This window comes from Ranitomeya variabilis, chromosome 4 (genome assembly GCF_051348905.1).
Source record: "Ranitomeya variabilis isolate aRanVar5 chromosome 4, aRanVar5.hap1, whole genome shotgun sequence".
Classification (NCBI taxonomy): Eukaryota; Metazoa; Chordata; class Amphibia; order Anura; family Dendrobatidae; genus Ranitomeya; species Ranitomeya variabilis.
Window position 1 is genome coordinate 195,564,109 of NC_135235.1, and position 235,375 is coordinate 195,799,483.

Consider the following 235,375-nt stretch of genomic DNA (forward strand, 5'->3'; position numbering starts at 1 on the left):
GTCTCACTCTCAACCCATAAGCCTGCTCCAGTCTCAACCCATGAGCCAGCTCCAGCCTCAACCCATGAGCCAGCTCCAGTCTCAACCCATGAACCTTCTCCAGTCTCAACCCATAAGCCTGCTGCAGTTTCAACCTATGATCCTACTCCAGGCTTAACTCATGAGCCTGCTCCATATACTGCCAGACTCCACTAGCGGAGGCCTTCCTCCTGCTAATCAGGTTTTATTAATCCACACATATTAGATGGTGAGCCGCTAAACTTCTCACATGTATGGCAAGCTTCAGTATTTACTAAAATCTTGTAACTTGTTTAACTGTCCCAGCTCAGATTCACTATCCCTAGTCAAATATAAGGAGGTCCCCAAGCCCTGTAAGACAACTGCTGTCAGGTAGTATCTATAAATCCCAATCGTTACCATTCAGAATACCATAAATTATATTTTTTAATAAAATAGATGTCAGAAAACTTCTATCTAATTTCATTGACACAAAATTTTGACAATGTTATATTTGGCAAGAATGTGACCTCTAAGGAGCATAAAGGGTAATCCGGCTCTGCTTATTTCCAATTTGGGAGATGATCGAGGCCAGTGAAGTCATATCAGCAGAAACTCATGAGCCTGCTCCAGCCTCAAACCATTTGCCTGCTCCAGTCTCAAACCATGACCCTTCTCCATCCAGTCTCAACACATGAGCATGCTCCAGTCTCAACCCACAAGCCTGCTTCAGTCTCAACCCATGAGCCTGCTCCAGTCTCAACCCATGAGCCTGCCCCAGTCTCAACCCATGAGCCTGCCCCAGTCTCAACCCATGAGTCTGCTCTAGTCTCAACCCATGGGCCTGCTCCAGGCTAAACTCATGACTCTGCTCCAGTCTCAACTCATGAGCCTGCTGCAGTCTCAACCCATGAGCCTGCTCCAGTCTCAGCCCATGAGCCAGCTCCAGTCTCAACCCATTACCCTTCTCCAGTCTCAACCCATGAGCCTGCTCCAGTCTCAACCCATAAGCCTGCTCCAGTCTCAACCCATGAGCCAGCTCCAGTCTCAACCCATGAGCCTGCTTCAGGCTAAACTCATGAGCCTGCTCCAACCTCATACCATTTGCCTGCTCCAGTATCAACTCATGACCCTTCTCCAGTCTCAACCCATGAGCGCGCTCCAGTCTCAACCCATAAGCCTGCTCCAGTCTCAACCCATGAGCCTGCTCCAGTCTCAACCCATGAGCCTGCTCCAGTCTAAACCAATGAGCCTGCTCCAGCCTCAACCCATGAGCTTGCTCCTGTATCAACCCATGAGTCTGCTCCAGTCTCAACCCATGAGCCTGCTCCAGTCTCAACCCATGAGCTTGCTCCAGTCTCAAACCATGAGCCTGCTCCAGTCTCAACCCATGAGCCCGCTCCAGTCTCAACCCATGAGCTTGCTCCAGTCTCAACCCATGAGCTTGCTCCAGTCTTAACCCACGAGACTGCTCCAGTCTCAACCCATGAGCCTGCTCCAGTCTCAACCCATGAGCCTTCTCCAGTCTCAACCCATGAGCTTGCTCCAGTCTCAACCCATGAGCCAGCTCCAGTCTCAACCAATGAGCCTGCTCCAGTCTCAACCCATGAGCCCGCTCCAGTCTCAAGCCATGATTCTGCTTCAGTCACAACCCATGAGCCTGCTCCAGTCTCAACCCATGATCTTGCTCCAGTCTCAACCCATGAGCCTGCTCCAGTCTCAACCCATGAGCCTGCTCCAGTCTCAACCCATGAGCCTGCTCCAGTCTCAACCCATGAGCCTGCTCCAGTCTCAACCCATGAGCCTGTTCCAGTCTCAACCCATGATCCTACTACAGGCTTAACTCATGAGCCTGCTCCACACACTGCCAGACTCCACTAGCGGAGGCCTTCCTCCTGCTAATCAGGTTTTATTAATCCACACATATTAGATGGTGAGCCGCTAAACTTCTCACATGTATGGCAAGCTTCAGTATTTACTAAAATCTTGTAACTTGTTTAACTGTCCCAGTTCAGATTCACTATCCCTAGTCAAATATAAGGAGGTCCCCAAGCCCTGTAAGACAACTGCTGTCAGATAGTATCTGTAAATCCCATTCGTTACCGTCCAGAATACCATAAATTATATTATTCAATAAAATAGATGTCAAAAATCTAATTTCATTGACACAAAATTTTGACAATGTCATATTTGGCAAGAATGTGCCCTCTATGGAGCATAAAGGGTAATCCGGCTCTGCTTATTTCCAATTTGGGAGATGAGCGACGCCAGTGACGTCATATCTACAGAAACCTGTCAACTTGTGCACAGGAGAGGCAGTTATCGTATACCTATTCTATTCTGATAAATAGGACAGGTGCGCAATATCTGCCGCTCACTCACAACAGCCAGCAGAAATCTGTAGATATGACATTACCGACTCAGCTCTAGTCAGAGATCCCCAATATCTAGAATTCTAGTTGGCCAATTTGGAGCTGCTTCATCCCACTACACAACCTATCTGAAGTATTAAGCTCTAATTATCGATTGGGAACCAAGAGGTGGCCAACATGTTATGCCCCCACTACACGTAGCCTCATAGAAATTACCTAGCCTACCTGCACGGCATGATGACCCTTGGCTCTAGCTCTGTTCTTGATAGACAGTTTGTTTACCCCCAAAACAGATTTTGGAGACTTGCATCTTAGCTAATACCCATCCAATGGCTATCTCTCCTGAACTCTTGGCTTGGCCAAGCATGAATGTCTTAAGTATATGGAGAATGGGTTGTGTTGCTGCCAAATACCTCCAAGGAGATTAAACTAATCAGGCATTGAAATTCAGTAACCCTGATATTCTTTGCTCCCAGGACACCTTCTTTCAGGGAAAAGTTGGGATTCCCTTGTATACATGGTCTGCTGGTCCCACCAAAATGAATGGGGTTGGCCAACCTTTGCCTAATGTGTATAGGATCCTTCCAAGTACCCATCTATCACCACATCCTGATCACATAATTGGGACAACCAGTTTATCAATAGCCACGCATTTATAATACATTGCTACAGGGTAAGATTTGCTTGCACTTTTTTTTATCCCCATAGCCCTCCACGAAACTTAAAGGTCCGCACTGGATTACTATATAGTGCCTGACATTTTTAAAATACTTGCAGAATAAGATGTTGGATGAAGACAGGCAATAATAATGTCATTGAATTATAGCATAAAATGTAACATGAAATGACTAAAGATGAAGGCAATTTTTGCAATACGTCTCAATGTTTTATGCAGTTTGCATCAACATATACACTGTAAAATTTGAAAGAAAAGCAACTTTATAGACTTTTACCCACTGTACCCAAGCTTGTCTGAAGAATCCTGGTGGTATAATATAACAGTAAGTTTATAAAAGATGTTTTTGACAAATACTTTTACTTGGGCCTAAAATCCTTTAATGTTTACACAAAATAAATATCTACTTGAAGTCAACTGTTTAATAGAGAACGTTGTGTGTCTTTTGCTGATTTCATTAAGGGGAATAAAATTATTACCTTTTTTACCTTTGTGTCATGACTCTGTTGTTGGGTGTCCCGGGCCCAGGGGCTCCATGCCTGTCCTTAATGCTAAGGGCGCCCTAGCTGTCCCCTGGATTACTTCTGATGGTGAAAACGCCGGGGCCACGTACGTTGCCTTAGGTTCTGAATCTGCCCTCATTCTGTACTCTTCCACCCACCAGGGGAAGAGGGGAGTAGTAGTGTACCCTATTACACCAACCATACTAAAAAGGTAATATGAACAGGGATAAAGGAAAATAACAATCATACAAATATACTCACATAAACGACAGAGGTAAACACTGGGGAGTCGAGGATAGGGTTAAACCAAAATAGGAGAGAGAAGGGAATTAAAGGGAAGTAACACACACCCAAAACCTAATAAACTTTATACCAGGCTATTTGCACTCCCGTTGGTGTAGGATCCAAGGCTTCTTATTATCCAAAAGAGGTTGTTACTATTTCTCAAGAAAAAGTAAATACAACTTGTTTTGACAGTATAAATGTCTTCCTCAGGTATATTGTCATAAGTGTTCCAAAGTAGTGGATAGCTTTATAGGAAGTAGTATTATGCTAAATAGGGTGTGGACCACTAAAATTAGTTCCTGTCACACCCACTATATAATAGCTGCTATACAAGTTAAAAGTCTACAAGGTGACATAAAGAGAGTAAAAGCATTACATAAATATAAAAAATATATTAAAAAACTATCAAAGAAAAAAAAATCTTTGAAAGAAAAAAAAAATTCAAATTTATTTTTTCAAAAATAAGCAAAAAAAAACCCAGCATTGCAGATATATATAAATAAATATAATAAAATTGGATTATAACAGATGTTAATATCATAAAATTACAATACAATTATATAGCGATTTAAATGGTTATATGTGGCATAAAATACATTTAACCCCTTAATGATCGAGCCAATTTTTACAATTCTGACCACTGTCACTTTATGAGGTTATAACTCTGGAACGCTTTAACGGATCCCGCTGATTCTGAGATTTTTTTTCGTGACATACTGTACTTCATGTTAGTGGTAACATTTCTTTGATATTACTTGCGATTATTTAGGAAAAAAAACGGAAATATGGCGAAAATTTTTAAAATTTTGCAATTTTCAAACTTTGAATTTTTATGCCCTTAAGTCAGAGAGAGATGTGACACAAAATAGTTAATAAATAACATTTCCCACATGTCTACTTTACATCAGCACAATTTTGGAAAGAACATTTTTTTTGTTAGGAAGTTATAAGGGTTAATAGTTGACCAGCAATTTCTCATTTTTACAACAAAATTTACAAAACCATTTTTTTTTAGGGACCATCTCACATTTAAAGTCACTTTGAGGGGTGTACATGACAGAAAATACCCAAACTTGACACCATTCTAAAAACTACACCCCTCAAGCTGCTGTCAAAACCACATTCAAGAAGTTTATTAACCCTTTACGTGCTTCACAGCAACTGAAACAATGTGGAAGGAAAAAATGAACATTTAACTTTTTTTTGCAAACATTTTACTTTAGAACCAATTTTTTTTTATTTTCACAAGTGTAAAAAGAGAAAATTAATCACAAAATTTGTTGTGCAATTTCTCCTGAATACGCCGATATCCCATATGTGGGGGTAAACCACTGTTTGGGTGCACGGCAGGGACTGGAAGAGAAGGAGCACCGTTTGACTTTTTCAATGCAGAATTGGCTGGAATTGAGATCGGACGCCATGTCACATTTGCAGAGCCCCTGATGTGCCTAAACAGTGGAAACCCCCCACAAGTGACACCATTTTGGAAACTAGACCCCTTAAGGAACTTATCTAGATGTGTGGTGAGCACTTTGAACCCCCAAGTGCTGCACAGAAGTTTATAACGTAGACCCTTTCACCCCCAGATTTTTACTTTCACAAGGGTAACAGGAGAAATTGGACCTCAGAGCTCGGAAAGGAAGGCGCACCGTTTTGGAATGCAGACTTTGATAGAATGGTCTGCAGGCGTTATGTTGCATTTGCAGAACCCCTGATGTACCTAAACAGTAGAAACCCCCCACAAGTGACCTCATTTTGGACACTAGACCCCCCAAGGAACTTATCTAGATGTGTAGAGTCGTGATAATATATTTTTTCCACAAAAATGATTTTTTTAGCCCCCAATATTTTATTTTCCCAAGAGTAACAGGAGAAATTGGACCTCAAAATTTGTTGTCCAATTTGTTCTGAGTATGCTGATACCCCATATGTGGGGGGGACCACTGTTTGGGTGCATGGCAGAGCTCAGAAGGGAGGGAGCACCAATTGACTTTTTGAATGCAAAATTGGCTGTGGTGTTTGGAGACCCCCTGATGTACCTAAACAGTGGAAACCCCCCAATTCTAACTCCAACCGTAACCCCAACACACCCCTAATGCTAATCCCAACTCAATCCATAACCCTAATCAAAACCCTAACCCCAAAACACCCCTAACCCTAATCCCAACCCTAATCCCAACCCTAACGCCAAAACACCCCTAAACCTAATCCCAACCCTAACCCTAATGTTAGTATGATGTTGTAATGAGTGATTCATTACTTAAATTTAAGAGGGGACTGGATTCCTTTCTGGAAAAGTATAGTGTTACAGGGTATATATACTAGATTCCTTGATAGGGCGTTGATCCAGGGAACTAGTCTGATTGCCGTATGTGGAGTTGGGAAGGAATTTTTTTCCCCAGTGTGGAGCTTACTCTTTGCCACATGGGTTTTTTTTGCCTTCCTCTGGATCAACATGTTAGGGCATGTTAGGTTAGGCTATGGGTTGAACTAGATGGACTTAAAGTCTTCCTTCAACCTTAAAAACTATGTTACTATGTAAAAAAGGAACAAAAATTAAAGTTAAAATAAACTGTAAAAATATTTTTAAAAACATCACAAAATGATAGTAATAAAAAAACCCCTCTCTTCTGACCCCCAATGGGGGCGGTCTTTTTTTGTCCTTTCTCATTCTCGGGTCCTCTACCAGAGGCCTGGGAGTTTGAGGGTTCTGCACAGGATCTTAGCTGTTCCCAGCATTGCGCTTTTCTGGACAGAGAGCTCAGATGTTGCTCCTGGGATCTGTTGTAGCCATTCTTTCAACTTAGGGGGCCAGTGCTCCAAGTGCTCCTATCACCACTGGAATCACCGTGGCCTTCACCTTCCACATCTTCTCCAGTTCTCCTTTGAGGCCCTGGTATTTCTCCAGCTTCACATATTCCTTCTTTCTGATGTTGCCGTCACTTGGCACTGCCACATCTATTATCATTACTGTCTTCTGATCTTTGTCTACTATCACAATGTCTGGTTGGTCGGCCAACACCTGCTTATCCGTCAGGATCTTGAAGTCCCACAGGATTTTAGCCCTTCCATTCTCCACCACTTTTTCTGGGGTCACCCACCTGGACTTAGGGGGACTTAGCCCATATGCTGTACTGGAAAAGAGCTATGGCTCCTTGTTCCCCAAAAGAAACTCAGAAATTTCTGCGCTTCCAAGTCCAAATGCCCTCTCCCTTCTGAGTCCCAGTGTGCCTTAACCACATTTAGCATCCACATGTTTAGCATATCTGTAGAAATGAGAGCCTGCCTAATTTACAGGTGCGTGTCTCCAGAAGCATGAGCTGGGCATAATCTACTGGTCACTACAATGTATGGGCAATAAAATGTACAGGCACTACAATAGCAGATTTGCACTTTTCACTCAGCAACATCAACTGCTGCTTGTTTCATTACATCATTACATTACATGTAGGGTACTGACACACTCAGGAGAAATTGCACAACAAACTGTGAGGTACATTTTTTCCTATTAGCCATTATAAAAATTAAACAACATTTTAGTGTTAAAAATGTAATTATTATTACTTCACTGTCCAATACTATAAAATTATTTGAGGCACATGTGGTGTCAACATGCTCAATGCACCACTAGATGATTTCATCGTGGGTGTAGTTTGTAAAATTAAGACACTTATAAGGGTTTCTGCTGTTCTAGCACTTCAGGAGCTCTGCCAATGTGACATGGCCCCCTCAAACCATTCCAGCAAATTCTGAACTCCAGTATGGCGCTTCCTGCCTTCTGAGCTTTACACTGTACCTCAAAAGTAGTTTTTGACCACATGTGAGGTATCTGTGTACTCAATAGAAATTGCATAATCCATTTTGTCCATTTTGCTCCTGTTACCCTAGTAAAAATTAAAATTTTGTGACAAAATCAAAATTTGTGAGGGAAAAAATTATTTTTTAATTTTTACAGCTCAACTTTATAAATTCTGCGAAGCAACTGTGGATTCAAGGTGCTCGCCACACATCTAGAAAAATTCTTTCAGGGGTGTAATTTCCAAAATGGGGTATCTTGTTGGGGGGTGTCCACTGTTTAGGCACATCAGGGGCTCTCCAAACCAGACATGGCATCCGCTAAAGATTCCAGCCAGTTTTGCATTCCAAAAGTCAAATGGTGCTCCTTTTATCCTTTTCCACATAAGGCATGTCGACACACTCAGGAGAAATTGCACAGCAAATTGTATGGTGCATTTTTTCCTGCTACCCATGTGAAAATGAAAAATTTGGGGTTAAAACAACATTTTTGTGGGAAAAAACAGATTTTTTTATTTTCTCAGCTCAACGTTATAAAACACTGTGAAGCACCTGGGGGTTCAAGGTGCTCACCACACCTCTAGATAATTTTTTTGAGGTGTATAATTTCCAATATGGTGTCACTTGTGGGGGATTTCCACTGTTTAGGCACATCAGGGGCTCTACGAAAGCGACATGGCATCTGCTATCTATTCCAGACAACTCAGAATTCAAAACTCACTTCTTGCACCTTCCCTTAAAAGCCTTGCCATGCCCTCAAACAATAGTTTTCCACTACATATGGAGTATCGGCATACTCAGAAGAAATTGCACAACAAACTATATGGTCTATTTTCTCCTGTTACCCTTGTTAAAATGCAAAGTGTGACGCTAAGGTAACATTTTTGTGGGAAAAAGTAAAGTTTTCATTTTTTTTCCTGCCACATTGCTTCAGTTACTGTGAAGCACCTAAAGGATTAATAAACTTCTTGAATGTGGTTTTGAGCACCTTGAGGGGTGCAGTTTTTAGAATGGTGTCACTTTTGGTTATATTCCGTCATATAGACCCCTCAAACTCACTTCAAATGTGATGTGGTCCCTAAAAAAAATGGTTTTGCAAATTTTGTTGGAAAAATTAAAAATCGCTGGTCAACTTTTAACCCTTATAAATTCCTAGCAAAAAAAATTATGTTTCAAAATTTGTGCTGATGTAAAGTAGACATGTGGGAAATGTTATTTATTAACTTCTAGATAGTGGCCCGATTCTAGCGCATCGGGTATTCTAGAATATGTATGCGTAGTGTATAGCACAGCCCACGCAGTATATTGCGCAGCCACCGCAGTACATTGCACAGCCCATGCAGTACATTGCGCAGTCCACGTAGTATATTGCACAGCCCACGCAGTATATTGCCCAGCCTACGTTGTATATTGCGCAGCCCACGTATTATACTGCGCAGCCCACGTAGTATATTGCCCAGCCCATGTAGTATATTGTACAGCCCATGCAGTATATTGCCCAGGCTACGTTGTATATTGCGCAGCACACGTTGTATATTGCGCAGTCCATGTAGTATATTGCACAGCCCACGTAGTATATTGCCCAGCCTACGTGGTATATTGCACAGTCCACGTAGTATATTGCACAGCCCATGTAGTATATTGCGCAGTCCACGTAGTATATTGCACAGCCCATGTAGTATATTGCGCAGTCCACGTAGTATATTGCACAGCCCACACAGTACATTGCCCAGCCTACTTTGTATATTGCGCAGCGCACGTTGTATATTGCGCAGCCCATATAGTATATTGCGCAGCCCACGTATTATACTGCGCAGCCCACGTAGTATATTACCCAGCCCATGTAGTATATTGCACAGCCCACGCAGTATATTGCCCAGGCTACATTGTATATTGCGCAGCGCACGTTGTATATTGCACAGCCCATGTAGTATATTGTGCAGTCCATGTAGTATATTGCACAGCCCATGCAGTATATTGCCCAGCCTACGTTGTATATTGCGCAGCGCACGTTGTATATTGCGCAGCCCATATAGTATATTGCGCAGCCCACGTATTATACTGCGCAGCCCACGTAGTATATTGCCCAGCCCATGTAGTATATTGCACAGCCCATGTTGTATATTGCCCAGCCCATGTAGTATATTGTGCAGGCCACGTTGTATATTGCGCAGCCCACGTATATAGCAATGTGGGCATGATATCCCTGTAAAAAAAAAAAAGAATTAAAATAAAAAATAGTTATATACTCACCTTCCGTTGGCGCCTGGATCCAGGAAGCGGTTACCGACTCTTGGGATCCACCGAAGCTCCGCCGAGCCGCTGGCGCCAGCCGCCATCTTCCTTTTCTAGGACGCATTGCGAAATTACCCAGAAAACTTAGCGGTCTCGCAAGACCGCTAAGTCTTCTGGGTAATTTCGCAATACAACGCTTGGAACGGAAGATGGCGGCCGGCGGCAGCGGCTCGGCGAACTACGGAGGGTGAGTATAGCAGGTTTTTTGTTTTTTAATTATTTTTAACATTACATTTTTTTACTATTGATGCCGCATAGGCAGCATCAATAGTAAAAAATTGGGGACACACAGGGTTAATAGCAGCGGTTACGGAGTGCGTTACCCGCGGCATAACGCGGTCCGTTACTGCTGGCATTAACCCTGTGTGAGCGGTGACCGGACAGCATATGTGGGCGCCGGGCAGTGAGTGCGGGGAGTAAGGAGCGGCCATTTTTTCCGGACTGTGCGCGTCGCTGATTGGTCGTGGCAATGGTCGTGGGCGTTTTGCCACGATCAATCAGCGACTTGGATTCCATGACAGACAGAGGCCGCGACCAATGAATATCCGTAACAGACAGACAGACAGAAGGACAGACAGACAGACGGAAGTACCCCTTAGACAATTATATAGTAGATTTTGTGTGACATATGTCTCTTGTTTAAAGGCATAACAATTAAAATGTTTTCAAAATTTTCACCAAATTTAAATTTTTTTCATAAATAAACGCAAGTAATATAGAAAATGTATCACTATCATGAAATCACAAAAAAACATTCTCACAATCAGTGGGATCCGTTAAAGTGTTTCCAGAGTTATTATGACATAAAGTGACGATGGTCAGGATTTAAAAATTTGGCTCGGTCATGAAGGTGAAAACAGGATTGTGGGCTGAAGGGGTTAAATTGATCTAATAAAATGCTGTTTTTTATTGGAATACACAAGTGCTTGCTTCTGCTTGGACTTATTTCATAACTATAGCTAGACAAAAATAATTGCATAAGATGAGACCGGTGTATCAGAGGTGAGGCACTACAAATCCTATGTATCTCCATTTATCTTAATATATGTCAAATTCTATAAAAGCGATGCTGATCGGCTGCAGTGTTCACGCTGATCGGCTGCAGTGTTCACGCTGATTGGCTGCAGTATTCACGCTTCATACAAGCAGCAGCCAGGAGGGAGATGGCCTCTTTGTCAATATTAGCTGCTGGAAGCCTCACGTCCCACCTTCCCTGAAATTATTGAGTCCATCATTATTACATTTACTAGCTGAAGAGCTCGGCGTTGCCTGGGCATAGTAATTATCTGTGGTTAGTTATAGCACCTCATTTCTCTTATTTTCCCATCACGCCTCTCATTTAGCACCTCACTTCTCTCATTTTCTCATCACGCCTCTCATTTTCCCCCTCACATCTTTCATTTTCCTCCTCACACCTCTCATTTTCTCCCTCACACCTCTCATTTTCCCACTCACTCCTCTTATTTCCCCTTCACTCCTCTCATTCCCCCCTCACTCCTCTCATTCCCCCCTAACACTTGTCATTTCGACCTCACATCTATCATTTTCCGATCACTCCACTATTTTCCCTCACTCCTCTAATTTTGCACTCACACCTTTTCATTCATTTTCACCTCACACCTTTCATTTTCACCTCACACCTCTCATTTTTCTCTCAGTATATACATGTTTGTCATCTCCCTTATATATAGTATATACCTATATGTCATCTCCAATTTATATAGTATATACCTGTATGTCATTTCCTTCTGTATATAGTATATACCTGTATGTCATCTCCCCTGTAAATAGTATATACCTGTTGTATGTCATCTCCCCCTGTATATTGTATATACCTATGTGTCATCTCCTCCTGTTTATAGTATATACCTGTATGTCATCTCTTCTGTATATAGTATATACCTGTATGTCATCTCCTCCTATACATAGTATATACCTGTATGTCATCTCCTCCTGCATATAGTATATACCGGTATGTCATCTCCTCCTGTATATACCTATGTGTGATCTCCTCTTTTATATAGTATATACCTGTATGTCATCTCCTCCTGTATATAGTATATACCTGTGTGTCATCTCCTCCTTTATATAGTATATACCTGTATGTCATCTCCCCTGTATACAGTATATACCTGCTGTATGTCATCTCCTCCTGTATATACCTATCTGTCATCTCCTCTTTTATATAGTATATACCTGTATGTCATCTCCTCCTGTATATAGTATGTACCTGTGTCATCTCCTCCTGTATATAGTATATATCTGTGTGTAATCTCCCCTGTATATAGTATGTACCGGTGTGTCATCTCCTCCTATATATAGTATATACCTGTGTGTCATCTCCTCCTGTATATAGTATATACCTGTAAGTCATCTCCTCCTGTATATAGTATATACCTCTATGTCATCTCCTCCTGTATATAATATATACCTGTGTGTCATCTCCCCTGTATATAGTATATATCTGTGTGTCATCTCCCCTGTATTTAGTATGTACCTGTATGTCATCTCCTCCTGTATATAGTATATATCTGTATGTCATCTCCTCCTGTATATAGTATATACCTGTAAGTCATCTCCTCCTGTATATAGTATATACCTGTGTGTCATCTCCTCCTGTATATAGTATATACCTATGTGTCATCTCCTCCTGTATATAGTATATACCTGTAAGTCATCTCCTCCTGTATATAGTATATACCTGTGTGTCATCTCCTCCTGTATATAGTATATACCTGTATGTCATCTCCTCCTGTATATAGTATGTACCTCTATGTCATCTCCTCCTGTATATAATATATACCTGTGTGTCATCTCCCCTGTATATAGTATATATCTGTGTGTCATCTCCCCTGTATTTAGTATGTACCTGTATGTCATCTCCTGTATATAGTATATATCTGTGTGTCATCTCCTCCTGTATATAGTATGTACCGGTATGTCATCTCTTCCTGTATATAGTATATATCTGTGTGTCATCTCCTCCTGTTTATAGTATATACCTGTATGTCATCTCCTCCTGTATATGGTATATACCTGTAAGTCATCTCCTCCTGTATATAGTATATACCTGTGTGTCATCTCCTCCTGTATATAGTGTATATACCTATGTGTCATCTCCTCCTGTATATAGTATATACCTGTAAGTCATCTCCTCCTGTATATAGTATATACCTGTGTGTCATCTCCCCTGTATATATTATGTACCTGTATGTCACCTCCTCCTGTATTAGACCTCGTTCACACGTTATTTGGTCCGTGTTTTTACCTCAGTATTTGTAAGCTAAATTGGCAGCCTAATAAATCCCCAGCCAACAGGAAGCCCTCCCCCCTGGCAGTATATATTAGCCCACACATACACATAATAGACAGGTCATGTGACTGACAGCTGCCGTATTTCCTATATGGTACATTTGTTGCTCTTGTAGTTTGTCTGCTTATTAATCAGATTTTTATTTTTGAAGGATAATACCAGACTTGTGTTTGTTTTAGGGCGAGTTTCATGTGTCAAGTTGTGTGTTGAGTTGCGTGTGGCGACATGCATGTAGCGACTTTTGTGAGATGAGTTTTGTGTGGCGAAATGCGTGTAGCAACTTTTTGTGTGTCGAATTGCGTGTGACAGGTTAGTGTAGCAAGTTGTGTGCAGCAAGTTTTGCGCATGGCGAGTTTTGCGCGTGGCGAGTTTTATGTGTGGTGCGTTTTGAGTATGTGCAAGTTTTGTGTGAGGCAACTTTTGCATGTGTTGCAACTTTTGTGCATGTGGCAATTTTTCCGCGTGAGCAAGTTTTGCGTGAGGCGAGTTTTCCATGAGGTGAGTTTTGCACATGTGGCGAGTTTTGCACGTGTGGCGAGTTTTGCATGTCGTGAGTTTGGCATGTGGCGAATTTTGTGCGTGACGAGTTTTGAGCGGTGACTTTTGTGTTTCGACTTTTATGTGGCGAGGTTGGTGTATGTGTGGTGAAATGTGTGCTGAGGGTGATATATGTGTTAAAGCACATGGTAGTGTGTGGCGCATTTTGTGTGTGCGTTCATATCCCCGTGTGTGGTGAGTATCCCATGTCGGGGCCCCACCTCAACAACTGTACGGTATATACTCTTTGGCGCCATGGCTCTCATTCTTTAAGTCCCCCTTGTTCACATCTGGGAGCTGTCAATTTGCCTCCAACACTTTTCCTTTCACTTTTTCCCCATTATGTGGATAGGGGCAAAATTGTTTGGTGAATAGGAACGCGCAGGGTTAAAATTTTGCCTCACATCATAGCCTATGACGCTCTCGGGGTCCAGACGTGTGACTGTGCAAAATTTTGTGGCTGTAGCTGCGACGGTGCAGATGCCAATCCCGGACATACATACATAAATACACACACACCCACACACACAAACACACACACACACACACACACACACACACACACTCAGCTTTATATATTAGATTATTTTTACCTGTATTACGATCGTTCCAGTATTTACTTTACCGTTACGTTTCATGTGTATATTCATACTGTGCTTTCTACTTTCTTGTTGTCACAGTTGGAGGATGGAGGCTCTTGTATGAGAAGATGTGAAGACACTTGGCAGCGAAAAGCAGTGGTGTACCAGACACGGCCATAACACAGTACACAGCAGGGGCATATTTATAAGATTATCTCGGCACAGGAACATTTTTTTTTAATAAACACATCTAATTGTGGAAATTATTATTATTCCAAGATCTATTGATAAAAATGAACTTTGCTCGTAGGACATACACTTTAAGTTTTTCAAAAAGTTTAGTAAAAAATAAGTGATTTTATGTGTTTAAGGCTTTTACATGGTATTCCTGATGTTCACTAAGGATCTCTACTTACTTCAAGCACAGAACATAGGAGATGGATGTTTATCTTTAAACCAGTGGGTTTCTTGTAAAATATGCTATATGAGGTTGAATTTTAGTAATATGGTTTTCAGACTTTACCACTAGTGATGAGCGAATGTGCTCGGATAAGGTGTTATCGGAGAATGCTCGGGTGCTAGAATAATATGTTCAAGTGCCCGAGGCTCCATGTCTCAGAGTCATGAGTCATGACTGTTCGACAGCCTCAACACGTGCAGGGATTGCCTAACAAACAGGCATAGTATTTGTATGTGTGGCTCATTGTCTGCCATTTAACCGATACCAATAGGGAACAGAATATGATTCATTATAAAATAAAAGTTATGGCTCTGGGAAGAAGGGGAGGAAAAAAGAAAACAAAAAAACAAATGGGCCCCATCATGAAAGGATTAATAAGGTAATATCAACATCTAGCATCCAAACAATATATTACATCTCCTATTTTAGCGGTCTTGAGATTTCCATTAATAAAGCAATCTCGCCATCTGGTGTCATAATACTATTTTACATCTATTTTATCAGCCTGGAGTTTTTCATGTGTAAGCCAATATTATCACCTATAGTGGTAGTTGGGTCAAAAATTAAGGCATCAAAATAAGCAAGGTCCAAAAATGTCAAAAAATACAAATAGAGTGCCAAACTAAAAGAACATGTGTAGGGTTCAGTACAATATAATAGAATCAGAAAGAAAAATAAAATGTGTACACAAGAACAATAATAAAAAGTACAACATTTTATTAACAAAAAAGCAACAACAAAAAAGCCAAAGTTATTAAAAAGGGGGAATCCTGAAAAATGGCACCAAACACCCACCACATGTTATACAGAGGTTGTACATAGCAATTGATGGAATAACATACTTCACAAGGTACGGTAATACATACAAGAAAAAAAGCAAAAAAAATCCTAGTGGAAAAACATTCTCCTAAATGAGTGTGAAGAGCTATAAAAAAGAATCAAGATGGTACAAATATTTCCTCTGGTTGGTGACGGTGCCTGCCCCAACGCACGTTTCAGCTATTGCCTTCTTCTGGGGGTGGCATCACACCAACAAGAGCAAGGTTATATAGTTTACAACGGACCAATCATGAACCGAGTTACAAAGAGAGATTTACTAACAGCACTTCTAAATGGTCAAATGTCTGCAAGAGGATCCGGAACTTGATATTTGATATCAATAGGGTGGATGGTCATAGTGTCTGGGGAGTGGTGTGTATATAGACCCAATCCTACACTCATAAGATCACTGAACATCTTACCTATCCCCATGTCTCATGAATACAAAGGCCACTCCTTGTTTAAAGTAAAGTGCTTGTGCAATATATCAAGTGGGTGTGCCATTATATTGTTTATAGGAGTGCCATAGTACCCAACCAATCATATGTTATGGGGCGTCACCAACACATCATATACCCATTCAGTAAGTAAATAAGGGGACTTCCCCTTACTAATAAAATTGTGCCTGTACACCGCACCCAATCAATAAGCCCCGTTATATATCCGGCGCACACCGCACCAGCTCGTGAGGGAAGGAGGCATCAGGGAGCACCACCGGTCCGGCCACGAATCAAACCACGTCCACATACACGTAGGCGCGGGTCGAGTCACAGGACCAATAGATACGCCCCACGATGCTCCCGGACCGCACCGACGGGCACGTGCGCACAGCTGCGCCCCGGGACATAGTTAAATAGGAAATTTCTCCACCGTTCTACATCACCTGTATAGCAGGTATCCATATTGGTATGGCATGCCATATGACAGCCACAAATAGAAAAAAAGTATACATAATAATAATAATATGCTTAAATGGTAGGAGAATGTCCCCACAATATAATGTGATCAGCAAAACCAACCTTACATAATCAAATACATAAAAAATATATATATATATAAAAAAAATATATATTAATTTGTTCATACATATGGCCATCTACTAGATACCCGGTGGATTCCGGATCTATTTTGAGCCACATTAGCAGCTATAACTGTTCTCATTCCTAAGACCTAGGTAGGTCTATTATTCTTTCATGTTTTTATATCTATTATTCAATATTCGGTCTATTATAGGCCATATGGCTATAGGACACATACCGCTCACAAGTATCCTTTCTACACTGAGGCTATAGGTGGCTCCATATTTATTACATAATTTCTTATACATATTGTACACCTCTCTCAACTTTTCCCATATCCTCTCGGCATGATCATATACCCCATGTAGGATCCACAACAGCTGTACAACTAGAGCAAACATGATTTTCTCTCCACAAGCAGTCAGGTAGGTCCCTCTCCCTCTTTCCCTTGTACCTTGACACCCCAGATAGGGGCATTTATATAACATTTTCATTTGATTTTATGATGCTATAAATCCCTGAATTGCAAATTCCTTGTGTTATTTACTATTTGCTTCTTGTGTCAGGACTCTGAACATTTTGATTACCTTTTGTGCATTACTGCCCTTTTCCAAGATGGCGTCTTTGGTCTCATGTGTACTGTGTCTTCCTGCTATATAACTCCACCCCAGCCTTTAGTCTGTGCTAGAGTATTCTGCCTTGCATCCAGCTCCTGATGACTCCCTGGCTTTGCACCTGCTCCTGTGAACCTGTGTGGAGATCCTGCTACTCAGCTCTGAGTTTCTGCTGCATACATCGGTTTCCAGTAATCCTCCATCTGGCTGTTCGTGTTTGTTTCCATCTGCATTTGCTGGACATGTAAGCTGTTGCTGCTCTGCTTAAACCTGAGACTTTTACCCAGGCCTCCCTGGTTGTGCTAAGATATTATTTGAACTGCCTTATAAGCATATCTATCTGTGTTGGGACTACCAAGGACTTATTCGTGTCAAGTATCCTCAAGAATAATTGTGCTTCATAGACTTTCTGCGTGATTGCATTTTCCTCTGAAATTTGCTATAGACTGTTAAGCTGCGTTTAATATTTACACCAAGTGTTGTGGACTTGAGTTTCTCTCTGCACCTGTTTGAATCACCGTGTGACAATATAGACTTTACCACTTATAAAACTGTGTCCTGTAGTTGTCTTGTTCTATGCAAAGAGTCTCCTGAGTTATCCCTTATAATCATTGCATCTTGTTATTTACATGATGGAATTTGTGTTTGTCTTGATAGCCATTCTTTTATTGCCTGAATACTTACATTATAGTGCACTGATGAAGGATGCCATATGAGCGAAATGTCTGAAGTAGATGTACTATATTCTGGATGAAGTAGATGTACTATATCCTGGATGAAGTAGATGTACTGTATTCTGGATGAAGTAGATGTACTGTACTTCTTACAATTCCAATACCTACTTTCTCTTTGTCCTCCTACTCCTTCTGATTTTGGGGGATATCTCCCCCAACCCTGGTCCACCATCCCCCAACCTCAACCCCTATCCTCCTCGTATCAAAACCACACTAATCTTATTAATATTACTTGCACTCCTTCATATCCTTCTTTTAATTGTGCCCTCTAGAATCCATGGTCTGTATGTAACAAACTTCCTTTTCTGCACACTTTCTGAACAACTCTCTGAATCTGTTGGCCCTCACTGAAACCTGGATTCAGGATTCTGACACTGTCTCCCCTGCTGCCATTTCCCATGGTGGCTTACAATTCTCCCATTCCCCGAGACCCACAAACAGACCTGGTGGTGGAGTCGGCATACTCCTCTCCCCACAATGCACCTTCCAGGTCATCCCCCCAGTTCCATCACTCTCATTCCCTTCTTTTGAGGTCCACCCCACCAGGCTCTTCCGTCCCCTCTCCCTCAGAGTAGCAGTCATATATCAGCCCCCAGGCTCGCCCACCCAGTTCCTTGACCACTTCTCAGCCTGGCTGCCGTACTTCATGTCCTCAGAACTCCCAACCCTTATCCTGGAAGACTTCAACATTCCCATAAACAGCCCCACTTCCACATCTGCATCCCAGCTTCTATCACTAACCACTTCTCTCGACCTCTCACAGCTCTCAACCTCTGAAACACACAAAGATGGTAACGCCCTTTGCCCGGCTCTGCTCAATCTCCCACCTAGATAACTCACCACTTCCCCCTCTGACCACAACATTCTCTCCTTCGCGCCCCTATCATAGACATTTGTGCTGATGACCTGGCCTCCCACTTTATAGAGAAAATAGATAATATCTAGCAGGAAATCCGCTCCCAGCCACTAAATGTGGTGACTCCCATCCCTCCCTGCATTTCCCCAGGCTCCTCTCTTCTTCTCGTCCGACTACATGCACAACCAACCCCATTCCCTCACATCTCCTCCAGTTGCTCTCTCCAGTCGTCACAACTCACCTAACTACAATCTTTAATCTCTCCCTATCCTCTGGCATCTTCCCATCCTCCTTCAAACACTCTATCATTACTCCATTATTGAAGAAACCCTCTCTCAATCCATCCTGCACAAATAACTACAGACCAGTCTCCAACCTCCCCTTCATCTCTAAACTCTTGGAGCCCCTAGTCTACTCCCGCCTTACCCGTTACCTTTCCACTCATTCCCTCCTAGACTCTTCACAGTCCGGCTTCCGCCCCCCTACATTCGACAGAAACTGCACTCATCAAATTGACCAGTGACCTTCTGACAGCAAAGTGTAATGGTGACCACTCTCTGCTCATTCTTCTCGACCTCTCTGCAGCTTTTGACATTGTTGACCACCATCTCCTACTCTCTAGGCTCCAGTCACTAGGCATTAAGGATACTGCCCTCTCCTGGTTCTCGTCCTATCTTTCTGATCGCTCCTTCAGTGTTTCGTTCATTGGCTCCACTTCGTCCCCTCTTCTGCTCACTGTCGGGGTACCTCAGGGCTCAGTCCTTGGCCCACTTCTCTTTTCTTTCTACACGGCCCCAATTGGACAGACCATTAGCAGATTTGGCTTTCAGAACCATCTTTATGCTGATGACACACAACTATATATGTCATCCCCTGACCTTACTCCCGCTGTACTACAGAACGCCAGTGACTGTCTGTCCGCAGTCTCCAAAATCATGTCCGCCCTCTATCTGAAACTCAACCTCTCCAAAACTGAACTTTTTCTGCTCCCACCATCTGCTAACCTCCCTAAATCTGACATTTCCCTCTCCTTGGGTGGCACCATAATAACACCCCGGCAGCAGGCGTGCTGACTGGGTGTTACGTTTGACTCCGATCTCTCCTTCACTTCCCATATACAATCTCTCGCCTGCTCGTGCCACTTACACCTGAAGAACATCTGTAGAATCCGCCCTTTTCTCACCATAGAAACAACAAAAACCCTCACCTTTGCCCTGATCCACTCCCACCTGGACTACTGCAATGCTCTATTAATTGGCCTCCCCCTTACTCGACTTTCCCCTCTCCAGTCCATCCTTAATGCAGCAGCCAGGGTTGTCTATCTGGCTAATCATTACTCAGATGCATCCGCTCTTCGCCAGTCATTACACTGGCTGCCCATTCATTATAGGATCCAATTCAAAGTACTTGCTCTCACCCACAAAGCTCTCCACAGTGCGGCACCCCCATACATCTTCTCCCTTATTTCTGTCTATCGGCCTAACTGACCGCTGCACTCTGCACATGACTTTCTACTAACCTCTGCACTAATCCGTACCTCCCACTCCCATCTCCAAAACTTCTCCCGCGCTGCGCCAATCCTCTGGAATGCTCTAACCCAAGAAATTGGGACCATCCACAATTTGCATAGTTTTAGGCACACCCTCAAAACATATTTGTTCACAGTGGCCCATCACGTTCTCTAATCAATGTAATTTCATGTGTAAGGGCGCGTGTGTAGCCCATTCACTATCTGCATCTATCCTCTACTCCCACAAGATGGCTGGACCATCATTGTAAATACATCATTGTAAATAAGCTCCTGTACTTTGTATCTCCCCCACCTCATTGTAGATTGTAAGCTCTCATTAGCAGGGTCATCTTATTTTGCTTTAATTATTGTATTGTTAACGTTGTATATAAAGTTTTTTATTATTTATTATTATTATTATTATTATTATGTAAAATATCCTGGATGAAGTAGATGTACTGTATCCTGGATGAAGTAGATGTACTATATCCTGGACTGCATTAAGAATTTCCCTTCATAAAATCAAGATGAATGCCAATTTTTATTAACTACACTATTTGGTTTGGGACCCTACTTCAGCACCTGTACGGTTGTGCCACGGTTTACTATTATCATGAGGAAACCAGTCCTTCAAGAAGAAATATTGCCTTGTATGCCCAATGGAAGGGCAATCCTTCAGCCATGGTTCCCTAGAGGGTTCCTCCACTGGGGTTGTCTCATCATGACATGAAGTTGGCGATGTCCTGTCTGGTGTGGAGGAACTGATACTGAGACGCAGTACCAAGGAGAGTAGATTGTAAGGAAGAGGCAATATGTTCTTCACATACAACGACAAGTCTTGGTTGATTTTTCATGGAGTTTACGAAGTCACCAAGAGGCTCCTGCTGGAACATGACGGTTTTCATCAACTGATTATTGGGGACATTTGTATGCAGAAAGGAGCTGTTTACGTCCAGTGTTTTATCCTTCTCCACATTTTGTGGAAGGTGTCCCTCACAAGCTTTCCAAATATTCTGCCAATGGGAATAATAGGGTATAAATTATTCCTATAAAACAGCATTTTATCCTACGTGACAATTAGGACACTCAGTTACACTGACTCACCTATGATCGGAAATTATTGGCTCTTTTGGTTTTATAACTTGCCATCCTTCATTGGCAAATGTGAATCAACAGAAAAGCTTTATGCCTCTTTCAACCATTGTTGGCTTCTGCAGAGGAGAGGACAACATTCTCCATCTTTGTCAGTGTCATAACTGGTAGCTGTGAAAAAAAGATACAAGTCACCTTTTGTGGACTTTACATTATCAGCAACTGATGATATCAATGGCATCAGACCATATTTTTCATCATATGCTTACTGGTTCCAACTGAAACAGAGGACATAATTGTTTTCCCTCTAAAAGTGTGATTCATGAGAAGAATGGATGATCCCTGATGTTGTCTACCACTTTCTCACGACTGTCTGGTGACTTGTTTAGAGACAGTAAAAAATATAATGAAGACATGACATTTGAGATGACTTACAGGTGCTTCTCACATATTATATAGAGTCATTACAAACAGAGTGATCTATTTCAAGTGTTTATTTCTGTTAATGTTGATGATTATGGCTTACAGCCAATGAAAACCCAGAAGCCAATATCTCAGTAAATTAGAATAATTAACAAAAAACACCTGTAACGGCTTCCTAAGCATTTCAAAAGGTCCCTTAGTCTATTTCAGTAGCTCCACAATCATGGAGAAGACTGCTGACTTGACAGATGTCCAGAAGGTAGTCATTGACATAGTCCACAAGGAGGGTAAGCCACAAAAGGTCATTGCTAAAGAAGCTGGCTGTTCATAGAGTGCTGCATCCAAGCATAATAATGGAAAGTTGAGTGGAAGGAAAAAGTGTGGTAGAAAAAGGTGCACAAGCATGTGAAATAGATAACTCTGTTTGAAATGACAAAGCAAAGAACACATAATCATGTGGTGAAGACAAAGATTATGAAGACAAGGAAGCCACCAGGATCTCTAGATGTGTAGTTATATAGATCAAAGTAGAGTCTATGTGAATACACCATGTAGGACTTCAGGTGGGATTAAAAAATGGTAACGATGATGAGGTATTCTGCTGTTTTTATCCTGATTTTTGTGAAGATAAGAGAAATTAGATTTTGTAGTTAAAGAATCTATGACCAGAGCTGGGTCAGGGGCAGGAAAGACACCGAAGGAGGCACAATGCTTCACTAGTGCTCTGTACCCAATAGAGTGACTCTGATCAACTTACTATAGTGGTAAAACCAGCTGTTATCACACATGAAAGCAATAAATATCCATGCTACACAACTATATGAGGTAGACAATACAATACCCAATGTGTCAACAGCAAGAAGCGCATGGATAGGTACATACAGTACTGTTGAAAATAATAGCAGTGTGCTCAAAAACATGAGTCAATCACAAAATCTTTACACTAGATTTTATTTCCATGCATTGGGAACATTGCACACTGTTTTCAAAATATGAAGAGACATATATTTAATATTTATCAACTTTAGAAAAAATAACAAAAAATGAACATTGGGCTGTTCAAAAAATAGCAGTGTCTGCTTTTGTCTTTAGAAACTCACAATATCATCCAACTTCTGGCCCATGTCACCTGTTATTCCAGCCCAGGATGTTTTTACTACATCCGACAATTTTTTGGCATTTGTTGGCTTTGCTTAGAAACAGCATTTTTATGTCACCACGCAATGGTTCTATCTGGTTAAAGTCCAGGGATAGGGCTGGACACTCCACAACCTCAATTTTGTTGGACTGGAACCAAGATTTTTCTCGTTTACTGGCGTGTTTTTGGTCGTTGTCATCTTGAAACACCAATTTCAAGGGCATATCCTCTTCAGCATAAGTCAGCATGACCTTTTCAAGTATTTTAATACATGCAAACTGGTCCATGATCCCTGGTAAATATGTCCAGAACCATAATAAGAGAAACATGCCCATATCATGATGTGTGCACCACCATGCTTCACAGTGTGCAGAGTGTATTGTGGTGTGAATGCAGAGTTTGGGGGTCGTCTGATGAACTCTCTGCGGCCCTTGGACCCAAAAATAACAATTTTACTTTCATCAGTCCACAAAATGTTTCTCCATTTCTTTTTAGGTCAGTTGATGTGTTCTTTAGCAAATTGTATCTGCTCCAGTATGTGTTTAACAGTGGGACTTTTCAGGGACTTTTTGCTAAGAGATTCACATAGGCGTTTTCTAACTGTCACAGTCCTCACAGTTCACTTGAGACTGTAGCTGATCATTGGCTGAGCCTTTGCCTTTCTGGCTAGTCTTCCATTAGAATGGTCGTCTTCCGTTTTCTTCCACGTCTCTCCGGTTTGGCTTTCCATTTTAAAGCATTGGAGATCATTTTAACTGAACAGTAGTGATGAGCGAGCTATTCGGTAATGCTCGGTACTCGCCCGAGCATCGCTGCGCTCGCGGTGCTCGGCGAGTGCTGAGCATTTCCGGGATTATTCGGCAGGAGCTTGAGTCCCCGCCCTGCATGTTTGGCGCTCTTTAGAGCACCAATCAACATGCAGGGATTGTCTGCCACAGACTGTAATGCCGCAGCCATGTTGGTTGTGGAATTACAGTGATTGGCTGGCCGCATAGTGTCATCAGGTCTATATCAGACCCGACGCAACCCTACTTGGCACAGTCAGCTCCGGATCACCAGTGTAGAGAGAGTTGCTGCAGCGATAGGGACAGACTAGGTGGGGTATACAGTTACTGTGGGTATACCATAACTGAATACACAAATCCAGCTAAACCAACAGTCCTACTAAGGACTAATTACAGGGTATATAGATTGCAGTGGTAGGTAGGCAGGGAGTGTATGTGGGTATATAGAAATCAGTAGCAGGCAGGCATTGTTTGTGGCATGCTTAATTTCATACATCAAGAGGGTCCATTCCATTACCGTGTGTTGCTGCCTATTACATATATTGACCGTATATACAGTACATAGCCCCAGGTATCATTGGCCAGGAATTTTTTTTTTGCATCTTAATCCTGTTTATTTAATTCCAAAGCAATCCAGAGCCCACATTTTTTCTCCATTTGGTTGTTGGGACTGCGGAATACAGCCAGACCCTTTTCATAGTACTGCGTGAAAATCCTGCTATTTTAAACGGGTTTGGCCATCGCAGCGGTCACATCTGAGTGCACAGAAAATTCTGCCATTTTTGTGGTAATGTAACATTTTTTGGGAGTGTCTTATACAATTTCCTGACACCATTTTGCTGCCAAAAAATATTTAGCTACAGGGCAGATATCTTACACTGGGTTTTGTCTGCCACATTAATCGCATATCATTGCGGTCAAAATTGTGCTATTTCAGGCATCCATAGAATTGTTTTTGTTGGGTCTTAGCCTACTTATTGACACAATTTTGCTGGTCAAAAAAAAATAAAAATACAGGCCTGATATTTGAAAGTGGGCTATCTCTGTCAGACAACCTCATCTCTCTGTGGGATACAAATTGTGGCATTTGAGGCCTCCATTCAACTGTTTTTTGCTGTGTGTTACCCTAGTACTTGACGTTATTTTGCAGTAAAAAAAAAAATACAGGCCACATATTTTACAGTGTAGTATCTCCATCACACGCCTCAGCTATCTACGGGCTAAAAATTGTTTCATTTCAGGCCTCCATTCAACTGTTTTTGCTGTGTGCTACCCTAGTTAGTGACACTATTTTGCTGTAAAAAAATAAAAATACAGGCCACATATTTTACAGTGTGGTATCTTCATCACACGCCTCATCTCTCTGTGGCCTCCATTCAACTACTTTTGCTGCGTGTTACCCTAGTTCTTGACACTATTTTCCTGTAAAAATAAAAAAACAGGCCACATATTGTACAGTGTGTAGTGTTGAGCATTCCGATACCGCAAGTATCGGGTATCGGCCGATACTTAGCGGTATAGGAATTCCGATACCGAGATCCGATACTTGCCGCGTATCGGATACCGGAATCGGAAGTTCCCAGGATTCAAACTGCACAAATTTGCACGAAATCAGCCAATGAGAATGATTCCAAGTGTGGGCACATCCTGTTCAGCATGGAGGGCATGAAACTACTGGCAAGGCTGTGATTGGCTGCTGAAATGATGTCATGATGCAGTTTAAAAGTCGCTGGCGCCATTTTTCGCTCACTCTGCTGTGAATTCAGTTAGTGACAGGACGCTGTTTGCTGACTGAGGGCCAGTTTAGAGATAGCGATTTGCTTCTTTGTGCTTTTCCAAGGCTAATTTAGCAACCGCTGTGTTCACCTACTAATCACCTTGCTTTTGCCTTGCAGTGCTGTTTTCACAGCGATCTGTAAGGTCTGTGTGTGTGTGTGTGTGAGTGCAGCCCACTCTCTAGTCTGTGTGCAGCCATAGGCCATAGCTGGTTGTATTCAGTTCAGGGAGGGTGGTTCATTGCCTCATACTGTTCTTTTTTTTTTTTTTTCAAGTAGTGTAGTCTGCTGCTCATTTTTTCTAATAATTCCTATTAGTGACTTTCCACCCGTATCCAGCTAACTTGTGGAAAAACACTACATAGGATAAAGTAGAGGAGGTTTTTTGGGCCCTGCAGCGCCGTTTACGGCTGTCTGCACGGTCTCCGTGTGACTGCAGCTCGCCCTGTAGTCTGTGAGCAGCCATAGCCTGGTTGTATCCAGCTCAGGGTTGTTCACTGCGTCATACCGTAAAATCAATTTTCCTTTTGTTTTAAGTAGTGCAGGCTGCAGCACATTTTTTCAAAAAATTCCTATTAGTGTCTTTCCACCCATATCCAGCTAACTTGTGGAAAAACACTACATAGGATAAAGAAGAGGAGGTTTTTTGGGCCTTGCAGCGCCGTTTACGGCTGTCTGCACGGTCTCCGTGTGACTGCAGCTCTCTCTGTTGTCAGTTCAGCCCCCAAAAAATAAATAAATAATAAAGTTCACCAAACACACCACTTTACATTTGTGTAGGCCACATTAGCTCATATTAAAGTCTAGTCCACACTTTAGAAAATTAGTGTTTCCTATACCTGTTAGGACTCGGAGCTGTTCAGGAATAAGCACACAAAGCCGTTAGTACTTTTCTGCTTATCTTTATCAGTCAACCAAGATGAAGAAGGCAGGGAGAGGCGCGTGGGCGTGGGTGCGGAGCAGGGAGAGGACGTGGGGATTCTGTGCCTGCTGCGGGCACCGGTGACTCCTCAGCACCCAGTTTCACCAGGGAACAGTCCTTCATGCGCAGCTTTGTCGCAGAGCGCCGTACACCGCTGCTGCGTGAAGACCAAATTGAAGCCGTTGTCGGATGGATGGCAGCTAACGCATCGACTTCAATTAGTGCCACATCCTCTCAGACACAGAGCACTGGAGAGCAGCCATCTGTCTCTTCACCACCTGCCAAATTGGCCAGGCAGACAGAGAGCCCAGGACAGGAGCCGTCTCTACTTCTGTTCTCTGAATCTCTTGGCTTGGAAACAGGGGGCCAGCCAAGCAGCATTGGAGAAATGGAAGAAGAGGCAGGGTGCAGTGATGCCCAACAGCTTTTTCTCTCTGAGTCTGAAGAGGCGGGTGGGCCAGTGCCTCCGGTCACCACATCGCAGGCCGCATCCGCTGATGATGACACTCAGGTGCCACTTTCTGGTGCGTGCTCTGCTGCTGAGACTACCTAGGAGGAGCAGTTGGTGGCAGAGGGTAGTGTAGATGATGAGGTCCTTGACCCATCGTGGCGTGAGGGACAGGAATGTGGTGGGAGCAGCTCCGAGGAAGAGATTCCTAGAACGGGCCAAAGAGGTAGAGGGAGGGGGAAGACTGCGCACCCTGTAGCCTCCACTTTGGCACCCGTTAGGAGCATGTCTGTTCCAAAAGCCAAAAAGGGCGCTCCCAAGACTTGCAGTGTCTGGCCCTTTTTTGACACAGTTGCAGATGACATTTGCTATGTCAAATGCAAGGTGTGTCATCACAAAGTCAAAAGAGGTCGAAATGTCAGCAACCTCAATACCTCCAACATGTGGAAACATGTGCGCAACAGGCACGCGGCGGAGTTAGAAAAACACACTGAAGAGCTAGGCCAACCAACAGCGGCAGCTACCACCTCTTCAGCTCGTGTTGCCTCTTCCTCCAGCTCACACGCAGCTGGTTCGGCTTCCTCCCAGGATCGCCGTGGAAGAACCTCTGGCCCTGTTGTCCAGAGACCCACTGTAATTCCACCTGCAGCACCACTTTCCCAGTCATCCACACACTCCCAGCCCAGTCTACAGCCATCGGTAGTACAGGCATGGGAGAAAAGGCGGCCTTTCTCGTCAAACCACCCACGAGCACAGGCTCTGACTGCAGGCATTGCCAAACTTCTGTCACTGGAAATGTTGTCATTCAGGCTGGTGGAGACTGACAGCTTCCGTGACTTGATGTCATTGGCAGTCCCACAGTACAATGTGCCCAGCCGCTTTTACTTCAGCAGGCAAGCTGTCCCTGCCCTGCACAAGCATGTGGAGGGACACATAAAACACGCGCTACTGAACGCCGTCAGTAGCAAGGTCCACCTCACCACCGATGCGTGGACCAGTCAACATGGACAGGGGCGATACCTTTCCCTCACTGCCCATTGGGTTAATGTCGTTGAGCCGGGTACAGATCGTGCGAGTGGCGCAGGACGTGTCCTGCCCACTCCAAGGATTGCAGGAATCCATTCTGTATGCATTGACTCCTCCTCTTACACCAGTTCCTCAGAATCATCGCTGCAGGAGCCGTCACAGTCCACCTCCACATGGACCCGCGATGAACGTTTACCTGTTACGACCGACATGAGCACAGCCGTGGCCAAACGTCAACAGGCCGTCTTGAAATTAATTTCTTTGGGGAATCGAAGCCACACAGCGCAGGAGCTCTGAAATGCCATCAAGCAGGAGAGCGATGTGTGGTTTGTGCCAGCGAATCTCCAGCCAGGCATGGTAGTGTGTGATAATGGCCGAAATCTGGTGGCAGCTCTGGGCCTCGGCAACCTCACTCACATCCCATGTCTGGCACATGTGCTCAATTTGGTTGTGCAGAGTTTTTTGAGGGACTATCCGGATCTTGATGCACTGCTGCACAAGGTCCGCCTAGAGTGTGCTCACTTGCGGCGTTCCAGCACGGCAAAATCGCGCATTGCGGCTCTGCAGCGCCGACACCGCCTGCTGGAACATCGCATCATATGTGACCTACCTACCAGGTGGAATTCCACGTTACGTATGTTGGAGCGGTTATGTGAGCAGCAGCAAGCTGTAATGGAGTACCAGCTGCATCAGGCGCAAAGAAGTCGCACTCCGCGCCGTTCAGACTTCACAACCACAGAGTGGGCCACTATGAAAGACGTCTGCCAGGTTTTGCGTCCCTTCGATTATTCCACGCAGATGGCGAGTGCAGATGATGCACTAGTCAGCATGACTGTCCCCCTTATCTGCCTGCTTGAAAAATCACTGCAAGCGCTAAGGGATGATGTTGTGGAAGAGGTGGAGGATGAGGATTCACAATTTCCATCATCTTCTGGACAGTCAGCGCCACGTGGTTCCTCACAAACGCGTAGGCAGGGGACACTTTGTGAGGAGGATGAGGAGGAGTCAATGGAGGAGGAAAACATCCATCCAGAGGAGGGAGTTACACAATTGTCCAGTACTCAGTGTGTACAGCGAGGGTGGGGTGATGACGAGCGGGCAGAGATCACGCCTCCAGCAGGGGACAGCGTTTCTTGGCCAGTTGGCAGTCTGCAGCACATGGTGGATTACATGCTGCAGTGCCTGAGAAACGACCGCCGCATCGCCCACATTCTCAACATGTCTGATTATTGGGTGTTCACCCTCCTCGATCCTCGCTACCGGGACAACGTAGAAAGCCTCATCACACCATTGAACCGGGAGCGAAAAATGCGGGAGTACCAAGACACACTGGTGAATTCCATCATCTTCTCCATTCCAACTGAGAGAAGTGCTGCTAGTGCATTACAAAGCAGCTCAGTGCGTCCAGGCAGTGGAGGAGGCTCTGCACAAAGAGGGAGCAGAAGCAGTGCCTCTGCCCAAGGCAAGACCAGTATGGCCCAACTGTGGCACAGTTTTTTGTGCCCGCCACAAAAGTCTACACCATCACAGACGGCTCCAGTCAGCAGGAGGCAACGGTTCCGTCAGATGGTGACAGACTACATGTCTTGCCCTCTTGCTGTACTCCCAGACGGCTCTTCCCCTTTCAAGTTTTGGGTCTCAAAGCTGGATACATGGCCAGAGCTAAGCCAGTATGCATTGGAGGTGCTGGCTTGCCCTGCGGCTAGTGTATTATCGGAACGCGTCTTTAGTGCTGCAGGTGGTGTACTAACTGACCGTCGCATGCGACTATCCTCCGATAACGTTGACCGGCTTACTTTCCTGAAAATGAACAAGGCCTGGATCTCGCAGGAATTTGCCACTCCTCTTCCTGATTAAATAATTAGGTGACTGTCTACAGTATCCAGGTCTCCTGTTGTGTTCATCTTTCTACCACCTGAACTGTAATTCCTGGGCTCCAACACCGCCAGTTGAGGCTCAGAAGTGCCGTCTGCACAGTCAAAACATACGACCCAGTGTTATTGGGTTTCAGTAACGTCAGCTGATCCCCAGCTGTGTAGCCGGCAATGTGTCCTGTGACCGCCACGCTGACACAACAACTGAAATGTCAGGGAACCTGTCCCCCCCCCAAGGCGTTTGTTACTGAAAGAGCCACTTGTGCAGCAGTAATGCTGCACAAGGAAAAGGTAGCTATTTTTGTTTCGCTCCTTGCACACGCAGAACTTAACACTTATAAAATGTGTCCACTGATACCGTAAAACCGTCCCGGAGGTGGGACTTTCCTTCGTAATATGACGCAGCACAGCTGTCATTCCTACCCCCTTGGCGCCGTGCCCCGGCTCCTCAGCGTTGTTTGATTCCATCCCGGAGCCTGCGCTGTTATGTTATCCCTTGGCCAGGCACACTTAGCGCTGCCCCTCTTCTGACATCATTTGGTGTCAGGCTGACTGCGCCTGTGCGGCCGCGCTGGCCGAGAGCCCGCCTCGCAGTGTCTTCTGATTTAATCCCACTGGGGGCCTGAGATCCATGGACATGCGCAGTGCATATCTGAACCTCCGCCTCTCACTCATCTCCCTAAGCCTTCTTCAGACTGTGCGCCGTCAGCTGATCCCTAATAGTATGCCACGGCCGTGACGCCGCACAGTCTGAAGAAGCCGTAGGGAGGGGAGTGAGAGGCGAGGATATGCACTGCACATGGCCACGGATCCCAGGCCCGCGGTGGGATTACATTAGACGACACTGCGAGGCGGGCTCTCGGCCAGCGCGGCTGCACAGGCGCAGCCAGCCTGACACCAAATGATGTCAGAAGATGGGCAGCGCTAAGTGTGCCTGGCCAAGGGATAACATAACAGCGCAGGCTCCGGGACGGAATCAAACAACGCTGAGGAGCCGGGGCACGGCGCCAAGGGGGTAGGAATGACAGCTGTGCTGCGTCATATTACGAAGGAAAGTCCCACCTCCGGGACGGTCTCACGGTATCAGGGGACACATTTTATAAGTGTTTAGTTCTGTGTTTGCAAGGAGCATAATGAAAAGAGCCACCTTTTCCTTTTGCATCCTTTGTGCTGCACAAGCTGGCTCTTTCAGCTACAAACGCCTTGGGAGGGGATAAAGGTTCCCTTTCGACTTTCTCCAATCAGGCTTCGGCCTACACTGTGTTCCTCTGCTCCTCCTGCTGTCCCTGGGCTCCAACACCTCTAGTTGTTGCCTGGTAGTGCTGTACGCACAGTCAACAGTCGCTCCTCTGTTATTGGGGTTCAGTAACGTCAGCTGTTCCCCAGCTGTGTGTGTGGCAATCCCTCCTATCTCCTCCACCTCCTCCTCCTGCTGTCCCGGGCTCCAACACCGCTAGTTGTTGCCTGGTAGTGCTGTACGCACAGTCAACAGTCGCTCCTCTGTTATTGGGGTTCATGTTGTGAGTTTGGTTTTTGGGCTCCCCCGGTGGTCACTGGTGGTACTGGACTTGTGTGCTTCACTTTCTCTGTTCACCTGTTTCCATCAGGATATGGGTGTATCCTATTTAGCCTTGCTGCTCAGTTATTCTAGTGCCGGCCATCAATGTAACCGGAGCCTTTCTGTTGCATGTTCCTGCTTCTAGACTACTATCAGCTAAGTTGGACTCTTAGTCCTAAGTTTGTTTTGCATTTTTGTTCCAGTTCACAGTTATGTTATTTTTCTGTAGCTGGAAGCTCTTGTGGGCCGAAATTGCCACTCCGGTGTCATGAGTTGACACATGAGTCTTAAAGTAATTTCGGGATGGTATTTTAATAGGGTTTTCAGCTGACCGTGAAGTTCCCTATTGTATCTTCTTGCTATCTAGTAAGCGGACCTCGCTTTGCTGAACCTACCTTCATACTGCGTATGTCTTTTCCTCTGAACTCACCGTCAATATATGTGGGGGGCTTCTGTCTCCTTTTTGGGGGAATTTCCCTAGAGGTAAGCCAGGTCTGTCTTTTCCTCTATTAGGGTTAGTTAGTCCTCCGGCTGGCGCTAGGCGTCTAGGGATAAAACGTAGGTACGCCACCCGGCCACTGTTAGTTGTGTGGTAGGTTTAGCTCACGGTCAGCTCGAGATTCCATCACCCAAGAGCTGTTCTGTTATTTAGGTTCTCTGACGTTCCCTTGCCATTGGGAACCATGACAGTATGGCCGGCCCAGTGTTAAAACCGTTGGCAGAAGAAAGGAGAGAAAAAGAAGTCTGCAGATTTTTTTTTTTTTTTTTTTTCCTCTGAGCTTGCTCTATAGTTGACTTAGTTGCATTTCTGCTCTAATTGCAGCCTTTGTCTCTCTCTCTCCTTCTAATCCTTGAATGGCTCTGATCTCACCTGATTAAAATGGATCCTCAGAGTTTGGCTACAGGTTTGAATAATCTTGCTACGAAGGTTCAAAATTTACAGGATTTTGTTATTCATGCTCCTATATCTGAACCTAGAATTCCTATACCAGAATTTTTCTCCGGGGATAGATCTCGTTTCCTGAATTTCAAAAATAATTGTAAATTATTTCTTTCCCTGAGATCTCGCTCCGCTGGAGATCCCGCACAGCAGGTTAGGATAGTAATTTCCTTGCTGCGGGGTGACCCTCAAGACTGGGCATTTGCATTGGCACCCGGGGATCCTGCGTTGCTCAATGTGGATGCGTTTTTTCTGGCTTTGGGGTTGCTTTATGAGGAACCTAACTTAGAGATTCAGGCTGAAAAAGCCTTGATGGCCCTATCTCAAGGGCAAGATGAAGCTGAAATATACTGCCAAAAATTTCGTAAATGGTCTGTGCTTACTCAGTGGAATGAGTGCGCCCTGGCGGCGAATTTCAGAGAGGGTCTCTCTGATGCCATTAAAGATGTTATGGTGGGGTTCCCTGCACCTACAGGTCTGAATGAGTCCATGACAATGGCTATTCAGATTGATCGGCGTTTGCGGGAGCGCAAACCTGTGCACCATTTGGCGGTGTCTTCTGAGAAGGCTCCAGAAAATATGCAATGTGATAGAATTCTGTCCAGAAGCGAACGGCAGAATTTTAGGCGAAAAAATGGGTTGTGCTTCTATTGTGGTGATTCAACTCATGTTATATCAGCATGCTCTAAACGTACAAAAAAGGTTGATAAGTCTATTTCAATTGGCACTTTACAGTCTAAGTTTATTCTGTCTGTGACCTTGATTTGTTCATTATCGTCAATTACCGCGGATGCCTATGTCGACTCTGGCGCCGCTTTGAGTCTAATGGATTGGTCCTTTGCCAGGCGCTGTGGGTTTGATCTAGAGCCTCTGGAAGTTCCTATACCTCTGAAGGGTATTGACTCTACACCATTGGCTAGTAATAAACCACAATACTGGACACAAGTGACTATGCGTATGAATCCAGACCATCAGGAGATGATTCGCTTCCTTGTGTTGTTCTCGGGCTTAATTCCTTGTGTGTGAAGGGTTCTAAGTGTATTTTTGGGGTTCAAAAGATTTCTTTTTTGGGGTACATTTTTTCCCCCTCTTCCATTGAGATGGATCCTGTCAAGGTTCAGGCTATTTGTGATTGGACGCAACCTTCTTCTCTTAAGAGCCTTCAGAAATTTTTGGGCTTTGCTAATTTTTATCGTCGATTTATAACTGGTTTTTCTGATGTTGCTAAACCTTTGACTGATTTGACCAAAAAGGGTGCTGATGTTGCTGATTGGTCCCCTGCTGCTGTGGAGGCCTTTCGGGAGCTTAAGCGCCGCTTTTCTTCTGCCCCTGTGTTGCGTCAGCCTGATGTTACTCTTCCTTTTCAGGTTGAGGTCGATGCTTCCGAGATCGGAGCTGGGGCGGTCTTGTCGCAGAAAAGTTCCGACTGCTCCGTGATGAGACCTTGTGCGTTCTTTTCTCGAAAATTTTCGCCCGCCGAGCGAAATTATGATATTGGTAATCGGGAGCTTTTGGCTATGAAGTGGGCTTTTGAGGAGTGGCGTCATTGGCTTGAGGGGGCTAGACATCAGGTGGTGGTATTGACCGATCACAAGAATTTGATTTATCTTGAGTCTGCCAGGCGCCTGAATCCTAGACAGGCGCGCTGGTCGTTGTTTTTCTCTCGGTTTAATTTTGTGGTCTCATACTTACCAGGTTCTAAAAATGTGAAGGCGGATGCCCTTTCTGGGAGTTTTGAGCCTGATTCCCCTGGTGATTCTGAACCTACAGGTATCCTTAAGGATGGGGTGATATTATCTGCTGTTTCCCCAGACCTGCGACGGGCTTTGCAGGAGTTTCAGGCGGATAGACCTGATCGTTGCCCGCCTGGTAGACTGTTTGTTCCTGATGATTGGACCAGTAGAGTCATCTCGGAGGTTCATTCTTCTGTGTTGGCAGGTCATCCCGGGATCTTTGGTACCAGGGATTTGGTGGCTAGGTCCTTCTGGTGGCCTTCCCTGTCTCGAGATGTACGAGTTTTTGTGCAGTCTTGTGATGTTTGTGCTCGGGCCAAACCTTGTTGTTCTCGGGCTAGCGGATTGTTGTTATCTTTGCCTATTCCGAAGAGGCCTTGGACTCACATCTCTATGGATTTTATTTCTGATCTCCCTGTTTCTCAGAAAATGTCTGTCATCTGGGTGGTGTGTGACCGTTTTTCAAAGATGGTTCATTTGGTGCCCTTGCCTAAGTTGCCTTCCTCATCCGAGTTGGTTCCTCTGTTTTTTCAAAATGTGGTTCGCTTGCATGGTATTCCGGAGAATATCGTTTCTGACAGGGGGACCCAGTTCGTGTCTAGATTTTGGCGGGCGTTCTGTGCTAGGATGGGCATTGATTTGTCTTTTTCGTCTGCGTTCCATCCTCAGACTAATGGCCAGACTGAGCGAACTAATCAGACCTTGGAGACTTATTTGAGGTGTTTTGTGTCTGCGGATCAGGATGACTGGGTTGCCTTTTTGCCGTTGGCGGAGTTTGCCCTCAATAATCGGGCTAGTTCTGCCACTTTGGTTTCTCCTTTCTTTTGCAATTCGGGGTTTCATCCTCGTTTTTCTTCCGGTCAGGTGGAGTCTTCGGATTGTCCTGGAGTGGATACTGTGGTGGATAGGTTGCATCGGATTTGGGGACGGGTGGTGGACAATTTGGAGTTGTCCAAGGAGAAGACTCGGCATTTTGCTAACCGCCGTCGTCGTGTTGGTCCTCGTCTTCGTGTTGGGGACTTGGTGTGGTTGTCTTCTCGTTTTGTCCCTATGAGGGTTTCTTCTCCTAAGTTTAAGCCTCGGTTCATCGGCCCGTATAAGATTTTGGAGATTCTTAACCCCGTGTCCTTTCGATTGGACCTCCCAGCATCTTTTTCTATCCATAATGTTTTCCATCGGTCATTATTGCGCAGGTATGAGGTACCGGTTGTGCCTTCCGTTGAGCCTCCCGCTCCGGTGTTGGTTGAGGGTGAATTGGAGTACGTTGTGGAGAAGATCTTGGACTCCCGTGTTTCCAGACGGAAACTTCAGTATCTGGTCAAGTGGAAGGGCTACGGTCAAGAGGATAATTCTTGGGTGACAGCCTCTGATGTTCATGCCTCTGATTTGGTCCGTGCCTTTCATAGGGCTCGTCCTGATCGCCCTTGTGGTTCTTGTGAGGGTTCGGTGCCCCCTCCTTGAGGGGGGGGTACTGTTGTGAGTTTGGTTTTTGGGCTCCCCCGGTGGTCACTGGTGGTACTGGACTTGTGTGCTTCACTTTCTCTGTTCACCTGTTTCCATCAGGATATGGGTGTATCCTATTTAGCCTTGCTGCTCAGTTATTCTAGTGCCGGCCATCAATGTAACCGGAGCCTTTCTGTTGCATGTTCCTGCTTCTAGACTACTATCAGCTAAGTTGGACTCTTAGTCCTAAGTTTGTTTTGCATTTTTGTTCCAGTTCACAGTTATGTTATTTTTCTGTAGCTGGAAGCTCTTGTGGGCCGAAATTGCCACTCCGGTGTCATGAGTTGACACATGAGTCTTAAAGTAATTTCGGGATGGTATTTTAATAGGGTTTTCAGCTGACCGTGAAGTTCCCTATTGTATCTTCTTGCTATCTAGTAAGCGGACCTCGCTTTGCTGAACCTACCTTCATACTGCGTATGTCTTTTCCTCTGAACTCACCGTCAATATATGTGGGGGGCTTCTGTCTCCTTTTTGGGGGAATTTCCCTAGAGGTAAGCCAGGTCTGTCTTTTCCTCTATTAGGGTTAGTTAGTCCTCCGGCTGGCGCTAGGCGTCTAGGGATAAAACGTAGGTACGCCACCCGGCCACTGTTAGTTGTGTGGTAGGTTTAGCTCACGGTCAGCTCGAGATTCCATCACCCAAGAGCTGTTCTGTTATTTATGTTCTCTGACGTTCCCTTGCCATTGGGAACCATGACAGGTTCAGTAACGTCAGCTGTTCCCCAGCTGTGTGTGTGGCAATCCCTCCTATCTCCTCCACCTCCTCCTGCTGTCCCTGGGCTCCAACACCGCTAGTTGTTGCCTGGTAGTGCTGTACGCACAGTCAACAGTCGCTCCTCTGTTATTGGGGTTCAGTAACGTCAGCTGTTCCCCAGCTGTGTGTGTGGCAATCCCTCCTATCTCCTCCACCTCCTCCTCCTGCTGTCCCTGGGCTCAAACACCGCTAGTTGTTGCCTGGTAGTGCTGTACGCACAGGCAACAGTCGCTCCTCTGTTATTGGGGTTCAGTAACGTCAGCTGTTCCCCAGCTGTGTGTGTGGCAATCCCTCCTATCTCCTACACCTCCTCCTCCTGCTGTCCCTGGGCTCCAACACCGCTAGTTGTTGCCTGGTAGTGCTGTACGCACAGTCAACAGTCGCTCCTCTGTTATTGGGGTTCAGTAACGTCAGCTGTTCCCCAGCTGTGTGTGTGGCAATCCCTCCTATCTCCTCCACCTCCTCCTCCTGCTGTCCCTGGGCTCCAACACCGCTAGTTGTTGCCTGGTAGTGCTGTACGCACAGTCAACAGTCGCTCCTCTGTTATTGGGGTTCAGTAACGTCAGCTGTTCCCCAGCTGTGTGTGTGGCAATCCCTCCTATCTCCTCCACCTCCTTCTCCTGCTGTCCCTGGGCTCCAACACCGCTAGCTGTTGCCTGGTAGTGCTGTACGCACAGTCAACAGTCGCTCCTCTGTTATTGGGGTTCAGTAATGTCAGCTGTTCCCCAGCTGTGTGTGTGGCAATCCCTCCTATCTCCTCCACCTCCTCCTCCTGCTGTCCCTGGGCTCCAACACCGCTAGTTGTTGCCTGGTAGTGCTGTACGCACAGTCAACAGTCGCTCCTCTGTTATTGGGGTTCAGTAACGTCAGCTGTTCCCCAGCTGTGTGTGTGGCAATCCCTCCTATCTCCTCCACCTCCTCCTCCTGCTGTCCCTGGGCTCCAACACCGCTAGTTGTTGCCTGGTAGTGCTGTACGCACAGTCAACAGTCGCTCCTCTGTTATTGGGGTTCAGTAACGTCAGCTGTTCCCCAGCTGTGTGTGTGGCAATCCCTCCTATCTCCTCCACCTCCTCCTCCTGCTGTCCCTGGGCTCCAACACCGCTAGTTGTTGCCTGGTAGTGCTGTACGCACAGTCAACAGTCGCTCCTCTGTTATTGGGGTTCAGTAATGTCAGCTGTTCCCCAGCTGTGTGTGTGGCAATCCCTCCTATCTCCTCCACCTCCTCCTCCTGCTGTCCCTGGGCTCCAACACCGCTAGTTGTTGCCTGGTAGTGCTGTACGCACAGTCAACAGTCGCTCCTCTGTTATTGGGGTTCAGTAACGTCAGCTGTTCCCCAGCTGTGTGTGTGGCAATCCCTCCTATCTCCTCCACCTCCTCCTCCTGCTGTCCCTGGGCTCCAACACCGCTAGTTGTTGCCTGGTAGTGCTGTACGCACAGTCAACAGTCGCTCCTCTGTTATTGGGGTTCAGTAACATCAGCTGTTCCCCAGCTGTGTGTGTGGCAATCCCTCCTATCTCCTCCACCTCCTCCTCCTGCTGTCCCTGGGCTCCAACACCGCTAGTTGTTGCCTGGTAGTGCTGTACGCACAGTCAACAGTCGCTCCTCTGTTATTGGGGTTCAGTAACGTCAGCTGTTCCCCAGCTGTGTGTGGGGCAATCCCTCCTATCTCCTCCACCTCCTCCTCCTGCTGTCCCTGGGCTCCAACACCGCTAGTTGTTGCCTGGTAGTGCTGTACGCACAGTCAACAGTCGCTCCTCTGTTATTGGGGTTCAGTAACGTCAGCTGTTCCCCAGCTGTGTGTGTGGCAATCCCTCCTATCTCCTCCACCTCCTCCTCCTGCTGTCCTTGGGCTCCAACACCGCTAGTTGTTGCCTGGTAGTGCTGTACGCACAGTCAAAAGTCGCTCCTCTGTTATTGGGGTTCAGTAACGTCAGCTGTTCCCCAGCTGTGTGTGTGGCAATCCCTCCTATCTCCTCCACCTCCTCCTCCTGCTGTCCCTGGGCTCCAACACCGCTAGTTGTTGCCTGGTAGTGCTGTACGCACAGTCAACAGTCGCTCCTCTGTTATTGGGGTTCAGTAACGTCAGCTGTTCCCCAGCTGTGTGTGTGGCAATCCCTCCTATCTCCTACACCTCCTCCTCCTGCTGTCCCTGGGCTCCAACACCGCTAGTTGTTGCCTGGTAGTGCTGTACGCACAGTCAACAGTCGCTCCTCTGTTATTGGGGTTCAGTAACGTCAGCTGTTCCCCAGCTGTGTGTGTGGCAATCCCTCCTATCTCCTCCACCTCCTCCTCCTGCTGTCCCTGGGCTCCAACACTGCTAGTTGTTGCCTGGTAGTGCTGTACGCACAGTCAACAGTCGCTCCTCTGTTATTGGGGTTCAGTAACGTCAGCTGTTCCCCAGCTGTGTGTGTGGCAATCCCTCCTATCTCCTCCACCTCCTCCTCCTGCTGTCCCTGGGCTCCAACACCGCTAGTTGTTGCCTGGTAGTGCTGTACGCACAGTCAACAGTCGCTCCTCTGTTATTGGGGTTCAGTAACGTCAGCTGTTCCCCAGCTGTGTGTGTGGCAATCCCTCCTATCTCCTCCACCTCCTTCTCCTGCTGTCCCTGGGCTCCAACACCGCTAGCTGTTGCCTGGTAGTGCTGTACGCACAGTCAACAGTCGCTCCTCTGTTATTGGGGTTCAGTAACGTCAGCTGTTCCCCAGCTGTGTGTGTGGCAATCCCTCCTATCTCCTCCACCTCCTCCTCCTGCTGTCCCTGGGCTCCAACACCGCTAGTTGTTGCCTGGTAGTGCTGTACGCACAGTCAACAGTCGCTCCTCTGTTATTGGGGTTCAGTAACGTCAGCTGTTCCCCAGCTGTGTGTGTGGCAATCCCTCCTATCTCCTCCACCTCCTCCTCCTGCTGTCCCTGGGCTCCAACACCGCTAGTTGTTGCCTGGTAGTGCTGTACGCACAGTCAACAGTCGCTCCTCTGTTATTGGGGTTCAGTAACGTCAGCTGTTCCCCAGCTGTGTGTGTGACAATCCCTCCTATCTCCTCCACCTCCTCCTCCTGCTGTCCCTGGGCTCCAACACCGCTAGTTGTTGCCTGGTAGTGCTGTACGCACAGTCAACAGTCGCTCCTCTGTTATTGGGGTTCAGTAACGTCAGCTGTTCCCCAGCTGTGTGTGTGGCAATCCCTCCTATCTCCTCCACCTCCTCCTCCTGCTGTCCCTGGGCTCCAACACCGCTAGTTGTTGCCTGGTAGTGCTGTACGCACAGTCAACAGTCGCTCCTCTGTTATTGGGGTTCAGTAACATCAGCTGTTCCCCAGCTGTGTGTGTGGCAATCCCTCCTATCTCCTCCACCTCCTCCTCCTGCTGTCCCTGGGCTCCAACACCGCTAGTTGTTGCCTGGTAGTGCTGTACGCACAGTCAACAGTCGCTCCTCTGTTATTGGGGTTCAGTAACGTCAGCTGTTCCCCAGCTGTGTGTGGGGCAATCCCTCCTATCTCCTCCACCTCCTCCTCCTGCTGTCCCTGGGCTCCAACACCGCTAGTTGTTGCCTGGTAGTGCTGTACGCACAGTCAACAGTCGCTCCTCTGTTATTGGGGTTCAGTAACGTCAGCTGTTCCCCAGCTGTGTGTGTGGCAATCCCTCCTATCTCCTCCACCTCCTCCTCCTGCTGTCCTTGGGCTCCAACACCGCTAGTTGTTGCCTGGTAGTGCTGTACGCACAGTCAAAAGTCGCTCCTCTGTTATTGGGGTTCAGTAACGTCAGCTGTTCCCCAGCTGTGTGTGTGGCAATCCCTCCTATCTCCTCCACCTCCTCCTCCTGCTGTCCCTGGGCTCCAACACCGCTAGTTGTTGCCTGGTAGTGCTGTACGCACAGTCAACAGTCGCTCCTCTGTTATTGGGGTTCAGTAACGTCAGCTGTTCCCCAGCTGTGTGTGTGGCAATCCCTCCTATCTCCTCCACCTCCTCCTCCTGCTGTCCCTGGGCTCCAACACCGCTAGTTGTTGCCTGGTAGTGCTGTACGCACAGTCAACAGTCGCTCCTCTGTTATTGGGGTTCAGTAACGTCAGCTGTTCCCCAGCTGTGTGTGTGGCAATCCCTCCTATCTCCTCCACCTCCTCCTCCTGCTGTCCCTGGGCTCCAACACCGCTAGTTGTTGCCTGGTAGTGCTGTACGCACAGTCAACAGTCGCTCCTCTGTTATTGGGGTTCAGTAACGTCAGCTGTTCCCCAGCTGTGTGTGTGGCAATCCCTCCTATCTCCTCCACCTCCTCCTCCTGCTGTCCCTGGGCTCCAACACCGCTAGTTGTTGCCTGGTAGTGCTGTACGCACAGTCAACAGTCGCTCCTCTGTTATTGGGGTTCAGTAACATCAGCTGTTCCCCAGCTGTGTGTGTGGCAATCCCTCCTATCTCCTCCACCTCCTCCTCCTGCTGTCCCTGGGCTCCAACACTGCTAGTTGTTGCCTGGTAGTGCTGTACGCACAGTCAACAGTCGCTCCTCTGTTATTGGGGTTCAGTAACGTCAGCTGTTCCCCAGCTGTGTGTGTGGCAATCCCTCCTATCTCCTCCACCTCCTCGTCCTGCTGTCCCTGGGCTCCAACACCGCTAGTTGTTGCCTGGTAGTGCTGTACGCACAGTCAACAGTCGCTCCTCTGTTATTGGGGTTCAGTAACGTCAGCTGTTCCCCAGCTGTGTGTGTGGCAATCCCTCCTATCTCCTCCACCTCCTCCTCCTGCTGTCCCTGGGCTCCAACACCGCTAGTTGTTGCCTGGTAGTGCTGTACGCACAGTCAACAGTCGCTCCTCTGTTATTGGGGTTCAGTAACGTCAGCTGTTCCCCAGCTGTGTGTGTGGCAATCCCTCCTATCTCCTCCACCTCCTCCTCCTGCTGTCCCTGGGCTCCAACACCGCTAGTTGTTGCCTGGTAGTGCTGTACGCACAGTCAACAGTCGCTCCTCTGTTATTGGGGTTCAGTAACGTCAGCTGTTCCCCAGCTGTGTGTGGGGCAATCCCTCCTATCTCCTCCACCTCCTCCTCCTGCTGTCCCTGGGCTCCAACACCGCTAGTTGTTGCCTGGTAGTGCTGTACGCACAGTCAACAGTCGCTCCTCTGTTATTGGGGTTCAGTAACGTCAGCTGTTCCCCAGCTGTGTGTGTGGCAATCCCTCCTATCTCCTCCACCTCCTCCTCCTGCTGTCCTTGGGCTCCAACACCGCTAGTTGTTGCCTGGTAGTGCTGTACGCACAGTCAACAGTCGCTCCTCTGTTATTGGGGTTCAGTAACGTCAGCTGTTCCCCAGCTGTGTGTGTGGCAATCCCTCCTATCTCCTCCACCTCCTCCTCCTGCTGTCCCTGGGCTCCAACACCGCTAGTTGTTGCCTGGTAGTGCTGTACGCACAGTCAACAGTCGCTCCTCTGTTATTGGGGTTCAGTAACGTCAGCTGTTCCCCAGCTGTGTGTGTGGCAATCCCTCCTATCTCCTACACCTCCTCCTCCTGCTGTCCCTGGGCTCCAACACCGCTAGTTGTTGCCTGGTAGTGCTGTACGCACAGTCAACAGTCGCTCCTCTGTTATTGGGGTTCAGTAACGTCAGCTGTTCCCCAGCTGTGTGTGTGGCAATCCCTCCTATCTCCTCCACCTCCTCCTCCTCCTGCTGTCCCTGGGCTCCAACACCGCTAGTTGTTGCCTGGTAGTGCTGTACGCACAGTCAACAGTCACTCTTCTGTTATTGGGGTTCAGTAACGTCAGCTGTTCCCCAGCTGTGTGTGTGGCAATCCCTCCTGTCTCCTCCACATCCTCGTCCTGCTGTCACTGGACTCCAACACCGCTAGTTGTTGCCTGGTAGTGCTGTACGCACAGTCAACAGTCGCTCCTCTGTTATTGGGGTTCAGTAACGTCAGCTGTTCCCCAGCTGTGTGTGTGGCAATCCCTCCTATCTCCTCCACCTCCTCCTCCTGCTGTCCCTGGGCTCCAACACCGCTAGTTGTTGCCTGGTAGTGCTGTACGCACAGTGAACAGTCGCTCCTCTGTTATTGGGGTTCAGTAATGTCAGCTGTTCCCCAGCTGTGTGTGTGGCAATCCCTCCTATCTCCTCCACCTCCTCCTCCTGCTGTCCTTGGGCTCCAACACCGCTAGTTGTTGCCTGGTAGTGCTGTACGCACAGTCAACAGTCGCTCCTCTGTTATTGGGGTTCAGTAACGTCAGCTGTTCCCCAGCTGTGTGTGTGGCAATCCCTCCTATCTCCTCCACCTCCTCCTCCTGCTGTTCCTGAGCTCCAACACCGCTAGTTGTTGCCTGGTAGTGCTGTACGCACAGTCAACAGTCGCTCCTCTGTTTTTGGGGTTCAGTAACGTCAGCTGTTCCCCAACTGTGTGTGTGGCAATCCCTCCTATCTCCTCCACCTCCTCCTCCTGCTGTCCCTGGGCTCCAACACCGCTAGTTGTTGCCTGGTAGTGCTGTACGCACAGTCAACAGTCGCTCCTCTGTTATTGGGGTTCAGTAACGTCAGCTGTTCCCCAGCTGTGTGTGTGGCAATCCCTCCTATCTCCTCCACCTCCTCCTCCTGCTGTCCCTGGGCTCCAACACCGCTAGTTGTTGCCTGGTAGTGCTGTACACACAGTCAACAGTCGCTCCTTTGTTATTGGGGTTCAGTGACGTCAGCTGTTCCCCAGCTGTGTGTGCGGCAATCCCTCTTATCTCCTCCACCTCCTCCTCCGGCTATCCCTGGGCTCCAACACCGCTAGTTGTTGCCTGGTAGTGCTGTACGCACAGTCAACAGTCGCTCCTCTGTTATTGGGGTTCAGTAACGTCAGCTGTTCCCCAGCTGTGTGTGTGGCAATCCCTCCTATCTCCTCCACCTCCTCGTCCTGCTGTCCCTGGGCTCCAACACCGCTAGTTGTTGCCTGGTAGTGCTGTACACACAGTCAACAGTCGCTCCTCTGTTATTGGGGTTCAGTAACGTCAGCTGTTCCCCAGCTGTGTGTGTGGCAATCCCTCCTATCTCCTCCACCTCCTCCTCCTGCTGTCCCTGGGCTCCAACACTGCTAGTTGTTGCCTGGTAGTGCTGTACGCACAGTCAACAGTCGCTCCTCTGTTATTGGGGTTCAGTAACGTCAGCTGTTCCCCAGCTGTATGTGTGGCAATCCCTCCTATCTCCTCCACCTCCTCCTCCTGCTGTCCTTGGGCTCCAACACCGCTAGTTGTTGCCTGGTAGTGCTGTACGCACAGTCAACAGTCGCTCCTCTGTTATTGGGGTTCAGTAACGTCAGCTGTTCCCCAGCTGTGTGTGTGGCAATCCCTCCTATCTCCAACACCTCCTCCTCCTGCTGTCCCTGGGCTCCAACACCGCTAGTTGTTGCCTGGTAGTGCTGTACGCACAGTCAACAGTCGCTCCTCTGTTATTGGGGTTCAGTAACGTCAGCTGTTCCCCAGCTGTGTGTGTGGCAATCCCTCCTATCTCCTCCACCTCCTCCTCCTGCTGTCCCTGGGCTCCAACACCGCTAGTTGTTGCCTGGTAGTGCTGTACACACAGTCAACAGTCGCTCCTCTGTTATTGGGGTTCAGTAACGTCAGCTGTTCCCCAGCTGTGTGTGTGGCAATCCCTCCTATCTCCTCCACCTCCTCCTGCTGCTGTCCCTGGGCTCCAACACCGCTAGTTGTTGCCTGGTAGTGCTGTACGCACAGTCAACAGTCGCTCCTCTGTTATTGGGGTTCAGTAACGTCAGCTGTTCCCCAGCTGTGTGTGTGGCAATCCCTCCTATCTCCTCCACCTCCTCCTCCTGCTGTCCCTGGGCTCCAACACCGCTAGTTGTTGCCTGGTAGTGCTGTACGCACAGTCAACAGTCGCTCCTCTGTTATTGGGGTTCAGTAACGTCAGCTGTTCCCCAGCTGTGTGTGTGGCAATCCCTCCTATCTCCTCCACCTCCTCCTCCTGCTGTCCCTGGGCTCCAACACCCCTAGGTGTTGCCTGGTAGTGCTGTACGCACAGTCAACAGTCGCTCCTCTGTTATTGGGGTTCAGTAACGTCAGCTGTTCCCCAGCTGTGTGTGTGGCAATCCCTCCTTTCTCCTCCACCTCCTCCTCCTGCTGTCCCTGGGCTCCAACACCGCTAGTTGTTGCCTGGTAGTGCTGTACGCACAGTCAACAGTCGCTCCTCTGTTATTGGGGTTCAGTAACGTCAGCTGTTCCCCAGCTGTGTGTGTGGCAATCCCTCCTATCTCCTCTACCTCCTCCTCCTGCTGTCCCTGGGCTCCAACACCGCTAGTTGTTGCCTGGTAGTGCTGTACGCACAGTCAACAGTCGCTCCTCTGTTATTGGGGTTCAGTAACGTCAGCTGTTCCCCAGCTGTGTGTGTGGCAATCCCTCCTATCTCCTCCACCTCCTCCTCCTGCTGTCCCTGGGCTCCAACACCGCTAGTTGTTGCCTGGTAGTGCTGTACGCACAGTCAACAGTCGCTCCTCTGTTATTGGGGTTCAGTAACGTCAGCTGTTTCCCAGCTGTGTGTGTGGCAATCCCTCCTATCTCCTCCACCTCCTCCTCCTGCTGTCCCTGGGCTCCAACACCGCTAGTTGTTGCCTGGTAGTGCTGTACGCACAGTCAACAGTCGCTCCTCTGTTATTGGGATTCAGTAACGTCAGCTGTTCCCCAGCTGTGTGTGTGGCAATCCTTCCTATCTCCTCCACCTCCTCCTCCTGCTGTCCCTGGGCTCCAGCACCGCTAGTTGTTGCCTGGTAGTGCTGTACGCACAGTCAACAGTCGCTCCTCTGTTATTGGGGTTCAGTAACGTCAGCTGTTCTCCAGCTGTGTGTGTGGCAATCCCTCCTATCTCCTCCACCTCCTCCTCCTGCTGTCCCTGGGCTCCAACACCGCTAGTTGTTGCCTGGTAGTGCTGTACGCACAGTCAACAGTTGCTCCTCTGTTATTGGGGTTCAGTAACGTCAGCTGTTCCCCAGCTGTGTGTGTGGCAATCCCTCCTATCTCCTCCACCTCCTCCTCCTGCTGTCCCTGGTCTGCAACACCGCTAGTTGTTGCCTGGTAGTGCTGTACGCACAGTCAACAGTCGCTCCTCTGTTATTGGGGTTCAGTAACGTCAGCTGTACCCCAGCTGTGTGTGTGGCAATCCCTCCTATCTCCTCCACCTCCTCGTCCTGCTGTCCCTGGGCTCCAACACCGCTAGTTGTTGCCTGGTAGTGCTGTACGCACAGTCAACAGTCGCTCCTCTGTTATTGGGGCTCAGTAACGTCAGCTGTTCCCCAGCTGTGTGTGTGGCAATCCCTCCTATCTCCTATACCTCCTCCTCCTGCTGTCCCTGGGCTCCAACACCGCTAGTTGTTGCCTGGTAGTGCTGTACGCACAGTCAACAGTCGCTCCTCTGTTATTGGGGTTCAGTAACGTCAGCTGTTCCCCAGCTGTGTGTGTGGCAATCCCTCCTATCTCCTCCACCTCCTCCTCCTGCTGTCCCTGGGCTCCAACACCGCTAGTTGTTGCCTGGTAGTGCGGTACACACAGTCAACAGTCGCTCCTCTGTTATTGGGGTTCAGTAACGTCAGCTGTTCCCCAGCTGTGTGTGTGGCAATCCCTCCTATCTCCTCCACCTCCTCGTCCTACTGTCCCTGGGCTCCAACACCGCTAGTTGTTGCCTGGTAGTGCTGTACGCACAGTCAACAGTCGCTCCTCTGTTATTGGGGTTCAGTAACGTCAGCTGTTCCCCAGCTGTGTGTGTGGCAATCCCTCCTATCTCCTCCACCTCCTCCTCCTGCTGTCCCTGGGCTCCAACACCGCTAGTTGTTGCCTGGTAGTGCTGTACGCACAGTCAACAGTCGCTCCTCTGTTATTGGGGTTCAGTAACGTCAGCTGTTCCCCAGCTGTGTGTGTGGCAATCCCTCCTATCTCCTCCACCTCCTCCTCCTGCTGTCCTTGGGCTCCAACACCGCTAGTTGTTGCCTGGTAGTGCTGTACGCACAGTCAACAGTCGCTCCTCTGTTATTGGGGTTCAGTAACGTCAGCTGTTCCCCAGCTGTGTGTGTGGCAATCCCTCCTATCTCCTCCACCTCCTCCTCCTGCTGTCCCTGGGCTCCAACACCGCTAGTTGTTGCCTGGTAGTGCTGTACGCACAGTCAACAGTCGCTCCTCTGTTATTGGGGTTCAGTAACGTCAGCTGTTCCCCAGCTGTGTGTGTGGCAATCCCTCCTATCTCCTCCACCTCCTCCTCCTGCTGTCCCTGGGCTCCAACACCGCTAGTTGTTGCCTGGTAGTGCTGTACGCACAGTCAACAGTCGCTCCTCTGTTATTGGGGTTCAGTAACGTCAGCTGTTCCCCAGCTGTGTGTGTGGCAATCCCTCCTTTCTCCTCCACCTCCTCCTCCTGCTGTCCCTGGGCTCCAACACCGCTAGTTGTTGCCTGGTAGTGCTGTACGCACAGTCAACAGTCGCTCCTCTGTTATTGGGGTTCAGTAACGTCAGCTGTTCCCCAGCTGTGTGTGTGGCAATCCCTCCTATCTCCTCCACCTCCTCCTCCTGCTGTCCCTGGGCTCCAACACCGCTAGTTGTTGCCTGGTAGTGCTGTACGCACAGTCAACAGTCGCTCCTCTGTTATTGGGGTTCAGTAACATCAGCTGTTCCCCAGCTGTGTGTGTGGCAATCCCTCCTATTCCTCCACCTCCTCCTCCTGCTGTCCCTGGGCTCCAACACCGCTAGTTGTTGCCTGGTAGTGCTGTACGCACAGTCAACAGTCGCTCCTCTGTTATTGGGGTTCAGTAACGTCAGCTGTTTCCCAGCTGTGTGTGTGGCAATCCCTCCTATCTCCTCCACCTCCTCCTCCTGCTGTCCCTGGGCTCCAACACCGCTAGATGTTGCCTGGTAGTGCTGTACGCACAGTCAACAGTCGCTCCTCTGTTATTGGGGTTCAGTAACGTCAGCTGTTCCCCAGCTGTGTGTGTGGCAATCCTTCCTATCTCCTCCACCTCCTCCTCCTGCTGTCCCTGGGCTCCAGCACCGCTAGTTGTTGCCTGGTAGTGCTGTACGCACAGTCAACAGTCGCTCCTCTGTTATTGGGGTTCAGTAACGTCAGCTGTTCCCCAGCTGTGTGTGTGGCAATCCCTCCTATCTCCTCCACCTCCTCCTCCTGCTGTCCCTGGGCTCCAACACCGCTAGTTGTTGCCTGGTAGTGCTGTACGCACAGTCAACAGTCGCTCCTCTGTTATTGGGGTTCAGTAACGTCAGCTGTTCCCCAGCTGTGTGTGTGGCAATCCCTCCTATCTCCTCCACCTCCTCCTCCTGCTGTCCCTGGTCTCCAACACCGCTAGTTGTTGCCTGGTAGTGCTGTACGCACAGTCAACAGTCGCTCCTCTGTTATTGGGGTTCAGTAACGTCAGCTGTACCCCAGCTGTGTGTGTGGCAATCCCTCCTATCTCCTCCACCTCCTCCTCCTGCTGTCCCTGGGCTCCAACACCGCTAGTTGTTGCCTGGTAGTGCTGTACGCACAGTCAACAGTCGCTCCTCTGTTATTGGGGTTCAGTAACGTCAGCTGTTCCCCAGCTGTGTGTGTGGCAATCCCTCCTATCTCCTCCACCTCCTCGTCCTGCTGTCCCTGGGCTCCAACACCGCTAGTTGTTGCCTGGTAGTGCTGTACGCACAGTCAACAGTCGCTCCTCTGTTATTGGGGTTCAGTAACGTCAGCTGTTCCCCAGCTGTGTGTGTGGCAATCCCTCCTATCTCCTCCACCTCCTCCTCCTGCTGTCCCTGGGCTCCAACACCGCTAGTTGTTGCCTGGTAGTGCTGTACGCACAGTCAACAGTCGCTCCTCTGTTATTGGGGTTCAGTTAAGTCAGCTGTTCCCCAGCTGTGTGTGTGGCAATCCCTCCTATCTCCTCCACCTCCTCCTCCTGCTGTCCCTGGGCTCCAACACCGCTAGTTGTTGCCTGGTAGTGCGGTACACACAGTCAACAGTCGCTCCTCTGTTATTGGGGTTCAGTAACGTCAGCTGTTCCCCAGCTGTGTGTGTGGCAATCCCTCCTATCTCCTCCAATTCCTCCTCCTGCTGTCCCTGGGCTCCAACACCGCTAGTTGTTGCCTGGTAGTGCTGTACGCACAGTCAACAGTCGCTCCTCTGTTATTGGGGTTCAGTAACGTCAGCTGTTCCCCAGCTGTGTGTGTGGCAATCCCTCCTATCTCCTCCACCTCCTCGTCCTGCGGTCCCTGGGCTCCAACACCGCTAGTTGTTGCCTGGTAGTGCTGTACGCACAGTCAACAGTCACTCCTCTCTTATTGGGGTTCAGTAACGTCAGCTGTTCCCCAGCTGTGTGTGTGGCAATCCCTCCTATCTCCTCCACCTCCTCCTCCTGCTGTCCCTGGGCTCCAACACCGCTAGTTGTTGCCTGGTAGTGCTGTACGCACAGTCAACAGTCGCTCCTCTGTTATTGGGGTTCAGTAACGTCAGCTGTACCCCAGCTGTGTGTGTGGCAATCCCTCCTATCTCCTCCACCTCCTCCTCCTGCTGTCCCTGGGCTCCAACACCGCTAGTTGTTGCCTGGTAGTGCTGTACGCACAGTCAACAGTCGCTCCTCTGTTATTGGGGTTCAGTAACGTCAGCTGTTCCCCAGCTGTGTGTGTGGCAATCCTTCCTATCTCCTCCACCTCCTCCTCCTGCTGTCCCTGGGCTCCAACACCGCTAGTTGATGCCTGGTAGTGCTGTACGCACAGTAAACAGTCGCTCCTCTGTTATTGGGGTTCAGTAACGTCAGCTGTTCCCCAGCTGTGTGTGTGGCAATCCCTCCTATCTCCTCCACCTCCTCCTCCTGCTGTCCCTGGGCTCCAACACCGCTAGTTGTTGCCTGGTAGTGCTGTACGCACAGTCAACAGTCGCTCCTCTGTTATTGGGGTTCAGTAACGTCAGCTGTTCCCCAGCTGTGTGTGTGGCAATCCCTCCTATCTCCTCCACCTCCTCCTCCTGCTGTCCCTGGGCTCCAACACCGCTAGTTGTTGCCTGGTAGTGCTGTACGCACAGTCAACAGTCGCTCCTCTGTTATTGGGGTTCAGTAACGTCAGCTGTTCCCCAGCTGTGTGTGTGGCAATCCCTCCTATCTCCTCCACCTCCTCCTCCTGCTGTCCCTGGGCTCCAACACCGCTAGTTGTTGCCTGGTAGTGCTGTACGCACAGTCAACAGTTGCTCCTCTGTTATTGGGGTTCAGTAACGTCAGCTGTTCCCCAGCTGTGTGTGTGGCAATCCCTCCTATCTCCTCCACCTCCTCCTCCTGCTGTCCCTGGGCTCCAACACCGCTAGTTGTTGCCTGGTAGTGCTGTACGCACAGTCAACAGTCGCTCCTCTGTTATTGGGGTTCAGTAACGTCAGCTGTTCCCCACCTGTGTGTGTGGCAATCCCTCCTATCTCCTCCACCTCCTCCTCCTGCTGTCCCTGGGCTCCAACACCGCTAGTTGTTGCCTGGTAGTGCTGTACGCACAGTCAACAGTCGCTCCTCTGTTATTGGGGTTCAGAAACGTCAGCTGTTCCCCAGCTGTGTGTGTGGCAATCCCTCCTATTTCCTCCACCTCCTCCTCCTGCTGTCCCTGGGCTCCAACACCGCTAGTTGTTGCCTGGTAGTGCTGTACGCACAGTCAACAGTCGCTCCTCTGTTATTGGGGTTCAGTAACGTCAGCTGTTCCCCAGCTGTGTGTGTGGCAATCCCTCCTATCTCCTCCACCTCCTCCTCCTGCTGTCTCTGGGCTCCAACACCGCTAGTTGTTGCCTGGTAGTGCTGTACGCACAGTCAACAGTCGCTCCTCTGTTATTGGGGTTCAGTAACGTCAGCTGTTCCCCAGCTGTGTGTGTGTGGCAATCCCTCCTATCTCCTCCACCTCCTACTCCTGCTGTCCCTGGGCTCCAACACCGCTAGTTGTTGCCTGGTAGTGCTGTACGCACAGTCAACAGTTGCTCCTCTGTTATTGGGGTTCAGTAACGTCAGCTGTTCCCCAGCTGTGTGTGTGGCAATCCCTCCTATCTCCTCCACCTCCTCCTCCTGCTGTCCCTGGGCTCCAACACCGCTAGTTGTTGCCTGGTAGTGCTGTACGCACAGTCAACAGTTGCTCCTCTGTTATTGGGGTTCAGTAACGTCAGCTGTTCCCCAGCTGTGTGTGTGGCAATCCCTCCTATCTCCTCCACCTCCTCCTCCTGCTGTCCCTGGGCTCCAACACCGCTAGTTGTTGCCTGGTAGTGCTGTACGCACAGTCAACAGTCGCTCCTCTGTTATTGGGGTTCAGTAACGTCAGCTGTTCCCCAGCTGTGTGTGTGGCAATCCCTCCTATCTCCTCCACCTCCTCCTCCTGCTGTCCCTGGGCTCCAACACCGCTAGTTGTTGCCTGGTAGTGCTGTACGCACAGTCAACAGTCGCTCCTCTGTTATTGGGGTTCAGAAACGTCAGCTGTTCCCCAGCTGTGTGTGGGGCAATCCCTCCTATGTCCTCCACCTCCTCCTCCTGCTGTCCCTGGGCTCCAACACCGCTAGTTGTTGCCTGGTAGTGCTGTACGCACAGTCAACAGTCGCTCCTCTGTTATTGGGGTTCAGTAACGTCAGCTGTTCCCCAGCTGTGTGTGTGGCAATCCCTCCTATCTCCTCCACCTCCTCCTCCTGCTGTCCCTGGGCTCCAACACCACTAGTTGTTGTCCAGAAGTGCTGTCCGCACAGAGCCAAACACCTCGCCAATGTGTTAGTGGGGTTCAGTAATGCCTGCTGCTCCCCTGCTGTGTATACGGCAACATGTCATGCGACCGCCACGCAGGCACAACAACTTAAATTTAAGGGAACCTGTCCCGTCCCCCCCCAAGGCGTTTGTTACTGAAAGAGCCACCTTGTGCAGCAGTAATAATGATGCAAAAGGAAAAAGTGGCTCTTTTTGTGGTGCTCCTTGCACACGCTGAACTTGACACTTATGAAATGTGTCCCCTCACACCGTTAAACCGTCCGGTCGGAGGGACTTTCCTTTGTCATGTGACGCAGCACAGCTGTCATCCTTACCCCCTTGTCGCCGTGCGCCGCCTCCTCAGCGTTGTTTGAATCTGTCCCGGAGCCTGCGCTGTTATGTTAGCCCTTGTCCATGCACACATTTTGCGCTGCCCATCTTCTGACATCATTTGGTGTCAGGCTGGCTGCGCCTGTGCGGCCGCGCTGGACGAGATGCCGCCTCGTAGTGTCTTCTGATTTAATCCCACTGCGGGCCTGTGATCCATGGACATGCGCAGTGCATATCTTAACCTCCGCCTCTCTCTCATCTCCCTCAGCCTTCTTCAGACTGTGCGCCTTCAGCTGATCCCTAATAGCATGCCACGGCCATGACGCCGCACAGTCTGAAGAAGCTGGAAGGAGGGGAGTGAGAGTGCGCATGCCCATGGATCACAGGTCCGCAGAGTGATTACATTAGATGACACAGCAAGGCGGGATCTTGGCCAGCGCAGCCGCACAGGCGCAGCCAGCCTGACACCAAATGATGTCAGAATATGGGCAGCGCAAAATGTGTGCATGGACAAGGGCTAACATAACAGCGCAGGCTCCGGGACAGATTCAAACAATGCTGAGGAGGCAGCGCACGGCGCCAAGGGGGTAAGAATGACAGCTGTGCTGCGTCACATGACAAAGGAAAGTCCCTCCGACCGGACGGTTTAACGGTGTGAGGGGACACATTTCATAAGTGTCAAGTTCAGCGTTTGCAAGGACCATAATTAAAAGAGCTAAGTTTACCTTTTCCAGCATTAGTGCTGTACAATATGGCTCTTTCAGCTACAAACCCCTGGGGGGGGGGGTTAAAGGTTCCCTTTCAACTTGCTCCAGTGCAGGCTTCGGCCTACACTATGCTCCTCCTGCTGGCCCTGGGCTCTAACACCGCCAGTTGGCGCCCAGATGTGCTAGCTGCACAGAGAAAAACACCAGCCAATGTGTCAGTGGGGTTCAGCAACGCCAGCTGTACCCCTGCTGTGTAGCCGGCATCGTGTCCTGCAACAGCCACGCAGACACAAAGCTGCCGCCAGTGCAGGCTTCGGCCTACACTCCGCTCCCTCTCCTCCTCCTGCTGACCCTGGGCTCTAACAACGCCAGTTGGGGCCCAGAAGTGCTGGCTGCACAGAGCCAAACACCTCGCCAATGTGTCAGTGGGGTTCAGCACCGCCAGCTGTTCCCCTGCTGTGTAGCCGGCATCGTGTCCTGCAACAGCCACGCAGACACAAGAACTGAAATTGAAGGGAACTTGTCCCCCCTCCCCCAGGCATTTGTATCTTTCACAGCCACCTTGTACAGCAGTAATGCTGCATGTGTGCAAGGTGGCTCAGAAACTTATTCCCCTTGCACACGTGGAACTGAACACGTCTAAAATGTGTCCTCTGTGACCATTAAACCGTCCCTGAGGTGTGACTTTCCTTTGTGATTACACGCTGCAAGCCCCTTGGTAGCGCTGCCCGTCTTCTGGCATCATTGTTTGGCTGGCTGCGCCTCTGCGGCCGCCCTGGCCCACACAACGCCCCTCGGTGTCTTATTTATTTTGACTGCGAGGGTGTGATTGATGGGCATGAGCAGTGCATATGTTCGCCTGTCCCTCATCTCCTTCGGCCTTCTTCAGACTGTGCGGCTTCATGGCCGTGGCATGCGACAAGGGATCAGCTGACGCCGCACAGTCTGAAGCAGGTGTAAGGACCCGAGTGTGAGAGGCGAACATACAGTATGTACTGCGCCAGGCCATGAATCCCAGCCCCGCAGTGTTTTAACAATGTAAAGACACTGCGGGGCTGGGATTCATGGTCATCGCGAACCGCACCGGCCAACATTAAATGATGTCAGAAGATGGGCAGCGCTAACAGCGCAAGGCCAAGGGATAACACGACAGCGCAGACTCCTGTGCAGCAAATAACGACGCTCAGGAGGCCGCGCCCAGCACCAAGGTGGGATTTTTGACAGCTGTACTGCGTCTCATTACAAAGGGAACTCACTCCTCCAAAACAATTTGACTGCTTAAGGGCCTAAATGTTATACGTGTTTCTTTCTGCGTGTGCAAGGAGCAAAATTAAAAGAGCAACCTTTGACTTGTGCAGCATTACTGCTGCCCAAGCTGTGGCTCTTGTAGTTTGTAACCCCTGAGGGGGGGTTAAAGTTTACCTTTAAAATCGGTTCAATTAGGCTTCGGCCTACACTCTGCTCCACCTGCAGAGCCCGGGCTCCAACACCGCTAGTTGCTGTCCGGAAGTGCTGGCTGCACAGAGCAAAACACACGCCACTCTGTCAGTGGGGTTCAGCACCGCCAGCTGTTCCCCTGCTGTGTAGCCGGCAACGTGTCCTGCAACAGCCATGCAGACACAAGAACTGAAATTGAAGGGAACCTGTCCCCCCTCCCCCAGGTGTTTGTATGTTTTACAGCCACCTTGTACAGCAGTAATGCTGCATGTGTGCAAGGTGGCTCATAAACTTATTCTCCTTGCACACGTGGAACAGAACACATCTACAATGTGTCCCCTGAGACCATTAAAACGTCCCTGAGGTGTGACTTTCCTTTGTAATGACACGCAACAACCCCCTTGGTAGCACAGCCCTTCTTCTGTCATCATTGTTTGGCTGGCTGCGCCTCTGCGGCCGCCCTGCCCGACACAACGCCCCTCGGTGTCTTATTTATTTTGACTGCGAGGGTGTGATTGACGGGCATGAGCAGTGCATATCTTCGCCAGGCTGTCACTCAGCTCCTTCCGCCTTCTTCAGACTGTGCGGCTTCATGGCCGTGGCATGCGATAAGGGATCAGCTGACGCCGCACAGTCTGTAGCAGGTGTAAGGACACAAGCAAGAGGCGAACATATGTACTGCGCCAGGCCATGAATCCCAGCCCCGCAGTGGGAAACACTGTAAAGACACTGCGGGGCTGGGATTCATGGGCATCGCGAACCGCACCAGCCGACATGAAATGATGTCAGAAGACGGGCAGCGCATGGCCAAGGGATAACGCAACAACGCAGACTCCTGTACAGCAAAATGCGATGCTCAGGAGGCCGCGCCAAGCACCAAGGTGGTATTTTTGCCAGCTGTGCTGCGTCTCATTACAAAGGGAACTCCCGCCTCCAAGACAGATTGACTGTATAAGGGCCAAAATGTTGTACGTGTTTCATTCAGCTTGTGCAAGGAACAAAATTAAAAGAGCAACCTTTGACTTGTGCAGCACTACTGCTGCATAAGGCGTGGCTCTTGTAGTTTGTAACACCTGAGGGGGGGTTAAAGGTTACCTTTAAAATTGGTTCAATTAGGCTTCGGCCTACACTCTACTCCCTCTCCTCCTGCTGACCCTGGGCTCTAACACCGCCAGTTGGGGCCCGGTAATGCTAGCTGCACAGAGAAAAACACCAGCCAATGTGTCAGTGGGGTTCAGCACCGCCAGCTGTTCCCCTGCTGTGTAGCCGGCAACGTGTCCTGCAACAGCCACGCAGACACAACAGACCTACAAATGCCTCCAGTGCAGGCTTCGGCCTACACTCTGCTCCCCCTGCTGACCCTTTGCTCCAACACCGCTAGTTGGGGCTCTAGGAAGACAAGCTTGAATAGGTCCCCATCCTGGTTCCAGCACCATCAGCTGGTTCCGGGCAGAGCCTTTGGCTTAGGTGCCTCCCTCTGGGTATCCGAGTTCCACCAACGTCAGGTGGTCCTTGGTAGTGCTTTCAGGCACGGGTACCTCCTGCTTAGTAACCGGGTTCCAGTAACGTCAGCTGGTCCTCGGTAGTTCCATTGGCTCTTGGACCTTCGGCTACCCATCCGGGTTCCAGTACCATCAGCTGGTCCTCGGTAGTTCCATTGGCTCTTGGACCTTCGGGTAGCCATCCGAGTTCCAGTTCCATCAGCTGTTTCTCGGCATTTTCTCAGCCTTCTTGTACCTTCTGCTACATTTCCAAGTTCAAGACCCTAAAGACAACGACCCGGAAGACCACCCCTAAGATGACGACGACACCAGAGACGACAACCACTGAGATGACGACGACCCTGGAGACGATGACCCTGAAGACCACCCCGATGACGACGACCCTGGAGACGACGACGACCTGGAAGACCGAGAAGCAGAAGAACAAGAGGCTGCAGAACAAAGAGAAGAAGAACATTAAGCATAAGACTAAATATCAGAGCAAAAGATATTATCTAAATTATAAGCAGAAGAAGACTAAGCAGTGTATGGGGGTGAGTCCGTTCCTCCTCGTGGTGCCCCTGGATAAAGCCTGATGCTGCAGGCCAAACTGAACGCGGACAAATGTAACTGTTTTGTGACAGGCAGAACGGAAGGTGTAATCTTCAAACTTTTATAGATAACAACTACGGGAATGCCTGTCACAAATAAGAATATGATGAAGAAGTTAAATATGAAGAAGATAATAGTAAAATAAAAAGAATATGAACAATGTAACAAAAAAAATAATAGGTAGAAGATGAAGAATATGAATAAGGTGAAGAAGTTGATGTCAAAGAAGCTGATGATGAGGATAATGAAGAAGAAAGTGTGGGAGAAGTAAAAAAGAAGGTGAAGGGCGCGGAAGTAGTGAAACTTCAATATCTGACAAAATAAAAAAAAAATTAACATAGTCAAAATCTTTCTAACACCGAACGTCATAAAAAACAAAACAAAATCCTGCTATTCTATTAGATTGGGCTAAACCTCTGTGCCTTTAATGTCTCCGCCACGTCCCCCAATACAGCCTACATTATTCTTAGTTGTTTTCCTTCATGTAGAATGAACCTACAAGTTAAGAAAGGGTTTATTTTAATTCCGATATTTTCGTCCCATTGACTTGCATTGGGATCGGGTATCGGTATCGGATTAGATCCGATACTTTGACGGTATCGGCCGATACTTTCCGATATCGGAAGGTATCGCTCAACACTAACAGTGTGGTATCTCCATCACACCCCTCAGCTATCTGTGGGCTAAAAATTGTGGCCTTTCAGGCCTACATTGAACTGTTTTTTGCTGTGTGCTACCCTAGTTAGTGACACTATTTTGCTGTAAAAAAAAAATACAGGCCACATATTTTAAATTATGGTATCTCACTTCTCAACAAATAAAATAAGGAACAGTCTCACCCAATCCGCGAATATGAGGGACTGTCAGGCTCAAAACATGATGGTGTTGGTTCTTTGAATGAAGGGGTTACGCTACTCCCAACGCGTTTCTTCTCAAAGATTCTTCAGGGGAGTAAGAACCAGCATAATGGGGCCATTTCACCCCACAGTCAGTATCATCCGCTGATACGGCGTCATGCCACAAAGCAGTGCAGCGTTAAGCTAGCTGCACATGTAGCTTGATTCCACTTAAATAGACAAACCCCGGCATTGCCGCCAGGAATTTAGAATGTATGCTTCCGGTAGGTGGAACGTGGCTCCCGATAAGTGACATGCAAACGTCACATCCGGGACTTACATCATATCCGGGCTATTAGACCACATGATGCAGCCTTCGCTGCAGGAAGAAGACCCGGGTGACGCGCATGGCAACATATACTTCGCTATAGTAACAGTACTCTCCAAAAATAAAATATACGTGCATCCCGCAACCACAGACCTTGCACAGCAGTGTAAGTTGCTTTATCTATAAATAATTCACAAAAACAGAAAAGGGAAGTCACTGAGTGGCAGATTAGTACACAGCCACTATGTTTCACCGATAGACAAAAATTGTTTGGTATCCAGTGTAAAGGGATGCCATAAATGCGGCGGCTGTACAATCTCTGAATTTGTGACACAGACTAAAACTTTTGTCAGCAATGTCACTGGTAAATGTTTCTCTATTAGGTCCTTTATCAACTGAAGATTGGAAGGAATTATCTATCAGATGAATTGTCAATGTTGTTTGGAGTATGTTGGCAAGACCAAGAGGGAGTTCCGCAAGAGAGTGGGGGAACATCTCAGGGACATTAAGAACCAAAAGGATACCCCAGTGGCTAGACATGCTAATAATACACATACCGGGAACCTTAAGACAGTCAGTTTCCTGGGAATTGATCAAATCAAGGTATCGCCAAGAGGTGAAGATTGGGATCGCTGAATCCTACAAAATGAAAGATGGTGGATATACCGACTTAACGCTGTAGCCCCTAGAGGCCTCAATGAACAACTATCATACACGTTTCTTTATAGCTGTTATAGGGACATCGTAGAAGGGACAGCCATCGTTGAGTGGGGGTGCCACTTGCGCAGGTCTCTAGGGTGCCAACCACTGGTAGGAAGGGGTCAGCTATAGTTTAGTTCTTAATAGCTTATATGGTTAGGCATTACACCACCTCCTTTTTTTCTTTTTCCCTTTTTTGCTCCTACCACCTAATTACCCCCACCCCGAATAAGAATCTGCTGCTCCTAGATTCCCCCTGCTACATTTTTGTGCTGCTCTCCCTGGCTTTTGTAATGAAATAATTAAGATTATCTGGAGAGGGATCTTTCTCATTAACCATTAGGGATGTATTTTCTTCAGTCTGGTAATTAAAAATACTTTTACCTGACCCCATTGTTTTAAATTTGATTATGATATTATGTTAATAGTCTTGTCCGTACCTTTAATAGTGTGTATGGGACCATATTTTATTATATGGGTTCCCTAATGTGGATATACAAGCATTATCTTGTGTTTTTGTGAATTATTTATAGTTAAAGCAACTTAGGCTACTTTCACACTAGCGTCGTGCACTGCACGTCACTATGCGTCATTTTGTAGAATAAAACGCATCCTGCAAAAGTGCTTGCAGGATGCGTTTTTTCTCCATTGACTTGCATTAGCGACGCAGTGCGACGCATTGCCACACGTTGCAACCGTCGTGCGACGGTTGCGTCGGACCGTCGCCACCAAAAAACGTTGCTTGTAACGTTTTTTGGTGCGTCGTTCCCGTCTTTTCCGACCGCGCATGCGCGGCCGGAACTCCGCCCCCGCCTCCCCGCACCTCACAATGGGGCAGCGGATGCGTTGAAAAACAGCATCCGCTGCCCCCGTTGTGCGGCGCATTCACTGCTAGCGTCGGTACGTCGCAACGACGCTATTCGTCGTGCGTCGTCCGACGCTAGTGTGAAAGTAGCCTTACACTGCTGTGCAAGATTTGCGTTTGCGGGATGCATATATATTTTATTTTTGGAGAGTACCGCCATCCTTGTTACTATAGCGATGTATACGCTGCTATGCACGTCCTCCAGGTCTTCTTACTGCAGCGCAGGACCTTCTGTGAATTTTGCATCATGTGGTCTAATAGCCTGGATATGACGTAGGTCCCGGATGTGATCTTTGCATGTCGCTTACCAGGAGCCGCATTCCACCTACCGGAAGCATACATTCTGGCTTCCTGACGGCAATGCCGGCATTTGTCTATTTAAGTGCAATCAAGCTACATGTGTAGCTAGCTTAACGCTGCACCGCTTTGTGGTATGACGCCGTATGAGCGGATGATACTGACCGTGTGGTGAGATGGCCCCATTATGCTGGTTCTTACTCCTCTGAAGTATCTTTATGAGAGAAAACACTTTGGGAGTGGCGTAACCCCTTCATTCAAAGAAACTGCATCATCACCTTTTGAGCCTGACAGTCCCTCATATTGGCGGATTGGGTGATACTGTTCCTCATTTTTTTTGTTGAGAAGTGGTGGTTGTCTATATTTAATCCCTGGTGGTTGTCTATATTTAATCCCTGGTGGCAAATGGATCATTGGTTGATTTATGGATTGCGGTTTGTTGACACCCTGTCAAATGTGGTGTTTGTTGATATTTAGTCAATTTTGATAATCTTTTCTAATTTAGTATTGCCAGGATCTATATGATTGTAATCATTAGCCACTATTGACGGCTTATGCAATGTTTCATGTGTGACTTTGCACTATTTTTTATTTTTTATTATTTTTTGGCTACTTTTGTATTTTTCACAATAATATACTCTTTATTAAAAGATAAGTTTTAGTTCCACTTTTGCTGTGCACTAAGCTGAAATCGTGCCACAACAAACACCCACATCTTTTCGCCCGACCTTCCTGTCCGAATTACTAGTTGACCACAGAACACCACTATTGAACCCAGAGCAGTGTCAAAAGGTGGTTGGTTGGATAGCGGCTAATGCTTCCAGTCACTTTGCCACCACCACCATCCTGTCTTCCACAAGTCTGAGTAGCCGTGAGTCTGGACCGCATATTTCTCACCCTGATCATCCTTTCTCCCACCTTGCCGAGTGCCTGAAGACAACTGATCTTACACTTGGACACTCAGAGAAGCTATTCACTTTTCCATTTATAGATTTGGGCCTCTTGCCCGGTCCACTTGAAGTGGGGCAAGATGAGATCGCATGTAGCGATGGCCAAATATTTGAGCAGCAACGGTCACACGAAGGTGACGGTGGGAACGTGTCACAAGAGGTGGACGATGATGAAAGTCAGGAGGAGGACAAGGGTGTGGATGTAGAAGACGAGGTGGTGGATGATATAGTAACTGACCCAACCTGGCAGGAGGACATGTAGAGCCAAGGACAGCAGCACACAGGGGGAGGGAGGCGTAGCACTGCAACAGGCAGGAAGAAGCAGTGTGGTGGCCGCAGACAGAAGGTGGACAACTGTTCTTCTTAACACCAACACGACGGAAGTTGTCAGTACAACTGTTAGGTTTTCCCAAGTCTGGTTGTTTTTTAAAGACTCTGCCGGTAACCCCAAACAGGCCATTTGCACCACCTGCCATGCCCACATCAGCAGGAGTAGCAAAACTACAAGCCTGACCACCACCAGCATGATCAGGCTCATGGCAGCAAAGCATCCAACTTTGTGGGCCGAACCCCAGGTTCCAGGAACACTGTCTGCAGGTAACACCACTGCTTCTTCCACTGTTGCGTGTGGAAGCCAATCCCCGTCCATGGTGCCGGCGAAGATGCCTCCTGCCCTGCACCTGTCGTTGCACACACTCAACTAGCACCATCATCAGGCAAGTCCACGTTCTTGTCCCAGCACAGCGTTCAGTTGAACATACCCCAATCCTTGGAATGCAAGAGTAAATACGCAGCCAACGCCCCACAGGCAACAGTACTAAATTCACACATTTCTCGTCTGCTTGCACTCGAAATATTGCCTTTTAGGCTCACGAAGACAGAAGCTTTCCGCAACCTGATGGCGGCATCCGTCCCAAAGTACTCAGTCCCCAGCCGCCACTATTTCTCCCAGTGTGCCATCACAGAATTACACAAGCACGTTTCCCACATTAGCCGTGCCCTCAACAATGCTGTTACTGGGAAAGTCCACCTAACCACGGACACAAGTGCTTGTGGGCAGGGATGGTAAATCTTGCTGACAGCACACTGGGTTAATAGTGGAAGCCAAGACCCAGTCAGACCTTGGGATGGAATACGTCCTCCTGACGCCGAGGATTGCGGGCACTATGTCAATCAGAGTTGCCCCCACAGTCAACAGCTCCTGCACCTCCTCCTCCTCATCTTCAGCCTCCATCTCTGAAATGACCAGATCAGCACAACTGAAACTGCACAATGATGAAGAGTTGTGGACAGCTCTGAAAGAGCAGACAGATCTGTGGCTGACACCACTGAACCTATAGCCAGGCATGGTCATGTGTGACAATGGCTGGAGCCTGGTGGTGGCTCTGAGGTGAGGCGAGCTCTCGCACGTACCATGCTTGGCCCATATGCTTAACCTCCTTGTTCAACGGTTTCTCAAAAGCTACCTAGAGCTACCGGATATCTGCTTATGAAAGTACGTCACCTGTGTGCCCTTTTTAGCAAGTCAGCTATAGCTTCCGCCGCCCTTGCCGTGCTTCAGCAGCATTTGCAGCTTCCGGCTCTCCGACTGGTGTGTGATGTCCCCATGCATTGGAACTCTATACTGCATATGTTGGAAAGGATTTGTGAGCAGAAGAGGGCAGTTGTTGACTATCAGCATCAACAAGGCCGTTGGTATTCATTTCAGACTCCATACATTAGACCTCAGGAGTGGACATGGATGTCAGACATATGTACCATCCTACAAAACTTTTGAGTCCACCAAGATGGTGAGCGGCGATGACGCCATAATTAGCGTCACCATACCGCTTCTGTGTATTCTGAAAAGTTCTCTGCTCACAATAAAAGAGGATGCATTGCAGGCGGAGCACGATGAGATGGGGCAAGGGTGATTACACACAGCCCAGCCTCATGTCATCCCAACGTGGACTGGTTGACAATGAGGAAGATGAGGAGGAAGAACAGGAGCTACTTTCATGTGCTATAGACGGTACTACAAGCACTAATTGTCATACCGTCTGTTCAGCATGGTTGGCCTGAGGACAGGGAGGAAGAGGAGGAGAGCATGGTCAGTCATCCTCTTGGTGAGGACACGGAAGTCTTGCCTATTAGCAGTCTGGAATGCATGGCTGATTTTATGTTGCACTGCCTTTCCAGTGACCCTCGTATTTTCCAAATTTTGGGTGACAGTCATTACTGGTTGGTGACACTTCTAGACCCACGCTTTGAGAACTTTCAATTTCTTCTTCAAGAGGCAGACAAGTGTACTAAAATGGTACAGTACCAGAAGGCCATTGTTGCGGAATTCTTAAAAAAAATTCCCATCTGAAAACAATGGCGGCAGAGGTCACAGTTCATTGGACAACCAGGGAGGTCAGGTGAGAGACAACTCCAATCCAGCAGAGGCAGCGCAACACTGGCAAAGTTCTGGGAGAGTTTTCTCAGACCCTCCCATCGCACTGGCCCTGAGGCGCGGGCTACTCTCACAAGGAGTGCAAGGTTTGGAAGATGCTAAGGGAGTACCTTGCTGACCGTACCAACGTCCTCCGTGATTCCTCTGTGCCTTTTAATTATTGGGTATTCAAGCTGGACACATGGCATGAACTGGCTCTCTACGACTTGGAGGTCCTGGCCTGTCCTGCCACTAGCGTTTTGTCAGAGTGGGTTTTTAGTGCCACTGGTGGAATTATAACTGATAAGCGCATCCGCCTGTGAACTGAAAATGAGGACAGGCTGACTCTTATAAAAATGAACAAGGGCTGGATTGGGCCAGACTTCTCTACACGACCGAATGATAACAGTGAAACATAACTTTAAATCCAGTGTCTTTTTTGGGAGGTCTATTCCCATGCACCTCTTCACACCCACCCATGGGTAAACGCTTCCTGATTTTGCCTACTTGCTATTACCCTCTTCCTTCTCCTCATCTTCATCAGCCACCAGCACTAGATCACCATGGTGACCGTGGCCCGTGAATCGTGATGCACCAGCCACGTTATTCTGTTAAAGGGTGTTTTTGATGCCCGTAAAAAAAATGTTTACACATTATGTTGATGTGTACCCCCAAGGGGGAAATGTTTGTCAACCCATACACTAAGTGTATGGGCATTACAAGTATAGAAGACCCGCTCCTTTAAACAGGGAAAACATTTTTTAGGAGGCCATCCTCCACATCTCTTCCGACACCACCACTAGATAACGAGGGTGAACTTGTTCCGTGATGCATTAGCCAGGTTATTTTTTTCAAGGGTGTTTATGATGCCCATAAAAAAAAATGTTTACACAGTATGTTGATGTGTGTCCCCCCGAAGGGCAATGTTTGTCAGCCCATACACTTACTGCATGGGCAGGGCCGGCGTTAGGGCCAGGCAGACTAGGCAGCTGCCTGGGGCCCCCACTCCCTTGGGGGCCCCCAGCATCTACAGCAGAAGCTTCACTGATAATAGCATTATCAGTGAAGCTTCCGAGTAGAGACTGGTTAAGGACCTGTAGTGACATCACGATCAGGTGACCTGCCATGTGACCGTGATGTCACCACAGGCCATGTACTCTGGGAATGTTTGTAGCAGTAAAATAGGAGCCTGCAGTGAAGCACAGGAGCAGCGGCCACTGAACCTCCCCCATCAGCGTGATAGAAGTGCTCATTGGCCAGCGCCCTGTCCTGCTGCACGGAGCCTCTGAGGGGAAGGGAGAGAGACCCAGCACCAGTAACAACCTGAGCCGGCAGATAAGTAAAGAGCACCGTCCCACTGTGTGTGCTGCTCCTGGTGATGATGGCTCCTGTCCTGCTGTCAGCAACTCCTGCTCTTGTCGGCAGTCCCAGCAGAGGAGAGGGCAGAAAGGTGTCTGCTGGGAGCAGGAGGAGCTGCAGCTGATAGTGTGCATCATCTCATTCCCTCCAGCATAAAGGTGTGTGTGTGTGGTGTGTATAGCGTGTGTCATGTGTAGTGTGTGCTTATGTGAATCACATGTATCAAATGAGCATTTGTTGTGCTGCATGTGTGTGCCGTGTATGTGTGTGTATAAGTGTGTCTTTGCTTGCCGTGTGTGTGTGTGTGTGTATGTATGTATATATATATATATATTGTATGTGTGTATATATATGTGTGTGTGTATGTATGTGTGTATAAATGCGTGCCATGTATGTGTATAAATGCATGCCATGTATATATTTGTGTGTATAAGTGCATGCCATGTGTGTGTTTATGTGTGTGTAAAATATATATATATATATATATATATATATATACGCTATGTATGTGTGTATGTATAAGAATGCTATGTATGTGTCTGTGTATAAGTGCATGCCATATATAAGTGTGTGCCGTGTATGTGTGTATGCGTGCGTGCCATGTACATGTATGTGTGTATAAGTGTGTGTGTATAAGCATGTGTCATGTGCGTGTGTGTTTAATTGTGTGTATATATATATATATATATATATATATATATATATATATATATATACTTTTTTGCATTATTCTATATAAACATACAGTGATAGTGTGTGTGTGTGTGTGTTCCATGCACATTTTAAAATAATGGTTGAACAGACTAGAGTGTGTATATATATATATATATATATAACACACACACACACAGCCCTGCTGCTTATAGCACGATACTATATGGGGACAGATTGATCTACTAGTGTTCTGTCCCCATCATTCGATTCGTCCTCAGACGATGTAAAGAGGCCGAGAAACAAGAGCCAAACGACTTCAATGTTGTCAATCGCACGCATCGAACGGTCTGAACTCGACGCATGTAAATGCAACCAAAATGTTTGAGCGTCATGGTGCAATATGTATGTGAGCATTGGGGGCCTCATTTTAAACTTTTGCCTAGGGCCCCACTTTGTCTAAAACCGGCCCTGTGCATGGGCATTACAAGTATAGGGGACCCGCTGCTTTAAACTGGGAAAACATTTAGCGGAGGCCATCGTCCACATTTATTCCAAGGGGGATTGGGGTGCATGCAAATTTGGGGCAGGTGTTGCATTCACTTCATGGGCAAACTTTATGGGAGTACCAAATGACTAATAATGGGAACATTGTTTTCATGTGGCCATTCAAGACTTCAGTTCAAAGGCTTATTGGGGTGTGTGTAACTTTGGTGCAGGGCACGCCTTGCATTTAATGCATAAGCAAACAGTATGGGAGTACCAAATGAATAATGGGAACTGTGGTTGCATGTGGTCACCCATGACGTCTGTTCAATGGGTTGTTGGGGAGCGTCCAAATTTTGAGTAGCCCTGACACTTACTGCATACGCAATAACAGTATAAGGGACCCACTGTTTAATAATGGGAACAACAAAGCATAGCCGGCTGATGGCTCTCTAAGAATAGTGAGGGCCTACTGCTGGCTCTTTAAGAATAGTAAAGGCCCCCTGGTGGCCCTATAAACATAGACTTTGTGACTTTCAGAGTCCCTCCTCCATAAATGAAACAGGATGTGTCTGATGATGTGTCACACATCACATTGCCAGAAAAGGTTGTAAACTGTTAAAATGACATTTCCCAGCGAATGCATTTGTCTTGGTTGAAAGCAATGGTAAAATTGAAAAACGCATCAAAAACGCTACGTGTGAACATAGCCCAAGTGGTGGAGGAATATTTTTGTTTTGGGTTATTTATTTTGCCTTAAATACAAATCACTACCATGGAAAGGATGTTCCTTAACATATTTCTCAGGAAAATCCATTTTGGTTTAATTGTTGTATGTTTTATTGTGCGCCTATAAAAGTAGCATAAGACTCTGACCACATTGGTCACAGCTGTGACATGGGAGTCAGAAATGATGTTCCCATGTCATTTGAGCAATGTTCCCATCGCTTTCAGATGTTTTTAGACCCTAAAAGGACCCCCGGGGGAGGGTTGCGGCAAAAATGCTCCAGTTTCTCATAGACTTACATTGGGCTCATTGCTCGTGTCGAGTACCCCTAGTATTCCAATTTACTCGATCCGAGCGACGAGCACCCAAACATTTTAGTGCTCGCCCATCACCACTGAACAGCCTATCATTGTCTGCACTTTTTAAAGTTTTGCCCTCTCCAATCATCCTTTTAATTAAACTACGCTGTTCTTCTGAACAATGTCTCGAATGACCTATTTCTCTCAGGCTTTCAAGGAGAAATGCATGTACAACATGTACTGGCTTCACACTTAAATAAGGACCACCTGATTCCCACCTGTTTCTTCACAGAATGATTGACCTCACTAAATGAACTCCACACTGCTATTATTTTGACCCCCCCCCCCCATTCAATTAATTATTCTAATACACAGACTCAAAAACCTGCAGATCGTGAATGCAGAGTCTGTCAGTTTTCTTAGAATCTACTGCACCAACTGGTAAATTGTTTGATATGGGGTAATATAATTTATACCAAAAACAGTGATTAATCTGGTTAGTTATATTGGACTGCTATTATTTTTAAAAAAACGATAACTAATATCAGTCTAAATCAGGGGTGCACAACCTGCAGCCCAAATAAGTTTACTAAAGTCGGAAGAAAAAGGAACAAAAACTAAACATATGAACAATAATGTATCTGTAATTGGTATACATAACCGGGTTTAGACTGGTGAACATACAGATTGCATAGATCTTGTGCTTAGGCTTTATAGCTGCTTTTTGATGGACCTGTGAGCATTCTTCCATAATATCCAGTAACATCAGACTCTTGGCTTAGCTGGTCAGGTAATGGAGGGGCAGACAGGTGAATCATCTGGGTACATTGGAGCAGTGTGATAGTGTGCTCTCCAAGCAGGACAAACAAATGAGATGTTCTGAAAGAAATGCTGGTGTTTCAAAAGGAATGGATCCTCCTCCTTCCTGTATGGTACAGGTATCTCACTTGTCACATACTCATCAGTGGCATCTTTAGTACTGATTTTTAGTGGTGATGTCATTTTTCCTGATTCTACTTCTTCCCAATTAATTGAAGTAAAAAAGTCATGCTCACGTATGTTTCCTCTTACTCCTAACATTAGAGACTTGTCCTTACAAAGGAGACCCATTAACAAGTCTTTAATTGTAGGAGTAAAGTATTCAGATGTTTCTCGGTTTTTGACCAGCTCAATAAATGTTTTGAACTTCTCTAGAGTTTCTGGGCTGGAGACCAAACCGTTGATATAATTATGCCTAAATTAAACCAGTCATCTGCAGCAAGATATGGTTCACCAATGATTTTTTCCAGTGCAGGGGTCCCATTGAAGTCTCCTCCTTTTGTTATTCTAACTGACAATCCAAAATCGGTGATTTTAATGTGGCCTTGGCTGGTTAACAGGATGTTATCGTATTTTAGATCTCTATGAATGATGCCGTTGGAATGGAGGAATTGTATTCCGCACACTATCTCTGCCGCTAGAAATTGTACGGTGCACAGGCTTAGCGGTGCTCTCTCTTCAAACACGTCAAGGAGGGTCCAGCCGGTGACTAGCTCCATGATATAGTAGAGGTAGGTCTTAGCATGAAAAGCTCCATAGCCATGAACTAAAAAGATGCTCTCGTGAGTCATCTGCAGGATTTTGCCCTCTGTTATTTCTTTTTTATTCCATGTCATATCTTGTTTTTTAACTGCTTTTATAGCAACACGCTTTTTGTATGGAATCTGTTGCCAGCATCACCATCCCAAAGCTACCTGTTCCAAGAACATGATGAAAAGTGAATTTGTCCACTGTTAATGGCACTGTGGTCATTTCCCCTTCTTCTGAGGTCTTTATATGAGAATGTTCAGTATCTAGTTTTGCTTTTTCCATTGGTACTAGATATTGTTCATCAGATGTAATGCTGGATCAGCTCTCAATGTGGTGTCTTTTTACGCCACCTTGGCACGTCACTGTTGCCTTTTCTTCATTACACGCAACAGGTTCTTCAATTGATTTTTCCTCTGTTGCACTTTCTATTGTTGGGCTTTCACTAGGTGCACCAGGGTCGTCTCCTTCCCGTTCATGAGATCCACTCTGATTTTCGGGAGTGTCTATTGTACTCTGGCGTCCCAACTGTCGCCTTCCTCTTTTTACTATGGAGGCTTTCTTCTTCCTTATGTATCCTACTAACCTTCTCCACTGGTTCTGCGCTCCTTGAAGAAGGGAGTTTCTTTTCGGCAGATGAGTAGCAGTTTCAGGTTTGCTCTCCTGATGGCTACATCCCTCCTCTGGATCCTCTATGTCAGGACTTCTTGATGTGTCCTTCTCTACACTTTTACTCTCTTCTTTTGAAAAAGATGTTTGTTTTTTTCTTCTTCTACAACACCACATGTTGAGCCATAGACATCAACAAGGCGCTAGTAGAAAAGAGACATAAAAAAGATCACAAGTAGCAAGCACTAGTAGCAAGCAAGCCACAGCGAGACCTTTCCTCACCAAACTGCTGAGGAAAAACAGTTGGAATGGTCACTGCACTGTGACTTGGAGGGGTGTGATGTCAACATCATTGTGATGTCATCCGTGCAGCCATAGGCAGGTCACATTTGTCATTCAGAGTAGAAAGTCGCCAAGTTGAAACTGGTTTGATCCAGTTTAATCTGGCATTTTTTTGTATGTTGACAAGTTATTAACACTAAAATAAAATGGCCACAATCTGATATTACTGTAGAAATAAGGGTGAAACATTTGGGACCTGCTGCCAATAGAATATGAAGAGCGATTTCTTGAAGCATTGGACCTACCTATCTTTTATTGAGAATACTTTAAATGGTGTTCATACACAAAACAGTTTTCGGCTCCTCACCAAATCCTTCATCATCTGCTTAAAGATATTAATGGAACACTTCGGTCAAAACTAATTATTAGCCATGACATGGTGGTTGTATTTGTCCCCTGGTTTTTGCATCCTGATATTTGCTCTCACTACATATTTATCACGTTAACATCTAGTGGCTTCTGTCTCTGTCTCCATTTTTTTCAGGCTAGTTCAGATCTACCAGCAGAATGACATAGAGCTGTCAGATGCGTAGCTAGGGTTTGGGTTCGGGGAGGGGGGTAAAAGTTCTGAGTGGGCCCCAACCAGGTAACTTTGATTACAACTGGGTGACGCACCCCAACAGTGGATGTAGGAGAACCTCAGCAGATGTCTGCGCTGTTACTGAAAATAATCTCTATACAAAGACCAAACACTGATATTGCCATCATATGGTCAGTGGTAGATACCAGTACTACAGAACATATAAGAGATCACAGCACAGTTATAGACGGTGACTTACTGCTGACATTCTTTCTGATTGAGTCGTCACTTTTCCCGTCTTTTCCATCTGACCCAGACCGACATGACAACTTCTCCATCCAGGACTCGGCTGCATAGATTACAACAAAGACATTTCATGTCTCATATTTTCAACATAATCCCCATTTATCCCCAACCTGCACAACCTCCTCATCCTGCTGATATCTCAATACTGAGCCGCTGCTGCCGTATGTGTCACTATTACTGCACCTGATGTGTGGTTCGCTGTGCCCTCTAAATTCTAAAGCAACTCTATAATATAGTAATACCAGGCACAAGTGCCCTAGAAAACAGTGTCTACATTTTGTCCCCTAGAAAGTAATAACGCCCTGTGCACCCCTTTGACAGTCACATAACCCGAGTTCCCCTATAACAATAGGTGCCCATTTTGCATTCAATAATGTCCCAAGTATCCCCCCTGTACCGCTCTCCTACACACAGTATGATGCTCTGTTATACACAGTATAATGCCTGATCACTGCATATATACTGACCCCTTAGTATCCCCCAAACTGTTTGGCTCCAATATTGTATGATGGCCCCGTAACTAATCTCCACACTGTATGATGGCCCCCTAGATAGTCTTCAATATAGTATAATGCACTCCCCATAGGTCTCCATATAGTATAATGCACCAGACAATCCTCAATTTAGCATAATGGACTCCCCATAGGCAGATTCTATAAAGTATAATGCAGTCTCCCCATAGGAAGACTATCATATACTGTACTTGTATGGCAGACTATATTATATAATGCACACCCATAGGCACACTCAATATAGCATAATGAAGCCCCACATAGCCAACCCCCATATACTATAATGCAGCCCCCGATGGGCAGACTCTCTATTGTATAATGCACCCCCATAGGCAGACCTATATAATGCAGTCCTCCATATGCAGACTCTATATATGATGCAGCCACCATAGGCAGACACTATATAGTATATTGCAGCCCCATAGTCAACCTCGATATAGTATAATGCAGCCCCCATAGGCAGCCTTTACATAGTATAATGCAGCCCCCATGGGCAGACTCTATATTGTATAATGCACCCCCATAGGCAGACTATGGTATAATACAGCCTCTCATAGGCCGACTTTATGGTATAATGCAGCCCCCCATTGGCAGACTATATAGTATAATGTAGCCCCCCTATAGTCAAACTCTATATAGTATAATGCAGCCCCCCATATTCAGACTCCATTGTATAATGCACCCCCATAGGCAGGCTCTATAGTATAACGCAGCCCTCCATAGGCAGACCCTATGGTATAATGCAGCCCCCATAGGCAGACTCTATATAGTATAAATCAAATATAAGTGACGCAGCACTCACCCAATTGCAGTAAAAACCATGTCCTTTATTATACAATTCCAAGGTTAAGACAAAGTTCGTGGGACAAGCAGGTGTGTAGAGGCATGCGGGTAGGGAAGAATGATGGCCATTTCGCGCACAAGATGCTTCAACAGGTCCAGGTCCCTACTGGGGCTGCATTATATAGAGTCTGCATACGGGGGGCTGCATATTTGATTTACACTCTGCATGACCATCAATGCTGAACACCTTATACCCTTTGCTGCATACTCAGTTTAAAAAAAGTATCTGACTCACCATACATGTGGATACATTTGCCCTAGTGCCATTCATTCTCTCTCTATGGATTATATAGTACAGGGTGGACCATGCATATGGATACACCTAAATAAAATGGGAATGGTTGGTGATATCAACTTCCTGCTTGTGGCACATTAGTATATGGGAGGGGGAAAACTTTTCAAGATGGGTGGTGACCATGGCGGCCATTTTGAAGGTGGCCATTTTGGATCCAACTTTATTTTTTTAATGGGAAGAGGGTCATGTGACACATCAAACTTATTGAGACTTTCAAAAGAAAAACAATGGCGTGCTTGGTTTTAACGTAACTTTATTCTTTCATGAGTTATTTACAAGTTTCTCTTTGTTTACAGCTATTGACGTGTCGCAGAGGTTAACACGTGAGGTGCGGATAGAAATTGTGTTGATGTCTGGTGAACGCAGTACCCGGGGCATTGAAATCTGCTGCAATGAAAGACAACCTACGCAAGAAAACTGTCAAAATTCCCATTTATTTAGGTGTATCCATATAAATGGCCCACCCAAAAAAGTTTGCCTCATCACTGAACATAATGTTCTGTGTAAACTGAGGGTCCTGTTCCAATTTTTGTTTTGCCCATTCTGCAAATTCAGCCTGCCAATCTGGCATCAGTCGAACATCCCTTCGGCGGATATTAGCTCACAAATGGCACCCTTACAAAATCCAGCTGCTGCAGCATCTCAACGAGAGAACTGAATTTGCAGAATGGACAAAACAAAAATTAAACCGGACCCAGTTTATACAGAACATTATGTTCAGGGATGAGGCAAACTTTTTTGGGTTTAGGCAGACTAAATAGTATAATGCAGCCCCCCGATAGGTAGACTATTATATTGCGCCCCCAAATGCAGACTCTATATTGTATAATGCACTCCACATAGGCAGACTATATAGTATAATGCAGCCCCCCATAGGCAGATTCTATAGCATAATGCACTCCCCATAGGCAGACTCTATAGTATAATGCAGCCCCCAATAGGCAGACTCTAAAGTATAATGCAGCCCCCCAGTGGCAATCTGTATAGTACAATGCACCCCCATAGGAAGACTCTATATGGTATAATGCAGCCCCCATAGGCAGACTATAGTATAATGTACCCCCCATAGGCATACTCTATATTGTAGAATGCAGACCCCATAGGCAGACTCTATAGAATACAAAGCACCTCCTTGAAAAATAAATACATCCAATACTCACCTCTCTTCCTCCTTGTTGTGTCCCTGTGTGGTTGGCAGGCGCGTCAAAACGACATATCCGCATGTCCTGCGTACCCAATGTTAAAGATAGGTACGCAGGACACATGCAGAAGTAGGCGGACCTAAGTGGAAGTGCAGAAGTGGGCAGAGCTTCAGGGAGAAAGTATGCAGCCGTCCGCAAAGCCCCGGTACGCGAGTGTGAACCAGCCTTAGGGAGGCCTCTCTGATTTTTGCAGACAGTACCGTATCCTGCGGTAGCTCATGCAGAGGGACTTGAAAAGTGGGATGTTGGTATGAAAGTTATCTACGTAGAGTTGATAACTTTGATCCAGCAGTGGGAACACCAAATCCCACACAATTTTTCTACTCTCTCCCAGAACAGGGGGACATTCAGAGGGTTAAATCCAGGTCTATCCTTCATAAACTCCAAACCTGTGGGTCTACCCCGAGGTACTCTCACACAGTTTGTAGAGCTTAATTCCGTACCTGGCCCTCTTACTGAGCATTTATTGCCGGAATATGAGCCTCCACTTGAAATATGTTAGGGACTCATCCACGTGGAGAATGTACACCTCAGCAACTTGTTGCTGACACGATCAATGAGTGGCTAAACTTTGAAAAGTCAAAGTTAAGGTAATCTCGGGAAGGACATTGTGCATTATCGTTATAATGCAAACATTTTTTTATTAACTCAAATCACTTGAGGGTCATACCCATGTGGACCACTGCAGAGTTGCATAAAATATCAACACTCCAATATTGGTGAAGTTCTGGCTTCTTCACTAACCCCATGTGAAGGACCAAAAAAAAGATCGTCAGTTCTACAGGGGTCCTGTTAGAAAACGATGAAGGGTGGTTTTGTGCCAAAAATAGGTATTAAGCTTACCGTTAATGATGTTTCCAGGAGTCCATCCTGACAGCACCCTGGAGGACGTCCTCCTCCCCTTGCTGGGACAGGAAACACACGAGTTTAAAAGGTCATGTCCCACCCCAATCCTCAGTGTTGTAACAAGAACCGCTACAAGGATATGCAGAGAAACAGTTTAATGATAAACATATTACATTGTATCCAAAACATATTACATCATACGTTAGGAACATGTTACATACGTGCTCAGATTAACAAAACATGATATAAATATTAGAGGGAGGGAACTACCCGTGCTGTCAGGATGGACTCCTGGAAACATCATTAACGGTAAGCTTAATACCCATTTTCCAGGACGTCCTCCTGACAGCACCCTGGAGAGTACCAAAGCACCTCCTCAGGGTGGGATTACCGCTTGGAGAACTTTTCTCCCAAATGCAGTATGTTGACCAGACAAAACATCAAGTTTATAGTGTTTACAAAAAGTGTTGGCACTAGCCCATGTCGCGGCCTTACAAATCTGTTCTAGAGAGGCACCTGCCCTCTCTGCCCAAGAAGTAGCTATCCCCCGAGTAGAATGTACATGGAGACGTTCTTGCTACTAGAAGGAAGTCGTCGAGGTATGGGACTATAATGATCCCTTGATTTCTTAGGAAAGCGACAATCTCCGATACCAGCTTTGTAAAGATACGAGGTGCTGAGGCAAGACCAAACGGAAGGCACTGGAACTGGTAGTGACAGGTCCCGGATGGCAGAACTACCGCAAACCTCAGAAGTTTCTGAGACGAGGGGTGGACTGGGACCTGATAGTAGGCACTCTTCAGGTCGAGAGTGCACATCACGGCATTCTGATCTATGAGAAGAATTGCCGATCGAATAGACTCCATACGGAACCTCTTGTACCTTACCCAGGCATTCAGAGGCTTCAGATTTATTATGGTGCGAGATTCGCCCGATGGTTTTGCTATGGAGAAAAGGGAGGAGTAATGACCCTGGCTTACTTCCGGAAGTGGCACTGGCACTATGACCTCTGAGGAGAGCATATCCTTTAGGTCTATCATCATAGGGGAGTCTCGCATTATCACCGTAGGCGCGATAAATCTGTCTGGCGGAGGGGAGTAAAGCTCGATACGGTAGCCTTCTGACACCGTCCGAAGGACCCACTTGTTTTGGGTGATTCGGGCCCATTTGTGCGCGAAGTGATGGAGCCTTCCCCCTATAAGTGTGGCGTCATTGAGTCTTAGATTTTGAGGAGGGACTGAAGAAGAAACTTCTGTTTTTATTGCCCTGGTTACAGGATCCCCTATAAGTTCCTCTATGGGATCTGCCTCCCCTAACGTCAGACTGCCTTCGAAAGGGGAATCCCCTCCGAAAGGACTGAGGTTTCCTAGTTTTCTCCTCCGGAAATCCTTTCTTTTTGTCAGAAGCTGACTCTAGGATAGTATCTAGAGGGGGCCCGAATACCCGTGTTCCGGAGAAGGGAATTGAACATAGCTTTGATTTAGAAGCACTATCCCCAGACCAGGATCTTAGCCAGACTGCCCTCCTAGCCGCGTTGGATAGAGAACCGCTTCTAGCCGAGAATCTGACTGACTCAGCAGTCATATCGGACAAAGGACGTGGCAGACCTCATGATAGGAAGGGACTTTAGGATCTCAGATCTCGGAGTCTTATTGGACAGGTGCTCTTCTAATTGACCCATCCAAAGGTACATAGACCGAGCTACCGAAGTAGCCGCTATGTTGGTTTTTATTAGAGCCGCGGAAGATTCCCAGGCTCTCTTCAAAAGTATGTCAGTTTTTCTATCCATGGGATCGCGCAGGCTTGAAGAGTCCTCGAATGGTATGGCTGTCTTCTTAGCCTCCTTCGCCACCGGGACGTTGACTTTAGGAATTTCTTCCCATAATTTTACGTCCTCAGGTTCAAACGGCAGACGAGCTTTGAAGTCTTTAGATAGCACCAGTCGGCGTTCCGCTTCTTTCCACTCCTCCAGTATCATGGCCTTAATATGTTCGCTAACCGGGAACACAGTCTGCTGACGTGACATAAGTCCCCCGAACATCAGGTCCTGCCTGGATTGTGGCTTAGGTGTCTCTTCTATCTGCATGGTGCATCGCACCGCCTGCACAAGATCATTCGTCTATTCTGCCTGGAAGAGATATTTTCTTTGGTGGTCCTGGCTTCCTGACGGAAGCTCGCCCTCCTCTTCTGAGACGAAGTCTTCTGAGTCAGACTTGTCTTCAGAAGTAAACTCTGGTTCTCTTAAGTCTCGCTCCCGTCTGGCCCTCTTGCGGCTGGGAATAGGGCTGGATTTCTGCACCATGCTAGACAAAGAAGCTTGCACTTCATTGCATTGTACTATATGGTGGACTATGGGGAGTACAGTACACTGTATGGAAGACAATTGGGAGTGCATTAGACTAGATGCAGAACTATGGGGAGTGTATTATACTGCATGGAAGATTATGGGGTGCAGTATACTATATGGACTATGGGAGCCATTATACTATATGGAGGGCTTTTATATTTGGAGGACTATGAGGGAACCTTTATGCTGGCACTATTGTTGGCATCATACTTTATGGGTACAAAAGGGAAAGCTAGGGCTTCTATAACAGGAAAATTACTTTTTAAAAGGCTGCAAAGTTGTGATATATGCTCTTTTGTGACCCCACAGAATATTTTTTTTCAGGAAGAGGGCCAATAGCACTTCTACTATGGGGCCCCATGATTTCTGTGTATGCCCCTGCTGTGCTCCCTCAAGATCTCTCCCATATGTTTTAAAGCCTTACATCACCAAGCCTAATGATTAGCATCGGATGGAGTGGTGTAACGCCTCAATCATTGGAGAAGTAGAATAGTGTTCTGTGAAGCAAGGAATCACACTTCAATGTCTGGCATCTGATGGACAAGTCTTGGTTTGGTGAATGCCAGGAGAATGTTACCAGCCTGCCTGCATTGTGCCAGCTGAACAATTTGGTAGAGGGATAATGCTATTGACTTGTGTTTCAGGGGTTGGTTTAGGACCTTTAGGTTCAGCAGACATTTTGGACAACTGTAGAGTCTAACTCGGTGGAAACAGTTTGGGACACATTTACTGTTCCAGTAAGACTTAACCCAGTGCACAAAGAAAGGTCTATAAAAGCATTGCTGGGGAAGGTAGGGGTGGAAGAACATGTCCACCTGCACAGCTCAGACCTCAATCCTATCAAACACCTGAAAGAAGACTTCAATACTTAAAATTAACAGGGCAGCAGGATTTGCTCAGTAAACTAGTGTCAGGTTTGCGCTGTTATACTGATTAAAATGATACCCGAGTTGCTGAAATCCATCTTGTGGTTGTTGTTTACTCTATTTGTAGTTTTCAGTTAATGATACGCTTGTGCTCCGGGGCGGCCTGTTGGGGGGGGTCTTTATGTGGTGCTCTGCTTAGATATTCATACCGATGGCTTAGGACAGGTCACTGATCCCTCACTGACCTGCACCCCATTTGTCATACTGCATAGAATTATGGTTTAAAAAAAATTCATTCCTCATGCAGGCGCCTGCACTGTAGCATGATACTGCGGATAATGCGGCTGCTTTCATGTTATTAAAAATATAGTTTTGTGGTTAATCAGCGACGGGCACAGTCCGGCCACGAATTCGCCCATCCAGTCAGTGCCCCCATAGCGTTTTAGCAGTCCGTTAACGCTGCTATTAACCCTGTGTGACCAACTTTTTACTATTGATGCTGCCTATGCGTGGCTGGGCAATATACTACGTGGGCTGTGCAATATACTACGTGGGCTGTGCAATATACTACGTGGGCTGTGCAATATACTACGTGGGCTGTGCAGTATACTACGTGGGCTGTGCAGTATACTACTATACATATTCTAGAATACCCAAAGCGTTAAAATCAGGCCACCATCTAATACAACGTAACGGTGGGCAATTGCTGGTTGCTGCGATGACATCTTATCCACACTGAGGTCAATCCTACATTCTGACATTACCTAATGTAAGAGGATGCTACATCATCGCTTCCAACAGAAATGCGAGAACGACCCTAGAAGCATTGTCCTGGCTTAAAATTTCAGGCAGGGATACATTACAAAAAGCACATTTTATGAAATGTTAAAGACTTTTGTAAAACTTTATTATTGTAAAATAAAGTCTGGAGCTTAGAAAGACTGGTGGTGGAGGTGTCTGAGTACAGACAACTGAGGGAGACCATGAGTGGGACAGCGTTAGGCTATGTTCACATGGCATGATCAAGAAGCCTGGTGGCGCACTGATCTTTCCTCTGTTGTCCTGCACAATCACTCAATCTTGCAAAAAACAAAACAAAAAACGGTTATGATCATGGTCTCGGCCGTGAAACAACAGTTTCCCTGCAAAATGAAGGACACAGGACTGCGGTGATTAAAAACCAGAGCATGTGAATGCAGCACTGCACTATGCGCACAGGAGGCGTATGTCCAGCATAATGTATAAAAGTGAGATTTAGTAAAATTTTATCCACCAGAAAGAAAATCCACAGCATAAACGGAGTAGTTTTGTAGATGTGACATCCACAATAGATCAATTTTTGCTGCATGATTTCAGGGTAGATTTCAAGCCTTGCCGGGCTAATTTTGATAGCCATCTACACTATTCGCTGTCCCATATGGACGAACCCTCGTAGTAGCTATAAACCTTCCTCCCCTCTCCTCGTTCAGGGCCGTACGATGCACGGACAATAAGCAGCTGTGTTCTCTGTATATTCTGCTCATGTTGTACAGAAAATGGTGCTTTATACAGTACACAAATGATTCGGTAATGACTTACAAAATCTTTTATAGTGGTATAAAAAAAAAAAAAAATTCAATCCAAGAAGAAAAAAAACAAAAAAAAAAAACTTTTGCGATAATGACATAGCACCTTAAAATATTAATAACACAAGGTAAAACAAATACAGTAACTGTTGGGGGTGGATAATGCGTTACTAGTTAAAAAGGAACTGGAAGGAAAAACACTTTTATAAAAAAAACAAATCTATTTTAGAAGTGGGGTAAAGCCAGATCTCACAGAATTGTAGATTTCCACCTGCTTTGGAGACTAAGGCAAACTGGTGTGTAAATAATCCTAATAGTGGCTACTAGTAAAAAAATAACAAAAATGGAGCCCATGGTACCCTAAAACTTCTACTCCACCCTCTACACAATGCTTTGGAATCATTAACATAAGGGAATGATGTAGATGGGAGCACGCTCAGTTGGATTCGTCACTAGACGTGGACGCAATGTCCAGATCGATAGATCCATTGGCGACCACAAGCCGGAATCTTTTGGAGGGAGTGAAGGGATTAAAAGCCACTTTTCTCTTCTTACCCTCCGCAGTCAAAAACTCAGATTCCTGTGAGGTGTACAGAGCATTCCCCGCCCCCTCTCGCATGGGCACCAGGCACTCGTGTGCTCCTGTAACAGAATGCCTCCTTTTGAGATTATTGTTAAACCCCAGTTCTACATATGGCTTTAAGGACAACTTGGGATCCAACTGCATTTCAGTGAATAGCTTGGGTGGCGCAGAATGACGTTTTTGAGGTTCAGAACTTGCAGCTCCACTGATGGCTCTTACGTGACCATTAAAGTGACCCGCCGGTGGTTTGGGAGGACTTTCCTTTTGTACCAATGCCAGCTCATCCGCGAACTGCACGGATTTTTGTTTTTTTGGGCGCTCCTTACTTTCATATGACCTAGTTAGCGGATTTGATGGGCCACTTTCACTCGCTTGCTCAATGGGATCGCCATGTGCAGCAGTAATCAACGTGGACATATTAGTTTTTAGTGGATCGTGTGCTTGTCCAGGACACAGACTACATTTACCCATTGGCTGGTGTGGACTTTGAGCGCTTGTGTTGACGGGTAACTCAACTCTAGATTTGCTCAGATTTACAGTGAGATAACGAGTCAGTCCATGCTTTTTGGATGAAAAAAGGTCAGACTGCATTATGAGGGAGTTGGCGTCATTAACGCTAGCTGTGTTTTCAGGTACAGAAGCAGCTGGCGATTGATCCTCAACCTCCCGAATTTGTAATAGCATTTCTGAATGTGAGCTACTAGAGTCTACAGGGGACACCACAGCATTCGGTTGTAGATGCTCCATAGAGAGATCAACATCAAGGTTTTGCCAATCGGACTCCTCTACGGGACTTGGCTCAAGGGCTTCCACCATTTCAGTGTCCACAGAATTGGTGATCTCACCGCTCGATTGTGGATCACTGCAGTCCAAGAAGCTCTCACGCTGTTCCACTAGAACTTCCCCGTGTGCACCTTCATTACAAGTCGGAAGGTTTATTAAACAAGGACTTTTGGCATTTTCAACCAAAGCCACTGTTCTAGGTGGTTGAGATGATCCACATGAAAGAGGTTCTGGTTGCTGGGCTGTGTCAAAGCCTAAACCTAGTCTCAGCTGGCCAGGACGGATATTTTGCCTTCGGAGTCTTACTACAACTTCCTTCCCAAGTTTACACCAGTTGTGACCTGGCATCCGGGAAACAGGAAAACCTCGACGACAATTTCTAGAGTTATGCACGACAATACGCACTTCCTTCAGGATGGTCCCAGGGGGCAACGAAGACTTCACCGACAGTGGTAGCTTCATTCTTTTATGAGATTTTAATTTACTACAACTAGAACAGGAATATGGAGATGAATAAGAAGACCTGAGATGTGAGGAAAAAGTGCTATTTTTGCCAAATTTTGGGCTATTTCTGAGGCCGTTTGATCTCTTGGATCCTGCAAAGAAAAATGGAAAAAATTAATCAAAATAGGCTGAGAAATTTTACACTTAGAGCTCATTTTCACGCATGAGCGCTATCCACATTCTTCACAGATGGCACTCATACCCATAACAGTTTATGGACCCGTTTACATGTCTGTGCAAGATTGGTGACATGTGACATCAAAAAAAAAAAAAATCGGCAATCCAAGTTTATAAGTCTGTTTAGGGGTGGGGGGTTAACATAGAGCACTTGGATGCAGACTTTTTCTTGCATGAGAAAATCAGACATGTGCATGAGCGCTTATACTGAACAAATCAGTACAGTAGTTAACCTTGACCTGAACGGACCCCAAAATCAACTGCTCTTTGTAAACTTCACCCCATATATATTGCCCTTTCCCATCAGATGAAGGCTGATTTTTTTCAGCCATCTGCCTCTAACAGCCGCGGATGGATAAGAGGTTCGCCTGCAGTTCTTAACCTGTTAAATGTCGCTGTCTATGTGACAGTGGCATTTAACAATTAACTATGCGCCCATGAAATGATTGGAACGCATCAATCTTCGCACTTGTCATGACTATTCATTCTCTTGTGAAAGCCAGCCTGTAGCCGGCATTCTTAGGAGCCTGATATTTTCGCTATAAAATGATAGTAGGTTCCAGTTTCCTAGGGGGACTAACAGTAAAAAGTGAAAAATATTTCTTAAAAACGATGAAAAAAAATAAAATAAATATGGTACAAATCATTCCTTTTTGCCTCATTAAAAAAAAAAAAAAAAAAAAAAAAAAAAAAACACATATGCGGCATCATTGCATTTGTAAAAGTCCTATCTAAATTATAAAATAAATTAATCCGATCGGTTAATAGCAGAACCAGGGGAAAAAAAAAAAACAACAACACAGATTGGCTGTTAACCCCTTCACCCCCAGAGCTTTTTCCGTTTTTCGCTCCCCTCCTTCCCAGAGCCATAACTTTTTTATTTTTCCGTCAATTTGGCCATGTGAGGGCTTATTTTTTGCGGGACGAGTTGTACTTTTGAACGACATCATTGGTTTTAGCATGTCGTGTACTAGAAAACGGGAAAAAAATTCCAAGTGCAGTGAAATTGCAAAAAAAGTGCAATCCCACACTTGTTTTTTGCTTGCCTATTTTGCTAGGTTCACTAAATGCTAAAACTGACCTGCCATTATGATTCTCCAGGTCACTACGAGTTCATAGACACCTAACATGACTAGGTTATTTTTCACCTAAGTGGTGAAAAAAAATTCCAAACTTTGCAAAAAACAAAACAAAACAAAATTGCGCCATTTTCCGATACTCGTAGCGTCTCCATTTTTCGTGATCTGGGGTCAGGTGAGGGCTTATTTTTTGCGTGCCGAGCTGGCGTTTTTAATGATAGCATTTTGGTGTAGATACGTTCTTTTGATCGCCCGTTATTGCATTTTAATGCAATGTCGTGGCGACCAAAAAAACGTAAATCTGGCGTTTCGAATTTTTTTCTCATTACGCCATTTAGCGATCAGGTTAATGCTTTTTTTTAATTGATAGATCGGGCGATTCTGAACGCGGCGATACCAAATATGTGTAGGTTTTTTTTTTTTTATTGATTTATTTTGATTGGGGCGAAAGGGGGGTGATTTAAACTTTTATGTTTTTTTTATTTTTTTCACATTTTTAAAAACTTTTTTTTTTACTTTTGCCATGCTTCTATAGCCTCCATGGGAGGCTAGAAGCAGGCACAGCCCGATCGGCTCTGCTACATAACAGCGATCATCAGATCGCTGTTATGTAGCTAAAATGCAGGTGTGCTGTGAGCGCCGACCACAGGGGGGCGCTCACAGCCACCGGCAATCAGTAACCATAGAGGTCTCAAGGACCTCTATGGTTACAATGGAGGAGCATCGCCGACCCCCGATCATGTGACAGGGGTCGGCGATGCGCTCATATCCGGCCGCACGGCCGGATGCGGTAGTTAAATGCCGCTGTCTGCGTTTGACAGCGGCATTTAACTAGTTAATAGCGGCGGGTGATCGCGATTTCACCCGCCGCTATTGCGCGCACATGTCAGCTGTAAAAAACAGCTGACATGTCGCGACTTTGATGTGCGCTCACCGCCGGAGCGCACATCAAAGCGGGGGTCCCGACATGTGACGTACTATACCGTCACATGTCGGGAAGGGGTTAAAGGCTATGAAGATGGTAAATAGATGGGCTTTTGGGAGAAAACAAACTTTCAGAATAAAGAAAGCTGTAGCAACAAGTTTACTGTACAAGAAAAATAAACCTCCTTCTCACCCGAATTCCGCTTTTTCTTTTTAGGAGAAACATTCTGCTTTTGTTTGTCACTTTCACGTGTTAGCCTCCGCAGACGTCCATCCGTCTCTCTGAGCTGGTATTTTTCTGATGAGGTAGATTCAGAAGGCTGTTGATTTTGAAACCTGAAAGCTCCTTCTCCTTTTCTAAAGAGGACGAAAAGGAAAAAGAAAAATATTGAAGAAAATATACGGAATATTTTAAATATCTATATATATCTTTGTGTTTGCAAACAGAACACCAGCGGTCACCGCATCACAAACACAAGTTCACACCTGGCCGACATATTGTATAAACTGCTAAAAGTATTCCATACATAAGGTGGATTTTGTAAAGACCTATGTACATGCTGCAGAGTATTCACATGAATGAGTAGGACTATTAGCTGCAGAAGCTTATGCAACACCACTATGAACGCCCCATAACTCGGCTGACCATGGAACGGGTCAACCAGTTTACTTTAAGTATCTAGATACAAGTCTTAAATTAGAAGTTGAGGTAGACAGTACCAACGTCTATACTTCCTCCCTTGATAAACGTGGTCCAGTCTCTCCAACTGGTCGATGTATGGAGGATTTTCCACACATCCATTCCTCCTTGACAAAAAGGAGATTTTTGTGTACTCACCGTAAAATCTTTTTCTCCGAGTCATCATTGGGGGACACAGGACGAATGGGTGTTATGCTGCTGCCACCAGGAGGACACTAAGTTAAACACACACAAAAGATTAACTCCTCCCCTGCAGTATACACCCACAGGCTGGACAATCCAGAGCCAGTTCGGTAACAAAGCAGTAGGAGTAAACCAGTTATCAAACAGAAAACATGTCATAGTCAAAACACAGACTGAAAAGAACAATTGAGCCAACTAGGCTAACAGGGAGGGTGCTGTGTCCCCCAATGATGACTCGGAGAAAAAGATTTTACGGTGAGTACACAAAAATCTCCTTTTCTCCTACGTATCATTGGGGGACACAGGACGAATGGGACGTCCCAAAGCAGTCCCTGGGTGGGTCACCAGAAGTTATAAATGCTGTGCGAGCCTACAACTACAGATGAGACACAGCCGCTTGTAGGATTCGCCTACCGACGGAAGCGTCTGCCGAAGCCTGAAAGTGCACATGGTAGTGTTTCGTGAACGTATGTAGACTGGACCATGTAGCAGCCTTGCAGACTTGTGCTGCCGATGCCTGGTGCCGGATGGCCCAGGACGCGCCGACTGACCGGGTAGAATGAGCCTTGATCCCCGGAGGTGCAGCGTGACCCTTGACACGGTAGGACTCTTGGATGGCGGAACGAATCCACTTGGCAATGGAGGCCTTGGAAGCGGGTAGTCCCTTCCGTGGCCCCTCCGGAAGAACAAACAAGGCATCTGATCTACGGAAAGACGCAGTCCTGGAGACATAACGTCTGAGACCCCTCACTAAGTCCAGAGTGTGGAGCGCCCTTTCCGTGGGGTGGGAAGGCGCAGGGCACAGTGAGGGAAGAACAATTTCCTCATTAAGATGGAAAGAGGAAACGACCTTCGGAAGAAAAGTCGGACATGTCCGCAGAACTACCTTATCCTGGTGGAACACGAGGAAAGGAGGTCGGCACGACAGAGCTGCCAGCTCAGAGACACGTCGAATAGACGTGACAGCCACGAGGAAGACAATCTTCCAAGACAAGAACAGTAAAGACACCTCGTGCAAGGGCTCAAAAGGTGGCTCTTGAAGGGCACAGAGAACTAGGTTCAGGTCCCATGGTTCCAAAGGCATCTTGTAAGGCGGAACCATATGAGAAACCCCCTGGATAAAGGTCCTGACCTGCAATCTGTTTGCGATCCTTCTCTGAAAAAGGACCGAGAGAGCAGAAATTTGGCCCTTAAGAGAGCTGAGTGCAAGACCCAAGTCTACGCCTGATTGGAGGAATTCCAAAATGTGAGGAATAGAAAAACGGAGGGGGGAACGCCTCCGATCCCTGCACCAGGCGAAGTATGCCTTCCAAGCGCGGTGGTAGATGCGCATAGAAGAAGACTTGCGTGCACGGAGCATGGTAGATATCACCGTCTGAGACAACCCCTTCTGCCTCAGAACCCAGGACTCAACGGCCACGCCGTTAAACACAGGGCCTCTGAGTTCGGGTGGTAAATGGGCCCTTGAGACAGGAGGTCTGCGCGATTCGGCAGCCTCCAAGGTACGTCTGAGACCAGTTGAACCATCTCGGCATACCATGTCCTGCGTGGCCAATCCGGAGCGATGAGGATTACTGGAATCCGTTCTGCCCTGATCTTCCTGATAACCTTCCCCAGAAGGGGAATTGGGGGAAAGATGTATGGGAGACTGAAGCCCTGCCATGAGAGGACGAGAGCGTCGGCTCCGAAGGCTGAGGGGTCGTGAGACCTGGCCATGAAGACGGGAACCTGACAATTGAGGCGGGATGCCATTAGATCCACGTCCGGGGTCCCCCAACGAGAGCAGATCTGGTGAAAGACTGCGGGATGAAGAGACCACTCTCCGGGATCGAGGCTGTGGCGACTTAGAAAGTCCGCTTCCCAGTTTTCCACGCCTGGTATGAAAACTGCTGAGAGAATGGAATGATGTGCCTCGGCCCAACGGAGAATTAGCGTCACCTCGACCATGGCCGCCCTGCTGCGAGTGCCCCCTTGGCGGTTGACGTAGGCTACTGCAGTAGCGTTGTCGGACTGGACTCTTACCGCACGTCCGGAGAGGAACTGCTGAAAATGATGGAGGGCTAGTCTGATTGCCCGAATCTCTAAGATATTGATGGGTAGCTGGGACTCCTGCGGCGACCAGCGACCCTGGGTCGAGTGACGCTGGAACACTGCACCCCAGCCGAAGAGACTGGCGTCCGTTGTGACAACCAGCCAGTGCACCGGAAGGAAAGACTTCCCCCGAGTCAGGGAGGACCTCTCGGTCCACCACCTGAGGGATTGTCTGATTTGGCGAGAGAGAAGGAGACGGCGGTCGAGCGAGGCGGGATTCCTGTCCCATACTGCCAGAATGGCGTGTTGTAAGGGCCGGAGGTGAAAAACCGCAAAGGGCACTGCCTCCATTGCCGCCACCATCCTGCCGAGTACCCTCATGGAGAAGCGTAGGGAGTGAGAGCGAGGTTGAGCAAGCTTCCGGACCTCTCTCTGTAGAGTAGATACCTTTTCCGGAGGCAAGAGTACTAGACCCTGAGAGGAGTCTAAGATCATGCCCAGGTAGGGTATGGTTTGGGCCGGGACTGGGGAAGATTTTTTGAAATTGAGTTTCCAGCCCAGGCGTGAAAGAGTATTTATAGTGACATCTACCGCCTCTGAACAGGACCGGAAAGAGGGACCCTTTATAAGAATGTCGTCCAGGTAGGGCAACACCACTATGCCTCGAGCATGGAGAATGGCCACGGCAGCCGCCATGACCTTGGTGAACACCCGAGGAGCGGTGGCCAGCCCGAACGGTAGGGCGACAAACTGAAAATGGTGGCCCTGGACCGCGAAGCGGAGAAAGCGCTGATGAGACGGCAGAATGGGAATGTGCAGGTAAGCGTCTTGAACATCTAGAGATGCAAGAAACTCGCCCTCTTCCAGAGAGGCAATTACCGAGCGGAGGGACTCCATTCGGAATTGACGCACACGGACGTACCTGTTGAGGAGTTTGAGGTCCAATATCGGACGTACGGAGCCGTCCTTCTTTGGTACAATGAAAAGATTGGAATAAAAACCTTGGTACCTTTCGTCCTGAGGTACCGGGATGATGACCCCGTCGTCCCATAGCGATTTTATGGCCTGGAAATACTGACGGACCCTTGCTCTGGGAGGAGGGGACTGAAAGAAACGAGATGGGGGAAGAGAGACAAACTCTATCTTGTAACCGACGGATACCAGATCGCGGACCCATCGGTCGGGAACTACCGAGAGCCACGCGTCCCGAAAGAAGAGTAGGCGGCCGCCAACTCTGTCGGTGTCCTTTGGCGTCTGCCAAGAGTCATTGAGGAGGAGACCTGTTAGATCTGGACCCCCTGGACCCCTGTTGTCTGGGTCTGCCTCTCCAAGAGGGAGAAGGTTTGTAAGATGGCTGGGAGGTTCTGTCCTTGCGCTGACCTCTCCCGACGCCAGGTGGCGCGGAGGAAGGATTGGACCAGTTGGAACCGAAACGGAAATATCGGCCTCGGCCCTGTTGGTTGCGAAAGGGACGAAAGGTCCGTTGCTGGGGAAGGAATTTGCTCTTTCCCCCTGTGGAGTCTGCGATCATTTTATCTAGTTTGTCCCCAAACAGACGTTCACCCTGGTATGGAAGGGACGTGAGGGATTTTTTGGATCCTGAGTCCGCTTTCCAGTCCCTGAGCCAAAGGGATCTGCGGACCGTGACAGCATTGGCCGCTGCCTGTGAGGCACAGTTGGCCGCGTCTAAGGATGCGGAAACTACAAAGTCCCCCGCTCTGGCAATCTGAGTGGCCAGGTGAGAAACCTCAGGGGGTAAGTCGGCATGAAGTGCAGTAGAGGCTAAAGACTCGGCCCAATGGGACATGGCTTTTGCAACCCATGTGGCGGCAAAAGAAGGAAAGAGAGAAGCCGAGGAAGCTTCAAAAGCCGAGCGAGCCATCTGATCAATTTGTCTATCCGTGGGATGCTTGATGGACGCGCCCTCGGAGGAAGATAGAACCGCCTTTGTGGCTAGCCGCGACACTGGCGGGTCCACGGAGGGTGACTGAGACCACTCCTTAGCAAGGTCCTGAGCAAACGGATACTTCAATTGCATAGCCTTCTGACCTGAGAAGCGTTTATCCGGACGGACTCTATGGAGATCGACAATGTCCTTGAATTGAGGATGCGTGGGAAAAAACCTATGAGCCTTTGTAGTCCGCCCAAATGACACGGGATGAGCCGCCTTAGACGGGGCTTCCTCCTCTAACTGTAGAGTCTGACTTACAGAGTCTATGAGAGAATCAAGGGTCTCTTGGTCATGACGGTACTCTGGGGAACAGGACACGCTGGAAGCGTCGTCCAGAAAAGATTCCCTGCTATGATCTGGGGATGAGTGACGAGAGACTTCGCTCTCTGAACCAGAAGGCTGATCACGGACCGGAGATATTACCCTGGACCTCTTTCTATATGAGTGAGGGCTTCTGGAAACGGAACGACCTCTGGGCCGTGAGGGGTTCTTAGACCGCGTTACATCATCCTTGGAAGTACCCTGGGTAAGGGACGGCTCACGGAGGGACTGTATCGTCCTTTCCAAGGATGCCACAGATCGAGCAAGGGAGGACGCCCATGCGGGGGTACTAGGTTCAGTACATTCCGGGTCAGAGGCCGGATTATCCTGTGCCGCGGGCATTTCACAGGCAGAGCACAGCGGGGTGGTGTGACCTCGGGGCAGAGAAATCTTGCAGGAGGTGCACACAGCAAAAATAACAGAGTGGGTCTTTCCAGTCCGTTTTTGCCTAGACTGTGACATATTTGCTGTCGAGTGAGCGTACTGGCAGGGGAGAGAGGCAATCCTATTGGGTGCGTCTCACCTAGGATCCGCGGTGGCTTGGCAGGGAGATCCTGAAGCTTTCCTCCTGTCCTGAGCGCTGCGGTGCTGCAGAGCCGCCAGTGCACTTCCTGGTCCAAGATGGCCGCCGAGAAGTGAGAAGGGCGCTTCTCGGGAGCGAGAAGCGCCCAGGGAGGGGGCGTGTCGTGGGCGGGCGGCGGCATGCTTGTGGGCGGGCGCTGTAGTCCGACCCAGGCCTGGGAGCCGCCGAGCCCTCTCAGAAAGGAAACGCTGCCCAGCGGCTATAGAGCCGCACGCTGCCCCGCGGCTGCAGAGCCACCCGCTGCCCCGCGGCTGCAGAACCGCACGTTGCCCCGCGGCTGCAGAGCCGCACGCTGCCCCGCGGCTGCAGAGCCGCACATTGTCCCGCGGCTGCAGGGCCGCATTTAGAAGAGAGTAAGGGGGGCCCCCTGCTGCCAGCTGGTCGGTCCCCGCACTTACCTTGTGCGATGGGACCGATGCTCCATCCACCTTCACCATGATAGGGAGAGGGTGGAGAGCTACTGCCGCCATGTATCAGCCACTATATCAGTGGTGGTGCAGTGGGCGGCTGCGCGGACGCCCTGTCAATTTGTCCGGCTGTGCCCTGGCTCCAGGAGACTTAGGTGGATGATTAGTCCCCATGGTCGCCTGAGAAGGATGGAAGGAGATCGGGACGCTAGGGAACCGTCGCCACACTGAAAGGTGAGCCAGGGCTGGCATCCATCGTTGCGGGAAAGGATACAGGAGGAACGCTCCGTGTACTTGCCCGTTGTTGGTGCGGGAGAGATCAGAGCTAAAAATTTGCCTGTCGCTCCCTTCTTTCCGTTAAATCAAAAACTAAAAATTGGTGGGGTCCTGAGGACCCAAGTGCCTCCTGAGACACTAAGTAAGAACTGGCTCTGGATTGTCCAGCCTGTGGGTGTATACTGCAGGGGAGGAGTTAATCTTTTGTGTGTGTTTAACTTAGTGTCCTCCTGGTGGCAGCAGCATAACACCCATTCGTCCTGTGTCCCCCAATGATACGTAGGAGAAACTGGTGTAACTGATCCAGGTTTGTAGGTCGCCTTGCTCGCACCGGCCTTTTCAGCTTTGCCCATAAATTTTCAATAGGATTGAGATCAGGGCTTTCTGATGGCCACTCCAAAACATTGACTTTGTTATCCTTAAGCCGCTTTGTTACCATTTTGGCAGTATGCTTCGGGTCATTGTCCATTTGGAAGACCCATTTCCCCCCAAGCTTTAACTTCCTGGCTGATGTCTCGAGATGTTGCTCCAGTATTGCCACATAATCTTCTTTTCTCATGATGCCATCTATTTTGTGAAGTGCACCAGTCCTTCCTGCAGCAAGACAACCCCACAACATGTTGCAGCCACCCCCATGTTTCACGGTTGGGATGGTGTGCTTAGGCTTCCAAGCTTCTCCCTTTTTCCTCCAAACATAACGATTGTCATTACGGCCAAAAAAGTTCAATTTTAGTTTCATCAGCCCACAGGACACATCTCCAAAAATTAAGGTCTTTGTTCCTGTGTGCATTTTCCAAAAATTAATCTGGCTTTTTATGTTTCTTTTGGAGTAATGGCTTCTTCCTGGCACAGTGACCTTTCAGCCCACATTGATACAGTACTCGTTTCACTGTGGATATAGACACAATCTTACCAGCTTCCGCCATCATCTTCACAAGGTCTTTTTACTTTTGTCCTTGGGTTGATATGCACATATCAGACTAAAGCACGTTCATCTCTGGGACAGAGGACCTGTCTCCTTCTTGAGCGGTATGATGGCTGGACATTGCCATCTTGTTTGCACTTGTGTATAATTGTTTGTACAGATGAACGAGGCACCTTCAGGTATCTTGAAACTGTACCCAAGGATGAGCCAGACTTGTGCAAGTCCACAATTCTCTTCCTGATATCTTGGCTGATTTCTTTAGACTTTGCCATGATGCTAGACAAAAGTAGTGTGTTTCAGGTGTGCATTAAAATACATCCACAGGTGTGTCTCTAATTAACTCAGATGCTTGCAAACAAATGACATCATCATATGGGTAGTCCAGAATTGTTTAAAGGCATAGTAATCTTAGTGTATGTAAACTTTTGACTTTACAGTAATAAAAATGCCTTAAAACATTCTCTCTCTCATTATTCTGGCATTTGGAAAATATTAATAATTATGGTAATCCTAATTGACCTAAAACAGGAAAGATTTATTCTGTTTTCATGTCAGATATTGAGAAAAACGTGCAGATGTGTCTTATCATATAGTGTATGGAAACTTCTGGTTTCATCTGTACGTATTACTCACCTTCACAATACGCATAGCCGTATAGACTTTCGTAACCACTTGCTTACATGCCAACCTACATCTCAGATAGGAACTGCTATATGGTGAAATCATGCTCCTATAGATTGTAACCTCACTATATCCAACTCCCAGCGAGGCCTCAGATGTTGGACCTTAAATGATAATCTACTTAAAGACTCACTATGTCAGACATTTGTGAGACTATAGATGCCTTCAAAAATATTCATGAGCATGATGAAACTACCTTACAAATTTAATGGGAAGCACTCAAATGTGTCCTTAGAGGGAAACTAATAAAACATGGATACTGGCTGAAAAAGATAAAATAAAAAGGAGGGCAGCTAGTCTCCCATTTGCTTGAGTGCATCGATTTCCTTGACAAACCGTATACGCAGACCTCATTTTTTACATTCCTATAGCACACACATACACAATTATTTGGTTCATGCAAGAACTTATATTCATACTTAGTGATGAGCCAAGTTCTTGTTACTCGAGTTTGCCTAGGGTGCTGGTGGCGACATGTTCGAGTCCCCGCAGCCGCATGTTTTAAGGCCGATTGCCTGACAAACACAGGCAATCCCCGCATGTTTTGTCTAACAGCCGCGAATCATGCAGACCAGGTGGCTCAAACATGTCACCCGAGCAGCCTAGCCAAACTCGAGTAACGAGCACTTGGCTCATCACTTAATCAAGTCGATTACAATATAGGTATAACGTTTAATGATAACTTGGCAACCTTTTTTTTTTCCTTATTGTTGAAAGTTATTGGAATATTCTGTTTTCATATAAATGTTGATGAAACCCAATAAAAATATATAATAGTAATACAGCTATCACATCTGTAGAACGAGGTTCCCAGCATGGTTAGGAGGCCACCAACTCCAGGTAGAGAACTAATGGAGAGCTGGCACACGTGTGCGAGTCACACATTTGCTTGACTAACTTTCATAAAAATGAGCGCCATTCATTCTCCTCCAGATATAGCGGCCAGCAGCCGCAGGTCAGGTAGGAGTCCGCTTTATGGCATCTTCTGCAGATTTATAATAACTATACAAGATCTGAATTCTCCTTGTAAAGTAAACCAAAGCCACGTGTTCCGTTTCATCGGTCAAAATAAATAATCTCACCTCTCGCAAGTGCAGCACTCGCACATCTCATTTTGCTCCCCAAAAAAACTGTCTCCGTAGAAGCACGTGATTTCTTCTCCTGGTTTGATGTCCCTGAGAACTTTTACACAAGCAGTGTTTCCTTCGGTTGGAACAAACTGTGGGCACAAGACAGAGGATAGACTACAAATTAGAGAGATTACTATTTTTTCTCCTCTAGCCAGTGATCTATTCCTTGCAGCTGAATAGTGGTCTTTCGCTTTTTAAAGCTCTGTTCACATCCAGCTTCTATCCTTCCTTCAGAAGTAGAGGATCTGTGCCCAGATTTCACATTATAATCTGTATATATTAAGCAAATCGCCTTGACCTGATACTTTTTACATCCATTTAATCAATTGCAAAAATCCTTTGTGAACATTTCCATGCTGAACACTAACCAGTATTTCAATTTGAGGAATGCAGTTATTCTGACATGATTACCAGAGAGTACACCCGTCTCAACAGTCCAAGTGACCTAGTTAATGTATTAAGTGTGTATTGTAAAATCTGGGGACGGATCAGCTTTAACGCCACTTTACTTTGATTTTAGGTTACTCATGAGGAAGAGCTAAAAACGATAACTACAGTATAGAAATACAGATGCCAGTACACGTACCTTGCAGTTAGGTCGGCAGTCTTGTGCACATGTAAGAAAGAGAAGAGATTAATAAATATAAGACTTACAAGGAAAAAAGGGGTAGTCCAGCAGTTTAACAATAATGGCCTATCGTCAGGAGGTCATGGCAGATCGGTGGAGGTGCGACTCCTGGCACCTCTGCCGATTACCTGTTCTAGGTGCCAGCGGTGGGCAGAACTGCATAGTTACGTCACCGAAAAAGTGGCCGTGTACTGAATATGTGACCCATAAGGGCGGATGCGAACTAGACAATTGACGGAACTGAGCAGCTCCTAAACCCAGCACATCTGGCCACCGCCGACATCAGGAATAGCCAGCCAGGCGCAGCTCCCTCACCGGTCAGACATTGATGACCTATCCTAAAGTCATCAATGTCCTGAACAACTCATCATCTGTTATGTACGTGAAAAATAAAACCCCGCAACTCCAGATTCAATCCCTTTCAAAAATATATAATTTTATCAGGATTGGTAAATAGATATCCCCATCCTAAGCAGATAGAGGATAGGATGCGTGTACTGTATCTGGCAGTCTAGTGTTCGGTGGAGGTCTGACCGCTTGGATTAATAGCAAGGGATCCCCCCACCCTAAAGGTGACCCCATGGCACTGAAGTCATTTGCTACTGCTTACAGCACTGACATGACCAGTAGTAAAGACACATCTGTTTGCCATCACTTATAGGACTCCATTAATATACAGAAGACGTATAGGCGCTTACTACAGAATGGCGAAGTTCTGATGTAGTTAGGCGTACGGTGCCTTCATAAATTAGACAGTTCACCAGAAATAAAGAAAAATATGACCACATACCGTGATTAATAAATGCTGCAGGACCAAGCCAGAGCTGAGCACATTTCTTTCTGGTAGAGTACATAACACTAAAGTCGTTTTCACCAAAGCGAACAAGGCTCTCATCAGCTTTAGTCAGCTCAGCGATGCAGCCTAGAAGCAAGGCAACTTTTTCATTCTTTATCCTGGAAGAGGGGAGGAAAAAAAAAAAAAAAGCATTGGCCCATAAGTGCATTACATTATTGATCCAAGAGATATTTCCCGCATTCCTGACTGGCAAGATCTTGTTTTTAGCTCTCATTCATTACTTTTCTGTCCACATCTCTCTGCTGGATTTTTGTAGGTATTAGTTGTAGTTTTGACCGCAACGATAGTGACGCAGTAAAGCTAAATTTCAATTTTGCTGTGCGGCATTTACATGGGTAAAATGCAGTAGTCGGAGGCTAGCTCTGGTTGCTGCTGTTCGCCCAGGCACTGACTATACAACACTGCTTGCACCAGCCAGGTATGGAGAGGTTTCATCTACTGACCCACTCCCGAAAAAATACCAATATACCCAACACCAGTATATTCAATGGTAAGAAATGGCTAATGGAGTCTGATCAGTCAATGTTAGATCTCTGTGCTAAAGGGGCTAAAGGTGACCATAAAAAAAAAAAAAAAAAAAAAATTTGCATGTACTGCGTTCCCATCTCTGGATATAGGTGAACTATTAATTAAAAGATTACATACCAGGCTCTTGTAGCAACAACTTTTGCTCCATTTCTTTCCAAGGAGTACCGATTGCAAGGCAGGATCATGAAGCCACTCTCTGGTAGGAACATTTGCAAATATTGGAATATCTAAAAGCAAAAAAAAATAATAATATACACCAAAATAAGAAGAACTATAGCGCTCTGATGCTAGATAATAGATAACAAAGAGTAGGTGCTGCATGTAAACGATAGATCAGCCCTTTGTGGCTTCAGTCTATGGGAACAAGACTCACGTGAATCTTTAGCATGGCTTCCTGCTGTGGACTCTGGTATTTGAGGTAATGGTTAGCCCCAACTATAAGCGATCGGAACGCGGCATGCAGGTCTCGGTTCTTCAGGAATGTATGCAGCGCCTCCCGCAGGTGATGTTGTCGCCTTATAGAAGGCAGAGGACTGCAAAACATAGAAGAAACACAACTGAAGCATGTCATATCCTAGTCCTGCTCTTAGCAAACAGCCATGGCCTGGACTCCTGCCGACGAACACCCTGCCCTAACAGCGGAACTGCCACCTGGGACCCCACTACACCACCACCGACCCCCCAGGTAAGCCACTGCAAAAGTGGGTTATAACACACCAGTTTATAAAAAAAAAAACAAAAAAAAAAAAACTTTCTTTTTCCCCTATTTTCCTCTCCAAAATTTGTGGTGCATGTTATAATCCACAAAATACGGTACATAGTCCTGGATAACTGCTTTATGCAAATTCGCAGTATATCTGCAAGTATCTGGGTAGAAATAAAGAGCTGCAGAGCGGGTAACGCACCTTACGTTCATTTTGTGTGTTCTGAACCCCAAGTATGGATCCAGCACCAAGCTGGTTGCCAGGTCGTCATTTTCACACAGCTCCCTTGCAGTCAATCTGTTAGAACCCATGATATTATTGAGCTTTGGATCATGCTGTAAAAATCTATAAGAAATTAGAGAAATAAGTTATTGTTAGGCAGAAATACAAAGTCAGTATTATGCCACTTCTAAAAAACATTGATCGGCGGGTAAAAAGAAAAAAAGATATATATATATATATACTAGACTGTGGCCCGATTCTAACGCATCGGGTATTCTAGAATATGCATGTCCCTGTAGTATATGGACAATGATGATTCCAGAATTCGCGGCAGACTGTGCCCATCGCTGATTGGTCGAGGCAACCTTTATGACATCATCGTCGCCATGGCAACCATTATGACATCTACGTCGATACTGTGCCCGTCTCTGATTGGTCGAGGCCCCCAGGCCTCTGTATACCAATTGTCCATTATGACATCATCGTCGCCATGCTGTGCCCGTCTCTGATTGGTCGAGGCCTGGCGGCCTCGACCAATCAGAGGTGTGGGATTTCCAGGACAGACAGACAGACGGAAAAACCCTTAGACAATTATATATATAGATATGGCCTCCATCCTGGTATGTGCTGCTCTCATCTTGCTCTCCCATCCTGTCATGTGCTGCTCCATCCTGCGCCCCCATCCTGTCATGTTCTGCTCCATCCTGCATCCCCATCCTGTCATGTGCTGCTCCATCCTGCATCCCCATCCTGTCATGTGCTGCTCCATCCTGCATCCCCATCCTGTCATGTGCTCCCATCCTGCTCCCCCATCCTGTCATGTGCTGCTCCCATCGTGCGCAATCATTCTCTCATGTGCTGCTCCCATCCTGTGCCCCCATTCTGTTGTAGTGTGCTGCACCCATTCTGCCTGTTCCTGTTTCCATTCTGCCATATGTTGCTCCCATCTTTCTCTCTCCGGCTCTACTGCCCGAGGGCGGCTGTGCTGAGTGCGGGCGGCTGTGCGTGGCGGTGGTGAGTGCGGGCGGCTGTGCGTGGCGGTGGTGAGTGCGGGCGGCTGTGCGTGGCGGTGGTGAGTGCGGGCGGCTGTGGTGAGTGAGGGCGGCTGTGCGTGGCGGTGGTGAGTGAGGGCGGCTGTGCGTGGCGGTGGCGAGTGCGGGCGGCTGTGCGTGGTGGTGCTGAGAGTGTGGGCGGCTGTGCTGGGGGCCTGAGCAGGCGGGGACACCGGCGCGCTGTGGGATTCAGGTGCCGGAGTCGCCGCTAGCTCAGGCCCCCGGCACTTGCTATATTTACCTGTCCCCCGTTCCACCGCTCCGTCTTTCGCGTCCTCTGGCTGTGACTGTTCAGTCAGAGGGCGGCGCGCATTAAGCGCGTCGTCGCGCCCTCTGAACTGAACGTCACAGGCGTCCGCGCTTTCCGGCGCCATTTTCTTGAAGACACGCAGTGTGTCTTCAAGAAAATGGCGCCGGAAAGCGCAGACTGTGAAGGCGCCGATTCCGGGAGCAGGGGGACATTCATGGCCCGGAATCGCGTCGGTGGAACGGGACAGGTAAGTATTGCATACTCACCCTCCTGGCTCATCCCTGCTTCTCCGTTGGAGATCGCGGTGTGCGTTCAGCACTTACGCATACCGTGATCTCCTGGGAGCGTCACTCTGTGGGGTCCAGACTGCGCCGCCGCTTGCGCAGTCTATAAAGGCTTCGGACAGAGTGACGCTCCCAGCGTTATAATAATATACAGTGGTGTTCAAAAGTCCTGCATAGGCGTGAAGAAAACTATATGTTTCATACTTCTGCAGCTCTACAGTGAAACTGGTGGAACATATATGTTTTTGTAATCTCTCATTGTATGCCATACTCATTTTTGAATGTCCCAAGTGTATAAATTGTTATGGCATGCACATTTTTGATAATTTTTTTACAGCATAACCATACCTACACCAGTACAGTGTGTAGAATGGTGAACAGGTTTCTAAGTTCATTAACTTCCAATGCAAGTTCACACAGACTTAAATTTTACTTTTTAAGATTTATTATTTTTTTATTTAATTCAGAGTCCTGAAAAGGGCCTTTAGAGTGCATCTTTAGCTTCTAATACTTTATTGGCCAGCCTTTGCTCTTGAGCACCAGCTTGCATCTCTGTGGCATTGAGTGAACAAGCTTCTGCAGATGTTCACGAGTGATGATGTGGTTCCAGGCCTGTATCAGAGCCTCAATCAACTCACTCTTGGTCCTTGGCTGTTTTCTAGATATCTCTAATGATACCTTGCGCCACAAATTTTCAATTGGATTGAGGTCCGGGGACTGAGCTGGCCAGTCAATAGTAGCCACCTTGTTCTTCCAACACCATTGGCTGCCATACAGCCCCAGACCATTACTTTCATTACATGTTTCACCTAGAAGCTCAAACACTCTGGCTTGTACTCTTCATGTGGGAACCTTCTCACATAAGACTTGCCATCATTTCCTAAAATGCAAAAAGTGCTTTCATCACTAATTAGCACTTTTTCCCACTCCTCCTTCCTCCATTTTAAATATTTCAATGCCCACAGTTTTCTCCTTTGTCTTTGTATGGCTGTCATCAATGGCTTCTTTCGGGCCTTGCACCCTTTCAATTCTGCTTCCAAACATCTCTTCCTAACAGTTGATGTTGCTACCTCAATATTGCACTTTTCTTGCCATTCTCGCAGAAGCTGAGGAGAGGTGAGCTTTCGATTGGCAAGGGATGGTCTTATCAGTACTCAATCCTCCCTTTTAGTTGACTTTCTGGGCCGACCAGATCTGGGCCTGTCCTGGGTAATTCCAAGCTGCTTATGTTTCTGCAAAATTCTTACGACTATACTCTGATTACAGCCGACCTTCCTTGCGATCTGGGGGCCAGTATAACCCTCTTCATGTAGCACCACAACTCGCACACGATCCTCCGCTGACAAAAATCTGAAGGCTCCCATCATAAAACTCTACAGTATGATTCACTAGATAGACCAACAGATAAAACAAACAAACAAAGCAGCAGATGTGATGCAATGTGATTGGCTGCCATATCCAGGTTATGATTGGTCACAAGAACCTCATCTGTGATTGGCTAATTTTGGATCTGAAGCTGTACAACATATAGTTATGCTTTCAATTCCCATATTGTTGCAATAATTTCAGGCAAAACTGCTTCAAAAGCTAAAAATATTACAGGGAGAGAATGCAAAATTGTATTCTGAACAAAACCATATATAATATGTCATATTAGCATCGAAGATATTCGACAGAAAACGTTTAAAACTTGAAAAATCAATTTATCCTATGCAGGACTTTTGAACACCACTGTATATATAGTCTAAGGGGTACTTCCGTCTTTCTGTCAGCAACTTCCGTCACGGATATTCATTCGCTGATTGGTCTCGCCAGCTGCCTGTCATGGCTGCCGCGACCAATCAGCGACGGGCACAGTCTGATTAGTCCCTCCCTACTCCCCTGCAGTCACTGCCCGGCGCCCGCTCCATACTCCCCGCAGTCACGGCTCACACAGGGTTAATGCCAGCGGTAACAGACCGCGTTATGCCGCGGGTAACTCACTCCATTACCGCCGCTATTAACCCTGTGTGACCAAGTTTTTACTATTGATGCTGCCTATGCAGCGTCAATAGTAAAAACATCTAATGTTAAAAATAATTTAAAAAAAAAAAATAACAAAACATTATATACTCACCTTCCTCCGCCTTTCCGATGCTCCGGTCACCGGTCCATGCAAGCGGCAGGTTCCGGTGCTAAGGTTGGTGTGCGACAAGGACCTGCCATGACGTCAAGGTCATGTGACCGCGACATCATCACAGGCCCTGCGCGAGGACGTGCCATGACGTCAGTCATGTGACTGCGACGTCATTGCGGGCCCTGCGCGAGAAGGACCTGCCGTGACGTCACAGTCGTGTGACCGCGACGTCATTGCGGGCCCTGCGCGAGAAGGACCTGCCGTGACGTCACGGTCATGTGACCGCGACGTCATCACACCCTCGGACCGGAAGCTGCCGCCTGAACCAAACAAAGGCGACAGAACTACAAGGGGCCCCTCGGAAGGTGAGTATGTTTATTTTTTAACCTGTGACATACGTGGCTGGGCAATATACTACTTGGCTGGGCAATATACTACGTGGCTCTGTGCTGTATACTATGTCACTGGGCAATATACTACGTGACTCTGTGTTGTATACTACTTGGCTGGGCAATATACTACGTGGCTCTGTGCTGTATACTATGTCACTGGGCAATATACTACGTGACTGTGTTGTATACTACGTGGCTGGGCAATATACTACGTGGACATGCATATTCTAGAATCGGGATACATACATACATACATACACACACACACACACACACACACACACACACACACATACATACATACATATTCCCAAATTCTTATATATTTTTCCCATTCCAGTACACAAAATCCTAAATTTGCCAGCACAAAATCACAGGCAGAATTAAGCCCAAGATGCAGTAGAGTTTATTAAACCATGATTAATCTTTATTAGACATGATGCTAAAAACAATACAAATAAAGGTTATTCATGGTTTACATGGTTTAATATACTCTGCAGCATCTTGGGATAATTCTGCCTGTGACTGTGTGGTGGCAATGTTATATAATGGAGTTTTGACTGTGTTACTAATAGGACTCCATATGGGAAGATGTTGCATCTACAATCCTAAATTTGTGGTTTGGGTGGTTTCCACGTGCTACATGGTTTTACAGCTAAGTGTTGGAAGAAACACAAAATGAGGGGGTTTTAAAACTCTGGGGTTTTCATTATAACTTGCACCTAATGCATCTCATTAGATGCAGCTCATTAAAAGCGCTCCATAATGGGTTAAATAAACCCGATTACATCTGCTGCCGAGTGTAATCCCTGCACAATGGTCTATACGTGAGCACAGATGTAACCTGTGAGCCATCACCCTAAAGATTGGCTTTCCAGTTAAGTAAATGGGTATTTTTTTCCTCCATTCACCAACATAGAAGGCTTATTTGATACAGACATAAGCTATGTGATGGGGTAAAGGTCTATTTATCAGAAACGATTGGTGTAAGAAAAGCAAAACACTTGTTCGTTGGGTGAAATGATCCCAAAAGATGCACATCCTCTGCAGCACATCATCCTGTGAGCAGGACTTGTGCTGTTTGTCGTCTAACGCTGCACAATGACGACGTTTTATCAAGGTCCACATACAATTCTGCACAGAAATCCGGTCACACCATATGCACAGCGAGTAGGATTGGCCCCGGTACAGGGAAGGAAAGCCTTCCCCAAAGGAATTCTTTTTATTCTCCTTTCCCCCAGGATCCATGTGTGTCTGCTGCAAAAATAAAGATAATTATCCATCCCAATTCTCACTTGCACCCAGGTATACACACCTGATCACTAACAATTTAAAGGAAGAAAAAGCCAACGAGCGGCACACAGTACATGGCGAGAAGTTGATGCACAAAGTGCAGGAGAAAGTCCCCCCTCTCCATAGCACGATGCTTTACTGCCCGTTCTTGCCCAACATCGCTATGGATGCAGTTACCAGAGCAAATGACTATTTTCACCTTTTTTCCCCCCTTAGTTCTCAGTGAAGCAGAAACCTCTCATCTCCCCCAGTGCGCTGCCAAGTCCTGCCAGGATCCAGGAGATATAATTACTGCTGCAGTCAGAGATTAGAGCAGCAGATTTGGAGTCTGGGCGCCTCAGTAAAGACCTCTATAATTAAAGGGCCAGTATCACTGGACATACCCTGTAATGTGGGGGGGAGGGGCATCTAGATGACATTAACCAGAACCACCTCCAACATAGGAAAGCTGATCATTCCCCACCCACAATGAGGGACCCTGATGTATGTGGTGGTCCGGGAGTCACTAAAGTTCACAGTGGATTTCCCCTCCATCTGCTGCACATGGTGTTGTCACTGTGGACTTGCTCAGCAGTTTACCATCCCATGTGGACGTATCCTCAGGGAATGTGCACCTGCTGATTTGTTTCTGAAAAGAGGCTTCAAAAAAAATAAAATGAATAATGCAATAAAGTATAAATCTATTCTGTGTCCATGGGTGGCACGGATTAGTCCCCACGCTGTCCTCCGCTCTCCATATATACAGTACAGAAGCTCAGGGCGGACGGCAGGAGGGCCACACAGAGATCGCGGGGGGTGAGGGGGTACACAGATCGTGGGGGGAGCACAGAGATGGCAGGGGTGAGGGGGTACACAGATCATGGGGGGAGCACAGAGCTCGCAGGGGCGAGGGGGTACACAGATCGTGGTGGGGGGAGGGAGCACAGAGATCGTGGGGAGAGCACAGAGATCGCGGGGGGAGGGAACACAGACCATGGGGGGAAGCACAGAGATCGCAGGGGTGAGGGGGTACACAGATCGTGGGGGGGGGGGGCACAGATAGCAGTGGTGAGGGGGTACACAGATTGTGGGGGGAGCACAGATCGCAGGGTGGAGCACAGATCGCAGAGTGAGGGGGTACACAGACCGTGGGGGGGGGGGGGAGCACAGAGATCGCAGGAGGGGGTACACAGATCGTGGGGGGGGGGCACACAGACCGTAGAGGGGGGGGAAGCACAGATCGCAGGGGCGAGGGGGTACAGATTGTGGGGGGGGGGGGGGAGCACAGAGATCGCGTGGGGTAAACAGATCGTGGAGGGGAGCACAGAGATCGCCACACAGATCACGGGGGGGGGGGGGTCACACTGAGATTGAGGGGGGGGGGTCACAATTGGAGTAATGAGTTTCCTTTCATGCCGCCGGTCGCACCGGACCCTCGCCGTAGACTTCGCTGCGCAGGCGAATTTGGACTCATGACTTGTGTTGAGAATTGCTGTTGCCAAGTGCTCACAGTCTTAAAGGGGTTGTCGGGTGAAATAGGGACGGGTTGAGCTTGTTGATCGTGGGGGGTCTGACCAGTGGGTGACGCACTGATTGGGGGCTCGGATGTCAGACTTCAGCTTCATAGTATGGGGGTCCTGAGTGCTCCCCTCGGCTTTTTCCAGCAGCCCCATAGAGAATGTCTGGTGCGGCGGTCAGAACCCACCCATGAGTAATAATGACCCGTCCTGCAGAAGGCGATAACTAGACAAAGGGGTTTAAGAAATAAATTATATGACCAGGAGTCTCCCAGATCTGAGACCACGTGAGCTAATAATGATGAAGTGGCAGATAACAGCGAGCAATAGTGTGCTCACTGTCCTCTGTGTGCCCTGCTGACGGCTGTTGTGGAACTACAGGTCCCAGCAGGCAGGGCCGCCGTGTGCCTGTCTGTACGTGTGCAGCGCGGGCCCGGGAGCAGCCGCTTCCCACGCGCTGGCAGATCCCTGCAAGCAGGAAACCCCCTTCGCGGCCGTGCCCGGCAGCTCATGTTTCCGCTCCCAGAATCCTTTGCAAGGCGGGCTTTTATCCTGCTCTGACCCAGCGGCGCGCACGGACCATCCCGCCGCTCGGGAGCGCACAGCTCGCCCGCCGCGCCACCATTAACACCACCTTACCGAGCCCGTGCGTCCGCTTCAGCGTGTTCCCACCGTAATTCCTCGCCCGCTTCCGCCCTTCTCTGTAGCCTCCGCCTTCTCTTTTTTCTTACTATAAGGCCTGCCTACCTTAGATAAGTAGCGCTTTTCATTGGAGCACAGCGTCTGACCTCTTTTTTCTAATAGGCTGTATTCGGCGTCAGTCAAAAGCTCTTAAAGTTTCTATTGGTCCAAATTTATGTCAGTCATCGCCTGAAGCAGACGGCTCCTCCCTCTTACGGCATGACGTAAAGCGCGTGGGGCGGCGTTGCCTTGGGAACTGTCCTTTCTTTTCAGCTCTCTGCTGCATGGGTGTAACGTGGAGATTATGGAAATAGTAATGAGTAGACGCCTCACACACATTAATAAAGGTTACAAACAACACTAAGAAAATGCATGGCCTTTATAGGGTCCCTAAAATTATAGAAAAAAAAATATATACAAAAAAATCAGGTTCCGTGCATCACAAAAGAAGAGGCATAAAATATCTAAATATATAAATGAGAAAAGATTAGGTCTCTCAAAGCCGCATGTACGAAATTGGCCCAGTACAAACCTACAGGGTGCGTTCCTGACACCGGTGTCTCTTCTTATAGAGAACACAGGAGCGCTTGTTTGCCCGAGCGCTCCATAAGCATGTCGTCAGCCGCGAGCGCTCCATGAGAAAGTCGTCAGCCGCGAGCGCTCCATGAGAAAGTCGTCAGCCGCGAGCGCTCCATGAGAAAGTCGTCAGCCGCGAGCGCTCCATGAGAAAGTCGTCAGCCGCGAGCGCTCCATGAGAAAGTCGTCAGCCGCGAGCGCTCCATGAGAAAGTCGTCAGCCGCGAGCGCTCCAAGAGAAAGTCGTCAGCAACGAGCGCTCCATGAGAAAGTCGTCAGCCGCGAGCGCTCCAAGAGAAAGTCGTCAGCCGCGAGCGCTCCATGAGAAAGTCGTCAGCAACGAGCGCTCCAAGAGAACCTCATCAGTCGTGAGCGCTCCATGACAAAGTCGTCGGTCGCGAGCGCTCCAAGAGAAAGTCATCAGCTGCGAGCACTCCATGAGAAAGTCGTCATTAGCGAGCGCTCCATGAAAGTCGTCGGTCGCGAGCGCTCCATGAGAAAGTCATCAGCTGCGAGCGCTCCATGAGAAAGTCATCAGCTGCGAGCGCTCCATGAGAAAGTCGTCATTAGCGAGCGCTCCATGAGAAAGTCATCAGTTGCGAGCACTCCATGAGAAAGTCGTCATTAGGGAGCGCTCCATGAGAAAGTCGTTAGTCACGAGCGCTCCATGAGAAAGTCGTCAGTAGCAAGCGCTTCATGAGAAAGTCGTCATTAGCGAGCGCTCCATGAGAAAGTCGTCATTAGCGAGCACTCCATGAGAAAGTAGTCATTAGCGAGCGCTCCATGAGAAAGTCGTCATTAGCGAGCGCTCCATGAGAAAGTCGTTAGTCACGAGCGCTCCATGAGAAAGTCGTCAGTAGCAAGCGCTTCATGAGAAAGTCGTCATTAGCGAGCGCTCCATGAGAAAGTCGTCATTAGCGAGCACTCCATGAGAAAGTAGTCATTAGCGAGCGCTCCATGAGAAAGTCATCAGTAGCAAGCGCTTCATGAGAATGTTGTCAGTCGCGAGCGCTCCATGACAAAGTCGTCATTCACGAGCGATCCATGAGAAAGACACACACACAACTCATCTTCAAAAACAAGCCCTTATGAAGGCTTTATTGGTGGAAAATTAAAAAGGTATATGGCTTTTGGAAAACAAAAAATGGATACAGCCAAAGTGGGAATATATATAATATAGAAATACACAATACTTAGCAGCAGGGCCGGTTTTAGACAAAGTGGGGCCCTAGGCAAAAGTTTAAAATGAGGCCCCCAATGCTCACATACATATTGCACCATGACGCTCAAACATTTTGGTTGCATTTACATGCGTCGAGTTCAGACCGTTCGATGCGTGTGATTGACAACATTGAAGTCGTTTGGCTCTTGTTTCTCGGCCTCTTTACATCGTCTGAGGACGAATCGAATGATGGGAACAGAACACTAGTAGATCAATCTGTCCCCATATAGTATCGTGCTATAAGCAGCAGGGCTGTGTGTGTGTGTGTGATATATATATATATATATATATATACACACTCTAGTCTGTTCAACCATTATTTTAAAATGTGCATGGAACACACACACACACACACACACTATCACTGTATGTTTATATAGAATAATGCAAAAAAGTATATATATATATATATATATATATATATATATATATATATATATATATATATATATATATATATACACACACAATTAAACACACACGCACATGACACATGCTTATACACACACACTTATACACACATACATGTACATGGCACGCACGCATACACACATACACGGCACACACTTATATATGGCATGCACTTATACACAGACACATACATAGCATTCTTATACATACACACATACATAGCGTATATATATATATATATATATATATATATATATTTTACACACACATAAACACACACATGGCATGCACTTATACACACAAATATATACATGGCATGCATTTATACACATACATGGCACGCATTTATACACACATACATACACACACACATATATATATACACACATACAATATATATATATATATACATACATACACACACACACACACACACGGCAAGCAAAGACACACTTATACACACACATACACGGCACACACATGCAGCACAACAAATGCTCATTTGATACATGTGATTCACATAAGCACACACTACACATGACACACGCTATACACACCACACACACACACACACACACACACACACACACACACACACACACACACACACACACACACACACACACACACACCTTTATGCTGGAGGGAATGAGATGATGCACACTATCAGCTGCAGCTCCTCCTGCTCCCAGCAGACACCTTTCTGCCCTCTCCTCTGCTGGGACTGCCGACAAGAGCAGGAGTTGCTGACAGCAGGACAGGAGCCATCGTTACCAGGAGCAGCACACACAGTGGGACGGTGCTCTTTACTTATCTGCCGGCTCAGGTTGTTACTGGTGCTGGGTCTCTCTCCCTTCCCCTCAGAGGCTCCGTGCAGCAGGACAGGGCGCTGGCCAATGAGCACTTCTATCACGCTGATGGGGGAGGTTCAGTGGCCGCTGCTCCTGTGCTTCACTGCAGGCTCCTATTTTACTGCTACAAACATTCCCAGAGTACATGGCCTGTGGTGACATCACGGTCACATGGCAGGTCACCTGATCGTGATGTCACTACAGGTCCTTAACCAGTCTCTACTCGGAAGCTTCACTGATAATGCTATTATCAGTGAAGCTTCTGCTGTAGATGCTGGGGGCCCCCAAGGGAGTGGGGGCCCCAGGCAGCTGCCTAGTCTGCCTGGCCCTAACGCCGGCCCTGCTTAGCAGATAATAAAAGGGCTAACGTAGGCACTAACAATGATGACTATCACATTCTGAACAGCACCACTGTCCTCCTATGTGGCAGAGGGGCATTGGGGTCCTCATAGGCACCACCACCTGGCAATGACAACATTAGTACTTAATTTAATGTTACATTTCCAAACAATTTTTTGTATGATTACTGGAAATGTTTTTCATTATTTAGAAACATATGTGACCTTCTGTTATCTTCTCTGTTGATCATGGTTACCAGGCTCGGTGGCATACTGAACTCTGTTGTGTACATACACATGGTCCTGCAAACAGGCCTGCCACAGATCAGATTTCACAAGCCACATAAAACCAGCTTTTTTACTGCTGCAAGTAGGGAAGACAACAAGAGCAGCTTGCCGCCTTGAACCTAAACAAAAAGGTCGGTCCACGACAGGTTCTGTGCATGTGAGGTACGTCACATTTGTTCCCTAAAAAAAAAAAAAAGAGATCTCATTTATTTTCACATGAATGACAAAGTATAATGAGCTCGTAGCTGAGCACTGTATTATACAGTCACTTTTAAATTCCATTTTCCTTTCATATTGTAGTGATCAGACGAATTTGGCCAAGCTTCTGTGTTCTCTATGAGAAGGCCACCGACTGACAAGCCAGCCAGGGGCTTATCTCCAAGAGTATAATGCGATCGGTAATCCAAAATTGGAGATATCTGATCCAGGGGCGAACACACAGCTTGGGGCCCCTGTGCAAGAAATGTGTCTGGGCCCTCCTCCTTTTATGGCGACAAAGCTACAGATATACCATATATATCTAGCCATACACACATGTATATATCTTACACAGTCTCCTCTTATTATGTACATTGCCATCCCTTATTACACAGAGCCCTCATTATGTACAGCACCATCCCTTACAGATCGGATTATACAACGCCCATTCTTTACTACATACGGTCCTCTCTTGTTTGATATAATGTAATGATGGCTGATAGAAAAGAAGCTTTCCCATGCTCTAATGGAGGAGCTGATGGACTGGTCGTCTGGTCACCGGCTGATCCATCAGTAGTCATTTTACATTTAACAAGTGAGGACTATGTAATAAAAGAGGGGGCTGTAACTAACAAAAATAACGATAATACACTATGTAAGAGACAGTGCTATATACAGTATAACAAGACATAATACTATGTAATAATGGGATAGTACTATACATAACAATAGAGGAAGCAACATAATAAAGAACTTCCTCATGTATAACTAGAGAGGATGGTACGCAATAAGGGACGGTGTTATACATAATAAAGAAAGAAACTGTAAGTAAGGAACTATACATAATAAGTGAGTACACGATATACAAATGGACTGTGCTATACATAATAAGGCTACATTCTTGTGTCTGTGTGCAGTGTCGGTGTGCTGCCCGCTTTAACAGACGGATTAAGCATGTCTTATTGTGATGCTCAAAATTGGATCAGAACAGGACATTATCTGATGCTCACGGATCTCATTCTCAGATCTGTGATTTTCACCAGCGTGTGAATGGATCTCTAAAACTCTACTAGTCTCTGTGCCGTCCGATAAAAAATCTGGCAGTACACGGGACATTTCACACAACTGTGAGAATGTAGCCTAAAGGCCCCGTCACACATAGCGACGCTGCAGCGATACAGACAACGATGCCGATCGCTGCAGCGTCGCTGTTTAGTCGCTGTGTGGTCGCTGGAGAGCTGTCACACAGACCGCTCTCCAGCGACCAACGATGCCGAGGTCCCCGGGTAACCAGGGTAAACATCAGGTTGCTAAGTGCAGGGCCGTGCTTAGTAACCCGATGTTTACCCTGGTTACCAGTGTAAAATGTAAAATAAACAGTACATACTCACCTTCGCGTCCCCCGGCGTCCGCTTCCTGCACTGACTGAGCGCCGGCCCTAACAGCAGAGCGGTGACGTCACCGCTGTGCTGTACTTTCACTTTCCGGCCGGCAGTCAGTCAGAGCGGGAAGCGGACGGCAAGGGACCTGACGGACACCGGAATGTGAGTATGTACTGTTTGGGTTTTTTTACATTTACGATGGTAACCAGGGTAAACATCGGGTTACTAAGCGCAGCCCTGCGCTTAGTAACCCGATGTTTACCCTGGTTACCAGTGAAGACATCGCTGAATCCGTGTCACACACACCGATTCAGCGATGTCAGCGGGACCTCAACGACCAAAAAAAGGTCCAGGCCATTCCGACACGACCAGCGATCTCAAAGCAGGGGCCGGGTCGCTGGTACGTGTCAAACATAGCGAGATCGCTATGGAGGTCGCTGTTGCGTCACAAAACTTGTGACTCAGCAGCGATCTCGCTAGCGATCTCGCTATGTGAGACGGGGCATTAAGGGATTTTCCAGATAACATTATCACTCCACGTCACACAGTGCAGATACAGAATAATATTTACATCCAGGCACTTACTGCTGACGTCTTGTCTGATTAGAGCAGTTTTCTGCATTTTCTCCTCCATCTGGTCAGACCTTCATGTTGACATCTCTCAGCCACGACTCGTCTTGTCACGATGATCATTGCAGCCCTGAAAATAACAAGGTCACATACATTGTATACATACATGTCTCCCCCACACTACGCCCCTGAATACAGATATGTACCCCGCCATTAGTATGTTATTAGCCACTCACCAATCAAAATATAAAGTGATAAGCAGCACTGTTCCCTTCATCTACTATATAATCGTCTAAGGGGCACTTCTGTCTGTCTGTCTGTCAGTCAGTCACGGAAATCCCGCGTTGCTGATTGGTCGCGGTCGCGGCCGCAGGCCCCCTCCAGTCAGCGCCCACACAGGGTTAATGGCTGCGCTACACCTCATAATGCCACGGTGTAATGCAGTCCGTTACCGCTGCTATTAACCCTGTGTGACCAACTTTTTACTATTGATGCTGCCTATGTAGCATCAATAGTAAAAAGATCTAATGTTAAAAATAATAAACAAAATAAAAAATCATTATATTCTCACCTTTCGTCGCCTTTCCCGCTGCTCCTCGCGACACTCCAGTCCATGCATTGCAGTCTTGCGAGATGATGATGTAGCGGTCTCGTGAGACCACTACGTCATCATCTCGCGAGACCGCAATGCATTCTTGGGACTGGAGCGTCGCGAGGAGCATCGGTAAACGCCTGGGCTGGATCCGGGGGCCGACGGAAGGTGAGTATATAACTATTTTTTATTTTAATTCTTTTTTTTTTTTTTTTTTTTTTTTTAACAGGGATATGGTGCCCACATTGCTATATACTACGTGGGCTGTGTTAGATACTATGTGGGCTGTGTTATATACTGCGTGAGCTGTGTTATATACTGCGTCTCTGTGCTATATACTATGTGGGCTGTGTTATATACTGCGTGGGCTGTGCTATATACTACGTGGGCTGTGCTATATACTACGTGGGCTGTGCTATATACTACGTGGGCTGTGCTATATACTACGTGGGCTGTGCTATATACTACGTGGGCTGTGCTATATACTACGTGGGCTGTGCTATATACTACGTGGGCTGTGCTATATTTCTCTGCTGTTTCTGTGCATCATGAATCGTGGTATGTGTTAAAGAGGGGGGCTCACACTCTTTTGCCCGGGGCCCTCAAAAACCTGTAGCCTACCTTCACTGATTGTTCGCGGCCTGCGTGACCAATCAGCGACAGGCGCAGTCCGGCCGCGAATTGGTGCGGACTTTGAACCACGCTTCGCTAATTGGTCGCGGCCGGCCAAATCCTGTGTATAAATTGCATTATTATGAAAACTAAATAAACTACATACATATTCTAGAATACCCGATGTCTTAGAATCGGGCCACCATCTAGTTACCTATAATCTCTGCCGCCGAATAAGTATAAATTATTTTTTTCTTGCAGATTTGCAGCAGATTAAAATCTGCATTAAGTGGAACTATCTCCCGTTAATAAAAACCTCCGAGCTGACTTAACTAGATGGTCTGCCATGAAGCTGACTTGGTTGGGCAGATTGCATGCAATTAAAATGGTCTCCCTGCCCAGATTTCTGTACTTATTCCGCTCCCTCCCCATCCCGTTGCCCCATAAGACTTTACACGAGATCCACTCTATGATTTCAAAATTTATTTGGCAAGGGAAAAAACCCAGAATCCGTCAAAAAACTATGTTCATACACAGAAGGTTGGGGGGACTTTCCATGTCCAACTTTACACTGTATTACAAATTGGCTCAGTTGGCCCAATTGACTAATGCCTGTGCTGCCAACCATGCTCCGAGATGGGTGGGCCTGGAATCGTCCCTCTTACATCCATTTTCCTTACCTGGCCTTATGTGGTCCACACAAAAACTACCAAAAGGCTTACACATTACAGCACCATTCACTGCACTTTCCCTGATCCTTTGGAGGAAGGAGAGGTTTAAATTTGATCTCCAATCTAAGTCCTCCCCACTGACCCCCCTCTTCTGTAACCCCATGTTCCCACCAGGACTTGACCCATGTTCTTTTGCTTGGTGGAAAGTTAATGGGATAATCACTCTAAAACACCTCTGCTCGCCCTTTAATATAATCTTAACTAGACAAGAATTCCTCCATAAATACAATCCATCCATTAACGAAACCTTTCGTATCTATCAGGTTTTCCATTTTGCAGAACAATTTCTACAACATAAAATCCCTTTTCACGCGACTCACTTCGAACAGAGGTGTATGGATGACCCACTGGGAAGGGGAACTATTTCTCAGCTATACAAATCTCTCAATGCGGCACATGGAGTCGACAAATTACATTACATGAAACAGTGGGAGGAAGATCTAGGTATTCAATTAACTTTAGAAAATTGGAGGCGATGCTGTGACACATTTTTTCCAGGGGTAGTCATCAAATCTCCCTGGCAGAGACATCCATTAAAGTCCTACACAGAACATACCAAGTCCCAAGTAAACTCCACACTATATATCCCAACATTTCAGATAAATGCTTTAGAGGATGTGGCGCAGTGGGAGATATGAAGCATATTTGGTGGGAGTGTCCGATAGTCTCTGCTATGTGGCAGGAAGTAGGACTAATAATTGAAAAAAATGTATGGCGGGGCGATACAACCCAACCCGGCCACATTCCTTTTGGGAGTCAAATACCCAGGCTTTTCTAACAAATTCCACAGGTTGATAGGCCAGCTGCTTATGGCCGCTAAGCTACATATAGCTACAAACTGGAGGTCGCCTTTTCTCTCTGTCCAATCGGTTAGAGATAAAATGAATACAATCCTCTTATATGAACGTATACATGCGACTAGAGAAGATTTGTGGGAGGCCTTTTACCAAATTTGGAAACCGTGGATGGATCTTAACACGAACTTGAACCTAGAGCAAACCTTGACTTTATCTATTTGAAACTTCATTATCCTGTGAGAGATTCTGAGGACATTGGGGTTGAACCTGCACTGTGTGGGGTGCGAGGAGGGGGAAGCGGAACTCATAAAACGGAACAAAGTATAATCTTGTCTAGTAAATATACCATACAGTAAAGTGCAGAATCTCATTTCCCTCCCCATTTTCCTTCTTTTATGTCTCCCCATGTCCTTGTCTCGTTATATCTGTATTTTTGAACTTGAGTTAGTACATGTATGGTTTTTCCTCTTTGTTTAAACCCAAGCTTATTGAACTCCCTTGTAAGGGAATCTGTTGTTCAATTGCTATGTTATTGAAAAATAAAAAGTTATTGAAACTAAAATCTGCATAATGTCAATTCTTGCAGCGTATTTCACCCATACTAATAAGTGGGGAAAATAAGCATCAAAGCATGTATAAAACGTTGCAAAAATGTATTTTACACAGCATACTTCCTGCCAACACATTAGGATATGCGGCAGAATTTTCTGCTGTAAATCCTCAATGTGTGCACATAGCCTTAGTCCCTGTCCTGTCATAAGTCCTTGATATCATCAAAATTAATTTGGGGGTGGGAGAAGACGCCATCAGGTACTGGGCATCATCCGCCACCTCCCAATTCATTACAAGTCTCTGATAGCATCTTCTCCCAACTTTCAATTCATTACAAAGTGTCCTGTGCACCTTACCCCCTCCTCAAAAAAATTTCAGTCCCCGATAGTGTCATAATAAATTGTAGGATGGAGAGGACGCCATCGGGAACCTAGCACCACCCATTTAATTTTACACCCATATCTAACGTCTGTCCCCCTGTTCATAAGTCCATTATAAGTCTCCATTCCTCCCATCACAATTTCCCACCGAGCTCATTGCCCTCTCCCCTAACCCCTTTTTGTCCTCTCCCCAATCCCCTCATTGTCATATTCCCCACCCCCTCACTGTCCTCTCCTCCACATTCCTCATTTTCATCTCCCCTTACCTCCTCATTGTCCTCCCTCCCATATCCCTAAATTTCCCTCTCCCCCACTCCCCCTCACTGTCCTCTCCCCCATCAATTGAGAAAAATAAAATATTACTTCTTTGTTGGCAACTTTCTAAATGACACAGGAGCGCGGCGTGCTAACGTCATCAAGTCACATGTGCCTGTGTCGCTGAGAAAGTGCCGGTCAGGAAGCTGAGAATGAAATCCTGCGTCTCCACTGCCATTTTCTCCCGTAGGTAGCAGAGCTGCAGAATCGTTCCCTGCCTAGCATGCTGCATATGATTAGTGAAATCTGGACATAGGCCCCTTGGAGCCTTGGGCTTCGAGCAAGTGGCCAGATTGTCCTCATTATTACCGCCCTGGAAGAGCCCCCACCACCTCCGGGCCCCGCTGCAGCTGCATAACACAGCCAGCATTGGTCTCGTGTGGAGCGGGCTCAGGAACTTCATTCATGAGGAACTGACATAGGATGTACTATTACGGTCTACATTGGAAAAAGGATAAAAAGGGTTTTTATCTAAAGACAAAATTCTTTATAATAATATCGAGAAGTGAATGGGACGGAGCTTCAATACCAGATTGACAAGACTGATGCCGTTTTTCAAATTTCGTGACAATGGACGTTAGATTTGTGCCCACTGAATTGGCTCTGTGGTTCCACTGACATTATGGCTATGTTATTTTCATAATGTTCCCAAAAAATCTCTGGGGTGCCCTAGCCCACAGGTTATTATTGGGTCAGTATGCTATTCTTTGGATGCAAAAACACATTGGGTGTCACCACCCCACAGATCTGATATTGGTGACCTTTCCGAAGGATAGGTCATCAATATGAAGTCCTGGACAACTTCTTTAAATCCTTGCAATTCATATTAAAAAAGATATTAGCCATTGTAAAGCTTTACTGTCTGGCCAGTAGATGGAGACAATCAGTCTTTAGGAAAAAGACAAATATCTAAGTAGAATTAGATCCCAAGATAATAACTATAGAATTTACTCATTTTATAAGTAAAAGAATAAATAGTACATGTAAATAATATATGGTACTTAGATCAAAAAAGCTTTTTTTTTTTATCAAAACAGTGTAAGGCATCTTTCACACGTCAGTGTCTCTAGTACGTGTGGTAACAGTTTTCACATGTACCCAAGACACTAATATACGTAGACCCATTCAAGTGAATGGGTCTGTGCACGTGACAGTGTGTTTCCACATGCCGTGTGTCCATGGGCAATACACTGGCATATCCATTTTTTTTTACCCGCAGCACGGGCCACAAAATGTCCCGCACACGGATGACATCAATATTTTAATCAGTGCGACACGTACCAGCACCTGGGAAGCAGCGGTACAGTTAGCGCTCTTCCCTGTAGCCAGGTGCCGAAGATGTCTCTCATTATTCTCCCCTGCTCGGCCAGCAATCAACGTGAGCAGGGAAGAATGTTGAGAGTTATAGTCAACTGATAAGAGTAAGAACAGGCGGCGGCTGGTGGGAGTATTCATCAGCTGCTGCCTGTGCTATAAATAAATTTAAAAAAATTAGCGTGGGTTCCCCTGTATTTTTGATAACCAGCCAGGCAATACAGACAGCTGAGGGCTGTCCGCTTCAGCAGAGCTGGTTATCAGGAATAGGCTGGAGTCACACACAATGTATAAAAAATCTGTCCGATTTTGTCTGCTGAGAATCGCACAAATGTTCTCCGTATGGTCATCCGTATGTCATCCGTGTGCAATGCCAGGATGCGTTTTTTTCGCAAAAAAGTATCCGCGTGTCATCCGTATGGTGAGATTTTCTCTCACACTTGCAATGAGCAAATGATGGCTGAGCCAATTTCCTGTAACATGCCCATTGCCTGAGAATTTCCCGCCAGTCACACGCATGGTCCGTGTGCTGTGCGATTTTTTTCTCGCACCCATAGACTTGCATTGGCGTTTCTCGGCTGAGATACGATGACAATCGCAGCATGCCGCGATTTCACTCGCAAGTGTAATACGGACGAGAAAAAAACGGATAATGGGAGCCAGGGGTGAACCTAGCCTCTCTGCCCCCTGAGGCGAACTGCAAAATGGTGCCCCCCCATAGTAAATTTTTTAAATCGGTAGAAATTAAGCTGGTTCATACAGATTTATTTCTATCCTGTAAAAATTTTTGCAATAGTGGTCATTTTAATTTAGAGAAATAGAAAAAATTATGTCCGAACACAAGTACATCAGCGCCATCACCGCACATACAAGAACCACACAGGAGAATCCAGAACAAGGATCATTAATGGCAATGGCGGGCCTGGCACAAGCATACAGACACACAGTGATGGCTGCAGAGCTGTGGTCCTGTAGCAGGCCCGGACTGGAACACAAAAAATCAGCCCTGCCACACAAACCCCTCCAGCCCACATAACACGTTATAACACGTCCCACCCCAGATCAGTGAATTTTTGCTATACTTTGTCATGCTCCTCACCACTCTCTTATAGGAGATATTTGAAGAGCCACATGTGAATGGCGCTGCAGTGTTTATGATCGACCACAGCTCCATTTACAAGGTGCTGTTCACAGCTATATTTCTCAGGACCATGGGGGTCCCCGCAATAAGATCCACAACAAACAGTCATCCCCTATCCAGAAGATAGGGGAGAACTTCCAAATGTGAGATAACTTAAACAGGTTTTTCATGACTTACGGTACTTTTATTACATCATAGGAATGTAGAAAATAATAAACCTAAAAATTACATTCCAGTACTCCAATGCTCGTGCAAACAAGTGTATAAATCAGGCATGATTTTTTATCAGATAGCACACTGACCGATGTTATACAATGGGGCCGAGCAGAGAAACATTTTAATTCTCAAACTGATTCGGCGTGAGAAAAAAAATCATATCATGCTGCGATTTGGCTCTGCAATTGAATGAGACTCACCCATTCTAGTCTATGGGTGGGAGAAAAAAAAAAAATGGATACCTCAGTATAACATCCAATATTTACGGTTACATTACAATTCTGTAACATAGGGAACAGTAAATGATCTGGTAAAAGATTAATAACTGCTCAGAAAAAAAAACTGACTGCAAACAAAAAACAAGTGAGAAAAAAAAAATCATCCCATTCTCCTGGATAAAAACAGATACTTATATATGATGTACAGGGAAATATGGGTATAGTACAATGCCAAAGATTTCACTTCTTACATTACATAAGTGATATCTTATGAATTCTACAATAGCTCAGAAACTGGCGAATCCTCGCAGCTCACAGTGTGTGCTCTGGGAGGATTCAAAAGTCTGCAGTCACACAGAGTGAGTGCAGACAGTATAGACCTCCACACAGTATTATAGGCACCACGTAGTCCTCCACACAGTATTATAGACACCACGTAGTCCTCCATACAGAATTATGGGCACCGCATAGTCCTCCATACAGTATTATGGGCACCGCATAGTCCTCCATACAGTATCATGGGCCCCAAATATTACTTCATACAGTATAATGGGCCCTATATACTCTATACATAAAAAAAATCATCAAATCCTCACTTCTCCCTGTAGTCCACTGCTCTGGTCTCCTCAGCGTATTCTGACCCTTTGCACTGCTCGGTACAAAGAATACGCTGTAGTGATTTAATTGCGGCCTCTCCGCTGAGACATCACAGAGCTCAGACACAGAGGGGGAATGATGGGAGAGGGAGCATCAGCGGGTGGCTCCCTCACTTATCATTGTTTTCAACTGTGTCGGCGCTGGCACTGGGGCCCCACGACTTACGAGCCCCATAGCATGCCATGTCCACGACGGTTTGTGGACTCTGGCACTTGCCAACTTGCGCCGAGTGGTGATGTCAGTCCTGATATATGTGTCATAACTGAGCACCACCAAAAATTAAGAAGTGGTTGAAATGCTTTTAGGACACACACCCTTAAATCAAAGGGATTTATAAAAAGAAAATAATCAGCACACGGATTAAATAAGAGAAAAGTGGAGGAATATTTAATTAGCCCATTTGGTAACATTTCAATTCCATAGCAGAGAAATGTTAAGTTATGGATCTGAAACGTTGCCACAATTAATCGGAGTGCTATATATATATATATATATATATTGTAGATTGTGAGCCCTCGCGGGCAGGGTCCTCACTCCTCCTGTACCAGTTATGACTTGTATTGTTCAAGATTATTGTACTTGTTTTTATTATGTATACCCCTCCTCACTTGTAAAGCGCCATGGAATAAATGGCGCTATAACAATAAATAATAATTATATATATATATATATATATATATATATATATATACATACACACATGCATACATACACACATACTTATATTTACACCATGTATACAGGTCAGGAGGGGTATACACAATGTACAGAGCATCACAATATATACTGTGGTAAGGAATATAGAGTGGAGGTGTGTATATAGTATATAGTGTAGAGATGTGCCAGTGTAAGTGCAGCGCCCCAGAGTCCTGGTCGTTGCAGTACTGTGGCTCCGCCGCTAAGGGGGGCTATGGTACGTCTGATGGCACTGAAGGAGTTCATCTGACCAGGTATCACAGACACCAATACATTTCACAGTCTGGCCTCCAGGGGGAGCTAAGGGTTCTATTTATTAGGCCACTCCTCACAGTCTGGTAAAACTGGGGGTTAGGCAGGAAGTTAGACAGAAAGCTGGCTGGGTTGGAACCAGGCAACACCTTGTGGCAGAGGGTGTTGTAGGGGAAGATTCAGAGGGGTCCCTGTCAGGGGTGGGATCCTGACAGAGGCCTAGCGAACAGAGAGAACGTTATGGGACCGCGCCTGCACGATATAGCGGCGGTACCCCAAGAAAGGATAAGAAGCGAGATTTATTGTGCTGAGTGAGAAACGAGATCAACGCAACAAGGAGAATACCAGTAGGAGTCGTGCTGTAAGACGAGGCAACATCCTATTGAGGCGCATAACCGGTGGCCGGAACGCCGAGGAAGTATAGAGCTCCAAGCCAAACTTCAAACCTACGGCAGGACAGTCAGTTACAGGCGGGCTGTCTCACCCAGACCCAGGAAGACACAGGGGGGGTAACAACAGGAGTGGGGTGACGCAAGAGTCCCGGAAGAGCTCCGAGCCTCCCGTCATACGGGTGCGTCCTAACCGTAAGATCAGGGGGACGTAGATGGAGAACATCAGAATCGAGTTGTGAGGGAACACGAGAAACAGACACAACAGTTGTGGGGTACTATCCCGTAAGCACAGCAGGGGAGGACCACAACACAAGCGCAGGAAGGTAGGCACAGATTTCCACCTGCAAAGGGAACTCTGGAGGTGCCATCGGACCGGCCGGACTTGCGCAGCCCTGTTAACCGTATTCCGGATTGAGGACTCAGAAGCCTTCAGTAAAGAGGTAAAGAGACTGCAACCTGGTGTCTTCGTTATTTACTGCACCGCACCTCCACCACCATCCACATCTATTATTGTATGCCCCTCAGCAGGGTCACGGACCGGGTCTAGCCACCGTGACAACCCCAGAGCAGAGACTTAGAGGCCCGGTACCGGGTACCCCTCGGCCCTGCGGCAGTGGGGGCGCTACAACTTGGCGTCACGAACAGGATCTACTTAAGCCTGAAGAATCGGGTCATGTGTGCCTTGGAACTGTGATTTATTGTGCTTGGACTGTGACTTATTGCAAAGACTGTGTATTGCCACTTGCCGCCAGAAGTTCCCGCCAAAATCGCCGCCATTACAGCGCTAAGGAGAGCGCAGGAGAAGAAGAGGGGCGTGAAGTGGGCGTAAACAAGCTGAAGAGCGCGAAAGACAATGGCCGCCCAGTCTAAGTATTTCTGTCCCTTGAGGACGTGTACGTCAGCAGCCGAGATCCGCCTCCTAATCCTTAGTGGAGGGCGGAGGCAAAGAAAGCGAAACTGCCCACGAAGGAGAGAGCGGGAAAAGGACGAGGAAGAAGGAGCAGAATACGTGGAGGACGCCATGGCGAGCTGCCCAGAACCGGAGCGTGGGGTCAGAGCAGAGGACTCCCCCAGCTACCCGGAGGGACACCGAGACCAGGCCTCCACCGCTGATACTGACTTCCTGCGGGCCGGAGTGGATGAGCTCAGCGACCAACTCCTGCGGACGCAGCTGAGCACTGAGGCCGGGTGGAAGAAGACCTTCATCGGGAGCCTCACCAGACGTCTGTCGGCAGCCTCGTCTGGTCCGGAGCCGGAAAGAAGTTCCAGCGCTCCGAAGCCAGAAAGCAAGGCCCTGCCGGAAAGCGAGATGCTGCAAACAGAGATGACAGCGCCGCAGCGCAAGGCCCTGCAACCAGCGTTCCAGATCCCAGCGGAGACGGAGCAGATCGGCACCGGAGGGACCGCATCTGAAGCAGGTATGAAGAACGACCCTGCCCCGCCAGCAGAGGACCTGCTGATAGGCCCCGTCACGGCACCCCCTCTCCCTGGGACCTATAGACTCCAGCGCCTTACACCCTGGGATCAGGCCCTGGTTATGGAGCACTTCTTAAAGGCCCCGATCTCGCCGATCACCTTGCCGGGCGAGGTCTATGCGGAGCTACGGCCGCCAGAGCGAGAGTAAACCTCGGAACCACGAGTATGTAAATAGTTAACTGTTTGTTTCCCTGCTCTTTGCTGCTTTAAACCCGACTAGGGTTATTCTTAAAGGGATCCCTTTGTTTACCCGGGATCCCTTCTTTTGCTTTTTGTTTTTGTTTCCTGTTTGCTCATCATTGAAAGAACTGCTGAATCATGAACAATGCATGATTACAAACTTTTTGTACATAGTTTGCACCTTCTTAAAGGTGCTCTCTACTAGTTTTATAAGCGAAAGGACTCTTTGCGAAGACACTGGTCGCAGAACCAGCATCGGAGTCCTTACTGCAAACAGACTTGCAGCTTGAGAAGTTGCACTACCTCGTAGAGACTTGGTCCCCTCTTAAAGGGGATGTTCATCAAAAGCACTTAAAGAATGATGATGTTTTGAAAGAAAGTACTGATAATGCTGATATGTAAAAGTTATATGTAGCTAACTGGTTGATTGTAAGAAATGTTTAATAATGTTAATAGAAGAATGAGGACAGGAAGTGAACCCGTAGGGGTTAGTGGTGAGTCCTCTTAGGAGCCATATAGAGATGGCTCAGTGATCTTGAACTGAAAGAAAAATGACATGTTCTATACTGTGTATAGTAGTGGAAGGACAGTAGGCCCGGGCGGAAAGGGGCGGTCCTGTATAGAAAGGAGAGGCAGTAGGTCTGGAGCAGTTAGGACAGGCGGTCCTGCAGAAGTAAAGAAGGAGAATGCATAAAAGTTAATTAGCCTTATATGTGATATAAGGTGGTCTTTAGTGGATTTAGCGAGTACGTCCTTAAAGGCAATGTTAAATTATTGTTCAAAGATTTTGCACTTAGTAGAATACCCGGTTGGGTAAGAAAAGTTATTTAAAGTATTTAACCATGTTTGTAACGTTCAAGTGTCCTCACCTCCCATAAAGGGAAGCTCTGTTAAAAAGTTTACTTGTACTTGGGGGGCAGCGCCCCAGAGTCCTGGTCGTTGCAGTACTGTGGCTCCGCCGCTAAGGGGGGCTATGGTACGTCTGATGGCACTGAAGGAGTTCATCTGACCAGGTATCACAGACACCAATACATTTCACAGTCTGGCCTCCAGGGGGAGCTAAGGGTTCTATTTATTAGGCCACTCTTCACAGTCTGGTAAAACTGGGGGTTAGGCAGGAAGTTAGACAGAAAGCTGGCTGGGTTGGAACCAGGCAACACCTTGTGGCAGAGGGTGTTGTAGGGGAAGATTCAGAGGGGTCCCTGTCAGGGGTGGGATCCTGACAGAGGCCTAGCGAACAGAGAGAACGTTATGGGACCGCGCCTGCACGATATAGCGGCGGTACCCCAAGAAAGGATAAGAAGCGAGATTTATTGTGCTGAGTGAGAAACGAGATCAACGCAACAAGGAGAATACCAGTAGGAGTCGTGCTGTAAGACGAGGCAACATCCTATTGAGGCGCATAACCGGTGGCCGGAACGCCGAGGAAGTATAGAGCTCCAAGCCAAACTTCAAACCTACGACAGGACAGTCAGTTACAGGCGGGCTGTCTCACCCAGACCCAGGAAGACACAGGGGGGGTAACAACAGGAGTGGGGTGACGCAAGAGTCCCGGAAGAGCTCCGAGCCTCCCGTCATACGGGTGCGTCCTAACCGTAAGATCAGGGGGACGTAGCTGGAGAACATCAGAATCGAGTTGTGAGGGAACACGAGAAACAGACACAACAGTTGTGGGGTACTATCCCGTAAGCACAGCAGGGGAGGACCACAACACAAGCGCAGGAAGGTAGGCACAGATTTCCACCTGCAAAGGGAACTCTGGAGGTGCCATCGGACCGGCCGGACTTGCGCAGCCCTGTTAACCGTATTCCGGATTGAGGACTCAGAAGCCTTCAGTAAAGAGGTAAAGAGACTGCAACCTGGTGTCTTCGTTATTTACTGCACCGCACCTCCACCACCATCCACATCTATTATTGTATGCCCCTCAGCAGGGTCACGGTATGGGTCTAGCCACCGTGACAACCCCAGAGCAGAGACTTAGAGGCCCGGTACCGGGTACCCCTCGGCCCTGCGGCAGTGGGGGCGCTACATATGTAGTGTGGATTCTATACTATATACACAGAAATATACTGTATGAACAGCTCTACACTATATACACACACACAAGACACAACTCTACATTATAATTAAGACAGTATTATACTATATTATGATGCATAAATCACATAGGACACACATATACAGTATATCATATAGGAGACACCGCAACTGCTGAATATATATATTATTATTATTATAGTGCCATTTATTCCATGGCGCTTTACATGTGAGGAGGGGTATACATAATAAAAACAAGTACAATAATCTTAAACAATACAAGTCATAACTGGCACAGGAGGAGTGAGGACCCTGCCCGCGAGGGCTCACAATCTACAAGGGATGGGTGAGAATACAGTAGGTGAGGATAGAGCTGGTCATGCAGCGGTTTGGTTGATCGGTGGTTACTGCAGGTTGTAGGCTTGTCGGAAGAGGTGGGTCTTCAGGTTCTTTTTGAAGGTTTTGATGGTAGGCGAGAGTCTGATGTGTTGTGGTAGAGGGTTCCAGAGTAGGGGTGATGCGCGAGAGAAATCTTGTATGCGATTGTGGGAAGAGAAGATAAGAGGGGAGTAGAGAAGGAGATCTTGTGAGGATCGGAGGTTGCGTGTAGGTAAGTACCGGGAGACGAGGTCACAGATGTATGGAGGAGACAGGTTGTGGATGGCTTTGTATGTCATGGTTAGGGTTTTGTACTGGAGTCTCTGGGCAATGGGGAGCCAGTGGAGGGATTGACAGAGGGGAGAGGCCGGGGAATAGCGGGGGGACAGGTGGATTAGTCAGGCAGCAGAGTTTAGAATAGATTGGAGGGGTGCGAGAGTGTTCGAGGGGAGGCCACAGAGCAGGAGGTTGCAGTAGTCAAGGCGAGAGATGATGAGGGCATGGACTAGGGTTTTTGCAGATTCTTGGTTGAGGAATGAACGGATTCATGAAATATTTTTGAGTTGAAGTCGGCAGGAAGTGGAAAGGGTTTGGATATGTGGTTTGAAGGAGAGATCAGCGGCAAGGATTACCCCGAGGCAGCGAGCTTGTGGGACTGGGGAGAGTGGGCAGCCATTTACTGTAATGGATAGGTTCGTTGGGGGGGTCGCGTGAGATGGGGGAAAGATGATGAATTCTGTTTTGTCCATGTTAAGTATATAGGTGATACTGCAACTGCTATGTATAGTCGCAGTATCACTTATAGAATGTATATATAGCAGTATACCTATATAATGTATATAGATTAGTGTATTTACATTATATAGGTAATACTGTGACTACTCTATATATGTTATTTAGGTGACACCGCAATTATATACAGCAAGTAAAAGCAGGGAAAACAATACAGGCAAAGCCTTATATACCCTCTGCTCATGATAGCGTAGTTAGCATATATATAAGAGGAGGCTACCACCTGTATATGGAGTACTAGGACACACCAAATACTGCATAAGCAAAACCCAAGAAAGAACTGGTGCAGCAAAGTCCAAAGAAATATACCAAAATCTTTATTTAAATACAAAAATACAACACAAGGAATCAGAAAGTGAAAATGGGTTAAAATCTGCTTCAGAGTGCATGGAACTCATAGAAGCGAAACGGAATCCCCACGTTAGCAGACCGATACAATACATTAAACACAAAGGGCAACAATGGCCCCTGCGCACTCCATAGTCATAATGCTTAATAGCAACAAAATAATAAACAGAGCCCGCAGAAGTAAGAAGCCAAGTGGCACATAGCTACATTAATAGCATCAAGAGAGTACCTGATCAGCTGATAACGTGGGGAGAACGTCCGCTCCGAGCCCATACAGCATATATACAGCAGTCCATCTATATTACAGCAACTGCTTTTCACAATTGCAATATCGCCTATAAAATGTATATACAGCAGTATCACCATCACCAACATAATGTATATAGAGCTGTCTGTATACATCATATAGGTGATACTGCAACCGTTCTATATAGAATATATATACTGCACTTATACACAGCAGTTGCTGTAATATAGATAGACTGCTGTGAATAATCACAGTATCACCTACATAACTTATATAGCATACAGCACTAGTGCCACACAATACACACCATGGCGGATACGGCACACAAAACAATTATACAACTCCAACACTATACACAATTGTGTGTGATGATAGCATTAGAACTAAGGCTACTTTCACACTAGCGTCGTGCACTGCACGTCGCTATGCGTCATTTTGTAGAAAAAACGCATCCTGCAAAAGTGCTTGCAGGATGCGTTTTTTCTACATAGACTTGCATTAGCGACGCAGTGCAACGCATTGACACGTCGCAACCGTCGTGCGACAGTTGCGTCGTGTTGCGTTGGTCCGTCGCCACCAAAAAACGTTGCATGTAACGTTTTTTGGTGCGTCGTGCCCGTCTTTTCCGACCGCGCATGCGCGGCCGGAACTCCGCCCCCACCTCCCCGCACCTCACAATGGGGCAGCGGATGCATTGAAAAACTGCGTCCGCTGCCCCCGTTGTGCGGCGCTTGCACAGTATGCGTCGGTACATCGCAACGACGCAATTCGAAGTGCGTCGTATGATGCTAGTGTGAAAGTAGTCTAAGGCAAACACACAAATGTGTGTAAAGTGCCATATTTATGATTGTGTGTCTGTATTGTGTAGCACAATACACAATTGTGTTTTTTATTTTGCCTGAGTTGTGCGGTATCCACAATAGTGTCTCTTGTGTTGGACACAGACACAAAGACGCACAACTGTCTCTAGCGTGCAACACAACACACACAGTCGTGAATATAGCGCAAGACATAAATCTACGCACAATTGTGTCTAACGATGGCACTACTAGGGCTCACTCACAAGTCTGATTTTCATTGGTGCTTTTCAGTCTATGCGAGTGCAATCACTGGTACTACAAATACAACAACAGAAAACTTGGAGTAATTGGTCCAACAAGAAGTACCGGTAAATATACTAAAGTTTCTTTCTTGTAACAAAAAGGCACATATATTTACAATTAATAACAACAAAAGTTACATACAGAGAGGGATTAACATCATAAATGTGGGTCCCAGAAAATCTATCATGAAGTGGGTATCATATTTAATCAAAGATTAGATAAAGTGCTAGTGCTTGGTGTGAAAAGGTGCATGTTCATATTTGATATGCACGGAGTAAAACATGTGCAATCAATAGTGACCGAAGTCCATAAAGTGCCAAATGCCTGTATGTAAAAAAGAACACACCACCACTTATCCCATAAATGTATTAATGTTCTTACCCATAATACCTCTCCTGGACAACACAACCATAGCCCCAATGCACGTTTTGCAACTCACAGATCCAATCCTGTGCATGTGAACAGCGCTATACATTACATACATGCACAGTGCAGCAGCATATAGAGATGCTGGGCAGGATGCCAGTGGGAGCAAACATTGCCTGCTGTGTGCACACAGGCAGAGACAAGGCTGAGGAGTCTGATGGAGTGAAGTGGTGAACTACGACGGAGTCATGGAGCAGTGCAGCAGAGCGTGGGCAGGAGATGTCCTCTGAGAGTCCCAGCAAACAGCAATGTGTGTCCCCAGGATCGGGAGACACGGCGCAGCTCCTAGTAAGGTAGCAGTCACGTTAGGTTGTGAGTGTCAGCAAGGGTCAGCAGGGATTACAGGGAGAGTCGGCAACAGCACCACGTGTTCTGACCGCCGCTCTGCTGCCCCCTGGCTTGAGGGATGCGCTGCTGCCTGAGGCAAAGTTCTCAACTTGCCTCATGATGGCAGCGCCCCTGATGGGAGCTGCCCCATAGATTAACATTGGTCCGAGTGCTATGCATTTTTTTATCGCTTAGCACTCGTCCGTATTACGCTGTAGTGTGACCCCGGCCATAGAGTGATCAAAGATCTGCGGTGAACTCACTGAGCTGAACTGCAGTCTAAAGCACCCGGCGCCTGGGAACAGTGCTAACAGTACCGCTGCTTCCGAGGCACCGATACGTGTGGTACTGATTGCCATGGGTATGACACTGATATCTTCGGTACTGTTTTTTTCCGGTACTGGAAATATCAGGACGTGTGAAACCAGCCTTAAAGGGAATCCGTCAACACATTTGACCTATCTAAACTATTAATATGGGCATCCAGTTATAGAATGCTGAAAATAGTCCTCCCTGTGTGTCTCATATCAGATGCCTTGTGATAAAACCGGTTTTTACTTACCGGTAATAGGATTTTACAGAGTCCACAACAGCACCCTACGAGAGAGGGGATCCGCCCACCATCTGGACAGGAACCTACAAAATTTAAAGGGGCGGTCCCCCTCACCACTCCAGTTTGTGTTTCAGAGTATAAGGGACACCGCCATTGAGTTAGTGCACAATCATATATACTTAAACATTACTAAATACCATCACCTCTACAGAGTGACAAGCTAAAGGCACACCTTCCAATAGAGTGCAGGAATCCAGTGATTAACTACCGGGGGGGGGAATGTGCTGTCGTGGACTCTGTAAAATCCTATTACCGGTAAGTAAAAACCGGTTTTCCTATCGCCACGACAGCACCCTACGAGAGACTTCCAAAGACTAATCATCTGGGAGGGACTACAGCACTAAGTACCGAACGCTCAAACTAAGTTGGCCTTAGGTGATAGATCAAGATGGTAATGTTTATAAAAGGTGGAAGGAGATGACCACGTTGCCACCTTACATGTTACGTCTATGGAGACGTCTGCTTTCTCCGCCCAGGATGAGGCCATGGCTCGAGTGGAGTGGGCCTTGATGCTTTCCGGTGGCATTTGACCTTTGGCAGAATAGGCAAGACATATTGCATCTCTGATCCATCTGGTGATAGAACCTTTTGTTACACTCGCCCCTTTCCTTGGATTCTGGAAAGAAACAAACAGAGCCCTACTCTGCCTCCAAGGTTCTGTCTTGTGCAAGTATTCTAAGGGTATGTGTCCACGATCAGGATGGCCGGCGGTATCGCCGGAGCGGCAAACCCGCTCGGCGCTAAGCCCCGCCCCCTTCTGGGACGCGATGATGCCGGATGTGTTCATTGCACACATCCGGGATCATCACACCCCACGCATAGGGCCCTGTGTTATTCCTTGCGGCGACGCAGCGTCGCCGCAAGGAACATGGACATGCTGCGATCTGAAAAGACGCGCAGCATGTCCGGAGTCGCAGGGCCGCCGCGTGCGTGTTTCCACGCATAGTGGACACGGGATTTCAAAAAATCCCCTCCACTATGCTGGAACATCTGGACGCTGCGTGTTTGATGCTGCGGCCCTACGCAGCGTCAAACACGCAGCGTTTCCTGACCGTGGACACGTACCCTAATACTGCCTTTCTAACATCTAGCATATGACATTTCTGTTCTGCTGAAACTGGATTATCACAAAATGATGGTAAATATATCTCCTGACTTCTGTGGAACTTAGAAGCTACCTTTGGTAAATATGCTGGATCTGGTTTCAAAACGATCTCATCCTGAAAGACCATTAGATAGGAAGGGTCTACTGACAACGCTTGCATATCACTAAGGGTATGTGCCCACGTTGCGGATTCTCCTGCGGATTTTTCCGCAGCGGATTTGTGAAATCCGCAGTGCAAAACCACTGTGGTTTTCACTGCGGATTTTATCGCGGTTTCTTCTGCGGATTCCTCTGCGGGTTTTCAACTGCACTTTCCTATTGGTGCAGGTTGAAAACCGCTGCGGAATCCGCAGAAAGAAGTGACATGCTACTTCTTTTTTTCCGCAGCGTTTCCGCGCGGAATTTTCCGCAGCATGTGCACTGCGGTTTTTGTTTTCCATAGGTTTACATGGTACTGTAAACTTAGGGAAAACTGCTGCGGATCCGCAGTGGATTTGACGCTGCGGATCCGCAGCAGTTTTCCCTAAGTTTACAGTACCATGTAAACCTATGGAAAACAAAAACCGCAGTAAATCCGCAGCAAAATCCGCAGCGTGTGCACATACCTTAACTCTTCTAGCAGAAGTCAAGGCTACTAGAAGGACTGTTTTTAAAGTTAAAATTTTAATGGAGGCAGAATCTAACGGCTCAAAGGGGGGTTCTGTTAAAGCATCCAAAACCAAATTTAGATCCCATGGCGGTAATCTGGCAATATGAACTGGGTTACTACGTTCACTAGCTTTAATAAACCTGGATACCCATCTATTTCCCGCCACATTGCTGTTATATAAGGCTCCTAGGGCTGATACCTGAACTCTAAGGGTATTTACCGCCAATCCCAATTCTCGGCCTTTCTTCAAGAACTCCAGAATTGCCGGAATTGGAACCCTGTCTGTTAACCCCTTTCTGACCTCGGACGGGATAGTACGTCCGAGGTCAGAAGCCCCTCTTTGATGCGGGCTCCGGCGGTGAGCCCGCATCAAAGCCGGGACATGTCAGCTGTTTTGAACAGCTGACATGTGCCCGCAATAGGCGCGGGCAGAATCGCGATCTGCCCGCGCCTATTAACTAGTTAATTGCCGCTGTCAAACGCAGACAGCGGCATCTAACTACCGCATCCGGCCGGAAATGACGGCATCGCCGACCCCCGTCACATGATCGGAGGTCGGCGATGCTTGAGTGTTGTAACCATAGGGGTCCTTGAGACCTCTATGGTTACAGATCCCCGGCAGCTGTGAGCGCCACCCTGTGGTCGGCGCTCACAGCACACCTGATTTTCTGCTACATAGCAGCGAACAGCAGATCGGTGCTATGTAGCAGAGGCGATCGTGCTGTGCCTGCTTCTAGCCTCCCATGGAGGCTATTGAAGCATGGCAAAAGTAAAAAAAAAATGTGAAAAAAAAAAAAAAAAAAAATATATAAAAGTTTAAATCACCCCCCTTTCGCCCTAATCAAAATAAATCAATAAAAAAAAAATAAAAATCAAACCTACACATATTTGGTATCGTCGCGTTCAGAATCGCCCGATCTATCAATAAAAAGCATTAACCTGATCGCTAAACAGCGTAGCGAGAAAAAAATTCGAAACGCCAGAATTACATTTTTTTGGTCGCCGCGACATTGCATTAAAATGCAATAACGGGCGATCAAAAGAACGTATCTGCACCAAAATGCTATAATTAAAAACGCCAGCTCGGCACGCAAAAAAATAAGCCCTCAACCGACCCCAGATCATAAAAAATGGAGACACTACGGGTATCGGAAAATGGCGCAATTTTTATTTTATTATTTTTTTTTTTTTTTTAGCAAAGTTTGGAATTTTTTTTCACCACTTAGGTAAAAAATAACCTAGTCATGTTAGGTGTCTATGAACTCGTAGTGACCTGGAGAATCATAATTGCAGGTTAGTTTTAGCATTTAGTGAACCTAGCAAAAAAGCCAACCAAAAAACAAGTGTGAGACTGCACTTTTTTTGCAATTTCACTGCACTTGGAATTTTTTTCCTGTTTTCTAGTACACGACATGCTAAAACCAATGATGTCTTTCAAAAGTACAACTCGTCCCGCAAAAAATAAGCCCTCACATGGCCAAATTGACGGAAAAATAAAAAAAGTTATGGCTCTGGGAAGGAGGGGAGCGAAAAATGAACACGGAAAAACGAAAAATCCCAAGGTCATGAAGGGGTTAAGGGATGTTGATGAAAGGCAAGGAACTTCTTCCAAACCTTAGAATAAATCTTAGTAGTAACTTCTTTATGGCTACTTAAAAGGGTAGATATTAAGGCCTTCGAAAAAACCCTCCATGCTAGCAGCTCCCTCTCAAATTCCACGCTGTCAAATGCAGAGACTCCACATTGGGGTAACGAAATGGACCCTGAGAGAGAAGTTCTGGACTCGAGGGCAACACCCAAGGGTCGGGCACTGACACTGCTTTGAGTTAAGGTACCTTCACACGAAGCGACGCTGCAGCGATAGCGACAACGATGCCGATCGCTGCAGCGTCGCTGTTTGATCGCTGGGGAGCTGTCACACAGACCGCTCTCCAGCGACCAACGATGCCGAGGCCCCCGGGTAACCAGGGTAAACATCGGGTTGCTAAGCGCAGGGCCGCGCTTAGTAACCCGATGTTTACCCTGGTTACCAGCGTAAAAGTAAAAAAAAACAAACAGTACATGCTCACCTGCGCGTCCCCCAGCGTCTGCTTCCTGACACTGACTGAGCTCCGGCCCTAACAGAACAGCGGTGACGTCACCGCTGTGCTTTCACTTTCAATTTAGGGCCGGCGCTCAGTAAGTGTCAGGAAGCAGACGCTGGGGGACGCGCAGGTGAGTATGTACTGTTTGTTTTTTTTACTTTTACGCTGGTAACCAGGGTAAACATCGGGTTACTAAGCGCGGCCCTGCGCTTGGTAACCCGATGTTTACCCTGGTTACCAGGGTAAAACATCGCTGGTATCGTTGCTTTTGCTTTCAAACACAACGATACACGGCGATCAGACGACCAAATAAAGTTTTGGACTTTATTCAGCGACCAGCGACATCACAGCAGGATCCTGATCGCTGCTGCGTGTCAAACTAAACGATATCGCTAGCGAGGACGCTGCAACGTCACGGATCGCTAGCGATATCGTTACAAAGTCGTTTCGTGTGAAGGTACCTTAAGGAGAACCATGGCCTCCTGGGCCAGAAGGGGGCAATTAGGATTACTCTCGCCTTCTCCTCCCTGATCTTCCTGAGAACTAGAGGAATCAGACACATTGGGGGAAACGCATATGCTAGAGGGAAATCCCAATGAATTTGAAGGGAATCTACTATACAAGGTTTGTCCGCTACCCGAAGGGATGCAAACTTCCTGATCTGTCTGTTTTCCCTTGTAGCAATCTATAACGGGTAACCCCCAAAGACCCACTATCTGTTTGAACACCAGCCGGTTTAGAGACCATTCTCCCTGACATAGAGAATGATGGCTGAGGTAATCTGCCTCCATATTGTGTTCTCCTTGTATGTGGACTGCTGATAAAGAGAGGAAGTGAGTTTCGGCTATGGTGAGTATGTCTGCGGTGGTGTTCATTAGAGATTTTGACCTTGTCTCCCCCTGATGGTTGAGGTATGCCACTACTGTCATGTTGTCGGTCTGCACCCGTACATTTGAACCCCGCAGGATCGGCAGCCATTTGAGCAGGGTATATCTTACTGCTGTAAGCTCCTTCCAATTTGAGGATCTTTGGGTTTCTAGGAGAGACCATTGCCCTTGTGTCCAAACATCTCTTATGTGAGCTCCCCAACCTATTGGGCTGGCATCGGTTGTGACCGCGGTGTCCGGTATTATTCCCCAATGTACCCCTTTTGACAAATGTCCAATATCTAGCCACCATTTTAGACTGTAGAGAGTGGTGGTGGATAGTCTGAGTCTTCCGATCAGACGACCTTGAAGACTCCTTTTTGCATCTAGGATTTGGGATTGCAATACCCGAGAGTGGAATTGAGCCCACTGAACAGCCGGTATACATGATGTCAATGACCCCAGAAGGGACATTGCGTCTCTCAAGGTCAGATCTGGATCTTTTCTTATAGTCCTGACTTTGTGAATAATCCTCTGCTTTTTTTCCTCTGAAAGGAAACATAGCTGATCCTCTGAATTTAGCAGAATACCGAGGAAAGTCTGACTCGTTGATGGCTCTAGTTTTGATTTCTTTAGGTTGACCAACCAAACCAGGTCCTGTAGAGATGATATTATACAGTTTAGGCAAATCTTACACTGGAAAAAACGAATTCCCCACTACCAAGAAGTCATCCAAGTAGGGTATAACTAATGTATCTTGTTCTCTGATATAGGCCATTACTTCCGCAATGATCTTAGTAAACACCCTCGGTGCCATAGATAATCCAAATGGCATTGCCGTAAACTGAAAATGTCTGACCTGATCGTTTAATTGCACAGCCATTCTGAGGAACCGCTGGTGATCCTTGTGAATGGGTAGATGGTAGTACGCATCTTTTAGATCCAGGACTGTCATATAACACCTGGGAAAAAGAAGTTTAGTCTCCGATTTAATGGATTCCATTTTAAAGGCATGGTATTGTAGAAATTTATTCAGCTTCCGTAAATTTATGATGGTCCGAAAGGATCCATCAGGCTTGGAAATTAAAAATAAAGGGGAATAAAACCCCTCCCCTTCCTGATCTTTCGGTACCTCTACAATAACCTCCTTTTGTCTCAACAGCTGAACCTCTCTTTCCAGGGCCTGTTGTTAATCTGAAGAATTAAGGGCAGTCAATACATAGTAATCAGGAGGTATCTCCCGAAACTCCAACTTTAATCCTGATGCAACTATACCCAGAATCCAGCTGCTGGAAGTTATTTTGGCCCATTGGTTATAGAAATATCTTAATCTACCCCCCACTGGAAGTTGTGATTTATCGGTAATTGCGTCTACGCCTTGAAGATGATGATGATGAGGTACTGAAGTCTGAACCTTTCTTCCTCGGCTCCGTCGGATCCCAATCCCGGTTTGAATAAGGTTTCCGGTATGGCATGCGTCTCTTGGTTAGGTATTCCTACAGGTAGGATTGAATACTTTAGGAAATCCCTTCTTCCTATCCTCTGCCTTGGCAAGGATGTCATCCAGCACAGGGCCAAATAAGTACTCACCCCTGCATGGAATAGTACACAGTTTAGCTCTAGCCTGAGCATCCCCTTTCCAGGTCTTAAGCCATAGAGCTCGCCGGCCAGCATTCGAGAGTCCCGCCGATCTGGCTGCAAGCTTCAGAGAGTCTACAGATGCATCTGCCAAATACGCCACACCCTCACGAATCTGAGACAGGGAATTCAGCAATTTGTCTCTAGGCACCTTAGATTACAGCTGCTCCTCCAGCTGAGTTACCCAGACCATAATCGATCTGGCAGTGCAGGTACTAGCAATTGCAGGTTTGAATGCTCCTGACGACGACTCCCAAACCTTTTTCAGGAACATATCCGCTTTTCTATCAGACGGATCCTTTAGAAGGCCTACATCCTCTAGTGGTAAAGTGCCTGACTTAGATGTGGAAGCTACGGCTGCGTCCACTTTAGGGACCTTCACCCACTCAGCTAAAACCTTATCAAAGGGATATCTTCTCTTTGCAGAGGATGGCAAAAAACCTTTGTCCTGCTTATCCCATTCATGTTTAATAAGGTCCTTAACAGTGTCTACTACAGGAAACGACCTACGATTCCTCTGACACAACCCCGCAAACATTATATCTTGGGTTGATCTCGGCTCCTTGTTCTCCGCAACCCCCACGGTTGTGCGAACCGCTTTAACCAACCCATCCATATTATCCACCGAAAAGCATGGCCTTCCCTCTTCATCCGAGGAGGATGGCGATGAGGAGCCTGAACATTCACCCTCTTGTAAAGATGGGCTAGATCCAGGTGATAAGCCCCTAATAGACCTCTCATGCCGACTGCCTTTAAGGGAATAATTTATCTCTTCCCTGATGACCGCCCTGAGGTCTGATGAACGAAGGGGAGCTTCTTCCTCTAAGGTCTGACAAATACAAGCCTGCAAAGCCTTTTATTATAGCCATCAGGCAAAGGTACTGTGCACAATGCACACTGCTTATGCTTAGTTTTTGACGTCTTTTTGACCTACAACAAAGCACAAAAAATGGACCATATCAGCTACTAGGTGTATTTTTAACACTCACCAAAGGCTGACCCCAAGAGTACTGGTTTCGGAGGAGGTGAATCCACACGTGACGCTGGGGCGCTCGAACGCTGTTGCCCTCGTACCACACTGCTGCTTCTCCTTGAGCGGCTGCTACCGCTTTTGCTGCGCTGCTCAGGCACCTCCACCTGAAGGTGCTCTGTGTCCCCTACCGAGGACATGTTGCCGCACACTCATTCCACAGCTCCCGCTGCTTAATACCTGCAGCCGCGCCTCCTCCCCCGGAAGTGTACCATCTACTTCCGGGTCACAAGCGCTGACGAGACGCCGAGCCAGCGCCGCCCATACGCGACCCAGGGTGGCTCTGCCCGACCCCTGGAATCATGATCTCCACATGGCCAGACGAGGAGGGGTCTGCAAGCAGGACACCCCCGACGCTGCTTCCAGTTTCCCCGTCTCTGCCGTTCTCGCAGACACCGCGCAGAGGCTGATGGACCCGGGTAAGAACTTCGTGCTTAGCACCTGTCTGTTCCCATCTAGGACAGGAACCCAAACTGGAGTGGTGAGGGGGACCGCCCCTTGAAATCCTGTAGGTTCCTGTCCAGATGGTGGGCGGATCCCCTCTCTCGTAGGGTGCTGTCGTGGCGATAGGAAAAGATGATTTCTCAGCAACTTTATACAAATTACCTCTTCCAGGTTATAAAAGCAGGTTTTGCATGTTTTTTCTTGTGTTTTTGTCAAGCTAAATTTGTCTCTTATGCATGCTGACAAAATAAATAAATAAATATATATATATATATATATATATATATATATATATATACTCTACTTCATGAGGTTTTGGCACAAAAAAAAAACAAAACACCAAAACCTGATACCTACGTTTTTTCAGAGTTTTTTCACCACCCTTTACTTTCAATGCTGAAAAAGCGCTGAAAGAAGTGACATGCTCTATTCCGAAGAAACAAGCAAAACACAAAATACTGAGGGCAAAAAAAAATATGTGTGCATGAGATTTCTGAAATCTCATAGAATTTGCTGTTACTGCAAAGAGCAGCTGAAAATTTGGATTAAAAAAGTGGCAAATACGCCATGTGTGAACATATCCTAACTGTCACGGCAGCTTGTCCCTGCTCGCATTTGCTTTATTCTTAAGAGGCACTGGTTTGCAGTTTTCCACATTCGAAAAAAAAAATGTGGCAAACCAAGATCACGAAAAATTTTTAAAAAATGGAGACGCTACAGGTTTCGGAAAGTGGCGACATTTTTTTTACCACTTAAATAAAAAAGTTTTAGTATTTAGTGAACATGGTAAAAAAAAAAAAAAAAGAAGTGGAATTGAACTTTTGTTGTTTTTTTTTTTGCAATTTCACCACACTTGGATTTTTTTCCCCATTTTCCAGTACACGATATGTTAAAACCCACAATGTCGTTCAAAAGTGCAACTTGTCCCGCAAAAAAACAAGCCCTCACATGGCCATATTGACCGAAAAATAAAAAAAAGATATGGCTCTGGGAAGAAGGGGAGCGAAAAACAAAAAAAACTCTGGTCGTGAAGGGGTTGTTGAGTCCTCATCCGTCCCTGGCTTTCTGATGTAGAGAGATCCAAGTAAATAACACACAATACAAAAGGTTCGTGTGTACATAGACAGGGATCGCCCAGGAGCGCTTCTGGCCCCCCTGGTCTCTCACCCCTCTTTTTATATGGCAAAGAGATAAGCATTACAGACATGCGTACAAGCGCTCATATTCTCTAACAAAAGAGTATCTATTCTACTGATAACGTTCAACTTCTGGAATGTAGGTTAAAGGTCACAATAACAAGAAGGAATGCGTCCATAAAAGGAAATGTCTACCTTGCTCAAGTTTGCTCATATGAGCCAGACGTTTCTGAATAGGAAGACAAAATGGATTCTTCAATCTGATCTCTACAATTCCCCCCTTTGACATATTCCTTTTATGATCTATCACAAATCCCCTTTAACATATCCATATTTTAGATTACCACAGGGCCAAAGACAAAGCCTTTATTTTTGGTATTACACATGTACACACTTATATTATTAATAAGAAAATCAAATCTAGTATCAATTCTTCCGTTTAACTCTCACAACCTTTTCTTTGTTTTGCAATAAGTATACTAAAATATAAAAACAAAAATTAGTACGGTAATATTAATTAGAATCACTAGAGGATAACATAAGAATGAAGAAGAAAATTTATACTCTTGCATCTATTACACAAAATTTATCTGTGCATACTGAGATACTCTTGAGCACAATCTGGAATAGTACGTATATGACTACAATAATCATAACTATATGTATTATGCTCTGCATGATCCCAGCAACCCACCCACCAATCCCTCTGAACCAGTTGGCTGGGTTGAGAAAAGAGAAAGTATCAGACCACCAGCTATCCTTATTCTGGTCATTGTCTTTATCATACTGATCTCTGAGTCGTTGTACGTCCTTTAATTTAAATGTCATGTACTAATTTTCTATGATGTTGCACGAATCTATTATTCAAAGGGGTTAAAGAATTTAGTCTATCCCATGCCTCCGTTGAGGTTAATACTATTAACATCAATGTTATGAGTTTTATACTGCTCTTTTGCAATGGCTTGCATGTATCCATGATGCCTTTCCTTCAAGCTTGACTGATGTAGGTGTTGTCAACAGGACTTGGAAGGGTCCGTCAAATCTTGGTTCAAGAGCCTTTCTGGTGTGTCTTTTTACATAGACTTGATCACCTGGTTCCAACTTGTGACTTCCTTCAGTGTTGTCAGGATCTGGAAGGGAAGCAAAAACTTGTGCATGCACCTTAGTTAATTGTTTCTGAAGATTTTGCACATAAGAAGTCAATGACTCAATATTTAACACAAGTTGTTGTGGAAAATAACATCCTAAATTGGCAGTCCTGCCAAACAAAATTTCATATGGAGACAGTTTAGTCTTACCCCTTGGGGTATTGCGTATTGAGTAAAGGGCCAGTGGAAGGCATTCTGTCCAAGGCTTTCCTGTTTCAGCCATGGCTTTCTGTATTTTTAATTTTAAAGTTCCATTCATGCGTTCCACCTTACCAGAACTTTGAGGATGGTACGGAGTGTGTAACTGACTTTCAACACCCAACATTTTCAGTACATTTTGAAATATTTCTCCAGTGAAATGAGTACCCCTATCTGACTCGATCACTTCAGGGAGACCGTAACGGGGTATCAGTTCGGCAACTAGCTTTACAGCAGTGTTTTTAGCTGAAGCCTTCCGAACTGGATAGGCCTCTGGCCACCCCGAGAACATGTCCACACATACCAACACATACTCATACCCATTACTTTTTGGCAGCTGGATAAAGTCTATCTGTAATCGCTGGAACGGATAGAGAGGTCGGACGTGGTGCTTCATAGGGGTCTTTGTTGTCTGTCCGGGATTATGTGTTAGGCATATAACGCATGCAGCACAATAGTCTCTTGCATAGTTGCCAAAACCTGGAGCCAACCAGACTTGCTTTGCCAGTAGTGTCATTGCATTTGCAGACACATGAGTAGGGTGGTGGAGTCCACCAACTACAATCGGGTACCAGGCTCTAGGTAGACATATTAGTCCATCTTTCTTCCAAATTCCTGCTTGTTCTTCTGCCCCTTCCTTTTTCCACCTGTCCCTCTCCTCTTCTCCTGCATCTTCCTGTGCTTGTCTCAGTCTATCTTCAGTATTTTCTGTGGGGTTTACAGTATGAACCTGCTGTAAGGGTTTGACCGCTGCTGCCTTGGCTGCTTTATCAGCCCTATCATTTCCCCTAGATTCCCTAGTGTCGAGTCTCACATGTGCAGCTACCTTAATTACTGCTACTTCTTTTGTTTCTTGTGCAGCCTCTAAGATCTGTTTGATCAGAGAAGCATGTTTTACAGGTTGGCCTGACGCTGTCATGTAACCTCTAGCTCTCCAGATTACTCCAAAGTCAAACACAATACCATGTGCATACCTAGAATCAGTGTATATATTAGCTGTCTGATTCTCAGCTATTTTTAGCGCTTCGATCAATGCTGTTAGTTCTGCTTCTTGTGCAGACTGTTTCGGTGGAAGAGGTTCTGCTTTGAGAGTTTCAGATTCTGACACAACTGCATACCCTGTATGGAAATTACCTGTGTCATCTGCAAACCTACTACCATCTATAAACAGCTCTAAATCTGGATTTTGAAGTGGTGTTTCGGATACATTGGGTAAGCCTACCGTTTCTTGTAAAATGAGCTCTGTACAATCATGTGTGTCTGTAGGGAAAAAATTTGCGTGTGGATCAGTGTCCTTATTCCCCCCTTCAGACTCGAGAGGTAGCAATGTAGCTAAATTGAGAGTCTGAAGCCTTGCAAATGTGATAGTAGAGGGGAGCAGCAAAGAACACTGCAGCCGCAAATGTCTAGCCATAGAAATGTGTTTTGGTTGGACCTGGTTTAATATCCCATAAACATCATGTGTAGTTTGAACTGTGAGTGGATGCTCTAGGACAATTTCTGATGCTTTGTCCAACAATAGTGAGACAGCAACAACTACACGTACACAGGTTGGCGCTGCCCTAGCTACTGGATCTAACCTTGCTGAAAGATATGCAATTGGTCTTTGTTTCCCTGCATGCTTCTGGGTAAGAACTCCTGTAGCATGGGAATCAACTTCTGCAGCCATAAGCTGAAATGATTTGGTGTAGTCTGGTAGCCCTAACGCTGGAGCTGAAACAAGGGCATCTTTTAATTGTTGGAACGAAATCTGACCTTCTTTTGTCAACAAATAAGGTTCACTTTTTACACAGTCATACAGTGATTGCATTAGTTGACTGGCATGTATAATCCATTGTCTACAATGAGACACTATTCCTAAAAATGCTCGTAGCTGTTTATGATTTCTAGGCTCATTCATCTGTCTTATTGCTTCAGTTCTTTGAGGTGTAAGATGCTTTTTACCTTGAGAAATGCAATGACCTAGAAAGACCACTTTGATCTGACAAACTTGTAGCTTTTGTCTATTCACTTTACACCCTTCTTTTTCTAGAAAACATAGTAAACTCACAGTGGACCTTTCTGCAGTTTCTAGATCTGGGCAGCAAAGTAGTATGTCATCCACATACTGCAAAATTACTACCTGTGATTCAGGTTCAAACCTTTGAAGAACTGTTTGTAGGGCATTTGAATAAAGAGTAGGGGAGTGTATCATTCCCTGTGGAAGGCGTGTCCACGCCAACTGTTTGCCCTTAAATGTAAATGCAAACAAATGCCAACTGTCTTGGTGTAAAGGAACCGAGAAAAATGCATTTGAAAGATCTATTACAGTAAACACTTGAGAACTGGCTGGTATCTGTGATAGTAACGTATGAGGATTGGGTACAACTGGGGTGATTGGATCTAGAACTTTGTTTATTTCTCTTAGATCATGTACCATACGATATTTGGGCATAGAACTCTTATCAAGAGTTCTCTTTTTGACTGGATACAGAGGGGTGTTAGCAGGTGATTGTATCTCTACCAAAACTCCTTTCTCTCTGTATTCCTCTATCTGTTTTGTAATTGCTAGTTCCTGCTGGGCACTCACAGGGTATTGTCTGAGCTGTGGGAGAACAGCTCCTGGTTGCACAGATAATTTTACAGGAGAGATATGCAATAATCCCACATCAGTGTCACCCTGTGCCCACAGTGTTTCTGGGATCATTGAGAGATCTAGATCTGTGGTGTACTCTTTTTCTTCAGTATAATCCTCAAAAGCCTGAATTCTGACATATTGTTCTAATGATTCTGCATCATCAGGGATAGTCAACATAACTGTGCCATCTTCCCTAAAATTGATGTTAGCTTCTAATTTCTTTAGTACATCAGTTCCTAACAGACATGTTGGGGCACCTCTGGCATACAAAAATCTGGATGCAAAACATTTAGGTCCTAATGAGACCTCTATCATACAATGTATGATTTCTTCCCACCCATTGTCTTTAATAATTCCACCTCGTTCTTTACTCAGTCTTTCCCATTCTGTACTGAACATAAGTGCTTCTGAAATTCCCAATTTTTCTCTCACTCTTCTAATCTGACTTCTAACTGACTTTCCACATCTTTCCTGTATGATATCTGCTGCTTCCACTTGTCCTAAGACGGTTTTTGTCTGTTTATTTCCCATTTTTCTTTTCAATATTAGCTATGACTACCCTAGGTGACGTTTGGACAACCACTTCCTCTGTTGGTGGCGTCTCGTTGCCTTCTCTCCTAGGGAGCTAAAATATCCTTTCAATATTTGCTATTTCTACCCCAGGTGACGTTTGGACAACCACTTCCTCTGTTGGTGGCGTCTCGTTGCCTTCTCTCCTAGGGAGCTAAAATATTGAAGGGCTTGTCTGCTCTGTTTCTTCTAATATGCAGGACGTACTTAAGTGCTATTATGCACACAGACCCAGCAACACCATACAGATCACAAAACTTTCTGTGTCAGTTAGCATACTTGTCCCAGGCTCATGAAAACCGCGTCCTGGGCTCATTCTATCACACCTTATCCAGGGAATGTAGAAACAAGTTCTATAGGAGAGTCAAGCATGGGCGGAGGTCTCCCAGAAGGACGCTACCTCATAACCCAGTTAGGCTGACTTCACCAATAACCTTGTTCTAACAATCGTGGCTTATTGTTCTACGTACTTCTATTCTTCTTTCACAACATGTCACAACCTTCACACTGTTCACACACTGTTCACACACTGTTCACACACTGCCAGGGACTAGACTCATAAATCTATACAATATGGTAACCCGAGTTTTATAGGTATCTACTCACTACTAGACTAACCCAGCGTGACACGGCTCATAGAGATCTTTCGGATAATACAGGGCAGATAAAAGAGAACTAATAATGTCTCTTACCTGGCCAGGTTTTTTCATTTGCCGTCCATTATCCCAGATCTCCGTTGTCCGTATCCGCAGGTAAATCTCGAGCAAACACTCTCTCCTCAGGTCCCTGTTCAGGCGCCAGAATTGTTGAGTCCTCATCCGTCCCTGGCTTTCTGATGTAGAGAGATCCAAGTAAATAACACACAATACAAAAGGTTCGTGTGTACATAGACAGGGATCGCCCAGGAGCGCTTCTGGCCCCCCTGGTCTCTCACCCCTCTTTTTATATGGCAAAGAGATAAGCATTACAGACATGCGTACAAGCGCTCATATTCTCTAACAAAAGAGTATCTATTCTACTGATAACGTTCAACTTCTGGAATGTAGGTTAAAGGTCACAATAACAAGAAGGAATGCGTCCATAAAAGGAAATGTCTACCTTGCTCAAGTTTGCTCATATGAGCCAGACGTTTCTGAATAGGAAGACAAAATGGATTCTTCAATCTGATCTCTACAGGGTTAAATGAATAAAAAAACCTACAGTATACAAGTTTGGTATCCACGTACTCATACTGACCTTGGGAATCAGATTACTGGGTTACTTTTACCATGTAGTGAACATGGTAAATTAAAAAAAACTATTGTACAGTTGCATTTTTTATGCAATTCCACCGCACTTTGTTTTTTTTTTTTTTTCCATTTTAGAGTACACTATATGGTAAAATCAATGCAAAAAAATAAACTATTATGACTCTTGGAAGAAAGGAAAAATCAAAATTAATAAATGAAGGTGTTAAATATAGATGAACTTAAGTGTCACGGAGAGGGGAGAACTGGATGACCAGAACAGAATCGTTAGGCAGATGGATGGTCAGAAAACCCAAGGTCAACACCATGAGCCTACTGGGAAAGCAGCTATGACATGCGTGAACCAGGCGTTGCAAATCTATAACTGGCAATAGGGTTATGTATCTTAAATAGCCAGTGGTCCCACCCTGAGTTATCAGGAGGAACCTAAAGACAAAATGTTAACCCCAGAGCTCCTGGCCAGGACAATAGCACAAGTCCCAGAAACACAAAAAAAACATTGCATGGTCACTCTGTCGCCTGCTACAAAGATGCAACACGGCCGACGATGGAAGCAGAAACAGAGAAGGTGGACACAGATGTCACATTAATGACCAGTTAGGCAAAAGGTCAGGTTACTAATGTGGATCTGCAAATACCAATTACATTTATAGAGGACCTGTCAGATGCTCAAAATAATTGAGTTAAGTCCCTTGTAGAAATCCCAGTTTTGCGCTACGTTTCTTAATTGCAGAGACAATCACTTTGGTTTGTTTTGGAGCCCAGTATGTGAAAACCGCAAATACCAGGAAGTATAAAAAAACAAATCTGCTTTATTTAAAACATAAAACATAAAGAAGAAACAAAAAAATGCAGCGCAAAAAAAAAAAAAAAAGACACTCCTATGTCCATGGAAAAAAAATAAAAAAGTTCCAGGAGAGGAAAAATTAAAAGTTATTGCAACATGTTGGGTTATGTGCCCAGAAATCTACATTACTGACACTTGTAATCAAATTTGTTCATTAGTTTAAAAAAGTATAGAAATGACAATGCAAGTGCGAGAAAGTCAAATATCGCCTTACAGCAAGTCATGTAACCTGACTTGTAGCTTCTTGGATTTTGCAATGATATAGATTTCCTGCAGGAAAGTGTTACACGTCCTATCACTGATAGATAGATATACATATACTGTACAGGAATCTGCTACTTTGTGCACATACATAATACTTGTAACAGTCCTGAACTTAGTAATGACCCTGACTCACCTGTCATTACAGGGTACTAACTTGTGTGACTTCCTTCACAGATCATGGACTTTTCTCCTTTACCTATGTCATCAGGTGGGTGTGCTTTGTACTAATAAGTCACACCAACCTAACTGGCTCTCATGGAAGCTGACTGATTTACTGAAGGAAGTCCCAGAGAGAACAGCACAAGGTATGTGTGAACCGTAACAAATCTGCCTATATATACAACGCTCTATATACATTAGTGTGTGTGTGCGCAATTAGTGGTAGGCTGGCTCTAATCCATTCATATGATCAGCCCTGTAAGAACCCACTCAGATGTCTGTGCCAATGGGTTTGAGCACAGAACACTGAATGCGGCTCTCCTACCTCAATCGGGACAGCCTGAAATAAAAATCATGAAGCTATCATGCTCCGGTGGGACACCAGCAAACAGTCCGTGCATTTTTCGACCGAGATCCATGGACGTCTGAATAATCCCAACCGCAGCAAAGATTTATTTTGGCCTTTACAGGACGCATATATTTCTTTAAGGCTACGTGCACACGATGCGGTTTTTGCTGCGGATCCGCAGCGGATTTGACGCTGCTTATCCGCAGCAGTTTTCCATGCGGTGTACAGTACAATGTTACCCTATGGAAAACAAAAACCACAGTGCACATGCTGTGGAAAATTCCGCGCGGATTCTCTGCGGAAAAAAAGAAGGAGCATGTCACTTCTTTTTGCGGATTCCGCAGCGGTTTTCAACATGCACCAATAGGAAAGTGCAGTTGAAAACCCGCAGGAAAATCCGCAGTGAAAACCGCAGTGGTTTTGCACTGCGGTTTTTCCAAATCCGCTGCGGAAAAATCCGCAGCAGAATCCGCAACGTGTGCACATACCCTAATACTGATTTTTCATTGGACTAAGGACTACATTTCTATTCTTTTAAAATTTTCTTTATAATCTATGGGACAGAACTAATTGGTTTCCATTAAAAAAAAAAAGTTCTATATCCGTTCTTCTTTATGGGGTGCAAATTTGGTACAGAATATTTTATTTCCATTATTTTTTGGCATTTTTACAACATGTTTTTTTTGGCATGTAGAAAGTATCTACATAGATGATATTTCTGAAAGTGTTTTAGGCTTGTTTGATGCTTTAGGACACATTCACACATTCAGTATTTGGTCAGTACATTACCTCAATATTTGGTCAGTACTTTACCTCAATATTTGGTCAGTATTTTACCTCCGTATTTGGTCACTATTTTACCTCAGTATGTCTAAGCCAAAACCAGGAGTGGGTGATAAGTACAGAAGTGGTGACGTGTTTCTATTATACTTTTCCTCTGATTGTTCCTCTCCTGGTTTTGGCTTAGAAATACTGAGGTAAAATACTGAGCGTGTGAACGTGGCCTCAGGCTAGGGCTACACATGTGACACGTGATAAAAATTCTCAGACAGAAAATCCAGCACATTGGAAAAGATTTGCAATTCTGTGTTGGAGGAGCTCGCAGGTCCCAACGCAACATCATAGGAAGTTATTAGATGCAATTCTGCCATGTCAGTGTAGCCCAGGCGTGGGGAATCTTTTTTCTGCCAAAGGCCATTTGGATATTTATACCATCTTTCGGGGGCCGTACAAATTCCGCCCACAAAGTATATCCTGGTGTCAGGACGTAATCTTTCATTGCATGCCCTTCAGTGTTCAGTAGTGAACACTGCGTGTGTGTGCTAAGAGCAAGAAGAAATTAATGAGCTGGTTGTAATCAAAATACAGCTCCCTACCCAAGAATGTGGTCCCTGAGAATCTGCTCGGGGGCCTGATAAAAGGTCATCGAGGGCCGTAAATGGCCCTGAGGTTCCCCACCCCTGGTGTAGCTCAAGCACTGGTTGTGCCGTTTTTCAGGCTTTTGTCTCTATAAAAAGGATCCAAGATGCTGCCAGTTTGATTCCTCACACCTTAGGCATGAACTTGCATCAATAACGTTGAGGCACAAATGCTGCTATGAAACAGTTTTCTGAAACTAACTTTATCTAGTTGAAAGATATGTCTCCACCACCCCACCCCCAAAATGAATTGGAAGACAGAAAATGATGTGAATTAGTTGTGCAATAATTTTGTGTTTTAATGAAAGGCGCAAACGACCGTATTTCTCATACGAAGATCACATCATAGTGCATGGACTGGCCGTCGGCTCTCTTGACCTGAACATAACAACGTGAGGTATTTCTATGCGGCTGTCAAGCTCAGGGCAGGAGAGCTGACGTTCAGTCCAAGAATTGCGATGTGATCCTCGCACGAGTTATACAGCGGTCTGTCTTCCCGCTTAGGCCGGTTTCACACGTCAGTGTCTCCGGTACGTGAGGTGACAGTTTCCTCACGTACCGGAGCCACTGACACACGTAAACCCATAAAAATCAATGCATCTGTGCAGATGTCATTGATTTTTTGCGGACCGTGTCTCCGTGTGCCAAACACGGAGACATGTCAGTGTTCGTGGGAGCGCACGTATTACACGGACCCATTAAAGTCAATGGGTCCGTGTAAAACACGGACCACACATGGACCTTCTCTGATTGCAGTCCGTGTGGCATGCAGGAGACAGCGCTACAGTAAGCGCTGTCCCCCCCACTGGTGCTGAATCCGCGATTCATATGTTCCCTGCAGCAGCGTTTACTGCAGAGAAAATATGAATAATAGTGTTTAAAAGAAAGATCTATGTGTCCGCCGCCCTCCCACCCCCTGTGCGCCCCCCGCTGTTCTGAAAATACTCACCCGCCTCCCTCACAGTGTTTTGTGCTGGCCGGCCCTTCTACTGTATGCGGTCACGTGGGGCCGACGATTAGAGTCATGAATATGTGGCTCCACCTCCCATAGGGGTGGAGCCGCCTATTCATGACTGTAAATGAGCGGCCCCACGTGACTGCATACAGGAGAAGATGGGGCCAGACCAGGAAGCAGCGACAGCCAACGAGGGACGCGGGTGAGTATTTTCTGAACAGCGGGGGGGGGCGCACAGGGGGTGGGAGGATGGGGGACACATAGATCTTTATTTTAAACACTATTATTCATATCTTCTATGCAGCAAACGCTGCTGCACAGAAGATATGAATCGCGGCTTCAGCACCATGCAGAGTGGGTACCACACGCTCCGTGTGGTACCCACTCGGCACATGGGCCGCACACGTGTGCCGCACGTATGGCCTACGTGAGCTCACGGGCACACGGACACGGATAACTCCGGTACCGATTTTTTCCGGTACCGGAATTATCTGGACGTGTGGGACAGCCCTTAGATACAGCCAATGTTGTTGCGTTTTTGTAGCATTTTTTTCTGCAGGCAAAACCTTCTCTCTTGGCACTAACCCTTTGAGACAAAGCCCTTTTTCGTTTTTGCGTTTCTGTTTTTCGTTCCCCTTCTTCCCAGAGCCATAACTTTTTTTATTTTTCAGTTAATATGGCCAGGTGAGGACTTTTTTTTTGCAGGAAAGGTTGTACTTTTGAATGACATCATTGGTTTTACCATAGCAGGTACTTAAAAATGGGGAAAAAAAATTCCAAGTCTGGTGAAATTGCAAAAAAAAAGTGCAATTCCACAACAGTTTTTTTTTTTTTTTTTTCTTCCATGTTCATCAAATGCTAAAACTGACCTGCCACTATGATTCTCCAGGTCATTACGAGTTCATAGACACCAAACATGTCTAGGTTCTTTTTCATTTAAGTGATGAAAAAAAAGCGCCAAAGTTTGCTTAAGAAAAAAAAAATTGCGCCATTTTCTGATACCCATAGCTTTTCCATTTTTTGTGATCTCGGGTTGGGTGAGGGCTTATTTTTTTGCGTGCTGTGCTGACGTTTTTAATGATACCATTTTAATGCAATGTTACAAAAAAATGTAATTGTGGCGTTTTGATTTTTTTTTTTTTTTTATATTGACAGATTGGACGTTTCTGAACTCTGCAATACCAAATATATGTATATTTTTTTTTTATTTTTTTTTATTGCTTTATTTTTGAATGGGGCAAAGGCGTGATGGCCGGAAGTGTGCATTAAATGCCGCTGTCAACGTTTGACAGCGGCATTAAATGGGTTAATAGCCGCGGGTGGATTGCGATTCCACCCGCGGCTCTTCCGGGCACATGTCAGCTGTTCAAAACAGCTGACGTGTTGGGAAAGATATGGACTCAGCACCGGAGCGCACATCAAAGGGGGAGACGCGACATGTGCCGGACTAGTAAGGCATATGTTGTGAAAGGGCTAAAGAAAGTGCCTAAAAAAAAAATCAAGTTTTGCTTCATTTTTTTAATGTTTTTTTTTTTTTCCTGCAATTTTTGGCTGCGGATTACACGTGTGCTTTGCCTACAGTACAAGTTTAATAAAGTTGGTTTTATTCACCAAAATCGCAGCAAAAACATGTGGATTCTCATTTCTTTCTATGGGTGAATAAACGCTTCCAGAAGTGACCTGCTGCAGTTTTCCAATTCAGTCAGGGGGAAAAAAACAAGAGTATACATGAGATTTCTCTGAAATCTTAAAGATTTTACAGATATTGTAAAAAGCAGATTTTAATTTGTATAAAAAACCTTGGGGGGGGGGGGGGGGACGACGACGCAACGTGTTAAAGTAGCATTGTGCTCCAGAGCTGCATTCACAATTCTTCTGGCTTTAGAAATGAAATTTGTCATTCCTGCCTTTAATGTAGGAAAATAAAAGTGCCCCATCAAAGTCAGTGAAGATAGCTGTCAAACAATTTTCTCAACTGTTTTCAATGACAACATTGTGACTGCAGCTCGAGGATATAATACAGGATGTATTCAGGACATAGAGTAATGAATGCACAAAGCTGTAGTGCTCGACTTTACCCTTAGCTTGCATTTATCTGTCACATTTTCTTAGGAGACATATATACTTTTTCCTTTTTTTTTTTTTTTAATGATGTACACCCCTTTCACATTTAAAGCGCCATGGACTAAATGGCGCTATAATAATAAATAATAATGGGTATATCGGGACGCTGCTCAGTCTGTGGACTTACATGCAAGGAAAGGAATCTGCCGTAAAACATTATTTATTTGCAGTCATGGTGATAATCAGTAGGTGAATGCTGTATTAAATATATGTGACAGTTTAAGGATGTTTCCACATATCATCACAGGGCAATTACAATTAATATGCATTTTCTCGTGTCCTTTTTTTTGGGGGTGATTGCCCCCAAGAAAAATAAACAGCCTGAAACGTCCTAATTTGATCTTTCTAGTGGTTCAAACAAGTCAGTGGCAGTGTAAAAATAAACATTTAGCACACAGATGTCATTTACTACTTAATAAGAATTTTTCGTTTTTTACAAACGAAAAAAAAAACGGATGCAACAGAGGTTGTAAAAAGTGATGTATGGACCAAATATGGATCAAGCACATTGGTAAAAAAAAAAAAAAAAAAAGACTATTTTTCATATAGGAGTTAAAAAACTGAAATGCAAAACTGTCTTGTTTGGGAGTTTGGGATAACAGCGCTCTGATCGGGTGCACAGTGCTAACATCCCCCAGGTCTGCCCTAATGACAGGAAGTGAGCAGCTGCATGGAGAATACAACGACCTTTTCTCCCTGCAGCCGCACTTGCAGTGAGGCTATGTGCACACGTTGCGGATTAGGCTTAGGAATTTCTGGTGCGGATTCTGTCTCTCCTGGCAGAAAACGCACCTGCGGCTTTTTGTGCGGTTCTGCAGCGTTTTTTTGTGCGTTTTTGCTGCAGTTTTCTTGCGGATTTGCTGCTTTTTTTTACCCCTGTGGTTTTCTATAATGGAATGGGTACAAAAACGCTGCAGATTCACAAAAAAGAAGTGACATGCTACTTCTTTTAAACCGCAGCGTTTCCGCAGCGGATTTTCCGCAAAGTGTGCACAGCATTTTTTTTTTTCTCATTGATTTGCATTGTACTGTAAATCAATTGCGGATCTGCAGCGTTTCTGCACTGCAAAAAATGCTGCGGATCCGCAGAGAATCCGCAACGTGTGCACATACCCTTAAGGCCCCTTCACATGTACATGTCTCTGGTACGTGTGGCATCCATTTTCACACATACCAGAGACACGTATCCACATGTAACCATTATTACCTATGGGGCTGTTCACATGTAAATGGTCTCACACGCATGACCCACACATGGGTTTTACCTGCAGCACGGATGACAAGGCCAATGAAAGTCAACAAGTCCATGTAAACACGTGGGATATGTAAAGGAATGCAATCAAATATAATAGATATACAGTATAATTGGATATTCGTCAGATATATAATTTGTGCCTTGCATATGTAGCTAATTGTACATGACTTAACCTAATAAATAATTTAAAAAATGACATGAGGTGCCATTACTAACTCAGGAAAAAAATTAAACATACACAAAAAAAAAATACATTATTCAAATAAACACTCCCCAACACTTTCCCTGTTTCACCACTTTATTATAAAAAATACTATGCAGGTCTGCCGTAGCCCAGTGAATGGAAACCCGAAAAGAACATGCTCAAAAAACAAAGAGAAATAAAACAGACACTTTTCCTCTTTCACCACTTTATTAAAAAAAAAGTTCCCACACAGGTTCAACATAGTCCAAGCGAATCCAGCGAGTCTGCCGTAGATGGAGCCCCATTCTGATGCTCCATAGGCTTTGCAAACAACCACTTCTGGGTCACCCTGTGCTGTGCGAGACCCAGCGATTCTGAAGAGCAGTGAGGTCAGTAACATTACCGTTCATTAGCGTCCCTGGGTCACGCAGAGGGCAACGTGAACCAGAAGTGGATGCTTGCAAGGCCTACAGAGCATGAGAACGAAGCCAATTGACAAGGGCATCGGGAAGACCAGGATGAAGCTCCAGAATAGAAGCATCTAAAAAACAAAGGGAGAGACACATGCTGAGAAATAGGGATCACCAGTAATAAGAGCAAAAGACAATGCTTTATTTAGCAATCAATAATGCAAACAAAACACATTATTAAAAACATTTAAAAACCAAAACATGGTAAATACAAATGCCCTGCCCATAATTCGGCAGTGACACTCCCCCAAAAGACTGTTCCAAAGTTTGCGTGGCCTCAAATATAACTATATGCTGACTGAGCAATATTGGACACTTGAATAAGTTAATATACTAAGCTGAAAAAATAAGTGTAAGGAAGAAGACCAGGCTGTGGGTGTTGGCAGGGCATCGGGTCCGGAACTGCTTGGGCCATGCCTATTGTTGCAGGGGGAAAGGAAATTGAGGACGGAGGGGACCCATGACCTGCAGAGAGGGGGCATGGTGAGTCAGGAGAGTATGAAAAGGTTTGAGCGGGAAAAGAGAGAGGCTTCCTGCCAGAGACCAGAGTGTTGTGAATTAGACTTTTTGGCTCCCTCTGGTGGTTACTAGTGATATGACTCTGGGATTTTCTTCCCTCAGTTTGCACCCACCTGGGTCGTTAGTCCAGGGGTGTTGCTATATAAACCTCATGGATCCGTAGTCCAGTGCCTGGCATCGTTGTAATCAGATCCTTTTTGTTTGCTCCTATCTGCTGTTATTTGTGGTGCTAGGATTAGATATATGGTCAGCCCAGTTACCACTGCCCTATGAGCTGGTTTTTGTGTTTGCAGACTTGGTAACTATTTCTGAGACCCTCTGCCATTGGGGTCATAACAGTATGCCAGGCCAACATTGAATGTTTAATGCATTGCAGAAGTGGGATATAAGAAAGGAAATTCTGAGTTTTTTTTTTTTTTCCTCTCTTCCTCCCCTTTACCTTTGAGTGGCTTGTGCTTGCTGCAGACATGAATGTCCAGACCTTGATTACAAGTGTAGACCAGCTTGCTGCTCGTGTGCAGGGCATACAAGATTTTGTTACCAGTAGTCCTATGTCTGAACCTAAAATACCTATTCCTGAACTGTTTTCTGGAGACCGATTTAGGTTTAGGAATTTCAGGAATAATTGTAAATTATTTCTTTCTCTGAGACCCCGTTCATCTGGAGATTCAGCTCAGCAAGTTAAAATTGTTATCTCTTTTTTACGGGGCGACCCTCAGGATTGGGCTTTCTCGCTAGCGCCAGGAGATCCGGCATTGGCAAATATTGATGCGTTTTTTCTGGCGCTCGGATTGGTTTATGAGGAACCCAATCTTGAAGTTCAGGCAGAAAAAGCCTTGCTGGCTATTTCTCAGGGCCAGGATGAAGCTGAAGTGTATTGCCAAAAATTTCGGAAATGGTCCGTGCTTACTCAGTGGAATGAGTGTGCTCTGGCCGCAAATTTCAGAAATGGCCTTTCTGAAGCCATTAAGAATGTGATGGTGGGTTTCCCCATTCCTACAAGTCTGAATGATTCCATGGCGCTGGCTATTCAAATTGACCGGCGTTTGCGGGAGCGCAAAGCCGCGAATCCTCTGGTGGTGTTGTCTGAACAAACACCTGATTTAATGCAATGTGGTAGAATTCAGACTAGAAATGAGCGGAAAAATCATAGACGTCAGAATGGGTTGTGTTTTTACTGTGGTGATTCTACACATGTTATATCAGCATGCTCTAAACGCCTAACAAGGGTTGTTAGTCCTGTCGCCATTGGTAATTTGCAACCTAAATTTATTTTGTCTGTGACTTTAATTTGCTCATTGTCTTCTTACCCTGTTATGGCGTTTGTGGATTCTGGTGCTGCCCTGAGTCTTATGGATCTGTCATTTGCCAAGCGCTGTGGTTTTGTTCTTGAACCATTGGTAAATCCTATTCCTCTTAGAGGTATTGATGCTACGCCATTGGCGGAAAATAAACCGCAGTTTTGGACGCAGGTAACCATGTGCATGACTCCTGAACATCGGGAGGTGATTCGTTTTCTTGTTCTGCATAAAATGCATGATTTGGTCGTTTTGGGTCTGCCATGGTTACAGACCCACAATCCAGTCTTGGATTGGAAGGCAATGTCTGTGTCAAGTTGGGGTTGTCAGGGAATTCATGCTCATTCCCCGCCGGTGTCTATTGCTTCCTCTACTCCTTCGGAAGTTCCTGAGTATTTGTTTGATTATCAGGATGTATTCAGCGAGTCCAGATCCAGTGCTCTGCCTCCTCATAGGGACTGTGACTGCGCCATAGATTTGATTCCAGGTAGTAAATTTCCTAAGGGTAGATTATTTAACCTGTCTGTACCTGAGCATGCCGCAATGCGTTCGTATATCAAGGAGTCTCTGGAGAAGGGGCATATCCGTCCATCCTCTTCCCCTCTTGGTGCGGGATTCTTTTTTGTGGCCAAGAAGGACGGATCTGAGACCTTGTATTGACTATCGTCTTCTGAATAAAATCACTGTTAAATTTCAGTATCCTTTGCCTCTGCTGTCGGACTTGTTTGCCCGGATTAAAGGTGCCAAGTGGTTCACCAAGATTGTACGCACCACGTAGATCTATCTTGTGCGCATTAAGCAGGGAGATGAATGGAAGACTGCATTTAATACGCCCGAAGGTCATTTTGAGTACTTGGCGATGCCTTTTGGGCTCTCTAATGCTCCCTCAGTGTTTCAGTCCTTTATGCATGATATTTTCAGGAAGTATCTGGATAAATTTATGATTGTTTATCTGGATGATATTCTGGTTTTCTCTGAAGATTGGGACTCACATGTGGAGCAGGTCAGGATGGTGTTTCAGGTTTTGCGTGAGAACGCGTTGTTTGTTAAGGGCTCAAAGTGTCTCTTTGGAGTACAGAAGGTTCCCTTTTTGGGGTTTATTTTTTCCCCTTCTGCTGTGGAGATGGACCCAGTCAAGGTCCGAGCTATTCATGATTGGACTCAACCCACGTCAGTTAAGAGTCTTCAGAAGTTCTTGGGTTTTGCTAACTTCTACCGTCGTTTTATCGCTAATTTTTCTAGCGTTGTTAAACCTTTGACGGATATGACCAAGAAAGGTTCTGATGTTGCTAACTGGGCTCCTGCAGCCGTGGAGGCGTTCCAAGAGTTGAAGCGCCGGTTTACTTCAGCGCCTGTTTTGTGCCAGCCTGATGTCTCACTTCCCTTTCAGGTCGAAGTGGATGCTTCGGAAATTGGGGCAGGGGCCGTGTTGTCACAGAGAGGCCCTGGTTGCTCGGTAATGAGACCATGTGCTTTCTTCTCTAGGAAGTTTTCGCCTGCTGAGCGGAATTATGATGTTGGCAATCGGGAGTTGCTGGCCATGAAGTGGGCATTTGAGGAGTGGCGTCATTGGCTCGAAGGTGCTAAGCATCGTGTGGTGGTCTTGACTGATCACAAAAATTTGATGTATCTCGAGTCTGCTAAACGCCTGAATCCTAGACAGGCCCGCTGGTCATTGTTTTTCTCCCGTTTTGACTTTGTGGTCTCGTATTTACCAGGTTCAAAGAATGTGAAGGCTGATGCTCTTTCAAGGAGCTTTGTGCCTGACTCTCCTGGAGTCACAGAACCTGTTGGTATTCTTAAAGAGGGAGTTATCTTGTCAGCCATTTCTCCTGATTTGCGACGCGTGTTGCAGAGATTTCAGGCTGGTAGACCTGACTCTTGTCCACCTGACAGACTGTTTGTTCCTGATAAGTGGACCAGCAGAGTCATTTCCGAGGTTCATTCCTCGGTGTTGGCAGGTCATCCGGGAATTTTTGGCACCAGAGATCTGGTGGCTAGGTCCTTTTGGTGGCCTTCCTTGTCACGGGATGTGCGGTCATTTGTGCAGTCCTGTGGGACTTGTGCTCGAGCTAAGCCTTGCTGTTCTCGTGCCAGCGGGTTGCTCTTGCCCTTGCCTGTCCCGAAGAGGCCTTGGACACACATTTCCATGGATTTCATTTCTGATCTCCCGGTGTCTCAGGGCATGTCTGTCATCTGGGTGGTATGTGATCGCTTTTCTAAAATGGTCCATTTGGTTCCTTTGCCTAAGCTGCCTTCCTCTTCCGATCTGGTTCCTGTGTTCTTTCAGAATGTGGTTCGTTTACACGGCATTCCTGAGAATATTGTGTCTGACAGAGGATCCCAGTTTGTTTCCAGGTTCTGGCGATCCTTTTGTGCTAGGATGGGCATTGATTTGTCGTTCTCGTCTGCCTTTCATCCTCAGACTAATGGACAAACGGAGCGAACTAATCAGACTCTGGAGGCTTATTTGAGGTGTTTTGTTTCGGCAGATCAGGATGATTGGGTGACCTTCTTGCCGTTGGCTGAGTTTGCCCTTAATAATCGGGCTAGTTCCGCTACTTTGGTTTCGCCATTTTTCTGCAACTCTGGTTTCCATCCTCGTTTTTCCTCGGGACATGTGGAGCCTTCTGACTGTCCTGGGGTGGATTCTGTGGTGGATAGGTTGCAGCAGATCTGGAATCATGTGGTGGACAACTTGAAGTTGTCACAGGAGAAGGCTCAGCGTTTTGCCAACCGCCGCCGCGGTGTGGGTCCCCGACTTCGTGTTGGGGATTTGATATGGCTGTCTTCTCGATTTGTTCCTATGAGGGTCTCCTCTCCTAAGTTTAAGCCTCGCTTCATCGGTCCTTACAAGATATTGGAAATCCTTAATCCAGTTTCCTTTCGCTTGGATCTTCCGGTGTCATTTGCCATTCACAACGTGTTCCATAGGTCTTTGTTGCGGCGCTACGTTGTGCATGTGGTTCCTTCTGTTGAGCCTCCTGCTCCGGTGTTGGTTGAGGGCGAGTTGGAGTACGTGGTGGAGAAGATCTTGGATTCTCATCTCTCCAGACGGAGGCTTCAGTATCTGGTCAAGTGGAAGGGCTATGGTCAGGAGGATAATTCCTGGGTGGTTGCCTCTGATGTGCATGCGGCCGATTTAGTTCGTGCCTTTCACGCTGCTCATCCTGATCGCCCTGGTGGTCGTAGTGAGGGTTCGGTGACCCCTCCTTAAGGGGGGGGTACTGTTGTGAATTAGACTTTTTGGCTCCCTCTGGTTACTAGTGATATGACTCTGGGATTTTCTTCCCTCAGTTTGCACTCACCTGGGTCGTTAGTCCAGGGGTGTTGCTATATAAACCTCATGGATCCTTAGTCCAGTGCCTGGCATCGTTGTAATCAGATCCTTTTTGTTTGCTCCTATCTGCTGTTATTTGTGGTGCTAGTGTTGAGGAGAGCCATAAGATCAAATACTTAATTAACCTCAACACATAAGGTAATTGAGAGAAGTAACCCATAACATGTATTGTTTAACCTTACATAAGTTTTCCTCAGACAAAGTAAGACACTTAAGATGGCTGCCATCTCCTGTACCAGAGCCATGTGCTCTGGTATATGAACAATGAAGACACTGAAGATGGCTGCCATTTCCTGTTTCAGCAGACCATGCGGTCTGGTATCCAAGATGACGCCCACTTTGATGACCTCATGGATCCACCCACAGTGACGCCCATCCTGATGACCTCACGGACCAACCCACCTAGATGACCTCATGGATCCGCCCATGGACTTGCTCATGCCCAACCCACTAACCAATGGAATACATCCGATCACTCCCATTTTAGAGCTAACCGAGCCCCCTTACAGGAGATATATAACATTGTGTTTTCACTAATAAAATCCCTTCTTGGAGCTGAGCCATACATTGATCAAGGAGAGTTACAGCTGACTGTGTCTGGTGTATTTCTTTAGTGCACATGATCAATATCCATTAGGCCAGGAGTAGGCAACTAGAGAATTGAACATTTATATTAATTGTTCAACCCTAATATTTGGCGCCCAACGTGGGGCCAGCAGAGGAAGAGCCCTGAACCGTGAGGACCGGCGGGTGGAACGGCTGGATGCACTGAGTACCCCGAACCTGGAGACTGATCAACTCCTTAACAGAACACGGTAAGTCTGCTGATTTTTATAATCTGTAGTCTTTACCTGTGTCTTTCGGGGTATCCTGTGCAGATTGCCTGACCGTGTCCGGTTTTCTTGGTATCTGTAAGACGGCAGAAAGGGTATCTCCGCTGCTGGTCATTTAATTGCAAGAACCGTCACATATTTTAGTTGCCTACTGCCTGTTACATGTTGTGAAGAGGGGAGATGACTACTAGTTAAAGAGAAGTATTGTGTAAGGACAGACAAAGGGGTTTCTAAGGAAAAAAAAAACAAAAAAAAAAACAAGTGTTTACAGAGGGCTAGAGGCAAGTGATAAAACAGGAAAAACGGGTTTTTACAGAAGGAAAAGCATTGTGTTTGTAACAGGATGAGAAGGAAAAGCATGTGGTAGAACGGGATTAAGCAGGTTTTTTTTTATAGAGAAGGAAAGCAAGCAAGTGTAGAAAAATAATTTTTGTCTGTGGTATACGGTTGTCGCCTGTGATAAGATTTTCAGTTCTGTACAAGTAAGACTAGGACCTTGAGTGATTGACTCGGCCTAGGGGGGGCCCGGTAAATCTTGGAGCGAATTGGCTCAGTTCGGGCATAATAAATTGTGTAGCGGCTCATCAAAGCTTGGAGTGATTGACTCAGTTTGAGCCAATTAAATTTATAGTTTTCCTTTTTTTTGCCCCGTGACATCGAGTGAGTGACTCTGCACGGGGACCGGTAAGTTAGGGAGCAATTTGACAAAGTAGGGAATAATTGGTTTGTAAAGTACGGAGCACGGAAGTCAGACAGGGACCACGTGACAAGAAGCAATAGGAGCTGGGTACTGCAGACTCAGTTCCCTTTAGAATCTCAGGTTTGAGTCATCTCCCCCGTCTTATTGTTTGTTTGGTGTTTGTTATCTTGATAGATAGATATATATATATACTGTATATCTATAGAAAGATGGAGAAATTAATGCAGTTCTGCCGTATAGGCACTAAGCCAAATTCAGATGGCAAGTTAGACTCATGCACATTAGTAGCGACTCGTGAAGGGAAGAGTCATATTAAGCAATGTAAAAAGCTTATGAAGTTGTGTGGAATGCCAGAAGGGGGAAGGTTGCAGCCCCTGGACTGGAAGCTTGTCTTGAAAGAAAGAAAAGGTATCCTAGAAGACAATGGATTGTTGTCTACTGCTAGGGCATGGGAAAGAGTCTCTGAAAGTCTGTATAGAGAAAATTGGATAGAGGAGGAAAGGAAAAAAAGAGGTAGAGTTTTGACCTATGTGTATTACAAAAATATATCCTGTGAGCGGCCACCACCGTATAATGGTGGCCCAGAGCCATGTGGTAAATGTAATGGTGGCCATTTTGTTAATGGCCAATGTGTTAAATGTAAGAGCAGCCAAAATGGTGGCTCAGAGCCATGTGGTAAATGTAATGGTGGCCATTTTGTTAATGGCCAATGTGTTAAATGTAAGAGCAGCCAAAATGGTGGCTCAGAGCCATGTGGTAAATGTAATGGTGGCCATTTTGTTAATGGCCAATGTGTTAAATGTAAGAGCAGCCAAAATGGTGGCTCAGAGCCATGTGGTAAATGTAATGGTGGCCATTTTGTTAATGGCCAATGTGTTAAATGTGATAGCAGCCAAAATGGTGGCCCAGAGCCAGGTGCTAAATGTAACGGCGGCCATCTTGGTGGTGGTAAATATAATTCTGACGGCGGCCATCTTGGTGGTGGTAAATATAATTCTGACGGCGGCCATCTTGGTGGTGGTAAATATAATTCTGACGGCAGCCATTTCGTGGATGGCAAATGTAATTCTGAAGGCAGCCATGTTGTGGATGGCGAATGTGCTGCTCCTGGTGGTGAACATCTCAGATTAAGGCTACACGCCACATCACCAAATCCTTGTTACCCAGTAATGACCACTAACGGCCAATACTATATTCCTTCGGGAAGTGAACAGGCTTTACCCATGTTTCCTATCTCTGTTGTTTCCAATGGGGCACCAACCCTTTCCTCTATCACTCCTGTTGTGAATCCAGCAGTCCTCCCACCTGGATCGTCCCCAGCACCTACCCTTTCTACTGTCACTTCCACTGCCAATTTAGCCGCACACCCACATGAGATGCTCCAAGCAGCGGCCTCTCCTCCCAATGCTTCCACAACAGCACTCTCACGCAGCCTACATAACCCTATGCCCAGTACCTCACGGGCTGTCTCGCAGCCAAGCGCACACCTGTATGGGACGGTGGCGACTGTATCAAGGGGGGGCTCAATGTGGGAGGGGGATACCAATAGCACAGGAAGCACAAAGGGGAGGGAATGTTGGCAACCTATTTTTGAAAAAGAACTTCCTGAGGGACCCTTGTTAGTGGTGGGAAAGGGTGATATAACAACAATGGAGACAGACGCTATTGTTAATGCTGCCAATTCTCGGTTAGAGCACAATGGAGGTGTAGCTAGAGCTATAGTGGAAGCAGGAGGGGCGACTATTCAAGCTGACAGTCATATCATTGTTGAGTCACGTGGTCAGATAGCTGTTGGGGACATAGCGGTGACTAAAGCTGGCAATCTTCCATGTAGAATGATCATACACACTGTGACCCCTACTTATGACCCTATTCATCCAAACGTTAGTGCTCAACAACTTCATGCAGCAATAACTCGCATTAATGAGGACAGGACTGTTAAAGCTTTTAAGACTGCCTGCGTCACCTGGAGCCCACACCATGATACTGGAGCTGCCCAAATAGAGCCCCTCATTCCAGGACTGTTACCTCCTCCGGCTCCTCATACACAAGGGACTACATCTGCACTCCCGGTGCCATCTCTACTCCCGCCTCAGGTGCCACCGCCAACAGTGCCAATGCTCATGTCTGAGGAGCCCACCATCTGTGTCAAGTTTACACCCCGGCACGCTGCTACTCTGTTGAACCAAGTTCTAGATCCAGAAAAACAGCCGATGCCTTTCTACAGGAGCATGACGAGACATGGGACTCTGGTGTTGAGTTCTGCCAAGAACCTAAGACAAGGGCCTCGGATGAGTAGGCTGACCTATCAATTATTATTGTCGCAAAAGGTTTCCAGATGCCTCAAAGCTGATGCAGCCATTGTACGATGACCTCAAGACGTCAGCGTTTCCACTATGTACTAAATCCGTGGAAGCTTTCTACGCTCTTAAACAGGCCATACAGTCTGCACCAGCTCTTGGAATCCCAAATTATCAACTACCTTTTTACTTGTTTGTCAGTGAAGTAGCAGGACATGCTTCCGGAGTCCTAGCACAAAAACATGGGGGAAGAACAAGACCAATCGGCTACTACTCTGCCCGCCTGGACTCTGTGTCTCAAGCTTCCCCGACTTGCCTCAGAGCTGTTCATGCTGCACATATGCTTCTGGACAAAACTTCTGATATCATCTTAGGACATCCGGTTCTCTTAATGGCTCCACACGACATAAAAGCTATTCTAGGCCAGACTCAACCTAAACACCTGTCGCTATAGCGTCATATGAGACTCCAACGTTGGCTCTTGGTTCCGGATAATGTCACTCTTGTCCGCTGCAGCATCTTCAAACTGTCCACGCTGCTTCCTCTTTCCAGGGGGGATGTGGATGATACTGATGCTCTCGGAGAAGATGCCTCTACACACTCAGAGGATCATGACTGTCTCGAACAAATGCAGGAAGAAGCAGCCTCCAAGAAAAACGTGTCTGAAGACCCACTCCCACATGCTGACCTGACATTCTTCACTGATGGTTCCAGATTTGCAGATGAAACAGGAAGATTCCATACGGGATATGCCGTGGTTACACATGACCAGATCATCTCAGCTGGATCGCTACCACCGCACATGTCTGCACAAGAAGCGGAACTTAAAGCTTTGACGTTGGCTTGTCAGGAAGCGACAGAGAAGGTGGTCAACATCTACACGGATTCAAGATACGCTTTTGGAGTGGCTCATGACTTCGGCAGTATCTGGGCAGCCAGAGGATACCTAACGTCCAGTGGAACTCCTGTAAAACATGCTGCTATCATACAAGAACTTGTGGCCGCTCTAGATCTACCTTTGGAGGTTGCAGTAATCAAGATCAAAGCTCACGGGAGATTGGATTCTCCAGAAGCAAGGGGGAATTTCTTTGCTGACAAAACAGCAAAAACCTATGCTGTGCATCCATTCGGGAAAGAAAAAGCAGCGGTGTACGTGTCACAAGACACTGAAGAAGGGACTAAAGGCTCTCTTATGAGAATCATCCATCTACATCAAGACAAGACATCAGATGATGAAAAGAAGTCATGGCAAGAAGGAGGAGCTAAAAAGGATGAAGATGGAGTCTGGAGGATGAACAAAAAGGTCTGTCTACCCCGCAATCTGTACCCTTCAGTGACAGAATGGGCACACGGTATCACCCACAGAGGCAAGAATCAGATGAATGACCTGATTTGGAAGACCTACATGGCACCTGGGATTTCTACTGTCACCCAAAAATATTGCAAGTCCTGCCTTGTGTGTGCAACATGCAATCCAGCACCGCCTCAGAAACATTTGGCTAAACCACTATCCCTTTCAGAGAGTTCAGATCGATCGTATTCAAATGCCAAAAGTAGGGAAGTGCGAGTACGTACTGGTAGTGACTGACATGTTCTCAGGATGGCCCGAAGCCTATCCAGTAACCAACATGACTGCCAGAGTGACTGTTAAGAGACTGATGACTGAAGTAGTCTGCAGATATGGGGTCCCAGAGGTAATTGAGAGTGACCAAGTACCCGCATTCATTGCAGCACTGACTAAGGAACTATGGACACTGGTGGGAGCGGATTTGGGTTTACATACTCCATATCACCCTCAGAGCAGTGGGAAAGTAGAGAGATTGAATGGCACCTTGAAAAATAAAATACTGAAAGCCAGTCAGGAGGTCAGACTTCCATGGACAGACATTTTGCCCATTGCCTTATACTCAGTCAGAAACACTCCAAGGGGTCCCACTAAACTCACACCATACGAGATTCTTTTTGGGGGGCCTCCAAGGTTGGGTAAATATTTTCCACAACAGCTAGCCTTAGGAAGTGATACTTTGGTGAAATATGTCATTGCCCTTACTAAAGAACTGTCAGTAACACATGCACGAGTTTTATCATCCATTCCAGATCCAGATTCCATTGAAGGTACCCATACTTTCCAACCCGGTGACTACGTGCTGGTTAAGAAGTTCATCAGAAAGACATCCCTGGAGTCGAGATTTGAGGGCCCCTACCAAGTGCTCCTGACTCCTCATACTTCAGTCAGGGTTGCTGAGCGCCTCCTGGATCCATCTCTCACATTGTAAATTTGTTAGACAGTTAGGGACAGAGTAGGATCTGACCTGCTTGTCAAAGTCCAGCTACAAAGGGAGGTTTTCCACAAGGGAAAACTTGTCTCAAACTGGTGAAAACTCCAATTCCCCCTCCCGGGCAAGACGGTCAGATCTAGGATGTGTACAACAGGGTTAGTCGCACATGTGTATTTTACTCTAAGTAACCATGGAGATGGGAGATTGGAGAGTAATAGATCCAGCAGGTAGGGAAGTCCCGAGGACACTGGTAACACGCTCCGATATACCTCCGCAGTATACCCATAATCGGTCACACATTCTCTGGTGTCTATAGCATCCATATTGCCATGAAGCCTCTGATGTCATAATAACACTTAACATCGATGGGTTAGGGAACCACGGTGGGATCAAGATAAAAGAAAAGGTTAATAAAGTATTTAGGGGGGACTGTTGAGGAGAGCCATAAGATCAAATACTTAATTAACCTCAACACATAAGGTAATTGAGAGAAGTAACCCATAACATGTATTGTTTAACCTTACATAAGTTTTCCTCAGACAAAGTAAGACACTTAAGATGGCTGCCATCTCCTGTACCAGAGCCATGTGCTCTGGTATATGAACAATGAAGACACTGAAGATGGCTGCCATTTCCTGTTTCAGCAGACCATGCGGTCTGGTATCCAAGATGACGCCCACTTTGATGACCTCATGGATCCACCCACAGTGACGCCCATCCTGATGACCTCACGGACCAACCCACCTAGATGACCTCATGGATCCGCCCATGGACTTGCTCATGCCCAACCCACTAACCAATGGAATACATCCGATCACTCCCATTTTAGAGCTAACCGAGCCCCCTTACAGGAGATATATAACATTGTGTTTTCACTAATAAAATCCCTTCTTGGAGCTGAGCCATACATTGATCAAGGAGAGTTACAGCTGACTGTGTCTGGTGTATTTCTTTAGTGCACATGATCAATATCCATTAGGCCAGGAGTAGGCAACTAGAGAATTGAACATTTATATTAATTGTTCAACCCTAATACTAGGATTAGATATATGGTCAGCCCAGTTACCACTGCCCTATGAGCTGGTTTTTGTGTTTGCAGACTTGGTAACTATTTCTGAGACCCTCTGCCATTGGGGTCATAACAGCAGAGTGAGTGAGGACCGTTGCTGGACTGTGGGGAAGAATAGGCCGCAGAGTTGAGATTCTGGACGAATGCGGTGAGAACTATCAAATAGCGGCGCGCGTGCAGAGAAATGCACGCCGAGTGGAGGATTATGGAGGACTCCACTTTCTTGCACGGCAGCTGAATGGACTAGGGGCTCAGGGGGCAAAACCTCCGGAAGTTGGACTGTTTGTTAGGCGGGGAAGCTAGAAGACTCAGCACCGGCCTCAGCTGGCAGCTACACAGCTATCAGACTCTGAGAGAGAAACGGACAACCGGGTCACGATAAGTGAAACTGATAAACTCTTAACCCCTTAACTGTGTCCATCATTGGACGCCTCCCCGTTTGTTGCAGGCTCCGGCAATGACCACGCACCTTTTCCGGCACATGACAGCTGATCTTATCAGCCGAGATGTGCCTGGAACATCCGTTTGTGGAATCTCGATTTACCCACAGCTATTAACATGTTAATTGCCACTGTCAAACGCTGACAGCGGCATTTAACATGGACCCGCAGGAAGCACATCCTTACCTCCTCCCATCGGCGCTTGTGTCACATGACCGTGGATCGCCAATGGGTTGGCATGACAACACTGGGTCAGTAGGAGACCCCTGTGGTTGTCATTGCTAGATCGCTATGAGTGCCGCCTGGTGGTCAGAGCTCACAGCAAGTGAGTATATTTGCTGCAGCCCTGCTCTATGTAGCTGAGGAGATCGGACAACTGCAGCTTCAAGTCCCCCATGGAGACTATTGAAGGAAGTTAAAAAAAATGTTTTTAAAAAATAAAAAAAATGTAAAAGCTAAAATTACCCCCCAAAATAAAACAATTAAAAAAAAAAATCAAATTTACACATATTTGGTATAGCCGCATTCAGAATCGCCCGATCCATCAATATATAAAAACAATTAATCCAATCGGTAAACGGTGTAGCAAGAAAAAGAATCGAAATGGCAGAATTACGTTTTCCAGGTCACCACCTGACAGCACACTGGAGGACGTCCTTTTTATCCATCATGGGACAGGAAACATGAGAGGTTAAAAGGACCCTCCCCCTACCACCCTTCAGTGTTTTTTCCTGTCCCATTATGGATAGGAACGGACGAGAGGATCTACCGTTCTGTGCGGGAGGTGTGGATCGGGGGGGCTTTGCCTCACCCTTCCCTCCATGAGGCACCTGCTGGCCGAAACCCGCCCAAGGGTCCCTCTGCCTACCAGTGTAGCGCTGCTCCTGGTATGAGGATCGCTTCTCCCTGCCGGGGGCTCTTGATCCTTCCGTCGCGCCCCCTGGTGCATGCGGTCCCGGCGGCAGCCTCTGATGACGACAGCGTTTCCATGCGGCCGCCGGGAGGGGGAAGCCAATCCACGCTGCACCATGCTCACTTTCCGGCCGCACGTCACTTCCAGTTTGCGGCTGAGGGGGCCGGGCGGCATCTCTGCAGCAGCAGGAGGAGCGGTTAGAGAGCGTGGAAGCGCTGCATAAGAAGAGAGGAACAGAATAAAAAGGTATGTGCGGGGGCATTAAGCGATCTCCAGAGGATCATGGAGGACGCAGCCAGAGCAGAGGGGCAGGAGTCCATGGCGCTAGTAAGTAGGGCAGGAGCTCTGTACTATGGATCCCCACAAAAAAAGGGGGGCACTATACTAGCGTTTGCTATATATTTCTTATAGGCGGCCTCCTTGCCTGACAAGTCATTAAAGAAGCCCAGCAGGAATAAAAAGTGTCCTATCTGTGCAGCTAAGCTGAAGGATACCTGGCAGAAACCCCTGTGTGAAACATGCACCTTGCAGGATCATAGGAGAAGAGCAGGCTTCTCTTATGACAAATATGAGAGCCATGATAAGAGAGGAGGTTCAGGCTTCCGTATCAGGTCTGGTACTCCCTCAAGCCTCACTTCCAGAGAGATCTAGGAAAAGGCCGAGGATCGATTACTCATCAGTAGACTCGTCATCTTCTGTGTCAGATGTAGAGGAGGAAGAAGAGAGTAGAGATCCTCCAGAGAAAGGGAGAAGATATTTATTCTCCGCTGCAGACACGGGAGAACTGTTGGAGGCTGTACGACATACTATGCAAATTGAGGAGCCTCAGCCATCTTGTTCTGTTCAGGATGAGATGTTTGGTGGCTTACGCTCGCAGACCTCTAAGGTTTTTCCGGTAAATTCCCATATCCGATCCATGATTCTGGAGGAATGGGAGGAAGCGGAGAAAAGACTAACTATCCCAAAAGATTTCAGACTCCGTTTGCCGTTTGATCCAGACGAAGATAAAGAATGCTTCGACATTCCTAAAATAGACATACCATTGGCTAAAGTGTCTAAAAGGACTGCAATTCCTTTTCAGGACTCTTCCAACCTAAAAGAGCCCATGGATAGAAAGGCAGACGGCCTTTTAAAAAGGGCCTGGGAGAGTTCATCGGCGGTTATTGGAGCAAATATAGCAGCGACATCGGTGGCTCGCTCCATGGACCTGTGGTTAGATGATCTTCAGGATCAGTTAACAGCCAAAACTCCTAAAGAAACTATTCTGAAATCCCTGCCTCTGTTAAAACTGGCAACCACCTTTTTGGCAGACGCGTCTGCTGAGTCTGTTAGGTTCGCGGCTAGGGGTCAATCCCTATCTAATGCAGCCCGAAGAGCTATCTGGCTCAAAAGCTGGTCGGGTGATATGCATTCTAAGAACAAGTTGTGTTCGATACCCTTTTCGGGGGCAGGTGTTGTGAATTCCGTTCTCGAACTCCCTCCTGTGGTCATGAATGGTACTTCGGCGAGTTCTGTCCATGGACTCCCTCTGGTGGCTGTGAGTGGAACTGCTGGTTCTGAGGTTGCCTCCTCAGCTGCCCTCGTTTGCGGCTAGGCTGGCTTCTCTATTTAACTCCACTCAGATCGTTACTCCATGCCAGCTGTCAATGTATTAGTACTGGTTCAGATCTCTCTCGGATCTTTCTGATTACCTGTCTACTCCAGCAAAAGCTAAGTCCCTGCTAGTTCATTTGTTGTTCATTTTGTACTGAATATGTTTCTTAGTGCTTGCTAAGTTCTAGTCCAGCTTGCTAACATGATATTGCCTTGCTAGCTGGAAGCTCTGGGTTGCAGAGTGGCACCTCCGCACCGTGAGTCGGTGCGGGGGTCTTTTTGCACACTCTGCGTGGCTTTTTGTAGTTTTTTGTGCTGACCGCATAGATCTCTTTCCTATCCTCAGTCTATCTAGTAAGTCTGGCCTCCTTTGCTGAAACCTGATTCATCCCTGTGTTTGTGACTTTCCTCTTAACTCACAGTTAATATATGTGGGGGGCTGCCTTTACCTTTGGGGAAATTTCTCTGAGGCAAGGTAAGGCTTATTTTCCTATCTTTAGGGTTAGTTAGCTCTTAGGCTGTGAAGAGGCATCTAGGGAGAGTTAGGTACGCTCCACAGCTATTTCTAGTGTGTGTGTTATAGGATTAGGATTGCGGTCAGCAGAGTTCCCACTTCCCAGAGCTTGTCCTGTCTTTTAGTTTAACCATCAGGTCATTCCAGGTGCACCTAACCACCAGGTCCATAACAGGCAGGGTCTTCGGACCAGTCCTCGATGATATCTTAGAGAAAGCTGTCATGATCTCTGCAAGCAGAGATCATAGCAAGCCTATAGAGGGACAAGCTCTCGGAAGATGGAACTATACTGACCATGAACTAAGCCTGCCGCGCAACTAGAAATAGCCAGGTAGCATTTCCTATTTATTGCTAGATGCCCAGCTCTGGCCTAAGACCTAAATAGCTAGCAGAGGGAAATATAAGACCTGGCTCACCTCTAGAGAAATATTTCAAAAGCAGACAGTAGCCCCCCACATATAATGACGGTGAGTTCAGATGAAACAACAAACGCAGCAGGAAAATAGTCTTAGCAAATTTGAGGTCCGCTTACTAGATAGCAGAAGACAGATAGTATACTTTCATGGTCAGCAGAAAAACACTAACAAAACACCATCCAGAGATTACCTTAAACTCTGGCATTAACTCATAACACCAGAGTAGCAATCCCTGATCAACGAGAGCTTTCCAGACACAGTAACAAAACTTCAGCTGTGAACTGGAACAAATAGGCAAACGAAACATGGACCACAGTCCAACTTATCTAGTAGTTGTCAGAAGCAGGAACAAGCACTGAGAGGCATCAGATAACATTGTTGACCGGCAAGAAACCACCAGAGAAATGAGCTTAAATAGCGACACCCACTACTGATGGAACCAGGTGAAACAGGAAAGAGGATGACAAGTCCAATTCCACAAGCGGCCACCGGGGGAGCCCAGAATCCAAATTCACAACAGTACCCCCCCCTCAAGGAGGGGGCACCGAACCCTCACCAGATCCACCAGGGCGACCAGGATGAGCCCTATGGAAGGCACGAACAAGATCAGAAGCATGAACATCAGATGCATTGACCCAAGAATTATCCTCCTGGCCGTAACCCTTCCAGTTGACCAGATACTGGAGTCTCCGTCTGGAAACACGAGAGTCCAAAATTTTCTCCACAACGTACTCCAACTCACCCTCAACCAACACCGGAGCAGGAGGCTCAACTGAAGGTACAACAGGCACCTCATACCTGCGCAATAACGACCGATGAAAAACGTTATGAATGGAAAAGGACGCAGGGAGGTCCAAACGGAAAGAAACAGGATTAAGAATCTCCAATATTCTATAAGGGCCGATGAACCGAGGTTTAAACTTAGGAGAAGAGACCCTCATAGGGACAAAACGAGAAGACAACCAGACCAAATCTCCAACACAAAGCCGAGAACCAACACGACGATGACGGTTGGCAAAACGCTGAGTCTTCTCCTGGGACAACTTCAAATTGTCCATAACCTGCCCCCAGATGTGATGCAATCTCTCCACCACCGCATCCACTCCAGGACAATCCGAGGATTCCACCTGACCGGAGGAAAATCGAGGGTGAAACCCCGAATTACAGAAAAACGGGGACACCAAGGTGGAAGAGCTGGCCCGATTATTGAGGGCGAACTCTGCCAATGGCAAAAAAGCAACCCAATCATCCTGGTCAGCAGAGACAAAACACCTCAGATATGTCTCCAGGGTCTGATTAGTCCGCTCGGTCTGGCCATTAGTCTGAGGGTGAAAAGCAGATGAAAAAGACAAATCTATGCCCATCCTAGCACAGAATGCCCGCCAAAATCTAGACACAAATTGGGTACCTCTGTCAGAAACAATATTCTCAGGAATACCGTGCAATCGGACAACATTCTGAAAAAACAGAGGAACCAACTCAGAAGAAGAAGGCAACTTGGGCAGAGGAACCAAATGGACCATTTTAGAGAAACGGTCACAGACCACCCAGATGACAGACATCTTCTGGGAAACAGGCAGATCTGAAATAAAATCCATCGAGATGTGTGTCCAAGGCCTCTTAGGAATAGGCAAGGGCAACAGCAGTCCGCTAGCCCGAGAACTACAAGACTTGGCCCGAGCACAAATGTCACATGACTGCACAAAGACTCGCACATCTCGTGACAGGGAAGGCCACCAGAAGGATCTTGCCACCAAATCCCTGGTACCAAAAATTCCGGGATGACCTGCCAATGCAGAAGAATGTACCTCAGAGATGACTCTACTGGTCCAATCATCCGGAACAAACAGTCTATCAGGCGGACAACGATCCGGTCTATCCGCCTGAAACTCTTGCAAGGACCGCCGCAGATCAGGAGAAACGGCCGACAAAATTACTCCCTCCCTAAGGATACCTGTGGGTTCAGTATTACCAGGAGAGTCCGGGTCAAAACTCCTAGAAAGGGCATCTGCCTTAACATTCTTAGAACCCGGTAGGTATGACACCACAAAATTAAAGCGAGAAAAAAATAAAGACCAGCGCGCCTGTCTAGGATTCAGGCGCCTGGCAGTCTCAAGATAAATCAAATTTTTGTGGTCAGTCAATACCACCACCTGATGCTTAGCCCCCTCTAGCCAATGGCGCCACTCCTCAAACGCCCACTTCATGGCCAAAAGCTCCCTATTCCCAACATCATAATTCCGCTCTGCGGGCGAAAATTTGCGAGAAAAGAAGGCACAAGGTCTAATGACGGAGCAGTCGGAACCTTTCTGCGACAACACTGCCCCAGCTCCGATCTCCGAAGCGTCAACCTCAACCTGAAAAGGCAGATTCACATCAGGCTGACGTAACACAGGGGCAGAGGCAAAACGGTGCTTAAGCTCCTGAAAGGCCTCTACAGCATGAGGGGACCAATTAGCAACATCAGCGCCATGTCTGGTCAAATCAGTCAGTGGTTTAACGACATCCGAAAAACCAGCAATAAATCGGCGGTAAAAGTTGGCAAAGCCCAAAAATCTCTGAAGACCCTTAAGAGAGGAGGGCTGAGTCCAGTCACAAATAGCTTGCACCTTGACGGGATCCATCTCAATGGAAGAGGGAGAAAAAATATACCCCAAAAAGGAAATTTTCTGGACCCCAAAAACGCACTTAGACCCCTTCACACATAAAGAATTAGACCGCAGAACCTGAAAAACTCTCCTGACCTGCTGGACATGAGAGTCCCAGTCATCAGAAAAAATCAGAATATCATCCAGATATATTATCATAAATTTATCCAGAAAATCGCGGAAAATATCATGCATAAAAGACTGGAAAACTGAAGGGGCATTAGAAAGACCAAAAGGCATGACCAAATACTCAAAGTGGCCCTCGGGCGTATTAAATGCGGTCTTCCACTCATCCCCCTGCCTGATCCGCACCAAATTATACGCCCCACGAAGATCAATTTTAGAGAACCACTTAGCACCCTCTATACGAGCAAACAAATCAGTAAGCAATGGCAATGGGTATTGGTACTTAACAGTGATCTTATTCAGAAGCCGATAATCAATACATGGTCTCAAAGAGCCGTCCTTTTTTGAGACAAAGAAAAACCCAGCTCCCAAGGGAGAAGAAGATGGACGAATATGTCCCTTTTCCAAAGACTCCTTTATATATTCCCGCATAGCAGCATGTTCCGGCACGGACAAATTAAACAAACGACCCTTTGGATATTTGCAACCCGGTATCAAATCTATGGCACAATCGCACTCACGGTGCGGAGGTAACGACCCAAGCTTGGGTTCGTCAAAGACGTCTTGATAATCTGAGAGGAACTCAGGGACTTCAGAGGGAATGGACGACGAAATAGAAACCAAAGGTAAGTCCCCATGAATACCCTTACATCCCCAGCTCAACACAGACATTGCTCTCCAGTCCAAGACTGGATTGTGAGACTGCAACCATGGCAATCCCAGTACCAAATCGTCATGTAAATTATACAGCACCAGGAAACGAATAATCTCCTGGTGATCCGGATTGATACGCATGGTTACTTGTGTCCAGTATTGTGGTTTATTATTAGCCAATGGGGTGGAGTCAATCCCCTTCAGAGGAATAAGAGTCTCCAAAGGCTCTAAATCAAAACCACAACGATTGGCAAAGGACCAATCCATAAGACTCAGAGCGGCGCCAGAGTCAACATAGGCGTCCGTGGCAATGGATGACAAAGAGCAAATCAGGGTTACAGACAAAATAAATTTAGACTGAATGGTGCCAATGGAAACAGACTTATCAAGCTTCTTTGTACGCCTAGAGCATGCTGATATAACATGAGTAGAATCCCCACAATAGAAGCACAATCCATTCTTCCGTCTAAAATTCTGTCGCTCGCTCCTGGACAGAATTCTATCACACTGCATACTTTCTGGCGTCTTTTCCATAGACACCGCCAGATGGTGCACCGGTTTGCGCTCCCGCAGACGCCTATCAATCTGAATAGCCATTGTCATGGACTCATTCAGACCTGCAGGCACAGGGAACCCCACCATAACATCCTTAACGGCATCAGAGAGACCTTCTCTGAAAGTTGCCGCCAAGGCGCACTCATTCCACTGAGTAAGCACAGACCATTTACGGAATTTTTGGCAGTAAACCTCAGCTTCGTCTTGCCCCTGAGATAGTGCCATCAAAGTTTTTTCTGCCTGAAGTTCCAAATGAGGTTCCTCATAAAGCAAGCCCAAGGCCAGAAAAAACGCATCCACATCGCGCAACGCAGGATCCCCTGCTGGCAATGAGAAGGCCCAATCTTGAGGGTCACCCCTGAGCAAGGAAATCACAATCCTAACCTGCTGAGCAGGGTCTCCAGCTGAACGAGACTTCAGGGACAAATAAAGCTTACAATTATTTCGGAAATTCTGGAAGCTAGCTCTATTCCCTGTGAAGAACTCCGGCAAAGGAATTCTCGGCTCAGATACTGGAGCATGTACCACAAAATCTTGTAAATTTTGTACTTTCGTGATGAGATTATTCAAACCCGCAGTTACACTCTGAAGATCCATTATTGTCAGGTGCACACAGAGCCATACAGAGATGAGGAGGAGAGAGAGAAAAAAGACTGCAGCAAGGCAAACTGGAGGGAAAAAAAAAAAAAAAAAAAATACCAGCAGACTTCTTATAACTCTCCTTTCTCAACCTGGGTCTTTAACACTTTATTGGCCGGTCAAACTGTCATGATCTCTGCAAGCAGAGATCATAGCAAGCCTATAGAGGGACAAGCTCTCGGAAGATGGAACTATACTGACCATGAACTAAGCCTGCCGCGCAACTAGAAATAGCCAGGTAGCATTTCCTATTTATTGCTAGATGCCCAGCTCTGGCCTAAGACCTAAATAGCTAGCAGAGGGAAATATAAGACCTGGCTCACCTCTAGAGAAATATTTCAAAAGCAGACAGTAGCCCCCCACATATAATGACGGTGAGTTCAGATGAAACAACAAACGCAGCAGGAAAATAGTCTTAGCAAATTTGAGGTCCGCTTACTAGATAGCAGAAGACAGATAGTATACTTTCATGGTCAGCAGAAAAACACTAACAAAACACCATCCAGAGATTACCTTAAACTCTGGCATTAACTCATAACACCAGAGTAGCAATCCCTGATCAACGAGAGCTTTCCAGACACAGTAACAAAACTTCAGCTGTGAACTGGAACAAATAGGCAAACGAAACATGGACCACAGTCCAACTTATCTAGTAGTTGTCAGAAGCAGGAACAAGCACTGAGAGGCATCAGATAACATTGTTGACCGGCAAGAAACCACCAGAGAAATGAGCTTAAATAGCGACACCCACTACTGATGGAACCAGGTGAAACAGGAAAGAGGATGACAAGTCCAATTCCACAAGCGGCCACCGGGGGAGCCCAGAATCCAAATTCACAACAGAAAGCCTCAGATGTAAAGAAGGGGTTCCCATAAGAAAAGCCTAAAAAGTTACAGCCCTTTCGGAGACCCCGCTATAATCAAAAAACAGATTACAGGGGTAAAGGGAAACGGGGTAGATGGAGTTACCAGAAAAGAGGGGATAGCAGACCTAAAACCAAAGATTCGAGCTACTCGGGTTCGGGCTCTAGCTACCATAGGAAATGACGCCATCAGAGTAGGGGGTCGTCTGGCCGGATTCCTAGAAGGATGGAGGGAAATAACAATGAGCCCTTGGGCTCTACAGGTTGTGTCCCAGGGATACAAAATAGAGTTTACATCTCTTCCTCCCGAAAGATTCCTGATTTTCACCTCCCATCTAAAATCATCATCCCCCATGTGGTCAGATATACAGGACCTCCTAAAAATGGCGGCAATTGTTCCGGTACCCCCTCTGGAAGAGTACAGAGGCCATTACTCGAATCTCTTCTCGATAATAAAACCATCGGGAGAATCGAGAACAATAATAAATCTAAAACACCTAAACAATTGGGTGTTATACAAGAGATTCAAGATGGAGTCAATCCGGTCAACCATCCCTCTGTTAGGAAGGGGTATGGTGATGTGCACTCTAGATCTGAAGAGTGCATATTACCATGTACCCATTCACCTAAACCACCAGAAGTTTCTGCGTTTCGCGGTAAATATGGAAGGAAAGATCTACCATTTTCAGTTTCGCTGTCTCCCTTTCGGCCTGGCATCTGCTCCCAGAGTTTTTACAAAACTTATGGTAGAGGTGGTCGCCTATCTGAGAAATCAGGATATAATGGTAATTCCTTATTTAGATGACTTTTTAGTTGCGGCAGACTCAGTAGGCCAGCTCAGGATCAACTGTCAATCCCTCATTTCCACACTAGAGAGTCTGGGATGGATTATAAATTGGGAGAAATCAGATCTAATACCAAAATCCAGAATAAAATTCCTAGGAGTCATGCTCGATTCAGAGACAAGAATGTCCTACCTACCAGAAGACAGGCTAGAGGGCATAATAGAAAAGGTCCATCACTTTTCCCAGAGCCGAAATACGATCAGAGATGGGATGAAGGTCTTGGGATTAATGACGGCCTGCATCCCTTGCGTGAGCTGGAGCCAGTTTCATTCTCGGCAGCTTCAGCAGGGAGTTCTGAGGAGCTGGAACAGAAAACAACTCACTAAATCGGAGGCTGAAACTCTCTTTTCAGATCAAAAGATCCCTGGTGTGGTGGACTCTCTCTAGGAACCTCCGGCTGGGGGTACCATGGCTTCAAACCCCGAGTGTGTCGGTCACGACAGACCCAAGTCAGCAAGGTTGGGGAGGTCATGTTCAAGGAAGATATTTCCAAGGTCGTTGGGAAAGAAAGGACAGCGAGAAATCATCAAATCACAGAGAACTGCATGCAGTTTGGAAGGTCTTAACGGCGTCGCAACATCTACTGAGAAACAAACATGTAAAAGTCTTTTCAGACAATACGACAACTGTAGCCTTCCTTCGGCATCAGGGGGGCCCAAGACACATGGCATTGCAAGATCTGGCGGAACAGATCTTCAGATGGGCAGAGAAGTCGATACTGTCAATCTCGGGGGTTCATCTAGAGGGGTCCAAGAACCAGTTGGCGGATTTCCTCAGCAGGAAAAGTGTATCCCCTACAGAGTGGGAACTGAACAACGAAGTATTCAAAAATCTTTGCCATCGTTGGGGGAAGCCGACGGTGGATCTATTTGCTGCAAAGCAAAATGCAAAGGTCAAGATCTTTTACTCCCTAAACCCCTGGGAAAGCCCAGCTGCGATCGATGCCTTCTCACAACCCTGGAACAACGGTCTTCTGTATGCCTTTCCTCCTCTGGCGATGATCCCAAGAACACTCAGGAAGATCTGCGAGGACGGGGCCAAGGTCATTCTCATAGCTCCTCACTGGCTGAAACGAAGTTGGTTTCCGTTGTTAAGAAGGCTATCAGTAGAAGAACCCCTCCAGTTACCAAAAAGAGAGGATCTTCTTCAACAGGGTCCAGTTCTGCACCAGAATCCAGGAGCTCTTCAATTGGCGGCCTGGATCCTGAACGGAAGGTCTTGAGGGCAAAAGGTCTTTCAGATGCCGTCATTTCTACCCTTCAAGCCAGCAGAAAACCAGTGACATCAGCCATCTACACAAAAATATGGAAACAATTTTGTGGGTTTTGCGGGGAGATGACAGTTGATACTGACCATCCGAATATCCCAAAGATTCTTGACTTCTTGCAGTCAGGATTTCAAAAAGGTCTCAGTCCAAGTACATTAAGAGTCCAAATAGTGGCCCTGAGTGTATTTTTCGATTTTTCTCTATCTACCCACCCCTGGATTAGTCTATTTTCTAGAGCAGTCCAGAGGCTAAAACCGTTAATTAGAAGATCAGTCCCGCCGTGGGATCTTAATCTGGTCCTGAATTTTCTATGTGAACAGTCCTGGGACATATCAGGGGACATAGAGATTAACAAGTTCTCCCTTAAAACCGCATTTTTAGTTGCAATCACGTCGGCAAAAAGATTGGGGGAACTACAGGCTCGATCAGTACAGAACCCGTATTTACAAATCTTTGAGGATAAATTAGTACTAAGACTCGATCCGGCTTTTCTCCCTAATGTCGTCTCGGCTACTAATATGAATATATGAATCAGGAGATTGTTCTACCGTCATTTTGCCAGTTCCCTAAAAACCAAACAGAAAGATTTTACCATAATCTAGACGTGAGAGAGACGGTATTCCGGTACCTTGATTTATCTAGACCCTGGAGACAAGATAATAACTTGTTCGTTCAGTTCAGGGGTCCAAATAAGGGGAAGAAAGCATCTAAAGCGACTATCGCACGGTGGATAAAATCCACAATCAGTTTAGCCTATAAAGCTAAAGGGCAAAATTCTCCGGTTAACCTTAAAGCCCATTCATCTAGGGCCATGGCCACGTCATGGGCAGAGAAAGGGGGGGCTACGACAGATCAGATCTGCAGGGCTGCATCATGGTCTAATCTTTGTACCTTTTCTAAACATTATAAGTTAGATGTGGTATCGCCTCAGTTGGCTTTTGGTAGAAAGGTACTTCAAGCAGTGGTCCCTCCCTAAATACCATTCTCCTTTGGTATTTCTCCAGTGTGCTGTCAGGTGGTAACCTGGAAAACAGTAATTAGACTTACTGGTAATTGTATTTCCAGGAATCCATCCTGACAGCACTATTAGTTCCCTCCCTATTGTATGATCTTTATACTCATGTAATGTAACATTTGTATGATTGATTATTTTGTTGGAATAAACCTTGTTTTTTGCATCCATCCAGATGTGTTACTTTGGAAAAACACTGAAGGGTGGTAGGGGGAGGGTCCTTTTAACCTCTCGTGTTTCCTGTCCCATGATGGATAAGAAGGACGTCCTCCAGTGTGCTGTCAGGATGGATTCCTGGAAATACAATTACCAGTAAGTCTAATTACTGTTTTTTTGGTCGCTGCAACATTGCAATAAAATCAAAGATCAAAAGAACGTATTTGCACTAAAATGGTACCAATAAAAACATCAGATCGGCCTCCCAAAAATAAACCCTCACTCAGTCCCAGATCCCAAAAAATGGAGACGCTACGAGTTTTGGAAAATGGCAACTTTTTTTTTTTTTTTTACAAACTTTGGAATTTTTTTTCACCACTTAAATAAAATGAAACCTAGACATGTTTGGTGTCTAAAAACTCGTAATGACCTGGAGAATCGTAATGGCAGGTCAGTTTTAGCATTTAGTGAACCTAGTAAAAAAGCTCAATAAAAACCTAGTGTGGGATTGCACTTTTTTGCAATTTCACCGCACTTGGAATTTTTTTCCTGTTAGGCCGGTTTCCCGTGTCAGTGGCTCCGGTACGTGTGGTGACAGTTTTCTCACATACCGGAGACACTGACTCACGTAGACACATTAAAATCAATGTGTCTCTGCACATGTCAGCGTGTTTTCATGGACCGTGTGTCCGTTTGAAAAACACGGAGACATGTCAGTGTTCGTGGGAGCGCATGGATCACACGGACCCATTAAAGTCAATGGGTCCGTGTAAAACACGTACCGCACATGGATGCTGTCCGTGTGCAGTCCGTGTGCCATGCAGGAGACAGCGCTACAGTAAGCTCTGTCCCCTCAGCTTGTGGTGCTGAAGCCGCCATTCATTTCTTCTCTCCAGCAGCGTTCGCTGGAGAGAAGGAATGAAAAATCGTTGTTTTTTTCTTATTTTTGGGTTGAAATAAAGTTCCCGGTAACCAACCCCCTGTGCGCCCGCCCGCTGGAAATAAAATACTCAACCCAGCTCCCTCGACGCTTCCTCTCAGCGCCGCAGCTTGTCCTGTATGAGCGGTCACGTGGTGCCGCTCATTACAGTGATGAATATGCAGCTCCACCTCCCATAGGGCAAATAAAAAACCAACCAGAGGAAGCAGACATTAAACCTGCACATGTGAGGATGAAGACATTGCAGATGGGGCCATGCTGGTGAACAAGAATGAAAGAGGAGGAAGCGACGTCACGCGTATTATTTATTTTTTAATGACCTGAAGAAGACTCCAGGGTGTAGGAGTCGAAACACGCTGTCATGTAATTGTTTTTATTTATAATAAAGTAGATATTTATATATAACATCTATGAGAATCTCTATACGGCAGCGCCGGATACATACTGGGTTAATGACCTGTGATGCACATTTTTGCTTTAGGCTATTAAGCAAAGTATGAAGCTGGATTTAAAAAAGAAAGGAAAGAAGGAAAACATGGTGGCGCAGTTCTTCGTCTCAAGCCTGCACCCAGCGCCACCTACAACTAGGCATTCCTCTGCACCTTTCTTGTGTATGTTGCCCAAAAGACTATACTTTTTTACTTTTATACTTGCACGACAGAGGCCTGGTATCCAAAGAAAACAAACAAAATAAGTTGCAATTTTTGACAATTTAACATTTCTCCTCGACTGGCTCAATTTTATCAAAATATGTAAAATTATTTACCATGTACATTAAACGCTAAAAAGAAAAAAAACCTAGGATTTCAGATTTGTCTTTTTTGCTGCATCACATCAATCAAAACTTCATATGTGCACCAAAATGGAATCAATAAAACCGTCAGCTAAGGATTAAAAAAGCAAGACCCCCATACAATTTCATCAACAGAAAAATAAAAAAGTTACAGGCAGAGGTGTAGCTAGGATTTTGGTTCAGGGGGGGCGAAGCTTCTGAGTGGACCCCTAACCAGGTAACCCTGATTACAACTCGGTGACGCGCCCTAATACTGGAGGAGAACCTCAGCAGATGACCGCGCTGTTACTGAAGATAATCTCTATATAAAGACCAACATGGATATTACTGCCATATGGTCAGTGGTAGATAACAGTCCTACAGAACATATAAGACTACAGCACAGTTACAGATAATGACTTACCGCTGACGTGCTTTATGATGGCGTCGTCACTTTTCCCATCTTTTCCATCTGGCCCAGACCGACATGACAACTTCTTCCAGCTACAGCTCGTCTGCAGAGAATACAACACACGTTTCACTTCTCATATTCCAGCCCCATCACCATCTATCCCCAACCTGCACAAACCCCTTATCCTGCTGATACCCCAATACTGAGCCGCTGCTGCCGTATGTGTCCCTATTACTGCCCCTGATACCCCAATACTGAGCCGCTGCTGTCGTATGTGTCCCTATTACTGCCCCTGCTGTGTGGTTCTCTGTGCCTTCTAAATTCTAAGGCACCCCTCTATAATGTAAATGCATGTAGAAAAGCCGCGGAGACACCATCACGTGTTTCTCAACGCAATAACGCATAATGTAGTAATGCCGGATGCACGTGCCCTAGAAAACATTGCCCACATTTTGCCCCCTAGAAAGTAATATTGCCCTGTGTGCACCTTTGATAGTCACAGTAACCTGAGTTCCCCTATAACAATAAGTGCCCACTTTACATTTAATAATGTCCCGAGTCTCCCCCTGTACAGCTCCCCTAGACACAGTATGATGCTCTCTTATACACAGTATACTGACCCCTTAGTAGCCTCCAAACTGTTTGATGGATCCAACACTGTAATCCCCACACTGTATGATGCCCCTCTAGATGGCCTCCATATAGTATAATGCACCAGATATTCCTCAATATAGTATAACTAGATGGTGGCCCGATTCTAATGTATCGGGTATTCTAGAATATGCATGTCCACGTAGTATATTGCCCAGTTACGTAGTATATTGCCCAGCCACGTAGTATATTGCCCAGTTACGTAGTATATTGCCCAGTGACGTACTATACAGCACAGAGCCACATAGTATATTGCACAGCGACGTAGTATACAGCACAGAGCCACGTAGTATATTGGCCAGTCACGTAGTATATTGCCCAGCTATGTAGTATATTGCCCAGCCACGTATGTCACAGGTTAAAAAATAAACATATACTCACCTTCTGAGGGCCCCTTGTAGTCCTGTCGCCTCCTTCTCGCGCAGGCGCGCAGAACCTGTGATGACGTCGCGGTCACATGACCGTGTTGCGGTCACATGACCGTGACGTCATGGCAGGTCCTTCTCGCAGAGCATCCTTGCCACCGGAACTTGCTGCTTGCATGGAGCGGTCACCGGAGTGTCGCGAGGTGCGGGAAAGGCAGCGGAAGGTGAGTATATAATGATTTTTTAATTTTTTTAAATTATTTTTAACATTAGATGTTTTTACTATTGACGCTGCATAGGCAGCATCAATAGTAAAAACTTGGTCACACAGGGTTAATAGCGGTGGTAACGGAGTGAGTTACCCACGGCATGACGCGGTCCGTTACCGCTGGCATTAACCCTGTGTGAGCGGTGACTGCGAGGAATATGGAGCGGGCGCCGGGCACTGACTGCAGGGGAGTAGGGAGGGACTAATCGGACTGTGGACGTCGCTGATTGGTCACGGCAGCCATGACAGGCAGCTGACGAGACCAATCAGCGACTTTGATTCCATGACAGACAGAGGCCATGACCAATGAATATCCGTGACAGAAAGAAAGACAGAAGGACATACAGACGGAAGTGACCCTTAAACAATTATATAGTAGATGCACCAGATAGTCCTCAATATAGTATAATGTTCCAGATAGTCCTCAATATAGTATAATGCACTCCCCATAGGCAGACTCTATAGCACAAGGTAACACCCCGCAGGCAGACCATGTAGTATAAAGCAGCACCCCTATAGGCAGACCCTGTACTATAAGGCAGCACCCCCATAGGCAGACCCTGTACTATAAGACAGCACCCCCATAGGCAGACCCTGTACTATAAGGCAGCACCCCCATAGGCAGTCCCTGTACTATAAGGAAGCACCCTCCATAGGCAGACCCTGTAGTATTAGGCAGAACCCCCATAGGCAGACCCTGTAGTATTAGGCAGACCCCCCCATAGGCAGATTCTGTAGTATAAGGCAGCACCCCTTAAAAAATAAATACACACCTCTTCCTGGTTCCTTCACTGCTCTGAGCTCCCGCTCATCTCCTAACAGCGGGCGCCGGGCAGTGACTCATCGTGCCTGCTGTCAGTGTCGCTGACGTCAGACGCTGACAGGGGGATGATGGGGGAAGGAGCACAGCGCTGTATCAGCTAAATGACGGAACAGCTGACCCTGCGATGACAGGCGGGGGGCCCACTGCTGGCATCGGGCCCCCCTGCCGGCTCAGGGAGATCGATTCTCCCTGCTCTGCCGCAGAAGGTAACTGTATCATACAGATACAGTAGCGTAGCACCGGGTGGGCCCCCTCAGAGCACCGGACCCAGGGCGCCTGCACCCTCTGCCCCCTCAGTAGCTACGCTACTGGTTACAGGTCTCTGAAATTGGCGACACAAATTTTAAAAGTCAAAAATTCACATTTCTTTTTCACCACAAAGATAATAAATCTGGACAAGTTAGGTATTGCCGTAATTGTACTGACTATGAGAATAATACGGCTGAGTCAATTTTACAGAAGAATTAACTATGCAAAAGACAGCTCTGCCCCAAACAATAGAAAAATTGCCATTTTTTTCACAATTTTGGCACACTTGGGTTTTTATTTCCATTTTTCAGTACATTTGACCTTCTAATGAATGGTGTTGTAGAAAACTACAGCTCCTCTTGCAAAAAATGCATTATACATTTGTATGTACTGTGTGTGTATATATGTATATGTACAGTTGTGCTCAAAAGTTTACATACCCCGGCAGAATTTTTGCTTTGTTGGCCATTTTTTTTTTCAGAGAATATGAATGATAACACCAAAACTTTTTCTCCACTCATGGTTAGTGGTTGGGTGAAGCCATTTATTGTCTAACTACTGTGTTTTCTCTTTTTATATCGTAATTACAACCCAAAACATCCAAATGACCTTGATCATAAGTTCACATACACTGTATTAAAATATGGGGTATTGCCCCCTCCAACATCAATGACAGCTTGAAGTCTTTTGTGGTAGCTGTGGATGAGGTTGTTTATTTTCTCACATGTTAAAGCTGCCCACGCTTCTTTGGAAAAAGCCTCCAGTTCCTGTAAATTCCTGGGCTGTCTAGCATGAACTGCATGCTTGAGATCTCCCCAGAGTGGTTCAATGATATCGAGGTCAGGAGACTGAGATGGCCACTCCAGAACCTTCACTTTGTTCTGTTGTAGTATGTATGTATATGTGTATATATATATATATATATATATATATATATATATATATATATATATATATATATATATATATATATTGTAAGAATCATGTCGGTCTGGTAGTTGGGGGCAGGTATATCTCGCCCAGGTATTTGTCCTATGTGAATTAGGCCGCTCAGTATCTTCAGGATACCGAGGGGTTAATAAGTGCAGGAATAAAGGCTGACCAGCTGGAGGTTTCAGGTGTCAGCCTGGGGCACACAGATTGCCTGTCTGTGTGAGACAAACGTGAGTGAGAGCGGTGCTCAAGGACTGTGTGTTGTTAGCTGGGTGGGAAAAGCCCCCCCAGTTGTTAGATAGCAGCTTATTTGTTTAGTTAGTGCTGGACAGGCTAGGATTTATTTTTATGTTTTGTTTTTTCCTATGTTGCTTTCACGTTAATAAATCTGACCTGAGGTCAGTCATCTTGGAAACCTGCTGTCGCCTCAGAGTTCAATGCACAAACCACGTGACCTTTGACCCCAGCAAAGGCGATCCCGGAGTGTTTTGTTACATTGTGGTGGAGAACGCGGGCAACACGTGGCACAGGCGACAGTATGGAAGACGTGGTGAAAGCCCTAGTACAGTCCACTGCCGTACAGCAGCAGGCCACTGCCACACAGCATGAAGCTAATTGCTTGATGGCCGCACAGCTGAAGGAGTTATTGGACATGACGATTGCAGACTGCCAGCTTCTCCAACAGGTGGCGCAGCGCCTGGTGAGCATGCCTGAGGTAGACCCGGAAGCAGAGTCCAGAAGGATCCATGTGAGTCGGTACTGGCAAAAGTTGACTGCAGAAGATGACGTCGAAGCATACCTGACAACGTTCCAGCGGACGGCGTTGAGGGAGAAGTGGCCGAAGGCATGATGGGCCGATTTGATTGCTCCGTTTCTCTCCGGCGAGGCCCAAAAAGCTTACCATGACTTAGACCCGGAAGTCGCTCAGGACTTTGAGAAGCTGAAAGTTGAGATCCTGGCCCGGCTAGGTGTGACGACGGCTGTCCGTGCGCAGAGGGTACACCAGTGGACCTACCAGCCGGATAAACCGCCGCGGTCTCAGATGTTCGACCTGATCTACTTGACAAAGAAATGGCTGCAACCCGAGGTACTGACAACCCCAGAAATAATTCAGCGGGTTGTCCTGGACAAGTATCTGAGAGTGCTACCTCCAGCGCTGAAAAGGTGGGTAAGCCAAGGAAATCCCACGACAGCGGATCAACTTGTGGAGTTGGTCGAGCGTTATTCCGTGGCAGAAGGACTTCCCGACGAAACCACTGGCACCCGGTCTGTGCCTTCTCCTCGTGGAACCGGTAAGACTGTTCCAGCGACTACGGGTGAAGGAAAATCGCCAAAAACTATGGGGGAGGAACACGGGGCTGCTCGCACTCCGAGACCGAGAGTGATGGACGGTGGGCTCAATAGGGGGCCTGTTAGGTGTTTCCGCTGCCATGAGAAGGGCCATATTTCTGCGAACTGTCCTGTTACCACTGAACCCATGCAGTGCGATGTTACAGACTCTAAGAAACGCATGTCTTTGGTTACACGGCTAGTGAATGTGAATGCGGGTCAAAATGATATAGCAAAACACCTGTGTGAATTATCTGTTGATGGGAAAAGTGTTGTGGCGTTACTAGACTCTGGAAGTGTGGTGACTCTGGTGAAAGCTATTCTGGTGGCACTTCCATCGGGTTCGTCTGACAAATTTTCTGTAACGTGTGTGCATGGTGACACCTGTTCGTACCTAACGGCGGTCTTATCGATTTCCACTCCCTATGGGTCTGTGCAACACAAAGTGGGACTCGTTCCCGCATTGTTACAGGATGTAATCCTGGGCAGGGATTTTCCCCATTTCTGGCAGTTGTGGGAGAATCCGTTGCTCCTTCACCGTAGCTGTGAATCTTTTCCCATGCCATCTGGAGGTCCCGAACTCCTAGAGGAGGTCCCACAGGCAGACGTTGCTGGGGAGGTTATTGAATCTAACCTTCAGTTCCCCTTCTCAGTTATGGCGGGGGAAACTGAGGAAACTCAGCGAGAGGCGGAGGCAGACAGCCATCCAGCACCCTGCCTACCAGATTTGGGAGTCCAGTTGGATGACTTCCACAGCGAGCAAATGAGAGATCCTACCCTGACTCCGGCTAGGAAAAATGTAAAAATGATAGATGGGGTACCCGTAGAACCTGACACTAGGCTAGCGTACCCGTACATGGTTCTTGAAAATGATTTGCTCTACCAGGTAGAGAAAAAAGGGGAAGATATTGTGCAACAGTTAGTGGTACCCAAACCTTATCGGCGGAAGGTACTGGACCTGGCCCACGGACATACAGGTCCTTCTCAAAAAATTAGCATATAGTGTTAAATTTCATTATTTACCATAATGTAATGATTACAATTAAACTTTCATATATTATAGATTCATTATCCACCAACTGAAATTTGTCAGGTCTTTTATTGTTTTAATACTGATGATTTTGGCATACAACTCCTGAAAACCCAAAAAACCTGTCTCAATAAATTGGCATATCAAGAAAAGGTTCTCTAAACGATCTATTACCCTAATCTTCTGAATCAACTAATTAACTCTAAACACATGCAAAAGATACCTGAGGCTTTTAAAAACTCCCTGCCTGGTTCATTACTCAAAACCCCCATCATGGGTAAGACTAGCGACCTGACAGATGTCAAGAAGGCCATCATTGACACCCTCAAGCAAGAGGGTAAGACCCAGAAAGAAATTTCTCAACAAATAGGCTGTTCCCAGAGTGCTGTATCAAGGCACCTCAATGGTAAGTCTGTTGGAAGGAAACAATGTGGCAGAAAACGCTGTACAACGAGAAGAGGTGACTGGACCCTGAGGAAGATTGTGGAGAAGGACCGATTCCAGACCTTGGGGAACCTGAGGAAGCAGTGGACTGAGTCTGGTGTGGAAACATCCAGAGCCACCGTGCACAGGCGTGTGCAGGAAATGGGCTACAGGTGCCGCATTCCCCAGGTAAAGCCACTTTTGAACCATAAACAGCGGCAGAAGCGCCTGACCTGGGCTACAGAGAAGCAGCACTGGACTGTTGCTAAGTGGTCCCAAGTACTTTTTTCTGATGAAAGCAAATTTTGCATGTCATTCGGAAATCAAGGTGCCAGAGTCTGGAGGAAGACTGGGGAGAAGGAAATGCCAAAATGCCTGAAGTCCAGTGTCAAGTACCCACAGTCAGTGATGGTGTGGGGTGCCATGTCAGCTGCTGGTGTTGGTCCACTGTGTTTCATCAAGGGCAGGGTCAATGCAGCTAGCTATCAGGAAATTTTGGAGCACTTCATGCTTCCATCGGCTGAAATGCTTTATGGAGATGAAGATTTCATTTTCCAGCACGACCTGGCACCTGCTCACAGTGCCAAAACCACTGGTAAATGGTTTACTGACCATGGTATTACTGTGCTCAATTGGCCTGCCAACTCTCCTGACCTGAACCCCATAGAGAATCTGTGGGATATTGTGAAGAGAAAGTTGAGAGACGCAAGACCCAACACTCTGGATGAGCTTAAGGCCGCTATTGAAGCATCCTGGGCCTCCATAACATCTCAGCAGTGTCACAGGCTGATTGCCTCCATGCCACGCCGCATTGAAGCAGTCATTTCTGCCAAAGGATTCCCGACCAAGTATTGAGTGCATAACTGAACATTATTATTTGATGTTTTTTTTGTTTGTTATTAAAAAACACTTTTATTTGATTGGACGGGTGAAATATGCTAATTTATTGAGACAGGTTTTTTGGGTTTTCAGGAGTTGTATGCCAAAATCATCAGTATTAAAACAATAAAAGACCTGACAAATTTCAGTTGGTGGATAATGAATCTATAATATATGAAAGTTTAATTGTAATCATTACATTATGGTAAATAATGAAATTTAACACTATATGCTAATTTTTTGAGAAGGACCTGTATAATGGGGGGACATCTGGGGGTACAGAAAACCACAGAAAGGATATCGCATTGTTTTGTGTGGCCCGGAATACATAATGATGTGCGTAACTATTGTGAGTCCTGTCCAGAGTGCCAAATCTCTGCGCCTAAAACTCGGTTCTGTAGCCCTTTGGTACCCCTCCCTATCATTGGGGTCCCTTTTGAGAGAATTGGGATGGATCTGGTTGGGCCCCTTCCCCGGTCCGCACGTGGGCATCAACATATCCTCGTCATCATGGACTATGCCACTCGTTACCCAGAAGCCATCCCTTTGCGTAACACTGCTACCAAAACGATCGCCAAAGAGTTGGTACAAGTGTTTAGTCGGGTGGGAATTCCAAAACAGATACTCACCGACCAGGGGACTCCCTTTATGTCAAGGGTGATGAAGGAGCTCTGCAGGCTCTTACAAATAGACCAGTTGCGTACGTCTGTCTATCACCCTCAAACAGATGGCCTGGTTGAGCGGTTCAACAAAACCTTAAAACAGATGCTCCGGAAGGCGATAGACAAAGATGGGAAGAACTGGGATTACTTGCTACCCTATTTACTGTTTGCCATTAGGGAGGTTCCCCAGTCTTCCACGGGGTTTTCGCCTTTCGAACTGTGATACGCCCGACGTCCCCGGGGACTGTTGGACGTCGCAAAAGAAACCTGGGAAGGTCAAGTCACTCCCTTTAAAACGGTGATCGACCATGTAACACAAATGCAGGACCGTATTGCCGCTGTCATGCCCATGGTTAGGGACCATATGTTACGGGCCCAGGGAGCCCAGAGGCAAAGTTATGATAGAGGCGCTAAGGTCCGTACATTTGCATCCGGGGATAGGGTGTTGGTCCTAATCCCTACAGTGGATAGTACATTTCTGGCGAAATGGCAGGGCCCCTTTGAGGTCATGGAAAGAGTTGGTGAAGTGAACTATAAAGTGTACCAGCCCGGTAAGAGAAAACCAGAACAGATTTATCATGTGAATCTGATAAAACCCTGGAAAGACTGCTCTGCCCTAACGGCGGATCTGCCCCGTCCGGTTTGCTCACCTACCGTACCGGAGGTACAGATTGCCGAGACTCTCTCGGAACAACAAAAATCTGAGGTTAAGCAGTTTTTGTTACAGAACCGACAGTTTTTTCGGAAAAACCTGGCCGGACTAAGCTGGTGAAACATGAGATTGTTACAGAGCCTGGTGTCACAGTTCATGTAAAGCCATACCGGATTCCGGAAGCACGCCGTGAAGCCGTCTCCCGGGATGTGGTGGCAATGTTGGACTTAGGAGTCATTGAGGAGTCACACAGCGCCTGGTCCAGTCCAATCGTATTGATACCTAAGCCGGATGGCTCCATACGGTTCTGTAATGACTTTAGGAAACTGAATGCGGTTTCTAAATTTGATGCATACCCTATGCCTCGGGTCGATGAGTTAATTGACCGGCTTGGCAAAGCCCGATATATTACGACCCTGGATCTAACAAAGGGGTACTGGCAGATCCCTCTGGCCGAGGCGGCCAGAGAGAAGACGGCATTTGCTACCCCGGAAGGGCTGTTTCAGTATGTCTACATGCCGTTTGGACTTCACGGAGCTCCAGCAACGTTCCAGAGATTGATGGATCGAGTCTTGAGGCCCCACAGACAGTACGCTTCGGCCTACCTGGATGACATCGTAATCTACAGCATGGACTGGGAAACTCACCTCCGGAAGGTACAGGCGGTGATTGATGACCTGCGAGACGCAGGCTTAACGGCGAACCCCAAGAAATGTCACATCGGGCTTGAAGAAGCCCGATACTTGGGCTACGTGATTGGCAGAGGAGTGGTTAAACCACAGATCGACAAAATACAGGCAATTCAGGGCTGGCCGCAACCAGTGAACAAGAAACAAGTACAAGCTTTCCTGGGGATCGCCGGCTATTATCGCCGGTTCATACCCAATTTTGCAGCCATGGCCACCCCCTTGACGGATCTTACCAAAGGGAAGGATTCCGTCATGGTAAAATGGTCCTCAGCGGCTGAAGAGGCCTTCCACAGCCTGAAATGAGCTTTGTGCTCTCAGCCCGTACTAGTGACTCCTGATTTCAGCCGCGAGTTTGTGGTCCAAACTGATGCTTCTGATACTGGGGTCGGAGCTGTACTTTCCCAGGTGAGGGACGGAGTCGAACTCCCGGTCCTCTACCTCAGCCAGAAACTGAATGTACATGAGCAGAGGTATGCCGTGGTTGAAAAAGAGTGCCTAGCCATTAAATGGGCTCTCGACTCCCTCAAATATTACCTGGCAGGTAGGAAGTTTAGGCTGGTCACGGACCACGCCCCTCTCAAGTGGATGCACCTCCACAAAGACCGTAATAGTCGGGTAACCCGGTGGTTCCTTGCCCTGCAGGCTTACTCTTTCACGGTGGAGCACCGCCCCGGGGTGCAAATGGGGAACGCTGATGCTCTGTCCCGGGTACACTGTTTCGAGAGTGTTCTTGCTCGACCTGAGTGGTCTGAGCAGGGGGGGAGGATATGTAAGAATTATGTCGGTCTGGTAGTCGGGGCAGGTATATCTCGCCCAGGTATTTGTCCTATGTGAATTAGGCCGCTCAGTATCTTCAGGATACCGAGGGGTTAATAAGTGCAGGAATAAAGGCTGACCAGCTGGAGGTTTCAGGTGTCAGCCTGGGGCACACAGATTGCCTGTCTGTGTGAGACAAACGTGAGTGAGAGCGGTGCTCAAGGACTGTGTGTTGTTAGCTGGGTGGGAAAAGCCCCCCCAGTTGTTAGATAGCAGCTTATTTGTTTAGTTAGTGCCGGACAGGCTAGGATTTATTTTTATGTTTTGTTTTTTCCTATGTTGCTTTCACGTTAATAAATCTGACCTGAGGTCAGTCATCTTGGAAACCTGCTGTCGCCTCAGAGTTCAATGCACAAACCACGTGACCTTTGACCCCAGCAAAGGCGATCCCGGAGTGTTTTGTTACTATATATATATATATATATATACACATGGCACAGACCAAAAGTTTGGACACACCTTCTCATTTAAAGATTTTTCTGTTTTTTCATGACTATGAAAATTGGACATTCACACTGAAGGCATCAAAACTATGAATTTACACATGTGGAATTATATACTTAATTTCAGTTGTTTCACACTTTTTTGTTATGTCTTATATTCTAGGTTCTTCAAAGTAGCCACCTTTTGCTTTGATGACTGCTTTGCACACTCTTGGCATTCTCTTGATGAGCTTCAAGAGGTAGTCACCGGGAATGGTTTTCACTTCACAGGTGTGCCCTGTCAGGTTTAATAAGTGGGATTTCTTGCCTTATAAATGGTGTTGGGACCATCAGTTGTGTTGTGCAGAAGTCTGGTGGATTCACAGCTGATAGTCCTACTGAATAGACTGTTAGAATTTGTATTATGGCAAGAAAAAAGCAGCTAAGTAAAGAAAAACGAGTGGCCATCATTACTTTAAGAAATGAAGGTCAGTCAGTCTGAAAAATTGGAAAAACTTTGAAAGTGTCCCCAAGTGCAGTGGCAAAAACCATCAAGCGCTACAAAGAAACTGGCTCACATGAGGACCGCCCCAGGAAAGGAAGACCACGAGTCACCTCTGCTTCTGAGGATGTTTATCCAAGTCACCAGCCTCAGAAATCGCAGGTTAACAGCAGCTTAGATTAGAGACCAGGTCAATGCCACACAGAGTTCTAGCAGCAGACACATCTCTACAACAACTGTTAAGAGGAGATTTTGTGCAGCAGGCCTTCATGGTAAAATAGCTGCTAGGAAACCACTGCTAAGGACAGGCAACAAGCAGAAAAGACTTGTTTGGGCTAAAGAACACAAGGAATGGACATTAGACCAGTGGAAATCTGTGCTTTGGTCTGGTGAGTCCAAATTTGATATCTTTGATTCCAACCACCGTGTTTTTGTGCAACGCAGAAAAGGTGAACGGATGGACTCTACATGCCTGGTTCCCACAGTGAAGCATGGAGGAGGAGGAGGTGTGATGCTGTGGGGGTGCTTTGCTGGTGACACTGTTGGGGATTTTCTCAAAATTGAAGGCATACTGAACCAGCATGGCTACCACAGCATCTTGCAGCAGCATACTATTCCATCCGGTTTGCGTTTAGTTGGACCATCATTTATTTTTTAATAGGACAATGACCCCAAACACACCTCCAGGCTGTGTAAGGGCTTTTTGACCAAGAAGGAGAGTGATGGGGTGCTACGCCAGATGACCTGGCCTCCACAGTGACCAGACCTGAACCCAATCGAGATGGTTTGGGTTGAGCTGGACCGCAGAGTGAAGGCAAAAGGGCCAACAAGTGCTAAGCATCTCTGGAAACTCCTTCAAGATTATTGGAGAACATTCCCGGTGACTACCTCTTGAAGCTCATCAAGAGAATGCCAAGAGTGTGCAAAGCAGTCATCAAAGCAAAAGGTGGCTACTTTGAAGAACCTAGAATATAAGACATAATTTCAGTTGTTTCACACAAATTGGATATAATTCCACACCAAACATAAAAAAGGGGGTGGACAAAAGTATTGGCACTGTTCGAAAAATCATGTGATGCTTCTCTAATTTGTGTAATTAACAGCACCTGTAACTTACCTGTGGCACGTAACAGGTGTTGGCAGTAACTAAATCATACTTGCAGCCAGTTGACATGGATTAAAGTTGACTCAACCTCTGTCCTGTGTCCTTGTGTGTACCACATTGAGCATGGAGAAAAGAAAGAAGACTAAAGAACTGTCTGAGGACTTGAGAAACCAAATTGTGAGGAAGCATGAGCAATCTCAAGGCTACAAGTCCATCTCCAAAGACCTGAATGTTCCTGTGTCTACCGTGTTCAGTGTCATCAAGAAGTTTAAAGCCCATGGCACTGTGGCTAACCTCCCTAGATGTGGACGGAAAATAAAAATTGACAAGAGATTTCAAGGCAAGATTGTGTGGATGTTGGATAAAGAACCTCGACTAACATCCAAACAAGTTCAAGCTGCCCTGCAGTCCGAGGGTACAACAGTGTCAACCCGTACTATACGTCGGCATCTGAATGAAAAGGGGCTGTATGGTAGGAGACCCAGGAAGACCCCACTTTTTACCCCGAGACATAAAAAAGCCTGGCTGGAGTTTGCCAAAACTTACCTGAAAAAGCCTAAAACGTTTTGGAAGAACGTTCTCTGGTCAGATGAGACAAAAGTAGAGCATTTTGGGCAAAAGCATCAACATAGAGTTTACAGGAGAAAAAAAGAGGCATTCAAAGAAAAGAACACGGTCCCTACAGTCAAACATGGCAGAAGTTCCCTGATGTTTTGGAGTTGCTTTGCTGCCTCTGGCACTGGACTACTTGACCGTGTGCATGGCATTATGAAGTCTGAAGACTACCAACAAATTTTGCAGCATAATGTAGGGCCCAGTGTGAGAAAGCTGGGTCTCCCTCAGAGGTCATGGGTCTTCCAGCAGGACAATGACCCAAAACACACTTCAAAAAACACTAGAAAATGGTTTGAGAGAAAGCACAGGAGACTTCTAAGGTGGCCAGCAATGAGTCCAGACCTGAATCCCATAGAACACCTGTGGAGAGATCTAAAAATGGCAGTTTGGAGAAGGCACCCTTCAAATATCAGGGACCTGGAGCAGTTTGGCAAAGAAGAATGGTCTAAAATTCCAGCAGAGCATTGTAAGAAACTCATTGATGGTTACCAGAAGCGGTTGGTCGCAGTTATTTTGGCTAAAGGTTATGCAACCAAGTATTAGGCCGGAGACACACTGGTGCGAGAGACGGCCGAGTCTCGCTGGTTAAAAGCAAGCTGTGGCACCTGCATTCCGGAGCTGAGCGTGCAGCTCCATGTATTGCTATGGAGCCGCACGCTCCGCTCCGGAGTGCAGGTGCCACAGCTTGCTTTTAACCAGCGAGACTCGGCCGTCTCTCGCACCAGTGTGTCTCCGGCCTTAGGCTGAGGGTGCCAATACTTTTGTCTGTCCCATTTTTGGAGTTTTGTGTGAAATGATCAATGTTTTGCTCTTTGCTTCATTCTCTTTTGTGTTTTTTCATTTAAGACAAATTAAATGAAGATAATGATACCAAAGAATTTGTGTTTGCAATCATTTTCAGGAAGAAACTGAGTATTATCTGACAGAATTGCAGGGGTGTCAATACTTTTGGCCATGACTGTGTGTGTGTGTGTGTATATGTATATGTATGTGTATGTGTATATAAAAAAAAAAAAAAAAAGTGTAATATATATATATATATATATATATATATATATATATATATATATATATATATATATATATATATAATGAGTGTGTATATGTGTGTATATATATATATATATATATATATATATATATATATATATATATATATATATATAATTACACTTTTTTTTTTTTTTTTTAATAAATATGTATGTTTTGTTTTATGTATTTTATAGCATGTATGTGTATGTATAACATATAAACTTTTTTATGGTCACTTTTAATAGTATATCAATTGACTTGAGTGTTTGTGCTTACATATACATAGTGTGTAAATAGTATTTTAATGTGTTGTGCTTTATTATGAGCTATTAGTCATGCAATAAATCTGACTATTCTCTCTCATGCTCTTAAAGTTGCCGATTAGGACGTAATATAATTACGGGTGGAGACTAATGTCGATAAGTACTTAACAGCTATAACGTTGCTATACAATTACCACTTGTGACTAAAGGCGTAAAAATCCTAATAGTATTTGTATCTGTAACAGCTTTGAGTATACTGTATATGCGATCCTGAGCCCTGAAAATCACACAACAAGCATTCCGCACTTTTTCAGTCTGTTAGTAAATGGTCTTCCATTGTGATCAGACAGCCACAGCTACAACAGCGCAGGGTGCCTTGATATTTCCGTAAAATAGCATGGACACCGTAACATAGGATAGGGGTCTGTCTATTGTTGGACTTCGAATGGAAAAAATCAATTCTTGAATTTATTTACTAAGAAATAAGTAAGACCTATTCCGGAAGGTGTTTAGGGATCTATCTCTTTATTACATTGAGGTTAAGCCCCGACGATTAGTTTTTGACGCCGCAAATTTTTGGTCCTTAAAAAATATAGTGTCTTATGGGATTTATAGAAATCTCCTGCTTTTCTGTTATTCTGCATAAACTGACCCACGGTGCATATTTAACCACTTCACCCCCGGGCCATTTTCCTTTTTTTTTCCGTTTGTTCTTTCCTCCCCTTTTTGCAAGAGCTGTAAGTTTTCAATTTTTGTTTTTTTTCCTGTAAATATAGCCATATCAGGGCTTGTTTTTTGCAGGACAAGTTGTACTTTTGGATGGCACAATTCATTCTACGATATAGTATAGTCGAAAACATAAAAAAAAATTCCAAAGTCTGGTGAAATTGCAAAAAAAGTGCAACTCCACATTTATTTACTATGTTTTTACGGTATGGTAAAACTGAATATGATTCTCCAGGTCCGTATGAGTACGCTGATACCAAACATGTATGTTTATAAAAAAAAAAAACATGTTCCTGCACGGCTAGACACGGCCATTACACAGTACACAGCAGAGACATATTTATAAGATTATCTCAGCACAGGAACACTTATTCAAACATCCAATTGTGGAAATTATTATTTTTCCAAGATCTATTGATTACGATATTCTTTTGTTTGTGTGACAACCACTTTAAGTGGTAAAACATAATAAAAATTTGAAGAATAAATTTTTTTGCATTTGCACCATTTTCCGAGACCCAAAGGGATTTAATTTTTTGGTAACTGGGGCTGGGGGAGGGCTTATTTTTATTTTTTATTTTTTTGCGCCCTGAGCTGAAATTATGTTGATACCATTTTGCGGTATATACAATAATTTGATCGCCTCTCATTGTATTTTGTTGCAACGGACAAAAAACATAATTCTGTTATTTTTGATTCTTTTACTCGTTATGCTGTTTACCAAACAAATTAATTTTATTTTATGTTTTGATAGATCATGTGTTTCTGAGTGCAGCCATACTATATATGTATAGCATATGCAGACAGAAAGTGTACTTGGCACCGAAGTGACACCCACTTATAAGGGATTTACTTTGAAGATTTTTCTGTAGGCTTCGGGGATAAAGCGATCCTAAGAAGACTGAGGCGGTGCTATGCATGCAATTGTAACGATCCAAACAGGTATATGAGAAGAAAGAAGGTTGCAGCACTCACCATCGGCTCTTCATTTCTTTATTCGGTGAAACAAACCTTGATAGGTTGTGGCATTAGAAAAAGGCTTAGGCGTGACGAGGGGAGCGGGGAAGTGCAGGAACGAGACGGACGACGGCCGTTTCACGCTGTTGCGCTTCATGGACCCGTAGAAGCGCAACAGCGTGAAACGGCCGTCGTCCGTCTCGTTCCTGCACTTCCCCGCTCCCCTCGTCACGCCTAAGCCTTTTTCTAATGCCACAACCTATCAAGGTTTGTTTCACCGAATAAAGAAATGAAGAGCCGATGGTGAGTGCTGCAACCTTCTTTCTTCTCATATACCTGTTTGGATCTATATATGTATAGTTTTCTTAATTGCTTGATTTTCAATGGAGCAAAAGGGGGTCGATTTGAACTTTTGTGTTTTTTATTTCATTTAATATTGTAAAAAACTTTTTTTTTTTTTTAACTGTATTTAATAGTCACTTTAGGAGACTTGAATCTGTGAACGTACGATAGCCTGTGCTTATCATAGCAAGGTGTCAACCTCTATGTAGAGCAGAAATCATAATTTCCTATGAACGCTGGCCACCAGCCGCCGCTCAGAGGAGTATCATAATGACAGGCATGGGTTCTTCTGCAGACCCCCGGCTGTCATGACAACCTAATGGCATGTTCCGAAAACATGACAGGGGTGCAGATGGGTGGGATTAATGATGTGCTGGCACATGTTAAATCCCACTGTCAGTGATTGACAGAGGAATTTAACAGGTTAACTGTCGCGGGTGGATCACAGCTCCACCCATGGCTATTAAAGGCACTTGACAGCTGATTAAATAATATGTCATGAAGGGGTTAAAATCAGCAACATGTAAATTTCTCTTGTGGGTATGTAGGATGAAGCAGTGATGCCCCTGAAGAGCCCTTGCAGGATGTGACCATAAAGAGGAAAGACTGCCATCTGCTGGTCGGGTGCAATTAGGTGGAACCAATTTGTACTGGAAGAACTGCAGGGGGAGCAGCTTTGTATGCTGGACCTGGTCAGGTGACCCGCAGGACAGAGTTCTGGGACATAAAAGCCCCAGATGCCAAACCGCAGGCAGATTTGGAGCTGATAAAGAGAGTGGAGCAGACGCAGACCACACCACACATGGGATTCTACTGACTACCCATCTAAATTAGGTCTGCTTTCAGGTTAGGTAGTGGCAGCTCTGGAATGTGATGAATATACACTATGTTCCAAATTATTATGCAAATGACATTTTTCTCTGATTTTCCTAAATTGTTGGTGCTAATGACAGTCCGTCTAATAAAAGTCATCACCCGTTAGATTATACAACGAATTTTATTGAAGAAACCTCCCAGTGATAACAGTATAATCTCCAAAATGAATAAAAACTTAAAATGCACTGTTCCAAATTATTACGCACAGTAGAATTTCTAAACATTTGATATGTTTTAAAGAACTGAAAATGCTCATTTGTTGAATTTGCAGCATTAGGAGGTCACATTCACTGAACAAAAAGCTATTTAACTCCAAAACACCCTAACAGGCCAAGTTACATGTTAACATAGAACACTTCTCTGATATCACCTTCACAATTCTTGCATCCATTGAACTTGTAAGTTTTTGGAGAGTTTCTGCTTGTATTTCTGTGCATGAAGTCAGAATAGCCTCCCAGAGCTGCTGTTTTGATATGAACTACCTCCCACCCTCATAGATCTTTTGCTTGATGATACTCCAAAGGTTCTCTATAGGGTTGAGGACAGGGGAAGATGGTGGCCACACCATGAGTTTCTCTAATTTTATGCCCATAGCAGCCAATGACTCAGAGGTATTCTTTGCAGCATGAGATGGTGCATTGTCATGCATGAAGATGATTTTGCTCCTGAAGGCACATTTCTGCTTTTTATACGATGGAGGAAAGTTGTCAGTCAGAAACTCTATATACTTTGCAGAGGTCATTTTCACACCTTAAGGAACCTTAAAGGGGCATACCAGCTGTTTCTCCATGATTCCGGCCCAAAACATGACACCTCCACCTCCTTGCTGTTGTTGCAGCCTTGTTGGGACATGGTGGCCAACCAGCAACCATCCACTACTCCATCTATCTGGACCATCCGGGGTTGCTCAACACTTATCAGTAAACAAGACTGTTTGTCTTCATGTATGTGTGGGCCCAATGCAACCATTTCTGCTTGTGAACACTGTTTAAGGGTGGCCGAATAGTAGGTTTATGCACCACAGCAAGCCTTTGAAGGAGCCTACACCTTGAGGTTCGAGGGACTCCAGAGGCACCAGCAGCTTCAAATATCTGTTTGCTGCTTTGTAATGGCTTTTTAGCAGCTGCTCTCTTAATCTGATGAACTTGCCTTGCAGAAATCTTCCTCATTATGCCTTTATCAGCACAAACACATCTGTGCTCAGACACAGCCACAAATCTCTTAACTTAAGCGTGATCATCGTAGTATTTTCGGGAAATTTCTAATGTTTTCATCCCTTCACCAAGGCATTGCACTATTTGATGCTTTTCGGCAGCAGAGAGATCCTTTTTCTTTCCCATGTTACTTGAAAACTGTGACCTGCTTAATAATGTGGAACATAATTTTTAAGTAGTTTTCCTTTAATTAGAATCACCTGGAAAACTAATTATCCCATGTGTTTAAGATTGATTTCAGTGATCCATTGAGCCCTGAGACACAATACCATCCATGAGTTTATTTGAAAAACAAAACAATTAAATCTTTATCACACCTAAATCCAATTTGCATAATAATTTGGAACACAGTGTATTGATATCATACTTTAGTTATTGTAGCCTAGAATTGCTTAGTGGTTGCACAGTTCCACCAATTTTGTATTAAACTCCTCATTTTTCCACAACCTTTCCATGAAAACGTTGGGTAATTTGGCATGAACCTCGCTGGACCTTCGGAGCAGTTATGTCATCGCAATAAAATCTTGGTAATTTTTATGGTTCATACAGTAGTTGTCTTGTACTCTACTTCTATCTGGCATTCCTCCTATATAGACTCCTGTGTTTAAACGGACACTAGGTCTGAATTCTGATGGTATGTGCAGTATGTAGGCCGGGACCTTTTTAATTGTTAGGAGCAAGCTTGTTCTTCTGTGGAGTGGTGTTCAACATTCAATCTTGTGACTCTTATGGTGGTAAGCCCAAGGTCAGGAGTCTTGATGGGCCCTGTGGGTTTCTGAATGTGTCACCTGCCAGAAAGAGAGCTTTGGTGTGGGATGCCGTACAGGTGCTCCGACAAGCGACAGTGAGATTGCAGAGTGGCTGCCAGTGGTCTGGTTGTGGAAGAGGTGGCACAAAAATGTTCTATGTGGACTCCTGTTGAATTGCATTCTTGGTCTGAGTGTTGGGCTCTGGAGAGTCTGCTTGGGCTGCGGAAGTCTTCCTGGTTAGGGATCAAGTGTGGGGTTACATGTTGTTCTCAATCCTGTTGGGGAATCAGAAAATGGCAACTATGAGGTCTGGCTTCCCTGAAGTCCTTAGATGTGACCTAGTCTACAGTCCTGAACTAGAGTGGAAGCTCATGAGTAAGGGGAATGGTAGGAAGTCGATGTGAGTGTGTGGAGGGCCTAAACTGCGTAATTGTCATGTTGTAAGATTTCTTACAACACACATATTGAGCCTCTTAAAGTGAGAGCATCAAAAATAGCTTTATGTAACCCAGTATCTGCACTTGTGCTCAGTCAAGTTGATCTGAATTATATTTGTGACTGACTTTTTAATAATTTTCTGACATGCTCCATAGATACACAGCACATGGCGGGAGGTGCAAGAGGATGAAGCAGGCTCAGGAACTGATCCCGTACCCTACCTGCAGAAGGCCAGTTAGTTGTGTTATAGAGCCAGCATCTGAGTTTTGTCAGGTTGTGTTAAAGAGCTGGCTGAGCTCTTATCGCTACTATTAACTCATTAAATGCTGCAACGTTCCATGTCCCCGTCGGCCATACTGAAACAGGGGAGGTATCATGAAAACGGGGTGACTAACGGCAAACCCGGGTGAGCTGACTCGTCTGCTGGCTCTTGTCGTGCCTGGCAATTGCAGCATTATTAGGACTTATGAGAATGTGTTGTGTCAGTGAAATAACCCTTTTATCTCTGCCAGGTAGAATTATCCCTGAATAATGACTTCTTAACCGTAATGTGTTTAATCAATAGGCGGCTGGCGACAGGTAAAAAAGATGAAGGGTTTATAGGGTGTTAGGGTTTATGGCCACACCTAATATACATATCTATAAATAGTCTTTTCCGTTTCTGAATCGCCTTAAAATAGAAAGCTCGTTATTTGGACACAATATAACCAGCAGATAAGAGCTACACTTTGTCCTCTTTGCCACATGTGCATTATGTTATGTAAGTGCTCTAATATCCGCAATGAAGAACGTCAGTCCAGCCAGTACGCTAGGAAGTGGTCATTTAGTAAATCATTACTATACAAGCAAAACAGATTTTGCAAATTTTAAAGCCTGGGGTTTATGGAAAAATGTCTTACATGGGCAAATAAAGATGCATTTATGGCAACTTGTTTTTGCCAGCAGTCTTCTGATTTTTAGAATTTAGCATCGTCTACCTGACACTCTGAGTGATTGGTGCATTCTTTATCATGACGGCGTCATGCACCTCAATAACTGATAAATATAGCCGGCACAGGCCACATCTGGTCTAGCTCCGCCGTGTCTAGAATGGAGTTGCTTCTGTGAGGCATGATGTCAAGGGAAAGGGAGGAGCCTCATGGATAGAGATGTGAGGGGAAAATGAGAGATGTCAGGGGGAAAATGAGAGAAGTGAGGTGCTGTGCAGTATGAGGCTGTGCATAGGGAAGAGTGTGGCACTGCATGTGGAGGCCAAATTCACACGTTCAGTATTTGGTCAGTATCTTACCTCGGTATTTATAAGCCAAAACCACGAGTGGGAGTAAAATACAGAAGTGGTGACATGTTCATAATAAACGTTTCCTCTGATTGTTTTACTCCAAGTTTTAGGTAAAAATACTGACCAAAAAACATGTGAACGAGGTCTAATGCAGGAGGAGATGACAATCCGGTGTATATACTACATACAGCGGAGATGGCATACAGGTATATACTATATACAAGGGAGATGACATACAGGTATATACTATATACTGAAGGAGATGACATACAGGTATATACTGTATACAGAAGGAGATGACATACAGGTATACACTATATACAGGAGGAAATGACATACAGGTATATTCTATATACAGGGGGAGATGACATACAGTTATATACTATATACAGGGGGAAATGACACACAGATATATACTATATACAGGAGGAGATGACACACATGTATATACAGGAGGAGATGACATACAGGTATATACTGTATACAGGAGGAGATGACACACAGGTATATACTATATACAGGAGGAGATGACACACAGGTTTATACAGGAGGAGATGACATACAGGTATATACTGTATACAGGAGGAGATGACAAACAGGTACATACTATATACAGGAGGAGATGACACACAGGTATATACTATATACAGGAGGAGATGACACACAGGTATATACTATATACAGGAGGAGATGACACACAGGTACATACTATATACAGGAGGAGATGACATACAGGGGAGATTACATACAGGTATATGCTATATACAGGAGGAGATGACATACAGGTATATACTGTATACAGGAGGAGATGACACACAGGTATATACTATATACAGGAGGGGATGACACACAGGTATATACTGTATACAGGAGGAGATGACACACAGGTATATACTATATACAGGAGGAGATGACAAACAGGTATATACAGGAGGAAATGACACACAGGTACCTACTATATACAGGAGAAGATGACATACAGGGGAGATTACATACAGGTATATGCTATATACAGGGGAGGTGACACAGGTACATACTATATACATGGGAGATGACATATTTTACCGCAGTATTTATAAGCCAAATCCATGAGTGGGAGAAAAATACAGACTTGGTGACATGTTTCTAATAAACGTTTCCTCTGATTGTTTTACTCCAAGTTTTAGCTTACAAATACTGAGGTAAAAATACTGACCAAATAACATGTGAACGAGGTCTAATACAGGAGGAGATGACATACAGGTATATACTATATACAGGAGGAGATGACATACAGGTATATGCTGTATACAGGAGGAGATGACACACAGGTATATACTATATACAGGAGGGGATGACACACAGGTATATACTGTATACAGGAGGAGATGACACACAGGTATATACTATATACAGGAGGAGATGACACACAGGTATATACTATATACAGGAGGAGATGACACACAGGTACATATACTATATACAGGAGAAGATGACATACAGGGGAGATTACATACAGGTATATGCTATATACAGGAGGAGATGACATACAGGTATATACTATATACAGGAGGAGATGACATACAGATATATACTATACACAGGAGGAGATGGCACACAGGTATATACTATATACAGGAGGGGATGACACACAGGTATATACTGTATACAGGAGGAGATGACACACAGGTATATACTATATACAGGAGGAGATGATACACAGGTATATACAGGAGGAGATGACACACAGGTATATACTGTATACAGGAGGAGATGACACACAGGTATATACTATATACAGGAGGAGATGACACACAGGTATATACTATATACAGGAGGAGATAACACACAGGTATATACTATATACAGGAGGAGATGACACACCGTTTTTTTGGGCCTTGCAGCGCCGTTTACGGCTGTCTGCATGGTCTCCGTGAGAGTGCAGCTCACCCTGTAGTCTGTGTGCAGCCACAGCCGGTTGTATTCAGCTCAGGCTGCGTCACTGCCTCATACCATAAAATCCATTGTCCTTTTTTGCTAATCGTGCAGCCTGCTGCACATTTTTTCAAATAATTCCTATTAGTGGCTTTCCACCCGTATTTAGCTAAATTGTGGAAAAACACTACATAGGATAACCTAGAGGAGGTTTTTTGGGCCTTGCAGCGCCATTTAAGGCTGTCTGCACGGTCTCCGTGTGACTGCAGCTCGCCCTGTAGTCGGTTCTGCAAAAAAAAAAAAATAATAATAAAGTTCACCAAACACACCACTTTACAGTTGTGTAGGCCACATTAGCTCATATTAAAGTCTAGTCCACACTTTAGAAAATTAGTGTTTCTTATACCTGTTAGGAGCTGTTCAGGAATAAGCACACTAAGCCCTTAGTACTTTTCTGCTTATCTTTATCAGTCAACCAAGATGAAGAGAGCAGGGAGTAAGGCACGTGGGCGCAGAGCAGGGAGAGGACGTGGGGATTCTGTGCCTGCTGCGGGCACCGGTGACTCATCATCACCCAATTTCAGCAGGGAACAGTCCTTCATGCGCAGCTTTGTCGGAGAGCGCTGTACACCGCTGCTGCGTGAAGACCAAATTGAAGCCGTTGTCGGATGGATGGCAGCTAACGCATCGACTTCAATTAGTGCCACATCCTCTCAGGCACAGAGCACTGGAGAGCACCCATCTGTCTCTTCACCACCTGCCAAATTGCCCAGGCTTTCAGAGAGCCCAGAACAGGAGCCGTCTCTACTTCTGTTCTCTGAATCTCTTGGCTTGGAAACAGGGGGCCAGCCAAGCAGCATTGGAGAAATGGAAGACGAGGCAGTGTGCCTTGATGCACAACAGCTTTGTCTCTCTGACTCTGAAGAGGCGGGTGGGCCAGTGCCTCCGGTCACCACACCGCAGTACGCATCTGATGATGACTCTCAGGTGCCACTTTCTGGTGCATGCTCTGCTGCTGAGACTACCCAGGAGGAGCAGTTGGTGGCAGAGGGTAGTGTAGATGATGAGGTCCTTGACCCATCGTGGCGTGAGGTACAGGAAGGTGGTGGGAGCAGCTCTGAGGAAGAGATTCCCCGAACGGGCCAAAGAGGGAGGGGGAAGACTGCGGAGCCTGTAGCCTCCACTTCGGCACCCGTTAGGAGCATGCCTCTTCCAAAAGGCAAAAAGGGCGCTCCCAAGACTTGCAGTGCCTGGTCCTTTTTTGACACAGTTGCAGATGACATTTGCTTTGTCAAATGCAAGGTGTGTCATCATAAAATCAAAAGAGGGAGAAATGTCAGCAACCTCAATACCTAAAATATGTGGAAACATGTACGGACCAGGCACGCGGTGGAGTTACAAAAACACACTGAAGACCTAGGCCAACCAACAGCGGCAGCTACCACCTCTTCAGCTCATGTTGCCTCTTCCTCCAGCTCACAAACAGCTGGTTCGGCTGCCTCCCAGAATCGCCATGGAAGAACCTCTGGCACTGTTGTCCAGAGACCCACTGTAATTCCACCCACAGCACCATGTTCCCAGTCATCCTCACACTCCCAGCCCAGTCTACAGCCATCGGTAGTACAGGCATGGGAGAAAAGGCGGCCATTCTCGGCAAACCACCCCCGAGCATAGGCTCTGAATGCTGGCATTGCAAAACTACTGTCCCTTGAAATGCTGTCATTCAGGCTGGTGGAGACTGACAGCTTCCGTGACTTGATGGCATTGGCAGTCCCACAGTACAATGTGCCCAGCCGCTTTTATTTCAGCAGGCAAGCCATCCCTGCCCTGCACAAGCATGTTGAGGGACACATAAAACACGTGCTACTGAACGCCATCAGTAGCAAGGTCCACCTCACCACCGATGCGTGGACCAGTCACCATGGACAGGGGCGATACCTTTCCCTCACTGCCCATTGGGTTAATGTTGTTGAGCCGGGTACAGATCGTGCGAGTGGCGCAGGACGTGTCCTGCCCACTCCAAGGATTGCAGGAATCCAGTCTGTACGCATTGACTCCTCCTCATACACAAGTTCCTCAGAATTATCGCTGCAGAAGCCGTCACAGTCCACCTCCACATGGACCCGTGAACGTTTACCTGTTACGACCGACATGAGCACAGCCGTGGCCAAACGTCAACAGGCCGTCTTGAAATTAATTTCTTTGGGGAATCGAAGCCACACAGCGCAGGAGCTCTGGAATGCCATCAAGCAGGAGAGCGATGTGTGGTTTGTGCCAGCGAATCTCCAGCCAGGCATGGTAGTGTGTGACAATGGCCGAAATCTGGTGGCAGCTCTGGGCCTCGGCAACCTCACTCACATCCCATGTCTGGCACATGTGCTCAACTTGGTCGTGCAGAGTTTTTTGAGGGACTATCCGGATCTTGATGCACTGCTGCACAAGGTCCGCCTAGAGTGTGCTCACTTGCGGCGTTCCAGCACGGCAAGATCGCGCATTGCAGCTCTGCAGCTCCGATTCCGCCTTCCGGAACATCGCATCATATGTGACCTACCTACCAGGTGAAATTCCACGTTACATATGTTGGAGCGGTTGTGTGAGCAGCAGCAAGCAGTAATGGAGTACCAGCTGCATCAGGCGCAAAGAAGTCGCACTCCGCGCCGTTCAGACTTCACAACCACAGAGTGGGCCACTATGAAGGACGTCTGCCAGGTTTTGCGTCCCTTCGATTATTCCACGTGGATGGCGAGTGCAGATGATGCACTAGTCAGCATGACTGTCCCCCTTATCTGCCTGCTTCAACAAACACTGCAAGCGCTAAGGGATGATGTTGTGGAAGAGGTGGAGGATGAGGAGTCACTATTTCCATCAGCTTCTGGACAGTCAGCGCCACGTGGTTCCTCACAAAGGCGTAGGCAGGGGACACTTTGTGAGGAGGATGAGGAGGAGTCAATGGAGGAGGAAGACATCCATCCAGAGGAGGGAGGTACACAGTTGTCCAGTAGTCAGTGTGTACAGCGAGGGTGGGGTGATGAAGAGCGGGCAGATATCACGCCTCAATCAGGGGACAGCGTTTCTTGGCCAGTTGGCAGTCTGCAGCACATGGTTGATTACATGCTGCAGTGCCTGAGAAACGACCGCCGCATCACCCACATTTTCAACATGGCTGATTATTGGGTGTACACCCTCCTCGATCCTCGCTACCGGGACAACGTACAAAGCCTCATCACACCGTTGAACCGGGAGCGTAAAATGCGGGAGTACCAAGACACACTGGTGAATTCCATCATCTTCTCCATTCCAAGTGAGAGAAGTGCTGCTAGTGCATTACAAAGCAGCTCAGTGCGTCGAGGCAGTGGAGGAGGCTCTACACAAAGAGGGAGCAGAAGCAGTGCCTCTGCCCAAGGCAAGACCAGTATGGCCTAACTGTGGCACAGTTTTGTGTGCCCGCCACAAATGTCTACACCATCACAGGCGGCTCCAGTCAGCAGGAGGCAACGGTTCCGTCAGATGGTGACAGACTACATGTCTTGCCCTCTTACTGTACTCCCAGACGGCTCTTCCCCTTTCAAGTTTTGGGTCTCTAAGCTGTATACATGGCCAGAGCTAAGCCAGTATGCATTGGAGGTGCTGGCTTGCCCTGCGGCTAGTGTATTATCGGAACGCGTCTTTAGTGCTGCAGGTGGTGTACTAACAGACCGTCGCATGCGACTATCCTCCGATAACATTGACTGGCTTACTTTTCTGAAAATGAACCAGGCCTGGATCTCGCAGGAATTTGCCACTCCTCTTCCTGACTAAATAATTGGGTGAATGTCTACAGTATCCAGGTCTCCTGTTGTGTTCACCTTCTACCACCTGAACTGTAATTCCTGGGCTCCAACACCGCCAGTTGAGGCTCAGAAGTGCAGGCTGAACAGTCAAAACATACGACCCAGTGTTATTGGGTTTCAGTAACGTCAGCTGATCCCCAGCTGTGTAGCCGGCAATGTGTCCTGCGACCACCATGCTGACACAACAACTGAAATTTAAGGGAACCTGTCCCCCCCCCCCCCAGGAGTTTGTTACTGAAAGAGCCACCTTGTGCAGCAGTAATGCTGCACAAGGAAAAGGTAGCTCTTTTAGTTTAGCTCCTTGCACACGCAGAACTTGACACTTATAAAATGTGTCCACTGATACCGTAAAACCGTCCCGGAGGTGGGACTTTCCTTCGTAATGTGACGCAGCACAGCCGTCATTCCTACCCCCTTGGTGCCGTGCGCCGCCTCCTCAGCGTTGTTTAATTCTGTCCCGGAGCCTGCGCTGTTATGTTATCCCTTGGCCAGGCACACTTAGCGCTGCCTGTCTTCTGACATCATTTGGTGTCAGGCTGGCTGCGCCTGTGCGGCCGCGCTGCCCGAGATCCCGCCTCGCAGTGTCTTCTGATTTAATCACACTGCGGGCCTGGGATCCATGGGCATGCTCATTGAGGAGTTTAGGACCTGCGATGACGTCGCGGTTTGTGATTGGTTGCGTGAGCGGTCACATGAGCGGCACGCGACCAATCACAAGCCGCGACGTCATCGAGGGTCCTAAACTCCTCATTCTTAGGAACGGAGGCTGCCGGTTACAATCGGTAAGATCCAGGGGCCGCCGGACGGGTGAGTATATCCATATTTTTTATTTTCATTTTTTATTTTTTACATGAATATGGATCCCAGGGCCTGAAGGAGAGTTTCCTCTCCTTCAGACCCTGGGAACCATCCAGGATAGCTTCCGATACTTGTGTCCCATTGACTTGTATTGGTATCGGGTATCGGTATCGGCGATATCCGATATTTTTCGGGTATCGGCCGATACTATCCGATACCGATACTTTCAAGTATCGGAAGGTATCGCTCAACACTACTCAACACTAGTCAGGTCATTTAAACGTTACAGAAGGGGGTTCAATGCTTAGCAGTGGAAATTCACACGAACTTACAGTACGTAACGGTATATTATAAGAATATATCCTACAGCTTTGTATGGGACCATGCAGAGCTCACCCCAGAACTACTTTTTAAGTAAGGTTGTTCAATTAAGACAAGTCTACTAAGCTTAATTCTGATGAAGTACTCAATATTCATTAACAATTAATAGACACTGTAAAGTAGGCAGAATTTCTGATATTGTTTTCTACAAATAAGCTTTTATTGATGACGTCTTATCAGTATGTGTAATAACTGGCAGTGCTGTAGATGTTGCCTTCTGCTGGACACAAAAGTGATGACCCTACATTGATTAACGCATCTGACAGAGCATTAGTAAAAAAAAATCTCACAAGGTCACAGTCCTACTCATAAATAAGTAAAAAATTGGCAAAGTGAAGGAATCTAATGAATCTTTTGAACATTACATTGTGAGCTCTTGACTTTGATGGCTTATTACAACAGACACTATATAGAGTCTGCCTATGGGGAGTGCATTATACTATATGGAGGCCTATGGGAGTGCATTATACTATATGGAGGCTATCTAGGGGGTAATCATACAGTTTGGAGATTACAGTGACTGGTCCATCATACAGTGTTGGAGCCATCAAACAGTTTGGGGGCTACTAAGAGGTTAGTGAGGTGTTCATTATACTGTGTATAAGAGAGCATCATACTGTGTATAGGGGAGCTGTACACAGGGAGACTCGGGTCATTATTAAATGTAAAGTGTGCACTTATTGTTATATGGGAACTCAGGTGTCTGGCTGACACCTCTTCATTACTAAACCTAGGGCTGGGTGTCAGCGACAGCTGCTGACACCAACTCCTAATCACATTACTCTGATTCGACTGCACCAGTGCATCGGGAAGAGCCTGGACTAAGTGCCAGAATTGCAGCTTCAAGTATGAAGTGCAATTTCTGGGGTAGCTGAGGACTGGTTATTTTAGTCTAGGACGGGGCAAATAAGCATGAAAAAGAAGGGGTTGAACAAGGAAATTACATCACAAAACTTTTTTATTTTTTTCAAATCTCTTTAATTAGCTCCAAAAAGCATTCATTGCTGTACAAAAATGCGTGCAAAAAACTAGGCAAAACTGTGTGGTTTGCTGCCAAGAGATGCAGAAGCCTTGCAGAAATTTCTGCAAGCAAACACTCAACGTGCGCACATACCCTTAGAGGGGTATTCTACCCTGAAACATTTATCTATCAACCAGCTGATCAATGTTTAGCCATAGGGTGTCTGACTTCTGGGACCCCAAACGACCACTAGAACAGATGACCTCATTTCGCCAAGCTGGAAGACCGTTTCTAGAAGAAGAGCACAACTACACTGTGTGCAAAATTATTAGGCAAGTTGTATTTTGAGCACATGATACTTTTTATACATGTTGTCCTACTCCAAGCTATTCTGGCTTGAGAGCCAACTACCAATTAAGTAAATCAAGTGATGTGCATCTCTGTAATGAGGAGAGGTGTTGTCTAATGACATCAAAACCCTATATAAGGTGTGCTTAATTATTAGGCAACTTCCTTTCCTTTGGCAAAATGGGTCAGAAGAGAGATTTGACGGGCTCTGAAAAGTCCAAAATTGTGAGATGTCTTGCAGAGGGATGCAGCAGTCTTGAAATTGCCAAACTTTTGAAGCATGATCACCGAACAATCAAGCGTTTCATGGCAAATAGCCAACAGGGTCGCAAGAAGCGTATTGGGCAAAAAAGGCGCAAAATAACTGCCCATGAATTGAGGAAAATCAAGCGTGAAGCTGCCAAGATGCCATTTGCCACCAGTTTTGCCATATTTCAGAGCTGCAACGTTAATGGAGTAACAAAAAGCACAAGGTGTGCGATACTCAGGGACATGGCCAAGGTAAGGAAGGCTGAAAAACGATCACCTTTGAACAAGAAACATAAGATAAAACGTCAAGACTGGGCCAAGAAATATCTTACGACTGACTTTTCAAAGGTTTTATGGACTGATGAAATGAGAGTGACTCTGGATGGGCCAAATGGATGGGCCAAAGGCTGGATCAGTAAAGGGCAGAGAGCTCCACTCTGATTCAGATGCCAGCAAGGTGGAGGTGGGGTACTGGTATGGGCTGGTATCATCAAAGATGAACTTGTGGGACCTTTTCGGGTTGAGGATGGAGTGAAGCTCAACTTCCAGACCTACTGCCAGTTTCTGGAAGCAACTTCTTCCAAGCAGTGGTACAGGAAGAAGTCAGTATCTTTCAAGAAAAACATGATTTTCATGCAGGACAATGCTCCATCACAGGCCTCCAACTACTCCACAGCATGGCTGGCCAGTAAAGGTCTCGAAGAAGAAAAAATAATGACATGGCCCCCTTGTTCACCTGATCTGTGCCCCAAAGAGAACCTGTGGTCCCTCATAAAATGTGAGATCTACAGGGAGGGAAAACAGTACACCTCTTGGAACAGTGTCTGGGAGGCTGTGGTGGCTGCTGCACGCAATGTTGATCGTAAACGGATCAAGCAACTGACAGAATCTATGGATGGAGGCTGCTGAGTGTCATCATAAAGAAAGGCGGCTATATTGGTCACTAATTTTTTTGGGTTTTGTTTTTGCATGTCAGAAATGTTTATTTCTAAATTTTGTGCAGTTATATTGGTTTACCTGGTGAAAATTAAACAGGTGAGATGGGAATATATTTGGTTTTTATTAAGTTGCCTAATAATTCTGCACAGTATTAGTTACCTACACAAACAGATATCCTCCTAAGATAGCCAAATCTAAAAAAAAAAACCACTCCAACTTCCAAAAATATTAAGTTTGATATTTGAGTCTTTCTGGTTGATTGAGAACATAGTTGTTGATCAATAATAAAAATAATCCTCTAAAATACAACTTGCCTAATAATTCTGCACACAGTGTAGGTTTGCAAACACACATTTCCCCTATTGCTCTATGTAAAAATCAGCGGCACTAATTAGAACAGCCAAGCACAGTGCTCAGATATTTCCAGTGGATTGATGGTGACAAATGCTCCCACCTGGACTCAAGAATGAGTCCTCGCCCATTTTTATTGGTTATCATTCAGAATTTTGACTATGTTGAAAACTAATCCTATTTTATTTTCAAAACTGAGATATTACTGCCCACTGTAGATGGGTGTCTATAAAATAAGTAATGTGCATTGGTTTCTTTGTACATGGTGGCTTATCCTTAGAATGAGATGGGAATATATATGTCCATGAACATTACTAATCCCTAATGTTCTCTATTTTGGTGCTAAATTGAAAAATGAAGTTTTTTTTCTTACTTTTTTTTTGGTGAATTTTTCATTAATGGGATATACTTAACTCAAAACAGTCCTTGACTTTTCTCTATAAATCTGTGTTTGGCCGATGTTATGTAATGCAATATGTTTGTCTCTTGATTAGGCCTCATTCAGTAGTACGAGTGCAGTCTGTGGTTTTCACAGATATTACTCGTACCTTTGATAGTCTCTAGCAGTCCACAGAAAATTGTGGAGACGACCGATTTTGATCGAAGGTCAGGTTAAAATCGGCAATGCAAGTCTTTGGGTTAGTGAAAAAATCGGACCGCTTTCGGTTAACATCTGAGTGCGGTTCAGTTTTTACAAACATACAGAAAGGAGAAACTTATTTTCTTTTCTCCACGTTTGGGGACAAAAAAACTGGTTACACTTGGACCAATGTCTGATCAAAATGATCGATCTGTTTTTCTCATACGTGAGAAAGTCAGATATCCAAATAAGGCCTTAAGGTGAAGCACATGATAGGTCTAACAACATCTTGTTGGGAATGAATGTCATCTCACTTAATGTTGGCTTCTCATATTTCTTGATCTCCACCGTGATATCAGGCCTAGGGCTATTGTGTGTAGTCTTTTAGACAATGAAAATGCTGATAATTTTATTTGACCTGTTTTGTTGATTTTCAGCTTTCTTAGTAATGAGATGTGGGCCTGGGCACTATTACCGATTTTTCTAGCAGTATTTGCCACAGCTGGAATATGGGTGGTGTAAGTTGTTTTACTGTGAAGTTTATCTATGTAGCTGTACACTACACTTTTTTGCTTCTTGTTGACTCCTATTTCTCTAGATTCTTCTATATTTCAAATTGTTCTTCTATCCTGCCTTGAATCCTATTTTAATTTATCTCAATCTCAATAGGTTCTAAATTATTTACTTAATAACTACTTGATATAGCTTTATGATGGCCAAGCATTGGCTGACAGTTGCTTTCAATATGATTAGTACATAATAGTCTTTAGAAAGAAAGAAAACTTTATAAAACTTCTAAAGTAATGCCCCTGTGTCATCTTAGTCTTCTCCCAAATTAACCCCTATTAAAAAATGTCCACTGGTGGATTTTTCCTTCCACATCAGGAAAAAAAAAACAGAGCATGTCAACGAGCCATTGATGGATGGTGTACCTTTTCTCGTCCTCCATAAGTGCAACAGATGCAGTCCAGCTCACCTTGATTGAGGCTTTCAATAATTTTTGGCACAAAAATGCCACCCATGTGTCCAAACACTATATAGAAAATACAAAATTTTCCTTCCGATTCATGATTAAAATTTTTTTTTTCAAAATGTTAATTCCATATCTTAAAAATTATCACTCACTATGAATCCAAGAAAATAAAATATAATTTACTACAAGTTTTAGACTAAAAGAAGTCCTTAATCATGGAAGAGTAAGTGGCCATTTTCAGAACAGGGAAATTGAGACTGATCGGGAAAAAAAGGCTCAGATGACAAAGAGATGTTGTGTCAGAAAGTGGGTCCAGAACGTCTAAAAACTATATACTAGTAAGTTGCCCATACCATCTATACAAACTATTTAGTACTGATTTATATAGAAAGTGGTTAACTCTTTTAGGTGAGAATATGCTGGACGGAAATTTAAGGGTATATCTTTTTTTTACATTAAGTTAGTCCAAAGCCATGATCTGCATGAAATAAGAATATCCGTATTACGATCTACTGCCACTCCAATGCCGCTTCTTCCCATTGGTCTTCGTTGACATGACTCTGGTTGTGAGATCCGTTTACAGCATAAGACTACTGTAGACAATCATTAGTCTCGGCAATGTTGTACCTTCAACGTCTTTGGACTTTGCAGGCTCAGCCATATTAACAAAGGTGGAGCAACACAAGGCAAGTAATGCTGATATTCTTATTTTCAGATAAACATGCCTTTGGGCAAACTTAATATAAATCCTACACTCCCTTTAAGATCATACTGGTATGACTTGTACATTGAGCATAATAAGACAGTATGGCTACTGGCACACCGCATTTTATTATGTAATTTCTCATCAACATTTGGAGCTCACTCTCAGGAAAAGAAAAAGTCTGAATGCTCTGAATATACAAAAAAAAATAGACATAGAAATATAAACACAAAAACTATTTGATGCCTAAGGGGAAAATGTTCTTAAAATATTTTCCTTTGTTTAAAATGATATAGGTTTCCAAACCAATTTTAAGGGGTTCTCTAGAAAAAGGGGAAAAAAAAAGAAAATGACAGTGATCATGTGCAGTGGGATGCTCCGCTACTGTGACCTGGAGATAACCAAGTCACAGCAGCAGAGCTTCCTGCTGCACATGATCACCAGGATTTGCCCTACTAATATTTTAGAACAGGTTTCTTTTCAGTGTAAAAGACAGTGGCTATTTTATCATACTGCAGTGATTATCTCTGTAGATAATTAAACACTTTTAGGAATATATTCATTGTTACGGAACCCCCCCAGCACCCAGAATATATTGTGCAGGTATATGTATGTATAATAGGTTCCATGTGAGATGCATGTCCCTAATGCATCAGCCCACAGGCTGCGCCCCTGGACAGAGGGGACAAGATATCCCCCTTCTGACCTCCCCCACCTTTGTAATTCCCACAGTAAATATCGGCAGACTCTGGCCACCTGCGGCTATTGTAATGTATGTCTGGCCTGCTGATTTTCAATTGGCCCGCCCTCTGTATCTGTGTGATATATTCTGTGTCCTGTGAGTAAAGTGTTGACACACTGGAAATACGTGGAGAAGCAGTGATCTTTTATATGCACCCATGTAACCAAGCAATTCCAGCCAGCGTCCTTCATTCAGACTCCAGCCAAAGCAGAGTGGACCTCCTGAAACACGGGGTGGTACTGAAAGAGGTACTCCAGCACGGTAGACCCCGTTACACTGGTGGCAGACAGCAGGATGTGATACCCCATCTACAGGAGGAAAAGAATGAATGTAAAACAACTACCAGAAGTTAAAGAGGACTACATTAAAAGATCTGGTGGAAGCCCGAGGGTTAATCGCCAGCAACAAAACAAAAGCGGATTTGATAGCAGCCATCATGGAACATGACAGTGCAGCACCCCCCAATGTGAACGTGGAGGAGACTGAATTCCAGAGGGAGGTAAAGAACAGACTGGCGTTCTATGGCCCAAACCCTGCAGTAGAGATCATACGAGAGGTGATGGCTGATGTGCGTACTGATCTGAAGGAAAATATGGCTGAGTGGACCAGGATAGAGCTAGCTAAGAGAGAGTTGGCAGAGCGGACCAAAGTGGAGCTGGCCAAGATGGAGAGTCAGCGAGCAGGGGGAGCTCTGGCCTCCACCCAGGTACCTTCAACAGTAAGCCACAAAAAGGTCCAGTATAATGCCTTCCGACAGTTGGGGGAGGCAGAGGAAGACATTGATGACTTTCTGCAGGACTTTGAGCGGCAGTGTGCCCTTCATCAAGTGAAGCCGGAGGAACGTGTTCAGATTCTGGCCAGCAAGCTGACAGGCCAGGCAGCGGACGCCTATCGCACGGTACCTGATGAGGACTGTATGGACTATGAGCAGATCAAAGAAGTGATCTTGGCCCGGTATGCGCTGACACCAGAGGCATACCGCCAAAAGTTCCGCGGACTTATAAAACGAGTAACCGATACCCACGCTGAATGGGCCTGTAAATTACGGCGGTCACTGCTACAGTGGGTACAAGGGAGCCAAGCAACCACTAAGGAGGACGTCCTCCAGCTCTTCTTGTTAGAACGATTCTTTAATGGACTAACCCCCGAGACACAGGAATGGCTTCAGGACAGGCGGCCAACGACTCTTAAGGAGGCCGCTCGTCTGGCCGATGAACATCATGATGCCCGGAGGCCTCAGTTGTCCGGATCAAAGACCCCCAAACCACAGAAGATTGTAGGGGGACCAGCTAAAAACCCGGCCTACCACAGTCCCCCTGGGGCGCGATGCCACACCTGCCATCAGCTGGGCCACCTGCAAAGACAATGTCCCAACCGGACTCAGCATACCCAGTGGCCAAAGGCAGGAACAGCTTCCTTCAGCCGGGCCGCTGTACACTGCTACCAAGGCGAAGCTGACCCGGCATTGGGGGCTACAACTAACCAGGGGGTGGAAGAGATGGGGGAAGTGCTGCATGAAGTAGACCCCGTGCAGGCAGCCCGGGCAGATAATCGACAACAGCATTGACAGGTCGTGTGGGTTAATGGGAAACGTATGCAGGGACTAAGAGATTCCGGGGCAACTTTGACCCTTGTGAAGCCTCATCTCGTCTGGGACCAAGAGAAGACGGACTGGACAGTGGCAGTCCGTGTAGCAGATGGAGCCGTACATCGACTGCCCACTGCCAGGATTCACCTGAACTGGGGAGTCGGGGATGGCCTTGTTGAGGTCGGCTTGATGGAGGATTTGCTTGCAGACGTCTTGCTGAGAAATGACTTGGGGCCCATGTTGTCTGCCTTCTCGGTTGCCCCTCTGGCTGAGACATATCCTGTGACCACCCGGAGACAAGCTCGAGCTGCGGAGGCGGAATCACACTCAGAGGAGGCCCAGGTAAGACATCCCAGCCCTACACGTATTACCATAGCCAGACACATTTCTTGGGCCACCCCAGCTGAATTTAAGAGGGCGTTACTTGTGGATCCTTCATTGGAGGGATATCGTGGGAAGGCACAGGAGGGGAGCATTTTGTATGGAAGCAGGGACTCCTCTACTGCATCACAGAGCAGCACCACACAGGGACGAGCCCCATTATAAAACGACAGCTGGTAGTTCCCAAGAAGTATAGGCAGGAGTTACTGTGAATCTCTCATGACATACCCTTGGCCGGGCACTTCGGCGTCAGTCGCACCAGGCATCGTCTGACACAAAACTTCTTTTGGCCGGGGGTAACCTATGATGTTCGTCAGTACTGCCAGACCTGTGACAGTTGCCAGCGCATTGGCAAGAGGGGAGATCGATGCAAGGCCAAATTACGCCCCTTCCCCATTGTGGAGGAACCATTTAGCCGAGTAGCGGTCGATCTGATAGGGCCGTTAGCCAAACCCAGTCCATCAGGGAAAAGGTATATATTGACAGTGGTAGATTATGCCACACGGTATCCAGAGGCGGTTGCGTTACCTAACATACTGGCAGAGACGGTGGCGGCTGCCCTGCTCCAGGTTTTCTCACGGGTTGTATTTCCCCGGGAGATTATCTCGGACCAAGGTACCCAGTTTACAGCAGAGGTGACCACCTGTGGAAGCTGTGCGGCGTAAAGTACATTAGAAGCGCCCCATACCACCCGCAAACCAATGGGTTGTGTGAACGCTTTAACGGGACGTTAAAACAACTCATTGGGACTTTTACCAGGACCTACAGGGACTGGGAGAAATTCTTGCCACACCTCCTGTTTGCCTATCGGGAGGTGCCCCCAGAATCCACGGGGTTCTCCCTGTTCAAACTGGTAGACGGGAGGCAGGTAAGGGGACCCCTAGACTTAGTGCTAGAACACTGGGAAGGGGAGGGCATCATAGAGGGGGGTACCTATTGTACCCTATGTGCTGGAATTCCAGGACCACCTACAGGAGCTGACCCAGGCTGTATGTGGGAACATGCAGGTGGCCCAGCGGCGTCAGCGCGTATGGTACGATCGGAGGGCCAGAGAACGCATCTTGGAAATAGGACAGAAGGTCCTGGTGTTAGAGCCCACTAGGCAGAACAAGTTCCAAGCTGCATGGCAGGGGCCAAACCAGGTAGTGGGGAAAATACCCGACACCACCTATAATGTCGCCGATTGTGACGACCCCAGGGTTATCCGCATGTTCCACGTGAATGTGCTGAAGCCCTACCGGGAGCGCCCTGAAGAGGTAGTGGCCATCTGTGCACCTGAAGCAGAGGATTTAGCCGGACTTCCCTTGCCTGATGTCTTAGGGGAAAGGACTCAGTCTAAAACATGGGACCAGGTACACTTGGGTGAAGACCTAGGTCCCCGGGAGAGAGAGCAGGCAGAGGCATTGTTGAGGCAGCGACAGAGAATGTTTTCGGGGAGACCAGAGTACACTTGCCTGGCACAACACAAGGTTGAGACCCAGGATCAGACCTCCCTGCGACAACCTCCCTTCCGCGTTCTCAAGTCTGTACGAGAAGGGATGCGACAAGAGATACAAGAGATATTGTGTTTTTGGTCTGCAGTTCTTCTTTTTTTCTTAAGTATCTTGTTTGTGGAACCAATCAGTACTATAACTATCACCAATTTATATTATACTCTAGCTCTTCCTATCCCTTTCTTTCTTCAGTCTTTCCCATTCCATCTTAACACTCTAACATTCCTTAGATAATTTCTTCAATCTTGAAGTTTTGTTTTTGTTCGGTTCTCATGTTTTTATTCCTTTCTCAGATATGCAATGGCCGTGTCCAATGGCTCAGTCAACCTGGAAGAGGGTTTTCCTTATATCAGGTGATTATATATTTATATGTAGTATCAAAGACTTATGAATAATTCACAGGGATCGGCCTCATTCAGATGTCAGGAATTTTTATCTCATAAATGGGCTGGATCCATTTTAATCAGTTTTTACAAACCGTGTGTCATCCAATTTTTCTCTTATGAATGAAAAACGTATAAAGTTTTCTCAAAGTTTCCCCTATTAACTGGCCTGTAGAAAAAATAGACAGCACTTGGGTGACACATATGGCATCTGAGTTGTGTCCGATATTTTTTTTTTTTTTATGCAACCATTCACTTGAATGAGTGGGTTTAAAGATAATCTATCAGTCGGATCAGCCTTTTCAGCCATCTATATGGGCATGTAGGTCATAGAAAGTGGAATAAAATGATACCTTGATATCTGTGATCTGATGTCTCATTCCAGAGAAATTCACATTTTTCTTAACATGTAAATGAGCTGTTAAGATCAATGGGCCGGACATAGGTCTCCCTGATTATCTGCCTCCAGAGCTTATTATAAATGAAAATGGCATTACCAGTGTGAGAAATATAATGACTGACAGCCTGCTCTCCTGATCTCACTGCAGAGCTGTTTGTGATTATAACTAACACAGTACAGTAAAGCTAAATCTTGTCTCATTACAAACATTTGCACCAGCGCTTGTCCTCTCATAATGCTGTCTGCTCGGCTGTAGTGCTGTGTCTGATTACAACTAACAGTACAGCAGAGATGAACCTTGTCTTATTACAAACACACTTGCAGTTGTCCTCTCACAGTGCTGTCAGTGCTGCGGTACTGCCCTTCCCACACACAGGCTGCCTGTGAGATGGAAGGTGAAGCACTGAGAGAGGACAACTGCTGCTGCAAATGTGTTTGTAATGAGACAAAGATCAGTTTTGCAGGTACTGTGTTAGTTCTGATCTCACTGCAGAGCTATGTGTGAAAAATGTGAACATGTTCTATCCATGAAAAACACAGAACCCATGGGAGAATTATGGACACCTGAAAGAGGCCTTAGTAAAAGAAAAAGCTGGAATTCCATACTCTCTCCTAAAATAAAGACTATATAAAAGAAGGAAATAAAGCGTAACCTATGCACATCAACCAAGACCACCACTGATAAAGGTTAGACAAAGGCTCACCTTTAGTGGCTGTGCATCCAGGCACAAGCATGTGGTAAACGTGTGAATCAATAGGGCCACTGCTCCACCCGCTGGATCCCCCACAGGACCCAGAACATGTTGAAGAGGGAGGATTCTGGTTGGGGTGATCTTACAGCGCTGCTCACGAATGTCCAATCCAGAGCGAGAAAAGTAGGTTTTAAAAACATTCTTTGCTATTTGTTTCAGTTCCTGCTTCTTCTTCAGGCAAGCATAAAATAAATAAAGACTAGAACTAAGGCTAGGTCCATCTGTTTGGCGGAGCCTCTGTTAGGAACCTCTGTCGATAATTCTTTTATTTTACCATAAAAAAAACTCACTACTTTTCCTGGTGAAATAATCGCCACCCAAATGGTCCCCATTATAGTAAAAGGGAAACAGACAGTGGAAACGTGCGTACTGATCCATGGGCAGCATGTATCATGCACTGGCTGTATGACTTCAATTATGTATGTTTAACTCTGAAACTCTACGTCGTTTCCGAGAATTGCATACTTTATAAGCCTCTGAACACTGGGCCACACCTAGACTAGTAGGACAGGCTGGTCCCTGGAGGCTTCTCCTGCCTGCCGTGTACAGGGAGAGACTTGCCGGTCATTGGCAGTGGGCCTGGAAAAGCCTCTGCGGGACAGGCCTGTCCGACTAGTCTTTTTTTGATATTCCTAATGGATCGTAAAAGCTCCACATGCCGGTGAGATCCTAGCCTCACCTAATCACCTATTGATAATATAGAACTTATGCAGTCTTTAAAAAGCACATAGAGGTCTGGATTCAAGTACAAGTTCAGATGTGTGAGATTGCAGAGTGTAGACGGAACCCCAGGACTGTCCGCTGTATCCAGGACAGTTGGGACTAGAGATGAGGAGATGGATTCCCAGGTCTCTGGTCTAGGTTAGTGGTACCTGGCAGCTGGACAGGAGGCCACGAATCTCTTACCTTCCGGCTTTTGATTAGTCCGGGCAGCGCGACATCCACTATACTTGGACAGTTAAACCCAGCTGAATTTCTATGAAAGAAAAACAGCAGAGAAAATGCAGCACTTGCACTACGTGTGAACATGGTCTAAATGTCTAAGCAAAGTGGATATGATTCCATGAAATCTCCACCCTCGGTGCGCCCAAGTGCGCTGCTGAACTGTTCAGCTTTGGTGCGTTTTTTTCTCTATAGGCTTCTATGTGGAATCTCAGGGGAAAAAAAAAATGCTGTTGCATTTTTAAGAGCAGAATCAAAGCTTTTCTGTGGTATTAAAAACGCAGATTCACATCTGCACCAAACATGCATCAAATATGGGGGAACACGCATAAAAGAAGCACAGCAAAGATACAATAATCAGAGATTGTTACTGCGTCATGTGGTGCAAACTCGTGCAGAAAAAATGCAGCATTTAAGCTACGTGTGAACACAACCTCAGCTTACATCTTTATTAAAACATTTTTAAAGGTTTAATAGAAAAAACAATATCAATTTTTTTTATGCCATTTATGGATCCCTGTAAATAATCTGATCACTGCGTTGTGCGAGTCGTTAGGATTTTAGGGACACCAAATATGTCCTGTTATTTGCTGATTTGTAGTGTTTATTATTTTCTAATGAAGCAAATTATTGACATTATTGTAATAGTTTTCCCTTAGGCTACTTTCACACTAGCGTTAACTGCATTCCTTCACAATGCGTCGTTTTGCCGAAAAAACGCATCCTGCAAAAGTGTTTGCAGGATGTGTTTTTTCGCCATTGATTAACATGAAGCGACGCATTGTGACGGATTGCTACACGTCGCACCCATCGTGCGATGAATGCGTCGTGCAGTGGCGGACCGTCGGGAGCAAAAAACGCTACATGTAACGTTTTTTGCTCACGACGGTCCGCTTTTTCCGACCGCGCATGCGCGGCCGGAACTCCGCCCCCACCTCCCCGCACTTCCCCGCACCTCACAATGGGGCAGCGGATGCGCTGGAAAAATGCATCCGCTGCCCCCGTTGTGCAGCAGGGACAACGCTAGCGTCGGGGACCTCGGCCCGACGCACCGCGACGGGCCGAGCCCGACGCTAGTGTGAAAGAAGCCTTAGAATTTAGTTAATTTTACAGGGAGAAAAAAAATCTCTCTCTCTGCCTCTACAATCCTTTCAAATAGAAATACATTGTTACATTGTGCATAACAGTGCAATGTGCCTGTGGAGTCAGAGCCTGCAATACAGATCAAGTACACACAATTCTCCCCATTATATCACTGGAGCCTGTGGCTCATTATGCCTAGCTCCTGCCTGTGATGTTGAAGGTCATGAGCTCGAGACCTGGAGAGACAAACAGAAAAAGGTTGGGAGCTATAGTTCACTTCCAGTAAATACAATCTGCCGTGGTCAGTACACGAGTAATGCTATGTCTTGTTACATGCCCGGAACAGATTTTAAACAATGAAGACTCCTATTGAATTGCTAAAATCAGAAATCTGAAAAACTGAGGTTATACTGTATAAGTCATGTGACTTGTTCTTGCTTACTTCTAGTGGTAGACAGCGCTATCATAAGTCACAGTCTTTATTTTGTCAGAGACGATGGACCCTATTCCTCAATCTGCTCTTGTATTGATATACAGTTTAATCACTGAATGGGGCTACTATCCATAATACCAGTGCAGATATAGCCATGTGGACACTATAAAAAGTGCTATGTTCTTCTGTGGTGTAATATAATACTAATAAGTAATATACAAGGTTAAAGGGGATTTCCAGGATGTTACATAGGTTGAAAAAAGACTCTGGTCCATCAAGTTCAACCTTTCTCCACCAGTTCTATGTTCTCCATTGCTAGATTATTTATTACTCACATTGCCATTTGTTGTGAAAAAAGCATCTAGTCCTCCTATAAAAGCTGTTATAGTGTCGGCCATTACTACCTCTTGTGGTCGGCATTCCACAGTCTGACAGCTCTAACTGTAAAGAACCATTTCCTATTTAGCTCCTGGAATCACCTTTCTTCCACCCGTAATGAGTGCCCCCTGGTCCTTAGTATGGTCTTTGGAAGGAATAAGCCATGTGCCAGTCCTTTGTACAGATCACACATATATTTATACATATAAATGAGATCTCTTCTGAGGCGTCTTTTTTCTAAGCTAAACAAGATCAACTTTTCCAACCTTTCAACATATGAGGCCTCCATCCCTTGTAATAATCTAGTTACCGTCTTTGAACTGATTCTAACATCTGAATATCCTTTTTAAATTGTGCAGCCCAAAACTGGATCCCGTATTCTAGATGTGACCTCACCAGTGATTTATAAAGGGGTAGTAATACGTTGGGATCACGTGATTTTATCTCTAGTTTCATACACACACAAACCTTGTTTGCTTTTGCGGCTGCTGCCTGACATTGAGTGCTGCTGCTCAACTTACATGTAACCCGAATACCCAAGTCCTTCTCCTATTCTGTAGTCCTGAGTATACTTCCATTTAATGTATATGTAGCAATGGATGGATATGAAGTTTGAAAAATCCTCTAAGTCACAAAATTTTAAGCGCTTTTTTAACATTTTGTGGTCTTTTTTTTTCTTGACAGTGCATGCGGCTCATATCCTCCCCAGAGCTGTATATTTGGCCAAGTTCTTAATGTAGGTGCAATGCTGGGTAAGTATTTTTCAGCAGGTATCTAGCAGCCGCTATTTATTCATACTCATGTGTAGCCGTAATTATATGGTATGTTTCCTGTGTTGCCTACTTATGATGGCTTGATATTTAGTTTTTTTATGCAGTTCCCTTGTTAGGTTTTTGCTCCGTAATGCAATACATACTGTATATTCAAGCCAATGATAAAAGAGCAGATTTTGTGTTTGACAGATCACATCTACAACAAAAAAGTGATAGTTCAGTGAACTGGATTTACTTTTCCCCAGATTCCTTCCATTGTCAACTTTCCGGTTGCTGAGGACATTTCTAGTCTTCGAGCACATTTAGAGCAATACTGCAATGCTCCTTTTGCAACTAGTACACATTAGATGGATGTCACCAGAACACAGAAATCTAGGCTGGAGCGGCATGCTGTGTAAGGAGGTATCAAGACTGTCCCCCAATTGCAGATCTACTATTCTCCTCTTCTTATTAGGAACACATGCATTCTGAGCCAAGCCTTGTGCATGAACTTTCTAAAGCATATTGCCAGCTTTCTCACCATGATAAGGTGGTTGGGAATGGCTTTTCTTCTGGGACACATACACACTGTTAGAACAGCACCAGAGCCCCTGCATGAGTCCGCTTCCGCCTCTCAGCAGGGACGCCATCATGTTCACTCTCTTCTCCATGCTGCTCCGGTTCCCGCCATCTCTTTCTCCTCCCAGAGCCTGCGCACAGGTCTCCTGGGAGAATGCCTAGGGCCCGCTCTCTTCTGAAAATTTCCCAGCCAATGGCTGGGAAACATTAGGCATTTAAGGCACCTTCCCCAAGTGGGAGGTACTTTAGCAACGTTAGTACCAGTGAGTTTCCTATTACCCAGTTGTCAGGTTCCTGTACCTTAACACTCAAAAAACTCCCAGAATAACATATAGGAATTATGACTCATAACAAATTGAATACCACAAAACAAACTGGTGCTAAAAGACCAAAGACCAGAGTATAATCCAATTAATAAATATCTTTAGTGTATATTACACAATCAATACTAAAATCTAGAAATGACTGTTTAGAATTGAGAGTCCTCAGTGGTTGATACCTTTTTAATGGCTAACTGAAAAGATGGTAACAAATTGCAAGCTTTTGAGACTACTCAGGTCTCTTCATCAGGCATAGACTAATACAAATTCTGAAGAATCACATATTTATGCACAACATAGCACAGAACAAAAAAAAAACATGGATAAGACAGGTGGCATGAAGCAGAATTACCATGAGTGATAAACAGTTATGTCCATAAATGTTGGGCCAGTTCTTAGATAAGGAATGTTTTATTGTCCTGATTGGGGTCTATGTTGTGATGGGGTCTATGTTGTCTATGTTGTGGAGGCGCCTCCTGAGGAAGTCATAACGAAACGTGCGTTGGGGCGGCGGGGACCGGGCATTAACTGCACAACAGCCTTCAACATTGGTAAGGTATATTATATTCTTCCTTACAATTTGTTGCCGGATAGTTTGGCGGAGTCGCATTGAATTTGACTTATGCACTCGCACCATAGTATAATACAGTGTTGCTATTAGTATTTTATTCTATTTATAGGTATGTTTTTCACCCCTATGCCATGATTACTGTAAGGACGTGTACCTAAATATTCTATGTGGCAGGGTGATAATGGAGGTTATACCGTTTTCTTCTTAGGGCTAGCATTGTGTATGTATGTGCCTGGTCCTCTTGACTTGGTGTCCAGTCATTTCTAGATTTTAGTATTGATTGTGTAATATACAATAAAGATATTTATTAATTGGATTATACTCTGGTCTTTGGTCTTTTTGCACCAGCTTGTTTTGTGAGGTTCCTGTACCTGTGTGATCTGTATATGATCCTGTCCATCCCATTTACCTTACCCAGTCCACCCTGTCTGCACCTGATCTGCCCATCCTGCTGTACTTATACCTGAACCCGTCCTGCCTGTGCATAGTCCTGTTACTGATCCACCTGAACCTGTACCTGTGAACTCGCACCTGTTATCCTGTACCTGTGGCCGCCCTGTGTTACTGTACTTGTCCTGCTTGTGCCTGTTCCGGCATCTGTCTACTAGCCGTATACCTCCTGCTAACAAGTTCCAGGCCGGTCCTGCTTCCCTGCACATTTGGTGGTCAGCTGCGGCGACTCTGCGGTCTGTCCCGGAGTAGCACCTGTCGTCCACTTGGTCTCAAGTCTAACCACACCATCAGGAGCTCTAGTGAAGAACCAGGTGTTAGCTTATTTACAGTTGTTCCACAACCACGGTCATAACACATACTTTTCAACTGTCCCAATATTGTAATTTTGGAAGGACAGTTCTGCAAACCAGAGTGCAAAAAGGCTGGGATATCCAAACTCTGTCCAATAGAAAAATTATTTACATAGTCCCACAGGGAATACAATACAATAATTGATTGATATAAACTTGTAATCTGAAGACACCTAATTATAAGCAGGGTGTGACTAATAACTAAAATATAACTTTTAATAAATAAGTTTAAAAATGGAGTACCAACCCATATAAACACACAAAAACGGACTCACAAAAAGTCACATTCAGTAGAATGTAAAACCACACAAATCCCCGAGATTCAACACCTCTATTTAGTTTTATAAATCTCCTAGGGGAAAATAATGCTCAAAAACATGAGAATTTCAGTATAAAAAAACACATCAACCATCGCATGTCTCATATACCCAATACATGTTTATGGGATGGAATTTTAAACTTATTTATTAAAAGTTATATTTTAGTTATTAGTCACACCCTGCTTATAATTAGATTTTTTTGACTGGTGGAATTACTTCGTTTACTATTTGCTTTGGAGGGCATGGCCGGCTTTCTAACGAAGGGGATTGACACTGAGTCTTGGGCAGCTGAGGCAAAAGAGGTCTTTTCAGATCGGAATTTTGTACAGCCCAAATATACACCAACATACAACAATGCCTTCAAAGAATTGGCCAAAGTCTATAAGAACCAAATCTGCAGTTGGTGGGAGGTACAAAGCCTTGACAATTATATTAAAGCAGGCATAGTACCCCGCCACCTACGGATTACATTACTTCCGGGATTCAGGTATAGAAATTCCAACTTAAACGAACAGTGGGAAAAAGAGGCCACTCTGAGTTCCCTAAGGTTCATGAACCTTCTCTTGGAAGAAGAGAAAAAAACCTTGTCTACTCTGAATGATTGTCTCAGAGAACAGATAGAAATCACTAAGAAGTTTTCGGCAGAACCTGACTTTTCCTCAAAGGAAACAGTATTGCAAAATTCTGTGGAAAGATATCAGTTTCACCTTAAAGAGAGAAAACATCGTAATTTTGTAAGAGATTTGCAGGAGTTTAAAGAGAACAAAGCGTATCAACTTCCACAAAATAGACAACCCAATAGGGTATATGAGACTGATATCTCTTCCACAGATACCGATATTTCTGATTCTGATACACGGCCAAGAAATACAAGAGGAAAACGGAGAGGAAGGGGGAACCAGAGGGGGCGCCCTATTGATAGACCTAGTGGGGCTCGTTTTTTAGATCGGGAATACTTTCTGAGGAACAGACCCAGCCCCAACGGGAATTAGTACAACCCCAGGCCCCCCAAGTTATTAACCTCTCTTCAAGAAACCTCAACGACTCAGAGATTGGTATCTTGAACAAAGGTCTCAATTTTATACCCACTTCTAATTATCAATCTTTTGAGGGTATTAAGGATTTACATCTCTTCACAAGAAAATTAAAGTGGAGAAAGTCCTTCATTAGAGAGGACAAACGGACGTGTAGAGATATGGATATACCGGACTCCCTATTGGCAGATGTTAGATTTTTATATGACTTGGCAGATTCTATCCCGGAAAATACGGGTAAGGGGCCGTTTACTAAATTTAAAAATAAGAGTAAAAAGATGCCGTCAATACAAAGTGATCGATCTGCAATAGATATCTTCGAAGAGCTGGTCACTAGAGACTTGGAAAAATTAGAAGGTAAACCAACAGAAGGAAAGTACAATTTGTCCAAATTGGAGATGGAAACACTAAAGGGTTTAGAGAAGGACCCCAAGATCATAATTAAACCCTCAGACAAGGGGGGAAATACTGTAATTATGAGTCATGAAGGTTATGTTGAGATGTGTGAAAAAATCCTCAATGACCTAGAAAACTATGAAAAAATCTCTTCAAACCCTACTACACTTTACAAAAAACAATTAAAGGCGATCTTGGATAGGGGTCTCAGTGATGGTTTGATTGACAAAAATGAATTTGATTACCTGTTTCCACAGCACCCAGTAGTGGCGACCTTCTATTGCCTCCCAAAGGTCCACAAGGGCCTGGTCCCCCTTAGGGGGAGACCTATTGTCTCAGGAGTCAATAGCCTGTGTCATCACATTGGAATCTATTTAGATGAAGTTTTGAAAATGTTTGTGTCTTCGTTGAACTCTTACACAAGGGATTCAATGGATCTGCTACGGAAAATAGATGGCTTATTTTTGGAACCAGGGGCCCTACTTTGTAGTATCGATGTAGAGGCACTCTACTCCTCTATAAGACATAGTGACGGTCTGCGAGCAGTGGAGTATTTCATCGGAAGTAGAGGCCAACAATATGCTGGACACAATAAGTTGATTTTGGATCTACTTGAGTTCTGTTTGACTAAAAACTTCTTCCTTTTTAACGGCTCTTTCTTCCACCAGCTCAGGGGCACCGCTATGGGCAATTCCTGTGCGCCCGCGTACGCCAATCTGCTCCTGGGCTGGTGGGAGGAAACCGTAGTCTTTGGGGAGTCCTTTGTGGAAGAACAGGTCAATATAGGATTTTGGTCACGCTATATTGACGATGTGCTGTTAATTTGGAACGGGGATGCAACATCTTTGATTAATTTTGTATCGAAACTGAACGAAAACCAATTGGGACTGTCCTTTACTTTTGAATACCATGAGGACCAACTATCATTTTTGGACTTATCCCTTCAGAAGGGACCAGATGGTTATTTAAACACTAAAACCTATAGGAAGCCGACGTCAACAAATGCCCTCCTCAGATGGGATAGCCATCATCCGATACCTTTGAGGAGAGGCATCCCTAAAGGCCAATATTTAAGAATGAGGCGCAATTGCTCCTCGGATGAGGAGTTCAAAATACAAGCAGATGATTTGCGGACTCGTTTCCTAGCCAGGGGTTACCCTGATGGTGTCCTAAGGAAGGCTTATAATGAGGTCAAGGGGATTGATAGGAATGGTTTACTGGTGCCAGCTCTAAAAAGGGAGGAAGTTCCTACTTGTAGATTCATCACTACTTTTAACAATGGGGCTCAGAAAGTACGGTCAATACTGCAAAAACATTGGCCTATTTTAAATATGGATGAGGACATTGGAGAGATGGTGGGGGATTCCCCAAGAATCACTTTTAGAAAAGGTAAATCGGTGGGTGATAGGCTTGTACACAGCCACTATTCACCACCAATAAATGATACATGGCTCCCGAATCCGCCTAAAGGTTGCCATAAATGCAGTGGCTGTGTGGCATGCCCGGTTATTGCAGTAGGATCCAAGTTTGTGAGTGAAGTAACAGGGAGAGAATACCAAATCTACCACTTTATAAACTGTAGATCAAAAGGAGTAATTTATAGAGCAGTTTGCTTGTGTGGATTGGAGTACATAGGCAAAACTATACGCGAATTTAGAAGACGCGTGGGTGAACATCTGAGAGATATTGCTCTAAAAAGAGATACATCCCTGGCTAGACACATTAATACCGAACATAATGGTGATAGTCGGGGGTTAAAATTTATGGGGATTGACAGGATTGGTGCACCTAAGAGGGGAGGCAACTGGGATCAGTTGCTACTACAGTGTGAGACCAAATGGATCTTCCGCCTCAAGACACAAACACCAAGAGGTCTAAATGAAATTTTGACATATAGCTGCTTCTTGGATAGCTAGATCAAGTAATTAAATACACTATATATTTCTGCTCTTCCTTCCCCCTCCTTTCCTCCCTCTCATTAGGGCATAATAGGGCTGTTAACAGGGTCAGCCGTCGTTGAATGGGGGCGCCATTCTTGCGTTTTTTCTGTCCTAGGGTGCCAACCTCCATATGATAGGTAGGCAATGAGTATTAGGAGCACCTTAGGGCAAGAATGGGTGCCACATATAATTCTATCCTTCCATCTGTATTTTTCTATGCACCAATCCTTATGTCCGTTAGAGATACCCCCTCTCCCCCTCCATCTCTCTGATGTACTCATTATTATGTCCTGATTTGGACTTCTAGAACGAACTATTGTTCCCTCTTTTCTACCATTGGTAGGGATTATATATAGCTTTCACTTGACTCAGTGCCTCTTTTTTCCTTTCGTTTTTTAGCTGATATGTGTCCGTTTCTGTGATCCTCCCTCCTATTTAGGAGGTAGATAGGATCTTTGCATCTTTGGGAATTAACCCTCCAGTAATAATTGGTTGTTGTACCCCAATTGGGGCTTCACTAATAAAATAAGGGTTTATATATTTTTCCCTTTTTCTGTGGTAACGCTATCTGCAAGGTTTAGCTTGTCACAGCTTTAGACAGCGCGTGTACCTGGACTCCAACAGTCACGTAGCAACTAGCACGCCTCTAGGGAGGATCTGCCTTCATGGCGCGTTGCTATGGAAATAAGACTTTCACGCGTCACCGGAAATGACGCTTGCGGTTCAGCTATGCACTCCAACCCGGGCGCATGGCAGATTACACCACTAGCGCCACCGGAAATGACGCTTGCGGTTCAGCTATGCACTCCAACCCGGGCGCATGGCCGATTACACCACTAGCGCCACCGGAAATGACGCTTGCGGTTCAGCTATGCGCTCCAACCCGGGCGCAGAGCAGATGACATCATTTAGCTTGCTAACCTGTGGGAATACAGGGCGGGCTATTTAAAAACACCGGACATTGTCTGCTGATGATTGCTTCATACCCCTGTTTTTGAGTGCCCACCACGTTTGTGGAGGGACACTTTGTAAAATTTCCCCTGATGAGTTGGAATAGACGAAACGCATAGGGAAATGGTTTCTTCATTCTGGGGTTAAACAAAAATCCTCCTGGCAGCGTGGGTGGATGACTGTGTGGCCGGAATGTGCCCCCCCTCCCGGATGCAGCGCCAACAGTGAGCGATCTTTCCTTTATTCAGAGGAAGAGAATTTGGAGGTGAGATCGTTCCATTAGCATTTATCACCACCACCACTATTGTGTTTTCATCCCATAAACATGTATTGGGTATATGAGACATGCGATGGTTGATGTGTTTTTTTATACTGAAATTCTCATGTTTTTGAGCATTATTTTCCCCTAGGAGATTTATAAAACTAAATAGAGGTGTTGAATCTCGGGGATTTGTGTGGTTTTACATTCTACTGAATGTGACTTTTTGTGAGTCCGTTTTTGTGTGTTTATATACAGTGGGGCAAAAAAGTATTTAGTCAGTCAGCAATAGTGCAAGTTCCACCACTTAAAAAGATGAGAGGCGTCTGTAATTTACATCATAGGTAGACCTCAACTATGGGAGACAAACTGAGAAAAAAATATCCAGAAAATCACATTGTCTGTTTTTTTATCATTTTATTTGCATATTATGGTGGAAAATAAGTATTTGGTCAGAAACAAAATTTCATCTCAATACTTTGTCATTGCCAACAAAGGATATATTACAGAGGTCAAACATTTTCTGTAAGTCTTCACAAGGTTGCCACACACTGTTGTTGGTATCTTGGCCCATTCCTCCATGCAGATCTCCTCTAGAGCAGTAATGTTTTTGGCTTTTCGCTTGGCAACACGGACTTTCAACTCCCTCCAAAGGTTTTCTATAGGGTTGAGATCTGGAGACTGGCTAGGCCACTCCAGGACCTTGAAATGCTTCTTACGAAGCCACTCCTTCATTGCCCTGGCGGTGTGCTTTGGATCACTGTCATGTTGAAAGACCCAGCTACGTTTCATCTTCAATGCCCTTGCTGATGGAAGGAGCGTTGCACTCAAAATCTCACGATACATGGCCCCATTCATTCTTTCATGTACCCGGATCAGTCGTCCTGGCCCCTTTGCAGAGAAACAGCCCCAAAGCATGATGTTTCCACCACCATGCTTTACAGTAGGTATGGTGTTTGATGGATGCAACTCAGTATTATTTTTCCTCCAAACACGACAAGTTGTGTTTCTACCAAACAGTTCCAGTTTGGTTTCATCAGACCATAGGACATTCTCCCAAAACTCCTCTGGATCATCCAAATGCTCTCTAGCAAACTTCAGACGGGCCAGGACATGTACTGGCTTAAGCAGTGGGACACGTCTGGCACTGCAGGATCTGAGTCCATGGTGGCGTAGTGTGTTACTTATGGTAGGCCTTGTTACATTGGTCCCAGCTCTCTGCAGTTCATTCACTAGGTCCCCCCGCGTGGTTCTGGGTTTTTTGCTCACCGTTCTTGTGATCATTCTGACCCCACGGGGTGGGATTTTGCGTGTAGCCCCAGATCGAGGGAGATTATCAGTGGTCTTGAATGTCTTCCATTTTCTAATTATTGCTCCCACTGTTGATTTCTTCACTCCAAGCTGGTTGGCTATTGCAGATTCAGTCTTCCCAGCCTGGTGCAGGGCTACAATTTTGTTTCTGGTGTCCTTTGACAGCTCTTTGGTCTTCACCATAGTGGAGTTTGGAGTCAGACTGTTTGAGGGTGTGCACAGGTGTCTTTTTATACTGATAACAAGTTTAAACAGGTGCCATTACTACAGGTAATGAGTGGAGGAAAGAGGAGACTCTTAAAGAAGAAGTTACAGGTCTGTGAGAGCCAGAAATCTTGATTGTTTGTTTCTGACCAAATACTTATTTTCCACCATAATATGCAAATAAAATGATAAAAAAACAGACAATGTGATTTTCTGGATTTTTTTTTCTCAGTTTGTCTCCCATAGTTGAGGTCTACCTATGATGTAAATTACAGACGCCTCTCATCTTTTTAAGTGGTGGAACTTGCACTATTGCTGACTGACTAAATACTTTTTTGCCCCACTGTAGGTTGGTACTCCATTTTTAAACTTATTTATTAAAAGTTATATTTTAGTTATTAGTCACACCCTGCTTATAATTAGATTTTTTTGACTGGTGGAATTACTTCGTTTACAATCTGAAGACACCTGTCAGATTAGGAAATCTTCACTGTATGATGCCCTATACAAACTAAACTAGAGGGCACAATAGCACCTTATAAATGGCACAAATTTAGGACAATTTAGAAGAGAACATGAAGGAATGTTCCTAATTTTAGGTATCGGAGCCACAAACAAAAGCCCCCTCCTCCCTTTGAAAGTGATCCCAGATTCCCAGATGGGAGAGCAATGTGATTGGTGAAAAGCAATTTTCCTTCTTATTGGTCAAACTTTTCAAAGGCTGTATATGGAGGGAAATGACACACATTAATTCTGAAGGCATCGACCACTGTGAATGGGAAATTGTTATTATCGCTGATTTACATAAATGTTACAAGGCTTTATTTAGATTGTATTTTTAAGATTATGATTCCAATAATTAATTTAGTTTCAAACCATTTCTTTCCTATCATTCTACTAAGCTGCTTAGAAGGTAGGGTAGATCTTTCATGCCTAGTGCTAATGTATTCACCATCTGTCCACAACCTCTATAACTTACCCACATTTTTAATACTGAAAGCTTTATTCTGACTGTAGCCTTTCATGGGCTTCATGCACTGACCATTAGAGATGGGGATATGGAAGCCGCCAAGAGCAACTGAGCTATTCTCTTTCTACAACACCCGTAGAAATGAACAGGCCACTATGTAGCATAGTTAGCGCCTGCAATTTCATTGCATCCGTTAATGTAATGCCAATATTGTCTTCTCAGTTTTCTTTGGCCACATCAAGCTTTTAGTTCAGGCTATGCTGCCCACGCCAATCTATCATAGTCTACATCTACAGCCTTTTACGACTCTATGATTATGTCCTTCTGTTTCAGCTCATACTTACCTGCTTTCACAACCATCAGTCCAACCCTCCCAAAACTTAGTCCCTATATGCCAATATTTCATCTCCCATCAACTCTAGCCCAATATTACTAAGAGCTGCTGCGGTGCATGGACGTCGTTGCATAAGGCTAGTCCAGAAACTGATAGTAAATAATTATCTGTTCTCAAATGTGACCTAATGTCTTTATTTTTATCATTTCCTATTGTGGAAAAAATATATATAAAATTTTAATCAGCTTCTGAAAAAAAGAATGTAATATATTTACAGTTGTAATGTTCTAATCACACTTTGGTTCTTTTTTGTTAGTGGTCTGGATCTGTGTTATACGGTTTCAGCAAATTAGAGATTATGGCTGCCATTCTCATGTAAATTCTGTGGGCCTTGCTTTGGGATTTCTTTGTGCTTTAGGAACTTCAATGGTCGGTAATTTTCAGGTCAGTCTTCACTTGTAGTGGCCACTGTTGCACTGAGGGCTATTATTAAAGGGGATCTGTCAGCAGGTCACGACAATACCAAACCCTAACCAATGTTACAAATGACCAGTTGTCTGCCGAACAATCCATACTCTACAATCCTCCTCTTTGACCTGTCCTCTACCTTCGACACAGTTGACCACTTCCTCCTACTACAGGTCTTCTTTCTTTAGCATCGCAGAGCTTGCCCTCTTCTGGATCTCCTCCTACCTCACTGACTGCACATTTTGTGTCTCCTATTTCCACACTACTGCCTCATCCCTGTCTCTGTTGGTGTCCCTCAATACTCTGTCCTAGCTCCCCTATTCTTCTCCATCAATAACTTTGGCTTCCAGTACCATCGATACGCTGATGACAATCAGATCTACTTTTCTAGCCCAGATGTCACCTCTCTGATGTCCAGAATCCCAGATTGTCTATCAGCCGTATACTCCTCTCTACTTCTCTGCCAAGCCATTCACTTGCTTCCAATTCTCCAGCAAATCCAGTGTAAATTACGAACGATGATTTACAAGACTATCCATAATCTGTCTCCTCCATGCATCTCCAAACTAATCTTCCAATACCTCAGCACACATATCTCCTGTCCTCACGAGACCTCCCTCTCTCCTCCACCCTTGTACGTTCCTCGTCCAACGGGCTCCAGATTTATCTGGAGCATCTCCCATCCTGTGAAATTCAGTGCCTTAAAACATCTGATTGTCTCCCACATGTGACTTCTTCAGACGCCACCTGAAAACTCATCTCTTCAGGAAAGCCTACAATCACCCCACTGCTACCATACTACGACTGGAGCTGCTCCAATATACCCCAACCTTCTGTCTCCTTTCCCAATACCCTGTAGATTGTAAGCCTGTGATGGCGGGACCCTCTCTTTCTTTATACCAGTCTGTCATTGTAAGCTTCATTTGTAGCTTCCAAATTAAATAATAGTAACTATTTATTATTTTCCACAGCAATCCAGCCAGTTGGAAACTCACCTCATCGGAGCCTTTTTGGCATTTGTCATTGGTATTGTTTACTTCTGGCTACAAACCTATCTAACCTACAGAGTGAAGCCAAGACATGGCGGGAAGTGGATAGGACCTCTGCGATTTATCCTCACTCTTTTGGCAACAGTATCGATTATTCTGAGTATCCTTAGTAACATAGTAGACCATGAAATGCACATACAGTATGTCACAAAAGTGAGTACACCCCTCTCATTTTTCTAAATATTTTATTATATCTTTTCATGAGACAGTACTGAAGATTCTGACTTTACTACAGTGTACAGTAGTCAGTGTACAGCTTATATAACAGTGTAAATTTGGTGCCCTCTAAACTCCACACGCAGCCATTAATGTCTAAACCTCTGGCAACAAAAGTGAGTACACCCCTAAGTGAAAATGGTCAAATTGTGCCCAAAGTGTCAATATTTTGTGTTGCCGCCATTATTTTCAAGCACTGCCTTGGACATGGAGGTCACTAGAGCTTCACAGGTTACCACTGGAATCCTCTTCCCTCCTCCATGACAGCAGCATGGAGCTGGTGGATGTTAGAGACCTTGCGCTCCTCCACCGTCCTTCTGATGATGCCTCACAGATGCAGGTTAGACATTCATTGCTGTGTGTTGAGTTGTTTAGACGGCACACCAAATTTACACCGTTAAACAAGCTGTACACTGACTACTGAACATTGTATGAAAGTGTCAGATCCTCAGTATTGTCCCATGAAAATATATCACAAAATATTTACAAAAATGTGAGGGGTGTACTTACTTTTGTCATATATTGTATATAACTTCCCGAAAAATGTACCGTGTTAGCCAGTAGATAGAAAAATATTAAAATTTGAGTCCTCAGTGGTTCTTACATTTTAATGGCTAACTGAAAGGATGGTAATAAATTGCAAGCTTTCGCGACTACTCAGGTCTCTTCATCAGGCATAGCAATATAATGTACACAGACACACAATGCAATGATTGAGTCAACTTTTCCCCTTTTTTATCTGGTCTCAGGTGTGATTTTCATATTTCCCACACCTGTTACTTGCCACAGGTGAGTTTGAACGAGCGTCACATGCTTGAAGCAAAGTTTACAAACTATTTTAGAAAGGTGCCAATGATTTTCAGATTGAGTCAACTTCTCCCCTTTTTATCAGGTTTCAGGTGTGATTTTCATATTTCCCACACCTGTTACTTACCACAGGTGAGTTTGAACGAGCATCACATGCTTGAAGCAAAGTTTACAAACTATTTTGGAAAGGTGCCAATGATTTTTGCAGTAAATTATGTCTAATTTAGCTTTTTTTCTCTCCTTTTTTTTTTTTGTCTTGTTTCAATACACACAAAAGAAATAAACATGTGTATAACAAAACAGGTGTAATTGCAATAATTTTCGGGGAGAAATACTTTTTTTTTCCGGAGCAATTTCAAGTGTGCCAACACTTTCGATCATGACTGTGTATGTATCTAATATTGTCACTTATGATTCTTTGACAAATTTTACTAGTGATCGTATTTTTTAGCAAACAAATGAAATCTACAGCTGCGATATGTGAATGGATTTTAGCCATCATTTTATTCTTGCTGTTTGGACTCTTCTGCGTTGACTTCTGGTATCTAGAAGGACACTTCTTCCATGTCAAGAAGAGGAGAGTGGTTGTTCCCAACGAAGTTCAAGTTTCCACCGTCAACTTGAGTCTATAGATGCCAAGAGAATGGAGAATTCTGGTGATTTCTATTTATTATTTTTAGCAGAAATGTGGACTTTTATACCATCCAGTATTGTACGACTTCTGAGTATTTGTGCACATGGTAGATGATGGCCTTTACATTACATATATTACACACATACATATATATGTATATATGTGTGTAATATATATTACATAATATAAATACACACCCACCCATGTAATCAATTTCATTGTACATGACTGTTGCTACTCAATGCAGCAGAAATTAGAGTCATATAGTAGGGAATAGGGATATCAAACTTTTAAAACTCCGGTATTGTTGTTTAATATATTTTTGTCTTAGACATTCCAGTAAAACATTAGAATTAGAAACTTTATGCTGAGCAAAAAGAAAGACATTATTGGAAATGAGCTTCACCAAAAACACAGATAGAAGATTACAAATTTAGGATTTTTTTTTAGTACCGTATTTTTTTTTTTTTCTCCACAGTTGTTGTTGTTGTTTTTGTTTTAACCATTATTGCAATTAGGTTGTGGTTCATTTTATTGGCTTTTTATTTTTATTACATTACCTTGAATTTGTGAAAAAAAGAATCCTTGGTTTTAATCAAAACTTTTTAACTGTCTTGCATGCATTATAATACATTGATAGCTGCTCAAAGCCGCTTAATTTTAAAAGGGTTGTCTGGGACTTTAACACTGACGGCCTATTCTTAACAAAGGTTATCAATGTCTAAATTGGCAGGGTCACCCCACTGAGCAGCTGTTTTGGGCGTCGGTGGTGGCCGGAACTGCTCAGTTCCCCAGCTGCAGAGGACAGCTCCGTACACTGTTTAATGGCTGGGTCCCGTATTCCAATCCATAGTGGGTGGATGTACAGTACCCAGCCGTGGCCACTATGTGCAGCTCCACAACTTAGCAGTTCCGACCACCGACACCATTTCACTCCCCCACTGATCAGAATATTGATGACCTATCCTAACGATAGGTCATCAATGTTAGTCTTGGATATCCCTTTTAATCCTGACACCCAACTCCCTGCCAGTTCTGTCAAATCAGAATTAAGCTTACATTCATGATCAGGAGAAGACTAGTTGGGCTGAAGACTAAGCCAGCAGGTAGCCCAGGTGCTGGAGATTGATATTGAACAGCATTAAGCAGCTTGCAATGTATTGTAACACATGGAAGCTGTACATTTTTATTCACTTAAAATAAGCAATGAAATAAAAAAGGGTGTCCCAAGTTCTATATGCAATCTATAGGTGATTAGTGTTTTGGCCTGTATTATATATAGTCCAGGCTGTATTTGTAGTTCTTCTGGGTGCAGTCAATAACCTTGTTGACAGTTGGCAATCCCATATAAAATGAATGGAGAGGTGGTGGAGCATAAATACTACGAATACATTCAGATGGGGGACATAAGTGTCCGGTTCTGGCGACCTATGGGATTTTTAGCCGTTGATCCCCACTAATCTAGAAGCTATCATCTATGTTGTGAATAGGTGATAGCTTCTTCTTACCGGAATACTGGTACAGTTGTTTTATCCGATAATCATACAGTTAAGACTTTTCAGGGCACTTTTAACCTTCAGAATTTTGAATGCAGCTCTGGAGTATAATACTTACTGTATTAAGATTTTTACAAAATAAGAAATGCAACGTATTGTCAAAGCTATGGCTTTCAGTATATTCGCTGGTATTTTTGGTCAGTGTTTTCGTTAGATTTTATATGTCAAAACAGAGAAAAGATTTTCACCCAGAAATACTGATGAAACGCGAACCAAAACTGACGCGTGAATAACGCCTTGCCCACTGGGGTCTTTTATGGAGATAGATTTTATTTTATATTGTAAACTAATTAAAATCATTTTCAAAGTTGAACTTCTGGTTTAATCATTTAACTTCTCAGATGAGTAACTAACCCATGCTCTTTGTTTTACTCGTATTATTGAAGTCACATAACTTAATAGGTTTTGGACCTCAACAATTTTTTATCTCTTGCATAGTATTTCTTTGTTATATGAATCTGCTTTGTGATTAATCCTAGATCACAATAAGCTACATGTTAAATTTTATTTATTTCTCCCACTATCACGCTTTCATTATTAGGGTGGATTCATGTGTAGCAGATTTGTTCAGAAAATGCACTTACATTCATCTGAATAGGGTTTTTTGTCCGAAATGACATCATTTGTGTGTTTTTTTTAGTCTTATGGAATTTGCTAACTTATATCGCACCAAATTTTTGTTGTTGTTTTTTTTCTGTCCATAATCATTTTAGCAATCTTTTTTTAGCAAAACTTCACATCTTTTTCAAAATATTCAACTTTTCAGGGACAGGCATAAAATCTCTCCATGGGGGGGGGGGGGCGGTTACTTTAGTAGAGGTGCACCAGATTTTGCTACTTTTTAAAAAGTCGTAACTGATGAATTAAGCCAAAACATGTGGAGTAGCTAAGCTCTGCCCAGAAAAAACAGGTGAGTACATATGGAATGGACTTAAAAAACGTGCCAATAAAATAATGATGGACCCCACACAAGCTTTCACACTGTATGATAGCCCCCACTAGCCCTCCACACAGTATGATGGCCCCCCACACAGCTCTCCACACAGTATGATGGATCCCACACAAACCATCACACTGTATAATTGCATATAGCATAATCACCCCCATATAACCCTCCAAATATTATAATGGGCCCCACATAGTCCTCCAAATGTTATAATGGCCCCCACATAGCCCTCAAAATATTATAATGGCCCCCACATAGCCCTATAAATATTATAATGGTCCCCACATAACCATTGGCGGTTTGCCACTGACTTTGATGGGGCATACTGTGCATACTGGAGTATGGTCTATGGTCATCAGACTCACAATGAGTCTTTTCACATATGGTTAATTTGTTGCAAAAATGATTGCAACATTCCCTTTAAGAAGAATGAGTTTTGCAGAAATCAATGCTAATGCTGCAGTGCAGATACAATCCATTAACATGAATTAAACAGATTTTTAGCTGTAGATATTTCTGCAACAATTTTAACATGTGAACAAATCATAAGTTTGATGCAGATTCGTGATGGCTACACAATAACAGGAGGTTATGAGATTTGGCTGTTGATTGTGGTAAATCCCAGTGCGAAGGTAACACCTATTGGGGGAGGAGGCACATGACATTTCTTGTATGTATGTGGTTTCTTGTGTGCATGTGATTTCACGCATTTATGATTTCACATAGAAAAAGATCAAGGGGATCAAAGTGAATAAATCAGAGAGTTGTCAAAGTATTGTCCTCAGGAAAAAAAAATTATAGTATTAAAGATCAATCCGAGGACATCAAAAAAGTCAATTTTTCAACAAAAATCTTTGTTTATTGTAGACCAGACATACAGTCAAAATAAGCCAACGTTTCGGCCACAATTGGCCTTTATCAAGGCGATAATCTATAAAAGTACAATAACAAAAGGATGAAATTAATACATGCATCAAAATTATAAATAAGATACATCCAGTATCAATATCAATATGCTGGTCAAAAATAATCATCCAAAAGGGAATCAAAACGTATGTGCACCTAATAACTGAAGTCATGAATCTGTGCAAAATATATCTATGTACAAGGCAATATAATAAGAACTATACAGATGATGACCTCACTAACACCATAAAGAGAGAGGCAAGTGATCAATATATGATAGATACCCGTATTTTCCGGCGTATAAGACTACTTTTTAACCCCTAAAAATTGTCCCAAAAGTCGGGGGTCGTCATATGCCAGGTACGGCGTGTGCAGGGAGCGATCCTGGATGTTCCCAGGGTCTGAAGGAGAGGAAACTCTCCTTCAGGCCCTGGGATCCATATTCCTGTAAAAAATGAAGAATCAAAATAAAAAATATGTATATACTCACCCCTCCGAGAAGCCTGGCTGTCACCGCTGCAAGCGTCTGCCTCCTTTCCTAAGAATTGCAGAGCGTGAAGGACCTTCGATGACGTCACGGTCAGGTGACCGGTCACATGAGCGGTCACGGACCAATCACAGGACTGCGACGTCATCGAAGGTCCTTCACGCTCTGCAATTCTTAGGAACGGAGGCAGACGCTTGCAGCAGTGACAGCCAGGCTTCTCAGAGGGGTGAGTATAGCCATATTTTTTATTTTTATTCTTTATTTTTTATATGAATATGGATCCCAGGGCCTGAAGGAAAGTCTCCTCTCCTTCAGACCCTGGGAACCACACGCCGTATAAGATGACTGGGCGTATAAGATGACCCCCGTCTTATACAGCAGGTATATCCCAAATTCCATATTTTATATGGAAAAGTTGGGGGTCGTCTTATACGCCCAGTCATCTTATACACCAGAAAATACGGTATATATGATAATCACATATGGTCATAAAAATGTCTGTCGTATGAATGACACATCCAAGGTGGATCCTATAGGATAAAGTGAGCGAACACATAGAATATAAGTGAGAGAACACATAGAATTACCTGTATGGTGGTACTAGAGAGGAAACTGAAACAAAAATAAAAGCACACAGGAATGAGTGATGCAGGGAAATGGACAAACACGGGCAGCCTAAAGGTGCAGCTATAAGATGCAGGAATAGACATACCTAATGATCTGAGGAACGCGGGATCCAGGATACAGCCGCCATAAGGGAGAGGTGTATTACTACTGAGTGCCGGCATCTTTATATAGTAGCGACGCTGTACACCAACCGGAAGGAGAATCAAAAGCCGGAAGAAGGGAAAAAAAGCCAACCAGGCCAATGCGCACGCGCCGACTCGCCAGACCGCGCATTAGGTATGTCTATTCCTGCATCTTATAGCTGCACCTTTAGGCTGCCCGTGTTTGTCCATTTCTCTGCATCACTCATTCCTGTGTGCTTTTATTTTTGTTTCAGTTTCCTCTCTTGTACCCCCATACAGGTAATTCTATGTGTTCTCTCACTTATATTCTATGTGTTCGCTCACTTTATCCTATAGGATCCACCTTGGATGTGTCATTCATACGACAGACATTTTTATGACCATATGTGATTATCATATATATCTATCATATATTGATCACTTGCCTCTCTCTTTATGGTGTTAGTGAGGTCACCATCTGTATAGTTCTTATTATATTGCCTTGTACATAGATATATTTTGCACAGATTCATGATTTCAGTTATTAGGTGCACATACGTTTTGATTCCCTTTTGGATGATTATTTTTGACCAGCATATTGATATTGATACTGGATGTATCTTATTTATAATTTTGATACATGTATTAATTTCATCCTTTTGTTATTGTACTTTTATAGATTATCGCTTTGATAAAGGCCAATTGTGGCCGAAACGTTGGCTTATTTTGACTGTGTGTCTGGTCTACAATAAACAAAGATTTTTGTTGAAAAATTGACTTTTATGATTTCACAGCCACAAAAATCTGATATTCTGGAAATGCTGCACGTAAAATCACAGCAGAGCCCAGTGTGTGCATCTCCATCATAATCTTATAGCATCACTTTGAGTAGCCCTGATAAAAGGATATATTTGTGTTCATAAATTGTGAATAAATGTTCTGAATATTTTGCAATAATTATTTTTAGTTTAATGGTTTTCTAGGTGTACATCTGTCAACATTTCAAGTATGTTTTTGACTTTGACAATGCTGAAGACTTCTATATTTCTATTTCTTTCATAATACTCCTGTAAGATGCATAGCAGCGTACACTCTATAGTAGAGAGGACCCCGCTGACCATAAGAACTTACACACTAAAGAGAGATATTACTCCGCTGACCATAAGAAGTCACACACTAGAGAGACCGAATAATCCGCTTATCATAAGTTTACACACTAGAGAGAGAGCGAGAGTACCTTACTGACCATAAGAGCTCACACATGAGAGAGAGAACCTCACTGACCATAAGAGCTCACACACTACAGAGAACCTCACTGACCATAAGAGCTTACACACGAGAGAGAGAGAGGACCCCACTGACCATAAGAATTTACACACTAAAGAGAGAGATATTACTCCGCTGACCATAAGAAGTCACACACTAGAGAGACCGAATAATCCGCTTATCATAAGTTTACACACTAGAGAGAGAGCGAGAGTACCTTACTGACCATAAGAGCTCACACACTAGAGAGAACCTCACTGACCATAAGAGCTTACACACTAGAGAGAGAGGACCCCGGTGACCATAAGAGCTCGCACACGAGAGAGCGAGAACCCCGCTGACCACAAGAGCTCACACACTAGAGAGAGAGAGGACCCCACTGACCATAAGAATTTACACACTAAAGAAAGAGATATTACTCCGCTGACCATAAGAAGTCACACACTAGAGACCGAATAATCCGCTTATCATAAGTTTACACACTAGAGAGAGAGCGAGAGTACCTTACTGACCATAAGAGCTCACACACTAGAGAGAACCTCACTGACCATAAGAGCTCACACACTAGAGAGAGATATTACTCCGCTGACCATAAGAAGTCACACACTAGAGACCGAATAATCCGCTTATTATAAGTTTACACACTAGAGAGAGAGCGAGAGTACCTTACTGACCATAAGAGCTCACGCACTAGAGAGAACCTCACTGACCATAAGAGCTCACACACTAGAGAGAACCTCACTGACCATAAGAGCTTACACACTAGAGAGAGGACCCCGCTGATCATAAGAGCTCACACGCGAGAGAGCGAGAACCCCGCTGACCATAAGAGCTCACACACTAGAGAGAGGACCTCACTGACCATATGAGCTCACACACTAGAGAGAGGACCTCACTGACCATATGAGCTCACACACTAGATAGAGGACCTCACTGACCATAAGAGCTACACACTAGAGAGAGAGGACCTCACTGACCATTAGAGATCACACATTAGAGAGGGAGATTACTGTTGGACAATTGTAAGGGATGATCTGATGCAGGAGTACAAGAGACAAGCAAAAAAAGAGTCATCACTGAATGAGGACCGAATGTAGTAGGGCAATTTCTGTTACTGTTTATAATTTGCTATAGTGTTTAGACATGTTTTAGTTAT

The 235,375-nt window shown here is 45.7% G+C and overlaps 2 protein-coding genes and 1 long non-coding RNA gene across 4 annotated transcripts; 1 reads left to right on the plus strand and 2 right to left on the minus strand.

Annotated features, from left to right (window-relative positions):
* Positions 1 to 77,299: 77,299 nt before the first annotated feature.
* On the minus strand, positions 77,300 to 101,216 carry LOC143770180 (histone-lysine N-methyltransferase KMT5C-like). 2 transcript variants are annotated; one of them, XM_077259539.1, is made up of 9 exons: positions 100,993 to 101,216; positions 93,450 to 93,593; positions 92,918 to 93,077; positions 92,662 to 92,771; positions 91,951 to 92,114; positions 91,119 to 91,138; positions 90,485 to 90,621; positions 81,538 to 81,701; positions 77,300 to 79,256 (listed from the first exon to the last, which is right to left on the minus strand). In XM_077259539.1, the coding sequence occupies exons 2-9, from the start codon at positions 93,557 to 93,559 to the stop codon at positions 77,731 to 77,733; spliced, it is 2,391 nt and encodes a 796-aa protein (XP_077115654.1). In that variant the 5' UTR covers positions 93,560 to 93,593; positions 100,993 to 101,216; the 3' UTR covers positions 77,300 to 77,730. The 2 variants fall into 2 exon arrangements, with proteins under 2 accessions (XP_077115654.1, XP_077115656.1); XM_077259541.1 differs by lacking the exon at positions 100,993 to 101,216 and adding an exon at positions 93,713 to 93,732.
* Positions 101,217 to 104,442: 3,226 nt separating this feature from the next.
* On the minus strand, positions 104,443 to 139,770 carry LOC143770182 (uncharacterized). Its single transcript, XR_013214564.1, has 3 exons — positions 139,638 to 139,770; positions 106,885 to 106,999; positions 104,443 to 104,899 (listed from the first exon to the last, which is right to left on the minus strand). It is a non-coding gene; the product is annotated as an uncharacterized LOC143770182 (long non-coding RNA).
* On the plus strand, positions 104,761 to 230,192 carry TMEM150B (transmembrane protein 150B). Its single transcript, XM_077259542.1, has 8 exons — positions 104,761 to 104,881; positions 139,679 to 139,809; positions 204,599 to 204,679; positions 210,335 to 210,394; positions 215,097 to 215,164; positions 225,473 to 225,600; positions 226,596 to 226,773; positions 228,132 to 230,192. Exons 3-8 carry the CDS (start codon positions 204,615 to 204,617, stop codon positions 228,326 to 228,328), a joined length of 696 nt encoding a protein of 231 aa, XP_077115657.1. The 5' UTR covers positions 104,761 to 104,881; positions 139,679 to 139,809; positions 204,599 to 204,614; the 3' UTR covers positions 228,329 to 230,192.
* The last annotated feature ends 5,183 nt before the right edge of the window (positions 230,193 to 235,375 follow it).

Excerpts from the sequence above, each read along its gene's own strand:
- LOC143770180 (XM_077259539.1), bottom strand. The coding sequence starts at position 93,559 with ATGGGTTCTAACAGATTGACTGCAAGGGAGCTGTGTGAAAATGACGAC. Across the intron at positions 92,115-92,661 it reads GTTGTTGCTACAAGAGCCTG|GATAAAGAATGAAAAAGTTG; the intron begins GTATGTAATCTT and ends CCCCTCTTCCAG. Across the intron at positions 90,622-91,118 it reads ACTGCCGACCTAACTGCAAG|TTTGTTCCAACCGAAGGAAA; the intron begins GTACGTGTACTG and ends TTGTGCCCACAG.
- TMEM150B (XM_077259542.1), top strand. The coding sequence starts at position 204,615 with ATGTGGGCCTGGGCACTATTACCGATTTTTCTAGCAGTATTTGCCACA. Across the intron at positions 204,680-210,334 it reads ACAGCTGGAATATGGGTGGT|ATATGCAATGGCCGTGTCCA; the intron begins GTAAGTTGTTTT and ends TTCCTTTCTCAG. Across the intron at positions 225,601-226,595 it reads CAATGGTCGGTAATTTTCAG|CAATCCAGCCAGTTGGAAAC; the intron begins GTCAGTCTTCAC and ends TATTTTCCACAG.